Source organism: Halichoerus grypus, chromosome 14, assembly GCF_964656455.1.
Source record: "Halichoerus grypus chromosome 14, mHalGry1.hap1.1, whole genome shotgun sequence".
Taxonomy (NCBI): Eukaryota; Metazoa; Chordata; class Mammalia; order Carnivora; family Phocidae; genus Halichoerus; species Halichoerus grypus.
In genome coordinates this window covers 56,554,457-56,769,590 of record NC_135725.1, presented here as the reverse complement: position 1 = coordinate 56,769,590, position 215,134 = coordinate 56,554,457, and the positions used below count along the sequence as shown (strand labels likewise).

General features: G+C 40.6%; 1 protein-coding gene, 1 long non-coding RNA gene and 1 pseudogene across 3 annotated transcripts; 2 read left to right on the top strand and 1 right to left on the bottom strand.

The window, feature by feature from the left end:
* The first annotated feature begins 14,916 nt into the window (after positions 1 to 14,916).
* On the top strand, positions 14,917 to 208,028 carry LOC118518301 (uncharacterized). The gene is made up of 7 exons (XR_013443974.1): positions 14,917 to 15,063; positions 15,302 to 15,344; positions 16,028 to 16,189; positions 17,895 to 17,995; positions 30,448 to 30,594; positions 109,032 to 109,097; positions 207,944 to 208,028. It is a non-coding gene; the product is annotated as an uncharacterized LOC118518301 (long non-coding RNA).
* On the bottom strand, positions 70,719 to 72,074 carry TMEM215 (transmembrane protein 215). 2 transcript variants are annotated; one of them, XM_078061364.1, is made up of 2 exons: positions 71,713 to 72,074; positions 70,719 to 71,614 (listed from the first exon to the last, which is right to left on the bottom strand). In XM_078061364.1, the coding sequence occupies exon 2, from the start codon at positions 71,554 to 71,556 to the stop codon at positions 70,852 to 70,854; it is 705 nt and encodes a 234-aa protein (XP_077917490.1). In that variant the 5' UTR covers positions 71,557 to 71,614; positions 71,713 to 72,074; the 3' UTR covers positions 70,719 to 70,851. The 2 variants fall into 2 exon arrangements, with proteins under 2 accessions (XP_077917490.1, XP_035920934.1); XM_036065041.2 differs by having other exon boundaries at positions 70,722 to 71,614; positions 71,843 to 72,074.
* On the top strand, positions 164,881 to 164,975 carry LOC118518348 (U6 spliceosomal RNA; annotated as a pseudogene).
* Positions 208,029 to 215,134: the final 7,106 nt, after the last annotated feature.

The window sequence follows — 215,134 nt, the reverse complement described above, 5'->3', positions numbered from 1 at the left end:
CCTGGTAGACCTGCTGGATTTAAGGGTCCAGGGGCTCAGCACAGGCTTGGGGAACAAGTGCCTGTGCTCAGTCAAGCAGGCACAGGTAAGCAGACGCAGGTGGCAGCAGGGGCAGGGGAGCCTGGGGATTCAGGGATGATGTGACCAGACAGCTGAGGTAAAGCCTAGATTGCAGGTGGCAGAGTCCCCAGCCCAGAGAACCGAGGGAGTCCACATCAGTCAGAGGCCTGCCCTGCTTGCTTCTCCAGGAGAAGTCTACAGGTAGGAGCAATTGGTATCTAGAGACCCTGGTCTGGTGTGAATGGCTCTATAACTGACTGGCTATGGAAGGTGGCTTCATTCTTTCTCTGTTTTTGTCTCTCTCTCTCTTTTTTTTTTGTTTTAAAGTAGGCTCCATGCCCAGTGTGGAGCCCAACCCGGGGCTTGAACTCATGACCCTGAGATAGAGACCTGAGCTGAGATCAAGAGTTGGTCACTTAACCAACTTAACCACCCAGGCTCCCCTGTTCTTGTCTCTTGGTTAAGAGCTTGGAATCCAAGTCGCATGGACCCAGAGTAAATTATTTACTAGTTGTGTGACCTTAGTCAAATTACTTACTTGCTATTAGCTTTAGTCTACTCAACTGTAAAATGAGGATAATAATGGTATCTCTTTATAGGGTTGTTGTATAGATTAAATGAGATAATATAGCTAAAGAACAGTGACTGGCTCAATAAATGTAATTACTATTGTTATTAATAAGTGATAATACTTATATGGGATTAACTCCTTCTACCACACAGTGACTTGGACTTAGTATAGCCAGATATTTCATTTTAATCAATAGTACTATCACACTATTTGAGTTTAATCATAAGCTAATTTGAGTCCAAGTTCTTGCTCATAATTCTCAAAGACTGAGGGAAATTTGATTATAATATGGCCAAATCCCCCCATTTTCCTAATCCACTCCTTCTCCTCCTCTGGACCATCTCATAGTTCAGGAAAGGACAAGGTCTCCATTGCTCTGGGCCGTGCCTCATCTCTTAGAGGACAAAGGCCTCCCTCTGTGTTCCCACATACACATTGCCCTGCAGGCCCCTTCTTGGTGCCTGCCTGAATTTCCAGGGAGCATGGAGGGTTATTCATAGTGGCTCTGACCATGTGCCTGAGGACATAGATGTATTTTTAGTGTCTTCTGCCTAGAGTCTGGCTGAAAAGGTCATGCCTGTTTTTTATGCCTAATGTCAACTTCTGAATAAACAGGATAAAGAACTCATTTCTATTAATAGGGCCCAAGCAATGTGAAGGTGTTGGTTCCCTCCTCCCCCCACCCCTTTGGAATGTCATTTTGCTAATGATATGTAAGGAAAGTGCTTTGTTAAACCTCAAAGCAGTTTATAGGAGTTCTTGTGAAGGAGGAGAATGAGGGTGTCCAAGAGTGCCCTAGAGGGGCGCCTGGGTGCCTCAGTTGGTTAAGCCTCCGACTCTTGGTTTCAGCTCAGGTCATGATCTCATGTGTCATGAGATCAACCCCTGAGACCGGCTCCCTGTGCAGTGGGGAGTCTGCTTGAAGATTCTCTCCCTCTGCCCCTTCTCCCATTCATGCTCACATGCTCTCTCTCTAAATAGATAAATAAATCTTAAAAAAAAAGAGCACCCTGGAGAACAGGGGTTAGGTAAGTCAGGTAGCCTCAGAGGGGCTGAATTAGGACCACTGAGAGGTAAATATAGGGAGAGGTTTTGGGTACCATGTTTTCTATTTAGAGAGCTGAGCAGGAATGGAGTGGCACATTGATAAACAATGAGTGGTCACCCTTGCATGTATTAATTCAAGCAAAGACTGGAAGGCTTCAACCAGGATGTTGGTGACTGGAGTCCTGTGGGAGCAAGAGACTGGATGAGATGGGCAGAGGGCCCTTCCAGTGCTGAGATTCATGATTCTGGAGGGGTGAGGGTGAGGGCTATTCTGCATGTTGGGGCTGGCCACTGAAGGAAGTGGACACCCAAAAAAAAAAAAAAAATAATAATAATAAGCTACAGCAGCCTTGAAAATAAATCTATGTGTGGCCACATTTTCCTGGGGGTGATTTTATCTTTCAGTTTTCCCCTATTTTTTTGTTAATGGTTATTGGTTTATTTAGGTTTAAATTTTTTTTCCCTTAAGTCAGTTTTGGTAAGTAATATTTTTATAGAAGTGTCATTTTAAAATATATTGGCATAAAGTTATATATTTCTGATGATTTTTAATATCTACTTTCTCTGGAGTTATGTCCTCTTTTTCATTTCTGGTGTTTGTTTTACTTTTCTTCTTTATCTATCTATCATATAATTGACATATAACATATTAATTTCAAGTGTACAACACAATGATTTGATATTTCTGTATATTACAAAATGATCACTGCAAGTTTAGCATTCATCACCTGGCTAGTTACAAAACTTTTTTTTCTTACCTTTTAAAACCTACTCTCTTAGCAACTTTCAAATATGCAATACAGTATTATTAACTATAGTCACCATGCTGTATATTACATCCCTGTGACTTATTTATTTTATAATTGGAAGTTTGGGTCTTTTGACCCCTTCACTCCTTTCTCCTATCCCCTACTTACTGTCTCTGGCAACCACTAATCTGTTCTCTGTATCTATGAGCTTGTGTTTTTTTGTTTTTAGTTTTTTTAGATTCCACATATAAGTAAGATCATACAGTATCTTTCCCTGTCTGATTTATTTCACTTAGCATAATGTCCTTGAGGTTCATTCACATTGTCGCAAATGGTAAAATTTCCTTCTTTTTTATGGCCAAATAATATTCGTGTGTGTGTGTGTGTGTATGTGTGTATACCAAATTTTCTTTATCCATTCATCCACCAATGGACACTTAGGTTGTTTCCATATCTGGGCTATTGTAAATAATACTGCAATGAACACGGAGGTGCCAATATTTTTTTGAGTTAGTGTTTTTCATTTTCTTTGGATAAATACTGAGAAGCAGAATTGCTGGATCATAGGGTAGTTCTCTTTTTAATTTTTTGAGGAACATCCATACTATTTCCATAGTGGCCACACCAGTTTACATTTGCACCAATTTACGTTTCCACCAACAGTTCTCAAGGGTTCCTTTTTCTCCACATCCTTGCCAACACTTATTTCTTGGCCTTTTGATACTAGCTGTTCTGACTGGTATGAGGTCGTATCTCATTGTGGTTTTGATTTGTATTTCCCTGATGATTAGTGATCATCTTTTCATCTACCTATTGGCCATCTGTATGTCTTTGGAAAAATGTCTATTCAGATCTTCTGCCCAATTTTAAGTGGATTGTTTGTGCTTTTGCTGTTCAGTTGTATGAGTTCCTTATATATTTTGGATATTTATCTCTTATCAGATATATGACTTGCAAATATTTTTTCCCATTCAGTAGTTTGCCTCTTCATTTTGTTGATGGTTTCCTTTGCTGTGTAGACCCCATGTCTTTTTTAATCAGGGAATTTCATTTGTCTGCTATAATGGTTAAACTAAATAGGACTAAAATACATTTTTTTCCATTCTGCCCTCAAATTTCAATAATAGATTCATTTCACTGCATCTTAACCTGTCAGATTCCTTTTGGCACATGAGAAAACTGAGGGGTAGTTAAGTGATTTGCCTAAATTTTATAGGGGGTACGCATCAGAGCCTAGACTTAAACCTTCTGGCTCCTGGTCTATTGCTCTTCCTAGTAAACCAGACTGCTCCTGCTGTAGGCATTGAGAAATCTGTGAAAACAAGGATACTGAACAGAGTAGAGGTAACACACAGCCCAGAAGGCTGCCTTTAGGCATGAGTCTTTCCTCTTTGGTAAGGCCCTTGTACGTTGTAGGTGCTCAGCAGATGTTTGTTGAATTAAACAAAACAATCCTGTCAGTACCTGGCTTCTAGTTAGTGCTCCATAAATGGATATTGAATATAAAGCAGCACAACTTTCAAGGGCTTCATGGAACTGACTGCCAAAGCTCAGGACACATGGAAAGGCCCATGGCTTGTCCTCATTATGTTTTCTACTCTTGTATTTGTGGGTAGTTTCAACCCTGGTATGGTAGCAAGGCTTCCTGCGTGCTCTGAGGCCTCCTGCCTTAACCTCCATTCTGGGCTTGAATGAAGATGAATTTTTCTGAGGATGCTTCCTACAAACAAGGGTATTGAGCCTAACAAGAGTTGCTGGTCATCTAGGTTGAGTCATTAGTAGACAGCAAGCTGGGCAAGCTGGCAGCATCCCTGGCACGGGAGCCACGCCATCTACTTTTGTGATTAACTGACTGTAGTCTAGCTGTGATCAGCAGAACTCCCAGTCCAGGGAGTGGCTAGACTCCAAACCCAGCTCCTTGGAAGCTCCTAATTGGGCTCCACCTGTCAGGAGATAATAGAGAGAGACTTACTGATATTTCTGAAGTACAACTTTTTTGATAACTGGTAAATAGCATATCAGAGCTCCCTCATTTTGCAGCCCGGTCTGCAGCAGGGTTATGAAAGGTATTTATAGGTTTCATAACTGTGATCTTACCTCCTTCCTTATTGCCAACTAATCCTCCTCTGGTTTTGTCTGTGAGTCAGCCAGGACTTGGAGTCATTGTGATTGGCTATGAGAGGGGCTTCAGTCATCCTGATGATTCCTGGATAGCTTGGGAGACAAGTGATATGATATAAACACTGTTTTCTTCCCTTTTGGTTTGGGGACTTGGTTAAGAAGTGTTAGTAGATGGAATGATATTTAGATTTTTATTCTGTGCCAGGAGGGCTAAGAAAAGATTACTGACGTCAAGTGAGCAGTTCTAGGAGTAGAGTGAGTGGTCACAGCTAGAAGCTCCGCCAGTCCTTGAAGATGCAGAGACATTTACATGTCTGCATCTCTCAGTAAGGGGAGAAAAGATGCCAAGCACAGAATAGTGGTGAAGAGCCCTGATTGGGCACTGAGGCTGATTCAGTTCAAATTGTGCCTCTGTTGCTCATTAGGTGAATGACATGAGTGAAATCACAAAACTTCTGAACTTCAGTTTTCACATTTGTTCTATAAGGCTGATGGTCTAAGTACTTCATTGGGGTGTAGTATTTTCTAAGTGTATAAGTGGCAGCAACATTATTATGAATTCTAGTACTAACTAGCTGTGCAAACTTAGGCAAGTCACCTCAATTCTTTGGGCCTAGTTTCCTTATTCAAAAAGCATTAGAGTAGATGATTCTTTATGTCAGTCAGGGTCCAGTCAGGAGATAGAAACCATGCCAGTTATTTTAACAGAGAAATTACTATAAACAGTTCTTAACCAGGTAGTAGAGAACTGGAAAGGCAGACAGGGAACACAGAGGTAGTAACTGCAGAAGGCAGCTATCACACTTAGGACTGGGGGAACAGAGGGAAGAAGCTAAGACTGTTATACATGCTTCTCGGAACCAGTAGGTGCTGGTATCTCTGGGAAAGGGAGGGGAGGATGGTACAATGTGGCTGGTGCTGAGAAAATTGCAAACAGAATCTCTGTGCTATAGGAACAAGCTGCTGAGGTCAGGGTAAAGAAGAAACACTGCTGGGGCCCTGCTGACCTAATGGGAAGCAGGCAGGAAGTAGCAGGCCACCTCTCCTTTTTTTAGGTCTTACTCTAGCACACTGTTCCCCCAACCTCCATTGGAAAAGCCTCACAGGAAGCAGCTGGCAATGGGGAAATGGGGTGTGCAGGGTTTCGCCCTAGCATCACAAAGCCAAATGTGGAGGGGTGGGCTTGGAGCCGAGAGGCAACAGCTTAATAACTGGTATAATCTTTAAGGTTCCTTCCAGATTAGAGTCTGTGAGTCAGGTTCTGAAGCCCATGAAGAACTCTGTGGGCTCTTAGAGAGTCAGCATGGTATGGTAGGATGACACTGAGTTTTGTAGCCATGCAGATCTGGATTGGAATCCTATCTCTGACTCTTACCAGCTATGGGATGTTGGGCAAGTTACAATGAATTTCTCTGAGCCTTGTTTCCTCCTCTGTAAAATGATGATATCAATACCTATCTCACAGGGTTATTTGATACTTAAATAAGAATGGGCCTGTAAAGTACCAGGAGGGGTGTCTGGCAAATCAATGGTAGCTATTATTATTAAGGATACTTGTTCAATGAGTGTCTGCTGATTGGCTTGTTCCCTTTGTTGGTTGCACAAACTGATGTCACTGTTCTGTTTCTTACACTCAGATGTGGCTTGCTGGATCATGATGGGGAGCCTGGGTCAGTGGTGGCCAGGGAGTCCCATAGTCCCTGGGGCCCCAGGGACATTTATGCAGTTGCTCTTGGTTCTCAGAGTGGGATCTAGTAGTCTGGCTTCCGAGTGTGTGTTCAGTGCCAGGCAGGGACATGCATCCATTATTGTACTGCAGCCAGTGGGCTCCTTGGATGCTACTCAAGCCAGAGGCAAGAACTTGATTTCCTTGGCAGAAATGCTATAGACTAGGAGAATCATTTATAATCTTTTCTCTCCACTCGGCATAGTTGATATCCTCTTACTTTCTTCTAGGTGAGCTCTTAGACTAGAATAATAAGGAAACACAGACTATTCATTCAGTATTATTGATGGCATTAATAACTAATATTTATTAGGGATCCATCTTGTGCCAACTATTGTACAAGGCCCTTTAAATGCATTACCCCTAATCTTGAATGCTATAATGTCAGTTTTATTTTCTCTGCATTATCTACAAAGAAACTGAGGCACAGAGCTGTAAAATAAACTTGCCCAGAGCTTTTAAATAGTATAAAATGGAGCCAGGATTAGAACCCAAGTTTGTTGGATTCTAAGCACATTCCTTTACTATTAAGCCAGACTTTTCCCAATGCTGGTTAAAAGTAGCACAAATTTAACTTAGAAAATATCTGGATTTCTGGGCCACATGATGGTAGATTACTTAGTAGAGCCCCTACTACACTTCCTTCTAACTTTCCATTATAATGGTTTAATGGCATCTGATTAACAACCCTTGATGCATCTTTACTCAGCTTCTCAAGAAAATACCTAAAAAACAAAAGGATGAATACTGAAAACACAAATTCACAGTTTTTGGTATGATTTAAATCTGCTATAGAGACTATTTTATTTGGTCAATATTCTATCAGTTATTGGGGAGGAAGTCTATTCAATTAAAAATATTTTTTTTACCCCCAAATAAGGCAGTTAGGCTTTTATGTGAAACCATTCACCTAAAAGTTACCTCTCTGACAATTTTTTCCCCTTAAGATTTCTAAGTAATTTTGAGCTTGTCTGCTACAAGTGTCACAGGCATTATGATTAAGTAGTACTATTTCTCAGAAAGCCCAGCACTTATCATAATCATCCAACCCATTCTAACAGGTCTAAGATAGGTTTAGCTAGAACGGGTTCAGCTAGATTCTGCTTGACGTGAAAGAAGCTTCTGAAAATACAGATTTCCAGAAGTTGTAGAAACAGTGAAGTTGGGTTGGGAAAACCCATTCATGGACTGCTTTTGCTTCACCTCACATTGGAGGGCAGTGCTGCTTGCCTGAGAGAGGGTAGAAGGTGCCTTGTTCTCCCATTGCCTGGGCCCTGCCTCAGAAGCCTCAGGACCATGCTAACAAAGGATTCTCAATTTCCTTTGGAAAGATCAACAGATGAGAATATCCAGGGACATTAAAACAATAGTAGCAAGGCTTTTGCAGCCATCAAAAAAAAAAACACAAAAAAAACCAAATCTTGCCATTTGGCACAATGTGGATGGAACTAGAGGGTATTATGCTAAGCAAAATAAGTCAATCAGAAAAAGACAAGTATCATATGATCTCACTGATATGTGGAATTTGAGAAACAAGGCAGCAGATCATAGGGGAAAGGAGGGAAAAATGAAACAAGATGAAACCAGAGAGGGAGACAAACCATAAGAGACCTTAATCTCAGGAAACAAACTGAGGGTTGCTGGAGTGGAGGGGGGTGGGAGGGATGGGGTGGCTGGGGGGTGAACATTGAGGAGGGTATGTGCTATGGTGAGCACTGTGAATTGTGTAAGACTGATGAATCACAGACCTGTACCCCTGAAACAATACATTATATGTTAATAATAAAAAAATAGTAGCAAGGAAGAATATTTTTGTTCTTTGATATGAAAAAATAATAGAAAATCAAAGAAATTAAAACACGAACCTAGTATGCTCCAGTGAAAATTGGGATAAAGATAGAATTTGAATTGGGATCACCAAATGAATAGAGTATATCCTCCTGTCAGAGATTCTAAATTTTTTTAAGCTTTTATTTATTTATTTGACAGAGAGAAAGAGAGTACAATCAGGCAGAACAGCAGGCAGAGGGAGAGGGAGAAGCAGGCTCCCGCTGAGCAGGGAATCCCATGTGGGACTTGATCCCAGGACCCTGGGATCATGACCTGAGCTGAAGGCAGACGCTTAACTGACTGAGCCACCCAGGCACTCTGACCCTAAATATTTTTAAATTATTCCACTGTGTGGTGTGCAAAAACATTTTAATACATATTAATCTAATTGGATCTTCCCAGGAGGATCAAATGAGTTAGGCATTTTCATCTTTTAATGCAGACAAATCTATAAATATTTTCCTTTTGAGTTTATCCATTGTTTTGTGAATTTATCCCAAACTTTTAAACTCCTTTCTAAAAATTTATGTCATTTTCTGGGGCACCTAGGTGATTCAGTCTGTTAAGCGTCTGCCTTCGGCTCAGGTCATGATGGGATTGAGCCCCACGTCGGGCTCCTTGCTCAGCGGGAAGCCTGCTTCTCCCTCTGCCTGCTGCTCCCCCTTCTTGTGCGCTCTCTCTCTCTCTTGCTCACTCTCTCTGACAAATAAATAAATAAAATCTTTATAAAAAAAATTTATGTCATTTTCAGTTTTTACAATGGATTAACCATCTAAAATTAATTTAGTAAATAGAGTGAGGTGAGGATGTAATATAATTTTTATCATACAACTGATTTATTGTTCCAGTGCTATTTATTGAATAATTCTATCTTCCTTCACTGATAATTGAGTTTTATACAGTGGTTGTCCGCTGCTAACAGGTGGCCCTTTCATCCTATGGAATGGATTAGAAGCCTCAGTCTTGGGAAGTGAACCATTGTTTTTGAACCTCTGGTTCTTGGGTTATCATTTCTCCATAGCTGTGGTTTTCAGGGCTATGGTTTTGCAGAGCTATGGTCTTTCTGTGGAGGTGCCTCTTCCATTGTCAGAAACTCTTAAGTTAGCAAATCTTCCTTATCCTGAATGCCAGTGGGTCTTCCTGAAACTTCAACCCACTGGTCCTTATACTGAGTCTAATCCATTCTCAGCTGCCATATCATCCCCTGGGTGCTTGCCTGCCTGCCTGCCTTCCTTCCTTCCTTCCTTCCTTTCTTTGTTTCTTTTAAAATTTATTTATTTTGAGAGAGAGAGCGAGCAGGGGGAGGAGCAGAGGGAGAGGGAGAGAGAGAATCCTTAAGCAGACTCCCTGCTGAGTGCAGAGCCTGACGTGGGGCTCGATCCCAGAACCCTGAGATCATGACCTGAACCGAAATCAAGAGTTGGACCCTTAACCCACTGAGCCACCCAGGTGGCTTCTATGTGTCATTCCTACTCCTTACCTCCAACTATTTACCTCATTTGATGGGTAGGCATTATCACTCCATTTTGCAGAGGACTGGGATTCAGAGGGGTTTATCAACTTGCTTGAGGTCACAGAACCAGTAAGTGACCCAGTCAGAATTTATGCTCCTTTCCAGCTGACTCAAAAGCCTATACTTTTACCACTACACCATGCTATTTTTTTAAAAACATTTTTCTTTATTGTGGTAAAATAGACATGACACAAAATTTACCATTTTAACCATTTGTAAGGTTACAGCTCAGTGGTATTAAGTACATTCAAATTATTGTACAATCATCAGCTATCTATATTGTAAGCATTTAAAGACAGCAGGGGCATCTAAGTCTATTGATAGTGGGCCAGAAGATCATTAATTAAGATAATTATCCTACATGTGTGTGGGCCAGTGAATTTCCACTTGGTGACAATGGCTTGGTGAATAGTTACTTGGATATGACTCAAAATGCTCATCTGAATTTTGGAGGTTTATTTATATTTATTATCTTTTGTCAGGAATATCATCATCTTCCAACTTCAGGAAATTAAACAAGAATATCTCACTATTATGTTATTAATTACATTCAGCTTTAATTACAATTGCTAACTGATCCCAGCCTGCTAGTTGGACATCTGGGTGCAGCAGCCATACCACGGTAGTGGCAGACGGGTAAATACAGCAGAGAGCTCATGCGGGTTGCCGAATTAGATAAATTAGTGGTGCTAAAGACCTCAAGTGGTCTACTTTGGGGGCAGCAGCATGCTGGATTTCTGGGAAGGATGGGTATCAGGATTCCTCTAAGTTTTCTCTTTACCAGGTTGAACAACCTTGTTTTTCTTCATAAAACACAGAATCCAAAGCCCTTTATTGAATGACCACTTTCCAGCCTGCTGACTGCTGACTAACATTTCTTTCCAAGTGTGGCTTCTGGAATGGAACCTATCACTCCTGTCATGATCCTGCCAGTGCAGAGCAGAACACACCTGCCTGACTCTGGGTGGGATGCCTCCATCCGTGCCACCCCAGATGGTGCCTTCATGTTGTAGGCTCGTGTTAAGCTTGTAGTCAGTTCAGACTCCAAATCGGCTTCGTATATATTATTATTATGACACTAGACCTCCCTACCTATGTCCTTGTGAATTGGCCTTTTGGACTTATGGATAAGACTTTATTTCTATCAATGGTGGAAAATATGTGCTATGGACCTTGTTCACATCCAAGGATCTTTTTATTGGCACTTTTTCCTCAGAATCCTTCTAAACACGATGCTTCAGTTAGCCATTACCAGTCATGTCTCAGAGTTGGTACACAAGTACTTGCTTTGCATGGATTCATATTATATTTTATCTCATATTTAACCCATCACAGAAAATGATAAATCAGGGTACATTTAGGACTAGAAGACTGGGGTGGTGACCAATGTAACAGAGCTTGATAGAATTAATATCACAAATGTTTAAAAAACTAGATCATTGATTGCAGCAAAAGTACAATAGTTTTTATTATTTAAAAAGCCTTCATTATTTTTGACACATCTAAGGCCTTATTTTGTGAACAGGTTGTGTGAGAAACTTAATCAGTTTGCAAAAATCATGATTGCATTTTCCCTCAGTAATTTAGTTTCTTTCTAATCCCTGCCATTCTCCCTTACGCTGTATAGCTGACTTTAGATTCAGGAGAAGTTAGGGGAGTAGGCACATTGCTTTTTCCCCTCTTTTTTTACTCCCAAGACTAATGGGGCAATATGTTCAACTTTGTTTCCCTCTTAAAATAAAGAAAGGGAAAACATGGGGAGGCACTGGGCCAGCAGCAATTTACATTGGTTAGGAGACACTAGGTTGGGACGACATTTGCAGTTTTGCAGAATACTCCTGATATTGAAACTCATCTCTGAGATACAAAGTAGCCTGCATATCGGGCAGCCACAGACTGACTAACTCCTAGTTCTTTACCTTTGCAAGGGGCTCTGTAGCTTTCCAGGCTCAGCAAACCAAAGCATCACTGACTTCTTTTTTTTTTTTTTTTAAGATTTTATTTATTTATTTGAGAGAGAGTGAGAGCGAGAGCACGAGTATGGGGGAGGGACAGAGGGAGAGGGAGAAGCAAACACTGCCCAGCACGGAGCCTGACGAGGGGCTTGATCCCAGGGCCCTGGGATCATGACTTGAACTGAAAGCAGATGCTTAACCCACAGGGCCACCCAGGCGCCCTTCACTGACTTCTTATATGTGTATAAAAAGCATATTGCGGACTATAAAGCAGGGCACAAATGATCGTTCTTTTAATATGCCGTATTTCTTTTAAAATATCTCATCTTGCAATCAGGAGGGGTTTCCTTATGTGCCCTTGACTTGGGGCCATTCTAATGTTGATGGAGGATATTTTCAGAACCTGGTTTCTGAGAACTCTCAATTGTTAGATGTTCAGGTTGCTATTCACCTCTCCTTTTTCTGATTCTGACCAATGGGGAACACACATAAGGAATAATAGAGAGACAATTACCACTTGTTTCATAGGTAAACAAGCTCCTGATACCCAAAGTAAACTTTGGTAAAAGGTGGATTGGTGAACCTGACTCTGGTGTGAAGTTGAAGTGTATGCTTCTATCACCCAGCCCAAATGTAAGTCATTAGATTCACATGCTCAGCCACATGACAGAGTAAGTCAGTGAGTAAAGACCTGCAGAAAAGATAAAAAGTCAAGTATCTAACCATCGGCATTCCAGGACTACATGCCTGCCACACCCACCCCATCATAGGTTGAACAAGAAGAATGGCAGGCCTGGGGTGTCTGTCCAGGGGTGCTTGCCATGTGGAGCAGAAATGGAACAGTGGTCAGTATAGTCATGTTTCCGTAATGATACCCACCGGTAATTGTAGCACACACTAACTGTGTGACCCATCAGACAGCCCGGTCATTCAGTCGAAAGTGAGTCAGGGGTAGGAGAGATCAGAGCATTCCATTTAATCTTCCTAAACAAGGGGAGAGGAGGCAGAAGTCCCTTCATCTACAGCTGGGACAACAACTATAAATATTCCTTCCCTCAACAACATCAGTTTTGAAAAGTAATGCTGTTGTGCTATCCCTTGGAAGATGTCTCATTTGTGATCTAATCCAAGAATTGATGACTGGGGAAACAAGCTTTAAGCTGAAAAGATGGTAGAATTTTGATTGGAGAAAAATATTATAACTGGAGAACTCCCCATGGATAATCTGCAAGCCAGTCATTGGTTTATGCAAAGCAGCATGTGTGCCTCTGTGCTGATGGTGCAAATGTAGTAATTAACCACACCGAAATGCCAGCCACACACCTGGGATTTGGGGAGAGCCTTCTCCTTCTTCAGGAGTGGGGGTGGGGGACTCCAACTTAAAGAGAAACAAATGTATGAGAGACAGGTGTGGAAAGACTTTGAAAAGTCTGTGACTACTTGGCTTGTGAAAATTGCCTTTGTTTCCAAAGCAACAATATTTTTGAGGAAAACAAAACTTTTCTCGGTGTGAGAACTTTCTCTTTGCTTTTGTATTTTATATTGGAATGCACTATGGCAATGTTAAAAAGCCATGAATGAATTTCAGAAATTGCAGAAATCAGGGTTAGGATCTGGCTCTCTTACCTATGGGGGACCTTGACCAAGTTACTTCACCTGTCTGAGCCTCGGTTTCCTCATTTAGAGTGGAGATAATCATACCTAGTAAGTTAGGGTTGTTGTGCAGATTAGAGATATTAGATGTATTGTGCCTGGCCCAGAATGAACTGTGATGGTGATGGTATTTTTTTTCTAAATACTTAATTCTGTATCACAATGGGTGGATCTGCAAGCTTTATTTGTGTACAACACTAAATCCAGGAAGATATTTGTTTTTTTATGTGCTCAGAAAAACTAGGTCAAATTTTAAAGTGGGAATTAGGAGATCATGTTCCAGATAAATCGTTTCTGGTTTGTATTATTGATTTTCCCAGAGAATTAGATCATCCAAACATTTGCAGATTCTTTGAAGTCTGCATTAAAGTGCCAGATGTGGTTATTGTGACAGAATACTGCCCATAGGGAAGCTTGATGGATGTTCTGCTCAATAATGACATTCCTGTCAACTGAGGTCTCCAGTGAGAGCCGGGCATTTGAGTGGTAGGAAACATAAACTAGTGAAATTCTACAACCAAACCCCATTTCCATCATTGTTCCTAAGGATCTATTGTCATCTGAATGCATTACCTTGAAAGAGGCTTTGTTTATGTCTTGGGGCATGGATGGGAATGGGTGGATCATTATATCTACACAGGAAGGCCTAGAGAGGATTTTGAACTAGGCCCACCCACTCACTGGTGCCTGGGAAGACCTGGCTGGAGATGCTAGCAGAAAGTCCTGTTTAGCATCTAAAGAGTATAGCTACAAGCAACAGCAAAGAGTCTTGTAAGTGGTGGGCACAGGCTAGGTCTAATTAATACACCTAACAAATACTGTGCTGGGCACTTAAGGCTACAAAAATAAATAATATTCCCTCCCGTCAAGAACATCTTGGGCTGGTGGGAAAGACAAACAGAGTTATGGAACAGTTGATAGAAGTCCTAAGGGAGTGTCATGTGCATGGGAGTAGCATCTAGTCCAGACTGAGCATGGGGAACGGCCTATGGAAGGTATCCCAGTGGAGGTGAGCTGAGGAAGAGTAGAAGTTTGCCAGGAAAATGGGAAAAGAGAAGTAATTCCAAAGAGAGGGAACAGGGTATGTAAAATCTAAGAGAAGATGGTCCAATTTGGGATTGTTAGTAGATTAGTATGGCCAGAGCTTAGAGATGAGGGTGGAGGCGAGTGGTAGGAGTGGTGAGAAATGAGACCAGAAAGATAAGTAGGTAGTCCTGAAATGGGCCAAAGTAAATAAGATAATTTAGTATATTACAAAAATGGAATTTCAAATAAGTGAGGAAAGGAGAGATTGTTGGAATAAAGGATTCGGGATGACTGTCTAGCCTTTTGGCAAAAATAATATTAGATCCCCTAGTGCACACCTTTAACCAAAATTAATTTGGGGACAGCTTTAAATTTCCAGTATGAAAACTGAAACTTTAAAAGTACTAGAAGGAAACACTTATATATGATTATATGACACCACAGTGAAAATTAACAGGCATATAAGTATTTGGGAAAAGTATTTCTAACATATCTCTTACTGAGGATAACTGTAACTATAACTGAGTTGATATCCATAGCCTTATGGATATTAGCAATGTAAATAGCATAATACATAACTTGTCTGTTAATTATAGACCAGTCTATGAACATTTAAATTTATTTATTTTTATTTTTTATTTTTTAAAGATTTATTTGAGAGAGAGAGTGTGGGGCAGAGGGAGAGGGAGAGAGAAACTCAAGCAGACTCTGCACTGAACACACAGCCCAACATGGGGCTTGATCCCACGACCCTGAGATCATGACCTGAGCTGAAACCAGGAGTTGGACGCCCAACTGACTGCGCCACCCAGGTGCCCCTAAATTTATTTTTAAATGTGACATATGTTCAAGTGAATCAGATTTATTTGGAAGAAATATTCACTTTTTTTTCTGGATAATTATGACCTCATAGCATTCACAAATACGGGTATAGCTGAGCTTATTTGAAACAATTCACAGTGGATCTTCGTTTCATAGATCAGGAGTAATCTCTGTGGATTTTTAATTTGCTCTAGATGAGGGATTTCACATCAAAATGTCTTTTTGCAGGTATGCCATTGTTTCGATTGCTACGTGAAGTGACTCAGTCTTGGTAAGATTCTATTGAACATATTTTCAAGCGAACCATCAGGGAGTCTGCATCTCCATTGCTCAGCAATGAACTGTGTGCCCTATCCTAGCAGACAATGATGTTTTGTCTGATTTGTTCATATATATGAGAGAATAAGATAAATACTATCTATCTATCTATCTATCTATCTATTTGAATAGCTTATGCTTTTGAAAAAGTACTGAACCAAAATTCCATACTGTAAAGTCATCTAGATATTAGGGTGAGTTTCCCCATCCAAATCTAGGCAGACTGAGTTAAAGGAGAGCAGGACTAAAAATACTCTGGCTGCATCTGGAACACAGGGATCCTCTGGGATTTGGTTCATTTGACCACATTCCAATCATAATGATGTTGAGCGTGGATTTTGTTCCCCAGGATGTTGAGTCCTTAAATAAATTCTTCTCACCCTTAGGATTTGTTTATTTATTCTAAGAAATCCCTCCAGGTTTATAAATTCCAAAAAATCACAAAAATTATACATATTTTCAGCAGACATTAAAACTGTCATAAAAGACATTGATCATAAGAGAAATAGGAGGTGAGTGAGGGTGGGGGCATGGTTCCTTGAAATTAGTTTTCATTTAATTATTTTAAATGTAAAACCCTTGGGAATTGTATATGTTGACCAATGGTTTCATGTTTTTCTGAATGCCATTTAACAGATAAATCAAGGGACATGGGAATTTCATTCAGAACAATTGAACATTATTGACTGCTCTTGGTATGTTTAAATAAATGCAAAGAAGAGCTGAAGGAGAGATGACAGTATATAATAAGAAAATCTGTCTCAACTCTCAGATCAGAGGAATCATGAAATTTTGATGGTAATGGAAAATTTACTTTATACCAATAACTACACTGTTTGGGTTCATAGGCTATTCCTATTTCCCCCAATTATCTTGTTATTACCCAGCTTTAATATATGTTTAAGTAAATTAATTTTCAACAACAACCATGCAATTTAAGTGTAATCCCACAGAGACTGAAAACAAAACCAAACAGCAGACTACTGTTCTTCATGGGGAAAGGCTCATACTAGTCACTATATGTCATAAATATCTAAAAGTGGACTCTCTTAGACAAGTGCAGATGAGCAAGGTCATTTCTATACTGAGTACTAACTGTATATGGAACTTGTCTATGGCAGGGGCTGGGCTGACATCACTCTGTCCTCTACAGGAGTGAGCTGAGTATGTGTGTGGGAGAGAGAGGGTGTGGGTTGTGCAGGACAACACGGAATAAAGGGCCTAAGCAGCATTGTTAGAGCTGGTCAGCCCATATTGGGGAGCTGGGAATGACTGGATGACTAGGATGGGTCCTTTGGTGGTGATTCTTAAATGCCAGGCTGAGAAAGTCACACTTGATCAGAAAGGAGCATTGTCAGCTCTTAAGTGGTGGGAATGACATAAACAGAATGAAGAGAGAGACAGGTATTGGTGGCAAAATTGAATTTTCTTTCCCTCCTGATTAATTAAGACACTTAGTAAGGGCTCAAGGCTAGATCTCATAAAGGAATGCCTAATTCACAGTGTAATTCTAAATACTGTTTAACAGATGAATCATGAATTGATACACTTGCTAATTTGACCCTTTTTACTTGTCAGAGGGAGGCCAAGGGGTTGAATCAACCATCTCAGCTTGTCTGAAACTGGAGCTGTTAGGTGGAAGTCACCTTATAGATTATTTATTTGTGCCATTTCATTTTCAGATGAGGCAACTGAGACCCAGAGAGATTGAGGAACCTGTTTAAGGCTCCATCTTGCTCCCTTATTCCCATGTAGTTCTCTGGTAGAAGGACACAGTTTCAGTCCTGGGCTCCCTGTTTCTCTCTCTCCAACCCTACTTCCATTATAATTTTGGCTGACCTTAGTATCCATGAGGATGATGTGTTCTGTTCTGTCAGTTCTTTGACCCCCATTTTCTCCCATGATCTTTTTCTTCACCTGTCTCAGCTACCCATTTCTATAGCACACCTGGGATATTATCATTACACATAACTGGATCACCTCCACATCTCCATGTCAATATCTCACTTTTTGATATCCACCCACCCCCTTTTTTTTTAGTGAGTTCCCTTCAGTTTCCCAACTCCACCAATGCATTAGGTGGGATATCCAATCCACTGACCTCATTATACTTCACTTTCTTTCATACCCCATTTTTTTCCTCACCTGGCTTAGATGCCAATGGTCCATCCCTGATATAGATTAATTTGCCTAAACTCCTGTTGTCTTATCACAAACTGACAAATTATATATGTTTGGTATATTTGCTGTCTTCTGCCTCTGAACTATACACTCTTTGTCTGCTCTGCTCCCTGCTGTATTCTGAAGGCCTAGAACGTGGTTGGCACATGGTAGGTGCTCAGTAAATATTAGCTGAATGAATAAATAGATCAGTGAAAGTGAGCATAGTTTTCAGAGGGATTAAATTTTACTTTTGTCTAGAGAGTTTGGCACATGCTTCTGTTTTGATTATTTGTAATACTAAGTTTTAGTTTTTCTTTAATTCTTTTCTCTCCTCCCACAGAAAGAAGACTCTTGTTCTGTTAGGCATTCCAGTGTCTCTCCCTTGAGCTACTTATAGGGAAGCCTGAGAATCACTGTCCTTGCCCTTCAGGGTATGCAGAGGTAAGGAGGTGAGGTGGGAAAGGGAACTTGATCATCATCTGAAGTCATCAGCTAAGCACAAACCCATATTATGTCTTGGAAAGAGATATATCAACAAAAGTAACCTACTGCGTCAAGTAACAACTTCTTGGCATTTTCCCGGGCTTTCTAAGCCCATTTCCAGGTAGAGATGATCCAGTAGGCAATTTGAATATGTGCCAGGAACTTGGAACAGAGGCTCAGATGGAGATGGAAGTTTGGGGACCACCACTACCTAGGGCTGTAATGTAGCCATAGATAGAGAGGAAACCTTCTAGGGAGAAGATGTAGAGAGAGAAGAGACAGCAGAATGCTGAGATGGCAGCCCAGTATTTCTGGAGAGCTCTGGTGCCATTAAATACACGATGACAAAGTGACACATATGATGAAGAAAACAAGGCAAGCATGTTTATACGCAGCGTGCCCCATCCACAGATACAGCTGCGGAGCCGCAATACCCATCATCTTGGGATTTAGACGTGTATATGTGTTTATGATGATTTATGTAATTAATTTACTAAAACACAAAATGAGAATTGTGACTTTGAAAGGGTTCATGGGACAGTGGTGGAGTGGAAAGGACCTGCCAGAGATGTTACAGAGTCCTTCAGTCTAGCCCCAGACATGGGGTTAATTGCCCTGCTGTGCTTCAATCTCCAAGCCTCTGGCATCCTAGCATCTCTGGGCTAGTTTCCTCATCTTTAAAATTAAAAAGGGATACTACAGGGTGCCTGGGTAGCTCAGTCGTTAAGCGTCTGCCTTCGGCTCAGGTCATGATCCCAGGGTCCTGGGATCGAGTCCCACATCGGGCTCCCTGCTCTGCGGGAAGCCTGCTTCTCCCTCTCCCACTCCCCCTGCTTGTGTTCCTGCTCTCGCTATGTCTCTCTCTGTCAAAAAAATAAATAAAATCTTTAAAAAAAAAAAGACTCTAGCTATAAAATAAATAAATAAATAAATAAATAAAACTAAAAAGGGATACTACATCAGTGAATCCTGGGGTGGTCCTGCCCCTAAGAGCAGGTTTTGTAAGTGGTCTGAAAAAGTATATTGAATTTTATAATCAAATTTCATATTTATAAAATTTATAAAAATCACATGGATTGATTTTGTAGTTCATGCTTTTGGATGTAAAGCTCAATCAAATCCTCCTGGCTGGTGGGGCTAACATTAACAAAGATGGGGAACACTGGGACTAAGATGATTCCAAGTTATTCAATTCTGCAGTTTTGTTCAGAATATCAGTAAATCAGTGCCTGGATGTTACTCTTGATCACTGCCTTTGATTAGGAGGTACAAGAAAAACAACCCATCTCAAAGACCCACTTTCGAACAAATAAAGAAGATTTTATATAAGACGAATTTCCCAACACAGTTAGTCTGGTAGAGGTGATGATGTCTTTGGTAATTTTGGGTGACTTCCCAGTCCTCACTAACTGCACCCAATTAGGTATGGATTTATCACAGCATTAAGGGGCGATCTCACTGGTGCACCCCTTCATAGCTGGCTTGGTTACTGGATCCTAAAGGGATGATAATTATAAGTGAAGAGCCCCTTATGGAAACCCCCCTGCCTTCTAGGTGCTTTCAAATAGAGATTAATACATAGGGAACAAAGTATTCTCATGAAATAATTTCTCTTTGTGTTGGATACTTAGATGGAGAAATATAGCAAACACGGAAGTACTTATAGCAGACAAGATCCGAGACCTAATGCATGAAAAACAAAAAACCACCACCTGCTTATTTTATTGAAATACAATGTCAGTAATAAAGGCTGATTTGGTTAGTTCATGCATTTCTATTTAACTTATTTCTCTGGAATGCTCTTTCCTGAGAGCTAATTGCTGAAGCCATGGAAATAACACTTTTACATCTTTGATTTTAATTCTGTGTTCTGCTTGCATGGACTTTTAAGGCTCAGTTCTCATTTCACTAGGATTTTGGTAACTCTCAGTGCCTCTAACAGAAGTCAATGTGCGTTGAAGGTAGAAGACAAATCTTTACTTATTACCAAGGAAAGGGTTAAATGTCAGCACTGGATCTTGGGCAGCTGTGCATGAGTCTTGCAAGGAAGTGCCCAGTCTAGGGGGAGGTGGAGCTGGGAGAGCAGTCCTCCCAGGAAGCTGCAAGGGGAGGTGCTCAGGCAGGTAGAGGATTCCAACTCCAGCAGTGTAATGGAGCAGTATGATGTAGACATGGTTCAGAGCTTAGGCTCTGGAGTGAGCCAGAGCTGGATTAGTGTCCCAGCTCTGCCTTTTTCTAGCTTTATGATCCTTGGGCAAGTCACTTTATGAGCCTCAGTTTCTCCATCCCATGTAATAGGGGTTAAAAACTGTACCAACTTCATAGGAATGTCATATTAAATGATTTAATGCATGTAATGCTCTTAGCAAGTGCCAGGTACAATACAGAGCTCGATAGATATGTTGATGATGGTGATGATGATGTGAACAGACAAGGATCTTTGTTTGAAGAATCTGCCAAACCAAGGAAGCAAATAGGCAGCAGGTACCTGGCAGAGAGGGTGACCATTATATCCCCAGGCTTAGGTGCCTAGGCAAGGTCCACCAGCATTCCAACAGATTGTTCCCATTATCTGAAGGACCAAAGTTCTCTGTCCTCTAGCCTATTGGGTGGGCTAGGGTTGTTCAGTATGTGCCAAACATGGAGTTCCCCCATGTGGTTATTTGTGGAAAGCTCAGTTTCCCCTAGCACAGTACTTCTCAATCCTGGTTGCATATTATAATCCCCTGGGGCTTTCATAATAAACTAATGCCCGGGCCCCACCTCTCAGACACTGCTATAATTATTCAGGGGTAAAATTCATGCATTAGTATTTTAGAAGCTCACTGGTGGATTCTAATGTGCAGTCCTGCTTGGAAACTACTGGCCTAGCAGTTTAACAAGTAAACTAAGCATTGTTTTAAGCAAGGGAATCAGTAAACATCTAGTAGCAGTATAATTGCCAAACCCATAATTATTTAATAACCAGTAGGGATAACTGGTTCTTCTTCTGTTTGACCTGTTTCTAGCATTTGACACCATTGACTCCTCCCTTCTCTCTGAAGCTTTTTCCTCACCAGATTTCCCCACTCGCTCTTTCCTCTTCACTTCCTACTGCCCAGCAGGCTCCCTCTCAGTTTTTCAGCAGCATCCTTCACACACACTTTAAATGCTTAGAGTTTCCTGGGGTCTGCCCTTGGCATGCTTTTCACTTGTTCTAAACCCTCTCTGATTTAACTCCCACTCCCAGCTGCCACCACTACCTGTATGCAAGCGTTTTCTAGTCCTGGAGTTTTAGCTCTCCATCTGTCTTGAGGTCTGGGTGTGTAAGTTCCAGCCATTGACCTGGATGTTCTGGGCCACCTAGACTACAGCTGTATGCAGTCTTTCTATTTATCCCTAGCTGCCTTATGGCAATTCCTCACTTTTAATGCTTTCTTTACATTCCTTCTTAATCTCACTCCCAGAGGATCACCTTGCTCCACCATCCCTCCTTCCCAATTATAGGCTCTAAAGTGTGAAATTGACCAATGTCCCCCCATTTCCAACTATCACTAACCTTATCAAATAAAGGCTCATCTTTACCTTGTTTCTTCTTTTTTCAGAGGAAGAGCTGTACCATTTGTTTTTCCAAGGCCAACCTCTCTACTTAGGTTCTGGATCCCATCTTGCTGACTCTTTTCATTTAGACATTGAATCAATACTTATTATTTACTATGTGCTAGGCATTGTACTAGGCAGATAATACAGCAGTGCACAAGACAGACTGAGTCTCTGCTTGTGTGGAGCTCATAGTCTAGTGGAGGAAGATAGAAAAGGTACAAAGTAACAGGTAGTTGTATCAGGTGGTGATAAATGCTAGAAGAAAAATAAAGCCATGTAGGGATTGAGCGAGTGACTGGGATTGCAGTTTTCTGTGGTGTGATCAGAACCCTGAATGAAGTGAGGGGCATCTGGGGGTGGAGGGAATGGGAGGCACACAGGCAGGCACATGCTTGGAGTTGGAGAGACAGCATGGGGGTCAGTGGAGTGGGACAGTTGGGCAGAGAAGTAGAAGATAAAATAAAAAGTAAAAACAGGGGCAGGCTTATAGCCAGACAAACAATATAAACAATACCCTACTCTAGCAGGATTACATGTTACTTTTGTGTGAGGACTGAATTTTGTTCATTTTTGTGTCCCTGGTACTTCACCCAGTGCCCAGGACATGGTAGGTACTCTGTAAATATTGTTTGGAAGCCTGACTGCATTTTGTATTACTTAATTAACAATGAATACAAAAAATAACAATATAGTCATATCATGCTGTATTTATAAGTATTTAGCATATTACCAGGGTAGATTGTGAATATGTATCAAAAATGGACTATTGAGACAGAATTCCTGAGGGAAATACAAAAATATCACCCTATTTCTTTTTTTCTTTTTTTAAAGATTTTATTTATTTGACAGAGAGAGACACAGCAAGAGAGGGAACACAAGCAGGGGAGTGGGAGGGAGAAGCAGGCTTCCCGCGGAGCAGGGAGCCCGATGTGGGGCTCGATCCCAGGACCCTGGGATCATGACCTGAGCCGAAGGCAGACGCTTAACGACTGAGCCACCCAGGCGCCCCTCACCCTATTTCTTTCACTGAAAAAAGACAAATTTGATTTTACCACTATTATTAGACTCCAATAAATATTCATCCTTTATCCCTCTAGGGGGTCCCAAGCTTTCTGCAAGTGAAATGAGCACTAAATGTGCCTGGCAAATCACTCCGATTGTTTCTACCCTGTAGCCAGAATGGAGATCTTAGTTGGTTGCTTCTTCTAACAGCTTAAAGATTCAAATAATGTTAGATTTTTTAATCCCCCAAACTAGAGGAGTCAGGGTAAATTGTCCTTGTACCACCAAACTCCCTGTGAAGAAGGTAATAGCCTGCTTTTCCTAACACTCCCCCCCCCCCCAATCTCAATGACCAAAGTGCTCAGTCAGTAAAACTCAGAGTGAAAGCGATTACAGGCAGAGCTTCCATTCCTCCAATTAACTCTCCTGGTATCTCTGTCCCTGATAGCACCCATGACCCCATCTCCACACTGGCTCCAGGGAAGCCTGGGTTAGGGAATGTGCTTGGCTTGGTATCAATCAATCATGGCCAGGCAAACAATACAAACAATACCCTACTCTAGGGGCGCCTGGGTGGCTCAGTTGGTTAAGCGTCTGCCTTCAGCTCGGGTCATGATCCCCAGGGTCCTGGGATTGAGTCCTGCATCCGGCTTCCTGCTCAGCGGGGAGCCTGCTTCTCCCTCTCCCTCTGCTGCTCCCCCTTGTGCTCTGTCTCTTTCTCTGTCTTTCTGTCAAATAAACAAATAGAATATTTAAACAAACAAACAAACAATACCCTACTCTATATATGGAACACAGAACAATCAAAAGTACGAGTGGTGACAAATGATGCTACAGACGTGAAGATTGGGCCTTGTGTCCTTTTCCTTGAGGATAATTAACTGTTCTTTTTTTTTTTTAAAGATTTATTTATTTTAGAGAGAGAGCAAGCACGAGTGGGAGGGACAGAGGGAGAAGAGAGAATCTCAAGCAGACTCTGCACTGCGCACGGAGCCCGATGTGAGGCTTGATCTCACAACCCTGAGATCCTGAGCCGAAACCAAGTCAGATGCTTAGCTGACTCTGCCACGCAGGTGCCCCAGATAACTAACTATTCTAATTCATAGCTGATAAAGGCATGTTACCAAAACAAGTTGCTGATGACCTAAGACAAGGCCAACCTTGCCAAACTCAGAGTAACCTGAGTGCATCTATCTTTTTCAGGTAAATTAACATAACTGGAGTTAGGATTTCAACTCAAAAGGCAGAGAGATCAGCAATCTACAGTATTATAAAATTTGTGCATGACTGTTAGTAGGTGGAGAGCAAATCCTATCTGCAAAAGAAGAAAATGCAGGCGTTTGAGTAAAGTGGCAGTGAGCTTAGCACTTAGGCATGCTGTTAATACAGTATGTTGCAGTGATTTGGTTAAGTCCCTCCACCCCCACCACTTTTCTTTTTTTAACTTAAATCAGTTTCTTAGAGCTAAAAGGCATCCAGTTTAGCAAAAACAGCAGGAAATTGCTTTAGAAAGATATACTTCTTCATCTTAGGAAGTGTGTTTTAAAATCTGAAGTAAATAGGCCATATAGTTCTTCCCTTCCCTATATAGCGAAGGTCATCTTGCCTGGGAGCAAGTTTTGAAAGTTCAATGAAAAACCCCTAAATCGAACTTGTAAGTTGTAAGGTTGAAACATTCTATTTATTTATTTGTCAGAGAGAGAGAGAGGGGGAGGGGCAGAGGGAGAAGCAGGCTCCCCGCGGAGCAGGGAGCGCGATGCGGGGCTCCATGTGGCCGATCCCAGAACCCTGGGATCATGACCTGAGCGGAAGGCAGACGCTTAATGACTGAGCCACCCAGGCACCCAGGTTAAAACATTCTAAACGTTTTGCTTAACAGGAGTTTGCTGCAGGCAGTCAAAGCAGTCAGTCCCTAACCGGGGGTCAAGGGGTCCTCCCTGTTTCACTGATGGAGAAAGAGAGCATAGAGTTTAGAAAAGCTTAGAGTCATGCCTTGTTACTGCTGAAGACACTCTCCTGGGTAGGGGATCGGAGGGGGAGGCAGAAAGCCTCTTTCCAGCCAAGAGTCTAGTATGAACTCAAAATAATTTATCTGAAGAAATGAAAGTGCCACTGACATTCAAGAAATAAAAGATCTAGAATGCATGCAGGAATCAGGATAACTGGCAAGCAAATGAACCTCAGCCTGGGACTTCTCTAAATGAGTCTTACACAGCCTTCCCAATCATTGTGAATCTCTTGTTATATAAACCCACTCACTTGATCGACAGAAACAGGGAGAGTCCAGATGTTAGGGGATGGTATTCCCATCAAACAAGCTGCCCTAGCTTTGATCAACACAGTCTGAAGCAACGCTGAGCAACACAAAAAACAAAAACAAAGATTCCCCCCAAACCAGACCAAAACAAAAAACCAACCAAACATATCATAAACAATGAAGAATATTTTCTAAAGCAATTAACTGGCCCATCACTTTCCAGTCTCCCTGGCTCAGAATTCTGAGAGCTTCAAAAAATTGTGCTGAATAAGGAAGTACCATTCCTTAATCAGGTCTTGCCAATTATTTTGCCTGATTTAACTTTTTTCTACCTCACTGCCCCTTTCCTGTGGCACTGTGGGCTTCACTCTGCTTTCCAGCATCAGCCTGCAGTACAGGGAGTGGCCAAGCTGCACTGGACAAGTGGATACACTTGTTCCTGAACAAGCTTCACACCACCTTCAGCAAAATTATAGGTCATTATGATGTCTACAAAGTAGAGACAGTCAGAGTTGCATGTGAGTAGTTATTGATGATTGGACAGTCCCTGAGACATGGAACAATATCAAATGGCAGTGGAACAAAGCTAGGAATTAATGGAAGCAAATAATTTGTATAAAAATTCTAACTTTGCTAAGTCATAATCTCCTAGGAAGCAATAGTTAGTGGTCTCCATTATGCCTTTGACATTTTCCATAGTGGGCACCTAGAAAATGCCTATTGATTTGGCTTGAGAACCATTTTTATTCAATAATAATGGAAATAAACTGGTTTTATACTTTTTTGGGGGGGTCAGACTCTTGGGCATGACCTTTGAACCCCCATTTGTTCACACTGGTATTTTCCCTTTCCCCTTACCCAGTGAGAGAAGGAGGTGAATCTTGAAAGATGGTGTAGTAAACATGGAACAAAAATTAGATAAAATGGTATCAACAATCATTATAATTTCTAATTTCAATTTTAATTGCATAAATTGAGACAGGAACAATGAAATGTTTCATTAGCCATCAGGCAAACTGAAAATAGATTTAAAATATTTATAATTAAAAAATATTTACAATTCATCTATTCAGTTTGTAATTGTTGAGAGTCCAATCTGTGCCAGGCACTGTGTTAGCTCTGGAGGTTATAAGGGTGAACATGACATACAGGATTTCTACGCGCAGGAAATTTACAGTCTAGTGATAAATAGAAAGACCGAGACCAGTAACCACGTTGAAGAGGGAATGAGGCTTCTCCCATTTTACCTTCATTACTTGACCTACAGGTCACGCAATTCACTGCATGCTTCATTGTGACTCACACAATTCCTTTTATTTCCATTCATTACTGAAAAATACTGCATTATGAAGTTAATGTTGATGAAACTATTGTGCTTGTACAATTCATTGTGTTTCTTTTCATTACTGGAAAACACTGCATTATAGAATTAAAGTTGCTATCATACATGACTATGTCATCATTTGCTTTGTATTTAATTTTTCTCTGATTGAGCTTCTCTTCCCTGTGCCTCTAATTCAGAATCAATGAACAAGTGTTTAGACCCAAACATACTCCCAGTAAATGATGAGGATATTTAGCAGATCTAATTTGGGGCTCAATCCCAGGACCCTGGGATCACGACCTGAGCCAAAGGCAGATGCCTAACCAACTGAGCCACCCAGGTGCTCCATGAGTGTGTTTTAAAGTGTGTGTGACCAAATGAAAATAAAGCAGGGACTATGAACATTAAAAAAACAAACAAAACTAGAACAATAACAAAAAGGCAAAAGAAAAAATGTGTATGGAGTACTTATGATGCCTGGTACAGCATATGCTCACAATAAATGTTATTATTCACACAACCTTTCCCTTTCTTAGCCTCAGCCCTGGTCCAGACCATCATCTTCCTACATCTGAACAAGAAAGAGTCCCCTCAGGGGCACCTGGGTGGCTCAGTCAGCTAAGTGTCCAACTCTTGGTTTCAGCTCAGGTCATGATCTCAGGGTTGTGAGATCGAGCCCTGGGAGATCCAGCCCCACATGGGGCTCAGTGCTCAGAGGGGAGTCGGCTTGAAATTCTCTCCCTCCCCCTCTCCCCCTCTTCCACTCCTGCGCTCTTTCCCTCGTTCTCTCTCTCAAATAAATAAATGAAATCTTAAAAAAAAGAGTCCCCTCACTAGTCTCCTTGCCTCTGTCTTTTGCACTACTATGAGATGAAACTATACTTTGTTTATCATGTTCTCTTGTTCAAGAACTTAATGGCATACAGCATTATATCCAAACTCTCCAAGCTTGTGTGCAGTGCCCCCATAACTGAATTCTTTAGCCTTTGCCATGAGTTTCACCAACTATACAGTTTGGGGGCATAGTTCCCACAAGACTCTCCTCACTTCAGACACCAGCCACAAGTTTGGTGGTCCCAGGACCATCCTCTGGCTACATATTTGAGGGTCCCCATAATCACCCTCAGTTTTGATAATTTGCTAGGATGACTACAGACCTCAGGACTGTTATACTTACTATTATAGTTTTATTACAGCAAAAAGATACGAATTAAAATCAGCCAAGGAAGAGACATATAGAGCAGAGTCCAGGAGGGGTCCAAATGCAGAGTTCCCTGCATTCTCTCTCAGTGGAGTCATGGACGTTACCTCCTCCATATGTGATAATACATGCAAAGTATTGCCAGCCAGAGAAGCTCACTTGAGCCTTTGGTGTCCAGAGTTTTTACTAGGGCTTGATCACATGCTGCCTGTGTGTTTGACCTTTAGTCTCCAACTACTCCCAGAGGTCAGGCTAATACCTTTAGTCATCGTTTCCTCTGGAGGTCATTGCATGCCCTGAGGGCCCATCACAAATCACATTGTTAGGGATTGTCAGTGGCCAAAGCTTGCAAACAACAAAGACCTACCTATTAGGCAAGATATTCCAAAGGCCTAGAGGTCAACTCCTAGTAGCTGAGGGCAAAGGCCAGACCTCTCTTTGGGTAAGGTTAATTCATCACTGCACAGTATTATTTTCCATTGCTCTTCTGTAGAACACTGTTGGCCAAACAAGGTAATACCCAAACCATCCCACACTTTCCTGAAGTTCTTTTACCTGTAATAGTTCTTCCTTTACTTCCAGTATGCTTAAGTGTTATGCTTTTTATGGGGCTCAGCTGAAGTCTCACTTGCCCCCTGAAACTTTGTTTGCCTCAAGGTTTCCTAATTACCCACTTGTCTAACTAGTCGGTTGTTTGCTATGTTTGGCCCTGTAGTGTGGCTTATATTTATAGACTTCCCTGAACCTTATATCTCTCTCTAGCCCAAGTGTCTACCACAGAGTAATTGCTTATTAGTAATGATGATAATTTTCCTAGTGTCTAAGGCATTCAATGAAAATTAGGTACCATTATTAGCTGTTTCTCATTGTTTCTGAGTACTTGGGCTCTAATTTAGATAAGTTGCTCCCTAAGTGAGTCATTAGACCCTAGATAATCATTCGAATTGAGCATCAGAATGTTTGCAAGTGAAAAAACAAGTGGTAGATTGACACTTGCGGACCTTAATGTTTCCCCCAAAACAAAATGACCAGAAATGTTTCCTGGAAACAAGAACTTTGTGCTAGAATGGTTTGGCAGTTATTTTTACTGTGGTTTAGTCCTTATGACGCCTGGTTGGTAAGGACCTAGAAGAGATGGACAAACCCCATTCAGAGAGTCCTTTTGAAAAATAATTGATGTTTTAAATGCCAATGCTTTAATTTAAATTAAATTAATTCTAAATTAATTAATTAATCAATTAATCCCCAAATCCCAGGATTTTGCACTTAGTTAGGCAGTATTACTGTCTGCTGTGTAGACAGATGAAGTTTTTTTTTTTTTTGCTGCTGGGTAGACAAATTCCCTCACCCCCACCAAAACAAAAAAGGCTTTACCAAAATGTCTGAGTTACTGGCTTTATTCAGATATGGACTCAATGTGTTTTTTGTTTAGACCATGCCTCGATTGTCATGACAACCATATGTGTGTGTGTGTGTGTGTGTGTGTGTGTGTGCTGAATGGTATCTGGAAGCAGCACCTTCAGCATCCAGGCAGAAATAAAGTGGGTATGCTGAACAGAGAGTGTCTCCCTACCCATTCAATCAACAATGTTAGAAAAGGTTAAAAACATCGTTTAGCATCACCTCTTAAATTAAAATTCCAAACAATCAGATATTCTCTCCAGCAGAGCAGAGCAGTCATACATTAAAGGTCAATGTCTAAGTGTCTAAGTGTCTAAGTTCTCATTCTTTATTATATCGATGCCCATTACAATTCCACCGTGTTCTGATCCTGCTGACCCCTCTTTATCAACCTTCCCTCCTCCAGCTTCTCCATCCTCATCTCTTGGAGGAATTGCTAACGCCATGGATCACCACTCTGGGGAACCACTTACAGATTATACCATTTAAAGCTTTTGAGATTTTGTCACATTTCTCTAAAGAAGGTTAGCTTTTTCTTTTTTTAAAAAAATATTTAATTTATTTATTTGAGAGAGAGAATGAGATAGAGAGAGAGAGCATGAAGGGGGGGGAGGGTCAGAGGGAGGAGCAGACTCCCTGCTGAGCAGGGAGCCCAATGCGGGACTCGATCCCGGGACTCCAGGATCATGACCTGAGCCGAAGGCAGTCGCTTAACCAACTGAGCCACCCAGGCGCCCCAAGAAGGTTAGCTTTTTCAAGAGAGGTCATTCATCTTTGATCCAGGAAATCCACTTTGTTCACATTGAACCTAGGACTTGATCTTTATGTATTTTCTATATCTTTGGAAGCTCCACTGACTCTTCCAAGCTACTGGGCTGCTATTCCATAAGTACCCTTCTGACTGTATAAATGGTCTTGTAGAAGTTGAAGAATTAACATTTGATGTATTATTTCATTTTTTCTTGTGGCCCTCAGTAACTTTGGCCCAGAGTTCCTATTCTTGGTATGAAAGGCAGATATAAGAAATTGACTCAAACATGGCTGGTTGACCGACACTGTTTCTCTTGTTTTCCATGAAACCGAATATGAGAGGACAAGGCTATTTCAGAAAGACAAAGAAAACAATGCTACCTGAACATAAGGAGGGTTAAACATCAGCTGCCAAGAGGCAATCTATTCACATTATGGACCAGAAATATTTATTGGATCAGTTTATGTCCAGACCACCCAAGCTTGGTGACTTTTGCTCTTAAGAACCCATTCCTGGGAGTTTTTCTGGACTCTGTGTCCTACGTGAACTTTCCAAGCTGCGAGGGGGAAGGTCCAGGTAAAGGTTTGGAATGGCAAGCCTCTAGTAGCAGCCTTAAAAACTTAGTCTGCTTTAGGGCGCCTGGGTGGCTCAGTTGGTTAAGCGACTGCCTTCAGCTCAGGTGATGATCCTGGAGTCCTGGGATCGAGTCCCACATCGGGCTCCCTGCTCAGCAGGGAGTCTGCTTCTCCCTCTGACCCTCTTCCCTCTCGTGCTATCTCTCATTCTCTCTCACTCAAATAAATAAATAAAATCTTAAAAAAAACCCAAAAACTTAGTCTGCTTTAGTTAACTCAAGTTAACTAAAGTCTGTCATTAATCTGTGTGTTTTCAGAGATGGTGTTACCTGGGGTACCTAAGCCCAATGGGCTCCTCCACACTGGGGAAGTAGTAAGCATGGCCCTGGACCTGGCTGCTGTGTCCTTTGAGATTCCACACAAGCCCAACGTCCAGCTGAAAATCTGTGCTGGGATCCACTCAGGTAAGGCAAGATAGGATGTGTGAAGACCCTACCCTGCACTTTTTCCCATACCCCATTATGCATCCGTTTTCAGGGGAGACAAAGTGACCCCATCTATGCAGGCAAAAAAAAAAAGAGTGAATATTTAAATTCCATGATTGTAATGTTAACATTCTGCCAAATATTTCCCTTGGAAATGAAAGCAAGGGAAGAAGATGAATATTAATAAGCACCATTTATTATGTGCCAGGTATAATGCCAGGCAGTCATACGTATGATCTCATTTGACTCAAGATTGAAAGATTATTATTTGTTTTTTACTTCTTTTAATTGAGGTAAACATACATATAGTAAAGTACGCTAATGTTAATTGCATAGTTTGATGAATTTTTATTTATGAATACATTCATGAGACCAGCTCCCAGATGAAGATAGAGAACAGTTGAAGCACCCTAAGACTCGATCATATCCTTCTCCCATCTCTCCCTTCCTGGACCTGTCAATACCACTGCTAGAGGTAACCACTCATCTGACTTTTATCTCCCTAGATTAGTTTTGACTGTATTTGAATTTATGTATTCTTTTGTTCCAAATGCACGTATTCCCTTCCCCTATGTGTTGTTGCATGTAGCTGTTAAAGATTATTTTTTAAAGAAAATCAAACACCCTTAAGGCTGCAGGGAAGCATTTTGCATCATCATAGTGATTTGATTGATCTTGTCTGCTGGGGAAATCAACCAGATGTACTGCTTAGAAGAAGCCAAATAGCTCTTGCACATTTACATGTTAGTATATCAGAAGACATAGTACACAAAAAGACAACTGAGTATTGCACGTAGAGAGAAGTTATGTAAATCTTGGTCATTCAAACTGTAATTATATTCATTTATTCTGGGTTCCAGTTATTTAGAGAGGTGATTCTTCCCAAACCCTAATTTGAAAATGGGAATACATGCATTTGGGACAAAATTTAAAGGATACAACACAAAGGCTTGTAGGCAAATGTTAACAACAGAGTTATTTACAATAACCCTGAACTGGAAACAACCCAAATATCCATCAACTGGTGAATGGATAAATGAATTGTGATATATCCATACTACGGATTATTACTCAACAATAAAAAGGAATGAAATATTAGTACATGCAATAACATGGATGAATTTTAAAAAATACTAAGCATAAAGGTCAAATGCTACATACTGTATGGTTTCATTTGTATGACATTCTAGGAAACACAAAACAATCATGACAGAGAGCAGATGAGTGGTTGCCTAAGGCCCTGGTGGAGGAGGGGATTGACTGTGAAGGAGCAAAAGGGTATTCTTAGGGGGCTATAACGGTTGTATATCTTGCTTTAGTGGTTATGTGATTACGTTATTATATACATTACCTAAATTCATTAATTGTGTACTTGAAAATGGGTAAATTTTAGTGTATATCAATCATACCTCAGTAAAGCTGTAAAAATTTCTAAGCATGCAAAATGGTATAAACAATGAAAAGTAATTCTCCCTCCCACACCTTTTAGCCTCTTTGTCCCCTAGTCTGTGTATCCCCACCTCCCCAACCCTGTTTACCTTTTGTAGTAGTTCTTTAGTTTTACATAATGGGCTCCTGAATAGTTTGAAAATTAGGCTAAGAATACCAGAATTCAGATGTCAAATTTTGATAACTGGCATCATAACAGGTTCCCAATATTATTTGACCATATGCTCAGAAGAGTTCAGTCTCTTTCTTGGTGTCCCTTACTGAATGCTTGCTATGGACAAGCCACTTTTTGCAAGGCTTCTCACTCCATTGTCAGCACAACCCCCTGAAATGTGGATTAATAGCCATGTTTGATAAATGAGGAAACTGAAGCCTAGACACATTAGGTAAAAAGGTTACCAGCTAGTAAATGCACAAGGTTACCTGGCCATTAAGGGGCAGAGCTGGGGTCCAAGTCCAAATCTGTCCTGGGCAAACACAAAGTTCACGATCCATAATGCATGGAGCTATGCTGTTGTCTTGATTTGGAAGGGATGGATGGGGGGAGGAACCGCTGGGTCAACAGAGCAGCCTGTGTGACCTCCTTTCTAAATCCTGGTAGTTGTTTCAGCCCCAAACTTAGAACAACTTGCCTCTTCTACCCATACTCCACCCCCCATTCAGAGTCTTTGATTGGTACTAGTTCTCAAAACAGAAATATTCTAGTTTTGTCTTATTGTATGAAATTCCTTGGGGCCTCAGCTGTTTTCATCTTTGTTTCATTTTCAATGAAAATTCTACTGCAAGAAATAAAGGTCTTACTTGTATGTGAAATGGCTTTTTTCAGTCTACATTAAAACTTTATCAAATTTGTTTTCCCTAATCTCTCTGCAGCAGGAATAAGGGAAAGCTCAATAATGAAAAAGCCCTTCTGTTCCAAGGAGCACCTTCTCCTTAAAATGGTACCCTCAAGGGACGTGGGCAGGCAGACACACTTACATTGGCCAAAGATCAGCTGCAAGAGTTTTAGCAAAACAAACAAATCTTCTGAGCCCTACGGGTCATACCTGCTCTATTGCTTTAGTCTCTCTTCCATTGAGTCTGGCAAAGACAAGGTCAGATATTGGCACAATATTGGAAATGACTTCAATTTGTAAAGAAAAAGGAAGGAATACAATGAGACTGCCATTGCCAAAAACATTCCAATGCTCTTTTAAATTCTCTGGTGTTATGCTGAACTGTTCTCCCCTGCCCTCTTCAGTCAGTGGTCTGGCCTCACTCCGAAAGCAGTGAGCTACAATACAATGTCAACTCCAGGAAATTCGTGTCACAATTTCTATAGCTAGTTGAGCATCCATTCCGAATGTGCTTTTGTTCATCAGTGGGTGTGTGGGACGAGCAGACAGCTGGAATATTTTCCAAATGCAGACTTAAATCTGTACCGTCAAAGAGTGCCAGCAGCCTCGTATTGTTGAGATTAAGGGTCCGCCAGCCTCCCCAGCTTACATGCTCCATGAGCAGGGACAGTGTTGCAGTTGCTGTTGTATCCCTGCACGTAGAAGGTGCCTTAGCTCTCTGCCCTGCACGTAGAAGGTGCCCCCAAAAAGAGCAGAGCTGAAACAGATGACAGAGCCATCTAACCCAACTTGCCAGAGTGGAAGAGTCCTCCTCTATGGGCTGGGCAGGAAAGGAAGGAGGCTGGGTGAGGCTAGGACAACCTGGGGAGTGCTTGCCCCTTTTCAACGTGGCAGCAACCACTTAGGTCATCTGATGGATGCCATGTCGTCCTAGCGTTTCCAGATTTCAAGTTTTCAAAAGAATTCCAGAGTCTAGATTTTTATGTGAAATTTCTTGAATTTTGTTATACTATTTAGGCAAAATATTTGTCTGCCAGTTGGATTGGACTTACAGGTTGCCAGTTTGGACTCCTTTTCTAAGCATTTAAAGGATCTAAAGATTTATTTTGGTTAAAAACCAAAAGTTTATTTCATAGAATAACCTAAGATAAGTTTTAATCACATTTCCCTCAAGTGGTAGTGTTTGACTAGAATTGGGACTTGGTACTAGGAACTCACATACTGGTGTGGCCCCATTTATTTAACCTACACATTTTCCTTAGTGCTCCACACCCCTTTCCTTCTCTTCCCTTTCCTCCTTACTGGGACAATGAACTCTGGCTTGCTCTGAGACCCTTAGGGTTTAGTTCCTACCCCAGAGGTAACTGGAAGCCTGGAGTCCATCACAGGCATAGCTTGGCCCACATTATGTTTTTTCCTGCTCCCTTGGCCTCCCCTCTCTGATGGATCCTCCTTACCAGCATTTAAACATGCTCATGTCTCTCTACATTTAAAACAAAGTAGAACAACCCTCCATCAACCCCACATTCCTACCCAGCTATGGTCCAAATTCTTTACATCTTTCATTGTCAATCTTCTTGAAGGATTGTGTATACCTGCTACCTCCACATCCTTCCTCTGCTGGCCCCTGCAATTTGACATTCATCCCTGTCACACCTCTGATATGAATTTTGCCAAAGTCATCAGGGATTGCCAATGATACTTCCTAGTCCTCCTGGTCTTGATCTTTCAGTAGCATTGACTTTGCTGATTGATTCTTCCTTCCTCATTTACCTGGTTTTCCTTTGACTTCCCTGATTGCTCTTTCTCAGGCTCCCCTAGGTGCTTCTTCTTTTGGGGGCTTAATATTGATGACTCTTAGAGTTCTACTCTAAGCCTCCTTCTCTTCTAACTCTACATACCTCCATGGATGATCTCAACTACTCCCACGGCTTATGCTGTGACCTATATGCTAGAGGCTCTGATGGCTTTATCACTAGCTCAGATTTCTCTCCTGAACTCCAGGGGGATTATCCCACTCTCTCAGGCACCTGCACCCCAACATGTCCAATACTAAATCCCATACTCTTTCTCTTTCAGCTCTTCTTCCTCTGGTTTTCAGAGAATGGCACCCTTATCTACCTGGTGCCCCAAGTCAGAGACTTGAAAATCATTCCTGACCTCTCCTTCTCCTTCACATCCCTCTCTTATCTGTCACCAGCTCCTGTGGCTCTATCTCCCAGCTATCTTTCAGATCTGTCCCCTTTTCCCCATCCTGATAAGACTCAGGGGCAGGTCACTATCATCTCTTGCCCAGATTATAGTAACAACCTCCAAGTAGGATCCCCTGCCTCTGGTTTGTCTATCCCTCCCCACCACTCCTTTATTCACACTCTAAGTAGGCTGACCTTTATTTTCTGTTTTTTAATTATTTTCTTTTTAATTATATAAACTTTGTATCAGAGCGATCTTTTCAAAATCAAATCTCACTCTTCTATTTAAAACCCTGTGCTGGCTCTCCTAACATGGCTTACAAGGCCTCTAATGGCCTAAGTGGGGACTAGCCCTGCCCCCACTCCAACTCGTGCCATGTCCACCCATACTAATCTCCTCTTAGTTTCTGCTTTCTTATTACTCCAGGCCATTGCTCCTCTTCCTCTGTTCAACACACTCCCAGCCCTCACTTTACCTGGCTGGCTTCTACTCATCCTCTAGACTAGGAGAGTTCTCTGATGTGAGGTGTCCTCCCTGACCTTCCTTGTCATATTGCTCTCTCCACATGGCACATCCTCACAGTGTTGTAATAGCTGTTTAGTTGTCCATTTTCCTCCAAGATTACAAGCTTCAAGGAAGGGAGAGCCATGTCTTCTTTGTTCATTTTCTAAAATCTTCTTTCTACAATAGATGCTTGGCCCATCATAGAGTAGAATAGGTGTTTGATGTGTGTGTGTGTGTGTGTGTGTGTGTGTGTGTGCATTAACAAATGAATTCCCAAGAACTCTTGAGGGATATTCTCAGACAAATGTTCAGTGGTGTATGGGAGCTAGCTTGTATCGATTCCTGAAAACCGAATGTACTTTTGGTGATGCCACATTCGGTAGCCTGAAGTCAATCACGGTGGATGTATTTACACCATGGAAATTGGTAACCATTACAAATCAGGGCTCTACTCTCCTCCTTACCCTTTCCCTAATGGGCTTACTGACACACTGCTATATATATATATATATATATATATATTGCTTTAGAGAACTATCTAGAGAAGCTAGAACCCCTCAGCAATGTCTTGGAAGTGATTCATTGTCCTAAGCATACAATTTGAGAACCTAATAATAATAATAATAACAACAACAACAACAACAACTATCATTTAATGAGCTCTATAGTACTATGTGCCAAACCCTGTGCTTAATGCTTTACATACTCAATCTTGTTTAATCTTTGTAACAAAGCAGGCAAAGTAGATATTATTAGCCACTGTACAGAAGAGGACACTGAAAGTGAGATTCATCCACTCAGCTGGCAAGTAGAGATGGAGTTGGATGTCAGAGCTGACCACTGAGCCAGTGATCTTAACTCCACTCTGCTCAGCCTTTCACAGCTGGTGTGTGGAGCTTCAATTCCTACTTCTCACCCTCATTTCTCCAAAGCTATCCCTGGGTTTTTGGCTGAATCTCACAGCTAATCCTCTAGCTGACTGGAAAAAACAACCACCACCCATGGGTAATCATCTTGCATTAGGCCAACTGAGATCTTGACAGGCATTTCATCCAAGATTGAGAAATAACCAGGGTTGTAAGAACTGAGTGTCAGCAACAGTGATATTTTGAATCGAGGCAGTGATTTTAGTTTCTTGATGACATAATGGTGGAAATTGTTCTTAAATAGAATTTTTCCACCTGCTGGGATAATATGGTCAGTAACTGTACTCAGGGTTTAAGTGTTTTAGGGAAGGTGCCAGGCAACCATCAACATATGACCTGAAGCCATCTCCTCAGCATCCCTTCACAACAATACTCTAATATTTGGTGGTTGTAGAGTGCTTTTTATGTGGAATCTAGATAATGTCCATAAACAAAAGCCTGTCTATTTGCAAGGCTCCCTGAAGAGGGCAATGGGCAAACTGGTTGCTGCCAATGCTGCTCTGTAATCACAGCACAGACCTTGTCATTGCTTGAAACTGCTCCTTTTTTGAAATCCCATTAGCGTCCATGTGCTTGCATCCCTCCTCTCTCCCCTCGATAAATCTGTTTGTTCTTCAGCTGCATTAAGGCTCCTGTTTAACTGTTCCAGTCTAACTAGCTTTCCTGGCTTACTTTCTGACACAGCCTTGGATCCGTGGTTAATCTCTGTAATGGTTTCTTATTGAAAATTCTCAACTACCTGGATTTTCCTCTGCACTTGCTCTACAGTTCATGTCTCTGTTAGTCTAACAGTCCCCAGTCTCTTCGGCACAGTGGAGACTCTTACATAATCTTGCCCAATGATGGTGGCTCCCCTGAAAGAGCTGGTTTCCAGCATCTTTTGAGGCTTCCAGTGCTACCCTCTAGGTCTTTTATTTTCCCAGGTGTCTTCCTTTCCAAATTCCCTTTGTTGGCTGCTTCTGACCTCCCATCTCTCCTTTGAGCCCCATCCCATGCCCTTTAATCACTGCAGGTGGGACTAGGGTCTTTCCTTTTTCAGAGACAATAGAAGTTCCTTAGGTGTGAACTCTCCCTTTCACCTTTAAACTTGTCTATAAAAGTATTTCTTTCCTTCTTTCCTGTTTTAAAAAAGAGCTGACCTTTTACCCTTATAAAGCTGATTCCTTCCCCTGCCCCATTTAGTTTTCTTAATTGTTTAAAAATGTAAATGTGATGATGTCATTTCTCTGTCTGACGAGACATCCTGATTTTCTGGTCAACAGTTTTTAAAAGCCACCCAGGTGATTTGCTTACCTCTTTTGTGGCACCTCATTCTGTTCTCCCCCGTGCTCTCCACCTTGACCCCTATCCTGCAATCTTCACAAATCTGCCTCTTTCCCATACTTCAGTTTCAGTTTAAATGTCACTATCTGTGGGAGGTTGTTTTCTGTCCCAGCACCCCATTTGCTCCCCTCATCACACATACTGTGGTTTATGTTGTTGGTCTGTTTCCTTGTTTTTGACCTGTCTCTGTACTGCTAGACTGGAAGCTTCCTGGGGTGAGAGCTCCATCTCTGTAGTTCACCACTGAGTCCCTAATGCCAAGCAGATTCTGACATGTAAACATTCACCAAGGACTTGAGGAATTAATAATAGATAAGGAATTGCTTCTGATCCTGCCTTCTTCCTATGGGAACGTGTGCCATTGATTTTCTTTTCTTTCTAGGATCTTCAGGTTTTCTTCACTAATTCATTTTCTCAGTATAAAAACATACTCAAAACTTTCCCATATAAAATCAAGCATGTATAGGAAACTTCTCTTGGCGCCCCTCTTAACTTTAGTCTTGCCTTTTTTCTTCTATGAAGGGAAGAAATTTAGCCTGAGGTTAGAAAGTTGGGGTCTGAAATCAGATTACCTGATCAACAAACATCAAATCCTGATGTTGTTACCACTAGATTTGAGTTTTTAGGCAAGTTCCTTCACTTCCTTGTGCCTCATTTTCCTTATCCATCAAATGGAGATAGTAACAGTACTTTCCTCAAGGAGTTGCTATAAGGATTAAGTGAGATACTGTATGTAAATGATGCCTGGGTTCTAGTAAGCACTCTATAAATATTAACCATTATTATTACAACACTGGATTCCTTAGAGACATCTGCATTGACTCTTTCTACCATCTCCAACTTTCTGGAACCCTCAACCCATTTAAATTATTCTTTGTCCTGCAGCACTGTCCAATTCTCACTTCACTTGATCTGGTTGAGGCTTTTGACTATTGACCATTGCCACCATCTTTCCCCTTTCCCGGCTTACAACTCACATTTCCTTATTCCCACTTTTCTGGCTGCCCCTTCCCCAGGTCTTCTTCACTTGTTCCTTCTCCTCTATTAGCTCCAGAGCTTTGTCCTCAATCATCTTGTCTTTTCACTTTTTCCATTGTCTGTGGGCAGCTTCATTCACTTCCATAGTTTACAAACAACTCTTTGCTGATGAAAGCTTTCACATCATGATCTTTACCCCCAACCTCTCTCCTGAGCTACAGACCAATATTGATAAGTGTCCCTGAGTTGACTCCATTTGAATGTCCTACATGGACATCAGATTCCACATATCTAAACCAAACACCTTAACTTCTTAGCACCATCTCCTTCAATTTCTATCTCAATTGATTACATACTTCCTATAAGATGTTTGCTATCTGAATCATAGAGCAAATCCTCTGAGTGCTAAACAAATGGCTGGCTGCCTTCCTTCTTTCCTTCCAACCTCTCACCTTCCCTCCCTCCCCCTGCCCTGTGTCTTTCTTTCTTTCTTTTTCTTTCTTTCTTTCCTTTTCTTTTTTCTTTTCTTCTCTTTTCTTTTCTTTCCTCTCTCCCTCCCTCTCTTTCTTTCTTCTTTTCTTTCTTTCTTTTTCTTCTTTTCTTTTCTTTCTTTCCCTTTCTTTCTTTCTTTCTTTTCTTTCTTTTCTTTCTTCTTTCTTCCCCTTCCTTCCTTCCTTTTTTAACATGGGGCTTGAACTCATGACCCTGAGATCAAGACCTGAGCTGAGATCAAGAGTCAGATGCTTAACTGACTGAGGCACCCCTGGCACCCCTGTATTTCTTTCAGGAACAAAGGAGCAAGAATTGAAAGCTGATTAATCCCCCCACCCCAAATTAAGCATAGTATTGTACAATGGAAAGAAAACAGGCATTAGAATTAAACAGACACTAGTTTGAATCTTAGCTCTAACCTTTACTAGCTGTGTGACTTAAAATGGGGATGATAGTGCTTACCTCTCAAGGTTAAGATCAAATAAAATGAGAATGCAAAGCACTTGACACATAGTAGATAACATTAAGTAGCAGCACCATGTTTTCTTACCTTAGACTTACAACTTGATTCACAGACTTCTAGATTTTAAATCCATACATTTTCCTGATCAGAGCCAGTGGTTGATGGAGTTGTTGCGACCAAAATGCCTAGATATTGTCTATTTGGATACAACTGTGAACACAACCTCTTGAATGGAGTTAACCAGCCAAAGTTAGATGCGCCCATTGGCACATTTTCCAAAGGACTAGTTAGTGTGTTTTCCTACACATCAAGTTACATGGTAATTCCTTTGCCTGCTGCCTTCTAAAATAACTCCTTGAAACGCTTTCCTTTTAACTTTACATGTCAAATCTAAATGGGTTTAATTCAGGGCATTGATGTCACAACTGCTCAGATGAGAACCATTATAGCTTGATGGGGATAGGTGGGACTTGGGGGGTGGAGAATGGAACTGGGGTGCTGTACAGAAGACAATGCAAGTTGGATGGAAAATTTGTGAAATATAAGTGTTGTTTTAGTGAGCTTATTGTGATCTGTATGTTTTTGATGGTTTTAAAGGTAGTAGGGTCCTAAACATTTCCAGGTATGTTTTATTTGAGTTCAATGCCAAGGGTATTTGCATATCAACCCAAGTGAACCTCCAGTGAGTAGAAAGTTGTCCTGGTGATAGGGTTGGGATGGGGTAGATGTCTGAGCAAGGCTGAATGTGGTGCTTTTTGCCTATGTTGGGATGATTTCTTTACAGTTTCTGTAATAGCTGGTCACAGGAAGTAGAAAACATGGGTCTGTAATGTTCAGTACTGTAATAACCCCCAGGCACTCACTTCTAGCTCCTTATTTTATAAGAGAACCTGCAGACCCTGAGTCACTACAAGTGCAAAGTCATTGCCAATGGAGAAACGATGGGTTAGCATAGGTTATTGTGAATCAAAAGTGTCAAAGAAAATTGTACCAGATGGAGTCAGACAGACAAGGAAGACCTTATTCCAGACTATTGCAATAGTGGAGAGAGATTGAACTCAACTCTGCTGAAACAAAAGGTTTTGGGAGAGTTTTTAGTGCTGGGGTAAGCTAATGTAGGAGTATTGAGGATGTTGAGAAGGAGGTTGGTTCAATATGATGGTGTTTGCCAATTGGTGTTCAAGGAAGTTAGGCTCCTACTCTCCCATAAAGACTGGGAGATAGGGGTTTCTGGATGATTACATTTCAAAGGGATGATTCCCAGGTCCTTGAGAAAGACTTTCCTGGGTTGTATAATTGGCAAGAGGCTGGGAGAAGATGTACATCTTCTCAGAGAAAGAATTTACAATTGCAAGTTTCTAAAGTAAATGCTTTAAGAAAAGGGAGGTCAGGAGGAAGCCTACCTAAACTTTAATCAAGCTGAGGGAAGTTTAGTTAAGGCCAACTTGTAAAAAGCCAAACACCAATTGGAAACTTTCCAGTTGGAGTGTTATGATGCATTATCACCCAGGTTATTTCAGTTTCTAAGAAAAAAATACTCAAGGGCCTATGTTCTTTTCCAAACCACTTTCCTTTATTAATGGAGGCTCTTTAATGGTAAAAGACTCTGGCAAAAGATTAGAATTCTACTAAAAGCCTTCTCTTCAGTCCTCTACTGGGTTAGTAAAAGCTCAAAATAAAGCCTTCCTTTTAGGAAAATGTATTCTCTGCTCTATGTAGACAGTAACATTTAAGCTATCCCATTTTCTACTTCTTATGACTTATCTTTCTGGAGGGGGTAATTTAGGATTTAGGATGATATTATTGAAGTGTTTAATGCATTGGCTTTTGGGTCTTGGCTTTGCAATTTATAAGCTATGTTCTCTTGGGCATGCATTTAACATCCTTAGCCTCAGCCTTTATAGATTAGTTACCTATCTATAAAATGGGAGGAAAGTCTATTTACCTCTTAGAGATGCTATTAAAATCTTAGCACATAGTGCCAACAAAAGATAATTATTAATATTTTACACAGTTGTAATGGGACTTCAAAAGAGAATTTTAATGTAAAAATAAAAAACAATAAGTGCTGTTTCAAGTTTATTATCTGTTTTATGGAAAGTAATATACTTTTCATTATTTTTGTTCATTCATGATTGGGTTGTACAATTAACACAATTATTCAGGGACCAATTATTCTGGTTGGCATTATCCAAATTTTGCTTTTCTTCCAGCTTAATGAAACTTAATCAGGTAGGCAGGATAATAAAAACACAAGCTGGGGGCTCCTGGGTGGCTCAGTCTGTTGAACATCTGCCTTCAGCTCAGATCATGATCCCAGGGTCCTGGGATTGAGTCCCCTATCAGGCTCCCTGCTCAGTGGGGAGTCTGCTTCTCCCTCTGCCCCCCACCCCTCACCCATGGTCTCACTCTCTCTCGCAAAAATAAATAAATAAAATCTTAAAAAAAAAAACATGAGTTGGGGCCACTCAGTATTATAACTTGTTATCAGGGTTTAGGGTTGACAGTGTCAGAGGAAAACAGTGATGTCTAGATCCTACTGACTGAGAAGAACCATTTCTGAGCCAGGAGGACTCCTTTGTCCCATAGCTCAAGGTTTAGATGAGGTGAGGGCATGGTGCGGCCTCCTTGGACCCTTTCCCCCAGTCCAGGATCCTAAGACTCTCTAGGTAAGAGAAGATCCAAAAAGACTACAAAGGAGAACAGAATCCTATTTTGTAAAGCCTAGATCAGTCTGGCCTCAGTGTCCTCTCCATGGCTTCTCTAGGTTCTCCCTGTTTTTTTGTTTTGGTTATGAGGACCAAGGATAGGTGTGGGCCTGATAAGTGGGAGGCAGCCTCTGGCGTATCTGACTACTCCGTACAGTGGGAGAGAAGGTGGGGGGAAAAATCTGTGAGAAATCTAGAAGAGGGGTCACTTCCCATCCCCTTTGGTTTAACCATCCAAAGTTCCAACCTCTACTGACTGCTGTGGCCCAGTTTGGAGCACTTAAGTCAGAGCTCCTCCTTGGTGATATGTGTGTAGAAGGTGGTGTGTTTGTGTGTGTGTGTGTGTATGTGTGTGTGTGTGTATAGGTATGGGGGAGGGTGCTTGGGCTTTCTTTAGACCCTCTCACCTCCAAGTGTGGGGTCATTCTACTTGGGGGGGGGGTGATTCTATTAGGTGATTTTAGATGAGGAACTTATTTCTTTTAGTTCTCTTGCAGCCCTTCTGATTAGGTCAAGGGATGCTTTTAACTCTATAAATCTTGCTACTCTTCATTAAAACAATTAAATAAATCCATTTAAAGAAAAATGTTCACTCAATAATAGTATAGGTTGTGGCAAAAAAAATCATGACTTGGGATGCGCCTGATAAGGTAAGTTCCCAACATTTTGGATGTAAGGAATGGTTAGATGAGAGTGTGGGGTTTTTAGGGGATTTTATATCTTTATTCTTGCTCTGCTCACCTACCTCAGGTAATAAAAAGCTGGCTGCTGGGGGGAGGTATATGATGAGAAAAGGGCAGATATTTCTGGATAAGTGTCCAAAAAGAGTAGACATCGACTCTTCTCTAGAATAGGCAAGGTTTTCCCAGGTCAGTAGCCCCTGCCACATAACTACCATGGGCAAAGCTAATCAGGTGTAGGATATTATGTGAAGTACTTCAGGATGTTTGCTAGGATGTGCCCTGAGGCACCTCTTCAGTGGGTGATTCTTGGAGTTTAATTTCCTTGGTCATGCTTTAGAGTTGCTTGATTTTTCAGGGCAAAGCAAAAGCAGGGGATGTTGACTGGGTTTATATAACTGTGTTCCTTCCTCTTCTGTCCTTCACCTCTGAACATCCACTGTCATTCAGGTGCATACCAACCCCAGGAACAAACTGGAGACTACTGGTGTGCTGTGGGAATTTTCAAGTGAAGGTAGCTATCAGTTACCTGTATCAGTGGAGACATGAGGGTAAGAGGAGCATTGCGAGGAAACTAGTCATTAAAACCCTGCTAGTCACTGCTCTTGGTAAACTCATTGGTAGAATTTGCAATATTGCACATGCTATCCCTGCCACAGGGGAAAAAGTCCCAAACAAACTTGGAAATCCTTTGACTTTTGATTAAGATATTAACAGATGTAGGTGTTTGGATTGAGCATCTGCTTAAAGACCACACATGTTTCTTTTGGCTCATAAAATAGATATTTTCTTCACTCCTGACCATTATGAGCTCATCAGACCTTTTTTGGGACACTCCTTCTTTGGGGTTAAATTGAGGAGGGTGAGATATCTTTGGCAAAATTGTGAAACAGGCCAAGTATATCTGGTTTTTCTCACATTTTCTTTCCAGATCCTTTCCTCTGATTTCAACATCCTTCTCTTTCCTAGCCACTGGACTCAGTCATCTCCTATTGCCTGCAGTTCCTTTTTATAATAGGAAAAGTCCATTTATGAACTCATTCCCACTGAGATACTCTCAGGATACTTCCTTTCAAAGGAGTATTTTATTTTAAAAGAGAATTGGTTCCTAGAAAAGGCAATGAAACTAATTGTATTAAGGTAATTGAAATTGGTTTAGACATGGTTATCCCTAGGACAGAAGGTGGGGCTAGCTTAAGGGGAGTTAGATTTTCAGTCCCCAAATCCTTGACTCCATCCATGGGGGAGATGAGCCTGGGGAAGGGGTACCACTGTCTCTACTTCACCAGAGCCTGATTCTTTATCTATTCACACCAGCTCTGGTGGACCTGAGACACTTCACTCTGCTTCTGCTCCCCCAGATAGAAAGTCGCAGGAATAATGATTGTGTGACTTAGTAAATCACTAAATAAATGAGTTCTGCCTGAAGCCAATTTAGCCAGCTATAAAATAATGTGAGATGTGTGTGCATTATTTGTGGGCGGTTCCCTCCAGACATTGTCCAAAGAGTTTCTGTGGTATTTTTGTATAGTTAAACTATGAATATGTTCAGAGGGGGTGCCATGGTAACCCATATAGAAAAGCCCGAGGAAAAGCAACTCACTCCTGTGGCTTAACTCTGAAATTCCTTTTGCACAGAGCACTGCCTGCATGAGTGTTTCTCTAATGAAGTGAGTCATGATTAATTCAGTTGGATTTGATCAGCAAATATAGGCAGATAACGTTTCTTTTGCAGAGTCTATCAATGTGAATCTTTATTTAAAAGATTTTATTTATTCATTTGAGACAGAGATACGGAGAGAGAGAGAGAGCATGAGCAGGGGGAGAGGCAGAGGGAGAGGGAGAAGCAGACTCTCTGCTGAGTCAGAAGCCCGATGTGGGGCTCCCAGGACCCTGGGACCATGACCTGAGGTGAAGGCAGACGTTTAACCATCTGAGCCACCCAAGCGCCCCTATCAATGTGAATCTTGAATGAAAGCTTCTGAAGACCAGTTTCCATGTAAATGAGAGGCTGAGGCTCTGACCCCTTGGCTGGGAGAGTGTTAGTGATTCACAGTTGATGGAAGGGCACTAATTTTTCACATGGGGATACTGCCTGCTTTGTGACTGTCCTAAAAAGAAGGTGTCAGTCTTCAGAGTTACTGGGTCATCATCTTTTAGCTGTGCCAGAAGGGCCAAGTAGCTGCAGAGCTCTAGTCCATCTCTCTCCTCCAGGGTTGGCAGCACATGTGGGATTTGTTAGCCGTGGCAGTATCAGTGAGTGTGTGCAGGTGAGTGTGACTCATTAGTCAGCCAGCATTTCGTGGCCCCCATGAAGCAGTTGTTTCTGCTCCGAATGCAGGGTGAGCTCTCTGCAGCAATGTGGGGAACCAATTAAAGAGCAGTCTCTTGGGGATGCCAGTCCCCAGGGACTCCAGGGTTTCCTGGGCTGGCTGAAGATGTGCTCTGTCATGTCCACTGAGTTGGTCAGTCTAGCACTGGATGGCTTCTTTTCCGGCTGAGTTGGCTATTTCTTCCCTAATTAAACATTTGTGTTCTTCCTCCCCAGGGGAAAGGGGGAATGGTCACCTGTGGGCTGGAAGGAAAGACATTTGCTGCAGTCCCCAAAGGAGGTCTGTGGCACTGCTGTCCGCATTTAAGGACCAGAGTGAAGCTCTTTTAATTTAATTCTGGAATCATTAACAATGAATATCTCTGTAACTTAGCTTAAAGTAATTTCTCTGTTCTACACTTGGTTTTTGACTCTTTCTAGCCATGTAGCCTGTCACTGTCTTTTCATGAAACATAGAGGAGTCTAGAGTTTTAAAATTTTAGTGGCATCTTGGGCCAGTGGGAAGGGAGACATCTACACACTTCAGATCATCTGCACCACAATTAAAACTGTAAATGGTTCATTTCTCTTTCTTTCTCTCTTTCCTTTTTCTTAGGGGAAATGGGTGAATAGAGGTCCCTGATGGGGGTGTACATGTAGCTAAAAGGAGAGAGCAGTAAGTCAGCTGGCAGTGAAGATCAAGGTTGTACAGTTTGGGTGGCAGATGTTGGTTTCGTTAAACTTGGTCAGGACTGATTTTCAAGATTTGAGGTTGGCAAGTGTATTCCCTACGCCCCTTCACTCCCCTTTCTATATCTGCTTCCTTCTTTAATGTGGTCTCTGCTCCTACTCCTTCCCCACCATGTACTTTTCCTTGTCCCCAACTCGTGGCCACTCTCTCATACAGAGTTGTAGTTTATGTCCTCCTGCATGCTCCCAGTCAAACCTAACTCTCCTGTGGAGACTCATTAGTGACTAGCTTATTATTAATTGAATAAATTACTCTTGTTGAGATGTTAAATTTGGATAGGAAAAGGGATCTCTTTGCATTTTAATGGGATCACCATTGTTTTATCTCATGGAAATAACACATAGTAAGAACCTAGGTTTGGGGGCAAGCCCATAGAAGGGGATTTTTAGCAATCCTCAACACCTTCCAAAGAGGAAAGTGTCTGTCTTTTCTTGTGAAGAATTGTGTTCTTTTATTTTTTTATTTGTTTTTTTTAAAGATTTTATTTATTTATGTATTTATGTATGTATGTATTTATTTATTTAGAGTGTAGGGGGGGAGGGACAGAGGGCAAGGGAGAGAGAGAATCTCCAGCAGACTCTGTGCTGAGTGAGAGCTTGATGCAGGGCTTGAGGAGGGCAGGTAGGAGGGTAGGAAGGAAGGGGGGTGGGGGAGGGGGGAGGGAAGGAAGTGGGGACTCAATCCCATGACCCTGAGATTAGGACCCAAGCCAAAATCAAGAGTCGGATGCCTGACTGAGCCACCCAGGCATCCCTTGTGTGTCCTTTTAAATAAGATTGTTAGTTTCCTTTCAGTCTTAGTCTTAGTTCAGGATACAGAAAGAAAACTAGAAGCTTTTAGAGGTCAGTTTTCCTTTCCACATATCAGGAGTTGCTTTCCATCTTTTGGTTCAGGCTGGTAGAGCTTCTTACCATAGGTATTAAATCCTTTTCAACTTCCTCTATATTTTAATCAGGTGATTTGAATGGGAAGGAGGAATCTGAAGGAATGCATCCATCCGCATGCTCTGGAACCCCCCTCAAAACCACAACATTTATCTTCAGGGGAAGGGATAGGTCCCTCTTCCACAGCCCAGAGCCCATTACTTGCACCGTGTTCACTTCCCACCCCCACCTCTCCACCCCCATTTCATTCCATCCCTTACAACTTACCGACTTACCTTCTTAAAACCCAGTTTGAATCTTGTCACTTCTGACCTCAGAGAAGCTTTCCTAACTCTTTGTCCTAATTAAGTGCAGACACTTTACTCTGGAATCTCAGACCCTCCATGGTAATAAAGTGGGCAGCTGTAACTCATGCTGCATTTGCTATGTGCCATGCATTGTTCTAAATACTTTATGCATATTAATTGATTTCATTCTCCACAACTCGCTGAGACAGGCACTATTATTGTACCCATTTTACAGCTTAAGAAACTGAGGTACAGAGAAGTTATACTTAAAATCACAAACCTAGTGAGAGGCAGAGTGGGGATTTGAGCCCATGCAGTGTGGCCCTGATAGTGCATACCCTTTAATACCATAGTTCCCGCTTCTGTAAGGGCCCCACATTCCTCTCCACCTTCCCTTTTCATTGCTTGCTCATTGTATATCCAGTGGAACCAAATGGCTCATTGTTTCCAGAACAACTGCCCTTGCTTCCTAGGAGTCACACCTTTGTCTTTGTTCTTCCTTTCACTCACTATGCTCTCCCTAGCTCTGCTGGTTTAATTTCTTAAACACCAGTTCCTCCATGAAACCTGATGAAACCTTTCCTTTTTTTGAACCCAGTGATACCATCATAGTTACTTCTTAGGAAATACTCAGTTTTGGTCACTTTGCCAGATATTCATTTTATATACAACTGACTCTTGAACAACACCAGGCACCGACCCCCAACACAGTAAAAAATCCGAGTATAACTTTTGACTCCCTCAAAACTTAACTACTAATTAGCCTACTATTGACTGGAAGCCTTACCTATAACATAAACAGTTCATTAGTACATATTTTGTATGGTATACATCTTATATACTGTATTCTTATATTAAGTAAGCTAGAGAAAAGAAAATGTTAAGATCATCATAAGGAAGAGAAAATACATTGACAGTATGGCACTGTATTTATAAAAAAATACATAAGTAGACCTGCGCAGTTCAAGCCAGTGTCATTCAAGAGTCAACTGTACTCAATCATTTTTTTTTTTTTTAAGATTTTATGTATTTATTTAACAGAGAGAAAGTGTGAGAGCATGAGCAGGGGGAGCAGTAGAGGGAGCAGCAGAGGGAGAGGGAGAAGCAGAGGCAGGCTCCCTGCTCAGTGGGGATCATGACCTGAACCCTGGGATCATGACCTGAGCCAAAGGCAGATGTTCAACCGATTGAGCCACCCAAGCGTCCCTGTACTCAGTCATTCTTTACCTAGATTGTAGGCACTTGGAGAGCAAGGACTGTGTCTTAATTATCTTGATGTGTCCCATACCTTGTGTTCTTTCAAAAGATAATTTTTGGATAAATATTTAGGAAGACAATTTTGAACTTCGTAATTTGTGCTGGCAACTCATATCCTGGGTGATTATTTTGTCTGTTTGTAAAGTATGTTACTTTTCTTATGTATATGCCATGCTATCTGTGTTTCCACATCACAGTGCACATTAGCTCACCTTATTTGTCGGTACTGGATAATTTCTACCTAAACTTGTAACTCAACAGTCTACTGGTTTGGCTTTCATTTAATGGAACAGGTAGAGGTAGATGTCCCGAACTCCCATTTTCACCATACCCTTGGGTCACAAGTTTGGCTATTGTCTTGAGGTCTGCTAGCAGGGGGGGATGGCTGGGCTGCTGCAGCCATGAGTGCTGACGCCACGGGCCAGTTGTCTGGCTGTACCGGCCGTGCTAGCTGGCAACACCAGCAACCAAAGCGCAGGCTGTAGAGGGATCAGGACCACCCAGTGCCTGGCCAGGTAAACACGGAGCTGGGGTGGCTGTGCTGGTTGTAAAGCTGGTATTGAAAAGGATCAGCAAATAAAATAGCCAGCAGTAATCCACATCAGTAATTCCACCTCTTGCTACTACCAAGGACTCTGTGAAATTTTTTTTTGAAAAAAAAAAAATTTTTTTTCTCCTGTAAAACTGTACTTATTAAATGTGCTTAATTTGTTCCCCAATCTTTTATTAATCAAAAGTGTATGTAACTGCCAACCAGAAGCTCTGATCAGCAGGAGAAAACACCACGACCTTATGGAGTTGGGATGACTCCTACAAAGACATAAGCACTTTAATTAGCCAGTGTGGGGATATAGAGAAGAATGTACCATTTTTGTCAAGTTTTAATATATGATGAGATAATTCTAATGCCTCACTTATAGACCACTTATTAAGGTCGATAGAGAGCTTGTCAATGTTTTAGAAGCCTGTCCCGAGTCAAAATCAAATGGACTATGTTCTACTTTCACCAAGGTCTCTGCCTTGTCTGTCTAAATGTGTCAGTATTAGAGGGTTGTTAACTGGCAGACGTTCTGGGGCCCATTCAGATCCCCTACTATACATTAATATGAAGGCAGGACCTAAGGAAACTCATGAGGGGGCCTCAGTGGAATTCTGCACATCTCTTTTTTAATCGTCTTATCTGTGGTGGCCCTAATAACTCACAATTTTTGTGTAGGGAACTTCAGTATCCATCTCTTTTGAGAAGGAAGATAACGCTCATCTCTCAGAATTGTGTTAAAGTTCCCACACCCCATTGATATACACATGAATGATGTAATATTTTATTTTTCAATAAAAGAGGAATATCATTATTGTTAGGACAAGTGATAGGATAAACTAATGGGGGTGGCAAATGTCAGCATTTTGGGGTTGAGTGCTCTGGGCCAGGCCAGGGCTAGGAGAAAGGAATTCATCACCAGATGTGAGAATTGTTGTGGTGGGAAAATTGAGAGGATTCAAGTGAGGAGGCATGAAGAGAATGGAGAGGTAACAAGATAAATGAAATTTCAAATCTATATGATTAGAAAAACAAATGGTGGAACTGTTGACCCAGAGCTGTGGGGTTAGGAGGGCTGGTGACACATGTTGGGGAGAGAGGTGGATGCCCACTAAGGCAGGGAGTAGGAGAGAACAGAGATTTTCCCTCAGAATTTTCTTTAATCCATATTTACTTTGTAGCAGGAAGAGGAAACCATACAAGTATATTGAGGTATGTGGGTTAAAAAAATAGTTTTAGGTTAGACCCGGATGGAAAAGTCAAACAGTTTAAGGAGAGACAGGGATAGCTGTAACAATATTGATAATTATGAGGATATGCTATACATTTTTCTCTGCTTCCTCTTTTCTCCTGGGGGAAAAATGTCCAACAGGCTATATATGAGACTGTGAAGATGCTGCTCTTGAGTGTCATAATATGTTTCCTCTGCTGGGGCCATTTCTAGATGGAGAGCACCTGTGAGGGGATATGAACTGATTTTCTGTTGGGGATAATCAGCTGACTTCTGGGCATGGCAGGCAACCTACAGGCTGATGTCTTGGGTGAGGTGGGTGAAAGACCTTGTGACTGCACTGTTTGCTGTCTATATCAGCCACTGGGGAAAAGATGAAGGTGTCAGAAGCACGTACTCAGAGCTGACTGTCATAGGCAGAGATCCTTAAGATTTTCGGAAGGGGATGGTGATTAAGCATTAAGTGATTAAGCATGAAAGTTTTGGAATTTTTTCCAGGGGGAAAGATGCATGCATATATGCACACACACACACACACACACACACACACAATTTTTGTGGAGTTTGATCATGGATTCCAACTTGAGAACTCATTATGTAGGATATACCTTCTAAAGTTGTGTGGATTCTTATTAGCTTTCAGAGGGCAGAAATGCTTTGTAACGATCTCCATTCAGCTAAAAAAAGTAATTTCCTTTTCCTTTTAAATAGATTTTATTTTTTATTTTATTTTAATTAATGAATTGATTAATTAATTTATTTTTTAGAACAGTTTTAGGTTCACAGCAAAATTGAGCAGAAGGTATACAGATTTCTCATATATCTCCTCCCCAAACATGCATAACCTCCCCTATTATCAACATCCCACCAGAGTGGTACACTTGTTATAGTTGATGAACCTACACTGATACATTATTATTACCCAGAATCCATGGTTTACCTTAGGGTTCACTTTTGCTGTTACACCTTCTGTGGGTTTGGACAAATGTATAATGACATGTATCTACCGTTAAAGCATCACACAGAGTAGTTTCGCTGCCCTAAAAATCTTCTATGCTCTATCTATTCATCCCTTTCTCCCCCCAATCCCTAGCAAAGACTGATTTTTTTTTTTACTATCTCCATAGGTTTTCCTTCTCCAGAATGTTGTATAGTTGGAATCATATAGTATATAGCTTTTTAGAATGACTTCTTTCACTTAGTGATGTGCATTTAAGATTCTTCCATGTCTTTTCATGGTATGATAGCTCATTTCTTTTTAGCATTGAATAATATGCCGTAGTCTGGTTGTATCACAGTTTATTTATCCATTCACCTACTAGAGGACATCGTGGCTGCCAAGTTTTGGTAAATATAAATAAAAGTGCTGCAAACATTTGTGCGTAGGTTTTTGGGTCATACATTTTCAACTCTTTTGGGTAAATACCAAGGAGTATGATATAGTAAGAGTATGTGAGTTTTATAAGACATCCCCAAACTATTTTCCAAAGTGACTCTACCATTTTGAATTTCTACCAGCAATAAATAAGAGTTTCTATTGCTCCACACCCTTCTCAGCATTTGATGTTGTCAACATTTTAGATTTTGTTTTAGATTTTTAATGAGGATGTAGTGGTATCTCATTGCCTTAATTTGCATTTTTCTAATGACATGATATGGAGCATCTTTTCATATAGTTATTTGCCATCTGTATATCTTCTTTGGTGAGGTGTCTGTTAAGGTCTTTGGCCCCATTTAAGAAATTTTAAAAAATGTTTCCCAGTTTTATTGAGATATAATTAACATATAACATTGTGTAAGTTTAAGGTGCACAACTTGATGATTTGATATGTATATGTTGTAAAATCATTACCACAGTAAGATAATGAACATATCTATCACCTCACATGTTACCTTTTTTTTTTTGGTTGTGGTGAAAACTTTTAAGTTTCATCTTATAACTGGAAGTTTGTACCTTTTGACCATTTTTATCCTTTTTCCCCAACCCTTGCATCTGGTAACTACCAGTCTACTCTGTTTCTATGAGTTTGTTCTTTTAGATTCTACATGTAAGTGATATCATACAGTATTTGTCTTTCTCTGACTTATTTCATTTAGCATAATGCTCTCTAGGTTCATCCATGTTATCTCAGGTGAGGAGTTCCTTCTTTTTTGATGGCCGAATAATATTCCATTGTATGTGTGTTTAATCCATTTACTCATTGGTGGACACTTAGGTTGCTTTCATGTCTTGGCTATTGTGAATAATGCTGCAATGAACACATGAGTGAAGATATGTCTTTGAGATAGTAATTTCATTTCCTTTGGATATATTGCTGGATCATGTGGTAGTTCTATTTTTAATTTTTTGAGGAGCCTCCATACTGTTTACCATAGTGGCTCACCATTTTACATTCCCACCAACAGTGCACCAGGGTTTCTTTTACTTCACATCCTCACCAGCACTTATCTCTTGTCTTTTTGATAATAGCCATCTTAACAGGTGTGAGGTACTATCTCATTGTGGTTTTGATTTGCATTTCCTTGATGATTAGTGATGTTGAGCATCTTTTCATGTATGTACCTATTGTTTGGTCCTTTAAAAACTGGGTTGTTTGTGTTCTTGTTGTTGAGTTTTAAGCGTTCCTTGTATATTTTGGGCAACAATCCTTTATCAGATATGTCTTATGCAAATGTTTTCTTCCAGTCTGTGGCTTGTCTTCTCATTATTTTGATAGTGTTTTTAGTAGAGCAGAGGTTTTATTTTAAAAAAACTTTTTTTAAAGGTTTTATTTATTTATTTGAGAGAGAGAGCATGAGAGAGAGAGAGCACAAGCAGAGGGGAGGTGTAGAGGGAGAAGCAGACTCCTTGCTGAGGATGGAGCCCAATATGGGACTCCATCCCAGGACCCTGGGATCATGACCTGAGCTGAAGATAGATGCTTAACTGACTGAGCCACCCAGGTACCCCAGAGCAGAGGTTTAAAAAAAATTTTTTTTAAGAGAAAGAGAGAGAGAGTGAGCATGCACACACAGACACAAGTGGTCGCGGGGAGGGGAGGGGAGCGGGGCAGAGGGAGAGGGAGAGAGAGAATCTTAAGCAGGCTCCACACTCAGCTTGAAGCCCGATGCGGGGCTTGATCTCACAACCCTGAAGATCATGACTTGAGCTGAAATCAAGAGTTGGACACCCAACTGATTGAGCCACCCAGGTGCCCTGAGGTTTTAAATTTTAATGAAATCCAGCTTATCAATTATTTCTTTCATGGGTTGTGCTTTTGGTGTTCAATCAAAAAAGTTATCACCATACCCGAGGTCACTTAGAGATTCTTCTATATTATTTTCTAGGAGTTTTTTAGTTCTGCATTTTACATTTAGGTCTATGATCCATTCTGAGTTGATTTTTGTGAAGGGTATAAGATCTGTGCTTAGATTCTTTTTTTTTTTTCTTTTTTGCATGTGGATGTCTAATTGTTCCAGCACCTTTTGTTGAAAAGACTGTCTTTTCTCCCTTGTATTGCCTTTGCTCCTTCATCAGAGATCAGTTGACTATATTTATGAGGATCTATTTCTGGGCTGTCTTCTGTTCCATTGATCTGTGTGTGTGTGTGTGTGTGTGTGTGTTTGCCAATACTATGCTGCCTTGATTACTATAGCATTATAGTAATTCTTGAAGTCAAGTAGTGTGAGTCCTCTGATTTTATTCTTCAACATTGTGTTGGCTATTCTGGCATTATTGCCTCTCCATATAGAGTCAGTATGCCAATAGTCACAAAATAACTTGCTGGTATTTTGATTGGTATTGTACTGAATCTGTAAATCAAATTGGGAAGAAATGATATTTTGATAGTATTGAGACTTCTTATCCGTGAACATGGAATATCTCTCCATTTATTTAGTTCTTTGGTTTCTTTCATCAGAGTTGTGTAGTTTTTGTCATATAGATCTTATACATATTTTGTTAGATTTGTATCTAAGTATTTCATTCTTGGAGGTGTTAATGCAAATGGCATTGTGTTTTTAATTCCACTTGTTCATTGTTAGTATATAGGAAAGTGATGTACTTTTATAGGTTAACTTTGTATCCTGCAGTCTGGCTATAATTGTTCCAGCTTTTTTGTCAATTCTTTTAGATTTTCTGCATAGACAACTGTGTCATCTGTGAGCAAAGAGAGTAATATTTCTTCTTTTTCAATCAGTATACCTTTTATTTCCTTTTCTTGTCTTACTGCATTAGCTAGGACAATGTTGAAAAGGAGTGGTACAAGAGGACAGAATATCCCTGCCTTTTTCCTGATTTTAGCGTGAAAGTTTCTAGTTTCTAACTGCTAATGACAGTGAGATGTTAGTTATATGATGTTAGCTGTAGATTATTTGTAAGTGTTCTTTATCAAGCTGAGGAAGTTACCCTCTATTTCCCGTTTGCTTGGAATGTTTATCATGAATGGATGTTGGATTTTGTCGGATGCTTTTTCTGCATCTTTTAATAAGATCATCTGATTTTTCTCCTTTAGCTTGTTGATATGAAGGATTACATTAATTGCTTTTTGAATGTTGAAGCAACCATGCATACCTAGGGTAAATCCCACTTGGTTGTGTTGTGCAATTCTTTTTATACATTGTTGGATTAGATTTGCTAATATTTTGTCAAGGATTTTTGCACCTATGTTCATGAAAGATATTGGTCTATAGTTTTCTTTCCTTTTGAAGTCTTTCTCTGGTTTTGGTATTAGAGTAATTGTGAGTCATAGAATGATTTAGGAAAAATTCCCTCTGCTTCTATCTTCAGAAAGAGATTGTGGAGAATTGGTATAATTCCTTTCCTAAATGTTGGGAAGAACTTATCATTGAACCCATATGGGTCTGGTGCTTTCAGTTTTGGAAGGTTATTAATCATTGATTCAATTTCTTTAGTAGGTATTGGCCCATTTAGATTGTCTGTTTTCTTCTTATGTGAGTTTTGGCAAATTGTGTTTTTCAAGGAATTGGTACTTTTCATCCAAGTTATCAAATTTGTAAGCATAGAGTTGTTTGTAGTATTCCTTTATTATTCTCTTAATGCTCATGGGATCTATAGTGATATCCCTTCTTTCACATCTGATATTTTCTCCTTGCTGGATCTGCCATTTTTGATAGAAGGGTATTGATGTCTCCAACTATTTCTCCTTGCAGTTCTATTAGCTTTTAACTCATGTATTTTGACACTATGTTGTTTGGTGCATACACATCAAAGGTTGTCATAGCTTCTTGGTGGGTTGATCCCTTTATCATTATGGAATGTCTCTCTGTCTTAGTATGAGCTGCCATAACAAAATACCATAGACCAGTTGGCTTAAACAACAGACATTTATTTTCTCACAGTTTTAATGCTGGGAGTCTGAGATAAGGGTGCCAGCATGGTCAGTTTCTGGTGGGGCCTCTCTTCCTGATTTGTAGGTTACTGCCATCTCACTGGGTGCTCACTTGCTCACTTCTTTGAGCACACTTGGAGAAAGAGAGAACAAGCTCTCTGGTGCCTCTTCTTAGAAGGATACTAATCCTATCTTATCAGTGACCCACCATTATGACTTCATTGAACCTTATTTCCCTCCTTATAAACCCTATCTCCAAATCTGGTCATATTGGGGAATGGGGATTCAACATATGAATTTGGGGGGACACAATTCAATTCATAGCACTCTCTTTATCCCTGAAAATTTTCTTTGCTCTGAAATCTGCTCTGTCTGAAATTAATATAGTTACTCCAGCTTTCTTTTGATTAGTGTTAGCATGGTGTATCTTTCTCCATTTCTTTACTTTTAATCTACTTTGTATTTATAGTGGATTTTTTTTTATAGATAGCATATGGTTGAGTCTTATTTTTTGATCCACTTTGACTATCTCTGTCTTTTAATTGGTGTGTTTAGACCATTGTTTAAAGTGGTCATTGATATAGTTGGATTAATTTCTACCATATTTGTTACTGTTTTCTATTTGTTGCTCTTGTTCTTTGTTCCTAATTTTGTCTTCCATTCTTTCTCTGCCATCTATGGTTTTAATTGAGCATCTTATATGATTCCGTTTTTTCTCTTTTTCTCTTATTAGCATATTGGTTATACTTTTTAAAAAAAACCTTTTGTAGTGGTTGCCCTAATGTTTGCAATACACATTTACAACTTATCCAAGTCTACTTTCCAATAACATTATACTACTTCACTAGCAGTGCAAGTACCTTATAACAAAATAACAAAATATTCCTAATTTCTCTCTCCTGTCCTTTGTATCATTGCTGTCATTCATTTTATTTAAACATGAGTTATAATCATCAAGTACATTGTTGGCATTATTGTTATTGTTGTTGTTGTTGGATTTTTTTTAAAGGATTTTATTTATTTATTTGTCAGAGAGAGAGAGAGACAGCACAAGCAGGGGGAGCAGCAGGCAGAGGGAGAAGCAGGCAGAGGTAAAAGCAGGCAGAGGTAGAAGCAGGCTCCCTGCTGAGCAAGGAGCCCAATTGGGACTTAATCCCAGGACCCTGGGATCATGACCTGAGCCGAAGGCAGATGCTTAACTGACTGAGACACCCAGGCGTCTCCGTTGTTGTGTTTTAATAGGGCTTGAACTCACAACCGTGAGATCCAGACCTGAGCTGGATCAAGAGTCAGATCCTCAACCGACTAAGCCACCCAGGTGCCCTGATATTATTATTATTTTAAACAAATTGTTATTTGTTAGATCAATTAAGAGTAAGAAAAAGAAGTTTTTATTTTATCTTTATTTATTCCTTCTCTAATGCTCTTCCTTTCTTTATGTAGATCCAAGTACCTTTTATGTACATCCAAGTACCTGACCAAGATCCTAATCATTTTCTTTCCCTCTGGAGAACTTCTTTTAACATTTCTTGCAAGGCAAGATGCTTTTTAGGATCATGTCCCAGATCAACTACTTGTACTCAAATACTTGGCTCAGTGTCTGCTTCTAGGGGAACTCAGCTGAAGACAGTTAATTGAAAAAATCTTGTTGGATAGAAAGGGTTATAAATTGCCTTTAATCCTCTAAGAATGTAGTGAAGTATAAATGACTTTTATGCAGCTCAGTTTTTGTAACTTTTAGTTTTGAAATAGTTTCAAGCTTATGGAAAAGTTGCAAGAGCAGCACAAAAAAATGCCCATATACTTTCACCCACTTCCCCATGTACCCTTCAACCAGGTTATCACTTTTGTCTTATCATTCTTCTGAACCTTTTGGGAGTAAGGAGCAGACATGATACTCCTTCCCCCCTAAGACTTCAGTTTCTAAATCCCTAAGAATGAAAACATTCTTTTGTATGACCATAATGCAATGATCAAAAATCAGAAACTTAACATTGATATAAAACTGTTATTTCCAAACTTTATTAAAATTTTTCCAATTTTCCCAATAATATTTAATAGCTCTCTTTTCCCTTTGATTCAGTATTCCATCCAAGATCACACATTACATTTAGTATCATGTCTGTAGTCTCTTTTAATCCAAGACCATTTCTTAGTCTTTGTCTTTTATGACCTTGACATTTTTGAAGAGTACAGGCCAGTTCTTTTGTAGAATGTCCCTTAATGGATTTTTCTGATGTCTCATGATTAGATTGAGGTTATTCATTTTTTGGCAGAAATACCATCAAAGTGATGATGCGTCCTTCTCACTGCATGGTATCAGGAGGCACCATTACTGGTGATATTAACTTTGAACACTGGTTGAGCTGATGTCTACCAGGTTTATCTGCTATAAAATTACTGTTTCTCTTTTTGTAAATAATAAGTGTTTTATTGAAACATCTTGTGATAGAAAGTAGTGTTAAAAGCAAGATGGAGACATGTCAAAAGGACAGAAGCAAGCTTCAAAGACTTCCCTCTGGCCAAATCTAGGACAATTTGAGCTTTCAAGAGTGATAGTAACAGATTATAACCCATGAATAAAATAATAATCCATGACAATGTCATCATTAAAAATTGATAGAATTGGGTTATAACTCATGGCATAAAATAATAATCCATGAGTCCCTATTTGTTTTTTTTTTTTTTAAAGATTTTTATTTATTTGACAGAGAGAGAGTGGCAGGTAGAGGGAGAGGGAGAAGCAGGCTCCCCATTGAGCAAGAACCCTGATGTGGGACTTGATCCCAGGACTCTGGGATCATGACCTGAGCCGAAGGCAGATGCTCAACTGACTGAGCCACCCAGGTACCCCTCCATATTTGTTTATAAATGAGTAAGTCAACAAAAAAATGGAGGAGAAGGAAAAGTTCTTTCTTAGAGTAGAATTCCAATTGATAAAAGTAGAATAGTGAAGAAAAATGAATATTTATAAACCATTATAGTAATAGTTAATTCAGGCAAGAATCATCAGTGGATACTAAAACTTTCATCATTGGGTTATAATCATATTACATTAATTATATGATATTATTATATTAATCAATATGTAGTGAATGCTGAACAGAAGATTATGTTCTTCCTAGACTTTAAGTAACTAGGATCTAGTAGAGAAGGTTTGTGTACACAAATCATTACAACACAGAGAAGAAATTGATGGTGCAGTACATAAAATGAAGAGGAACATGAAACCACCTAAGAAAGAATAGTAGGTAGAATATACAATATGTCTGACCCACTGTGGTAATATCTTTTGTATTGTCCCCCACATGCATGCCATCCTCCAACATCAGATGTTTTCAGTGAGCAAGAAAACAAGCTGCTAGTCCTTTGGACTGATGAGTGAGGAGGGAGAGAGATGTTTTTTGCAGGCAGCTGCTTCTTTGGTTTCCAAGGGAAACAGTGGTAGAAGCTGCATCAGAAAAGGAGTGGGAAGGCTGTGGTTTAGCACAGATGGGTCATTCTTCTATCAGGTGTCTATACATAGGCAGTTACCTGCACTTCCTCAGTGATGTGGGATTGTGGAGAATATTAAAATGTTGGGATATTGATGAACAATAGATTTTAATTTTTGTTTCTGAATTTCTTGGAAAAATCTTTATTCTTGGAATTTACTTTTCCCATCATCTATCAAAGCCCAAATATATTGCTCTTCCTGGGGCATAGTATGATTTTCTTTTCTACACACTTCACATATGTGAGTTACAGGCAGGGAAGAATGAAATTAGCCATTGCTGTCTGTGCACTCACAGCATGGTTAAAATAGTACAAAAGAAAATAATAAAGTAAACCACTGTTTATTCTGGCTGATGGGGAAAGCATTCAAGATCTCTAGTGAAGTCTCTATTTCGAAGTCATCATTGGAACCTGGTTCAGATACCTGCCGTATGTCCCAAAATAGCTGTGAATCTTCAGCCAGCATCTGGCTGGGGAGCTCAGAAATGGCCTGGCAAGGAGAGGAATCAACCCAGGAATGGTTGGGACAGACTGGATCATGATGGAGTTGGCTTTTACCAGGCAGGCCAGGAGTCTAAATCCCATGGTCCAAAAAGGGCCTATCTCACTTGGACTCTGTCATATCCCTTGTCACTAGTCAAAAGGTCTTTCTTTCGGGCACATGGTCCCTGTAAGGTCTGGAGGTAGGCAGAGAGGGTCATGATCCCAGTTGAGGAAGTGGGGATAAAGGACTGGGCTCCAGTTTCATCAGGGGAGGTGGGGTACACTTTCCCAAAGTAGATCCCAATCTTAGGGATTAGACAAACAATTATTTATTAATTTAATCAAATTATTTACTGAGTGCCTATTATGTACCAGTTATTAGATCCAAATGCTACTACATGGCTGGACCTATGGGTCTATACCAGACTTGTGGCTGTAAAAACCAATTGATAGCACATGTAGTGGTGAGGAAGCAACCAGGAACCAGCACCATTGACATCACCTGAGAATTTCACAGAAATGTAAATTCTACTGAATCAGAAACTCTGGAGGTAAGTTCCAGCAATCCGTATTTTAACAGGCCCTTTGGTGATTCTGATGTATGCTAGAGTTTGAGAACCACTGGACTACCTTGATGATACTTGCTCAGGTCTTAGATGAGACTGAGAATGCTGGTCTTATGGGGCTGGGACTAGGGAAGGCGGGGATTCCAATTTCCCATGGGTTTCTGGTTCCATAACACATTACTTCTGCATCATAAAGCTTCTTAGAACTCTTATAAACATTCCTCACCGATATCTGGTATCTAGGATCTATTTAATTTCTGAGTTCAAGGCAGGACCTGGCAACCGTTTTTTTTTTTTTTTTTTTGGTGGGCAGCAAAGCAAAGTTTATTGAGCGATAGTTTGAGTGATAGTACAAAGCTCCCAAAGAGGGAGGGGACCCGTGAGGCTTGCCCATGGCAACCTTTTTTGAGCCAAACTGGACACCTGGGAAATTAGCATCTGGAGGCAAAATGTCTGGCAGATACATCCTTACCCTGATCACCCAAATTGTCCCTGCTGAGGGAAGAGTAGTCTGTTAGAAGGTAATTCTGGGGATTATGTAACTTCCCTCCCTTTCCTTTGTCTCTTCGTTTTGATTTCTGGAAATTTGTCTTCTTTGTCATGATTAGTGTGCTTCTAGATTTAAAGATTAGGGCAAGATTTTTCAATGCTAGTCCTAAGGGAAGCCCCATGGAATGCTGCACACTCAGTTCCCTTCTTATATGTCACAGAGCATGTGAATATATGGCTTTATGGAATTCTACATTCACTAATTCAACAAGTACTTATTTGGTGCCCACTTTGTACAAGGTCCTATTCTGAGTGTTGGGGATACAGACTGTAAAAAAAAAATATGTTTATCTTGGTTTAACCCAGCAATTCTCAAACTTATTTGAGTATTAAAACCTTTTATTGTGTAGCATATATTCACCTAACAAGGAACTAACGGACATGGGACACTCTTTGAGAATGATAGATGTATCTGTGCAGGGATAGATATGTCTGTACAAGGGACCTGAGTTCCAAGCAGCTGAAGTAAGGAAGAAATATTAGGGACATTTTGAAACACAGAAAATGTTAACCGTAGAGATGTAAATCTGGTTAATGTCACAATCATCGTTGGGTACTCGATGATGGAAAAAAGTCTTTCCATATGCCAACCTGTCTGTAATAATGATAAGTATCCCAGAAATGGTGATTTTAGAAGCTGTTTATATCAGGTATTTTCACTTAAGAGCTCCAAATTATTTTATTTTATTTTATTTATTTATTTTTTTTTTTAAAGATTTTATTTATTTATTTTGACAGAGTGAGAGACACAGCGAGAGAGGGAACACAAGCAGGGGGAGTGGGAGAGGGAGAAGCAGGCTTCCCGCCGAGCAGGGAGCCCGATGTGGGGCTCGATCCCAGGACCCTGGGACCATGACCTGAGCCGAAGGCAGACGCTTAACGACTGAGCCACCCAGGCGCCCAAGAGCTCCAAATTATTTTAGTGCATGTAAGAGCAAAACAAATGTTTGAAAGGTGGACTGCTTAGTTTGATTAGTTATTTGTCTCCAAGTGAAAGGAACCTTGCCCTGAAATGCAACCAGATCAAGCAGTTGCTTATTGAATCAATTCTCCTTAAAGTAGAATTTGGTTAAACCTGCAAACCCTAGTCAAGATGAGTCTAATCTTCCTTCCTTATGGTTGTGCTGGAGACGAGCAGGGTGGCCAGGCCTTCTTTTTCTGTGTAACAAAGCCTAAATGTAGTGGTGGGGAGAGGCCTAAGCCATTGCCTGGCCCTTCTCTACCTGGCCCCCTCTCCAGCCATCTAATGAATTTTTTTTTTTTTCCATTTCTTCCAAATAAACATGTGTCATGCTTTCCTCTTCCTTCTTGGCCTTCATAAACACTGTTTTCTTGGCTTGGAACACTGTTTCTCCCCTCTTTAGTCAGCTACTTCCTATGCATTTTTCAGGTCTCATTCAGACATTTTCCCCCATGACTCTGTGATATTGTGATTTATATGAAGGAATGCGTATTTGGTCTTTGTCCAGTTTCTTGCATAGAGCTCCTAAAATTGTAGAAATTTCCTAAGTGATGACCACCATAAAGATGCCTTTTGTTATGTCAATGAGGTGACTTTTGGAAAGCCCCTGGATCACCAGATGGGGGCTGGTTGCCAGGGGAATCAACTTTGTGATTAGAGGATTGGAACTTTCAGTCTCACCCTCTGACCTCTGGGGAGGGGAGAGGGGCTGGCGATTGAGTCAATCACCAATGGCCAGTCACTTAATCAATCATGCCTATGTGGTGAAGCTTCCATAAAACCCCAAAAGAATGGACCGGAGAATTTCTGGGTTGGTGAACAGGTGGAGATTCAGTAAGAGTGGCATGATCTGAGAGGGTATGGAATCTCTCTGCCCTTTTTCTATACCTTGCTCTATGCATCTCTTCCACTGGGCTGTTTCTGAATTATATCCTTTAATAATAAACCAGTAATCTAGTGAGTAAAAGATTTCTCTGAGTTCTCTAAGCCACTCTAGCAAATTAATCAAAGCTGAGGAGAGGGTTGTTGGAACGCTTATTTATTTATTTATTTATTTATTTATTTATTTATTTATTTAAAAGATTTTATTTATTTATTTGAGAGAGGGAGAGCATGGGTTGGGGGAGGGGAAGAGGGGGAGGGAGGAGCAGACCCCCCTGCTGAGCAGGGAGCCCTTTGCCAGGCTAGATCCCAGGACCCCGGGATCTCAACTGGAGTGGAAGGCAGATGCTTAACAACTGAGCCACCCTGGCGCCCCTGGAACCTTTAATATGTAGCCTGTTAGAAGCACAGGTGACACTTGGACTTGCAACTGGCATCTGAAGTGGGAGGGGCAGTCTTGTACGATTGAGCCCTGTGAAATCTGATGGTATCTCCAGGTAGACGGTATCAGAATTGAGTTGAATTATGGGATGCCTAGCTGGTGTTGGAGAACTGCTTGGGTGTGTGGGGAAACTCTCCCCACTACCTCTACACACTGTGGAATTGGTAGAACCCTTTAGCCACTTTCCCTGCTCACCACCCTCCCCCAATAAGGTGAGGGCTAGGTGCTCCTGCCAAGTGTACATCCTCATAACATCCTCACCTCAGCCATTGACACCCCGTGCTAGGCTGTGAGCTCCATGAAGACAGGAGCCTGGTCTGTTCTGTTCACTGTGACATCTCAGGCCAGCACAATACCCAGCACATATGCACTGCTTAACCAGGACTTGTGGAGTGAAGGAATGGACGTTGTGCTGCTTGTGGAAACAGGGGGATGAAGAGGACAGAGACCAGGCAAGGCTGACAAAGGTGTAGGCAGTGACACTTCTCCTGTGTTAGGACCTCCATAAGGCCATGATTGCACACTGCCTCTCAACATTTTAGCTGCTGGCCTCTATTCTAACACAGGAGGGTGAGAGGTGAGCTTTGGAGGGACCTCAGGCTTGTGCGGGAGCAACAGTTCTGGACTCTGTAGTTTTGCTACCTGAAGGGTAAGGGCCTGCTTTGGGGGACTCAAGAGAGGAGAGCTAAGCCCAGCTTCGTTCCTTGTTTGTCTTTGCCTCTGTCAGCCATAGGTCAATGGGCTCTTAGTCCCAGTCTCAGTATTGCTGCTCATATCTCACACCCTGTTTTTTCAGTGGGACATTTTTAGTGAATTTAAAAAGATTTAATTTTGAATACTTTAGCTAAAAGTATTCACTTGTACTCCTTTAACTTTCTAGTTTTGATTGTACTAGTCTATTGAGTAATTTTTAAATGAGTTTGATTATTTATTGGATGCTATTTTATATTCCTTTTGACTCTGTCCAGCAGGATAGTTTTAGCTAATTTTTGCCCTTATTAGAATACACTTAAATTGTTTGTATTTCTTTTCTTAGCCATTTAAAAAAATGTATCAAAATTCTCTAGCATTTTCCTTTTACGCTTTTCAGTTTTAAAACATGTTTCTGTTTGGTTTGTCCTCTCAGTCCATTTTCTAGCATTTGCTACTAAGTTTGAGACAAGAAGTGGTGATGTCAGGGGAGGAGGCCACAACAGTGACTGGCTTAATGAGGGATTGTTGGCTCTTCTCCCTGTGCTGACAATTCCATACGGACACATTCTCCCTTTGCTATCCCCTTCCCCACCCATACTCAGATGAGGTCCTTCTTGCTATTGTTGAAGGAGAACCTGATAGTTGCCAAGGTCAAGAAAAAGAGTTACTCAAATTAAATGCCACTTTCACTCAGTCAGATAATTTGGGAAATTTACAGGACCAGTTACATGAGCCTGAAGTTTATTAAGACTGGCCTCAAATACTACTCAGGAGAATTGCTGAGCAATGCCATCATCTTGCTCCAGAATAAGCCAGAGCCTTCTCTGAACCACAAACCAGTCTCTGAGCATCTCACAGACTTTGTGGAGAAGAAAAGCTTCACTGGGGCTGAGAGAGTGAGGGTCTGCCACTCAGCCCCCTGAGAGCGTCCTGAGGGAATACCTGGGTGGCCTGGAAAGTCCTGTTTAGCATCATTGGATGGAAGCATAATAGGACAATAGCCAGGCTGGCAAATTATATTCTGTTGACCTACTTACAGGGTTAACCTAAGTACACTGATTTACCTTCTTTCTAGTTAGGAATTCAGAAGCTTGGCTGTCAAGTGCTTCTAGAACCACCAATTCTTGTTGCATGTGTATATGGTCACTGACTCATGGAGGGAGGCAGGGAGTAGGAGTTAGGTCAATCATGGAGGGAGGAGAAAATATTCTGGAATGGTTTATTTCTTTCTTCTCCTTGTTATGTAAGATGTGGTTTCCCCGAAGAAACAATATGCTAAATAAAAGTTAGGGTCCCAACCCACAGAAGCCTATTTTAACCCGCATTTTTGCTGACTATATTCTATTTAATTTAGTTCAAATCAAGAAGGTAGATATTTTTTTCCTGTGAGAAAGAGGAAGAAGGAAGGCCGTGAGAGTGACCAAGTGGTGCAATTTAGTTTTCACAGAGAAGGGCAAAGTGTGTGTGGGAGGGTGTGCAGTGGTGGGATGAATAAAACGTGGCCCCTGCCCTCAAAGAGCTCACACTGCGGTTAGAGAGACAGACACACCCTCAGCTAATGTGTGTGATGATAATGGTGGAGGTGTTGTCAGGCCAGAGAATAGTAGAAGTATTATTAGTTCTGAGGGGGAAAATCTAGAAGATTGATGTGGCAGCTGCCCCCTGAAGGATATTAGGGCCTTAACCAGCAGAGGGGTGAAGACAGGGTGGACATGTGAGGCAGAGAAAATGATGGGGCGAAGACTCAGGGTAGTGAGCTGCAGGGCACAATCAGGGCACAGCCAAGAAGCTGCTGCAGAGGATGGGAGGTAGGGGGAAGAGCACAGGGGCAGGCGGGCCTTTATGAGTTGGTCTGATGGTCTAACCGCTCACAGAGAAGGTATGTCCATACTTTTCATGTTGAATTACAGGCAGTTGATGTTCAAAAGCCTATTTTTTCTAAACAAATGTGGTCTGGCCTCAGACTGAGGGATTGTCTCATATATAATCATTTATTACCATAAAGAGAAAGAAAGTGATGAATTGCAAAGATACTTGTTATATTTAACTTTCTTGGGATAGATTTGTCAAAGAGAAGTTTTAATAGTTTTATGCCCTGTTTTGTAACTGGCGCATTCTGTATCACTGTACCTTGTTATGGATAAAACATGTAAAGCCTTGTGCTGTCATTGAGGATACCAGGTCTGTAGACTGTAACATGCAATCAGGAGGAGGAATAAAGGGAAAGACAAAGAAAGGATCTCTAAGAAGGGTCAGGCCCAGAAATAATTTGCAAAAGATTGTGGAGATCTGATATCAATGTCTATCTATTTGTATCTGGACAGCGTCATGTATAAACTTCTTTCTTTGGGGTGTTCGTGGAGTGAGGAGCCTGTGGTAGGTGGTGAGAAATCAAGGACATGACTCAGTGGTGTTTACATGATTTCATGTTACCTGGACAAGAGGCTGAATGGAATTCAGTTCTTTATTGAGATATCTGGTTAAGCCAAGCATTTGTCCATAATTCCATCTTCAGTTCATTTTTCCGTTGAGGAAGAAACAGAAAACTCATGGGTAGAGTCTGTTGAATTCCTGAAATTCCAGTTCATTTGTAAGTCACTAATAGGTAATAATATATATACATATTAAATATATTATAAAATAAATGATGAGATACTTTAAGAAAGTGCTTTTGAAATATTGAAAAGTAATTTTTGTCTACATCTATTTTTCATTTTGCTTGTTCAACATTATGCTCTTGAAGACTGACACCACTGTAAACTGATTTTGAGATATACACTAGTGGTATCTTAACTGGGGAAATGTTCCATCTTACTCTTAAAAATATAGGCCCCATCTCATCTTATTCTTAAAAATACTGGCTCTGGTCCCAAAGGGGGGACCTTTTTGTAGAAGCATTATTTTGTCTCTTACCCTATGTCTTGCCCATGAATCAAGAGAAAACCAATAATGTCAAGTGTTTGATCCATTTACACATCTCTGCCCCCTTACTCTCATCTATAAGGAGACAGCTTTTTGATTGTAAATATTCACCTCTTTAAGCAAATGACAAATAATGTAGCTATGTTACCAACAATAGAAAAAAAACATACAAAACCATCCATAAAACATGTTATCTGGCTAGCAATAAAGAATGACATGATAAAAAAAAAAATGGCATGTTAAATTACGGTACTTCTCAAAAATGGCATATTACACAATTGTTAAATGGTAATCGGGAACACTGCATAGAAACATGAAAACATACTTAGCATATAAATAAAAGGAGAAGAAAACCACACAATTATAATATTTAAGGTGTATGTGGGGGAGTCCTTGAGGATGATATGCTAAAATGGAAATACAGTAGTTCTGTTAGGATAGTGGGGCTGTGGATTTTCAAACAATTTTCTTTAATGTTATAAATTAATAATAACAGTGAATTTACCAAGTAAATGATGCTATAGGTGCAGAGTGGAGATATTAATAAATAAACAGAGGTTGGATATTACAAAAGGGAAAAGCATTTAAAAGAATGAGTCTTCTTTCCCTACCTGTGCCAGCTCAGTGGGTATTAAGACCTAGAGTACTGAAAACATTTCCAAAGGACCTGATGAGTAGAGTATTGAAAACATTTCCAAAGGACCTGATTGGAAGAGAGTCTGAACTTAACTATATCTGGATTTTGTTTGCCATGATTGTAATAGAAACTAAATCTTGAAACAGTTGTCTAAATATGTTCTAGCTTGGGTATCTTGGCTGAATTTACACTTTAAAATCAAGAAGCAGGGCGCCTGGGTGGCTTAGTTGGTTAAGCGACTGCCTTCGGCTCAGGTCATGATCCCGGAGTCCTGGGATCGAGTCCCACATCAGGCTCCCTGCTGAGCGGGGGGTCTGCTTCTCCCTCTGACCCTCTTCCCTCTTGTGCTCTCTGTCTCTCATTCTCTGTCTCTCAAATAAATAAATAAAATCTTTTAAAAAAATCAAGAAGCAGTTTGGAAAAAGAACTCATGAGCATAATAGATAGGAATATTGAACAAGAAAAAGTCAATAGAAATAATTTCAAAAATAAAATGCCTATTTAAAATCAAGTTGAAATGACTATTTGGATTAATAGCAAGTAAAAAAATAACTAGTGCCTACTTTGATTTATGTCTGTCTGAAAGCTCTTACTGGATACAGGGAATAGTCTTCCTGTCTATTACATTAATATTAACAATTTGCTAAAACTGTTGACTAGAATGAGCTGCTGTTTTCCTCTAACAAGCTCAGACACTTTTCTCACCTTGTTTTCCTTCTCTTCCACCTCTGTTCAACAGAATGGCTGCTTTCCCCTGAATACTACTTAATGAGTGTTGATTTGGGGCACTAGGCTACCTTGCTTTATATTAGGAGGGTGTTACCTAATGTAAGATGTTAAAAAAAATTCACACACACAATCACGTATTTTATTCTTTCTGGTCAGAGTTAAGCCACCCAGTCAACATTTGCAAACCATTATTTTAGCACTGCAGAAAATTCCCTCAAGAGCATATTTAGATACCTTAAGTATCTTAAGTAGGTGGATGGAAGAAGACTGAAGTAAGTTTCTTCTGAAATAGAACTTGAAAATGTGATAAAATATCTTAGATTTCTAAACTAGTAATTAACTTTGGATTTGGACATTGGAGTGTGTGTGTGTATGTGTGTATATAATATCAAGGGGTTTGAGCTGATTCCAAGAAATCAAAAAGTAACTTTTCCACACCTTAAACCATACCTAACACTACAAGCATCTCTTTTCAGACCCTGTATAGGATTTGCTGAGTCTTTGTGAATATCTCTCTCTGCTGTCTTGCTATCTCTTCATCTCTGAAGAGGTCCACAAATGGCAAGCAGATTAGAAGGGTTTTTTTTGTTGTTGTTCAAATTAGAAGCTTTTATTCCTAAAAGAGTTATCCAATAATTTTTACCTTCATTGAAACATGATTTTCATCTTTTAAATGCCCTAGAATTATTAAGAGGTATTGTGATTCTAGGAAACTATTTTCCCTCCATGCCAAATCCAAAGTAAATTACATTTATTGCATTTATTGGATTATTTGGGGGCTATACCGATATCAAAAAAATTTTATCCTTAATTAACATCTTCATTTTATTCCCAGAAATGTATTTGTTGAATAAATAATATTTGGCAATAAAACAAATCTGCTTTCACATATCTACAAAATTCTTTTGAGTAGTAGTAAGAATTCAATCCATGTCATATAATTTTTATCATGAATTGCATTAACTTTGGCATGCATTTTGCTGTATCTCATTCCCTGGCATTATATAAAGTGTCGTTGACATGATGCCATAGAATATTCAAACTGGGAATGAACGATAGACATACTCTAGTGTAAGTCGGTCCCACTCCTCCCTGATTTCTGAAGAGTGAGAACTGAGGTACAAGAAGATAAAATTTGCTTAGGATCACACATCTCATTTTCTGACATTTAAGCCCTACTAAAAAAAAATCATACTCTTTTGATGTTGAACTTGGTTTGGAAATTGTGATTTTTAAGGGCATGGTTCTTAAGACTGAATGATTGCTGCACTTAAAGACTTGCAGAACTGGACCTGAAATATACAAAAGGGGTATGGCTAGAATTTTTGTCCTCAATTCCCTTTGGGAGAAAGTGGCTGAAACTATTTGATCATTGAAAATAAATCATCATTCTTTAAAGGATGCAAAATATTTTGATCTGCAAGATGAAATATACCATGATTTCTCTATATAATTCAATATTTCTCTTCAACAGGGACTAAATGGTATTTTGGCTGATTGCCCTCTTGTCTATTACAATTAAGCAAGTGAAATAGGAAATACATTTTAGGATCCCATTGTGCCTTTTTCCCTCAGCAGCAAAAGATTAAGTATGAAATAAAATAGACCCTGTCATGCAATGCTCACTGATTAGGTGAACTTAATAAAAACTGAGCTTTAGTTAAATCTAGTAGATTAACTCGTTTCATTGGCATTTATAGTCTTTGGGAATGTTGAATAAATGTACAAATAATGACACTTCCAGAAGTTTAGCCATTACATTTTATGTAAATTCTGCATAAAGTTCAAGACTAATGTACTGACTTCATAGTTTTCAGATTTTAAAAGGCATATAGGAATAGTTATTACCAGAACTCCCAGAAATGTTAAAGATACTTGTATACATATATAAAACCAATTTTGACTTGATGAACACAAATTCTAATCTATGAAAATATTACATCAAGTCATTTTGTACCTGATGAGGAAATTATACATGAATGATAGTAAATATTAAAAAACACTTAAGATAAAGACCCAGTAAATCAATTTAAACGAAGAGTTTAAGAAGGAACATAGCCATCTAAAAATGTTAGTTTTTTACCTAGCTGGTCACACTTACTTTACTTTATTTGAAATCTCTGATCTTGTCAGAGGATAATATAAAACTCAATTACATAATTCAACTGCCTTTAACTCCCCTTTCTCCAAAAACCATCCTACCTATGGAGGGAGTAGCTTTTCTATCTTGACTTTTTTTTCTTTCAGCAAATCATAAGTGTGAAAAGCTTTCACCAGATAAAAATCATTTCATACAATGAAGCACTAAATTGTTTTGTCTTTCAATTTATTCAGACTGAAAGCAGGTCAGTTTCCCTATGGCAAGCCCATGTATCATTTCATGCCTGATATCTGCAGCCCACTCTAGGTTTATCTTGATTTTAGCAGGTGCTGAGTAGCACTTTCTGGGTTATTTTAGAAAACATCCAACATGGTTTAATTGTTAAAAAGCAATTGGAACTGCTTCTTCTCCTACCCACTGCCTCTTCCAGTGTCCTTAACCCTCATCACCCTTCCCTAAAATGTGTCCCCAACATGCCTATTTACATGGCTTTCAGGCACCCGAAGCTTGCACACCCATCACATACCAAGTCAATTTCTAACAGTTTGAAGGCTGTTGGAGCAGGGCAGTTTCCTTCCCCTAGAAGCTGAATGTAGTCACGTTTCTATCAACACAGCGACTCTTGTATGCAAAGCTTAGACTATTGTCTCGTGATCCCACCTGCCTTGGCTCTGATTGATGTAACAACAGTATCTGTCATAGGGACTGTTCTGCTTGTAGGAGCAAACGATGATACTGTCCTGGGGCACAAAGAAGATGCTGTCCTCAGGCTCCGGGCAATCAGATCTGTCCCAGGCTGAGCACTTGGCATCCAAGCCACTGTAGGCAAGGGAACTGCCTGAGGGACAGTAACCATCCAGGTATCTGGATGCCTCCTCCTGATGCCCGCTCTGGACCAGGCTCTGGCGTTCTCCTTCCGTGGGTGTGGGGGTGGTGATGGAACTGGCCACAGGCACCTCTGTCTGCCCCTGGCAGGGGGGCTTCCCCCTGAGGCCCGCCTTCTTAGCCAGCTCATCTGAGCTTCCCTTGCCTGACTCCAGATCTGAAGGGGTCCTCAGCAGTTCCACCACATCCTTGTCCTTGGGTTTCCGGAAGCAGGGCAACTTGCGGACCCACAGCAGCTCATTTTCAGGCCACTTGGTGCATCCCTCGGTTTTCCTGGCCAGGGCAATGGCTGCGATGCCTGGTAGGCAGATGGCTGGCCCGATGGCCAGGAGGGGGATGTTTCCCAGCGTCTCTCCTTTCATCCCAGAGACGGTGAACATGAAGCCAAAGACCAGAAAGACACTGACCAGGGCCACCACCAGCCCAGTCCTCGGGTTTATGTCATCAGGCCGCATCTTTCACTCCATCCAGATTGGGGGCTGCTTGCTGGCTAGGGAGCAGCAGTTCTCTCTTCTGTCAGAAGCAAAACCACAGTGGGTTAAAAAAAAAGAAAGAAAGAAAAAAGAAAACCGAAGTCAGTTTCCCACCCACCAACTCTCTAGCTCTCTTACTCGTCTCTCTCCACTTGTCTGTCAATCACGGTCTCTGGGTCTCTGTTTCTTCCTCTGTTTTTCTCTCTCTCTCTCTTACTGCCTCTGTCTCTTTCATATAAACATCCACCGACTGGGGTCACTGAGGTACCTGAGGTTTCCTGCCGTCTCCCAGGAGCAGGGAAAGAAGCCAGTCTGAGTCTCCTTAGAAACCTCCACAACAGCTGTCCCCTCGGCTCTTTCCCTTGTTTCTGGAAGGAAAGCCTCGCTTTCCCCACTGACTCTGCATCCAGGAGGTGGGACGTGGGAGCGCCTCTTTCTCAACAGCGCCCGTCGGTCTCCAGAGCTCTGGGAGTGGAGTGGAGGCACAGCCCAGCGCTGGGCTCTGGTGCTGGAGGGAGGAAGGACTTAAGTCTGGGAAAGAGGGAAAGCAGCGTGCGAGCCTGGCCTCGTTACATCACTTTCAGAGCAAGCTCAGAAACAAAGACGGACGCGCGGGGGCGCGAGGGGTTCAGACCCCGGGGAGAGCCACCCGGGCAGAAGAGGTTGCCCAGGGTCAAGTCGGGGTGCTGGGAGCAGCTGGGGATCGTTCCGCCGCTGCCTAGGAGGGCTGAGCAGTACGGCAGCAACTGCCTCCGTGCCTGGGGAGGGTCTGGGGGTGCGAGTCTGCGGCTGGCGGGAGAGCGGAACTCGGGACGATTTGCCCAACGGGATAGCCTGGACTCCGAGTTCAGGTCCGAGGGCCAGAGGGTGCTAGCTGGACATGGCCCTCGGGGACCTGGACCTTTCTCCAGTTACAAATCTGGGTGATCCGACCCGACTGATAGCAGAGCTCCCAGGGGGTTCTCTGACCGCGGGTTTCTCAACCGCGAGACTCTCGGGGCTCAGAGGGCTGCACTGCTCCAGGGTCCCGCTGCTGGCCGACTGCTCTGGGTCCGGGCGCTGGGCGGCAGCGGTGTGTGCAAAACCGCTCCGGCGGCAGAGTAGGCTGCGCTGCCAGAGCCCACAGGACCGGCTCCTAGGCTGAGATAGTGGTGAGGAGTGGGTGTCAGGTCTTGCTTGAGACTTTGGGGAGTCACCAGAGTCCTTCCCCCCTGGTCTTCCAGCTCCGGACTCTGGAGGGGGTGGCCTTGGAGACGGGATCCTACTCCAACACTGTGGTGGCGCCAGCCAGGCCGGCTAGGTCAAAGGAGAAGGGCTCTCTGACCCGGATCCCCATCCTTGCACTTCGCGCCGGACCCCCACCTAGGAGGAGGAGAAGGCAGAGCCTTGAATGGGAGAGTCAGGCCCACCAGCTCACCATACAGCTCTAGCTTTGGGCGATTCTCTCTTCCCTTGCAGAAGCTGGTGTGAAGAACCTGTTTTCTTCCCACCGCAGTGGGGGATAGATTCCTTTGGCCCGAGGGGCAAGACTGTTTTTCTTCAACAAGGCTGTCCATTTAAGGTAGATGAGGAATAGTGAGGAACAGGAAGGAGAGGAGTGTACATTCTTTCATGTCAAGGCACTGCAGTGGAAAGGACTTTGAAAGAGCTTTCACATCCAGACCTTGCCCTGCTTAAACAAGCTATGTGTTCTTGGGCAAGTGACCTAACCTTTCTGAGAGTCAGTTGACCCATCTGCAAAATGAGAATGGTACTATCAAATGTGTGGGAAAGCATTATGAGAACTAAATAAATATAAAGCACAATGCTTGGTAAGTGGTCCTTGTTCACGAAGTGGTTGTGAACCACTATATATTTGCATAGTATGTCATAATCAACATAAGGCATGAGCCAAATCATAGAGAGCCTAACTGTGGGGCTAAGCACCTTCGATTTTATCCACTAGGCAATGAGAGCCATGGAAATATTTTCAGCAGGGATCAACACAAAAGCATTCCATTTTGTTGACTTGGTGACAGAAGATTAGAGGACAGGTTGCAGGGGGTAAGAGTGGAAGCAGGAAGACCTTCTAGGAGGACAGTTCAGTCAGCTGGGCAAGGCATGATATGGGCCTGAACAATGCAGAGACTAGGGGTGGTTAGAAGAAAGTGAATTTGAAGGATATTTAAGGGTAGAGTCAAGGATCTTGGATCAAAGGCAGTAAGAGGGTAGGAATCAAGGTTGACTCCCACATTTCTCACTCATTCAACTGAGTAGATCAGGAATCAGACTCCTGATTTTCCATATCATCTATTGTGTGTGTGTGTGTGTGTATGTGTGTGTGTGTGTCCTTTGTACTCATGCTCATTAGATAGCTGCTATATTTCTGGACATAGAATCATTATCTTGGGAGAAAGAAAGGGGAAAAGGCAAAGGGTAAAAGTGAGATGCCAGCAGTTTGACCATTTATATCAGGATATCAAACTTTATATCAAACTTTATATCAGGAAAATAATTGTTTTCTTGACATTCTCACCAAGTAGATATACATCTGGTTATATCTAGTTGGCCAGAGGGATGTCATATGGGCAACCTCTAGATGCAAAGGAGCCTGGGAAATCATGGTTTAATTTTTGACCAGGGTTATTGCCACTCTGAAAAACAATCAGGATTTTGTTAGCAAGGAAAACGAGGAGAATGAATGGGGGGGGGGCAGCTAGCAGTGCGTGGGCCACAGTTACAGAGCACGTCTCCCTTCTTGAAACCTTCTCTTGCCCTGCCTTTACCAACACCATTCTATCCCAGTTTCCCTCCTATTCTCTGGCCACTCTTGTAAACTATTTTGTAAACTCTTCTTTATTTTATTTATTTTTATTTTTAATAAAACCCTTAGATGTCAGTATTCTGCTGGTTATACTCCTGTTGCTCCCTTTTCCTGATTTCTTTTCCTGCTTTATAATAGTTTTAAACACCGAGTGGGAGGATGCTGACTCCTAAATTTCTCTCTTTAACTTTGTCTTTTTTCTTCAGTTTCAGATTTGTAATATCTAATTTTCTGCTTGATAGCTGTCTGTATGGCACACAGACACCTCAAACTCAACATGACCCCAACTGAGCTCATTGGATTTCCTTCAAACTTGCTCTTTCTCATTTGACCCCAACTGAGAAGTTTGTAATTGTCCTCCATTCCTTTCTTTCCCTAACAACCTGCATCCAGTAAGTCACCCAAGTCATCATAGTCTTACCTCCTAAATCCCTGATCTTCTCCTCTTCTACCTGTGACCTGAGGCAAATCAATTTTACCTCCCTGGGTTTTATTTTCTTGTGAAACAAGGACTTTGGATGAGGAGCTCGCTGAGGTCCATTTCAGCTCTATCATTCCATGGTTCTCTGACAGTCGCTTCTGCAGGGTAGACTGATGTCATTGTCGTGTAGGTGCTGTGACAAAAGTGCTGGAAACCAGGTTGGATTTTAAAGAAGCACCATTGCTGAACAAAGACCTCTGCTCACTTGTAGGAGCATCTAATTCCATTCTGACTTTTAAGCCATGCAGTTTATCTACTTAAGCATTAGATAAGACCCATGCATAAAACCACAGGAAACTTCAATTACTGTTTAATTATAAGCCTGATTCTCAAAGCAGTTCCTTCTTAGAGGTAATTTCAGATGGTCTTTGAACAGCAGGTATACTTGCCCAAGCCCAGTAGCAAAAGTGGGTGGGTGGGTGGGGGGAGACATCACTCAGGGTCATAGTAATCAGAGACAGAAAAGGCATTCTTAGTATTTAATTCCTTGCCTGTACAGGCTGATTGCAGTAGGATTTTAAAACCTTAAGCAGTTCTTGTAATGCTATAAGCATATATAGCGATGTACAAAAGCTTTTCATCAGAAGAGAAAAGAAATTCAGGTTGGAATGAGGCTTTGGCATGTGGGTGTTTGAGAAGGAAATGCAGAACCTTTTATTTCTGAAATCACAGAAAACATGGGATGCTAGAATTTGAAGATACTTTATAAAATATCTACTCTAACCCCCTTTATTATACAGATGAAATCCAGAAAGGTTCCATTCCTGCAATATTAACTTGAGTATTTATTATGTGCTTGGCACTGTGCTAGGTGCTAGGGATATAAGTCAAATGGGATATGGTCTGCCTTTATAGAACTCACGTTCATAGAGCAAGATATATGTATTAGTGGGATAGGATAGATTATGCCATGGCAACAAAAGACTTCCAGATCTCAAGGGCTGTATGCTCATACTATGTGTCTATGATGGGTCAGCTGCAGCCCTGCTCCAGGTTGTCTTCACTCTGGGATTCAGGCTGACAAGGCAGCCTCCATTTGGGACATTGCCAGTCCATTGAATCCAGGCAACTGGAGGCCCTGCACTGACCCTTCACTTCAGTGGATTCTTTCTTTGGCTCCTCTAGCTATGCCCTTCCCTATAGGCCAAAGTGATGTGCCTCACCTGGACGCCTTCTTGCCCTTTCTAGACCATGTGATAGGTACCCACAAACCTAGAATTCCCTGCCCAAACAGCCCCATACCTGCTTCCAGGGCTTGTGCACAGCTCTTTGCTAAGTCCATCCTCCCAAGTGTTGACTGTACTGCAGGTATGCACATCCGTAGGCCTGTGGGGTGGTTAAGGGACAGCTGTGTTTTTGAGTATGGATAAAGCTCTGGCATGCAAGATGGGGTGTCTATACTCTGCCTGTCAACCCCTTCATGGTTTAGAACAGAGCTGGGGATGGGAAAAGAAAGGCAGCATTCATTTTATTTTTGCCTGGAGCCTCACACATGTTAGAGACAGGCCTGGTTGAAGGTTTTGGGGAAAGGAGAGAGAAGTCCTAACTGTCTTAACAGGCTCCTAGCTGTTTATAGAAAATAGACTTAAGGTAGGTCAAGGGCAGAAGCAGGGAGAGCAGTTGAGATACTATTGCAACTGTCCAGGCAAGAGATGATAGTGACTTGAACTAGGGTGATAGCAGTGGATGTGGCAAGAAGTGGGTCAGATTCTGGATATATCTTAACCTAAGCTGACAGTATTTGTTAATAGATTTGGGATGTGAGGGAAACTGAGTAGTCAAGGATGATTCCAATACTTGAGATTTGAGGTGGGAAATCAAGAACTTGAATTTGGACATGTTCACTTGATATATCAAAGTTGATAGATGTTGATAGAGTTGGTGTGCAGGTCTGGATTTTGGGAGAGAAGTCTGAGCTGGAGATAATAATTTTGGGAGGACCTGGGACATGGCTAGCATCGAAAGCCCTGGGACTACTGAGATAACTTAGGGATCAAGCATTGATAGGTTTGAGAAGTCCAAGTACTAATTACTAAGGAACATCAACTTTTTGAGGCTAGGGAGATGAGGAGGAACTAGCAAGAGACTATGAAGGATTGTTCAGTGAGGAGAAAAAATGAAGACATGTCCAAGAAGCCAAAAGAAGAAAGCATATCAAGGTGGGGGCATCAATTCTATTGATAGGTCATGTATGAAAAGGACTAAAAAATAATCACTGGACTTAGCAACATGAAGGTCATTGGTGACCTTTAGAAGAACAGTTCTGGTGGAGTGGATGGGGGTGAAAGCTTGAATGAAATGAGTCTAAGAGAGAATAGGAGAAAAGGATTAGAGGTGGAGAGCAGAGATAACTCAAAAGTGTTCTGCTGTTGAGGAGAACAGAGAAATGAGATGATAGCTAGAGGTGGCCATGTGGGGTCAAGAGAGAAAACTTTTTAAAAGATGGAAGCTCTCTTAGCATTTTGCTTGTAAAGATGTAAGAAATGTAAATTTAACTGGCCATTTTGTTAATCCATTAAATTTGTAAATATAAAAAATAACACCTATGCTGGGGCGTGATGTGCTAAGATGAGCACTCACATGTATTGATGGTGGGAATGTATTGGTACTAACTCTTGAGTGGAAGAAATATGTCCAGATATGACAAGAGCCTTTTAAAAGCTCCTACCTTTTACATGACCATTATATTGAAAACTGTCAACAATTGGTATGTACTAATGGACAGAACAGACCCAGGCACCATGTAAGTAAATTAATTGGCATTTACTTATCTCAAGGTGAAGAAGGAAGTCCCCACAGCTTCACCAGTGGGCACACAGATGAGGATGGTAATGTCTGAGTAAGGAGGGTCACATCTAACCCTCTGGAAGCAAAAGAGTTTCTCTCTAGGTTTACCATATATACATAAGGCTTATTTTCATGAGTCAGATCCAGGCCTGCTCATAGCCTGGCCTCGTGTCTGCTGAGACCACCTGATATGACAGCAGGGTACAGTTCATGAAGCGTAAACAAAATCCTCATTATCATCCTCAGACTCTAATGGCCCACACAACTGGTATGAGTACTTTCTTGAACTCAGTGCTATGGAAACAGAATGGCAGCCACTTTGTGGAAATCTCTGAAAGTCAAACAAATTAAGACTTTAGATGAACTATTGCTGCACTGTCCAATACCATAGCCATTAGCCACAGAAGGCTATTTAATTTTAAATTAATTAAAATGAAATTAAATAATAATCCAGCTTCTCATTTGTGCTATCCACATTTTTTAAAAAAGATTTTATTTATTTATTTGAGAGAGAGAGAGACAGAGAGAACATGAGTGGGGTGAGGGGCAGGAGGAGAAGTGATGTGGGGCTTGAACCTGGGATTCCAAGATCATGACCTGAGCTGAAGGCAGATGCTTAACCAACTGAGCCACCCAGGCACCCTGATCCACATTTTTAAAAAAGATTTTTTATTTATTTATTTGAGAGAGAGAGTGCACAAGCAGGAGGAGGGGCAGCGGGAGAAGCAGGCTCCCCGCTGAGCAGGGAGCCAGATATGGGACTCAGATCCCAGGACCCTGAGATCATGACCCAAGCTGAAGGCAGATGCTTAATCGACTGAGCCACCCAGGTGCCCCTATATATTTATGAATTTTTAAAAATTTCTACTCTTATTTTATAATAAGAAAAAGTATTTTTTAAAAAAATTTATTATGTTATGTTAGTCACCATACAATACATCACTGGTTTTTGATGCGGTGATCTGCGATCCATTGTTTTCATATAACACCCAGTGCTCCATGCAGTACGTGCCCTCCTTAATACCCATCACCGGGCTAACCAATCCTCCCTCCCCCCTCCCCTCTAAAACCCTGTTTGTTTCTCAGAGTCCATAGTCTCTCATGGTTCATCTCTCCCTCCAATTACCCCTCCCCATTTTTCCCTTCCTTCTCCTAATGTCCTCCATGTTATTCCTTATGTTCCACAAATAAGTGGAACCATATGATAATTGACTTTCTCTGCTTGACTTATTTCACTTAGCATAATCTCCTCCAGTCCCATCCATGTTGATGTAAAAGTTGGGTATTCATCTTTTCTGATGGCTGAGTAATATTCCATTGTATATATGGACCACATCTTCTTTATCCATTCATCTGTTGAAGGGCATCTTGGCTCTTTCCACAGTTTGGCTATTGCAGACATTGCTGCTGTGAACATTGGGGTGCATATGGCCCTTCTTTTCACTACATCTGTGTCTTTGGGGTAAATACCCAGTAGTGCAATTGCTGGGTCATAGGGTAGCTCTATTTTTAAATTTTTGAGGAACCTTCACACTGTTTTCCAAAGTGGCTGTACCAACTTGCATTCCCACCAGCAGTGTAAGAGGGTTCCCCTTTAAGAAAAAGTATTTTTAAAAATAGAATGGTCACCTGCACATATTTAGCACTCAATAAATGGTAGTTGAATAAAAGATTCATGAATATTTGAAAGACTAAGTGAATAAATTCAAATTTTCTTAACTTTACATTTTCCCTAAATTCATCCTGCCCCCTTCCTCACTCCAGCACTTCCTCATAGGACGGAAAAGGATGTGGAAAAATTGGGAAAACATAAAAATTGAAAGAAAACTAATAAATTTTCGCGTTGAATTGGGGTTGGACTTTGCCATTTCTTTCAAATTTATACTAATCATTTTTGAGATTTCTTATAAGCCTGTTTTCAACATAGAAAATAATAAATATACTATTTCTCCCCCTTTTGACTTAAACATGATTGTTTTGATGCACGTGGTTAGAGGCTTGACTCCACCCCCCCACCCCCCACCTTTCTTGGCTGTAATTCTGACTCATTTATTTAACAAATATTTATTGAGAGCCTCTAACTTACCTGGTTATGTTCACGTTTCCTCTATACCTTCTCCCATCTTTTCTACCTCTTGGGAAGTAACTAAGATCTTTAGTAAAAGCTACGTTTATACCTTTCTTTATTTCACTTGGGACCTTCAGAGATGTAAAGTAGCTCGATTGTTTATCCAGTGCTGAATTAACAGAGTTTTAAAAATTCTTGCAGCTCATTAGCGCTCATTAGATTGTGCAGAACACAGTACAAAGTACAAAGAAAGCTTAGAATTTTCACTAATCTGTTCTTAAGTTAAAAAATAAAGCTGGTGCAAATGAAAGTGTTAGATTAATGGTTCCAAAGATGAAAACCTTTTAGGTATCTGAGTGGTTCTGGCCAAGCATCCATTTGCTCTCCAGGACTGAGCTTATTCAACAGCTTAGATCTTTCTTCATGTCCTTCTTTTGATTCTTACAGGGTCTTTGGTAAGGGAATAAAGAAAGGATTAGAAGATGAATTGTTAGGAATCATAAAGAGCTGGGAGTAGAGAATTCTGATGTGGTTTGATCCCCAAACTAAAGATTGATTTGGTTTTCTTACTCTCTTGTCCTTAGATTAAGCATAGTGCACTGACATGTCCAAGTTTTGATTATATATGCTTATAAAAACCCAGAGACCACCAAATCATTTTATTATTATATTTAACAGACACTAAAAAGGTTTCTTTAGAAGCAATCAGTCATATGCCCAGATATATAAATAAGGATGTTGATTACAATGTTAATTTTAATATGGAAAAATATGAAATGATTATATAAATTATGTTACATCAACACACTGGGATGTTTTACAATCATGATAAATTAAGTTGCAAATTGGATCAAGATGGCAGACCAAACACACATACCTCTCCTTCCTCAGGCTTCCAAAATCTAGGAATGAGATTAGAGATTTGTGTGAATTAATTTGAGATTAATTCTACCACAGTCCTGGAAAACAGGAAGAAAGCCATGAAAGACAGAAAGCTGGTGAGATCTAACTGATAAATAATTGTGTATAATCTTCGCAGACTTGCCAAAAATCCCTGATAATGCTGTACCTCAATATACTATAAGAGATACATGAGCCTGAGAGTGATGGTTCCCCAAATCTTTGGAAATAAGATTACCCTTTGAGTGTTAAAAAATTCCTACCCAATGAAAGAGTATCATACTATGGGAGGAAACTAAGAGCTTGTCTGAATATTTGTGACTGAAGAGTTTTGAAAACACTGAAATTTATAGTTAGGGCAGTTTGGATATATTTTTTAGAGAAAAAATAATAGCAGCTCCCATCATATTTCATAGTTAGAAAGTTACAGAGAGTATGTTACACAGAGTATGTAACTGGAGAGTGATATTTACCATCAACCAAAGAAAAGAAAGAACCAGTGGGTCAGACATTTGCTATGTTTATCTAGCACTCTTTAGAGGAAGATGAGGGTTACAGGAAGGGGGTGGTTTGTTAGGTTTCACAGGATCTCCTGCATCTAAAATTTTTCAAGACCTTCCACTCTTCTCTCACATAGCAACATTCTGATGATTTTGGCTTCTCAGACATTCTAGTACTGTGAGGGCTCTGACCATTACGGCTGACAAAAATCTTTTCTTCCCTCTTTCATCCCTTCCTTCCTTTCTTCCTTTCCTTCCTTCCTTGCCCCTTCCTTTTTAAAAATAGCTTTATTGAGATATAATTCACATTTCATATAGTTCAGCCATTTAAAGTATACAATTCAAAGAATTTTAGTATATTTACAGAGTTGTACAGGCTTTACCACAATCTGATTTTAGAACATTTCTATCATCCTAAAAATAAACCTGCTGTTCATTTACAGTCACTCTTTATTCCCACCCCCGGTTCTAGGCAACCACTAACCTACTTTCTGTCTCTATAGATTTGCCTTTTCTGAATATTTTGTACAGATGGAATCATACCATATGTGTTCTTTTGTGTCTGGCTTCTTCCACTGAGCATAATATTTTTGAGGTTCATCCATGTTTTAGTATGTATTAGTACTTTGTTCCTTTTTATTGCCAAATAGTATTCCACTGCATGGTTATACCACATTTTGTTTATCTGTTTGTCAGTTCACGGACATTTGAGTTACTTCAACTTTTTGGTCATTATGAAAAATATTGCTATGAATATTATGTACATGTTTTTATGTGCACATATACTTTCATTTTTCTTGGGTAAATACTTTGGAGTAGAATTGCTGGGTCATATGGTAACTCTAACTTTGTAAGAAGCTGCCAAACTATTTTCCAAAATAGTCACCTCCTTTAATTTTTTATACTTTATTTTTCATCCTGAATTATTTTAAAGTAAATTATAAGTCTCAAGGTATATCACTTAGCCAAAAAAGCATCCGACCTAAAAATTTTCAATAATTTCTTATCACTAATTCAAATTTCTACTATGGTCTTTCCATAGACATGAATATTTGAGTGAGTGGAAAGTAACATCTCCCTTTGTAACAGTCAGTGAAGTGGCTTTCTAGTTTATAGACAGCCTCCTGTGAATCTTGTTGGTATGAGTGAGCTTTCCTGATTTTGTTGTTGAATAAGTTGACCAGCTGCTGGCTTGAGTCTTGGGCAGCCTGGCTTTAAAAGATGAGCTGAGCCAGGCCAGGGGAGGAGGGGGGGTGGGGGGTGATCAGGAGCCCAAGGTAATTTGGGTAGGGAAGAAAGAGTCATAAGAAGATGTGACCTTTGGTAAAACCAACCCTCCAGGGAAGAACTGAGTCCACATTGAGGCGTCAAGGAGAGAGTAGAGGGGGTTTGATAAGTCTTATAAAGCCTGAGATGGGGACCACAGGAGTAGGGCAAACTCAACACAGGAAATGAGACCAGGTACATGGAGGTGAAGAGGATAAGAGAGAAGAGTGGAATTAAGATCATCAACTCAGGAAAAGAGTAAAGAGAAAATTCTAAAAAAAAGAAAAAGAAAGAAAATGAGCTGAGCCATTCTGATCTACTCCTGTAAGTTTGGAGTGGGAACACTGAGAGGGTAAGTGTGTCAACTTTGGGGAGCTGAATAGCGAAGTGAACTTGGGGAGTGAGGCCACCATATCAGGCTGTGAGTAAGAAGACTGAGAAGAGGAAGCCAGGGGCACGTGAAGGGATGGAAGCAGATGCCCTGAGAGAAACTGAGATAACCCCAGACCTTGATAGAAAGGAATAACCTCAGTCTCTGATGGTTCTCTGTTTCCCAATCACAGCGTTAGAGAGGAAGGGCTTTTTCCCTACTCCTGGTTTCCGTAATGAGGCATTTTTCCTAATACAATCTGGGCCTCTCTCCACACCCAGGAGGTGAGTCACTTATCTACCTGGTAAGTTTGGGAAGAATAACTGAGCATGCTTGGCTTGTTCTTTCTTCCTGGAAGCAAGCTGCCCATAAGGAACAAGGATTCTGACCCTTCTCACGGGAAGCACGTTCTGCTGGTTTGGCAAGCGTGAAATGAGGTAGTGCTATAGCCTGATATTTGTGTCCCTGCCTCTCTCCCCACATTCAGATGTTGAAACCTAATCCCAAATGTGATAGTATTAGGAGGTGGGGAATTTGGGAGGTGATTAATGTCACCAACATTTTAGGCTTTGCCCTTAAGAAAAGTCCCTTGCCATTCCTGTGGTGGATTATGCTTTCTCTTCCTCATGGTCAACCAGATGCACTCTTTCCGGTTCACAAAGACACTGGGTACTTACCATGTGCTGGGCATTGCAATAGGTGTGAGGTCTCATCTCTCAGAGGCCATTGGGTGGAGTGAAAGAAATTCTGGCCTAGGAGTCAGAAGATGTGGATTCTTCTCCTGATTCTGCTGTTCACAGGCCAGGTTACCTTGGCCCAGTCACTTGGTATTTTACCCTATTTTCTCTCAGTGCCTTATTTGGGTGTTTGTTTCTAATGATGGAGAGGGACATTTGTCCTCTAGACAGAGGTCTTCTGTGCTTTTAATACTTTCTTTCTAAAAACCAGTTTTTATTGCAAACTCCTTATGTGCCAGGCACAAATACTTAAAATTCTGGCATAGCACTTACCATAGTGTATCATAATTTCTCTCTTTACATGTCTGTACACACTGTGAATTTCTCAAATGCAGGGAGGCTTCATTCATTTGTAAGCTCCAACACCTGGCATGCTGTCTGGCCCAGAGTAAGCAAGCAGTCACGACATGTTTGGTGAAAGAATAAATGGGTCACGGAACGCCTGGATGGCTCAGTCCGTTAAGGGTCTGCCTTTGGCTTGGGTCATGAACCCAGGGTCCTGGATCGAGTCCCGAGTCCAGCATTGGGCTCCTTGCTCTGCGGGGAGCCTGCTTCTCCCTCTACCTGCTGCTCCCCCTGCCCCACCACAAATAAATAAATACAATCTTAAAAAAGAGAGAAGAAATGGGTCTCACTGGTAAATGGGATCATAGCAAACACTGCTAGTGCCCTGGCCGATGTTCTGGGCATTCACCTCCCCACTCAGACTGCTTGCTGAAGACACCTGTGACTCTGAGGTCTTCTTCTGGCCTTGGGATAATACTGGCCCCAGAGTCAGGGGAAAGATGAAGGTGTGGGAGTTAATGCCCCCAGAACTGCCCTCAATCAAGGGTGCATGGGGGAGTTAGGTAAATCCCAGCTTCTTCAGTCGCTGGTTGGATAACCGAGGTCTCTATACTGTCTCTTAGTCTCCCAAGGGATAGAGCTCCAGTTTTCCACAGTGGCAACTGGCTTGATTCCACACCTTTTATTGGCTTCCTTCTCCTCCCTTTCTCACTTCCCCACTCTCTGCCTGTGCTTCTAGGGTCACCTCTTAAATAAACCACATGCACTTAACTCCCTGCCTCAGGGTTTGCTTCTGGGAGAACCTAAACTTTGCTCAACTTGAAAGATCGTTGTGATCATCAAATGAAAAACACATGTAAAAGGCCTTGTGGTCTCAAAATATAAGTGGTGTTACTACTGGAATGAGTTCTGCTCAAGAGGAATTGTGATAGGTTGAATAATGGCCTCCAAAGATATCCAGATCCTAGTTCCTGAACCTGTGAATGTTACCTTATATGGCAAAAGGGCTTTGCAGATATGATTAATTCTGGATTGTGAGATGGGGAGATTATCATTGATTAACTGGTGGGCTCTAAATGTAATCACAGAAGTTATTATAAGAAGGAGGCAGGGGAACCTGGGTGGCTCAGTTGGTTAAGTGTCTGCCTTCAGCCCAGGTTCCTGGGACTGAGCCCAGCATCTGGCTCCTGCTCAGCGGCGAGCTTGCGTCTCCCTCTCCCTCTGCCCCTACCCCCTACCTGTGCACAAGAAAAGATGCTCAACATGGCTCATCATCAGGGAAATGCAAATCAAAACTACAATGAGATATCACCTCACACCTGTCAGAATGGCTAAAATCAACACACAAGAAACAAGTGTTGGTGAGGATGTGGAGAAAGGGGGAATGCAAATTGGTGCAGGCACTGTGAAAACAGTCCTTTTGAGTGTCCTCAAAAAGTTAAAGATAGAACTGTCCTACGATCCAGTAATCACACTACTGGGTATTTACCCCCCAAATACAAAAACACCAATTCAAAGGTATATATGCACCCCTATGTTTATTGCAGCATTATTTACAATAGCTAAGATATGGAAGCAGCTCAAGTGTCTATTGATAGATGAATGGATAAAGAAGAGGTGATATATTTTATATACATATGTATATATGATGGAATGTTATTCAGCCATAAAAAAGAATGAAATCTTTCCATTTGCAACAACATGGATAGTGCCAGAGACTATAATGCTAAGCAAAATAAGTCAGAGAAAGACAAATACCATATGATCTCACTCATATGTGGAATTTAAGAAACAAATCAAATAAGCAAAGGAAAAAAAAGAGAGACAATCCAAGAAACAGACACCTGTAGAGAACAAACTGATGATTACCAGAGGGGAGGTGGGTGGGAGGATGGGTGAAATAGAGGATGAAAATTAAAGAGTACACTTATCATGATGAAAAAAATATAAAATAAAATGAAAAAAGTGTATGCTGTTTTAAGTCACCAAGTGCATGGCGATTTGTCACAGCAGCTCTAAGAAACTCATATGAGGAAGGTTCTGCTTTTTGCCCCTAACCCATTCCAGCAGGTGGCAGTGTGGGGTGATGGAGTAGCAGTGATTCCCACTGGTCTCCAAAGAATCCTCACTCTTTAACCTCCTGCCCTCAAATAAAGTAAGACCAGTTCACCCTCTTGGAAGCTAGTCCTTAACCACAGACCTGTGAGGAATTTCTACTGTGTTTCAAGGACAACAGAAAGGAAGAGTCAGGGTTTTTAGGGGCTAATGGCAGTAAATCAACAAGCACTAAAATGAATTCATAAATATGCATTGAGAAAGCTGAGTAGAGAAACTCTGAAGGCTAGCCCCAGTTTCCTGCTGTTATTAAAATTAACTTTAATAATCAATTGTGTTCCTGCTCATGTCAGGACTTGTATCCCAAAAACAGCAATAGGATCTTTATTGTGGTTGTGGGCTGGGTGTTTTCCTCTCATTTTCAGCTCAAACCATGGAGAGATTTCCTATGAAATGCACTTGTATGACTACCCTTTTCTTTTAGTCTCAGTGCACAATATATGGGGAAATACTGCTTTGTCTTTCTTAGTGTCCAAAGTTGGACATTTTCAAGAATTAAACGACATTTTTGAGATAATGGAGAAACTTGAATATGGATTGATACCAAAGAATTTTTATTAACCTTGTTAGGTATGATAGGCATTATGGCTACATAAGAAAATATCCATACTTTTTAGAACTATATAAAGGATGAAATGATATAATAGAGAGGAAGAAAGGAAAAAAGGGAGAGGAGGAGAAAGGGAGGGAGGGAGAAAAGAATCAAGAAGAGAGAAAGGAAAAAGGAAAGAGGGAAAGAAGGAAGAGACAAATGAGTTGCGAATGGCCAAGTCTTTTTTTTTTTTTTTTTTTTTTTTTAAGATTTTATTTATTTATTTGAGAGAGAGAGTGAGAGAGAGAGAGAGCACAAGAGGGAGGAGCGGGAGAGGGAGAAGCAGACTCCCCGCCGAGCAGGTAGCCCGATATGGGACTCGATCCCTGGACTCCAGGATCATGACCCTAGCCGAAGGCAGTCGCTCAACCAGCTGAGCCACCCAGGCGCCCCACGAATGGCCAAGTCTTGATAGTTTTTAAATTTAGGTGATAAATATATGAATGTTCATTGAATTATTGTATATGTTTAAAAATATTTTATAAGATATGCTAGAAAAAAATTAAATGGCTAAAGAGAGTCTTTGAAAGTATTCCAGTGGGAAGCAGCTTCAGAAAAATGATTACGAGCACAGGCTCTAGAGTCAACTGGATTCCAGTCTGGGCTTCTGTATTTTCTTGAAGTTGGGCATGTTACTCAACCTCTCTATTCTGAGTTTCCTTTTAGGTAAAATGGATATCATAATAGTATCCACCTCAAAGGATTGTTGAAAATAATCAACATGATAATACTCCTGAGGCACTGAGAATAGCATCTTTCACGAACTACTATAAATGTTTATTATTATTTTTGATATTGTCTATTATTCTAGCAATGGTTCTCACCTGGGGGAAATTTTGACCCCCAAGAGATATATGGAAGTATCTAGAGGCATTTTTGGTTGTCACAACCAGGCAGTGCTAAGAGTGGGTAGAGATCAGGGAAGCTACGAAATATCCTATGCCACATAGGACAGCCCCCCACAGCAAAGAATTATCTGGACCAAAATATCAATAGTGCCAAAGTTGAAAAACTTGCACTAGTATTACAAGGACATTGTAAAAATATTAGAAAATATAGGTAAACAAAATAAGGAATAATAATATTTCATAATTTCACCATGCAGAAATCATCAGTATCCCAAATTGGAAATTTACAAAAAGAAAATGATGTCTTCATCAAAATTAAGATGCGTAATAAAGAAAAAGCCCTTTATCTCACTGCTTCCAGGGATGACCTCTCCTCATTTCCTCAAAGCTATCACCATTTATAGAAAGTTGTCCAACCTCTGCAGACCTCTGGTAAATGTGCCATTTGGCATTTGACTTGGCTACTAGCTTCTATTGGAATGAATCTGAATGAAAAGCAAGAAAACTATTTAAAGTCATTGATGATCCACCTCAGAAATCTTGTGGGAACCTACTGTGACACCACTTTTTGGGGAAAAATTTGGCAGATTATATCAAAAGCTTTTTAAAAGTCCATATTCTTTGATTTGGCAATTCCATTTATAAGAATTTATCCTAAAGAAATAATCAGACAAGTGTGCAAAGGTGTTTGTACAATTGGTCACTGCTGTATTATTTTTAATTGTGAACAATTGGAAGGCCTAACCTGGAAACAACAAAGAAAGACTGGCTGATTACATCCTGGTGTGCCTCTGCAGTAAAATACCATGGAGCCATTAGAAAAGACAATGTTCATCTCTGTGTACTTACATGGAGAGATATCCATAATGTATTTGGTGAAAAATAACCACAGGAAAGGTCTAGAAGGGCTGATGTGTTAATGGATATCGTGTGAAGGATGTGGGTGAATGCCAGTAGAAATTGCTGGAAGGGGCTGGAACTCTCTGGGAGGAGGGTCAGAAGACATGCTGGTCCCTGTTTCCTGGCATTCTATAGAGAAGTGTGCTTGGGCCAGGATGCAGCTAGATGCACTTGTGGACTGTACTGTAGCAGAGGGACCTCACCCTGTTACTCTTCTTCTTCTTTTTTTTTTTTTTTTTAAAGATTTTATTCATTTATTCTACAGAGAGAGAGACAGCGAGAAAGGGAACAAAGCAAGGGGAGTGGGAGAGGGAGAAGCAGGCTCCCCGGCAAGCAGGGAGCCTGATGGCGGGGCTTGATCCCAGCATCCTGGGATTACGACCTGAGCCGAAGGCAGACGCACAACGACTGAGCCACCCAGGCGCCCCCTGTTACTCTTCTTTTTAATGGACCAAAGGGAGTGCCTTGTTCACGGGGTGACAAATACTTTGTATTCAGGTGCAAATATATAGGTGCAATAGAATAGTCTATGCTTTTGGGCAGCTCTTTATAGAGCTCTATGAAACACCTGGAGTCTTTGGGGCCACTGGTCCTGGGGGAAGTTGGTTTGGGCACAGCACCCCCGGCTGCAGGGAGTATCAGGGAAGGTCCTGGGTAGCTCATCACCAGCAGCAGGAAAGAGTCCTGAGGATCAGCAGGTCTGTCTTCTGCTCTCACTCATCTAAGTGGTTGGCTTTTTCAGTCTTAAAGTGGGGGATTATGCCAGATGATCGATCTCTAAGGACACTTTGAGCTCTAAGTATTTTAAGATCCTAGCATTTTAATCACTGTCAATGGTAATTTCTGATGTTACAAATGACTTGTAATTTTCCCTAGGGTATCATTAGCTATGCTGGTGAGGTTCACTTGCTATAATATTATCAGTCCACTGGGGACGCTCATCTCAGTATTAGACAACACTTTCCCATTCTTCCACTTCTTTTTCTTCCTAGGTTTTCTCTCTGCCTCTCAGGAAGTTAATATGGCTTAATTAATTCAGATCAGCCAAGTGCTTTTGAGACTCTGAGAGTAAAGTCAATGTCTCGCTATGAGTAATAGCCCCATGGGAGCTCAAATCACTCACAGCATTATTAGCAGAAGATGTTAGTCTTGCTGCTCATGTAACTTGAAGCCTATTAGTTCTATTGTGCAACATCTGCTCCTTGGAGTAAAAGGCAGCCCAGGAGAAATTGAGCTCCTAAGTCTTTTGTATAAATACTCCAGGGATTTGAAGATGTGCTTGAAGCTGAGTGAGGGCACTGGGGGAAATGACATTCCTTACAGGGATAAAATGAAGTTTTTTTGGAGGATTCATACTCTAGTTGGAGGAACTTTTTTTTGGCAGACTTTCTGTGAGCCTTGGGGAAAATGCCTTTCTCTAATTTCTCTTTCCAATTTTTCACCAGATGGTGAGAGTAAGTCACTTAGGCCCCTTAGGGTAAGGAAATTTAACCATCACCGGCTCCAGCCATCCCAAGAGCATACCCAGCAAGAGGGGCTTGAGGGAGCTTAAAGTCATAGGTTTGGGGATAACCCACTCTGCTATTCAGGAACTCTGTGGCCTTGGGCAGGTTGCAGACTTCAGACCTTCCTTTTTTTTCCATCAGTAAATGGGTATAATAATATCTAACTCCCAGGTATCATGAGGATTAGGTGTGGTATTAGTCAACATACGTGAAGCTCTTAGGAGAGTGCTGGCCCATAGCAGGACCTGTGTGAACATCTGCTATGACAGGTGTGAATGCCTCACACAGACTGGCAGTGGAGATAACCATTGTTTATTGAGTGCTTTTGATGAACCAGGCTCTGTACTTAAGCATTTCACATATATTATCTCGTTTAATCCTTCCAACAATGTGGAAGTGTGAGGTAGCACTATTATGTTCCCATTTTAGAGATGAGGAAATGAGGCATAGAGAGATTAAGGAACTTGTACAAGGTCATACAGTGAAAAAGTTGGATACCAGGGCCTAAGCTCTTAATTTATTAGGTTATACCGTACTTGCCTTTCCCTCCTCCTCTATAACTTCCCATAGGTCTTAGAATTAACTTCCTCCAGTTATAAATCAGAGAAGAAGGAGTATTTGTAGATGACCTAAAGAAAAAGTCCACACTGCCAAATTCTTGGTATCTTGTGATTCAAAATAGAGAAGCTGCAAGACACCTCAATTCATCATTCTCTGTCCCCTCTGCCCCTTTCCCTCTCTGACTGACAGTTCCCATTTGAACACCAAAATCGAGGGCTTGGCAATACTATTCATGTCTGAGAACTAATTCAAGTGGTTCTGATTTAATTTTTATCAGAGTCTATTCTGAAAAGCCTGGGATACCTTGTGCTCCAGAAATTAACTTCTGGTAGCTATGATGAAAAGAATAGGAATGATAAAGTGAAGCCAGTCAAGGGAAGTGCAGGGATTACTGGAATCCCTCACTTTGTGGGAGGTGTCATTCTTATTTTTACCCCATAAAGTTTTAGTGATTCCAAAAGCACAGAAAAAGATAATAAGAAAATGTGCATCAATCATGGTTCTGCTACTATGCTGAGAAACCACTGTGGCATGGAGGTTTATTTACCTCTAGCTCTTCAACAGCTCTGATACATAGTTGGGATCTTTATAATAAACATATATATTTCCCTGTTTTTCATTTAATAATATAACACAATGTCATGTAAATTATTTGCAAGTATACAAATGTAAATTTTAATGCCTGCATAATTTTGTATCATGTGCAATTTCTATTTTAAAGAAGAATAAAGTAACTCCTATGTTAACTACCAGTCAGTTTAGAAATAGAATATCGCCAATATTTTAGATGCTTTTTTTGTGCTCCTCCCTAATTGGATTCCTCATTCCTCCTGAAAAGTAACCACTGTTTTTGAGAAAATTATTCTCTTACTTCACCAACTGTGGTGGGCCATTGCATTGGTGGCCCCCCAATGAACCATGGCTTCCTTTATTCTGCACTTGTGTAGTCACTTCCCACATTGACTTCTGGGTCTGTCCATATGACTTGGTTTGGCCAATGGGACAGTGATAAGCATTATGCAAATATTGGGATAGGTTCTTTTGGAATATTCCTTCTTGGGACTCTGAAACCACCATGCTGTGAGGAAACCAAGCCAACCAAGGTGCTACACTTATGTGCCCACCCACCCCAAGCACCCCCCACCCCCTGCCCAGGAGTCAAGCTGTCCCAGCCAGCCCCCAGATATGAGTCACTCCAGGTGGGGCTCCAAAGTAGAGCAGATGTGAGCCATTTCTGGTGTGCTCTTTGTAAATCCCTGATCCACAGAATTATGAGCAAATAGAATCATTGGTATTTTAAGTCACCAAGTTTTTGCATGGTTTATTATGGCAGCAATAAATAACTGAAATACAGCCTATGTGTGTATTCCTAAACAATGTATTCATTAGTTTTATCTATTTTTGAACTCTACATAAAATAGTAACATACTAGGTAGTTTCTTGGGTGACTTGTTTCTTTTGTTAAACATCCTGTTTGAGAGATATCTTCTGTTGTTTTGTGTGGTTGACGTTCATTCATTTTCTTTGATGAAGAGTGCTCCACAATTATTTATTCATTCTACTGCTCATTTGGGCTGTTTTGAGTGGGGGGTTATTAGAAGCCAAGTTTCTGTGGACATTCTCACACACATCTCCTGGAGTCTATGTGCAAGTGTTTCCCTAGGGTATGTTCTTAGGGGCAGAATTGCTGTATTGAAGGATATGTGCCTGGTCAACTTTATTAGGAATTGTCAGACTGTTTCCGAAAGTGGTCTCTTACATCTCCTGCGGGAAGTATGTGAGAATTCCGACTCTTCCTCATCCTTGTCAGTATTTGGTATTATAAGGATTACAAATATTTTTTATGTGATGGGTATGTTTTGATATAACATTGTAGTTTTAGTGAATTTTCCTAATGATTAATGAGCCCCTTTTTATGTTTATTGGACATTTGGATATCCTCTTTTCTAAAGTGCCAGCTTAAGTATTTGCTCATTTTTCTGTTCAGTTGTTTTTCTTTTTCTTATTAGCTGTTTTTTTTATAGACTTTGGATATAGGTTGTTTAATGATTATTTGTGTTACAAACACTTCCTACTATTTTCACTGTCTTATATGATGTCTTTTAGGGCACTTAATTTTAATGTCGACATATTTGTCAGTATTTTATTTTATGGTTAGTGCTTTTTGTGTCTTGTTTAAGAAATTCTTCTCTACCCCCAAATCATGAGATATTCTCCTATATTTTCTTTTCGAATTATTCTTTTAAGGGACTTCAACTTTAGGGTCTTAATATACCTGGAATTTAATTTGTATATGGTAAGAGATAGGGATTCAATGTCATATTTTTTTCCCCATGGATACTAAATTATCCCAGCACCACTTATTGTAAAGCTTATCTTTTCTCCACCATAATACCACTTTTATCATACATCAGTTATCCACTTATAAGTGAGTCTGCTTCTGGGCGCTCTGTTAATTCCACTGGTGACGTTGCCTATTCTTGCTTGATATCTTGGTATCTGGTGGAGCAAATTATTTCACCTCAATCTTCTTCAAGAGTATTTTGGCTATTCTTTGCATTTCTACATGAATTGAGCATCAGCTTATCAAGTCCTACAAAAATACATATAGAATTTTTAATCAGAATTGCATTAAATCTATTGATCAACTTGAGAAATTTACATATTTTTTTTTTAAAGATTTTATTTATTTATTCATGAGAGACAGAGAGAGAGAGAGGCAGAGGGAGAAGCAGGCTCCCAAGGAGCAGGGAGCCTGATGCGGGACTCGATCCCAGGACCCTGGGATCATGACCTGAGCCGAAGGCAGACGCTTAACCATCTGAGCCACCCAGGTGCCCCGAGAAATTTACATATTTTTAATATACAGTCTTTCAATACATGAACATTCTATATCTCTCCATTTGGATACTCTTGATGTATTTTAATTAAGTTTGTATAGTTTTCTGTATTAAAGTCTCACACATTTTTGCTAGGTACTTTAAAATCCTATTTGTAAATGATATTTATTTTTTTTCTGTTTCTTTGAATGTATCAAAACACAATTGATTTCTCGATCCTGGGACCTTGGGATCATGACCTGAGCTGAAGGCAGATGCTTAACGACTGAGCCACCCAGGCGCCCCAAAAGACAATTGATTTCTATGAACTGATTTTGTATCTGAAGTTTGCTAACATCTCTATTAGTTAAAAAAATTTATAGAATTGTTTGAATTTCTATGACACAATTATATCATGTAATGTAAATAATGACAATTTTGTTTTTCTTTGCCCAGTACTTAAAAAAAATCTTTATAATAATAGCAGCATTTATTGAGGACTTTCTAGATGCCAGTGTCTTTTCCAAATACTTGTAATTTTGATTTCTTTTCCTTGCTTTTCTGCACTGGCTAGAACCTTCAGTATAATGTCAAATAGCTGTTATAATTGCTGGCATTCTTGTCCTCTTGTTCCCATCTCAAAAGGAATGAATTCAATAGCTCACATGTAAAAAAATATTTGCTGTAGTTTTTTTTTTTTTGCAAGTAAACTTGTCAGATCAATAGAGTATCCTATTCTTATTTTGCAAAGAGTATGTTTTTATAAATAAAATGATGTTGAATTTTCTCAAATGCTTTTTTGTGTATCTGTTGAAATGATCATATGATTTTTTCCCACTTTATTAATGTGATGTTATTTTAATTGATTTTCTTTTTTTTTAAAGATTTTATATACTTATTTGAGAGAGAGAGAGTGAGAGAGCACAAGCAGGGGGACTGGCAGGCAGAGGGAGAGGGAGAGGCAGGCTCTCCACTGAGCAGGGAGCCTGACTTGGGGCTTGATTCCAGGACTCTGAGATCATGACCTGAGCCAAAGGCAGACACTTAACTGACTGAGCCACCCAGATGCTCCTATTTTAACTGATTTTCTTTCTTTTTCTTTTTTTTTTAAAGACTTTTAAAATTTATTTGACAGAGAGAGACACAGCGAGAGCAGGAACACAAGCAGGGGGAGTGGGAGAGGGAGAAGCAGGCTTCCCGCGGAGCAGGGAGCCCGATGCGGGGCTCGATCCCAGGGCCCTGGGTTCATGACCTGAGCTGAAGGCAGACGCTTAACGACTGAGCCACCCAAACGCCCCTTAATTGATTTTCTGATGACAAATCAATTTCATATTCTTAGATTAAATCTAACCTGCTGGATTTAATTTGCTAATATTTTATTTAAAGAGATTGCATATATGTCCATGAGTGATATTAACCAGAATTTTTTTTTTCTTGGATTGTTCTTCTAAGGTTTCAGAACCATGGTTATATAAGCCTTATACATTCTGAAAAACTTCAGGTATGATGGTATTATTGGCTTTACCAAAAGTTCAGTAAAACTTGCCAATAAAGCTAATAGATCTGGGATTTGAGAATGAGAGATTTTTAACCTCTGATTTAATTTCTTAAAGGTTATAGGACATGTTCTAGCTCTTCTTCTTTTTTTTTTTAAGATTTTTTATTTATTTATTTGAGAGAGAGAAAGAGATAGCACAAGAGGGGGGAGCGGGAGAGGGAGAAGCAGACTCCCCGCTGAGCAGGGAGCCGGATGCGGGCTCAATCCCGGGACTCCAGGATCATGACCTGAGCTGAAGGCAGTCGCTTAACCAACTGAGCCACCCAGGCGCCCCTGTTCTAGCTCTTCTTAAGTTAGTTTGGTAAGTTATATTTTTCAAGAGTTGTCCATTTTTTTTTTTTAAGATGTCTATTTATTTGAGAGGGAGAGGGCGCACGCAGCGGGGGAGGGGCGAGGGAGAGGGAGAAGGAGACTCCTTGCTGGGCAGGGAACCCAACATAGGGCTCCATCCCAGTCTGAGATCATGACCTGAGCCGAAGGCAGATGCTTAACCAACTGAGCCACCCAGGAACCCCAAGGAGTTGTCCATTTCATATAAAGTTTCAAATTTACTGGCATGTTATAGTTAAAAATATATTCCTATTACTGGGGCGCCTGGGTGGCTCAGTCGTTAAGCATCTGCCTTTGGCTCAGGTCATGATCCCAGGGTCCTGGGATCAAGCCCCGCATCGGGCTCTCTGCTCGGCAGGAAGCCTGCTTCTCCCTCTCCCACTCCCCCTGCTTGTGTTCCCTCTCTCGCTGCGTCTCTCTCTGTCAAAAAAATAAATAAAATCTTTAAAAAAAGAAAAAAATATATATATATTCCTATTACCTTTCTAAGGTCCACAACATCATAATTATAGGCCCCTTTTCATTACCAATATTGCTTGTTCATGCCTTCTTGTTTTTAATTTTAATCATCTTATCAGAGCTTATCAGTATTATTAATCTTTTCTAAGAACCAATGTTTTTCTTGGCTCATCTTCTCCAGTGCAATTTTTTCATCTCATTAATTTCAGTTGTTACCTTTCTGTTTTCCTTTTTTCTACCTTAATTTTAGATGGACATCTGGGTTTGAACTACGTAGGTTCCGTAGTGCCTCAAACAAAGCAGTTGTGAACTTTTTTCTCAGATTCTTTCTCGGGTTTGGGCCTGATTCTTCCCTTTTGTTTAGAAGAGCAGACAGCTTGTGCCCCTCTGCACCTAGTTGTGAAAAGAATTTGCATCTGGAGTCTCCTTCTGTATTTTCTGGCCACTGGCTAATACTCTGATGCTGTGGGGCCTGGGTTACATGGCATTGTCACATTTCTCTGAGCTTAATAAATTCCCTGCGGAAACAAGGGAAAAGTCATTGTCCTGGAAATCCGCATCCCATTGGCAAACTTTCTCAACCTGATGCTGCGGAAAAAGGTTTAGGAAAAGAAGGCCCAATCATCAGTCAATGTGATCAGACCTGCGATGAGCAGAGCTCTGTCCACAGAATCCCATTGTCCCTCAACCTCTCAGAGGTTCTGGAGCATTGGATCTTATGGGAACAGTTTTTGAAGCAGGGCCTTCTTGTTCCAGAATCTGAGAGATCTTGGCACAAAGACTTTCTCACATGTGCTTTCCCCAATCCCTCCCATGTTCTGTGATTCTGGAAACAAGACAGGGTAATTTAATAGGAGACACTTTGAAATAAAAAGAAAGTTGCCCTGCAGAAACTCTGAGAAGATTCAGATCAGTTCCATGAGGTTAGAGATTTAGTCACTTGTGTTAAAATTAGAAGCTTCAATCAAGAGGTTTGACATATTCCTTCACTGGCCTCAGCTTCACAAACACATGAATAGTGTGATTTTCTCCATTCATCTCATGCGGTGCTCTGGGAAAGGAGATGTGTTCCAGGACCCACGGGTCCCAGGAACACCCAGCAGCATCGGCAGATGCCACCTATACCAGCCATATGGCACTTGTTTTTCAAAACCATTGCCTCAAATTGAAACTCAACAAATATCTCTTAAGGATCTACATTGTGTTTGGTTTTGGCACTGCGGAAGTGAACAGGACATGGTTCCCGCCCTTAGGGAAACCACGGTGTAGGGGGGAGATGGAAATGTCAACAGATAATTACCACTGAATACGGAAAGTACTAGAAAGAGGTTAAGTACAGAGTACTGTTAGAACTCAGAAAGAGTGAGTGGGGGTCTCTTCTGTATGCTCCTGTAGGTCCACTTTCAGCCCTTCTTTGCCCCCCTCTTTGCCCTGGGAGGCTGACCTGCATGAGCTCTATCAATAGACTCCATCGTCGTCCAGCTTCTGGTTCCAGTGGTCCATTACAGGGAGCAGTAGATGACAAGGATCGGGAAAGGAGAATGAGTGGGGTTATTTATTCCCCTGGTGTCCTCCCTACAGTGTGGTTTTGGGCCAGCTGCATCCCTCCAACAAGAGTCACAGCTCCACTCAAGGCCACCCTCTCCTCAGGACTCTCTCTTACCAGTTCCAACAACCACACCTCCCTTAGCCTGTCATGCCACTGGTGGTAACAGTCCTGCTTCTAGCACCCCGGGTACTGCCCTAGCCCTTGTATTTCCCCTATAAATTGCTCATCCCTGAGTAAATCGTTCTTTATTAAGTCTTTGTCAAATCATCTTTATTTGAGTGTGTGATTATTTCTTACTGGGTCCCTGGCTGATATTATATCTAATCTTGTTGGGATGGGGCAGTATGGTGACCCAGCCAGGAGACTTCACAAAGGAGGTGATGTTGAGGCTAGGGTTTAAAAGCTAAATAGAATTTTGTCTAATGTTAAGTTAGCTTTAATTTCTCACAATCAAAAGGCAGTAGTTAAGTTAATACATCCCAGACACAATCTCTCCCTACTATTAAGTTTTACTCCTCATCAATGATTCTCCATTTTGTAAGAAGGATTCTTATAAACAAACAAATAAACAAACAATATTCCCCAAGAATAATGGTAGTTGTTCTCTTGGTGTTTGTTGTTTGAAACAGTTTTAAAATGAGTAACACTTACCTTTAAAATGAATTGGCATTTAATTAATCCCTGTAACACCTATGTAAATTTAAAAATAGTACACATATGTGTGAAATACTTTTTATTCAGTCTGCAGATGATGTTTGGCTCACATACGGATTTGAGAACCACTTAAAAAAATTCTCTGTCTTCTCTCTGAGGGGGTCCATGGCCAAGCTTGGAAACCATAGATTTAGGCAGAGTTTCTATATCCCTCTTCTCTGCTACCCCAAACCTTCCTGTGCACAGACATCCAAATCATCAAATGTTAGAGCTGGAAGGAGAACATACAATTTACTGAATTCAATCACTCTATTTTACAGGCAAGGAAATGAGGGTGAAATTAGTCTCAAGATTTCACATAGCTGGTTAGTGGCTGAGTCAACAGTAAAACTTGGGTCCCTTGCCTCGTAGTCTAGAGCTTTTTCTGTTACTAAAAATTAAAAATTGTCATTCTCCTATGGTAACATTTTGTGCCAAAATTTTGATCTCTCAGTGTCCTCCAGATTGAGCAGATGGGAAACATTTCCTTTGTCTCCTCACCCTCCCACTCCCTGCTCATTCTAAGGCAGCAAGTCCTGAAATGGCATGGTATCTGCTCCTAGATAGGACCAAGTCCTACAGCATGGGAACAGTGGACATGACTAGGCTTAGCCCACTTCAGATTAAGGGCAAGAGACTGCCCACCCCAAAGATCACAGGATTTAAGTTAGCCATGGGGCCTAAAAATGGAGGGAGCTCCTGGGAGGCCAACTGGCTAGCCTGGAAAGCTCTAGAAAAGACCACAAGTAGACTTATATTAATAGCCATCCTGTGTCTGCATGGCATTTCACAACTCAAGTATACAGGCTCATCCCCATGATTCTACCTGTGACCCGTGAAGTACAAATATTGGGTTCCTGAGTCTTAAGAGAAGTAACCTAGCCAATGGCATCTGGCCAGAAATCAGATTTGCTCTCTCCTTATCATTCATAGGCTGCCACTGCATCAGAGTCCATGGGACACCTGAGGGGCTTGAAGAGGGAAATTTGCCCACCAGAGATAAGAACACTTGCTTTTACATTTTCATTCCTAAGACCAAAAAACTGAGATTTGACCAGTCAGTGGTTAGCATCCTAGACTGGGAGGGTTCTAGACAGATAATGAGCAAATTTAGAGAATAGAGGAGTCTTCCCAGTGAAAAGATCCAGGTTTTCCTCTGCAAACAGAGGCACCTACATTTGAAAAATGTTGTAGCCCATTGAAAAATAAATAGCCCTAGGATTCTAGGAAATACCCCTATCTTAGAATGTTCTAAGTGTGAAAGGAACATGGTCCTATGGAAGTAGTAGTGGATGTTTGTTGTTTTATCTGCCAAGAGTTATTTTAGACATACAATTTAAATGAGATCTGCCGCATTCTTACAGTTCTCAGTCCTCTGGTCACTGCTCAACAGCCAGAGCTAGACATCTGATCCAAGCTGAGCCAAGGGATACTACCTATCCATCTGCCTATCCTACTGATTTTTCTGGTAATGGGCACTTGACCCGAGCTGGGTCAGTCAGAACCCTTTCCTGGGATTGTTTTTTGGGTCATGCATTGTGACAAAGCTGGGTGATGTGAGCTTGGATGTTGCTAACAGTCATGTTTCCAGTGACTTGGAGAAGACTAAGAGAAGAAAGCTGATGTACAGAGAGAGCCTGAGATGTCCTAGTAGCAGTCTATTCCTGGTTTTAGTTGACTTTCAGGCTAGGAATTTCAACAATTCAGTTCTATAAGTTAAAAAAAAAATCCATTTGTCACTTGCCACCAAATTCTATTATGGTATAAAAGCATTAATTTCTTAAAAAAAAGCCTCACATCTTATTCATCTTAAACTCTCCAGTGTCTAGTGCCACCCCATGATTTTCTCTGAGTAGTCCCAGAGGAATATATTTTATTATGTTTTTCCAGAGGGATAGATTTTAAAATATAGATTTAGTCTCTATTATTCCAGGCTCCAAATGTATGTTGAATGTCTATATCCAGATCTATAAAGGAAAAACCACATAGTGAAATCTCCTAGAGAATTTAGTGTAATTCCAAGAAGCATTTTGTGTTTAAGAAATGTTTTCAGAATTCTAGATCTGGAATTGCTATTGAGCAGGCGGGGTAAACCCTGAATAGGATCCAAGCTAAGAGAACAGTTGAGAGCTAGTCCCGAAAACTAGGATCCTGAAGTTCTTCCAGACCCAGGAGGCAAGGAGATCATGACATTTATAAGGAAACTGAACCGGAAGATGAGAACTCACCTAGTCCTGAAGGGGTTTTAGCAGAAAAAAGTTTAGGGAAGCCTTGGGGGAGTAGGAGCCACTGTCCAAGTAGCCAGCTCCTGAGTTTCACTTTCTCCTTGGCCTCTTCTCACATTCATTTGTTTCCTTCCTTCATTCAGATGTTCTTTGAGTACCTATAATGTCCCAGTGCTGCCACCATAGCTCTCTGGCTCCACCCCCCCCTTTTTAAAATTTTTTTATTGTGTTCAGTTAACCAGCATATAGTACATCAGAAGTTTTTGTTGTAGTGTTCAACGATTCATTAGTTGTGTATAACACCCAGTGCTCATCCCAACACGTGCCCTCCTTAATACCCATCACCTGGTTACCACATTCTCCTACCCTCCTCCCTTCTGTAACCCTCAGTTTGTTTTCCAGAGTCCAGAGTCTCTCATGGTTTGTCTCCCTTTCTTATTTCTTCCCATTCAGTTTTCCCTCCCTTCCCCTGTGGTCCTCCATGCTATTCCTTATGTTCCACATATGAGTGAAACCACGTGATAATTGCCTTTCTCTGCTCGACTTATTTCACTTAGCATAAACCCCTCCAGTTCCATCCATGTCGATGCAAATGGTGGGTATTCATCCTTTCTGATGGCTGAGTAATATTCCATTGTATATATGAACCACATCTTCTTTATCCATTCATCTGTTGAAGGGCATCTCGGTTCCTTCCACAGTTTGGCTATTGTGGACATTGCTGCTATGAACATTGGGATGCATGTGCCCCTTCTTTTCACTACATCTGTATCTTTGGGGTAAATACCTAGTAGTGCAATTGCTGCGTCATAGAGTAACTCTATTTTTACCATCTTCAGGCTCTCCATACTGTTTTCCAGAGTGCCTTCACCAGCTTGCATTCCCAACAACAGCGTAAGAGGCTTCCCCTTTCTCCACAACCTTGCCAACACTTGTTGTTTCCTCTCTTGTTAATTTTGGCCATTCTAACTGATGTAAGGTGGTATCTCATTGTGGTTTTGATTTGTATTTCCCTGATGGCTAGTGATGTTAAACATTTTTTCATGTGTCTATTAGCCATGTTCATGTCTTCTGCCCATTTCTTGACTGGATTATTTGTTTTTTAGGTGTTGAGTCCCTTTTTTATCCCTGGTCAGGGATGAGATTCCTTGAGGTTTTAGTTAGGTTGTCTGAATGTGGCAAGGTGTCTAGGGAGGGCAGGCAGTCATTTTGTAGTGGGGGAGGTGGAACTGGGTGGGGAGGAGGTGAATCTGTCCAAAGGCAGCAGGACCCCAGTTACCAGCTGAGCCCTAGACTAGGCCAGGGGCCCTCGGAAGGCAGACTGGTCACAGCAAGGCAAGAGATATGAGACTTTATAACATTTTGATACTTTCAAGGACCTAAGGAAAAAATGTGTCCGACTCTTAGCCTTGTTCTCTAGAGTGCACCTTTCTTCAGGACACAGTCTGTGGAAATCTTCTGCTTGTTTTCAGGTTGCCCTTTGTGTGAATCTGCTGATTCTCAGTGGACTCACAATCCCACAGCTTAATCTTATTCAGTGATTTCCAAACATGTGAAAAAGAAGAAGACAGACTTGTGTGCAGTATATTTTCTGCAACAAATCTCTATAAAGAGTCTATCCAAAAGGAGAGGTCCAATGAGTTTCAAGTGGATACACAGTAATAATGCAAAAAATTTATTATCCTAAGCTGTGAAAATAAAACATAGTTTATTTATAAGAGAAAACAACCTTTACATGATTCACAAAGGAAACACAGGGCCATAAAGGACTACCATCATGATAGTCCTGCGTTGGCCATCATTATGTCTAAATAATGATTTACTAAAGAAAAACTTCAGTCTTATGAGTAGGTTTCTCTAAATTTAGACTGCAGTTCTAGAAATGAGCTTCATTCAAATGCTAAAGAGGTCTATGGCATTATTATAGTGGTTTTACTGAATGGTAGAAAAAGAAACATTATAATAGAAAAATATTTATTGGCTTAAAATCAAGTATTTAGACACTAGGTATAGAGAACCATTTTCTGGGACAAGACCTTGGCAGTATTATATTAAATTAGGTATTTAATAAATTAGATATTAAACATAGGTAATTTATAAGTTTATTTAATACAAACACGTGTGTATTTAGTACAAATTAAGTATCTGTAGATACCCTACAGCAGTGGTCCTTAACTCTTGGGGTCGTGTGTCCCTTCAAAGACATTTACACACATTCACACAATTTTACATACAATTTCAGGATGTCATGGGTCTGTAGAATTCCTTCTGCCATCCTCTAGTTCAAGAACCTTTGCTGTACAGGATCCAACAGTTTAAAACGCTTGTGAACTGTATTGTTAAAGACTTACTTTGGGATTCTGGTATTGATAGACTAGTGTATTGCCAACCAAATTTCCCATTGAAAAAAACTAGAGAACCTGAGTAAAAAAGCAGTATTTGAAAGCTTTGGAGAGGTATGTGAAGATGGCCAGAACTGGGGAAAATTCGGGATAGAAAGGAAACTCCCTGAGGTGAGCCTGATATTCTAAACTGCTTTTCCCTTCAAGGCATCTCTTCTTGATTCTTAAGCAGCAAGGATGCATAGCCTGGGAAACGAAGCATCAAGTGACTTGTAAGAGGCAGGGAATTCAAGCAGAGCTTACATCAGTTTCTCACGGGGGGTGGGGGGGATAAAAATGGGAGTTTAAGGCTACAAAGACTGCAATAACTCAAGAGGCTGAACTCCTACAGGGAAGTGAGACCATCTGAACCACTTCTCCCCTTGAGGCGTTCACTAATTGGAAAGTGGTGAAGTTGCTCCGTAGAGCTTTCTCACAGTGCTGGGGAGATACAAATCAGATTTCAGGGTCTTCCAAGGAGAAGAGACCCTGATAGATAGTCAAAGATGCTAGCTGGGATCTTCAAGTATTATATCCATGGAGTAAGAACAAACCAGAAATAGATCAGACCTTGCAAAACTGCAATGCAGGCCTGAGTTAAAGTGATCTGCCCCTAGTCTAGAAGTTAAAGCCTACTCTGGAGCCTCTACAACTTTTTTAGACAATATTTGGAATTAAATAAAAAAGTACAGGACATACCCAGGACTAACTGAAGGGCTTGCTGCTTAATCACTCTATGCTCAAGACTGTGAACCAAGAGGCTGGGAGTTCCTAACCTGCCTCCTGCTGATGCCCTGGTTACCTCTTGGGTCCCTAACAAGCTTGCCTCTGTAGTGACTGGCCTTGTAACTGAAGCGTAATGTAACCAATTCCATAACTCTGAACTGCTTGAAATTTAATTCCACCAAAATGGCATCATGAAACTGGGGCATTATGAAGGATTCCTGAAGAAAAATAGTTTTGATGGAAGCCTCCTCCCTGGTCTCCAACTCATGCTTGAATCATATTCAAGCTTGCATCCGCTCACTGAAGCACTATTATGGATTTCAGAACTTGGGGCAAGTGCCAAAAAAGTGTGGAATCCTGGTCCTAAGCTCTTTCCCCTAAACTCTGGGGCCAGGCATCCTGAGCTGCTTCTTGCTCTTTCTTTACCTTCTGTCTTGTCAAATGCACAAGTTACATTAGGATGATGTGGTTAGGGACACAGATACCATACATGCTGATTCTTCTGTGAGAAAGCCAAGTGTGTGGCTCAAGTCATCCTGGGTAGAGTCTTCTTCACAGAGATTTTATTTCTACTAGGACATTTGAGAAAGACAGAAACCTTCCTTTTGCTGACTTGCAAACAGCATACCCCTTGGCAAAACAGAGTGTCCACAGATCCTTGACAAGGAGCCTTCACAGCCTGGAGGTTTGAACTATTCCACTGTAGTTGGCAGGGGACCCAGATGATGAAATCTCTATCCAAATGCCAAGGCTCTCACACTCTAGGAAACTTCAGGGAAAGTGTATATAAAATGGCATTTCTTTTGCAGCCCCTAAAGGCAGGAGGAAAACCACCAATATTAATGGGCTTCTGGTTGGGTAAATTCCTGGCACTCAGAGGACTTAGCCCATCACTTGATATCATGGACTTTTCCATACCCAGGACATCACTCCAATTATCCAGGTAGACTACTCTGCCTGAACTTTGTGTACCTCATCTAGTGGAAAGACAGTATTTTATGGGTATATGTGTAGGTATTTAAAAGAAGAATTGCAGCATTTGAAGAACCCGAATGAAGCACAGATCCTCATCCTGCTCCTCGTGCGTGCACGCGCACACACACGCACGCACACTCAGAGTTTGAATTCTCTGGGAATTTTGTTTCTCTCTCTGTTTTTTAGAAGAATAACTAGCTATGTATGACAGAACAAGTATAGACTCTGCAACCAGACAAACCAGCCCTGTGATTCAGTTACTCCCTGAACTTGGCAAGTGACTTAACCTCTCCACGTCCTCCATTTCCTCATTGGTAAAATGGGGATAATTAGACCTACCTCACAGGATTGTTCCAAAGTTTAAATGTACAAAAGTAGATGGAACAACTCCTGGTGCACAGTGGGAGTTGAGTCGATGTAGCTATTATGACTGTTATGTTGTTAGGGGGGCTGCCATTCTCTTTGTTTCCTCACACTTTTGTCTTGGCCCACAGAATAGGCATTTTGCTGACAGAAATCCTGGGGAGGAGGCCCCTGCCTGTCTCTTCCCCCTCACTTTCCTCTTCTGGCAAGAATGACTTACCTGATTGAGGAGACTCACTGAGGAAAAATTTCTGCTGATTTTGACCCCATCTCTGAGGCCTGCCTACCCTAAACCATGCACATTCTCTTTTTCTGCTTCAACTTTCCTTTTGGTAAACACACCTGGGTTGGAGCACCTGGGTGGCTCAGTCATTAAGCATCTGCCTTCGGCTCAGGTCATGATCCCAGGGTCCTGGGATTGAGCCCCGCGTCAGGCTCCTATGCCCCTGGCCCATGAATGTCTGTTTCAGTCTGTGGATTTGCTTTCTGCTTCATCTTCTCAACAGTTTCTACTGTAGCCTCTGGCATCTTCACCTGGTTCTTCATAATTCAAGATATCACTTGAAGGAAGAATTCCCTGGCTTATGGATAGACTGGTAATGGATATCCAGATAACAAAGATTTTTATTTACCTTTGTCTGCAAGCCACTTGCCAGCAGAGCAAATTCAGAATCTCTGATGACATGATGAAAATACCTTTAACAAACCAAGCAGGTGATGATGTGTCATTGTGGGTGTAGCTTTGATGTCCAAGTGACATAAAAGATTAGGCCTTTTATCCAGTCCTGGAAACTTGAATCCCTGTTTGGTCAGGAATCCCTTTAGCGTCACCTTGGCATCTTGTCCCTATTTATCAGGGAGAGAGACAGGGGACTAGTCCTAGGATTTCCAAAGAACTCACACACAGGCATTTAAATGCCATTATTTCCATACCAGCCCTGACTCCCGAGTCTGACCCATGTATTGATACTTGGCTGGCCTCCGAATGATTTTCTTTCCACCAAGGGTTACTGGCCCTTTGCCTACAGAGTATCCTCAGTAGTCATAACTTTGCCTCTTCATCCACATCTTCCTTCATGGGCCCCTGTGTGTTCACAAGATGAGCAGTGAGCTAGAACAGCACCCTGCTCCTAAGGGGAAAATTGTTGAGGGGAAGATGTCCTGGGGAAGGGTGCTGGCAGAGAGTTGTTGGGGGGGGCAATCATGATGGATGGCCTTTCAGCTCTGGAAGTGGGAAATGCTGCTTGGAAGTCTGTGGCCAGAGCATTATATCCTTGGGGGTTCCATTCCCATCCCATTGGGGAGAGAGTGTACCCAGGCGTTCCAAGAATGAACCCATTGCTGCCTCTGAGGCTATCTTATTGTTATGGGTTGAACTGAGTCCCTCTAAAAGATATGTTGAAATCTTAACCCCCAGTACCTCAGAATATGACCTTATTTGCAAATAAGATCTTTACAGATGTAATCAAGTTAAAATAAGGCCATTAGGGTGGGCCTTAATCCAATATGACTGGTGTCCTTATAAAAAGGGGAAATTTGGACACAGAAATAGACACACACACAGGGAGAAGGCCATGTGATGATGAAGGCACAGGTCATGGTAATGCAACTACAAGCCAAGAAACAACAAAGATTGACAGCACACCACCAGAAGCTAGGAGGGGCGTGGAACAGATTTTCCCTTCTGGCTTTTAGAAGGAAACAACCATGCTGATACCTTAATCTTGGACTTTTAGTCTCCAGAACTGTGAGGAAATACATTTTTGTTGTTTAAGCCACCCTGTTTGTGGTACTTTGTTACAGCAGCCCTAAAAAAGCAAATACACTCGTGAAACAAACTATGAGCCTGCTGAGCATCACTACCACACCCACGTCCCTGAGCTGTCCTCCCTGAGGTCCACACAGACAGAACTCATATCGCTGGTACCCATCACTGCTCCTGAAGTAGTTCAGGATCTCACTGCTGTAGCTGTTGCCATCTGCAGGAGGGTCCAGGCCATGCTGAGCTGCCTCAGAAGCACAGCCTTAGCTGGCAAATAGGCCATGCCAGAACTGCTCCAGAAACTGCTGTTGGCGCCTTAGCAATGGCCAGCCTACCCTCCCACACCTCATGGCTGCCAGTGCCACCCCCCCAGCTGGTCTTCTTCCTTGACGCTGTTGCCAAAGGCTGTCCCTGGCTTAACAACCCCTCCTCACTGTGCCAGGCTCTCTCAGGAGCTTCACCACCACCCAAGGAGCCACAGATTCAAAGCTTATGTGCCCCATTCTCCCACCCCCTGCTGCCACCAGATACACTCTTCTTTATGGGGATGCTTAGCAAGTAGAGGCTGGGCCTTCCAGGGTTGCAGCTCTGTATGTGAGATTGCATATATTACTATTGGAGTTAGTATAGCCGAGTAGATCCAAGGAGAAGCCCTTGGGTTACCAGTTACAGCTACACAGAAATATTAATAGGCTCAATTTTGGAGGCACTGGCTATGTGCTAAGCACTTAATGTATATGATTTGATTTAATTTATATGCTATCATAATGTATATGATTCCATTTAATTTTATTCACAAAAAACTGACAGGAAAATAATTATCATTCCCATTTGTTGATGACGAAACGGGATCAGAGAACTTAAGTAACTTGTCCAGAGTTATAGAATGAATAGGTAGAAGAGTTAAAATTGAAGCTGAAGTTTGGCTGACTCCAATGCCTACCTTCTTCCCAGTTTAGGCCATTGATACACAGGCCTCCTGCTGGAAGCACTAAGCTATAATACAGTGACCATAATTTTTCTCTTTCCAATAACTCTGGGGCAGTTAATATACCCATATACCCTTGCTAGGTGGACAGGTGAGCACCATGATCCATATAAGGCAGAAGGATCCCATGACTGCTTGAACCCTATGGTGAGTGTTGGAGATTTTTGGGATCCCGACCTCTTTTCCATTTTGCATTCTAACAATTCTAGAAATAGACACTAAAAGACAAATGAGACTTAAAGTATAATATCAGATATATTGTCCAAGATAAAGGACTTCTAATCTATTGTGTTGGAGAACATAGCTTGGACTTGGGGCAGAGTGAGATTTCCTACTACTTCCCTTCCATCTCAGCCTAGACCTGGGGACTCATTTGAGGGAAAGGATGTCTACACAAAGAACTCCAGGCCCACATAACCTGCCAGCTGCCGAAGGGAGCCTACTTCATATCTTGTCAAATGCAAGAGAAAGAGAGAGCACCCCAGAAAAAGAAAAGAGCAGAATGAGAGAGGCAAGTTGGAACGCTGGAGCCTGAGACAGAGATGCACCTTGTTGCTTCCTGAATGCAGATCAGAAACACAGGTATCCACCGTGCATGGGCTCTGAGCAAGTCTGAAACAGTCAGAGAAAACAAGAATGTAAAGGCCAGCATTGTTCTCATCTAACTCAGGCCCCCATTCTCTGGCGAATGTGAACCAGTGGAAGTCAGGATCTCCCCATCTCATTAGTCAGATAAGTGACTCTCCCATATAGAGGAACTAGACTAAGGTGGGAGAGAACTGGCAGTATTTGCTCCAAAATGGCTTCCTTTAGGGAAGATCCTTTACCTGGGAACAAGAGAACAAGAGAGTAGAATTCTCATCAGTATTAACAGTGGTTCATCGTACTGGGAATACTTCAAATACTTGAGGGGAGACTCAACGGGGGAGGGGGGGTGGTGGTAGTGGTGAGAGTAGGGGATATGCAGTCAACAACTATCTTGAACCCTCAGCAGGTTGTATTCTTCCGTCCTCAGGGCTTAGAGCTCTCTAAAGTCCCACATGACCCTCTCTGTGGGTGGGGCCATCCTGTCATGATCTTCCTTCCATTTATAGTGCTTGTACAGTCTAGGTAGTGGATTCCAAACTGGTTTTATTTGCAGATTCTTTTCTCAAACAATTGTGATATACAAATGAGATGTGAACATTGGCTAAAAGAAGAAATTCCATAGTTGATATGGGCCCATTTGATATGTTTTAAAATGTCAGGAAAGTCTGGATCCATCTGAGGACACGTTCAATGTCAAAGGCAGGTATTAAATAGCATGAGATGTGAGATGCCCACAAGAAGAATGATTGGATGTGTTTCCTTCACATTGGGAGCAAAGCTTGTGCTTGCAGCTTTAATTCTCCTTTCTGTTTTGGTTCCTTGCTGCTTAAAGATTGGGATTATTATGGTTGTGCAGGGGGGTTGGACTGGGAGATGAGAATGGTCGTTAAAGGATGTGTTTTGCTTTTTAAAATGGGAGAAGGTTGAACTACAACGTGATTGTGTAAAGTGGAGGGAGGCATAACCCGTATAAATCGTTGTAACTTTGTTCGTTTGTTTGTTTGAACTGAGTTTGAATTACTTGCTCCCATGATCCTGGTAGGCTCATGTTATTTCCTAAGCCTGTTTAACTCTGCTATTCTGAGGCTCCCCTTAGTTCTCCTTACCACCCTGCCAGGAAGATTAATACATGTTAGTAGAAGCTATCATGACCCCACATGTCTTTTCAGAGTCTGAAATGGACTGTTGTATTGAATCTTACCAGAAATGGGCAATGGGTTCAAATGCAGAGGGAAGGAGGTCACCTGATATTCCCTTGATACCTAGCAAACAGATTATTTATGCCGAACAACACCATTAAAGGATCTTTCTGGTTTCTTCTAGCTGTAACATCCTACAACTCTTCACCCAGTGCTGTGAGGGAAATAATCAGATTTTATCAGTTGAAAGGTAAGAGACAAAAAGCAAAACATGTATATCTATGTATTTGAGTTGAGATAAATATTACTTATGTTATAAAATCTAATCAGGAGAATAATGTAAAAATAAAATTTACAGTTCTGAAATTTAATATGTGCCACCTAGAGAACCAGTCTCTTTCCACGGTTTCATGCTTCCATCCCTTCACCACCTTTTATTCTAGGAACCCAACTGCCGTATTTAGACTAAAATGCTCAAATATTCTGCTAAGTGAAGCCACAGCTGCTCTGTCAGAAACATCACATTAAAATGTGTTCTGAAATCATGTGGCAATGTTCTGAGGACAACTTTCATTTCATGAGCTATGAAACCAGCCCTGGGTATTATGAAGACTTTGAGCAGCCCTTGCAGTTCTTAAAGGACTCTTGGAAACCAGAGGAGGGCAGTGGCAGAGACCAGCCATAGCTGAGCCAACTGATGTAGTGGAAAGGAAATAAAAATAGATTTTCTTAGATCCAACTTTATTTCTTAGTTTTTTCACGTTTCAAAGTCATTCATGATTCAAAATTGTAAAGCTACAAAAGAAAAGACAGTGAAGTCTCCCTTCTCTCCTTGTCTCTCAACTACCAAATTTCCCTACAAACGACAGTGTTAGGATTTTCTCAGGCAAACCTGCGATGTATTTTATGTATATACCGGGACTTAGCATATTCTCCCCTCTAATCTTTTCCTCTGCACAGAGTGGTTTACTATACATACTATGACAAATGATATCTCACTATAGTTTATATTGAGTCTCTCTTATTATGAATGAGGTTGATTGTTTTTTCCGATGTTTTAAGAGATGTGTATTTCCTTCCCTGTAGAATGATTATATCCTTTCTATGGCAGATGTGTATTTCCTTCCTTGTGGAATAATCATATCCTTTCTATGGCAGTTTTTAGTCCTTTTTTCTTATTGATCTGTAGGAACTCGTCCATACTAGGGAATTGACTCTTCCTCTGTGATATGAGTTGCAAAATTTTTTCCCAGTTTGTTGGCTTTGTTGATGTTGGGTTTTGCCATGTAGAACCTTTGATATTTTTTTTGTAGTCAGATTTTCCATTCATTTCTTTTATGGCTTTTGGGTTTTTATTATAATTAGGTCTTTCACACTCTAAGATATAAAACAAATTCCTCCATAATTTCTTTCAGTGCTTTTATGATTTCATTTGTTACACTTAAATCTTTTGTCCATTAAGGACATTTGGAATTTAGTCTGGCGTAAGATGTTAACTATGGATCTGATTTTATTTTTGTTTTAATGGCTAGTCAGTGTTCTAACTCTAAAAATTGCAGTGCTTACCATTTCCCAACTGATTTCAAGTGCCTGTGGACATTTGGTGCATTTCTTTCTATTCTGTTCCACTATTATCTGTTGATGTGGACATGTGCAATTATTAACACAGTTTTATTATATCTTTATAATATGTTTTGACATCTGATGGTAACAACCCGTATTCCTTCTTTATCTCGTTGTTTTTGTTTGTTCTTCCATCTGAACATTAGACTCATCTTTACTAGTTAAAAAAACTGTTGGTATTTTAATTCATATTTCATTAAATAACTTAGGGAGAGCCAAGATATTTTAATACAGTTTTAGGACTACATTATTGGGAAGAAAAGAGCTTGAAAAACAAGGGGACGAGAATAGATTCTCCCTTGTGCTGAATATATCCATAGGAGAAATACAGTCAGAACTTTGTTCTAGGACAGCGTTTCCAAAAGCATGTATCAAAGGCCCTTGTAGTAGTAATAGGAGAAACTAAAAAAAAGGGATTCTGTGTTAAAAATGTTTGATGAACATTGTCCACTATATTGCCCCTTGGAGATTTACAATAAACAATAGCCAATAAAGACTATGAGAGAGACAAGATGTGCTGGAGGGGAGGGAAGATGCAGACCTCCACTTTATTAATGATAAACAAATACTGTTTATACAAAAAAAAAAAGACTATGAGAACCCCGCAGTAAAGATGCCTATTTACTTCTGTTTACCATGTTGCTTCCAAAACTTGTTTCAAAACTTGTATTTCTTACTCCAAATAGCACCTCTTAATATTCCACAATATGCTCAGAAACACTCAGTTTGGAGATCTTCAGGGCCAATTATAGACTTTTAGAAGAATTATTTATTTATTTATTTATTTATTTGTTTATTTAAAGATTTTATTTATTTATTTGACAGAGAGAGAGAGACAGTGAGAGAGGGAACACAGCAGGGGGAGTGGGAGAGGGAGAAGGAGGCTTCCCGCGGAGCAAGGAGCCCGATGTGGTGCTCAATCCCAAGACCCTGGGATCATGACCCGAGCCGAAGGCAGACGCTTAACCATCTGAGCCACCCAGGCACCCCTAGAAGAATTTTTTAGAAGAATTTTTGCGTATAAGGTCCTTTCCAATTTTGATATTCCTTGATTCTAAGCATCAGTATGGTAAGAATCTAGGAAAATAATCTTTAGGAAAGTATTTCTGTATCCTCAGGTTTATCCCCCAGGGACAATAGGTGATCACATATCATTTCTCCCTCTTCCACTATTGGACTCCTATGCGAATTCACTGAAATGGGTGAAATTGCATGTTTTATGCCACTCTTCTAGTCACTGATTCATTCATTCATTTGACACTTATGAAGTACCTGCTATGTGTGGGGCCCTGCCTAGTCTCTTTTCATGAGCGAGAGGGTCCTCTATAGGAGACCCCTGAAGCTGAGCCTCCAGACCCCTCTCTTGTCTCATCACCACCTCCTCATGTTCACTTTGAGGTATATATTTCTAAGAGAAATTGCCCTGAAAATGATATTGTTCTGTATGGGAAAGTCATAATCTTGAGCCTCTGGCAGCACTGTCTGCTTTCCTGAAAATGATTGTGACATAACCGAGTCTGACTCCAGGCAGGATGAGGCAGCAGAGAAAAAAGAGAGAGGAATTCCTGCAAATGATAGGGACTCAACTTAAAACACAGATGTTTCCGCAATACCATTTGCAAATAGGAAAGGTTCAAAGGTGACTTAAGAAAAGCATGGAAAAAGAGTAGGGGTTCCTATTTAAATACCATTTAGAAATCATCTTTGTGGTAATTCTCCTGTATTATGAAATCTCTTTGAAATAACTACAGGAAAATGAGTAGAGACAGTATCATGCAGAGGCAAAGCATCCAACTTGACTCAGCACCAGGACTCTTTTGGGCCCTGAGATAGGCTGGAATAACATCCTTTGCCAAAGACATCAGATCCTACAGTGGTCAACATTGACTACGTTGTGAGATTTATTCGTGGTTTTGAGGTGGTTCCGTATTCTTGATATAGATCTATTAATGGCCCCCTGCAGGGTACAGAAAAATTCAAAGAGATATTTCAGGAGTCTTAATAGAAGAGTGAAAAAGCACCAGGTTTTGCTTTTAACCCCTAAAGCATGTCTAGGAGCGTGTGGGAGAGACCACCACCACTCCTCCATAGATGAGTGAACAGGGCTTTGCTAAAGGCATGGCAGAAACCAGCACACTTAGCCAATCAGATTTGGTTGGTCAGTCTCTTCCTTTTCTTCTGCCAAAATGGGCCTTTAACAGTCTGCTCTCCTGACTCCACAATTAACAAAAATTTTAAAGATCCATTAATGTGGTTTTTCCTACAGAAGACATATGGCTATTTATGTATGTATGTATGTATGTATGTATGTAATCTCTATGCCCAAGGAGCGGCTTGAACTCACGACCCAGAGATCAAGAGTTGCATGCTCCTCTGACTGAGCCAGTCAGGCGCCCCTCACATACGGCTTTTTAATATAGAATTTATGTATGATTAAAAGCTTCCAAGCTTTACTAAGTTCAATCCTAGAAACAGAAAGTCTGGGTTGCCTTAGAGCAAATGTCAGATGGTATCATAAGTGAGTCTTGTATCCATCCACAGGCATTTTCCTGGTGTCCTCGTGGCCATCAGATATTCTGTAATTTCCAAGAAACCAATGCATTTCCAGTGCTATGGTGCTATAGTGACAAACGATGAAAAGCTGAAAGGTCTATACCTTCAGTGGTTCGTGAAGGGCAAGGGACCTGAAAGATGATCTCCTGCAGTGGTTTTCAAACTGTGTTCCATAGAACCTTCAGTTCTATGTATTTGCTCTAATTCTTTCATTCAGAAGTGGGGCAAAACAATCAAACTGTCTGGAACAATCCAGGGTTAATATTAGCAACAGGCATGCCTGGATCCAGATGCTCAAATAATGTTATCAACTCACCACTTCCCTGCTTTTCTCGTTCTTTTTTTTTTTTTTTTTTAAGATTTTATTTATTTACTGGACATAGAGAGACAGTGAGAGAGGGAACACAAGCAGGGGGAGTGGGAAAGGGAGAAGCAGGCTTCCCGCTGAGCAGAGCCCCATGCGGGACTCGATCCCAGGACCCTGGGATCATGACCTGAGCCGAAGGCAGACGCTTAACGACTGAGCCACCCAGGCGCCCTGCTTTTCTCATTCTTGTCTCTCAGTTCATCTTATCTCTGTTTTAGAGCTTTATTGTCGGTCAGACTCTCTCCTATAAAGCAGCAAAGATGGCTAACAGCAGCTTTAGGCTTTTATTCTACTGGCTGAGCAATCCCAGAACAAAGAGCATCTTCCTTCCTGATATTTTCAGTAAAAAGTCTTAGAATTGAGTCTCACTGACCCTAAATGGGTCACACTCATTTTCAAACCAATCTTGGTGACTCTGCTTGGGCAGGTCTGGGTCACATTTTCATCTTTAGAGATGGGAACTGGGGTCAGTTCTGTGTGAAGAACCAAGTGGAATGGGAGAGTGGTGATGGTGAGGAGGTTGAGGTTCCTCAGAAAAGAGGTAGATTCTGTTATCAGAAGAGATTCTAGAAGATTAAAAATAGAAGATGGTCACTAGCTCCATGATACTGTCTCAGGGTCATCTATGGCAGCCAGTGGGAGGGGAGAGAATTGGGCAGTTCTCCAGTCCTCTTATACCTGCTTCAAAAAGAGCATTTCTGTTTTTTTTCTTCCCCACCAGCTTTATTGAAATATAATTGGTATATAACATTGTGTAAATTGAAGGTGTACCAAATGTTGATTTACTCACATGTTGCAAATGATTACCACCATAGCTTTAGCCAACACCTCCATCACATCACATAATTACCATTTCCTTTTTTGTGGTGAGAACATTTAAGATCTATTCTCTTAGCAATTTTCAAGTATATAATACAGTGTTATTAACTATAATCACCATGTTGTGTATTAGATCCCCAGAACTTGTTTATCTTATAAGTGGAAGTTTGTACTCTTTGACCAACATCTTTCCAGTTCCTCTACTGTCCCTTCCCTTTTCCTCAGCCCCTGGTAACTACCACCCCAGTCTCAGTTTCTATTAACTAGGCTTTTTTAGATTCCACATATAAATGATACCATGCATATTTTTCTCTGTCTGACTTACTTCACTCAGCACGATGCTTTCAAGTTTCATCCATGTTGTCGAAACAGGCAGGATTTCCTTCTTTCTCATGGTTGAATAATAGTCCACTGCATACACATACAACATCTTTATCCACTCATCTGTTGACATACACTTAGGTTATTTCCATATCTTGGGTATTGTGAATAGAGCTACAGTGGACATGGGAGTGCAGGTATCTCTTCAAGATCTTGTCTCCATTTCCATTGGATATATACCCAAAGTGGGATTGCTGGATCATCATATGGTAGTTCTTTTGATTTTTTTGAGGAATCTCCATACTGTTTCTTATAGTGGTTGTATTGATTCATATTACCACCAACAGTGCACCAGGGTTCCCTCTTATCCACATCTGGCTTCCTCCCCCCCAATCTGTTTTACGTACTGGAATTCTGCATTAGATGTAATTTGAAGAAAATGATTTGTAACTTGCTGCTAAACCAGAATGTTTAGAAACCACAACTTTAGTTAAACTTTCTCAGTTTGTAAACGGAGTCTCAGAGATGTTGCATAAATTTCTCACAGTCACACAGTTAGTTGGTGGAAAAATTGTAATGCCATTAGGTTAGAGATATTTAGCTAATCAACATATTTTGAAGACCTATTGTGTGTAAGGTCTTGCTCAAGGCATTGCACGGAAATACAAAGATGAATATCTCACAGAGCTCACAATAATTTAGGGGAGATATGACAAACATAAAGAAACTTCACAGGGAAAAATGTGTGACAGTCTGTATTTTCCAAAAATGTCTACAGCAATATTTCTGGTCCCACATTCTCTTCCAGAATTTTGCTATACCTTATCAAGGGGTGGATTCTCTTTCCCACCCCTACCCCCCCCCCCCCCCCGCCCACCCGCCGCCTTGAATCTGGGCAAGCTTGTGAGGCTCCAACAAATTCAATGCAGCAGGTTGAAGCTAAGTTGGAAAAGGCAGTACAGTTCCCACATGGCTTTCTCTCACAGGATGCTCAGCTTTAGAACCCAGCCACCTTGCTGTGAGAAAACCCAAACCATCTCACACAGACAGACCACATGGAGAGGCCACGTGGAAAGGAACTGAGCCCCAAGCTGAGTGCCATCTTCAGCTGCCACTCGTGTGAATGAATGACCCTTCAGATGATTCTAACCCCTGTCTTCAAGTCTTTCATCTAAGAGACGCTGTAGAACAGAGACAAGCTATCCCTGCTGTGTCCCATCCAGATTCCTGACCCATGGAGTCTGTAAGCATGATAAAATGGTTGTTTTATGCCAGAGAAAGTGGAACAGAGTAATTCTCTCTGGATCTTCATAGATGGTTTAATGAACTGTAGGAGCGATTGCTATGAACTGGCCAGAGTGGTTTTCTGCCACCCCCTTCCTCATGTAACAATCCAGTGTCCATGGTCTCACTGATCATAATAATCCATTCCCTTGGACTCTGAGATTGAGGCAGGGGTTAAGCACATGACCCAAATAGGGCCAATCAGGTCCCTTTCTGGGTTGATAAATGGATGATGAGAGAGAGAGGTATCTCATATTGCTGAAGCTATTGGGCTGGGGGCGGGTGTAGATGAATGATAGAGGTAGAAAGAAGATTCTAGCTGCATTAAGTCCCTATTAAGCCCTGGTTCCTATGGCAATCCCTTTGAACATGTAGACCACTCCAGTATTTTTCCCAAATGCTCAAGCCAATAATTTCCCTTTCTTGTATATTGGATTTCTATCCCTTCCCTCCAAGAATTCTGCCTAATTTAAAAGGTTTTGTGGAGGAGATAGCATGGGCACTGGCTCTTGGAATATGGTAGGGCATGGACTTTCTGAAGTGGGGAAAGGGCTTTAGAAGGGGAGACAATGTCCGTGGAGAAAGGAGCATGGCAGCGAAAAGCACTAACTCTTCAGTTGCCAGGTCCTAGGTCGAAATGCAGCCCCACCCCTTACCCATTTAGAGAACTTGGACTTTACCTCATCAAGATGCAGTTTTCTCACTTGTGAAATAAAATAACATCTAAGGCATGGAGTTAGGATTAAGTGACACCCATGACCCATATTGGCTCAGTGCCTGGTGCATGTGAAGGTTTAGTTTAGTTGTGGCTACTGTGCAAGGGCAGCATGGAGTGTGGATGAGGGGCAACTCATGGCAGGAGTTGGGCTGAGATAAAACTGGAGCGAGAGGCTGGCATCAGACTGTGTGAGGTGGGCAAGCAGGAGTTATGGACATTTTACTAGCAGAAATGATTAGAGATGTGAATACACGTACCTCCCATATATAGATCCCATTTTGATAACAGGAATTGCATCTCAATCTAGCATCAGTAATATAGCTTCATGAGTATACATTAATATATATTTGGATGCAATTGTGAGGTTGGTTCCAAAAGCCTACAGAGTTAGATGTCAGGTGTTCCTCGTTCTCTGCACCTACAAGGACAGTCTCTGCTTCTACTCCCTGAAGATTTTGACCTGAACGCATATGTCAGGTTTATTTCTTTTATTACCACAAAAAATGGACTCCTACACAATCAGTGGTGAGCAAATGTAGACTTTATTATAGATTTATGTAGTGGACACTATCAGTGCTCTATCAGATCTCCTCAGATCCACTTTTACCATTTTGTGCTCTGCCTTCCCTACCCCTTTGGCTTCTTGCACGCAACACCTTGTACAACTCTTCCTCAGTGAGCACTGTCCTCCATAACAGAGCCAGAGTGCTTGCGAATTGATCCCCTTCCTCCACCCCACCCTTGACCAATGACTGACAGGTGCAGGAGTGTGAGAGCCCAGCTCCCTTACCACCAGTACTTACGCTCCAGAGTTCCCCTGTGGGATCAGGCTGATGGGTTTTGCCTGGATTGTATTTTAGCTTGACTTTTCCCTCTTCTCTATCTCATTTTTCCTGCTCCCTTCTTGGGCTCCCTTGGCAGCACCTCCTTAATAAGCCCCTTGCATAGGAATCCTAGCCTCAGGGTCTGCTTCTGGGAAACTGTTTTCTAGGGCAAATGGAGGGAGGAGTTTATCATGTATATGCTACAGCAAATAACTTCAAAATCCCCTTAGACATTCACCTCTCCTGCTCTGCTAAGAAGTACATTTTTCCTTCTTTCCTTTCTTGCTTACAAAGCCTGGCTTTCTTGGGGTCCCTGGGTGGCTCAGTCGTTAAGCGTCTGCCTTCGGCTCAGGTCATGATCCCAGAGTCCTGGGATCGAGCCCCACATCGGGCTCCCTGCTTGGCGGGAAGCCTGCTTCTCCCTCTCCCACTCCCCCTGCTTGTGTTCCCTCTCTCGCTGTGTCTCTCTCTGTCAAATAAATAAATAAAATCTTTAAAAAAGAAAAAAAAAAAAAAAAAAGCCTGGCTTTCTTGGTTCTCTCCCTGAACCCTCCACCCCCAGTTTCAAATTTTCACCTCTTCATATTGCAGAACTGTTCTACCCCAGCAATCACCCAAACTTCTTTACCAAACCACCAGAGTGCAACAATGTTAGAACGCTGAGATCAGCAAGACACTCTCTCCTTAGAAAGCAATTTAGGGAACATCTTTTATTATAAGAACATGACTCTTGGGGTCTCAACCTTTCCTCCAAGTGACTAACATATCAAATCCTATGCTCCCCCTGAGAGGAACTATTCTTACCAGCTGGGCTAATAACATTTTGCCCACTGGTGTGCGTGTATATGTACATATGTATGTATCTCAACCGAACAGTATATGCGTTGCCTTACTAGTTTGGGACAAGTATTTCCAAGCATTTGATCTCTCCACACTAAATATATATATATATATTGGGAAGAGCTGAAAGCAAGCAGGCAAGCTTTTGATTGGGGGGTGGGAGAAGAGCTATATGAGCAGGGAAGTGTGGACTGGGCAGAAGGGGCTGGCATGCAATTTCCAGAAGTTCTTTTGTCCCCAGACACTGAAGCTCAGATCCGCATGGCTTCCCTCACCATGCAGGCCCGTTTGTTTTCACTGCCTCAGAAGTTCTGCTCAAGCAACTTGCTCTACAACTACTGCAGCGTGTTTCTTAGACCTTTCACAGGAAGCCTCTGGCTGCTGGTGCAAACTAATGAGTATTTTCCAACACAAAGCCTCCGGTTGAGATTATGAAGTAATTTATTAGACTCCTACTGCGGTGAGCACACACAGTTCCTGCTCAGAACGGACTAATTAAAAACTTCCCTACCATGTATGATTTCAATTGTATTGAAAAAAAAAATGAACAATACCTCTGGTAATTTTTCATGGAAAGGAAATGATAATATTTCTTTAAAAGATCGCAGAAGCCTTGCATTGCTTAAGTAGACAAAACTGTGGGTTTTGGTGTATAACTCAGAGCATGATTGTCTTTGTGCAGAATAGATCCAGTTTCCCACCTTTAATTTTGATGTGGTATTTTCCCTGACTTCAACTGATACAAAGGTAAGAGCCAATGTTACTAATTATAGGGAAGAACTAGGTTTCAAGGCAATTTTAATTTGGGGGTGACATTCAGAAACCCTGGTAGCCCTAGTTGCTCCGAGTTCATAAGTCTCTCTCCAAATAGCCATCATCTGAGCCCCTAATGTTCTACCAAGTAAGCCTCTGCAGGGTGCCTTGGGGGTTTCTCAGGAACACTGAAACATTCGCCCTGGTTGTTGCTTGTCACCTTGGACTGACTTCTGACCTTGAACTATGGCCACTTTCTGTGTGAAGACTAGACTGTTATAAACTGTGTACTGTTTTACTCCAACAAAAACGTTAAATAAAAATTTCACGAAGCCTCAAGCATTCTATTCAAATTTGCCCACTGAGTGACACTGAGACCTCTAAGAGCCTAATGCAGCCTATTCTGAACATGTTTTAGAACCATACCTGCGCCTCAATAATTCTAAACCAGAAAAGTAACTAATCTCAAGGGAGACTTTATAATCCACTTTTGAAATAATCAGAAATTTGAAAAAAACTTCCCCTTCTGCATATCGTATCTGTCCCTTTCACTTTTAGCTTGCAGAAGACTTACTGACTTTTTTTTTTATTATGTTATGTTAGTCACCATACAATACATCATTAGTTTTTGATGTAGTGATCCATGATCCATTGTTTTCGTATAACACCCAGTGTTATGAATCCAGTCCATGCAATACCTGCCCTCCTTAATACCCATCACCGGGCTAACCCATTCCCCCACCCCCCTCCCCTCTAAAACCCTGTTTGTTTCTCAGAGTCCATAGTCTCTCATGGTTCATCTCTCCCTCCGATTTCCCTCTCTTCATTTTTCCCTTCCTTCTAATGTCCTCCATGCTATTCCTTATGTTCCACAAATAAGTGAAACCATATGATAATTGACTTTCTCTGCTTGACTTATTTCACTTAGCATAATCTCCTCCAGTCCCATCCATGTTGATGTAAAAGTTGGGTATTCATCCTTTCTGATGGCTGAGTAATATTCCATTGTGTATACGGACCACATCTTCTTTATCCATTCATCTGTTGAAGGGCATCTCGGCTCTTTCCACAGTTTGGCTATTGCAGACATTGCTGCTATGAACATTGGGGTGCATATGGCCCTTCTCCCTGACTTTTCTTAAGGAACATGATTCTTCTTTGCCTAGCAGGCAATATACTCTGCCTCCATTTTAGACTATTTTGGAGGCTTTGTGTTTATTCTGTGACAGTGGATGTTGGCCACTGTACTAATTCCCCAGAGTTCAGCTAAGATGGGGCTGTGACATTTCATAAAGCTTTACTGGAGAATAGGATGCTGGAGGGAATGATACAGGGAGTTAGGGATGCCTTAAAATTGGACACCACAGGAAAAAAAAACCAAAACAACTGGACACCACAGGTATCTTTTCTCAAGTCCTTTGGCCATGCTATCCCACAGAGATCCCTCTTGGTTATCCCAGCCTGTGACCTTGCTGCTTAAGCCAGTTTGTATTCCTACAAAATGAGTGCTCTTGCCAAGTTCCTGCCTATCTGATCCAGATCCCTGACACTCAGGGAAACACCCCATTTCATCCTCACTCTCAGTCTACGACCAGTCTCTCAGTAGCATGATAACCTTGGGGATGCCTCTCTATCATCAGTAAAGACTACCACTTATATTTTCATGTGGAGTAGTTTGGATCCTCACTGTCTCCATAAGCGCTTCATTGGACTGAGGATCATAGCTTCAATTTTTCATAAAGGATCATTAAAGTCTTCCAGAAATGAAGAAATCGTGTGCCTTCAGGGGTGAATCTCAATGTCCATCTTTAAAGGACCAGAAACATTGTTGATGGTTTAAAAAAAAAATCTGTCCTCCTCTCTCCCTTCCCTCCCCTTTAGAGTGTAGTTGAGAGCATCTCCTTTACACTTACAGAGTCATTTACTTCTAGTGTTTGCCAGGTTCAGTACCCAGAACCGAACAGGCAGAGAAAACTAAGGCACAATCCTTGTTCTCAGGAAGCTCATGGCTTATTAAAGGACTTCCAGTGACAATAGAGGGATAAGAATAGAGATTGCAGGTGTAAAATGAAGAGACAAAAAGGAGCAGGAGAGTCAGGAAAGACTTCCAGGAAGAGGTGGCACACCAGTGGGTTTTAAAGCACAAATAAGAATTTACCAGATGGATGAAGTGGGAAAAGCATCAGGTGGAGGAAATAAGAGCAAAGATATAGTGGCAAGAACTAGTATGGAATATGGAGATGATTAAAGATGGATAAATCTAAAACACAGATTAAATGCAGGGGGAATGGGAGAAAATATAAGGGTTGGATCCCTCCTGGATGTTACTCCACAAGTGATGAGGAAAATTGGAAGCATTTTGTGGAGGTGGGGGTGGGGAGATGGAGGGAGGTGGAGGTGGGGATGGGGATAGGTGGAGGCTGACATGATCAGATTGGTGTTTTAGAAAGATCATACAGAGATTTTTTAACTAGAGGTCAAGATTCCAATCAAAGAAATAGTGTGGGTGAAGATTGCTGAGACCTCAGTGGTGAAGGAAAAGGAGTCCAGTGGGACAACGATGTTTCTGATGGGCCAATGGTGGTGCCACCAGCTAAGACTGGAAGTACATGGAGGAAAACTGGTTTGTTGGTAGGAAAGTGGGGGGAGGTGAGAAGGAAGGGTCAGTAGTTGTCAAATGATGAATTCTGGTTTGAGAACATCCAGACTTCTGAAGATGACTGGTTAGTAGTTGGATATACAGGTCTGAAATTCAGCACCAATACATGGAAAGATGGTATAGACTTTAGGTGATAATTATCATCATGAAAGGACATTTTTTTTTAAAGATTTTTATTATTTATTTGTTTGACAGAGAGAGATAGTGAGAGATAGTGAGAGCAGGAACACAAGCAGGGGGAGTGGGAGAGGGAGAAGCAGGCTTCCTGCTGAGCAGGGAGCCCGATGTGGGGCTCGATCCCAGGACCCTGGGATCATGACCTGAGCTGAAGGCAGACACTTAATGACTGAGCCACTCAGGTGCCCTGAAAGGACATTTTATACTCCAAGGAGAAGTGTAGAGTGAGAAAAGAAGGGAGAAAGGTTTGACTCTAGAATCCTGAGATGTGGGGCAGTGGTGGCTATAAGGTATTCATTTGTTTTTTTGTTTTTTTTTTTTTTAAAGGTTTTATTTATTTGACAGAGAGAAAGACAGCTAGAGAGGGAACACAAGCAGGGGGAGTGGGAGAGGGAGAAGCAGGCTTCCGGAGGAGCAGGGAGCCTGATGCAGGGCTCGATCCCAGGACCCCGGGATCATGACCTGAGCCGAAGGCAGACGCTTAACGACTGAGCCACCCAGGTGCCCCGGTATTCATTTGTTTCTTGATGAGAACCAGAAATAATAAGGTACAGTCACTCTCTGAGCCTCTTGACAAAGACTAAGTCCCACTTTTTCACATTTCTGTACATTGATTCCAACAATCTCTAATGCCCCTGGTGTCCCCCAGAAACATCCATTTTTTTGTAATTTCAACAAAGCAGTGACCTAGAATCATGCCAAATCCTATGGTACAAAATAGAACAGTGTTTCCACTCACAGGGACTTGATGTCATGAAAATATGTGATGGCCAGCTAGCTTGGCTCCAGTGGCTTCAAAGATCAAAGATTGGGAGAGGTCCTTACGTGGCATTTTCAGGCAAGATGGGAGTTTTCCAGCCTCTGTAATATCTGATCTGGCGTCCCACAATCTCATAGCATTTCTGATTTGAAATGTCTTCATTGCTAGACGCTGGTAGTGACAAATGTCTTTTCTATCTCCGAGCTCTGCTAACGGACAGAGATGACCCTTTACAAAGAGAGCTGCCTCAACTGGTACTTCTGCAGACAAAGGAGTGCATAGAGAGGTCACAATTGCTTTCTAAAACCTGTCACCATTTCCCTAGGCAGTTCTAGGGGGAAGTATAAAGTCATTTTAACCTTTGTATGTTTATGGGCCTCTTGTCGCCCATGAGATAGGCAGAAGCACAGTACTACATGTCATACCTGCCAGAAGTCCTGTGGGTAAATTACTAAACACCCTGTAGGCCCTCTAGCCTTCGGTTTAGATTCAACTTTTGGTTGGACAAACCTTAGAGATCATCTAGTGCAACCCCCGAGGCCAGTAGTTACCAGGTGCTTACTTGCTTGGATAAAAGTATTGCATTATCAATAAAATATGAAAGCTTGTTAGAGATGTCCTTTTTTCCTTTGTGAATTAGAACAGACTCAAAATTATGCTACAATAATGTCTCTCTCACTCATGTTCTGATAGGCTTTTTGGATAGGGGAGAAGGGGTATTACCCTACAGTTATTCCAGTAGAAACCGAGCATAACTTACAACCCACATGCTCTATGTAGTCACTGTTAGCAGTGTGTGGGGCACTAAAACTTCATCCATTTTGTGTTGTTTGAGGACATTTAAGAGGCTAAACTTCAAACCCACTTCATCACCTCAGGATGCTGGATACCTCCAGCAGTGGGGAACTCACTACCTTACCAGATGACTCATTCTGCATTTAGACATCTCTCATTGCTCAAGTGTTTTCTGTTCCTATATCAGACCCGGTTCGACCTATTGGGGCTGTATAGAGTAATTCCAACTCTACTCCTGGATGATTGTCTTCAGTATCTCAGGAGGTTTTTGAATGTTTTCCCAGGTGTAGTCTGACCTGGTCCATGACGTGTTCTACATGTCAAGAGCTAGTTTCAAATTCCCACCTATCCTGTTTGCTCCATCAAAATACAAGTCAATTTGGCAATATCTTTCTTAGTGAGTAGTGTCCAGAATTGAACACTCTGCCTCACACAGGCCCATAATTTCTTATCTTACTCAAGTAAGGGAGGATAATACTGTCTTCCCTAAGAAACAGCTTGAATCCTGATCATAAAAATGTGTTAATTCTGTGATTTTAGTATCTGAAGCAGAGGAGCATTAATGGGAAACTGAGACCTACCACCTCCAACACTTTACACTCACCTTCCAAGAGTACATGCTTTGCCCATCTTCTTCCCTGCCACCCTCACTCATCCCTTCTCCTCTACATCAGAACTGCTGCCCTGCAGGGTTGGACTAGAGGATCTTTGAGAGACGTCCAATCAAAAGTTCAGTCTATCTCTGAAACCGAATGTTAGAGCTTACATTTAGGAACTTTGAGAAGGATGAAACTCCTGATAATAAGGTTTGCTTGGGTAACATTCAGTTTTTCTCAAGTAGAGGGAGGTGCTGCCTCTCAAGGGGACCTTTGAAAATGTGTGTGAGCAGTTTTAGTTGTCACAATGATGGGAGGCAGGTGTCACTAGTATTAGAGCCATGGATGTGAAATGTTTTATAACGCTCATGAACATTTTATAATGTTTCACCCAAGGAAATATGGTCCCATCCCAAATTCCAACAAACACAAATGGAAGGGGCCCAGAACTAAGTCCAAAGACCAGATCCTAGTCCTGTTCTTGCTCTTACTAGCCTCGTCTTTCTCATTTGTAAAATGGGTGAAAACACAAAGCTGTTATGAGGACTAAGTCTCAAGCATTTAATCAGACTGTTGTTAAGGACTCTTGGCTACTCAAGACTCATTCTCCTTTCAGCCCATGTGGTTTGGGTGGGCCTGGCCCCACATCTGCTTAGAGGAGGGGCATGTGACCTAGGGTTATCAGTCAGCTAATTCCATTCCATGGCTCAGTGATTGGCTCATGAGAGAGTATATGATCATTACTCAGGCCAAGGATAATCAGCCCCCAATTTTCATTAAAACCTGTGGGAAAAGAGAAGCTCTATTCTCAGGTCAAATCAGGCCTTGGAATATTTGAGCCAGAAACTGTGAGTGGCTACCATGATGGAGCCTGAGAGTGATGCTACCCCAGCATAAGGCAAAGCTAAGAGATTGAGAGAGGGGACTGGTGTACATTATTCAAGCCCCTGGATAAAGCTAAAGCTGGATAAGTTATGTAAGACATATGTAAGACGTAAGACGTTATGTAAGACATATGTTTCCTTTGTTAGTTAAGTCAGATTGAGTCACTTACAACAGAAATAATCCTGATTTACCCAGCCCCGTCTCTATCTGCCTTGAATTACAGTTATTAGTTATCTCCTCCATGTGAATCCAAGCTCCTTAAAAGTAGTTATCTTTGAACCCTCCCAACTAGCCCAATAGTAGATATTAGTGTAGTATAAAGAAGCATCCCCAAAATATTTGATGCATGAGTAAAAGGAAATAAAATGATATATATATGAAAGAGTTCTGCTGACTTTCAATTATTTTACAAATGAATAGCATATTAGTTGTATCAAAGTTCTCATGAATATTTCCTTCTTTTTTTTTAATGAATATTTCCTTCTAAAATCTTTGTCTAGTGAGACATTCTAGAGCAGTAAGATGAGTATGTAAGCAAAGGCATTGCTCACCCAGTCTGGTTTTCACATTTGTCTCCATTTAAGCTTTGTACCAATGCAATCTGTCTTCACTGTTGTGTCCCTAATAGTTTACCCCATTAGACTGAGTGTCTCCAGTGTCAAGACCTTTTCTGTTTTATCTCTGTGTCTTCAGTGCACGTGTGAGGTTGAGCTCCTCTCCTTTATCAGTCCTCTCCAAAGCAGCCTCTTATTGCTGTGGGCTTTCAAGGTAGCTGGGTTGCCAGAAAATATATTCCTGTGGCCCAGTGGTCCTCTTTGGGGACTTGTAGTGTGTCTTTAACATTCATTCAGAAGGCATTCATAGAGTATTTAACAATGTGCTGGGCATTGTCTTTGAGGATTCATGCTCTTGTAGCATTCACAGACAAGTACATAGACAATGATAATGCAGTCTGATAGACACTAGGCTGGGGGAAAATAAGGGGTATTATGGGAGTAAACGAGTTGCTAGGCTGAAGAGAATCAGGGAAATCTTCCTGGAAGAAGTGGCATTGAAGCTGAGGCTTAATGAGTAAGTAGGAATTAGTCAGGCAATGAGTGGAAAGGAGAGCCTCCCAGTCAAAGGGAATTGCAAAGCCCAGTGGGTCAGTGGGGTGGGGGAGCAGATGTGTTCGGGAAGCCAAGCATGGCACAGACTGGCTGCAGCGTGTCTGTAGATGCGGTGCCACTACCCTTTCCTGTGGCTCAGGTCTCTTTTCCAGCCCGACCCGGTGATGCTTTCTTTTTGCCTTATTCAGTGGTTTTTTGTTTGTTTGTTTGTTTTTTGTTTTTTGTTTTTGTTAAACCTATTCACTTCAACTAATATCAGGAGGCCAGGCAGTTGTGCCCAGCTCTACTGGGCCAAGGGCCTGGCTGGAGTCCTTTCTTTTATTCTTTTCAGAATTCACTGATTAACTTCTCTGGAGGAATTCAAGCCTCAACAGAGTATAGGCTGACCTACCTACCTTAAAATCAGGTCCTGGATGATTGCAGTCACCTCAAAGATGATTCTGTGTGTTTTTTGAAAAAAGATACCTAGGACTTAGGGGCATTAAGGTCTGGGGTGGGAGGGATAGAGACAAGAAGTGATGTGTGTGTGCGTGTGCGTGTGCGTGTGCGTGTGTGTGTGTGTGTGTGTGTTGGGGAGTTTGGGGAAGGTAGGGCTTGCCGCTGGCTCATTCATTCATTGTAGATTCTTATCTCCATATTGGACAGCTTTGGAAGCCTCCTGAAAACATCAGTCAGATGGGTGGGGTCTTGGCAACTCATGGCCTTATAGGATTTATATTCCTTTAGTGGTGGACATTGAAATTGAGCCTCCTCACAAATGGAGTCACTACTCTTTGCTCTTTAATGACGCACCATTCCCCCATCTTCCACTTGGGGGTGCCATTCCTAAATTCTGTTTGGGTTTATGGCTCTGCTTTTAAAACTTTGGGAATGTTCCTCCTGGCTGGGAAATATGGTAACAGCCTGGGGGTCTGAGAGGCAAAACCAGAAGTAGCTTGCCACAAGTAAGAATTTCCTAAAGTTTCATGTTTTATCTTTACATTTTGTGCAAATTCATATTCTCCCTCCCTCGGATAAATGCATGTTTGCTTTAATGAAAACAGTGTTTTAAATTACTTATCATTGAATAAAATTGGCACTTCAGAGCATGTGCTGTGTTTATGCGGCTTCTTATGACTCTAGGCGTGCTGTCTTGTGTATAATCTCCACTTTGAGAAATGGGGGCTTTTAGGTTACATGGCTCTGGGTCACTAGATATGTGACCTTGCACAGATCACTTCACCTTCCCAAGTCTGTTTTTTTTTTCATCTAAAATATGAAAACAATGAAACTTAGATGTCAGGATTCGTGTGAGGATTTTATGAAATAAAATGTCTGAAGTGGCTGGCCCACAGTAGGTACTCAAGAAATATTAACAGTTCCGCTGTTATTAGGAAGATCTCTGTCAGGTTTCCATTTCCAGAGTTCTGTGATTCTGACTCAGCTGACTGAGAAGGTGACCCCATGGGACATTTGCTACTAGAGGGGTTTTCAGGAGAAATAGTATATGTCATTGCTGGGTGACATAGCTGATGACATTGCCAATTGAAAGTAAACTGTATGGAAAGAGGAGATGTGATGTGGTTTTAGGGCTTATCATAGTCTGTTTTCCTATTTCTAGGTCTTTCTGAAATGTGAAAATTGGTAATTGGGTGACGCTCACAGTGTCCCATCTACTCTCTGGGCCCCCTTGTCATGTGGCAGCTGCAAATGAGTCACTGGCCAAGAGAGAAAGTCAGAACCTGACAGCTCTCCCCTTCCCCGGGCTCACCTTTCAGTCCCACTGCTGAAAAAGATTTAGGCCACGGTCACTGCCTAGACTAATGAGTCTGTCTCGGTATGTTATAGCAGTCTTAGGAAATTTCCTTCTAAGTTCTGGAGTGATAAATGAGATGCCTGGATCCCAATTAAAAAGGAAATATCACATATGATTCCAATCATTCATGTAAAAACTCAACTATTAACTTTAATTTTGAATATCCAGCTGTTTTCTGGGGGAGGGGGGAAGCCTTCTAGTCATATGACAAGTATTTCTATGACTTATCAGGCTCAGAGTCCAGCAGGACCTGGATTGCAGGTGAACACATGGGTAAGGAGGAGTGTGATAAAAACCTACCAGGGAAGTAGGTACAGGTACACAGGCGAGGGAGTTATGTTATGTGGAGGCTTCAGCAAGTCTTGGCAATAGAGCTGGTATCCAAGCTTAGGATTCAGATTCAGAAGACTGGGTGCAGCTCAGGCCTGACTGGTTTTTGTTTGTTGTTTGTTTTGTTTTTTTCACAGTGTCTCCAGCAATTCTGATGCACAACCAGGGTTGAAAGTCCTGGCAGACATTTGCACTTCTGTTTCGAGCATTTGCCTTTGTGGGTTGTGAGCCCCTTGGTGGTAGGGTCTTGCTCTCTCTCTCTGGTCAGCACCATTATTGCAGTCAGCTTGAGCCTGACCCCAAGTCCAGAGCTGTGTCTGTCCCCTGGGTGCCTGTAGTGAGGAACCTCAGACTCCAGAATTTGGAAGAACTCTATGTCATGTGTTCTAAAAGTTAGAAACTCAAAGATTCCAAATATCTGTAGTGCCATACCCCCATCCTTCTTCTGAAGGAATGCAATGACTCCTTTTCTTTCCAAATGTGTATCTGAATCTCTTATCAGATGTGCATTCTATCTTTGTTTACTATTATTTCCCTGGATTTAAAAATATACCCTTGAGTCACTTTTCAAGTGCAACATGTAAGTTTGTTTGCTTATGAACACAAGGGCCTCTCCCCTCTATGAATCCCAAAACAATTCTAGAAAGGAGAAAAGGGTAGATACTGGGTAATGCTCAATATAAAAAGGGGGACCCGGGAAACACTGGTGTGTGCAGAACTGAGCTGAAGTGAAGCAGGCATCCAGCTTCAGGCTGATACATGCTTCTGTCATTTCTTCTGGCACGTAATTTAAGTAAGTGCAAAAGCCAAGTTCCAAAAATTTCCGAATCTGTGGTCTCATTTCTACCACCACTGCTCTGCTTCTAAGTAGGAACCCCACAACTTTTGATGAATGAATGACTGCAGAAACAAATGAAGTATAACCCTGAATGGCTACATTCAGACTCCTTTTGTCTGTGCCAGAAAAAGTGTTAAACCCACCTTGGAATGAAAGGACCTGGTGTAGGAAGCTGATGTCGACATCAGATAGCAGCAGAGGGAGGTTTTTCCTAGGCCCCCAGAGGAAAGGTGCTGTGGATGGAGAAAAGAGACACTGGGCATTCTGGGTGGGCACACTTGGGAGGTTTGCCTCCTCTGAAATGGAGGATTTGCTCTGTCAGCTGACCTTGGGGAAACAAGTAAACGAAGCACCCAAAGGAGGAGGGGGCAAGCGTTGTTCTTGAAGAGGTGATACTCTGAAGCAGTTAGCAGAGTTCCCGGCAAGCTGGAAAGCGGGCTTCCTGTGTTCCTCCTCACGGTGAAGCTCAGGATGGTGCTCTCTCTCCTCGGGGGACATGCGTGTAGCTGAAGCAGCCCAGCAGGACCCCGGTTTCTCTTTGCTGTCTACAGCATGTGCATGTCCATCTTTATTGTTGTTGTTGTTTTTAATTCATTTGAGACACAGAGATACAGAGAGAGAGAGAGCGCATGAGCAGGGGGAGAGGCAGAGAGAGAGGGGGAAGCAGGCTCCTCACTGAGCCAAGAGCCTGATGTGGGACTCAATCCCAGGACCCTGGGATCATGAGCCGAGCCAAAGGCAGACCTTAACCATCTGAGCCACCCAGGCACCCGTGTGTTGTCATTTTTAAGCCTGTGCTGTTATTTGGGACAAAGAGGAGAATAGAGGAGCTGGGCTTCACTGCAGAAGGCTGGCTGTAGGCACACGCTTACCTGGGAGCATCCATGCCCACCCAGGAGCTAATCTTTAACCAAGGATGGATGCCTCCTCAGGGAGAGACTCACTATCCCGGCTCACAGAGGCTATAAACAAGCCCTGAATCCCCACTGATTAATCACAGTAAAAATGATATAGAGCAAGATGCTCCTGAAGAGACTAAAGTTGTGTTGTTTTGTAAGCCCCCCTGCCCTGCCCAGAATTGTGAGATAGTCATTCTGGAATCTCAGCATCACTGGGTGGATGCCTTGGCTCCTGAGACTTACAAAGTATTGACTAGAACTCATGGTGCATGCTCTGTGGAAGTAGAGATGGTCTGGTGCTATCATGGGAGGAAACTGCCACGTGGTGCCATGTGGTCCTTGTTGGGCATTGAGGTTCCACAGAGCGATGAGGGGCTGCTACACAGCTTCTGTGTGCACAGGAATAGGCTGCCTCTGCCACCAAGGGCTTTCATTCAGAGGAAATGTGAGTCGCAACTGAATGAGTTTAGTCTATGAAGGTGAATCCATGTGTACATAAGGGTTGCCATGGTAGTGATGTGTCCTTCCCCACCACCATAATCTGAGAGGAATGCTTTATTTCTAAAGCAAACAGTGGATCCCTCTTAGTGTTTTAACATAAGTTTTCATGAAAAACTCCTTTTCACTTCCAAGAAGACCTCCCCCAAAGCCATTGTCAAGGATGAAACTGTGACACGGTGTCCCCTGGCTGGGAGTAGGAGTCCCAGATGGTGGCTGGGACCAACTGAAGGAGTCTTCTGATTCCTCGGGGGTGTCTGTCTTAGCAGAAGGCCTCAGGCAGCCAAGGTTGAAGCAGCCGGTACTGCCCTGACTGGAGCTTGGGGGGTGGGGTGTGGAGAAGAGGACCAGGTGTTTCCAGCAGCCTCTCTCTTGCCAAGTGTGCAGAAACGGACTCCCCATTGTGTCTCTCCCGTTCCAGTGACTGAAGGGTCTCATTAGTCTGTGCATGCTAATGGCTTTCTTTAGGGACAATGAGGTCCTTGGGGATGTGGAGGCTGGAGAGCAACTGGAAAAGCTGATGGAGTTTTCCAGGTTTCATGGAGTGCAGCTTGAATTGAGCCTTCCTCCCAGTGCAATTCCAGCTGCCCTCACTGCTTCTTTGTAGTCACTTGGTTGTTGGTTTGTTTTTCCTTCCCTGAAAGCCCTGACAACAGGACATTTTGAATTTATTATTAAAAATGTGGACCCAGACGTAAGTGTATTAAAGGGAGTAAAGTGAATATAGACGGGGAACTAGGACAGAATAACTCAACGCCTATAAGGAAGCCAACAAAATGTGCTAACTTGAACAGAAAGGGTATGGTCAGCAGTTTCTGGCACTGAAATACATCAAGCTGTCAGGGAGGCAGTGAGGCCTCCCACCGGTAAACCCCCTAGGGTGCCTCTCCATCTCTGGTTCTTTCCCTGTGCACCCCCTTTTTGCTCTCCACCAGCCCCAGGAACTTTGCAAAGAGCCACCCTTTTAAAAGCACTCCTTCCTCTCCCAGGTTCTGCTCCTTTTATTATGGAGAGTGGAGTTCATTGTCTCTGCTTCTTCCACAGACTCCCCTTCAGCACCGGTCCTGGAACACCACTTAAATTGGACAATAAGATGTTGCTGCGCAGTTTTGCTCTGGCTTAATTATAAAGCCAAACCTGTCCTTTTATTTTAGCTAGCCTCTCCCTTCTTGGTTATAAGATGTCTCTGGGGTGAGACATCTGCAGTGGCTCCAGCCATATAGGACAGGTTTCACCCCTGACATCCGGGGACCTCACTGGCATGGTTGGTAAGGGAGGGGTGAGGAGTGAGTGTGTGTGTGTGTGGGGGCGGTTGTTGGCAGTGTTGGGGGCTCAGGCTTAAGGAGCAGGGCTACCAGAATCTAAAGAGCAAATAACACTCAAATTAGTGTGGGGCTGCATCATGGTTCTGGGTCATCCATCCATTCAGGGCAAGAACAGGGATGGAAGTATGCATGGTACACAGGACTGTAAGCCTGGGGGAAGAATCCGTTCAGGTTTGGAAATCAAGGAGTTGGAGGAAGGGCTTTTTTTCTTTAGCAGATACTCAGTGGGCACCTACATGGGTCTGGCTATATGAGAGTACTTTCCATATCTGCTTTCATTTCATGCTGATCTGGAGACACACCTTTAGATAAAGAGGCTGAGGTTCTAAGAGGCTAAACGGCTTGCCCAGGATTACACAGTTAAGTAAGAGGGGAGGGATGGGATTTTAACCTAGGACCTCTGACCTGAATTCAGGACTCTATCTACCAGGCTGTCTGCCTTTTTCCTTGCTTGCAGTAGGTGCAATATTGTTGCTCCTTAATTTCATGTAAATAACATACACTTACTTCCTCTGTTACTATCATGTCTTACTTTGTTATTTTTCTGGCATTTCTAGCAGGCTATAGGCACAGAGGGCTTCTTCTTTTAGAAGGAAAGTGGAGAAACCCAAGACTGCCTAAACAGAATTCCCAATGTCATCTTGGAATGTGGGGCATCAGTTAGTCAATTTACAGGGCATCTAGAATATGAGTCCTAGCCATTTCCACTCTCTGATAAGTTAGCAAGTATTTTCAGTCCTTATGCTCCTTGTTTCTCTGCAACTCAAGTTATTCTCCTACTTCAAGCCCCATTTTACCACCAGGCAGGAAATTTAATCTTGGTTACTTTCAGGTAAAACCATTCATTTCAGGCTTACACTTGAGTAAGCCAGAATTTCGTCCTCCCTGATCCCACCCTTCAATCCAGAGTTGGCATCTAAGATCAGGGGCCTCATGTAGCATCCCACAGCATCAATGGGAAGAGAATCGGGCACCTGGTTATTGGCATCGTTCCACACTGATAGTACAAAACTTCCTTTTATGCTCGGGCACTGCTGTCCTGCCCCACTGGCATCTACGGAGACACCAAGTTCTGAATTGACCCCAAGCCATGTAACCCTCCCCCCTTCCACCGTGCTATCCCTGCGTCAGAACTCTAATATCCCTGTAAGGTGACTTTCTCGTTTCCCCAGGGAAACTTCCCCACACTCCTCTGGGGCACAGGGAGGGTCTATTGCTCCTACACCTTTCTGATCAGTGGCAAACCCAATGGGGATATTTTAGGTCTTCCCTGTTTCAACCCCATCTGCAACCATCTCTGCTGAGCTACTGCCACGCTGTGCTAGGCTGTTCTGTGAAGTTGGCACTACCCAGTCCAGTTGGGATGCAGGGCAGCGATCTGTTCTCCTCTAAGGTGTTCCCTCTTGTTTGGGGGTTCTACTGTTTCTTCATTTATAGCAAGTCTTGGGGGAGTCTTCATTTATAGCATGTCAGAGCCCAAGGACCGTCCTCAGATACCATCACCAGACTCTTCTCTTTTGTTTCCCTTCTAACTCTTCCCTTAAACCTCAGACCAGAGAAGCTTTTTAATCCTTTCTCAGGCATCAGGGAGAGAAAGCTGGCAAGCGTTCTTCTCAAGGGATCATCCCTAGTGTCATTTTCACGTCTTGACAGTGGTGGTCCAGTGAGTGAGAGAGGAAGGAGTCACAGATTAGAATGAAGTGTAGTTGTAAAAGACAGTGATTGTAATTCAAAAACTTATCCTGTCCCAGTAAAACAGTTTAAACATATGAGGCAAGAATAGTAAGTAATTGTATAGCACATATTATGTGCTAGACACAGGGTGCTGCCTATATAACTCATTTCTTTCTTTTTTTTTTAAAGATTTATTTATTTATTTATTTGACACAGAGAGCGAGATAGTGAGAGAGAGAGCACAAGCACGGGGAGCTGCACGCAGGCAGAGGGAGAGGGAGAAGAGGCTTCCTGTGGAGCAAGGAGCCCAATGTGGGGCTCAATCCCAGGACCCTGGGATCATGACCTGAGCTGAAGGCAGCCGCTTAACCGACTGAGCCAGCCAGGCACCCCTATAACTCATTTATTTCTTATGTATCTTATTTATTACTCAGATATTGTGATTATTATTATTACTATCATTATTATTATTATTACTATTCTCCCTTTTACCAATGACGAAACTGAGGCAAAAAGAAATTAAATGATTTATCTGACATCTGTGAGATAGTAGTAGGTAGTAACCATTGGATTTAGGAGTCAAATCCAGGCATTCTGTATTCTCAACCACTGCTTACATACATAAATAATGGTTTAGTCTTCAGTGCCATGGGGATTGGAGCAGGAAGAGAAAGGCATAGTTTTTGTTGAAACTTATGCTTGCTAATTTCTCACTGTTCCTCCTCTTTTCAAAACAGGTTGGCACCACATCCTCAGTTGTGGAGTCTCTTCTCCACCCACATTGGGTTTATAATCACTTGCCCAATCTGGTGAAACATGAAGAATGCCCTGAAATGAACCAGAGGATGTGTGCACGTGCACGCGCGCACGTGTGTGTGTGTGTGTGTGTGTGTGTGTGTGTGTGTGTGTGGTAGGGAGCTCCAGGCAGATAGGCCCTACTCTTGAGATCCACAGGAAGTGTCTATTTCATGGGTATTGTATTCCACACAATACACCAAACACATGTGGTAGCTCCTTGATACAAACTAAAGCTGGCAGTTTTGTTCTTTTTAAAAAATAAACATTATGAACAGAAACACTTTGTCAAAATCTTCTCTGCACCTATCAGAATTTGTAGGAGGTAAGTGTACCCATGACCGCATGTGACACTTCTCTTGTACAAGTTCCTCTTCTGCTTTCTCTCCAGGCACCCAACAAAATTCTCTTTTCTCTATAATATATGAAATAGTGAAATTGCTGGTGACATTTTGCAATATGGTCTGACAACTGGTGAGTTTGGGAAATGATGATGTAATGGAATTAGGTGAAACTGCTGAAATTCTTATTTTTCCCCATGGAACTCTGCCAACATTTTGTTTTCTACGAGTCTGCAGAAAAAAAACATGAAACAAAATTGGACTTTCTCATCAGTTGGAGAAATTGCAGCTCATGTTTATCTAGTTGTTATGACATGCGAAATAGTTTCTCATGGCTTGGAATTAAAAAGGGAGTCAGACGAAATTGTATTTGTTGAAATTCTTGAAAAAACTTTTGAATGGTAGGGAAATGCAAGTGGTAAATAAACAGCCATTAGGAAATCATGTAGAGGGAAATTCCCAGAAAGTGAAGGATGTGGGGAAGCCAGAGTGGGTATCAGTGACAGAGAGATTGGATCCCACATGGCAGTAGTGATAACAAAGCAGTGAGAATAATGCTTCCCCAAATACCAAATACTCTCCCATATTTGCAGAGATGTGGAGTGACCTGAGTACTGAGAACATTTAAGTGTTAGAAACGTGGGGTGCCTGGGTGGCTCAGTCATTAAGTGTCTGCCTTCGGCTCAGGTCATGATCCCAGGCTCCTGGGATCAAGCCCTGCATCGGGCTCCTTGCTCAGCGGGAAGCCTGCTTCTCCCTCTCCCCGCGCCCCCCCACCCCACTTGTGTTCTCTCTCTTGCTGTGTCTCTCTCTGTCAAATAAATAAAATCTTAAAAAAAAAAAAAAGCTTCAGTTTAATGGCAACAATTCCCCCTTATTTCTGACTCAAACCTGTGGCAAACCAGACCAATTTTTTCTTGTCTCTCTAGGAAAGGAACAGCTTGAAACATTTTAACCTCCTACATCCCACTCTGATCCAGTTTCTAAATCTGATAATAGCCTTAGGGTCCAACTGGAAAGGAAAGCCAACCAGTGCCATGGTGCAGCCAATCCCATGGACATGGGCATGAAGATAGGAGAAGGATCAAGTGCCTCAGAGGCTCTTGTCTGAGACACAGTGGCTTGGGAACAGTATTCTCTGCTGAGCTGAGAGTTGGGCACCCCAGGGAAATCCACTGCAAGAATCCTCGAGAAATGGAAGAGGAACAAATTTGAGAGGCTGGGTACTTTGAGGGGGGTACTGGGTAGGAATCTTATATTTATCTGATTACAAAAGGAAATCTTTCAGTTATATTCAAATTCATCCCTAATCAGTGCCCAGAGATAGATAAGAGGTCTTAAACTGGGATGGTATGAAACCTCTGAAATTATACATAAAGCTATATGTGTGTGTGTGTGTGTGTGTGTGTGTGTGTGAACATCTTCCAGAAAAGAGAATCCATCTTTTCCACTGGATTCGCAAGGGAATTTGCAGCATATCCCCCACCCCCACTGTCGCCAAAGTTAAAAACCAGTGACTCAAAGAGATTACAGAATTTTGAGCTGAAATGAATCTTGGATGGTATTTAGTTCATTTTTGCTTCCCTTTAATTTTTCTGATATAACAATTTGAGTCTGATTAACATGAAATGTTTCATAAACATTGAAGTCCTCTAGGCCTTTCTTTTCCCAAATACCTTCCAGATGGTTCTTGGAAAATGCATCATGATGACCCAGAGTAGGGCTCTGAGTCGTGGGGGTGACTATCTACCCATGTGTCAGAAAGACTGATGAGGGGGTGGCAGGCACATTGTTGTCCTCTGGTTTATCTTCATGTCTCACTTGGAGCACAAAGATGGAACTTTGTGGTTTAGAACCCCAAGTCCCTCCATTTCAGAGGGAATGGATGAGATTTATTCTTATTACAAGAACCTGGCTTAGTCCCACCAAATGATTTCACTGTGCTGATTTTCATGGCCCAATCTTCTCCTGAACATTTACACATTTATTTCTTTTACTTTTCTGCTTAAAACAGCTCAAAGATACATAATTCAAGATGATTATAGTTTGAAAAAAATCTCATCTGTTCAACACAAATATTGAAAAAAGAAATCAGCTTGACACCTGGCACCCTTCACTGCAGCTGGGTTCACTCTTCCCAAGTCCAATGTTTTCATTCAGTGAATAGAAGTTATAGATGAAGAGCAGATTGAAACCACATAATTCTAATTTCCACATAAGATTTATCTAGGGTGAGATGGGAAGCAGGAGAACAGTCAGTTGATTCTTTTAATGGGTAGGTCATAAATGAGGCCTTCTTTTTAGGAAGTAGAGTAGAAAGAACATCGCAACCATTGGCGATAAGGATGGTGGTTGGGGATAGAGGGCGTTAAGAATGACTCCCAGGCTCCTGACTTGGCAATTGGGGCACACAGAAGGAAGAGCTTTTGGGAGAAATAAATGAGACCCATTTTGAATATGTTGCATCTGGACCCAGGTGAAGCATTTGGCGTGCGGTTCAGTAGGGGGGTCTTAACCTCCAAGCAGAGGATTGGGCTGGAGATATGATTTGAGAGTCATCAGAATACCTACAGCCTACATACCTATAGGAAATTAGAGAAGAGAATTTCGAAGAGGAAAGCAGACAGTGATGCCAAATATCTTAGAGAAGTCAAGTATGAAAGAACCAGCTACTCACTGGCTTTAGCAATGAGGAAGTCACTGATGACTTTAGGATAAGCAGTTTCAGTGGATTTGTGGGGCAGAAGCCATATCATATCTGATGCAGGATTTGATGGATAGCAAAGAAGTGACAAAGCTGAATGGAGATGAAGATGAATCCCGGAGAAGGCATGCAGGATGGTGGGAGTTTTATTTGTTATTTTTTAGAAGAGACTTGAACATGATTAAGTGATGATGAGATAAAACCAGAAGGAAGGAGAAGTTGAAGAAACAGAACAAATGAATCATTGATAGAACAACTTCCTGGATAGAAATGGGGAAGAGTAAATTCAAGAGCCCTGTGGTACTACTGGCCTTGAGGCATACGTCCTCCAAGTCACTAGGGAGGGAAGGATATGGGTTCAGACAAACTCATGAATGCGGGTGGAGAACTGAGGGACCTCATCGTGGTCATCTCAATCTCATTAGAGAAAGTGGGGATACTTGAGGTGGGCTAGGGAGCATTAGAAAAGTGGCACAAGTTTGGACCTACTGTGGAGAAGAGGAAAAGGACACTGACTAGGGAAACAAACAGCATTGGCTAGAAACACTGGTGACTCAGATGAGACTGAAAATCCTAACCCTATGGTAGAACCAATCCACCCAGTGGTGTGTATTTCTTTAATGCTTGGCTATCAATGTGCAGTGCTGGAGAAGATAGATATGTTTGGGTTAATACAGGACTACGGATTAAAAAACAGAAATAATAGCAGGGCAAAGGGATGAAGAAGTTGGGTTATTTAGATAGAGAGTAGTTTAAGTGGTGGGCCATGGGATCTGGGCAGGAGAGGGAAGGATGAAGCAGGAAAGGATCAATGCAAAGTGAAGGGCTGAGTTAAAATGAAGATGTTGCTGAAGATCTTGTGAAGATCAGAGAATAAGTAGGGTCAGAGGAAGGCTGGAAAGACAAGATAGTGTGGTCAGAGAATGCTTACACTAAAATGTGTTTTCCAGAACACTTTACTTCTATTTTCACATTGTACTGTAAAATTTAAAAGTGCATTACAAATGAAAACACAAATGTCTGGTAAATTATTTATTTTGTATTATCTGTGCCTTAGGCCCTCTTCTATGTGATAATCCTATTCTCTTCATTGAAATAGGAAAATGTGAACCAGGTCTTAAGAGTATTATTTCTCTAGAGCTTTGACCATGATATTATATTTTTATTTTAAACATAAGATCTTGGGAAAGAAGCCAGTGTTTTCTATTTCAGCTGTCCCAGCAGCTGTTACAAGCATAAGCAAGCCTTCAATACATGTGCTTTCTCTGGCTTTGTGCTTTCCTCTAAATTTAAGTTGATTATAGGAAAAATTTAACCTATGAACCTCAAGAGGACAGATCACATCAGTAGACCTGACATGACAAGTGACTAATGGTAACAAAGTGGACCCATGGAATGTCAGGGAGGCTATGCACACCATTGTGACTTAGACTGGAAGCTGAGTCTGAAACTCAGTTAGGTGTGGATAGGTTAGATGTGCATTGCATGTAAATAAGCTACAGGTTGCTCCATTCCATTTAAGGCTGCTTCAGCTATAAATTAGAAGAGATGTTAAGAATCAAGTGTGCATAATTTGAACATAGTTCAGTAGGAACACAAATATTTCACTTGTTATACCTCCTTTTGCTAAAATATGTGTTTAGTAAGTTTGCAGATTAGGTTAAAAATGCAAACAAAATTATGGGTAATGAATTAGAATCCTATTTGCAGAGGAAATTGCCCTAAGACATTTTATTAGTGAGTAGGACTAAGGTGCTTCTCAAGAATCCTGTTCAGTTGTCTTATAACTAAACAGAATAAAGATGGAGTTGACACATGTGATGGCCGCCAGGGTCTAGCAAAAAAATTGCACCCCCTCAAAAAAGAGCAAGGATTTATCACTGGGTCTTCACACACAGGGTGCTCAGACCAGCTAGCAAAGAAATTCTTGTTCTTTTGCCAAGTGTATTCCTACAAGACTAAAAATAGGGACAGTGTCTTGTCCATAGCAGGTGCTTAGTTAAATGGCAAGGAGGTCTGTTCTCTCCCTTCCTTTGGTGAAGATTGTGTCTCTGGTCACCACATCTCATGACATTAACATCATCTAATTTCCACACTCATCAAACCACTGCTAATGGTAATTTGCCTTCTTATGTAGACTTTTCTAAAAAAACAACTCTCTGGCTTGCTGACATGAATATTCCAGTTTGCTTAGCTGTTCTGCCTTTCCTTGTAATTAATGAAATAACATTCTAGTTTATTTACCGATCTCTTGTGAGATGGCTAATTAGGGTGAGTTGCTGCCCTTGGTTCTGATGAATTCGGGAAGGAAAATGTAAATTTCTCCACCTTTAAAGAAAATGAGCAGGCCTGCATTCTACAAAAGCACTGCCACTCAGCGAAGCCCCACATGAGCTACTGCAAACCTCTCTCTGACATTTTTTCTGTTTCAACAAATACCACGTATACCTTCTCAAATCATGCACTGTTAGCCCTTATTCCAGTCTCAGTGCCTAGCATTCCACTAAGTTGCCTGTACCTCAAGTAACCTTGACCTTGATGAGGGGCTTTGTAGTGAGGCAATGGGGCTCAACTTTAGTCTCATCTGGATGCTTGTGAAAATGCATTTCCAGGCTTCCCATAGAGATCCTGCCTCAACAGATCCAGGTAGGATTTGAATGTGCATTTGCTTTTTAAAGATTTTATTTATTTATTTGACAGAGAGAGACACAGTGAGAGAGGGAACACAAGCAGGGGGAGTGGGAGAGGGAGAAGCAGACGCCCCGCTGAGCAGGGAGCCCGATGCGGGGCTCGATCCCAGGACCCTAGGATCATGACCTGAGCCGAAGGCAGACACTTAATGACTGAGCCACCCAGGCGCCCATGAATGTGCATTTTTTAAAAATGATTTTATTTTTAAGTAATTTCCACACCCGATGTGGGGCTTGAACTCACAATCCCAAAATCAAAAGTCACACGCTCCACTGACTGAGCTAGCCAGGTGCCCCTGGAATGTGCATTTTTAGCATAACTGATTCTGATACACATAGTCAATAGACCACACTTTGAGAAATGGCTTTGGTTTGGGGTGCTAACTCATTTGTGGCTATGGCACTAGCAAGGGATATTTTCTGTTCTTGAGAGCCATGCGTACCCCCCTCCCCACCAGCAGAGTGAAGCTTGATGCATCCAGAGGAAGGGGAATGGGAGTAAATGAAGCTAGGTGGAGTGACGAAGGAAAAAAGAAATGGTGGTGGCCTGGGAAAGGGCTTTCCGGTGGAACTTCCATTGGAAGCTGTTTGCCTGCTCATGGATGAGACAGTTTGTCTGCCAGACAAGTTTGGTCTGTTGCACACTCCCTCGAGCAGAAGGATTAATTTCAGGTTTAAAGGATATTTACCTTAATTTGGCAGTGACTACTTTGGCCAGGGGCAGATACTTCCCAAGCTGCCTCAAATGATGGTGGCAGCATGTTGTGTTGAAAATGTGTATGTGGCAATAAGGCTTCTTTCTCTTGTCCTAGAGGTCAACAATATTGGAATTTCTCATCCATATTTAGTGCTGGAAATCTTTATTAAGTGGCATTTGGCAGTCTTATTTGGAGAATTGTAGAATGTTAGAGCTAGGGCTAATTTACAGAGTATGGTTGAGGTCCTTCTCCCTTTAAAGATGCAGAAACGGAGACATGGGGAGGATGGGTGATTCACCAAAGTCCAACAGCCTCGTAGAGGAACAGCTGGGACTAGAAGTAGGTCTCTTGACATCAGTGCAGAGCAGTTTGCTGCCTGTTCCCAAACCACAGCCACGAGACAAGTGCCTGCTGAATCAGCACAGACGAGTTAGATATATTGGTTTGATAACTGCTTAAGCATATTTTATTATACGGATAGCAGACACTGTTAGCTACTTTGCATTTCAGTTTCATCTATTTAACTCTACACAATTCCTCTCTAACTTAAGTAACCCATTTTTGTTTTTTGTTTTGTGTTTTTCTCCTTTTCTTTCTTTCTTTCTTTCTTTCTTTCTTTCTTTCTTTCTTTCTTTCTTTCTTTCTTTCTTTCTTCTTTTTCTTTCTTTCTTTCTTTCTTTCTTTCTTTCTTTCTTTCTTTCTTTCTTTCTTTCTTTCTTTTCTTTCTTTCTTTCTTTCTTTCTTTTTCATTCTTTCTTTCAACAATGATCCTTCTAAGTCAGCATTACTCTGCAACTAAGTACAATTGCCATCTAGTGGCTCAAAGATAGCAATAAAATTTCCTGCAAATGCTTTTTATGTAGGCCAAAGGAATCAGAGAATTTTTACAGCCTGGAAGAGAGCCTTCCAGATCTTCGTGTCCAACACCCTCATGTTGCAAATAAGGAAAATGAGGCTCTTGAGGGGAGAGCAACTTGCTGGAGGCCTCACAGTAGGTCAGTGGAGCCAGGGGCTGACCACATTGAGTACAGAGTATTGCCTGGCCCCACCCTCTTGCAGGGTGGATGTGCTCCTGGAGGGCAGGGATGTGGGTGCTCCTGGGATTCCAGAGTACCTGGCCCAGGGTCTGAGGCACAATAGTGTCCAGTGTATGTGTGATGGGTGAGGGAGTCCTCCATGACCAGACTCATGTTGCTAGCTTCTATTATTTTTCTCCACGGTGCCATCAAGTCAAAGCGGTTGTCCACACAAAGGAGGCTCCATCAATGTGGTGTTGGTGACTGGATGGAGGCCTGCATTGGCTGAGTCAACTGAACAGTGTGCTACGCCTTCCAGTTGGCACAGTGCGCTTTCTGCCTCACCTTCGGCCACATACTCCTGCACCCTTTCTGGTTGAGCGTCTCTTGCCCAGTATACTTTTGTGTTCACAGTGAATTTCCTGACAGGCAGCAAATCTAAGCCTCTCCTGCCAAAAGTGAGGTGAGCACTCAGGGCCTCATCCCCTTCTATTTATAATGTGCGTTGGTGTCAGGCAGTCCCAAAGAGGTGCTCAGGGCAGAGCTCAACACACCTGACCTTCAGGAAGAGGCCCGTACAAGACGGCTCCGAGGGGGTTGGGAATGGGCAAGCACTTTAAATGGCTGCAGATGGTGAGGGTGCCAGGGTGACAGACTGTGGGAGGCAGTTTTCTTTGTATTCCAAATAGGCTGAGGATTTTCTTTTATCCACTGAAACTCTCTGGAAGAAAATGGGGACAGGGAGAGTGGCAGGCATAGGCAGCCCCTGTGGGGAAGGTTTTGTTTCCTAAGGTCCACAGATGGGCTTCCAAAGGCGGACAAGTTCTGAAGCCCCTGTAATTATACACACGATTTGGTGTCTATGTATGGTTTTGGGACAAAAGTTCTCTACCTTTTATAAGCTACTCAAAGGAGTCCATGATCCAGTCATGTCAAGAACCACCAGTGTCCAGATCAAATCTATCTCCAGACTCTTCAAAATGAGCCAATTCTTTGTCTCACTCAGGAAGAGAAGATGCAGCCACAATTGTTTGTTCTTACCACTGTTCTCACCCATACCTGATGTCATTTTTTAAAGGGTGTGTGCACATAGAAAACAAATATTAAGTAAAATCCTACTGTCTTGACTGCCTTCTATAATGGGTACATATCTAAGTCCCAAACTGAGGCATGCAGAAAATATGCATTTCTTTTACTTTTCTAAAATTCAAATTAATTTCTATTTTGAACCCCCATTCCTGTTGTGTGGCAAAGACTTAATCTCTATGTTTGGGATTTTCTATTTCTCTCTCTGCCCCCAGGGGATTGTGTGTCAATTCTGGGGCATTTACCTAGAACTGAGTTGCCTCCCTAGGACTGAGATGGGCCTAATCGGAGGTATCTGTCTTTTATGTCATTTGTGTACAAAGTCATGTGCTGAGATCCATCCTTGATCCCACTGAGTCCTTGCCTGTGGGACCACATATGTTACCACTGAACTTTCTATTTGCTGGTCCTGGCCCTGGCCGACCTCCCCACTATCTTCATGATGAGTCCCTGGGGCTGGGTGTGGCTCTGCCTGCCAGAATTAAGGCTCTGTGGCCTTGCTTCTTTCCAGGACGCTTTGATCTAGAAAAGAGGATGCTTTGGATTTCTCTTTGAGGTCCAAAGTTACCAAGTCTTCCAATTTGTTTTTCAAGAAGAAGCTGGAAATTTTCACTTTGTGGAAACCTTTCTGATTTTAAATGTTGGAAATGAATTCATTTTGGAAAAATAGTCACTGCAGGTCAGACAAAAAAAACTTTCCATGGCCCAGTTTTGCGCCTAGGGCCACCATTTTGTAGCCACTGCCCTAAAGGCTTAGACTTACGGAAACCAAAGCAGGGAAGACACCCATTTTTCTGCTTTCAAATGTGTCACAGCTCTCCCTGAGGCAGGAAGCACAGGATTGTCTACCTACTGGAATAGGAGAGAAGGGCAGAGGGGAGAAATCTGGGGGCAAAACATTAGTTAATATTTCAAAAGTCTTATCTTTTTACACCTTGGTATTGAGCTTATAAAGACAGGTTATGTGTTTAAAAAAAATAATAAATTTCTTCTATATCCAGGGAAAAAAAGGCTTGAGATTGCATAATATATTTTCAGTAAAGTCATCATGTTCAGCAAATGCTTTCAGTGCAATTATAAAATTTTATATTGGGTTTCCTTAATGATTGTTTAATCCAATTCCTGAGACTGGATTAAATAAATGAGACAACTGAAGCCTACAGAGGTAAATGAGCTGGCTTTGGTCACCTAGCAAGACTTAGTGTCTGACTCTCAGCTCTGTCTCCCTAGTGCCTCCTCCTGGAAAAGCCAAGGACCAGGATACTGCACCCTGCTTGGGGTGGGAGTAGGGTGTGGCATGGGAATGGAGGTGGTGCTGGAATGCAGTGCTTCAAGTCAAGGAGGGAAGACTCAAGAGGACATGACCCCAGGAGAAGTCAAGTCAAAGGGGATCGACAACCTCTTTTAATTTTCGTTAAAATTTGAGAAATGCTATTCTAGCCTATAGTTTCTACCTTGGCCATAGTTTAGAGTTGTTTAGAGCCTGAAGAGCTTTAAAATTTAAATTTTAAAATTTTGTGGAGGCCTGTGCTCTACCCCTAAATATTCTGATTTTTTAATCAATCTAGTGGTAGGGTCAAGGTATCTGTAGTTGGAAAAGTTTTCCTGGTGATCTTCATATGCAACAAGGTGGAGAATGACTGTTCTGGCCACACAGAACCACCACTACTTTCCAAACATAATACACCTGTCCTCCCTGTGCACTTGCTTTCCTCTCAGCCTGCAACAAAACTTCTACTCATTCTTCAAAACCCAGGTTACCAAACCTCTTCCGGGAAGAGGTCCCTGAAGTTTCCCCCAGCAGAGTTAACTGCTCCCCTATTTGCAGTCTGTTCTTTGTGTACCCTTCTACAGATAGATAATACATAACTGTAATTATGTATTTTCATGTCTCTTTCTCTCACTTGGGAAAACTAAACTGTGAATAGCTTTGGAGCAGGGAATCTGGTTTATTTACATTTTTTTGTAAATGGCAGAGCTTAGCTTCTGTGTAGTTGGTTCTCTGTATCTGGTTCTGTGTATCTCTATTGGTGATTGAATGCACAAATGCAGCAAGTCAAGGTTTTAGAACCAAGTAAGTATCCTTCAGCTGTCCTCAGTCTTCCAGTCATCCCCACCAGAAACTTACCCCCAACCTGCCAACTTTTTACTGTCCCAAAGAAAACAAAAGATAGCAAACAACAAACAGAACAGAAACAGATGTGTACATAATAGACATGTCCTGCCTATCTCAGAAGGAATAGTTGGAGACAGATTGTATGACCCATAAGGGCAGGGATTTTTGTGGGTTTTGTTCCTTGCTGTATCCCCAGTGCCTGCAATGGTGCCTAGAATCCAGAAAGGGTTAGAGTGAATGAATGGATATTGAATAAGTGGTAATTTTAAGAAGGCTTTCTCTTCTCCTCCTCTTTTCCTATTTATCATTCATTCCAGTGACACTGGACTTTGTTTTGAGTGCTGTGACAGAATGCTGTTTTGAATTGCCAAGACAAGATCACCAGGAACTCCCTTTAAAGATATTCTGGTTTTGGAAATTTGCTGACCCTGACCACAGTATTTGCAGGCAAAGTGTGACTCGATCTCCAGAAATATCCTAAGTGCTTCTTAGAAACATAACAATCTTTCAGACTGACTAAATATAATATAGTCATAAGACCCTAACTTTATCATTATTCACCCTCACTTCAACACACACACACACACACACACACACACACACACACACACACACAGAAGATCCTGAGTTACACTGAGCTGTTATACACTGAGCATCACTCGGGACTTGGTAAACCAGGACCACATTATGCTCTGCCCTTAAGAACTCAGAAGCACTTCCAGCCCAGTGGGCTGAATCAGCACTGAATTTGACCATCTCTTGATGACTGCTTGTCTTGCTAAACCTCTGACAGAGAATGACAGAATTTTAGAGCTGGAAGGGATCTTAGAGATCATCTGGTTTAACCTTATGCATTTGATGAATAAGGAGGCTGAGAGCCAGAGATATGTCATTGCTTAAAGTAACACAGCTCATCAGTTGCTGAATAAGAGCATCAGCTGGTGCCCTAACTTTTGGTTACTCGCATTTTCTGTTTACCTTATTACCAGTTCTAGAATCTGCTTCATACTGGGTCCAAATCATTTAATGTAGGAATGGCAAGTCATTCTCTGTTCCTTACTATGAAAAAGGACTTTAAAAGAGAGTTGTGATCCTTAAAAATCAACTCCTTTAGGTTAAAATGAGGTTAGAATGTGTTGAAATACATTGGTCTTAGCTTGAAAGAACAGATGGTGATTTTTTTTTTTTTGGCTTTTCAACTGGAAACATTAGTTTCCATTAAGGTTTTTCTCAAAACCAAATTCTTTTTCCAGATTTAGAACTTCACAAAACAATATCTTAACCAAGCTGAATTATTCACTGTCCCACAAATATACTGTATATTTGTAGAATACAAATATATTCCTCCCTAATCCAATTTTTTGTCCTGGCTGATCTCAATGCAGTCACATCCTACATGTTTTTCCAAATCTAGTTAAATTTCCTCTCCTCTCTAAGTGTCCTCTTGACCATCTGCCTTGCCTGGAATAGTATCTTCTTTTTTCCAACTTCTTTAACATTTGTGAGAGAATTTAATAACTACATATTCTTTTTATTGTGTATTAGAAAAATATATTAGTAGCATATCAGACTCATGATTTCACAGTTATTTTTTAAAAAATATCACACTGACAATTTTTTGTATCATTAAGGGAAGGATGTTTTTGTTATTGCTGTAATTTGTTATTGCTGCAAAACAAACTACTCCAAAACTTAATGGCTTAAAAGAAGAATGACTATTGAGCTCATGATTTTCTGGCTCAGCAATCTGGGCTGGATTCATTTGGGCAGGTCTCTTGGTTTCAACTGGGCTCCATGTGTCTGTGGTCAGCTGCAGGTTTGCTAAGTGGCTAAGCCTATGGGGGTTGACTAGCTGTCAGCTGGAGCCCCTTCTTTCTTCTTCATGGTCCACAATCCCCTATGAGGTTTGCCAGGCTTTTCCTATGGCAGAGCCAGGGGTCCAAGAGATACAGCAGAAATATGCCAAGCCTCTTGAGGCCACGTGAAACTGGTACACCATCACTTCTGCTGCATTATATTGGTTTAAGCAAGTCACAAGGCTAGTTCCTCTCTCTCTAAGTGGGAGGAGCTACAAAGTCATATTGCAGGGGGCATGGGTGGGGAGAAGAGCTAGGGAAACATTGCACTCAATTTATGCCAAAGTTCATTTAAATAAAAATGCACATAGTAGGAGACTGTGGTAAAGACTGAAGTTGTTACGCAAATGGCTGAGTGCAGATGGATACAATCCATCTGATGCTTACTCGTTTATTGCCTTGTAACAATTCTGGTCTGACCACCTGTAGCACCAGCCTGAAATCCAGTTGGAATGAGGCATTGCCTCTGTCTTGATCTCTATGACTTGGGTTTCTGGAGTTCTAGCCCCACCTAAGGCCTCCCTTCAGATCCAGGATTGGAGTGTGTTTGAGGAGTGGGGGAGGGCGTGTGTTAGGGTAGAGGAAGGTCCCCTAGGGCATGTTACATATGTTGTCTTCCTCCACAGCCTTCAGGGAGTGGATATCATTGAGGTGGGAACCTGGATCACTCTCAGTGTATCTGGATACCAGCGTTGCTAACTTGCTCTTGGTTTGCTAGTTTGGGGCAGGTATTCAATATTTTGATTAAGTGTTCTGACTTAGCCATTTTGATGCAGCCATGTTGAAGCCAGGAGCATTTTGCTGGGGTATAAACCACAATTAAAATTTCAGTTTAAGAAAAAACTAGTAATGAGAGAAGGGACATTTTCATTCTATTCCTGAGACCTGCCCCAGGGTTGAGACGAGGGGTGGGGCTGAGCCAAGCAATATTAAGTGGTTGACAATGAGCCAGGAGGCTAACCTGGGCATCTGGTTGAAATGCTAAAATTAAATTAGAATACATTGAGGATATGGTTCTAATTAACTCAGATTTCCATGAGCAATTCCTTAAATACTAGAAAAATGCATACTGACCCAATCTTGCTGAGGGAGACAACATAATCAAGTTGAATTTTAAAAAAGAAGGAAGGAAGGAAGGAAAAGAGAAGAGACAAAAATTCCTCATAGGGAAGACACTTAACCTATCAAATACTTTCACAAGGAGTGACTGCAAATTACCTGGTACAGTGAGAAACCATAGCAATCCTGAGAACATCCAAGCCCATAGTCCCCTCATGACAGTAACGATAGCCGAAATGCTGAGACTGTTTTTTTTTTTTTTTTTTTTTTTTTTAAAGATTTTATTTATTTGAGAGAGAGAATGAGATAGAGAGAGAGCATGAGAGGCGGAGGGTCAGAGGGAGAAGCAGACTCCCTGCTGAGCAGGGAGCCCGATGCGGGACTCGATCCTGGGACTCCAGGATCATGACCTGAGCCGAAGGCAGTCGCTTAACCAACTGAGCCACCCAGGCGCCCCTGCTGAGACTGTTTTAATACATGATGTGTTAGTTTGCTGGGGCTGCCGTGACAAAATACCACAAATTGGGTGGTTTAGAACAATGGAAATTTATTCTCACTGTTCTGGAGGGTACAAGTCTGAAATTAAGGTTTTGGTAGGGCCATGCTCCCTCTAAAACCTGTAGTGTAAGGATTCTCCTTTGCCTCTTCCAGCTCTGGTAGCCCCAGATGTTCCTTGGTTTACCTGTGGAACTCCAGTCCCCCACCTTCGTATGGTATTGTCCCTACATCTCTTCACATGTCCTCCCTAGTGCATGTCTGTCTCTGTGTCTGAACTTCCCATTTTTTATAAGGACACCAGTCATATTGGATTAGGGCTCACTGTAATGACCAATTTTAACTTCATTACTTCTTAAAAGACTCCATTTCCAGACAAGGTCACATTCTGAGGTACTTGAGGGTAGAGCTTCAACATATCTTTTTGTGGGGGACAGAACCCATGACACATGACATGGTGCTATTTATCTGAAGTGGGTAATTTATTTTATTATCTAAACTGTAAGCTGCCATGTAAATATGTAAAATTTAAATATACCTCTCAAGAAGTGGTCTGGTTCAAACAAATCACAAAGAAAATCTATGGAGAAAACAAGAATTGCAAAAAAAACTTAGGAAATGTTTTACTATCAGAAAATCTGGAAAAACAAGGTTTTAAAGATATTTTGAACTGCATCTATATTTGCATGTTATCATTTATTGCTGTTACTGGTGAAGATCAAGAGGCAAATGGCTGTCTAATCATAAGAGATGGAAAAACAGTGAAATGGGGGCAATTCCAAGATACTAAATTGTTTTATATGGTCAGTCTATCTAATAAAAGCCTTATCTTTGTAACCCACTTGTATCGGGAGCCCTACTTGGACCTATCATCCTGTGGTGTTATGTGAATGAAAAAATACATCCCAGGATTAGGATAGGGAAATACAATTGGAAGCATTTCATATCTTCTCAGTGTCTTTTGACAAAATGCCAAAGTGGCAGAATATCCTTAATAAATAGTAAGTGTTCTGGGAGAGAACGTTCTCCAATCTCATCCCCTTCTCACACAGACCCAGACGTACACACAGCACTCACACACACACATCGGCAGTGACTTCTTTTTTTTTAAGTTCAATTAGCCAACATATAGTACATCATTAGTTTTTGATGTTGTGTTCGATGATTTGTTAGTTGCATACAACACCCAGTGCTCATCACATCACATGCCCTCCTTAATGCCCATCACCTGGTTACCCCATCCCCTCACCCCCTCCCTTCTGCAACCTCAGTTGTTTCTCAGAGTCCAGAGTCTCTCATAGTTTGTCTCCCTCTCTGATTTCTTCCCATTCAGTGTTCCTCCCTTCCCCTATGGTCCTCTGCGCTATTCCTTATATTCCACATATGAGTGAAACCATATGGTAATTGTCTTTCTCTGTTTGACTTTTTTCACTTAGTATAATCCCCTCCAGTTCCATCCATGTCGATGCAAATGGTAGGTAGGTATTCATCCTTTCTGATGGCTGGGTAACATTCCATTGTATATATGAGCCACATCTTCTTTTCAGTGACTTTGAAGTGAATGATTCCTCTTTCTTTTCTCCTGCAAAGTCTTTTAATCCCGAACCTTGTGGCTGGTCTTCCTCTCCCTCCTTTCCTTTCTACTTGAGCCCTTTATTATGGAGAATAGCCAAATCTCTCTGGTTTCTTTAGGTTTTTTTTTTTTTTTTAAGATTTTATTTTATTTATTTGACAGAGAGATAGAGAGCACAAGTAGGCAGAGCGGCAGGCAGAGGGAGAGGGAGAAGCAGACTCCCCCCAGAGCAGGGAGCCCGACGCGGGCCTCGATCCCAGGACCCTGAGATCATGACCTGAGCCGAAGGCAGACGCTTAACCGACTGAGCCACCCAGGCGCCCCTAGGTTTGTTTTTTTACCCCCCAAACACATGCTTGTTTCTCAGGTGCAGCAGAGCCAAGGAGGGTCTGGCTGCCTATCCAGCAGCCAGAATCTATTCTTGTTAGGAGGAAGTGGGAGAGGCTGTGAATACTCAGAAAATGTTTTGTCAGCTGCTTGCACTTCAATTTTTTTGATGGTGTTACATTTTTAATATAAAGCAAGTGGTATCCTTTCTTATTAATAGAAGCCGGTTTCTTCCTGACAGCCATTAAATAGACATTGAACCAATATTTATTTACTTATTTATTTTGCATCAATGATGACTTATTCTTTTATTTATTTCTATTTTTTAATTTTTTAAAATTCAAGTATAATTAAAATAGTGTTACATTAGTTTTAGGTGTGTGATATGTTTTAGCAATTCTATACATTTCTCAGTGCTCATCAAGGTAAATGTACTCTTTTTTTTAAAGATCTTATTTTTTAATTTATTTTAGAGAGAGAGAGAGAGAGAGAGAGCGCAGGCAAGCAGGGGGAGGGGCAGAGGGAGAGGGAAAAAATCTCAAGCTGACTCTGCACCAAGTGCAGAGCCTGACATGGGGCTTGATCTCATAACCCTGAGATCATGACCTGAGCTGAAATCAAGAGTCAGATGCTTAACTGACTAAGCCACCTGGGTGTCCCAGGTTATTGTACTCTTGCTCCTCTTTATCTATTTCACCCATCCCTCCACCCACCTCCCCTCTGGCAACCACCAGTTTTGTTCTCTGTATTTGAGAATCTGGGGTTGTTTTGTTTTGTTTTGGTTTTGGTTTGTCTCTTTGTTTGCTTATTTATTTTGTTTCTTAAATTCCATGTGAGTGAAATCATGTGGCATTTGTCTTTTTCTAGCTGACTTATTTCACTTTGCATTATACTCTCTAGGTCCATCCATGTTGTTGCCAATGGCATGATTTCATTCTTTTTATGGCTGAGTAATATTTCATTACACACACACACACACACACACACACACTCCCCACATCTTCTTTATTCATCTATGGATGGACACTTGGGTTGCTTCCATATCTTGGCTATTGGAAATAATGCTGCCATAAACATAGGGGTGCATATAGCTTTTCGAACTGGTGTTTTTGTTTTCTTTGGGTAAAAAAGCCAGTAGTGGAATTACTGAATCATATGGTAATTCTATTTTTAATTTTTTGAGGAACCTCCATACTGTTCTCTATAGTAGATGCACCAGTTTGCATTCCCACCAACAGTGTAGGGTTAGGGTTCCTTTTTTTTTACATCCTTACCAACACTTGTTATTTCTTGTGTTTTTGATTTTAGCCATTCTGACAGGTGTGAGGTGATAGCTCATTGTGGTTTTGATTTGCATTTCCCTGACGGTTAGTGGTGTTGAGCATCTTTTCATGCGTTTATTGGCCATCTGTATGTCTTCTTTGGAAAAATGTCTATTCAGTTCCTGTGCCCATTTTAATCAGATTATTTGTTCTTTGGGTGTTGAGTTGTAAAATTCTTTATGTATTTTGGATATTAACCCCTTATAGGATATATCATTTGCGAATATCTTGTCTCATTCAGGAGGCTGTCTTTTTGTTTTGTTGATGGTTTCCTTCACTGTGTGAACCAATATTTTAGAATATCTCTTTGAGCACCAAATTAGCCTCCTGAGTACTCCCTCCTATGAAGGTCTTGGGAAAACATGCTTTTGTGATCAAAGGCAATAGGGTGTTGGTTAAAGAGAATAAGGTTGAAAAGCTTGGAATTCAATGTGAAAAGGGGATGACTGAGAGGAGATATAAAAAAAATGAATAAAATCATTAAAGGCATGGGGAGTAGTGGATGCTAACATAGTTCCCTAATCCTGGGATATTAGAACTCAGCTGAAGAGGTGTGCTTAGAACCATAAGGGAGGTATAATTCCAAACAGCAATTTTGAAGTTCAGATTGTGTCATTTAAAGTTTTAGCCTGATGAAAAAATGGCTTAAAATGAAGTAATGAGTTTCCATGATTCCATGTTAGTAAGTACTTGATATGCCCTCCCAAAGCTTCCCAATAAAATGCCTAAGAAAAAGTACAAAAAAGACAACACCAGAAAACAAAGAGAAGCCCATATGCTGTGGTTTAGTGTGAATTTCTACGAACAGAAACACTGATGAATGTGCCCCCAGTGATGTAGTTAGAAAAGCTTTTGATCACTCCTTTTTTCTGCCCTCCTAAATTTGAGATAACTTTAATTAGAAAAACAGGTGCTTGCCCATCTTTGCAAGGGGACTGTTTTCTGTGGTAGGCAGTGTTGTGTAGCTTGTCTCACATCTGTCTCATCATTTCTCCTTTTATACCCTTTGAAAACTAAAACTCCAGGTATGCAACACAACCGGGAATGGAAAAATCTGCTTGGGTTCACATTGCAAATATTCATTGTTTCAATCCAAGGGTTTTAGGTTGGGTAGGTCGGAGTGTAGGTGCACATACATTTGTGCTCATATTTTCTGAACATTCCTCTACTTTATTTCTATGGACCTAACCTGAAAAAGAAAGGTATGGAAAATACACTAATATCTGCTGTCACAATTATTGCTATAGCACTGATTCTCCAAGCATTTAAAATTATGTGGGCTACATTCTTCAGACCCTCTTTTAGGTAATGTTGATGTTAGGACATAGCAAATTTTTTGGACTCTAACATAATGCTTAAGTGTTGAAATTGCTAATGCATATTTTATAATTCTAGAAGTTTATGAGATCACATTTGTTGCCTATAATCCCTGGGGTGCAATTTGGAGAAGAAAAAATGGAATCTAACCAAGGGCAATGTAGAAGTTTTGGAGAAGTAAATAGAGGGCTTGCAATTATTATGGAAAAGAATCTTAAAATTCAAACTCAAATTTTATGCCACTACATTAACATATATATATATATAGAATAATTTTTCTAAAGATTTTATTTATTTATTTGAGAGAGTGAGAGAGAGAGAGCATGAGAGGGGGGAGGGTCAGAGGGAGATGCAGGCTCCCCACTGAGCAGGGAGCCTGATGTGGGGCTTGATCCCAGGACCCCGGGATCATGACCTGAGCCGAAGTCAGACACTTCACTGACTGAGCCACCCAGGCGACCCTAGAATAATAATTTTTAAAATTGATTATTTTTGTATAGTAGAAGGGAAGATGGAAAGAAAAATTTGCCCTAAAACTGTTGCTAATTTTTTAAAAGGAACATTTATTTTTCTTCTCAATTTGAAAAGTAACATCTGCTTACTGTAGAGTACTTTAAAAAGTAACATTGTATTACTACAGAAATTTTAAAAATACAGTGTAATACCATAATACAGCTAATATTTTTTTTTGAATATTTTATTTATTTGACAGAGAGAGACACAGCGCGAGAGGGAACACAAGCAGGGGGAGTGGGAGAGGGAGAAGCACGCATCCCACGGAGCAGGGAACCCGATGTGGGGCTTGATCCCAGGACTCTGGGATCATGACCTGAGCCGAAGGCAGACACTTAACGACTGAGCCATCCAGGCACCCCTATAATACAGCTAATACGGTACTTACAGTATGTCAGACATCATTCTAAACACTTGATGTACATTAACCATTTTCATTTTCACAACTCCTCAGGTAGGTATTATTAGTCCTACTTATAAATGGGGAAACTGAGTCATAGAGAATTTAGTTAACATATATGTACCTGCTTTTACATCTTTTATAATTTTATTATCCTCATATGTAAGGATAATGTCTTCTTATATCTTGTGTAATTTGATTTCCTTTTATTGTCTTCTGCTTTTGAAGATCACTAGTAGTTCAACTTTTTCAAAAATATTATTAACCTATATTTTTTCTAATTATCAAAATAAGAAATGAAATGGGTATCTTCAGATTTTCTTCTATATATGAATGAAGAAGTAACACTTCCTTTTCTCATCTCCATTTCTAGTCTTTGGCAATATAATCTGGAGTTTACTTTAATTAAATTGTTTTTATATTATATGATCTTTTTTTCTGCCAGGATTACGATTTGACAACTATATTCCATTTTGTAACAAAGGTTATAATTCTTTAGATTTATTTCAAAATGTTTTCAATGCTTGTTGCCAATTCTTTTACATCTTCCTATTTTTCCCTTTAATTTTGATTGGTCTCTTAATCTTAAAGGTTATTGTTTGCCTGCTTTCTTGCTTTTTAAGAGGAAAGGTGAGTAGAGACTTTTAGTCTCTCACAAACATGAGATGGTCCTTTGATTGCTTTCACATCCATTTGAGTGAATTTTTAAAACCTGGGTTGGAGCATTTCTCTCCGAAAAACTCTGAAGATCTTACTCCATTGTGTTCTGGCGCTAGTGTTGGAAAAGAAAAGCCTGAGGCCAGCCTGGTTCCTTTATGCACAACATGTTTGTACATATCCCTGTAAGGTTTTTTCTTTATCCATATAATTCTAAACTTTTTTCAGAGTACATATTTCCCAGAATATGTCTGTGCATGTATCTATTTTTCCAAAAGGAGGCAGGAGGTACAGTAGTTAAGGACTCAAGCTTGGCAATCGAATAGCATAGACTGAATGTCAAACTCTTGCTACTTGAGACCTTTAAATGACCTCAGATGACCCTCTCTAAGCCTCAGTTTCCTCAACATAAAGTGCAATAATGACTTTACTGCTTAGATTTGTTGTTAAGGTTCAATGAAAGCATGGATGTAAAATGCATAGCACAGTACCTGGCTCATAGTAATTGACAATTATTACTGTCATTAGTCTTGCCTGGAACATGATGCATCCTTTCAATCTTTGTACTAATGCAAAAGTCAAAGCAGATTCAGGAATCATAGATCTTACTCCTCATCAAATGTTCCTAATAATTCAAAGGATAGAGGCAAACACCACGTAGAAACAAAGCATTCTTTTCCTGGAGGAGCCTGAAGTCAAAAGCTTGCAAAAGTTTGCAAAAATGTCCTTTTTTTTTTTTTTCTTTTTAACAATTTGGGCTTGGGTTTTGGTTTTGGATTGACCAATGCATTTTAAACAATTTGTGTGGAACTAATTAATTTTGAACAACATGCGTGGAAATCTTATTCACAAAGGGAACCATTTTGGTTTTGAAGGATCATTTCATTTATATTCCATTAACTACACATGGATAGGAAAATACTTATATGACTACCCCTTATTCTCTAGCTATGTTCCTCAAATCCAGACATTCCAACTCTATTCAAAATAAGCAATCTAGACAGACCAGGCATATCCTGTTGAAAACATTCTATAGCTAAAGATTATTCAGAAAAAATATCATTGAAATGTTTACAGTGAGGTCTGATTGAGGTCATTTATTCCCTTGGGTAGAGAAGGAGTCAACCCTTTCCTTCCTAACTTTCATACTCCAGTGTTTTTCCAACTCAGAAAAATGTTCCTAAGATAGGTCTTTGATCACTGCTTCTGTCTCAAGTTTTCTTCTTTGGAAGAAACATCAATAATTCTTCTGTCCAAGTCTCTTTCTTTGTTGTCCATAACTATCATTTTTAAAAATCATATTTTTTTCATTCCTTTTCCCTCATTTTTTTCATAGTGTAAATGTTAACCTCCAAATGTAGATTTAAATATTATTATATATTTGGTTTCATATCTTTTCTTATTTCACTCATCTCCATGTTCATCTCATCCTGTTCTTTTCCATCTTAGATTGTTCTGTAAGAGTTTTTCTATGATAAATTTTTTAATGATAAGAGTCTTATTTTTTTATACCCTGCTAAACTGGCAAACAGATTTCTAGAATTTTCTTTTTCTGGATCTCAGATTATGTTCAGAGGTTTCTTCTTACACTGAGTATACAATTCCTTTTTCTTTGCTCTAAAGCATTTTTAAAATCAGCTTTATGCTTTCTTCCCTACTGACTTATACTTGAATAAGCGCTATTTCTACCAACAGATATGGTAAGTGGATGGATGGTCATTGATCTCATTCTTTGCCCCTTGAATCTGGTTGTATTCTATTTTCAGATAGCAGAATCTAGCGTGCTTTCATTTAGTGTGGCTTGGCTGGACTGAGACGCTATAGACTTCTACCCCCACTGCCAGGCTCTCTAAGTAACTAAACAGATGATATTGTGAAAATCTATAATTTCCTGTATGCCTTTTTCCCAGGGTTTATCTTTCTCCAGCTCCACCTACTATCCTTTACCTGATGGCATTACCTGATTTTGCTGCCCTAAACCCCTCCCTCCATTCCCCATTTCATGCTGACATGGCTAATGGGAATTATAGTTGCTGAAAATGTAGAAAAAGTACAATGAATAGGAGATAGAAAACAACATTCTGATATCTATCTATCTGTCTATCTGTCATTCCTGTAATAGATGGTTATATTCTCAGTGTTCTAGTTGGTAAAGACCTTGACTTTCTTAATAAGGAAAGAAAAGTGGTTAGAAGCTAAACAAAATCTCTTACTTTCTGTGAAAGTATTTTCCTTCGTTCTGAGGTAGGAAATAAAAGATACGGCGTCTCCTGACTTGCTATCTTTTTGATCACTTGTTTTTGGGAAAGCAGCTTCCTGTTTTAAATACACTCATGCAGCTCTGTGAGGAAACCCACATTGAGAGGAACCAAGGCCTCCTACCAACTACTAGCACCAATATGATAGCCATGTGAGTGAACTACTTTTGAAACTATTTCTCCAGCTCTAGTCCAGTAGCCTCATCTGACATCTTAACTTCTTATGAGAGACCTCAGGTCAGAATCTCCCAGACAATTCACTCCCAAATTCTTGACCCATGGAAACTGTGAGAAATAATAAATGTTTATTTTATTTATTTTTATTTAAATTTTTAATTTGAGATAAAATTCATATCCATATAATTTACCATTTTCAAATGTACAATTCAGTGGTATTTAGTATATTCATGATGTTGCACAACCATCACCACTACCTAATTCCAGAATACTTCCATCACCCCCAACATAAATCCTGTACCTCCTAATTCTTCTCTCCTATCCTCTGACAACCAGTAATTTATTTTCTGTCTTTCTGGATTTGCCTTTTCTGGACATTTCGTATAAAATGGAATCATACATTATGTGACCTTTTGTGTCTATCTTCTTTTATTTATTTATTTATTTATTTTTTTAAAGATTTTATTTATTTATGTGACACAGAGAGACACAGTGAGAGAGGGAACACAAGCAGGGGGAGTGGGAGAGGGAGAAGCAGGCTTCCCGCCGAGCAGGGAGCCCGATGCGGGGCTTGATCCCAGGACCCTGAGATCATGACCTGAGCTGAAGGCAGTCACTTAACCGACTGAGCCACCCAGGCACCCCTATCTTCTTTTATTTAGCATAATATTTTCAAGCTTTATCATGTTGTAGCATATATCGCACTTCTTTCCTTTTTATGGCTGAATAATATTCTATCATATGGACATACCTTACTTTGTTTATCCCTTCATCATCAGATGATCCATGCAATCAGTTGAGTTGTTTCCACCTTTTAGCTACTACAAATAATGCTGCTATGGACATATGTGTACAAGCTTTTGTGTGAACACATATTTTCAGTTCTTTCAGATACATACCTAAGAGTAGAATTGCTGGGTCATATGGTAATTCTACCTTTAACTTTTTGAGAATAAATACTAACAGATGTGTTAAACTTCTGAAGTTTTGGGGCAGTTTATTATGCAGGAATAGATAACCATTGCCCTTCTTTTAGTGCATAGAATAATTGACATGGCATGGGTTCTTTTCATGGCACAGTCTCTTCAAGATTCTGAGAATAGATAGACTCTCAGTCAAGTATGTTATGACATTGTTATGATATTTTTTTGTATGTGATTTCCTAAGAATTTTTGTTGAAATTTGGGAGAGGCCATGAATGAGGCTGTGTATTAGCATCTATTATTGCATATCAAGTTATCACAAATTTAACAGCTTAAAACTATACACATTTATTGTCTCACAGCTTCTGTGAATCAGAGCTTGACTTAGCTGGGTCCTCTGCTCAGGGTCTAACCAGGCTGCAGTTAAGGTGTTGTCTGGGCTGCCTTCTCATCTGGAAGCTTATTTAGGAAAGAATCTGCTTCCAAGCTCACTTGGACTTTTGGCAGAATTATTTCCTTGTGGTTGTAGGACTAAGGGCTCCAGCTTCTTGTTGGCTCTTGCCTGGAAGATGCCCATAGTTTTTAGTGGCTACTTTCACTCTCTTTTCACATGGACTTCCCAACATGGCCACTTATTGCACCGAGGCAAGCAGGCAGAGTCGTTAGAACGAGTGTGCTAGCAAGATGGTCTTAAAAAATATAACCTAGTCACCAAAGTGACATCTCATCACCTTTGTTATATTCTGTTGCTTAGAAGCCGGTCACAGGTCCTGCTCACACTTAGTGGAGAGGATTATCTAAGGGTGTGAACTCCAGGAGGCGGGGATCATGAGGGCCTTCCAGAGTCTGTCTGCCACAGGCTGCAAACCAAATACCACTGTAAACAAGATGTGGAGAAAAATCTTGGAGATAATCAAATGCTTTTCTATTTTACTTTAATGTGTTTCTAAAAGATTAAAATTTATTTGGTAGTACTTTTATGGTATATTTTCACTCTCACCTTTTAAAAAAATTTTCTTTTCTAACATTGCTCTAGCTCAAATTTAGAAAAACAAATTGCAATCTAGATGTAGCTTTAATGGTTCTGTTGTCTCCATATAGTCACTGTCTTGAAAACTTTATGAGGCAATGTAGGATAAGGTTTACAGACATGGGCTCTGGAGTTAGGGAAAGGGAAGCCTGGGTTAAAGTCTGGCTCTGCTGTTTACTAGCTGTGTCACTCTGGGCAAATTAGTTAACCTTTTGTGCCTCAATTTCTTCATCTGTAACATAGGAATAAGAATAATATTGACCCCATGGGGTTACGAGTATTCAAGGACAGAACGCATGTAAAGTGTTTAACCTACCACCTTATAGATTGTAAACACTCTATTAATGCAAATTTATAATATTAATGACAACAATAATTATTATTATTGACCTAAAGAGGAGAGTTTTGAGAAGGAGGGAATAGTAAACAGTTAGGCACAAAGGACAAGTATGATAAGGACTCAACAGATTTAGCGATCATAGGTTGTTGCCGGTCATGGTGAGAGCTGTGCCAGTGGACGGGGGTGAGGCTGCGGCTGTAGGGCTGTGCAGGTGTGCAGGGACTGGGGAGTTAGGAGGAGAAGGCGAGAGGAAAGGGCAGTGGCTCCGGCAGAAGCTCGGAAGGTGGGACAAGTGGGCAATACGTACTCTGCTCTCTGTCTGTACATGCCATAGTTAACAAGGTGACGTCACCTTACAAAGACAGTATATCCAGCAACTTCTCGAACCTATGCTGGAAATTCAGCCTTTTCCCTCTTTGGGTTAGTGCATTTCTAACCCTTTTGTATAGGAAAATTTTTAAAAATCCAAACTTCCATTTCTGGCTTCTCTGTAGTTTGTTAAATTACAACTTTAAATATTTAAAGGTCTCTAGCATACATAGCAAGCTGATGCAATAAATAAAAAAAAGAAGAAGCTGATCTGTAAGAGGCAGGGGAGATTAGTAAAGAGTTACATATACCCAGCTGCCATAGAAATGAATGGCAGAGGGCGCCTGGGTGGCTCAGTCGGTTAAGCGTCCGCCTTCGGCTCAGGTCATGATCCCAGGGTCCTGGGATTGAGCCCCGCATGGGGCTCCCTGCTCAGCGGGGATCCTGCTTCTCCCTCTCCCTCTGCCTGCCGCTCCTCCTGCTTGTGCTCTCTCTCTCTCTGTCAAATAAATAAATAAAATCTTAAAAAAAAAAGAAAAGAAATGAACGGCAGAGCCTTTGAGCTGGGGGTGGGGGTGGGGAGGGGGATCAAATACAAGCCAAAGACGGTGGATTTGGAGGTTTTACTGTTGCATACTAAATCGCAAACTCACTTGGCACGTGACCAGCTATCAATATGGACAAAATGCAAAAGCTGATGTTTATGTTTTTCCTGAGCTAGTTGGAGGATTTATCTGTGCAGTAATAAGCTGTCCAAGCTGGAACAGTAGGGAAGATGCTTGAGTTTGTAATTTATTATTATTTCACTTACCATTGTCCTTCATGCCCACAGTCACACTTTACCCAAGATCTTTCTGAATAATTTCAGTTCATCAGCCAGAAGGAAGAATAATTCCTCAAGGTAAGGGCCATGAGCCCAGTGCTATGCCTTTACTTTAAATGGGCACTGGAAATAGCAATGATGCAGTGTCTGGTCATTTATAGAGCCAAGGAGATCCTTAGTTATTCCCCTGGAGGGTGCCAATGGAAACTTCAATACAGTGTTGCCATGAGGAAGTAGAAAGGGCCTGGACTGGAATCACAAAGTCCAATAATAAATCCTCATTCCATTACTTACTGTGTGAACTTAGGGCACTTCATGCCCTCTCTAAGCCCCATTTTCTCAGCTGTGAAATGGGGCAATTATGTCACTCCCATGGATTGTTGTACAAATGAGATGAGATGCTGGGTGTCTGCATTGTTGAAGGTTTAATAAATTTTTCCTGGATTTGGATTCCTAGGACATTTCAACTTTCTATTCGATGACTATTTTGAATTCTTCCTATGAATATGACCTGTATAATAACTTCTGAGTTCCAGTCCCAAAATGGGGAGTAGTGAGTTACTTGTTCACAGTAACTGCCATAGCTGTATGGCAGACTGTGAACGGGGGAGGGGAGTGTGGTGAAGTGACTTGGAAGTCAGGACCCGTAACTGTGCCTCAAACCCACTGAGTGACCTTGAAAATGATCTAGAGTCTCTGAGCCTGCTTCCTGATTTGTAAATTATGCCCGCGGGGCAGGTGGTGGTGTAGCATAAAACATCTAAGTTTTTTTCTGTCTTGAATATTCCTGATCTAGATCAGAAAGTTCTTTCCATACTGGGCTATTGAGTCATACTTTTACTCATGGTAATTCATTAAGAAGCATTATCATCAGTCATTATTATTACCAGGAACTCTAAATGATTCCCATGGAAGAATTTAGCAGATAATGAAATCATTTGCAATAAATAAGTTTGCTAACTAAAATGTGGTGCAGTCCTATGAAGAAGAGAATTTGTTTTATTATAATTAAAATTTATTAAAAGAAAGTCATTATCATTCAGGTCCTGAATTGTATGTGCATGAATATTTGTTGATGTAACAAATAAATACGTTCTTTCACTCTATACAAGCAATAGGGTCAAACATGAACAGGAACTGTTTGGACATTAGAGGAAACGCGGAAGAGGCTCTTTTCCGATCATTTGCCATTCTGTGATGCTGTTTGGTACTGCTGTCCTAAAATATACCTTTGCCTACAAGGATCCTGCAGGCTAATTTCAGCAGTGGGAACCTGCCCAGGCTGTCATTGGCTTTAAGGTACGCTGCCCCAGGCAGTCACCAGCAGGCATCTGTCTCCAAATCCAGGGGGAGCTTGCAGTGGCATGACCCCCGCCCCAGAAGGGAGCTTAATGGAAATTGGCAAGTCATAGTTACAGATCCAAATAGTTTTGTTAGCATAAACGTGGGGCTTGTTTAAAAGTTGTATATACACAGAAAAAAGTGACCTTGACCACACAGGGATCAGTGCTAATCTCATTCAGAACCAACGATTGATACAGATGAGCAGGCACATTACATGTAAGGGGTCCCTATGCTCTGAGGTGTTCAGGGCATCTGCCCTATCAAGGGATCCTCCTATATGGCCATTAACTTCATGGGCTTTGCAGTCAGCCAGACCCAGATTCAGTTTCTACCGCTACTTATTAGCTGTGTGACTTTGGCAGGTTTCTTTTCTGTAAAATGAAGATAAAAACAGTTTTTACTTCACTTATGGTGAAAGTGTGAGTTAAAGGAGATAAGGCATATTATATGCTTTGTAAAGTGCTTTTCATGTTGTAAGCCCTGAAATATTCTACCTAGTTATTATCATTTTGTTAAATTGAGGCTCAGAGAAGGTTGCTCCAGGTCAGACAACTAACAACTGGCAGGGTGGAGGTGAGCACCCAGGTCTATCAGCCCGTGGTTATAACCACACTGCCACAAAAGGGAAATAAGTAGGGTTACTCTAAAAGCAGCAAAGACAGAACTTGCTGGCGAATGCTGTGTGGACAGCCGATTCTGGGCAGGATCTTGTCACTCAGAAGAAAGTGGGAGTCAGTCAAAGCTACAACACTCATTCCACCTTTCTTCCCACAGGCTACGGAATGACCTAAGCCTGGGCCTCCAGGGCACTCCTGAAACCAGGCAAACCTAAGCTGACCTGCTTGTGAATTGGGGTTAAAATTTAACAAAATGAATACCAAGCAGAGCAACAAGTATAACTTCTTTTATATAATTCTCTTTTGTCTTCCTCTGTGCTGCTGTCATACTCCATGTGCACATGGTGTACTCTGCTTCCAAATCCCAAATTGGTTTTCCTTTTCCCAAACTTTCTACAGTTTTCTTTTGCATAGCCTTTTAAGGTACCACCCAGAAGCAAAGGTGCAAAGGGAAGCCAGGGCCCAAGCACCTGACCTCTTGCTATTCTTTTCTTCTTTTGGTAAAAATACTTTTTTTTTTCCTATTCCTGTCTTACAGGAGCTTTCCTTGGGTCACTTCTGAGTCCACTCTGCCCATGGCTTGGAGGAAAACTATTTTTAGACATGTAAGCATTGCTTCTTATATGTAAAAAAAGAATATTTTAGAATTTATAATTTTTTTTTCTCTCTCTCTGCAACATCTGGTTTTCAAGTCTGTCCTGATATGGAATTAAAAAAAAAAAAAAGACATTTTAAGATATACTACAAAGCTGTAGTCATCAAAACAGTATGATGCTAGTATAAAAATAGACATATAGATAAATGGAACAGAATAGAGAGCCCAGAAATAAACCCACACTTATATGGTCAATTAATCTATGACAAAGGAGGCAAGAATATACAATGGGAAAAAGACAGTCTCTTCAACAAATGGTGCTGGGAAATCTGGACAGCTACATGAAAAGAATAAAACTGGACCACCCTCTTATACCATCTTGGCCTCAAAATGTATTAAAGACTAAATATGAGACCTAAAACCATAAAACTCCTAGAAGAAAACATAGGCAGTAATTTCTTTGACATCAGCCATAGCAAAATTTTCTAGATATGTCTTCTCAGGCAAAGGAAACAAAACCAAAATTAACTATTAGGACTACACACACACAAAAAAGCTTTTGCACAGTGAAGGAAACCATCAACAAAACAAAAAGGCAACCTTTTCAATGGGAGAAGATATTTGGAAATGATATATCCTATAAAGAGTTAATATCCAAAATATATAAAGAACTTATCAAACTCAACACCAAACAAACAATCCAATTAAAAAAAGGACAGAGGACTCAAGCAGACATACAGATGGCCAACAAACACATGAGAAGATGCTCAACACCACTAATCATCAGGGAAATGCAAATTGAAACCACAGTGAGATATTACCTCACACCCGCAAAATGGCTAAAATAAAAAACACAAGAAATAACAAGTGTTGGCAAGGATGTGGAGAAAAAGGAACCCTCCTACACTATTGGTGGGAATGCAAATTGGTGCAGTAACTGTGGAAAACAGTATGGAGGGCCTCAAAAAATTAAAAATAGAATTACCATATGATCCAGCAATTCACTACTGGCTTTTAACCCAAAGAAAACAAAAACACTAATTCAAAAAGATTTATGTTTATTGCAGCATTATTTATAATAACCAAGATATGGAAACAACCCAAGTGTCCATTCACAGATGAATTGATATAGAAGATGTGGTATATATATACTATGAAATATTACTCAGTCATAAAAAGAATGAAATCTTGCCATTTGCAACAAAACGGATGGAACTAGAGGATATAACGCTTAGTGAAATAAGTCAGAGAAAGACAAATACCAGTCATTTCACTCATATGTGGAACTGAAGAAACAAAACAAATGAACAAAGTAAAAGGAGACAAACAAAAAACCAGACTCTTAAATGCAGAGAACATACTGGTGGTTGCCAGAGAGGAGGTGAGTGGGGGGATGGGTGAAGGAAATAAAGGGGGTTAAGAATACACTTATCTTGATAAGCAATGAGAAATGTATAGAATGTTTGAATCATTATATTGTACACCAGAAACTAATTTAACACTTCAATAAAATTATACTTCAATAAAAAATAAAATAAAATGTTACTTCATAAAATTTTTTTCTGATTTTCAAAAAAAACCCAAAACATTTGTTTGAGTTGGTGCTAACCTCCTCCTTCCCTAGGACAGCACTATTCTTGGCTTATCTTTAAGGCAGTTGGGATGCATGGGAAAGAAATAACCCCTGGATAGGGATGCCTGGGTGGCTCAGATGGTTAAGCCTCTGCCTTCGGCTCAGGTCATGATCCAGGGTCCTGGGATCGAGTCCTGTCTAGGGCTCCCTGCTCGGCAGGGAGCCTGCTTCTCCTTCTCCCTCTCCCTCTGCCTCTCTCTCTCTCTCTCTTTGTCTCTCATGAATAAATAAATAACATCTTTAAAAAAAAAAGAAATAACCCCTTGATTAATAAAAAATTACTAAGGAAATAATGGAAGATATTTTTTAAATATTATCTCCGTGATACTGGTGAAGATCCATACTTACGCCATTAGGATGATCTTTCATTCATTCATGATTATTTCTAGAAAGCCAACCTGGGCCAGGCACTGAGGATAGCAATAAACTAAATTTTCCCACTTTTCACAGCCCAGGCAATAGCACTGATATACACATATAATTATCTGATTTTCATAGAGCCTTGTAGAGGTCTCACAGAAAATGAGTTACTGTTTTTCTGGACTGTCTGTGATGAGAACAAAGATACTTGCTTTTTGTGCTCGCTTCAGCAGCACATACACTAAAATTGGAACGATAACATGGCCCCTGTGCAATGATGACATGCAAATTCATGAAGCGTTCCATATTTTTAGAGCCAAGATGTCCATCGACAGATGAATGAATAAAGAAGATGTGGTATATTGGGCGCCTGGGTGGCTCAGTGGTTAAGTGACTGCCTTCGGCTCAGGTCATGATCCTGGAGTCCTGGGATCGAGTCCCACATCAGGCTCCCTGCTCGGTGGGGAGTCTGCTTCTCCCTCTCCCCTCTCCCCTCTCATGCTCTCTCTCACTCTCTCTCTCTCTCAAATAAATAAATTAAATCTTAAAAAAAAAAAGATGTGGTATATATATATACAATAGAATATTACTCAGCCATTAGAAAAGATGAATACTTACAATTTACACAGACATGGATGGAACTGGAGGGTATTATGCTGAGCAAAATAAGTCAATCAGATAAAGACAATTATCATATGGTTTCACTCATATATGGCTTCACTCATATATAAGAAATAGTGCAGAAGATCATAGGGGAAGTGAGGGAAAACTGAATGGGAAGAAATCAAAGAGGGAGACAAACTGTGAGAGACTCTTGACCCTGGGAAATAAACTGAGGGTTGGGGAAGGGGAGGTGGGTGGGGAGATGGGGTAGCTGGGTGATGGGCATCAAGGAGGGCATGTGATGTGATAAGCACTGGTTGTTATACACAACTGATGAATTATTGAACACTGCATCTGAAACTAATGATGTACTATATGTTGGCTAAATGAATTTTTAAAAAAAGGGTATTTGCTCTTTGAGGGACAATTGCATCAAGCCTTCTCTTCAGGGGTGCTTTATCCCAAACATGTCTGCATTTTGTATTCATTATTTATTGTTGTTTAACAAATTACCACAAAATTTTAGCAGATTAAAACAGTAAGCATTTATTATTTCACAATTTCTGTGGGTCAGGAATTTGGGAGAAGCTTCGCTGGTGCATTAGCCCAAAATTTCTCATAAAGTGCAGTCAAGCTGTTAGCTGGGGCTGCAGTCATCTCAAGACTTAACTGGGGCTGAAAAATTGCTTACAAATTCACTAACATGATTATTATCAGGCCTCAGAATATCTGCTTCCAAGCTTATTCATGTGGCCCTCTCCAACATGGCAGTTGGCTCCTCCAGGGAGAGAGTGGCCAAGATGGAAGCCGCAATCTTTTTATAGCCTTGTGTCAGGATTGACATCCTATCACTTCTGCCATAGTCTGTTTGTTAGAAGCAAGTCAATAAATTCAGTCCACGCTCTAAGGCATGAGATTACCACAGGGTGGGAATACCAGGAAGTGGGGATTATTGGGTATCATTGTAGAGACTCTCTGGCACAACCTTCTTCACCTGCCATAAATACCTCTTGGGTTACAGGTGAGAGGATAGAATTCTATGATTTCTCCCAGTTCTTTGGCATGAATGGTCATGGGCATTTGATGAAGTGTTTCACACGTTGTACCTTATTCTCAAATGAGTTTAGGCAAATCTGCCCTGATGGTGGTGATGGCTCTCAGGGCTGCAGCTTCATGTAGTCATTTGCTCTCTGTTTGCTGTTGAGAGAGCATCTTAGAATACAATCATGGAGTCTCAAATGAGTGGCTAATGGGATGAATGAGAAATACAGGAGATTTTCCCTATGATCAGTCATGTCTTGCCATTTCAAGAGTTGTTTTAACCACAAAAGCATTTGAACGCATCGGATCATAGACTTAAGTGTCAAGAAATCTGGATTTGAACTTGGGCCCTGCCTCTAACTAGCTCTTCACGTGGGACAAGTTACTTTACCCCTCAGAGGTTTCGTTTATTTGGAAAAGAAAAGAAAAGTGGTCTCGAAGGGCTCTTCTAGCTCTAACAGGCTGTTCTTTAGTCAGAGGTGTTTTTCTTCTTGAGGAGCTTTGTGTGGAGCCAGGTAAATGGTCTTGCTGCAATCCTACTCTGTTGTATAAATTGTTGGGATGGCATAGATTGCTATCATTTGGCAATTTTCTAGTTTCAGTTTTTGGAAATTGTGAAGACACATTCTCACCAGTCTTGTGTAGGAAAACGGCCAACATTTATTGAAATATTACCACATGCCAGGCACTATGCTAAGCACTTTATAGACTTTCTATTTGATCCTAATAACAATCCTAATGAAGTAGATATCTTTTTATTCATAGTTTATAGAAGAAGAAACTGAGGCTTAGAGACTAAAGTAATTCGTCAAGATCACAAACTAGTAATGAGTAGGTCCAAAGTTCTAACGGTCAGTCTGTCTGGCTCAAAACCAGGCTCTCGACCTTGAAGTTGTCTATTTTATGCACCAGTTCCTTGGGTGGGGCCTATCAGTCAAGGATCCAAGACCCTGAACAATGGAGCTTATTAAAGTACTCTAGTCAGTGTGATATTTTAGAAATGCTAAGCAAATCCTTGGGAATGAGCAATATTGTCTGCAGAATAAGCCAATGATGTAAAGCTGTGACTTAAAAGAAAGTGAGTCCTGTGAGCAGGTACCATTCTCTGACAAGACTTCTAAATGTGTGCTATCAAACAGAGATGGCTAATAAATTTTGTGCTGCTTCCCATCCACACACCCTGCTGTGATTTGTTTATTCTTAATGAATGTACATTTATTTGGAAACCTCTTCTGTGTTTTTGCTTGGTAGGAGAGCTACAAATTGGAAATGCCTCTCTTGGCCCTTTGGCCCTAGTAGAGGGATAGCCACAAGTTTCTTGTTGCCAGAGGACTTTGAGGCTGTTTGGGGGTTTTGTTTTGTTTGTTTTTCTCCTTTAGGCTTTTAGTCACACAACTAGAGCTTAGAATTGAATTTGAGCCACAGTACACCAGGATAATCTGCAAGAACTCCGCTGGGAGCCCCCTGGCAAAGGATGTATCTGGTCCCTGGTTCTTCTCAGTTCAGTCTGATGCTGCTACACAAACCAGTTCCTGCCATGGGAACTGAGAGGACATCACTCACTTTTCAGTGGCTCTTGTTCCTAAGTGGCTGTTTTGGAAGGGAGCCCTTTGGAGTTAGAAGAAGTATTATTTTATAAAGCCACTTATTTGGCTGTTGCTATAAGGAAAATTTCCACCAACATGAAGAAACCATTCCGAAGATTTTACTAGATGGGAATGGCTATACTTGAATAATCAAAACTGTAAAGTAGCAAGGCATAATCACTACCATTTATGGAGAATTTTGTGGGAGCTTTGCATATTATCTAAGTAAATTCTTTCACCAAGCTTGGATGATAGATATTATTATTTCCATCATGTAGATGATATGTAGAGGGTTTACGAGACTCGTCCAAAGTTGCCATTCCTGTAAACTAGGAGAGCTGAACTAGAACCTGGGTGTCTCAGATTCCAAAGTCAGTGTTTTAGGCAACTATGCAAAGTACCTACAAATAAGTTAGAACCTTCTTTTATGTGAACCCCAGAAACTTGGAACCATGTTCCTCTGTTTAGGGTGGGATTGGCACTTAAAATTTTCGTTCCCTGAATTTGTAGCATAGACAACATTTTAGATTGAATAGTTAAATTATTTAAAAAGAATAAACATTTGTAAAACACTTCAAAAGTATTCATTTACAAAGTTGATAGAAAATATGGAATCATAAAACCTCCAGTTAGAAAGGATCTCAGAAGTAATAGATCCTTCTTTCCCCTATCCTCACATCTCTCATCATTCTCACGGGCTTATTTAAACAGTCTTTTTCTTGGCCGAAAACTCTTAGCTTATAAAGCTCTGTGCCTTTAAGACATTTTACAACTTGGACATCTTCTTCATTCAGCTTCTACTTCCTTCAAAATTAGACCAAATGGTGTGGGTTAATTCCTATTGAGTCTCAACACACCCTCCTGGGGAGCAAAGTTTATACAACAAGAATGCCTTAAATCCTTCTGTGTTTCCTTTCCTCTGGAGAACTTGTACTACTTCCTTATTTGTTTATTCTTCCAACTTCTTTGACTGGAGCTGTACTGTCCAGTGAGGTCACCATTAGCTACGTCAGGCTAATGAACACTTGAAATGTGGCTAGTCAGAATTGAAAGGAGCTGTATGTGTAAAATATATACTAGATTCCAGGGGTGCCTGGGTGGTGCAGTCGGTTAAGCCCCCAACTCTTGGTTTCGGCTCAGGTCCTGATCTCAGAGTCTTGATATCAAGCCCTGCATCAGCCTTTGCATTTGGTGCAGAGTCTGTTTGAGAGTCTCTCTTCCTCTCCCTTTGACCCTCCCGCTCATGCTCTCTCTCCAGCTCATGCTCTTAAATAACTCTTTAAACAAAATACACTAGATTCTGAAGCCTTGGTACCCCCCAAAAAAGAATGTTGTATGTCATTAATAAATTTTTGTATTGATTACATGTTAAAATAATATTTTAGATACATTGGGTTAAAATATATTATTAATATTAATTTCATCTTCTTTTAATTTTTTAAAGATGGCTGCTAGAAACTAAAATGACATAAGTCACTCACATTTTGTTTGTATTGGACAGTGCTAGATAAGAGCATAGATTAAATAGCAAAGGAAGGGCACCTGGGTGGCTCAGTTGTTGAGCGTCTGCCTTCGGCTCAGGTCGTGGTCCCAGGGTCCTGGGATTGAGTCCCACATCGGGCTCCCTGCTTGGTGGGGAACCTACTTCTCCCTCTCCCACGCTCCCTGCTTGTGTTCCTGCTCTCGCTATCTCTCTCTCTGTCAAATAAATAAATAAAATCTTTAAAAAAATAAATAAATTTAAAAAAATAAATAAATAGCAAAGGAAGTGTAACTAGAGGTATTAATTGGGTCCTGAGCTTGGAAGGCCTTTAAAGAACATTTATGAATCACTCTGAGTGTGCCAAGTATTGTCCACAGCTTACACAAATACACAGTGTCTTCACTCAAGATTCAGTGACTTCTATATTGTATGGTAAATATAACAACATGTCAATATCCACAATTGTTTGAGCCTGTCACCTTTTCTAGTTCTTTGCTTGTTGTGTTCTATGAAGTAGTTAATCAGTTAGGAAAAGCTAGCAAGAATGGAGGTGAAGAAGGAAGAGGGCACAGTTCTGCAAGGGAATTAGGAGACAATTGTAATTTCCATCTAAAAGTGATGAAAGCGAAGGCACCAAGCCATTAACCCAGGGTGTGCTCTCTGGCAGGCCTTTGGCAAGCAGCATAACACCTACTTAAGTGGGTCACAGCCTGATTGTTAATTTCCATTCATGGGGTTTGTTTCATCTTCTGGTGTCTCAGTTAGCTCCGAGGTGATGCTTTAAATAGTTGTGAAGGCATCTGTAGAGGTAGTCAAAGTTTCCAAAGGGGTTATCATTAACTTCCTTTGTCAGTATTTCTCCACTTTCTGATGAGTCTTCCGCAGAATCTGAGCTATTCTCCTGGAATCCAACCAGCAAGCTGTTATCAGAATTCTCCAGCCTCTCCTGGATACCACTGCCAACGAACTGGAGAGAATTGTGTAGGAGGAAATGCCAGCCTTGCTGAGTCAGGCAACTTCTTCACCCCAAAGTTGACTGGTAATTATCATAGCTGCATTCCTAGGACCACAGGAGGTATAGTCAATCCTGTTCCGGCTCCACCGGCTTCACTCAGTACGGGGAAGGGCACTATCCAGGGTAGTGAAATACTCCAACTCCATGCAGAGAAGAGTTGGCAGATTCGAGCCAGCAGAGTTAGGCTATATGCAGGCAGCAGGTGTTGTTACTAACTCTCTTAATTCTGGGGTTTTGGTGTGATTAGATTATGGATAAGAAAGAGAGAGAATAAAAGTTGAGGGTTGGTAAGGCCTGTGCTACCCCCAAGCTCATGTTTTCAATTTAGATCTAGTCTGGATGAGGGTGAGTGGTCCAGTTGAAATCGTCCCTAAAGTGACTCTACTTTGGAAGTTGCGTTGAAACAGGGCTTTGGAGTCAAACAAATTGGAGTTGAGTGGTGATTCTGCAAGTTAAAAGCTGTATGGTCTTGACCAAATCACTTCACCCCTCTGAGTTCCCATTTTCTCATCCATAAGGTGGGCATATACTATCTCCCTTCTGGGGTTGTTGTCAGGCTAACTTGAGATGTATATCCAAGGATGTATATCCTTGTCATCCAGCACAAGGAATGAAATGAATCATTCCGACCTTTCCCCTTTAGTGTGTTTTATTGTTAAAGCCTTAATATAGATATCTCCCTGGTGAAATCGAATTCTAACCTTTGGCAATGATCATACTTACTCTAGCTTTTTGTTTTGTTTTGTTTTGTTTTAAGCTACTTGACTTTGGAGATTGTCCAGTTCCAATGATGATGATCATGGTGATCAATAGTAATTTTTTATTTAGCACCTACCCAAGGCTTGGCCCTGTGTTAAGTGCTTTTCATATATTATCTTGTAAAATCATCATCATAATCCTGCGAGGCAGGTATTATTATCCCCATTTATAGATGAGGAATGAGGTTAAGAAAGATTAAGTGGCTTACTTCAAGGTTATGAAACTAGGTAGTTGAATACGTGGGATTTAAACCCAAGTGTGATGGTCTCCAACATTATCATTCTTAAACACCGTTATATTGTAACCATGCAATTAGTTTGCCTTATTTTTCTTCAAACCAAAAGGTTTTCTGTGTCCATAACGGTATCAAAATGAGCTTAAAAAGGAACCATTCCCAATTTTAAATATTTTAAGTAGCTTAAACATATCTAATATTTTATTGAAACAAAATTTTAATTGAAAGACGGGAACTATTTCTGATGAAGGAAAATTTAATTTCTTATTCTGTGTGGAAATTTAGAGAATAAACACATTCTGTGGGGAAAAGAAAGTTATGTTTTTTTTTGTTTTTTTTTTTTTTTAAGATTTTATTCATTTATTTGACAGAGAGAGACACAGCGAGAGAGGGAACACAAGCAGGGGGAGTGGGAGAGGGAGAAGCAGGCTTCCCGCGGAGCAGGGAGCCCGATGCGGGGCTCGATCCCAGGACCCTGGGATCATGACCTGAGCCGAAGGCAGATGCTTAACGACTGAGCCACCCAGGCGCCCCAAGAAAGTTATGTTTAAACCAAAGTTTGGAAGAACTAATTATAGTGATATACAGAATTTAGAAATAATTGTAGTACTCAAGGTTTTATTATTAATATTTTCTTATTCAAGAAAATGTTTGAGAAATTGTAGACATGAAGGCTTGTTTGTGTTCTTTTAAGATTCTAAATGTTTCTTTTGCTTTTTATAAGAGCTCAAAAAATATGTAATACCCACCTGCTCCCATTTCACAAAATATGAGAATATTAGATAAATAAGAGAAATTTGAGAATAGGCAAAATAAAAAACAATTCAGAAATAGAGTAGACAAAGCTATTTCTGAGGTCAAAGAAATAATACTTCAGATAAATAAAGGGACAGACCACTGAGCGTTTTTCATGGCAGGGATGGGGAAGCACTTCTATCTGTCGAGATGACAGCTTGCAAGGCTGTTATTTGCTGCTGCCCAGAGGGTCCTACTAGAATTGTTTTCCTTGGGTTTTGCTCAAAGAACAAATGTCATTCTAATGCCAATGCCATTTATTGTTTGGATTTACTTTTCTAAAATTTGCCCTTTCCTTCTTAAGTAAAGGTATGTCTTTCGAGAGTATTAAAGGCCCTAATTTAAGTAATGATGAGATTATTCAGAATAACTAAAACCTCTTTGAGCAATTGGCTTATCAATGTAATTCACATTAACCGCCTCAGAGGAAAATTGGTAAATCTCATGTTGGTACAATAAGCATCATCTCCTGTGTTAAACTTGATAAAATCTATTTTTAAAGAAAAAGAAGAATCATTTTCCTTTTATCAATCTCGTTTACTGAAATAGCCCCGGTCCAGGTCATCAGTGACCTGAACACTGTTTAATCCATGGCTTTATTTGTACCTCTCAGAACTATTGATCATGCTTCCTTCTTGAAACCTTCATTTGGCTTGAGACATCAGTTTCTCTTGGTTTTCCTTCTATTCCACTGGCTGGTCAGGTCCTCTTTATCTACTGACTGCTAAGTGTTAAGACACTTCAGGGTTTAGCCTAAAAACGTTTTAATTCTTTGTCTTTATTTGCTCTGTAGGTAACGCCATTCCCAGTCTCTTAGCTCTGAAAGCATCTACATACCCACAATTCCCAAATTTACATTTCTAGCCCAGACCTCTTTCCTAAATTACAAGTTCATGGCCAACCATCTCCTCACACTTCCACTCAAATATCTAATAGGGATCTCAAACTTAACCTGTCCCAAATCAAACCTCTAATTCTACATCAACATCCTCAATTGCTCCACTGACAAACCTCTCCTGAACAGTCTTCTACATCTCAGGAAATGTAATCTCTGTCTTTCCAGTTGCCCAGGCAAATACCTTATTTTGTGTCTTCCTCTGTACCCTATATCCATCAGTAAATCCTGTTAGCATTAGCTGCAAAATACTGTATATAAAACATCTCAACACTTTTCACCACCTCCACTGCTATTTTCTTGGTCCAAGTTTTTATCATACTTCACCCCCTCACCTGAATTATTTCAATAACTTCCTAATGGGACCATTTCTTCCTCCCCCTTTTCCCATCCATTCCCCACCACAGTCTCTTCTCAACATAGAGGCCAGAAGGATCTGTTTAAATTGCAAGTAAGATTAAGTCACCCTTTTGCTCAAAACATTTAATTACTCCTCATTCAGAGTAAAATCTGAAAACAGTATGACCTGCAAGGCCCTACCTGACCTTACCTTCAGCTACCTCTCTGACTCCACATTTTTAATATCTTGCCCCCTGTTCTCCTTGTACACACTCTGTTCCAGCTACACCCAAAATTTCCTAGAACAACTACTTCTCACTTTTCAGAGTTATTTGCCCAAATGTTATCATTTTGGAAAGATCTTTTTTGACAACTCTTTCTCTCATCCCTGGCATTCCTATGTCCTCCTTTATTCTTCCTTATTTTTCCTCTATAGCACTTTTCACCACCTGACATAATATGTATCTATTCACTTGGTTATTTGTTTATTTTTGGTCTCCCCCTTAGAATATTAGTCCATATTTCAGATTCAAGGACTGATAAACGAGAGGATTCCAACTGTACCTCCAATTCAAGACAATTGAAAAAACAAACACACACACACACACACACACACACACATTCTTGCATGCATTGGAGACCTAATGAGATAGTAAGAAATTAGAACAAGGAAATGATTAGAGTTCAAAAAGGTGAACCAAAGGAGGATTTACTGATAGTCAAAAGGAAACTGAAAGGCAGAGCTTCACTGAAATCTTGGGAAATGACCCACACTATATCCTGGAACCCAAGGGCTGAAATTTGGTTCTGGGGCTTTTTGGCAACTCACTGAAAGCAGCGGAGACACAGAGCTAAGGTTTTGAGGACTCAGTTGCATGAAGGTTTCGGGATTGGCATTCATCCCCCTCAAAGACAGAGAGGCCCTAATGTAATATCTCTTCCTCTTGAGACACTCAAAGGCTACAACCTGGAAGCATGGGGTTTGGCGTCTGGATTTTATTCCAGCCTGCAGAAAAACCTCAAAACTTGGTCCCAGACTGCTAAAGTACTTAGGTATTTTGTAGAGAAAAAAGGCCTAACATCATGCTGGGTCTCAAACTATCACTAAATATAATTTTAATTTGTCCAGCAAACTGTCAAATATTGTAAACAAATATTCAAGACAAATGGCAAATATTGTGGTTCCAAACCACCTCTCCACTTATCATATGAGAAGATGCTCAACATCATTAGTTATCAGGGAGATATGAATGAATGAATGAATGAATGAATGAAAACGAATGAAAACCACTACAACACACCACTACCCATCAAATAAAAAAATTTAAAAGCAACTGATAACACAAAGTGCTAGTGAGGATACAGGGAAATTGGAACTCACATGCATCACTGGTGGGAATGCAGAATGTATAGATACTTCAGAAAACAGTTCGACAGTTATAGGGGTGGAGAGGTAAAAAAAGAAAAGAGTTTGGCACTTATTAAAAAGTTAAACATACACTTACACGTGTGACCAGCAATCCCACTTCTAGATATTTACCCAAGAGAAAATAAGATATATAGCCACACAGAAACCTATTCACAAATGTTTATAATGACTTTTTTCATAATTGTCAAAAATTAGAAACATTTATCAATTGGCAAATGAATGAACAAATTGCTATAAACACATAGTGGATTACTAGTCAGTAGTATTTGCAAGGAGAATCACTTTTTTAAAAAAACTATGTTACCCTTTCAGAACTGGTATGACATTTCAGTCACCTCTATGGATGGCTGACGAAACAGGGGATCTCTTGAGAGCCAGAGGATGATAAACCTTTAACTCAGGGCAGGGCACGGCAGGAAGCCCTATCGCTTACATTTGTCCCTTCCATTTGGCTCTCTTGGTACCTCATCTGACTTTGTGCTCCTTCAGATGTTCCTGCTCTCGCCTGTGGTTGGGGTCATGGCCCCCTGTGAGACAGCCAGACAGCCAAGGATGTTTTCACAGGAAGGGCATTTGCTATGGGCTTAGCTGCCTCACTGATTTTGCCAGTGTTTCACATCACCCGGAGCAGGAGGGAGAAACAGACTTGTATCTTGAGGGCAGGGCCTTGTTTTACACTTCTTTTTTTTTTTTTTTTTTTTTTTAAGATTTTATTTATTTATTTGACAGAGAGAGACACAGCGAGAGAGGGATCACAAGCAGGCGGAGTGGGAGGGGGGAAGCATGAAGTGCAGAGCCTTATACATTGTAGGTGCACAGTATATGTTTGCTTTGTGTACAGATTTGATTTCTTTTTAATATAATAACTTTAGTTCCTAATGTCCTCAAGTGTACTGAATGCAAACCAGAATTGCTGTGGCAGGAGCTGTACTTAATTCAGTGGAGAAGAAACAATAACCTTGCTGTCCTCAGTTTAGGAATATTGGCTATGTGATATATTTTTATTCATTCATGTACTCAGCAAATATTTATTGAATGGCTACTATGTCCTAGATTCTATGCCAAATTATTTAGATTAATGGGATATACAAGAACAAAAATCAATTGTTAATTACAAATTTCAAAGATATATATTGGTCTTTGTATACTTTGCTTCCTAGTGAATTTATTTTTTCTTTTCATTTCTTTTTTCCTATAAGGAAGGAAGTAGATATTTTTATGTACAGATGCTCTGGAAGAGTGATGAGCAACTATCTTTTTTTCTGTTCCAGTATACTTAGAGGATTTGGTTCATTTCCATGAGTAGTGGTAGCTCTCCCTTGGAGAGTCTACATAAAGGAAGGGTTGTTGGGAGTGGGAGTGAAGTATCAGAATTCAGGAGAGTTAGGGGCACATGTGTAGATCCAAACCACCTGTCTACCCCCCTCCTTTCTCCACATCCTGACTAACAGCTGTTTTAGTATCTATATTGTCCAGAGGGAAGAGGTTTCCTGTGTTTACTTCCTTTTGCTTGACGGGAAAGATTCTATTGTTTGACTCCCATGTTTTTGCTATTTCAGGTTGTCATTAAACAGTAACTGTATTCACGGTATTAAAGATAATACAGTTAAGTTTTCTTTGTTAGTCTGTTGTTACCTGTATTTTGTTTCTATCCTCCCTCTCCCCAGAATACAAGCCCTTCTTTTTTCTTGTGCTTTGATGGTTTTGATTTTATTTTGTTTTGTTTAGCTTTGGGTATTGACATTGATTTTTTTAAATTATTGGTGGGAATAAGGAGAAATGAAACATCTAACAGTGTTTGGAGACGTGTGTATGAACAGTCGAATCATGTTGAGTTTTATTGATGCTATGTAGTGACTTTGAATCGTTCGGGATAATGTTTTCTATTCAATAATTTTTTTCACTTGAAAAATAGCTTCAGTTTTTAATCTCAATACAATTCAGGTGTTTTTTATTGCTGTTGCTGTTATTAATAACATGTTTCTTATATATGACTAAGCATAAAAAAGTTGTCACATGTAAATTTAAAATAGAAATTACTTGCATTAGGCATACATCAATTAACCATCCCAAGATATTTGAAGAATAATCTGAAAGTGCTCCAATTTACATATCATAAAGCCAATGTAGTTTTTGATACATCTTTACATTGAGTTGAATAAGCGAGTTTAAAAAATCATTTATTCCCCTATATAGAAATAAAACGTGACTTAGCTTATATGTGAATATTTGTAACCCATGAGTGATTTAGAGAGAATAAGTTCTATTTATGGATTAATAATGCCATTCTAATGGACAATATATTTTAAATAGAATTTTGCAATGAAGAAAAATTCTGAGAAAAAAGATTGCTGAGAATAACAGAAGAATCCCCATAAGGATTCTCTATGAATCTCCACTATGAATTCCCCTTTGTATGACATATATATATATATGTACACATACATATATATAATATGTATATATATACTAGTCACCTTTAAAAACAAGTAAGTAACTGCTTTGCCTAAAGAGTATTTCCATGATTAACTATGCTAACACATAATCTTTAGAAAGTGATCTGTATGTCTTTTAATTTAAACACCTATTGTTATTTTCCTAAGGGAAACGAGGAAAAAGAAAAGCAATTCTTAATATAATTGTTAAATGCAATAGAACAAGAAGAAAAGGGATTGAGAAAAAGTGGGAATATTATTTCTTCAAATATAAGAAATGAGAAAAAAAGGCTTAAGACACAAGGTCACTCAACCATGGATTCCAATTTTCAATAGACATTTGAGTTATACACCATATCTCCTGTCTGTGATCATTGAGTCGTTGCAATATACTCTGCTACTCATACATTCTATCACCCATACAGTTACTATGGCCTGGTAACCGCAGAAACAGAGTGGGCAGCCTGTTCGTGTCACCCTGAAGTGGTGGTATGAAGGTGACCTCACTATGGTCCACTGGGATGCCTTCCACACGTTCCATTGCCAGCTTTCTGTCTTTTCGATATGCAGGAATCATGTTAAGACTCCTAATTCCCGGGGCGCCTGGGTGGCTCAGTCGGTGAAGCGTCTGCCTTCAGCTCAGGTCATGATCCCAGGGTCCTGGGATTGAGCCCCGAGTCGGGCTCCCTGCTCAGCAGAGAGCCTGCTTCTCCCTCTCCCTCTGCTGCTCCCCCTGCTTGTGCGCTGTCTCTCTCTGTCAAATAAATAAAATCTTAAAAAAAAAAAAAAAGACTCCTAATTCCCCCCAAATCATTCTGGTTCTTGATGTCTGGTGGTAAGTGGAGATGTTAAGTGGCAAGTTTGGGGACCTGTATCACCTTTGGATGAGGGTTTTTGAATCAACAAATGCTCCCTTTAGCTTTTTGGTAAGGTCAGTTGATGTCCTTTCTGTGTCACTTGTCATCAGAGAAGCTGGAGATTTTACAATTAGGACTGTGGGGAAGCTTTTTGTCAATCTCTTCATTGGCCCCTTGGGGCGACGCTGCCTCCAGCATGAGCAGTTTGATACGCATACTGTGTGTGAGTGCATGTGTGTTTTAAATACTATTAATCAGGGGCACCTGGGTGGCTCAGTTGATTAAGCATCTGCCTTCAGCTCAGGTCATGATCTCAGGGTCCTCTAATGGAGGCCCGCATCTGGCTCCCTGCTCAGCAGGAAGTCTGCTCTCCCTCTCCCTCTCCCTCTGCCTCTCTCTTTCTCTCTCTCTCTCGCAAATAAATAAATAAAATCTTTTAAAAATAAATACTATTAATCAAGTGGTTTCAACCATAGCTTATCTGTTCATAACCACTGTTCCTTCCAGTTCAGCAGTTCCTTCCAGGTCTACTAATTTTACTTTTAAAAAGACATACTAATGTAAAGAAAACAGCATAACTTGTCGTAAATGTAAGCATATGCAATGTAACTGGCAGAGCGGCCCTGGGGGAGCTGAGATTCTGACACAATGAATTTAGCTCTTGTTCTATCTCAGCCCAGGCTTTAGGGCAGAGAGGTGAGATATGGTGGGTGGGAGGGAAAGGAAGTCAACAGGCTGCCCTATCTCAGGAAATGGGGAGGCAAAAAAATGGGTTTCCATATCCTCATTATTTTCTGGGCCCAATCTCCCTAGGTAAAATGCAGCCAATTAATCACAGGATTTCTGGAAGCACTACTGCTGTTCCAGAAACTGCACCCAAGAATTTTTTTTTTTTTAATTTTTTTTTTTTTATTCATGTGACAGAGAGAGAGAGAGAGAGAGAGGGAATATGAGCAGGGGAGAGAGGCAGAGGGAGAGGGAGAAGCAAACTCCTTGCTGAGCCAGGAGCCTGATATGGGGCTCAATCCCAGGACCCTGAGATCATGCCCTGAGCTGAAGGCAGACGCTTAACCATCTGAGCCACCCAGGTGCCACCACCCAAGAATATTTAAACTGGAGTGGGTTACTGGCCCCAGGTAGCACCAAACTGCAGTTAGGACTAGGTAGGATTTGGGTTTTCAAACTGGACCTTAACTCCCGGTGGGGGTCATTTCATTAACCTCACAGTAAAGGAAACTCATTTCTTGGGCCACTGAGTTTTTTAGACTCTACTTACAATATGAAGGTCAAGTTTTACAGAATATGTTTGTATACTTTTTTTGTTTATTTTTTAACACAGATGTGATAATGTTATGCATATTGCTTTGCATCTTATTTTTACACCCAGTAATATGTCTTGGATAGCTTTCCATAGTAGTACACATAGATCAATGGGTTTTAACGGTTGCATTGTATCCCATTACATAAAAGTAGCAGAATTTATTTGACTTATCTAATGAAAACCAGGATTTTTTTTCTGCCTTTGTGGTTGTTTTTGCTGTTACTACCAATAATGGTGTAATGAGAATTCATGAATATATATCTTTTGACATTTGAAAGTATATCTGTAGGACAAATTCCTACAAGTGGGCTAAAGATTTAGGACCCACTCACAGAGGGATGAGATTTGAAGCCATAAGAATTGATAAGAAGGGGCTCTGGTCAGAGCCTCAAGGAGCATTATATATAAAGTACAGGAAAGGAAAGTGGCTTCTAGTAAGTGCACATTGCGTTGAATTGAGCACAAAGTTAGAAATGTTGAGAGAGGTGAGAGCCCAGAAGTTAATGGTATCATGGAAATTGTCTTCTATGTTTTTCACATACAAGGAGTAGAAAATATCTTTGTTGGGGGGGGGGGAAGAAATAAAACAACTGAGATACCCATTGATAAGGATTTAAACCAGTTACAGCATAGAATAGTCATGTAATAGTTATGTAATAGAATACTATTCAGCTATTAAAAATATATTAAGCAGAAAAGGCAGGTTACAGAACACTAAGAATAGTATGACATTGGGAGAGAATGTCAGTTCCCTGCCAAATAACCTTCCACTTCTTCCAATCAAGGGACCCTTTTGTTTGGCTAGGCACAATGTCACTCAGCTAAAAGATTATATTCCCTGTCTCCCTTGCAAAGATGTGGCTATATGACTAAGTTCTGGTCAATGAGGTGTAATCAGAAGTTTCCTTAAAAAAGACAGTTTTGTCCTTATTCCTCACATTTTACAGTCTGCTGCTTGGAATGTAATGGTTGAGGTTTGGGCCATCTTGTACCATGAAGACAAGAACCATACTGTAGGGATTATAGAATGAGAAAATGGAAGGTGCCGGCTTCCTGATGACTATGGGGCCACCATATCAGCCCTGGACTACCTACCTCCTGTTTTTGTTTTTTTCTTTTTTCTTGTGAGAGAGAAGTGACCATTTATTTTGTTCACATTGTATTTTTAGGATTCTCTATTATATGTAGCCAAATCTAATCCTAACTGATATAGACCCCATTTGTATTTAAAAATTAAATATATATACACACGCACACATACATACATATCACAAATGTGTGTGTCAACAATATATGCATAAAATATCTGTAAGTGCGTAGAATAAACTGGTAACAGTGTTTATTTCTAGGGTATGGGATTATAAACAGGAGGTATGAGGTGGCTGTAAATTCCTTTGTATTACATGAATTTTAGCAGTAAACATGTATTCAAGAAAAATTAGATATTTCTACTTTTATGAAGAAAAGAAAATAGCTCTTGACTGGTAACTCCTTAAAATCAAACAGTGGGCTCCTTACCCATCACTGTCTCCTCCAGAAGAAGTGCCATTACCATCCTGCTGGTCTCCCATCTACTCTTCAATGCTTCCAACTTCACCTGGATTGCTTTCCCTCCATTCTGAATATTCCACGTCTCTTTTAAAATTTTATTTATTCTTTTTTTTTTCCCCGAGAGAGAGATAGACCGAGCACAAGTAGGGGGAGGGGCAGAGGGAGGAGCAGAGGGAGAAGCAGACTCCCTGCTGAGCAGGGGACCCAATGCTGGACTCTACCCCAGGACTCTGGGCTCATGACCTGAGCCAAAGGCAGAGGCTTAACAAACTGAGCCACCCAGGTGCCCTTTTTTTTTTTTAATTTTATTTATTTATTTTTGGAGAGAGAGAAAGAGCGATTCCGTGTCTCTTTTAAATATGTATCAGCCTGCTTCTGATACAGTTTAAGAAGAAGCTCTGTTTAATAATGGAATGAATAATTGATTCAGACAGATAAGAAGGCACACACACACAGCTGCTTTGACAATAAAAGAGTTCTCCTCCAAATAAGGTTTCTTATTATCACCAACGCTCAGTTGTTACCATGGCTACATGTTCAAGTCAAAGTCAATCCCAATAAGAAAGGATTGTCCAGTTCTCTAGATAACTGGAGTAGGTTTTTTTAAAAGATTTTATTTATTCATTTGAGAGAGAGAGAGACAGAGCACAAGCAGGGCGAGAGGCAGAGGGAGAGGGAGAAGCAGACTCCCCGCTGAGCTGGGAGCTCAACATGGGGCTTGACATGGGGCATGATCCCAGGACCTGGAGATCATGACCTGAGCCGAAGGCAGATGCTTAACCATCCGAGCCACCCAGGCGCTCCTGGAGTAGGTTTAAGCAAGATTCGGAGAGGAACTTTGAAATGTTTGGAGGCCTTGGAAGCCCAGAGACCACTGGTCTGAGTATGACAGTGCCTCGGGCTGCTTGTGTTCAACTTTGTGAATAACACAAAGAAAGAAACACATGCAACATAGAGGTAAGTGACAGGGGAACTGGTACCCTAAAAGAAACCCAATCAAGGAGCTAGAAGTAGGATAATGAAGACATTGGGTAAGGATATGATACAGACACAGATTCAGAATTTAGGTAGAGAAAGGTCTTCATGTTAAGTTGTTAATTCCAGGGATGCCTGAGAGGTATGAAATTATTCTGTTTACAAATTCAAACTGTAGGTGGCATGTATACATACATAGTTATTTCCTTGGGTGCCAATAGATATTTATAAATTGAGAGGCAGATGGCTAGGATATCAGATGCTAAACACTTGAATCCTACTCTCTGCCAAACCAGTCCCTGCTTGATCCTAAGAGGAAATAGCATATATACACAGAGGACAAGCCTGGCAACTGGAGAGTTTTTGTGACTCTGAGAATGGGTCCCAAGCCCCAGGACAGAACTCCACAATTAGGCCGAACTATATAGAATCCTCCTTTCAAATATTGTAACTTTTATTTTTTTTTAATAAAACTAATATATAATGGGGCAGGGTATAAAGCAGAAAGTGAAAGTCTCCCATAATTCTAGGCCTTAGAGATAAACATAACCATTTTGGTTTGTATCGTCCAGGCATCCCTTTTGGTACCTGCATACAATGTCATTGGAGGGATGTGTGTATTTTATTTAACCAGTCCTATGCTGATGAGCATTTAGACTGTTAACAATTTTTCTCTGTTATATATAACTCTACAGAAAATATCTTTATACATAGATCATTGTGCCCTTAATGGGTTATTTCCTTAGAAAAAATGCCTAGAAGTGAAATTTCTAGATCAAGGGTCTGCAAATTTTATATTTGAATGCATATTGCCAAATTACATTTCAAAAAGATCACATGAACTCTGCACCCAAAAATAGTAGAGTAATGTGGGTTCCCCTATGCTGTGCTTGTAAGATTAAAGATTTGTGTATATAAATTAGGTATTTTCTTTTTTATGTGAATTGTCAGTTCACATGCCATTATTTAAGTTATCTATTGTTTATCCAATTGTTTAACGAACTACCCAAAATGAAACAACAACCATTGTATTATATCTTGTGATTTTGTGGATTAGGAATTTTTTTTTTTTTGGAGAGAGAGTGAGTGAGTGTGGGGAGAGACAGAGGGAGAGAGAGAATCTTAAGCAGGCTCCACGCCCAGCTTAACCAACTGAGCCACCCAGGTGCCCTGTGGGTTAGGAATTTAAGCAGGACTCAGCCAGATGACTCTTCTTCCCATTTGATGTTGAGTGGGGTCATTTGATGGTCTGGAGCTGGTGCCTGGGGTAGTTTGCTGGGTCCAAGATGGCTTTACTCATCTGCTTGGCATATCGGTGGGGATAGCTGGAAGGGTGCTCAGCTGGGTTCTGGTCCTTCTCCGTGTAGCCTCAGAGCCTCTCTATGTGGACTCTGTAGCAGGGTGGCCCAACTTCTCACAGGTGGCTCAGGGCTCCAAGAAACCAAAATGAGAGCGGCTGGACCTCTCCAAGGCTAGACTCAGAACTGGCATAATATTGCTTCCACCATTCTAAATTGGTCAAAGCAGTCACAGATCATCCTAGATTCAAGACGAGGCCAAATAAGACCCTTCCTCTCAATAGGTGGAATGTCAAGGAATTTGTGGCTATTTTAGTCTGTACAAATGTTAATATTAGTATATTTCTTAATTTTAAAAAATCTTCCCATTTCTTGGAGAAATCCTACTTGGACATGGTGGGAATTCTCTAAATACATTTTAAAGTTTAATTTGTAGGTGTTTTACCCCAAATTTTTGCATTTATATTGATATGTAACTTTGATTTATAGTTGTTGCTATTGTTTTAAATGTTGTTACCAATGTAGTTTTAGTTTTTTAATAATTAATTAGATAAGTTTCCATGTTTTTGTTTTTTTTTTAAATCTTTGAAGCAGTTTATAAAAGATGAGAATCATGTGCTTTTTGAAGTTTGAAAGTCTTACCCACAAAGCTATCTGAGGCTAGGGGATTCTTTTGGAGGGAATTCTTTGATCATTTTTTAATTTTGTTATTGGTATTCATATTGGATGACTGAATCAGTTATGGTCATTTAAAGTTTTTCTCATATTTAAGTCTAAAGTTGTATATTGTGGCTATATATGTGAACTTGGAAGGTACTGTGTAATATTAAGTAAGGGAAACAAAGTGCTCAAGAAACATGGGAAGGTAGTACCTTCTGGAAATGTTTATTACAGGCATGAGAAGCTAATTTTAGACCTCATCTTAATTTTTTTCATAATGTTCAAGAACATATAGACTCTTTGAAATAAAAAAAAGAAAAGAAGATATTTTCATAAGTATATTTTATAAGATACTGAGATGACCCCTACGCTTGAAATACAGGCAGAACAGAAGCCAAGTCAGGGCCCTTAGGCGCATCCTTACTCCTGGCAATAGGGGGGGATCAAAACATATTGGTTGGTGAACATGTGAAGAAAATAGATGAATGAATGATTAGTAATATCTGTTCTTGCAGTGTGGTTTGGTCTTACAGCCCTCACAGACTTTAGGAATACATTCTGAACACTACATGCTTGGCTCACTCTCCTATATACCCTCTTAAATTGTACATGTTTATTCTCCATACAAAAGTCCAACATCATCGACTCTTGGTGTTTCTCTTCCCATTGCTTGCTGCCACTCTCCTGGCTTACCTTTTCTCATCCCTGAGCTTTTTTTAACCACTTAATTTCCCCAACAAATAATCAGGTGTGTCCTCAAATTCTAGATTTTACCAGGCTACACAGCAAATGAAAAACACACTTAGATTCGTGGAAGCCTACATCTAGAAGATGTTCTGGGACATCTGGTCAAACCTATCTCATTCCTTTTGTAGACTGAAGAAACCACTGAGCTGATGACAAGAACAAATTCATTTAAGAGTATATTTCAAGAGTGTGGTTATCAGAAAACAGAAGACACCATTTGAAGTTAAAGTTATCAGATTTGAAGGCAGTCATCCTATGAAGATGAACACATGAGAAGTAAAAAGTCATGAACCCTTCAAATAGGAGAATAAATATCACTAGAATATATGTTAAACCTTGAAAGCCACGAAATTTCAAATGTTCTGCTTAACTTATCCAATCCACTATGTGGAATAAAAAAAATCCTTTCACTGAAATTTTCCTGACAACCTCTAAGATATGAGCCCTTCGCAAACAGAGAACAAGTATTTACATCTCTGGTATCTCCAGGACCTACCTTGTCCCTAGCCCTAGCCTGGTTCTCCTGAATTAGCCCATCGTGTGAGCCAGTTGAAGATACGTGTGCTACTTCCACTGGCCTTTTCAAAGCATACAATTTGTATGTTGTACACCTGAAACCAATTAACCTTGTATGTTAATTATACTTCAATTTTAAAAAGCATACAGTTCAATAATTCTTAGTAAATTTACAGAGTTATACAACCATTACCGCAATAAAAATATTTGAGTATTTCTATCACCACACACACACACACACACACACACACACACACACACGCTCATGTGTGCTGGCTTCGGCAGCATCTATACTAAAAAATCACCCTAAAATCCCTCATGTGTCTTTGCAGTCAGCACCCTACTCTGCTACTCTGCAGTCCCAGGCAACCGCTAATCTACTTCCTATCTCTATAGATTTGCCTATGCTGAGTATTTCATATAAATGGAATCATACAATATGTGGTGTTTTGTATTTGGCTTCTTTCATTTAACATGATGTTTTTGAGACTCATTCATATTGAAGTATCTATCAGTATTGGATTGCTTTTTATTTGCTGAAATAGTATATATATTCCACATTTTATTTATCTGTTCACCAGTTGATGAAATTTGTTTCCACTTTTTGGATATTATGGCTAATGTTCCTATGAACATCCATATACAGTCTTTGTGTGCACCTAAGCTTTCATTTCTCTTGGGTAGATAACTAGGAGTGAAATTGTTGAGTTTATGACTGTGTTATAATTCTGTGTTTAGCATTTTAATAAAGTGTCGCATGTTTTACAGAGCAGCTGCACCCTTTTACGTTCCCATCAGCAAAGTACAAGAGTTACAGTTTTTCTACATTCTCACTAACACTTGTTATTATCTATCTTTTTATCATTTGGCTCTGTAAATATTATAAAGACTGTGTGGTACCCCATGCCATCTTCCTAGATCCTTAGGTGGAAGTGCTATCCTGAACCACATTTCAAGAAAAAGATTAATTATACTTTGTAGAAGCTTAGGACTTATATATTCCTTTCAGCTGTTGTATGAAAATCCAGAAACTCCAAGGGTGCCCCAGTGGCTCAGTCAGTTAAGTGTCTGACTCTTGATTTTGGCTCAGATCCTGATCTCAGGGTTGTGAGATCAAGCCCCGTGTTGGGCCCCACGCTCAGCATGGGGTCTACTTGAGATTCTCTCTCCCTCTCCCTCTGCCCCATCCCCATATATATATATCTATATATATACATATATATAGATATATAGATATCTTTAAAAAAATAAAATCCAGGAACTCTAGTACTTTTGTGAAAATATCATACTACTTAAAGCTTATTGTGTGTGGTCAAAGACTGTTAATTATACTCCAATATCTAGTCTTCCCTTCTTACATAGAAATAGAATTAACCAAAAAGTACATGTCTTAGCCTCCCTTGAAGCTACACATAGCTATAAGACTAAGTTCAGGTCTATGGGCTATGGACTATGAACAAAAATGTTGTGTACTCTTAAAGAGAAGAACTGAGCCCACCTTTTTACCCCTCTCCACATCTTTAGTGGAAAGTGGAAATGATGGTAAAGGCTGGAGTCCCGCCTTTTTCGACCAAAGATGGTCACCATGTGCTGCAGTGGGAAGGGTGTCAAATTAGAGGAAGCCTGGGTCTCTGAAGATTGTGAGGCCACCATACCAGCCCTGGATTGCTTATCTGAACGTTAACATGAGAGATAAATATCTTTTTTAACCCAGGGTTATTTTGGGGCTGTCTAATAGCCAAAATGTGAAGTTACCAACATGTAGAAAGCCTCTATAGGAACATGGCTACAATATGAAAGTCTTCACTGATGAATATGATCACACAAGGAAAGGCAGAGGAATGCAGTGAAAAGAGCACTGGACTCAAATTAAAGTTATTGGAGGTTTAGTGTTGATTTTATCTGTAGTCAGCTTTGTGACCTCAGGCAAGTCTCTGTATTTCTCTGTGTCCTCATCCATAAAATAAGGTGGTTTTATACAGTGAAAAATAAATTTTTAAAACTTGAAAATAGGGAAGCCTGGGTGGCTCAGTCGGTTAAGCGTCTGCCTTCAGCTCAGGTCATGATCCCAGGGTCCTGGGATCGAGTCCCACATCAGGCTCCCTGCTCAGCTGGGAGTCTGCTTCTCCCTCTCCCTCTGCCTCTCTCCCCAGCTTGTGCTCTCTCTCTCACTCACACACACACACTCTCTCTCTCAAATAAATAAAATCGTAAAATAAATAAATAAATAAATAAATAAATACTTGAAAAGAGAAAGCATCTGGTTTCAGAAGTACTTCACTGTATTCATTTTCACTGGTAAAACAATTCAATAAAAATTTTAAATGTATAAACTCGAAGGTAGAAGCCTTCTCTAATAAAATAGTAAGATGATAATCATCTTCAGCAGCTGCATCATTTGCACAGGGCTAAGAATTCCCCCATACATTCACTTTTTTAAAAATCCTCCCAATTGGTGCCATTATTATCCCCATTTTACAGATAAGGAACCCTGTCATGCAGTTAGTTGGTGGTGGGGCCAGGATTTAGATTCCCGAGTCCAGAGCACAGGTGCTTAACAGATGCTACTTTGCCCCCATAGCTTATACCTAAGTAGTCATTGTGCAGTATATCAAGAAATCTACAGTAAAGGCTGTTGGCCTTTGTGGCCTCTTCAGCCATTGTGACTAAGAGGCATTATTGTACTCTAAAATGAATAAACAACTCTTGCAAATTTGCTCAGTAGGTTAAGGTGACATGTGGAGCTATCATTGTGAATCATCTAAGAAGCACAGGGAGAATTAAGATAATGGTAAAGCACACCTGCCAAATGCTGAAAAGAAGATAAGCAGCCCTCAGGAACCCGTGACCTGCAACACTGGGCAGTGTGATCACTGAACTCCAAGGACCAAGCCTCCTGAGCTTGGCTGGCAGCTGTGATTCAAGGCGGGGTCAGGTGCCAAGATGTGCTGTTTCCTGCCTATTGCATTTTGAAGAGGCACATCAGCAAAGCTAAGCCTGATGGACCCTAAACACTGTTGTTATTTTTTTTTCCCCTGACAACAAAATTAAAACTGCACCTAGGGATTTATCCACCCTTTTGCTGATCTCGATGTGAACTGTGCACAGCACTGACTCTATCTCCCAGGGTGTTGCTTAAACTGTGGCTGAGCACAAATGGAAATCATCAAGTCTTGTTGAAGTCAGCACACAGAATTAATCTCTAAAAGTAATGAAAGAATTCATTTCACTCTGTAAGATAAATAAATGTGAAGTATGGTAAAGTCAGAGATGTTCAGCTCAGCTGCAGAGACATCTTGGGGAAAGGATATTGTGTTTTGGGGACACATTTTAATGCCCCTCTGATATCCTTATGTGATTATAAAGATGCTTTAGGTTTCTTTTTTAAAACATATTTAATATATGAGGTTTTGAACCTGCAACTATTTACCTTCAGTGCATTTTAACATTGGAAAGGTAAAAACGAAGTGTTTTGCCCCATTCCCTTTTTAGCTCTTGGATGCATAAATATATTATTTAAGTAAATATAAAATTAGGAACCATCTCAATATTTAAAGCCAACATGAAGTAATGCTCTCTGCTTTCCACCCCATCCTTAATTTTATTTTTACCTTGTCTCTGAACTTCATGCTTTGGTTTTTTTCTAAGTGTTGTTCATGAACCACCTGTTTGGAATCAGCAGTGCTTGCTTAAAAGTTATTCTGAAAGTCTGGGGTAGAGGAAGTCAGATCAAATAACATTTCTCCCCCAGTACCTAATGAAATGAACAAAAATGTTTCTTTTCAAAAGGCCAAAAATTATCAGCAGTAATCAAAATTGAAAAGTGGCTCTCAACCTTGTTTACCACACCTGCTTCCCAGAAAACAACTGAGGAATGTTCCAGTATCCTGAATTCACCTTGATTTGAAGAGAAGTCGCCGGAAGGATGAATAAGTGGGAAACTGTGAACTCAGGCGCTTCTTTCTGCACCACTGCAGACCCTGGCTGAGGACCAGCCCTTCTCCAAGGTCACTGCTGAGTTGGAGGAACGAACCAGAGCCCTTGGGTTAGGAAATTCCTGGCCCTTGCTGGGAAGATTGGCCCCAGTAAAGGACATTTGCAGGGACTCAGAAGAGAGTAGGCAGTCCAGGATCCCAGCAAGGACTGCAGGCAATTCCAGAGGGGCTCTTCTCCTTCCCACTCTCAAGTCTCAAGATACAGAAAAGTAAATAGAAAATGACATCCAGCCTCCAAGTTGTTGTCCACAGGGGTGATAACTAGTTTCCAGGGAAGAGAAGAAGGTCAGGAAGAACTACTGTAGATCAGGGAAACTGAAGAATTATGTAGAACTGCCCAACTGTAGCTTAAGCAAAATAAAAATATATGGCATGTCAACCTTGTAAATGTGTCACCGAGGAGGGGGTGGGGGCAGGAAGAGGGAGAGAGAGAGAGAGAGAGAGAGAGAGAAAGAAAGTACAGATGCAAAGGAAATAGTCCAGATAAAGACAAAAATTAAATTTAAAAAAAGGAAGAAAATTCCCCCAGATTGCCTTAGAGCTAAAAAACAAACAAACAAACAAAACCACCTTAATAAAAACAGGCTATCAGTAAAATAAGAACTCAAAGACAAAATGCTGAAACAACAGAAAGAGATAAAAGAGAAATTGCAGGGCTAAGGAAACCAATTGGAACCAAAATAATACTATTACAGATCTTAACAAATAGATTAGAAATCAAAGAACAGTCTAGACAGAACTAAGAAGTTAGTGGAATCGAAGACTTGGAATAATCACTATGAACACAGCAGAAAATTATAAAGAAATTAAAATGAGACCAAACACGGCGTTCATATCTAGATGGTACAAAATGCAGATAATTATTGTCCCTGAAATAGCATACTCAAAATAGAAGATAAAAATTTTTCTCAAATATAATGAAGGAAAATTTCCCTGAAGGTAAAAGAATGAAATCTGCTATTGAAAGAGTACACCATATACTCAGAAACTACTTAATATAAAACAATTGACATTGATTAAGGTATTTACCTTTAGGGATAAAGAAATCTTTCCTGAGGCATCCAAGCAGAAACAGCTAGCCACCCACAAGGGGGAAAGGTCAGGCTGGCCTCCTACCTTTCTGCAGAAGACAGGTGAGCAGTATCTACAGGTTTCTGCAGGAAAGAAAGTGGGACCCAACGTTATTATACTAAGCCAAGTTGTCATTTCAAGTGGCAAGGCAAAAGGCAGACATTTTTAAACACACAGCAAAAAACAAAACAAACAAAACAAAAAACCGAAGGAAAAAAAAAAGAAAGAAAAAAGGAAGATGGGAAGGAAGGAGGGAAGGAAGAAAGGAAGGAAGGAAGGAAGGAAGGTAAGGGAGGGAGGGAGGGAGGGAGGAAGGGAGGTAGGAAGGAAGGTAATACTCATTTTAAACACACACACACACCATACACTTTTTTTACTATAAAATCAAGCCATTCAAGAGGTGAAGCTAAATCACCTAATTTTTTCTATTAACTTTTCTTCTGAGATTGTCAAGAATTCAATTTTCAAATTTCAAAGGAAACCTCACCTACTTGAGAGCATGAGGAAGGAGGAGGATTGAGGAGTGAGAAATGGGAACCAAAGCATAAAAGTCAAACTTCATAAAGTTGACAATTTTGCATCAGATTAACCCTCCCTGTGCTCCATAGCCTCATTGATAACATGCAGATAATAATCCTTGCTTCACAGGGCTGTTGGGAGAACTAAAAGAGAAAAAAATATAGTGAGACTGGACCTCAGAACCTGATACATTCTAAGTGCTCAGTAATTTCAGTCTCTCATCCATTCCCATCCCTTGCCGTATACACTGTTGTCTAAGGTTTGGTTTTGTTCACTCAGGCTCACTTTATATTCTTATGCCACTGTACTTTTTCAGGTTCAGTAATTTTTGGCTTAAAGCTAAATGTTTGCTAGTAAAATGTTCTTAAATTTGCATGGGCTTTGGCATTAGAACTAGGCTTCAATCCTAGGTTGCCTCTCTCATACACGTAATGAGAATATCTGAAGAAGAAAGAGAGAAAGGAACAGAAGCAATATTTGAAGTAATAATGACTGAGAATTTCTCCAAATTAATGTCAGACAGAAAACCACAGATCCAGGAAACTCAGAAAACACCAAATAGGATAAATGCCCCTCCCTGCCCCCCACCAAACTACACCTAAACATATAATATTCAAATTGCAGCAAATCACAAAGAAGAAAATCTTGAAAGAATCCAGCAAAGGTAAGCATTATATCCAAGTTCTCCTCAAAGAACCAGGCAAGCAAGAAGAGAGAAGAGTGAAATACTTAAAGTATTGAGAGAAAAACAACAACAACAACCACCACAACAACCAAACAACCTATAAATCTGCATCTTTTAAAATTATCCTTCAAAAATGAAGGAAAAATACTTTCTTGGACAAATAAAAATTGAGGGAATTTTCAGTAAACCTCACTTTCAAGAAATATTAAATCAAGTTCTTTAGAGAGAAACAAAATAGTAGAGATCAGAAACTCAGATCTATGTAAAGAAGAGCATTAGAGAAGGAATGAGTAAAGGTAAAATAAAAAACTTTTTTCTTCTTAATTTATCTAAGAGATAACAGATTGAGGTAAAATAACAATATATTTGATGATTATAGCTTATGTATAAGTGAAATAAATGACAGCAATGATACATGGGATGAGAGAGAAGAATGAGGAATATTTTGTTACTACAAGGTATTTGCATTACTTGTGAAGTGGTATGGCGTTATTTGAAAGTGGACTTGGATTAAATTATAAATGTATACTGCAAACTCTAGGACAATGACTAAAAAAAGTAACATTGACATTAATTATAATTGATTAGGAAGGAGAGAAAATGGAATCATATAAAATGCAGAAAAAGATAAAAATAGGAACAAAGAACAACAACAACAAATAGAAAGTGGTGACAAATATGGTAGATATTCATCCAACTGGATCAATAATCACTAAATGTCAATGGTCTAAATACTATCAATTAAAAGACCGAGGTTGTCAGGGTGGATCAAAAAACAAGACAACTATATGTTGTCAACAAGAAAACTACTTTATTTTTAAAAAATTTTTTAAAGATTTTATTTATTTGAGAGAGAGAGCATGAGTGGGGGGGGGTGAAGAGGAGCAGAAGAGGAGGGAGAAGTTGACTCCCCACTGAGCAGGGAGCCTGACAGTGGGGCTCTATCCCAGGACCCTGCGATCATGGCCTGAGCCCAAGGCAGATGTTTGACTGAGCCACCCAGGCGCCCCCAAGAAACCTACTTTAAATATAAAGATATATGTAGATGAACGTAACTCTGCTCGGCCATCGGCTCCCATGCCCCATTAACATTCAGAAATTGCCAGATCTGTTTTGCTCATTGGTTCAAGGTCTCCAGCCCAAAGTATTAGAGTTCACTCTTTGAGTCCCCCTGCCTGCCAGTATTCTGGTTCAGTTCTCCCAAGACAGGCACTCTTCTGCTTTCCTAAACATCCATGTGTATAAATTACAGTCTTCCAGGAGCATTTCCCCCTCTGGTTACTCTTGGAATCTTAATTGCTCCCCATATCTCCCTTAATTGCTCCCCGTATCTCCCTTAATTGCTCTCCCATATCTCCATTAGAACACTAATGTTCTTGTGCAGTGGCCACTAGCTCTTTGAGCTGCTAGAAAGTGTTTTGTATCTTATAGGTGTGCACAGTGCTGGGTGGTATTCCTTGTTTTAGTTACTGGCTCCACTGTCTACCTGGTCATACAGGCTATAGTCCAACACTGCTGCTTTTACCATCTGTGATTTCACATCCAAGAACTTCAGAGGCAGAACAGATCTTATGGCACCACAGACAGTGACCTACTTTTAGCCCAACTTCATGGGATGACCTCATTAATTAGAGTTGATGGTTCTGCTATGATTCCTCTGGGAGGCTGTTCACAAATGATGTTAATTGTCAGATGTGTGCATCTCCTTAACCTGATTCTCTAGGGACCTGAATTCACCCCCTCTTAAAGCCTCTCTCTTCTTCACAGTCAGTTCATTAGCAAGTCTTGCTGATGCTACTTCTGAAATATCTCATACCTATGTCACACCTATGTCCCTTCCATTGCCTCAGAGGACCTCTTAACTTCTCGTAGCCTCCTGACTGGTTCTTTTTGCCTCTAAGCTCTTCCTTTTCTTGGCTGACCTCCTTTTTTTGGACAGATTTTCTTTTTACAAACCTTGTTGCTCTGATTATAAAATTTGATGGGCTGGTTTACAGGAAAGCCTATTTTTTTTTTTTTTTTGATATACACAACCATTCAGTGTCTACTGTGCCAGCCCCAGCATCTGTCGCTCTCTCGTGCACCCTTCAGCCTCTATGAGCATGTCCCCTTTCCCAGGAGGCCTCTCTCCTACTGTTCATGCTTTGTCAAAATACCCTTTCCTTCCTTTTCTACCCAAATAATTACTCATAGTTTCAAAGTCCCTCAAGAAGTTTGCTACTCTAGGGACGCCTGGGTGGCTCAGTTGGTTAAGCGTCTGCCTTCGGCTCAGGTTATCCCAGGGTTCTGGGATCGAGCCCTGAATTGAATCCGGCTCCCTGCTCAGCAGGGAGTCCCACTTCTCCCTCTCCCTCTGCCTCCCCACTCATGTTCTCTCTTGCTCGCTATGCTCTCTCTCTCTCTCTCTCATAAATAAATAAATAATCTTAAAAAAAAAAAAAGTTTGCTACTCTAACATGCCCAGGAAATCTAATTCAGGAGTTTCTTGGGGCCTGCCCTAGGCCTTGCCCCGCTCTTCTCCATATCCTCTTTGCTGAGGAAATGTCATCCATAACATGGCTTCAATTATTGACCTGCATACAATTCACACATTTATATCTCCCACACAGACTTTTCCTCTGAGTTCCAGACTCATATATCTAATCATCTAATTGATATTGCCTTTTTTTAATATTCAAGAGCCCTGTTAATCTTCATAAAATTATGATGTAAGCACTATTATTGTTCTCATTTTGAAAACTAGAAAACTGAGGCTCAGAAACGTGAAATGCATTGTGTAAGTTTGCACAACTAATTAATGTTTGATGGAATTTGAACCTAGGACTCTGTGCCCTTAAACTTTATATTTTTATCCAACATATCATTGCTGCCCCTTGAATATTTACATCAGGGAAACTGAGATAGCTTGTTTGAAATAATAATAATAGTGTTACTGTTAAGAAAGAAAAGGAACCAATTTATTTGAATAGAAATAAATCTATATTCTAGACAATTCAAAACCTTACACAATATAATAGAATCTTAGGGTTGGATGATATTTTGAAGTTCATTCAGCCCATCCATCTTTCTTTCCTACTTGTTTCGAGGACATGTTTGAATTCATAGTTGGTTTTTTATAAGAAGTGGTTTTATTTTTCATTTGAATGGATTAATATTGCTTTTTCTGAGCAATGAGGAGAGAAAATGAGCCACATTAATATTATTTCAGCTTCTGACTCCAGCTGTGTCTGACCTATCTCCATGATCTTTCTTTTGCAATTTGTGCATCACTAACTCTCCTCTATCTTTTTTTTTCTTTTTTAAACTCATTTGAGTTGGGGGTCTCTCACTTACCTGACATTTCCTTTTGGATGTCTCAAGCCATTTCAAATTAAACATGTTGAATACTAAAACTCGTTATTTTCTCTGCCAAACTGGCTCTTTCCTAGGGTTCCCTATCTTAGTGATTGGCACCACCACTGGTGCAGTTGTGCCAGGCAGAAACCTAGGTGTCATCCTAGACCCACCTCTCTCTCACTTCCCACATCTGCTGTCATCAGAGCCTGTCCTGAATACCTTCTACATAGCTCCTGACAGTCCTCCTCTCTCCATTTCGACTGCCACCACTTGCATCAGCCTCTGGCCTGGATCATTGAAGTAGCCCAGTAACTGATCTCTCCGCTTCTTGTTTCTTCTAATTTGTTCTCCAGAGTACAAAGTAATCTTTTTGACAAACAGATTCAATGGTCCCTCCTAGCTGAACATCCCGCAATGACTTCCCATTGCTCCTGGAAATCTTGAAGTCCTCTGATGTGGCCCTTGTGATGCTGCATGGTCCATCCTACTTTCAGTGCCTGATATGCATCATGCTCCCTCCTACTGTGGGACCTCAGAACATGCAGTTTCCTCTGCTTGCAACACTCGTTTCTTTCCTTTTCACCCAATTAACTAAGACTTAGGGTCCTGCTACAAAAACTCAAGGGGGGAGAAGGCCATTTCTTCTCCCCACATCCAGGAAGGTATATGATCTTAGCCTGGACAAGAAATAAATCTTGAGGAAATACTGCAAAAACACATAATGGATTATTGTTGGCTGGGCAGAGTTGGCTGGGCAGTGTCACGGTAGCAGGTATCCAGGGGTGGCCATCATCAGGGTCAGGTATTAGCTCCTTTAGCAGAATCTTGATTATGTCTGGCCTCCCTTGGTTCCTACCTTAGTCTGGTCCTCTAATATTTCTACCAGTTCTGTGAGCTATCTGATACTCTTGCAGGAGGTTATTTCTCTGCTTAACTTGGCCCGAGTCAGTTTCATTTTTATAACCAATAATCCTGATGAATAGTACAGTGTGATTCATTTATTAATGGCTATTTCATCTCCAGGAGAGGAAGTTCTGTGGCTATCTCACATATCATTGTATTTGAAGATGCCCTTCCGGTGCCTGGAATATAATTAGTACTTAATAAATATTTTTTAGATAAATAGATTCCTCTTGATATTTCAGTAGCACTTTGCACTGATTTTTGTATTGTAATCCTGGTTTTGCCTTTAAGAAGATATACTTTGTCCACTGATCCACTGATCAATTTTTTTTACTTTTTAAAATATTTTTTATTAACATATAACAGATCTGTGATTCATCAGTCTTACACAATTCACAGTGCTCACCATAGTACATACCCTCCCCAATGTCCATCACCCAGCCACCCCATCCATCTCACCCCCCCTCCACTCCAGCAACCCTCAGTTTGTTTCCTGAGATTAAGAGTCTCTTACGGATTGTCTCCTTCTCTGGTTTCATCTTGTTTCATTTTTCCCCTCCCTTCCCCTATGATCCTGTCTTGTTTCTCAAATTCCTCATATCAGTAAGATCATATGATACTTGTCTTTCTCTGATTGACTTATTTAGCTTAGCATCATACCCTCTAGTTCCATCCACGTCATTGCAAATGGCAAGATTTCATTTTTTGATGGCTGCATAATATTCCATTGTATATATACACACCACATCTTCTTTATCTATTCATCTGTTGATGGGCATCTAGGCTCTTTCCATAGTTTGGCTATTGTGGACATTGCTGCTATAGACATTGGGGTGCATGTGCCCCTTCAGATCACTATATTTGTATCTTTGGGGTAAATACCCAGTAGTGCAATTGCTGGTTCATAGAGTAGCTCTATTTTCAACTTTTTGAGGAACCTCCATACTGTTTTCCAGAGTGGCTGCACTAGCTTGCATTCCCACCAACAGTGTGGGAGGGTTCCCCTTTCTCCGCATCCTCGCCACCATCTGTCGTTTTCTGACTTCTTAATTTTAGCCATTCTGACTGGTGTGAGGTGGTATTTCATTGAGGTTTTGATTTGGATTTCCCTGATGCCAAGTGATGTTGAACACTTTTTCATGTATCTGTTGGCCATTTGGATGTCTTCTTTGGAGGAATGTCTGTTCACGTCTTCTGCCCATTTCTTGATTGGATTATTTGTTCTTTGGGTGTTGAGTTTGATAAGTTCTTTATAGATTTTGGATACTAGCCCTTATCTGTATGTCATTTGCAAGTATCTTCTCCCATTCTGTCGGTTGTCTTTTGGTTTTGTTGACTGTTTCTTTTGCTGTGCAAAAGCTTTTTATCTCGATGAGGTCCCAATAGTTCATTTTTGCTCTTGCTTCCCTTGCCTTCGGTGATGTTTCTAGGAAGAAGTTGCTGTGGCTGAGGTCGAAGAGGTTGCTGTCTGTATTCTCCTCAAGGATTTTGATGGATTCCTGTCTCACATTTAGGTCTTTCAGCCATTTTGAGTCTATTTTTGTGTGTGGTGTAAGGAAATGGTTCAGTTTCATTCTTCTGCATGTGGCTGTCCAATTTTCCCAACACCATTTGTTGAAGAGACTGTCTTTTTTCCATTGGACATTGTTTCCTGCTTTGTCGAAGATTAGTTGACCATAGAGTTGAGGGTCCATTTCTGGGCTCTCTATTCTGTTCCATTGATCTATGTGTCTGTTTTTGTGCCAGTACCATACTGTCTTGATGATGACAGCTTTGTAATAGAGCTTGAAGTCCAGAATTGTGATGCCACTAGAATTGCTCTGGCTATTCGGGGTCTTTTCTGGTTCCATACAAATTTTAGGATTATTTGTTCCATTTCTTTGAAAAAAGTGGATGGTATTTTGATAGGGATTGCATTAAATTGTAGATTGCTCTAGATAGCATAGACATTTCCACAATATTTGTTCTTCCAATCCATGAGCATGGAATGTTTTTCCATTTCTTTGTGTCTTCCTCAATTTCTTTCATGAGTATTCTATAGTTTTCTGAGTACAGATCCTTTGCCTCTTTGGTTAGATTTATTCCTAGGTATCTTACGGTTTTGGGTGCAATTGTAAATGGGATCGACTCCTTAATTTCTCTTTCTTCTGTCTAGTTGTTGGTGTATAGAAATGCAACTCATTTCTGTGCCTTGATTTTTTTTTTAAGATTTTATTTATTTATTTGAGAGAGAGAATGAGAAAGAGAGCACAAGGTGGGGAGGAACGGGAGACTCTCCGCTGAGCAGGGAGCCCGATGCGGGACTCGATCCCGGGACTCCAGGATCATGACCTGAGCCGAAGGCAGTCGCTTAACCAACTGAGCCACCCAGGTGCCCTCTGTATGTTGATTTTATATCCTGCCACTTTACTGAATTCCTGTATGAGTTCTAGGAGTTTTGGGGTGGAGTCTTTTGGGTTTTCCACATAAAGTATCATATCATCTGCAAAAAGTGAGAGTTTGACTTCTTTGCCGATTCGGATGCCTTTTATTTCTTTTTGTTGTCTGATTGCTGAGGCTAGGACATCTAGTACTATGTTGAATAGCAGTGGTGATAGTGGACATCCCTGCCGTGTTCCTGACCTTAGGGGGAAAGCTCTCAGTTTTTCCGCATTGAGAATGATATTCGCTGTGGGTTTTTCATAGATGGCTTTTATGATATTGAGGTATATACCCTCTATCCCTACACTCTGAAGAGTTTTAATCAAGAAAGGATGCTGTACTTTGTCAAATGCTTTTCCTGCATCTATTGAGAGTATCATATGGTTCTTGTTCTTTCTTATATTAATGTATTGTATCACATTGATTGATTTTCGGATGTTGAACCAAGCTTGCAGCCCATCAGTTTTTGAGGAATAAACCAAAACTGAATTCTTGGGATAAATCCTTTTCTTAATTTATTTTTTTTATTTAAATTCAATTAGTCAACATATAGTACATCATTAGTTTTCAGTGTAGTGTTCAGTGATTCATTAGTTGTATATAACACCCAGTGCTCTTGGGATAAATCCTATGTAGTCATGATGTTTTTATCATTTTATATAATATGTGCTGTGATTTGCTAGAATTTTGTTCAGAATTTTTATATTATAAGGGACAGTGGTGGTCTGTAATTGTGTTTTCTTATGTCTTTGGTATCAGGGTACTCCTTCCCTCATAGAATGTTTTAGGAAGTATTCCCCACCTCTTCTATTTTCTGAAACGGTTTGTGTAGAATTGGTATTATTTCTTCCTTACATGTTTGATAGAATTCACCAGTGAGGCCATATAGAGCTGAGGTTTTCTATGGTGAGGTTTTTAAACTTCAAATTCAATTTCCTTAATAGAAATAGGGTCACTCATGTTATTTACTTGGTATTGTGTGAGTTTTTGGAGTATGTGTCTTGTAAGGAATTTGTCCATTTCATCTAAGTTGTTGAATTTATGGCATGGCATTGTTCATAATACTCTTTTTTTAAGAAAAGATTTATGTATTTTTTTTGGAGAGAGAGCGAGAGCATGTGCAAGTGGGGAGAGGGGCAGAGGGAGAGGGAAAGAATCTCAGGCAGACTCCCCCCTGAGCATGGAGCCTGACGTGGGGCTTGATCCCATGAGATCATGACCTGAGCCAAAATCACGAGTCTGACGCTTAACCACTGAACCACCCAGGTGCCCCTGTTCATAACACTTATTTTCATTTTAATGTCTATAGGATCTGTAGTGATATCATCTCTTTCATTCCTAATGTTGGTAAACTGTGATCTCTCTATATATTTTTTTTCCATCAGTCTGGCTTGAAATTTCTAATTTACTATTTTTTTTCTTTTCAAGAAAGCCAATTGTTAATTTCACTGATTTCTTTTTCTGTAGTATCTTCCTTCTGAGTACTGCTTTAACTGAATTCCACAAATTTTGATGTGTTTTGTTTTCTACTTTCAGTTGAAAATATTTTCTAATTTTCTTGTGATTTCTTTTTTGGCCCATGAGATATCTAGAAATGTGCTGCTTAATATACAACTTGTTGAGTATCTTCCAATATTTTTTTCTATTATTGACATCAATTTGACTCCACCATGGTTAGAGAATATATTTTGTATGATTTTAGTTCCATTAAATTTGAGATTTATTTTATCTGTGGTCTGTCTTAGTGAATGTTCCACATGCATTTGAAAAGAATGTGTCTTTTGGTGTCATTGTGTGACATGTTCTATAAATATCAAATACATTAAGTAGATTGGTAGTGTTATTTGATCTCCTGTGTATTACTAATTTTCCTGCTGCTTGTTTCTATCAACTACTGACAAAGGAGTGCTGAAGTCTCCAGCTATAATTATATATTTATCTATTTTTCCTTTCATTTCTATGAAATTTTCTTCATGTATTTGAAGCTCTTATTAGGTACACATATATTTATCATTATCAAATGTCTCTCTTTGTTCCAGGTAATATTCCTTGTTCTGAAATTCACTTTGTCTAAAAATATTGTTTTTTGCCTTGTATACCATTTCCATTCTTTTACTTTCAGTCTATCTGTGTCTTTATATTTACAGTATGTTATAGTATATCTGAATTCTGATGTCGCATATTGATAAGTGTCCCTCAGGTCACTGATATTCTGTTTATTTCAGTATTTTTCTCTCTGTGCTGTTCATTCAGGACAGCCTCTAGCACTGTGTCTCAAATTTACTAATCTTTTATTCTATAGTATTTAAGCTGTTGCTAGTCTCATTCATTGTATTTTTCATTTCAGATATTGTATTCTTATTGTCCAGAAGTTCCATGGCTCATTTTTATATCTTTCCTTCCTCTCCTAACCATTCTTATGTTTTTCTCTACCTTCTTCAATATTTGGAACAAGTTTATGATAACTTTTTAAGATATCCTTGTCTGCTAATTTCATTATCTCCATCACTCCTGGCTCTATTTATTGATTGATTTTTCTCTGGCTATGGATTTTATTTTCCTGCTCCTTCTCATTCTTGGTAATTTTTTTTAGTATTGAATTCTGAACATTGTGTTATTAACTTTTTTAGATGATGCATTTTGTTGTATGCCTTACATAGTCTTGGACTTTTATTCTTTTCTTTTTTTTTTAAAGATTTTATTTATTTGACAGAGAGAGACACAGCGAGAGAGGGAACACAAGCAGGGGGAGTGGGAGAAGGAGAAGCAGGCTCCCCACAGAGCAGGGAGCCCCATGTGGGGCTCGATCCCAGGACCCTGGGATCATGACCTGAGCCGAAGACAGATGCTTAACGACTGAGCCACCCAGGCGCCCCTTGGACTTTTATTCTGATGTGTAGTAAAATTACTTGAAATTAGTTGGATTGTTTCAAGGTTTGCTTTCAAGCTTTATTAGGATGGATCCAGAGTAGCTCTACTATCAAGAGGGCAATACTCTTCTCAAGTCAGTACCCAATGTCTTTTGTAGTTTGAGTTCTTTTCACTCTGGTCAGTAGGAGAATGAACTATTCCCAGCCTTGAGTGAGCTGCAGGCACTGTTTGGTGTACAGCTTTCCTGGGCTTCTTTCTGTGGCCTCAGGTAGTTTTCCTTCACACAGGCACAGATCATTTTCCAGGTGAAGATTTCAGAGCTCTCTGTATTAGCTCTCTCCTCTCAGAGGGAATGTCTAGCTGTCTTGGCTTCTTCAAACTTCAATCTCTATCTTCCCAATTCAGTGAGACTACTATACTCTGGGTTATCACTTCCTGTACTAGTAATTTCTTCCAGGCAGAAAACTGGGGCAATTATAGGGCTCACCTCATTTATTTCCCTTCTCTCAGGGATCACAGTCCTACATTACCTGTTGTCCAGTGTCTGAAAACTTCATACATTTTTTTCCTGATTTTCAATTTAAGGCGCAAAAGTAAATCCAGTGTCTGTTACTTCATCATGGTCAGAAGTGGCATTATATACACATTAGCTTTCCATACTTAATCCCTTAACTCTCTGGACACACAAATGTGCAATTTTTGTGGTCTGGAATTAAATGGACAAGGAAATATATGACTGCCATAATTTGGAAGAACCAGGATGGGAAATGTTTTCAATTTAATATTGAAGATAACTCATGTGACCACAACAGTGATGGGAAATTATTTTAGCCTGAATGTAGTACTCTTATTTCTTATCTATGATTGTGGATGTGTATTAGAATGGTTTAGTAATGTTGAGTGTAGTGTGAGGGCTCTATTTCAATGTAGGAAGACTCCTGAAGGCTGATAGGAAAGGAGAAAGAAGGCTCTGGTGTTGACTTCCTTTGTTTCTGGGAATGAACCAATGTTGCTACTATCAGATTTGCTTAGAAGGATGATGAGAGCAGAAGTGGTAGGAGATCTTACCCTTGGTCTACTTTCAGTGGGACTGAGGGTTGGGAAAGGACAGGAAGGGAATGAGCTATTTCCTTGACTTTCTTTATTTTTAATTAGATGAACTTCCTTCTTACATTGAGACTTGGCACCTGACACAAAGAATGCCAGGACTAATGGATGCATGGATAGGAAAAAGAAACATTAATAATGTCTTCTTTCCCCCATCCAAGTACTAACCAGGCCCGACCCTGCTTAGCTTCCGAGATCAGACGAGATCGGGTGCGTTCAGGGTGGTATGGCTGTAGACAATGTCTTCTTTCTCATCAGGAATCTCAAGATGCCTTATAACGGCAACTACCAGGCTCTAGTTGCTAAATACTGGGTTTGCAGCTTTTTATTATAATCATCTAATTTTAGCTTCAGAGCATATTTTAATTGGATGGTTTTGACTTATTTGGAGTTGTCAGAATCCGTATAACATAGTAGAATAACCTTAGGGATTTTGAAATGTGTGTCTCAAAATAGAGCTGGGAAAAAAAAAGAGGAATAGAATGTGTGTTGGTTTTAAAAATCCACTTGGAGCAAGGGAAATTTATGGCTTGGGTTGCTTTATGGACTCTCCCGACATCACTGCTGATTCTGCACTTTGGGAGACAGGTTGTCATTTCCCTACTGCCAGGTTGTTCATTTTAAATGATCTGTTCAGAACAAAATATTCTCTATTAAGAAAACTTTGGGCTAAATTCTTTTACCAAAACAGTTTCCATGTCATACTAAAAGATGAAATTTGCCACATCAATGGTATTTTAGGGAAACCAGCTACAATTGATAATGAAGTGCCCTAAATACTTGAAAAGTTAAGAGAGTTGCAATTCATGAGAAAGCTGTTCATCTCCAGCTTTGTAATATTTTGAAATAGGGCCATCTAGTGGAAATGTAGGCCATCCCCTAACTATGAAACCATGAGTGCATCCTCTAAGACCTTACATTCAGGTTTTTAAAATATCTGTTTTATTGCTTCTAAATCCAAATAACCTGTCCCTGATATAAATAGTCTGCTCAGAAATAAATACATTTCCCCTCAAGTTCTTGCACTGATTGATAATATCATAATCTGTCAATACACATTCAATTAGGTTTCTGAAAGTTCTAAGTTGTTTACTTTTTTCCCTCTTCCTATGAAAAACAGCTCTTTCTAGTCTGCTTCCTCTCACACTACCACCCCCTCCACCATGAAATCTTATTGAAGAATTAATATATATAGGTGAAACAATCTGAGAATTATACAAGACAGTGTATGATATAGGATCAAGATGTTTGTTACGAATGTATATGACCCATCAAACACATTGTTGAAATTGTGTGATGTCAAAGTGTGTTTTCTTGGACTGGTTGGAGACAAAAGGCCTCTAAGGAAAGATATATATAAATTTCCCATGGAGGATTTGTTCACCAGACCGGAGGGTTTGTTTACCAAATTCATTTTGTTCTCTTCCTGGAAACATAGCTAAATCACATTTCTCAGTACGTGCCCCACCTGCAGTTAGGTGGGGCCATGTGGTTGAGTTTTGGCAAATGGAATGTGGATGGAAGAGGTATATACTCTTTCCAGTTCTGGCTCCTAAAATGTCCTGCATCACGTTCCATGTTTCTTTTATCTCCCCTCCTTACCCTCCATCCAGTGGATGTCATTGCCCAGGCAGACTAAGAAGCCTTTATCAGCCCGGGTCCTTTGATGCCTGTGTAGAGCCTACCCCTGCTCTCTAATCCCCACAACCTGCCACAGACTGTGACGTGGACACAAAAGATGTTTTCAATACTTTATGCCGTTGAGATTTGAGGATTGTTTGTTCATTACCCTGATGAGCACAGGAGAGAAGAAACAACTGGAAGAAAGGAAAGAAGACAATGTGAGAGAAAGGCAATAAGGTCCAAATTTCCTTCGGACACATTTGTGAGCATTCTGACTCTTCTCCAGCTTTCAGAGTAAGCACGTGGTTGATACACTCTGAAAACATCTAGCAGTACCGCAGAACGCAGAACCACAGAATGCTTCCTGACAGGGTTTGAGCTTATGGGGTCAGGAAGGCGGGCTGTGGATGGAGATGATGAAGTTTGGATGGAGATCCTCCCCACTGCTTGAGACGTGGTGAACTTGGCATGAAGCGATTACATATGGGAAACTGGGGAACAGGGCTTGTCAGCTTTAGCCGGCAGACATTTACTAATGTTACCATACATCGTTTTCTGCTAATTAAACTTTTCAGTTAACTCTATTCCAGGATGTTCTGCAAGATATGATTGACATGTGCCATGTCCATATAATAGGTATTCCAGGTATATTCAGGCTAGGCAGGGTGGGATTTTAGCAAAATTGTTCATCTGGGCCATTTGTGGAAGCAATACATGGCACAGGTTTAATACAGAAGGAGACCTTTAAAGTGGGCAAATGAAACAGAAATCATTGGACCACGGAGGTCAAAGTTTTGCAGAGGATGTAGGACTTGAGCTAAAATGTTGACGGGCAGAGAGGAAGGAGGCAAGTAAGACTGGTGGCAGAAGGTGAAGAGAGACGAGTGAATAAGGAGATATTGTTGGGGGGTAGAAAGGTGATTGTTCCTATAATGTAGGACCGAGGTAGAGGAAGAGGATGAAATTCGGCAGCATAGACAAGATGAAGGCTTTTAAGAGCCTTGAAAACCATCATGGGGATTTGAATTTGAAGCTATAGTCCAGAGCTCCCAGGCCAATCAAATATGATTAATTAGACAAGCTGGACTTACCCAAACATTTTTTTCCGGTACGTGTCATCACTCAATTTCCCCCATGGCACGCTCACGGGCATTTCAGGCTGAGAGAGGATCTGACTGAACACACGGCTCCTAAATCTAAACATTCAGGGATAATGAAAAGTATTAGCCTATCCTCTTTACCCCTGCTCCTCGTCTGCTCGATGACACTGTCCCATCTCTCTAGATGCAGTTCTGTTGAATTCTGTACTTCAGAGCCTCCCCTGAAGCTCCACCCAGGTAGCTGATCACTCCGTCCTTTGTGCAGCCATGGAACCAGACACATGCCTTTACTATCTTCTGCTTATTCCGAGTATTTGTTACTTACCCGGTTCCCGCGCTAAACAATGGACCCCTTGAAAGCAGGGGCTGTATCTCCCTGAACTCTGTATCCCTGACACTGAGGGCAAGGCCTACCATCTGGTAGGTACTCAAAATTAATACGTGGTAAATGCACAGATGGATGAATGAATGACAGGTAGATAGATTTACTTTACCAAGGCTGGAGACTTCATTCACACATTTGCCACAGCCATTGTGTACACATATTTGTCTAAATAACTGCCTTCCTTTATTAGATTGTAAGTCTCCTTGAGTCTTGCTCATAAATTTATTCTCCGTGCAGTTTAGTGTCTGCCATATATAAAACGCTAAGTAAAATATTTGCTGAATGAATGGATGCATGGATGGTTCCTGCTGTAAACACTTACAAATTACCAAGATTTGGTGGTGTTATATTTTGGAAGGAATTTGATACATGAAAAAAAAATATTATTATAAATAAACAGTTGCTAGAAGACTGCTTACATATTCACATATGGTAAGACACAAACTTGAAGAAGTAAGACACAAACTTGAAAGTGGAGCATATTTAGAATATTATTATGACATATTACTTGAAGTAACCAAATTACAGAAAACTTTGCACCTGGCCACGTGAATATTTTGGGTTTTGATATTGAAGCCTTTTCTCCCTATATAAGATAAACCAAGTTGATCCCATTGTAATTAGTCTCTTGCTTTTCTGAGCAGTTCTTGTGAATAAATAGGCCAATAAAAGTAAGCCATTGTTTCAAGTAGTAGGCTTGAGGTTATATGGGCCAGTGAGGAACTGACCTCCATCTGATAGAAGTAGGTATGCTGAGCCCAGCCATGGTAGGGACTATTGAAGGAAGGTACATCTCATTAGTTCAAATGATATATAATAATAATACTCTTCTGGATTATGACCACTGCATCATCATGCTAATGAAATGCATGAGTACAGAAAAGAGAACAAAAAGCCATTCAGATGTTCCCATCACTCATGTCTTTACAGATACCCATGAATACACCAAAGCAGGTGTGTGAAGATCAAAGATAATTTATGAACAGCAAAAAATAAAATATTATTTCAAAAAATACAAACAGGGCACTTGGGTGGCTCACTTGGTTAAGCGTCTGAATCTTGGTTTCAGCTCAGGTCATGATCTCAGGGTCATGAGATCAAGCCTGATGCTGGGCTCCACGGTGGGCGTGGAGTCTGCTTAAGATTCTCTCTCTCCCTTTGCTCCCCCCTTGCATGTGCGTATGCTCTCTCTCTCTCAAAAAAAAAAACACACACACAAAAAAACAAACATAAGACAACTGCACTTTCATAATAATGAAGGGTTTTAATGTTAATTAAAACTTTTTTAATTCATTAAAAAATTTTAAAGTAATACTTTTCCCTTTTACTACCAGTAAGGACTGTAAGACTCTTATGTCAGATCTATTAAGTAAAAAGTAAAGGTAAAATTTATCAATTATTATATAAATTTGCATTATTATCAGCTGGGATGATTCAGATTCCACCTCCCTCCCTCCCAAAGCCATGTCTTTTATTCAAGGAAACCAGCTACAATTAATTGAGGAAAAAAAGACAAAACTGGTTGCTTCTTAGAGGATGAAGGAAAAGGAAACAAAAGGGAGGAAATAAAAATTGTCTTTCTGGGGAGACTTCAGAAAATTTTAGGCTTTAACACTTTGCCCCAATGTGTTGTGAGATGTATAATTTATGAAATAAAATTTACTAGGCTGAAATTATGGAATGAACTCTTACATTTAGGAATATTAAGATGTATAAAAAGTTAATTGTCAATCTAGTCCCCAAAAGGCAGTGCAGATGTTCTTGCAGATGTTCTTATGAAGACATGCTCACTGTTCTTTCTTTAGCTTATTCCCTGTTGGTCATTCATAACTTTACAAAAAAGAAATAAACCTGTATTTTCTTTATAATTTTAAGTAATGTAAGAATCCCTTTCAACGGAGGGAAAACAAATTCTTGCATATTCCTTGAATAAAGTAATTTTCATTATAACTTTACTTAAATATTTATAAACACAAATTACATATAAATTCATTGTTTATATTCTACTTCATCTATAGAACTGAAATTAATTTACAAATTATGTGCAAACAAAATTATAACGATAAAAAATTCAAATAATGGATATGTTTTAACAAAACAAAAAACAATGATGTGATAAATAGTGGAAAGATGCATTTTGGGGTTTTCTGCTTCATAGTTTGTTACCTTGATTTTGAACACGCTAGAATGTTATTTGAGTCATTGAACATTGTTTTTATCTTTCCTTTTAAATAATGATATTAATTTCAAACCAGTTAATTGTTTTATTGGGCTGATTTGCTTAACAGCAGCTTACAAAATGCAATAGAAACAAAATATTCTAAGAATAAAGAGATATAACGAAAACTTCTTCATTTTACCTGTTTATTACCTCACCAAATCAACTGTTGCTAGTCAATATATACAAAGATGGAATCTGTGCTGTGAGGTGCTGTGTCTGTGAGGTGGCTCCGTTCACCACTGCCCTACTTCTGAATGACTGAGAAACTTTTATTCATGCAGTGTGCCATAACATCACATGGCCTCCACTTGGCTCCACACAATTGTAAACACACATGCAAATTTGGGTATTTGGTTATAAGGTGGTTGATCTAGAATATGCTTCCACGAAATTTTTTAAATTATTGTTGAAATGAAAACACAAAATTTAGAAATTCTTGTAGAGAACTGGAGGGCACCTTCTTCGATGCGGAGTTAATGATTTTAATCAATTGTTCTTTCTAGAGTGTCTGTTTGGCATCACTTGCCGCCGAAAGTGCGGGGATCCAACTAGAAGTAAAAATTCGAGCAAATGGACATTGTCTTGGACTACTTACAGGCTTAAGAAGTCAAACAACTTATTCTGCTCTACTAATCATAGGATATTAAGACAGTTGTAGTCGTGCCAACTATGCCCCATAGATGGAAACTGTAACGATCAGCTCAAAGCTCCATCTCTGGCACAGAGCATGTGACCTGCTGCCTTTGTAAGTAATGAACTTTGCCATGAAGTTGCTGATTATATTAGTCTCTGTATACCTCTAAGACACTGATTTTTTGAAAAATTTCAAAGTAAGGTTGTAGAATGCTCCCTCTTATCTTCTAATCAACATGAGCAAGTATCTTTTTCCCCCTCGCCCCCTTGGAAATAATGATGCCTTGTATGGTAAGGTGATAGAATTTTTTTTTTTAAAGCAAAAGAACAAGATGAAAGAAACCTACTAAAAGATAAAGGAATTTATAGAGAAATTAAATATCTTAAATAAGTGCTTAAAATGAAGACAGCACAAAGGCTTTTACATTTCTGACTGAAAGTTTGAAAGGGAACTTTGATGAAACTTGCATCTCAATTCCTGGCTGCAAATTCAGTCTGGTGGTGAGGTCCTGCACTCAGTTCAGCTATCTGCCCCACATCACCTGAAATCCATGGCCTCAATCTCATGTCTGCTCCGACTAGTATACTCTTTCAGGTGTCAAACCAAGCTGGCTTTTAAAAACATACCTGGAAGTATTCGACCCTTATTAGATCCTAAGTTGAAGAAGTGAGTTTATTGACAGAAGACACCCTGTCACCTTATCTCCTGGCTCCTTTTCCCTGCCCAGTGTGCTGTAGCTCCTTCCCGGTTTTGTGGACTGGTTAACGAGATCTTATATAAAGCTCAACTTAATTGTACAGTATTTATAATTTTCCAAAAGCTAGAGTGCCCTCTTGTGGGAATATCCAGTAGTTATCCAGGTACTACCAACTATCCGAATTCGGGAGTCCACATTTCCCAGCTGTGGTAAGCTGAACATGCTCCCTCACTGTATTTTATTTTTATTCAGCTCATCTTCTTCATGGGTGTCATAGCCATAGGTAAACGGGAAGGTGTAGAAATATGGTAGGCAGTAGCCAGTGATATAAGAATATATTTTCCAAAACAATATTGATTTTCTTTCTTTCTTTTTCTTTTTAAATGTAGTGGTGGTAGCAGGTGAGGAAAGTACAGAGTAAGTCAGAATGAAGGTCACACGTTCAAGAAATTACTAGATGTCTTTAACTCTACTCATCAAAGAAACATTTATGTGGGTTGTCAAATGCCTCATTGAGGATCTATATCCTTCCTGGAATGAGTAAGCACTCATGGATTTTTTTTTTTTAATTTTTTTATTGTTATGTTAATCCCCATACATTACATCATTAGTTTTAGATATAGTGTTCCATGATTCATTGTTTGTGCATAACACCCAGTGCTCCATGCAGAACGTGCCCTCCTCAATACCCATCACCAGGCTAACCCATCCTCCCACCCCCCTCCCCTCTAGAACCCTCAGTTTGTTTTTCAGAGTCCATCATCTCTCATGGTTCTTCTCCCCCTCCGACTTCCCCCCTTCATTCTTCCCCTCCTGCTACATTCTTCTTCTTTTTTTCTTTCTTAACATCTATTGCATTATTTGTTTCAGAGGTACAGATCTGAGATTCAACAGTCTTGCACAATTCACAGCACTTACCAGAACACATACCCTCCCCAGTGTCCATCACCCAGTCACCCCATCCCTCCCACCCCACCCCCCACTCCAGCAACCCTCAGTTTGTTTCCTGAGATTAAGAATTCCTCATATCAGTGAGGTCATATGATACATGTCTTTCTCTGTTTGACTTATTTCGCTCAGCATAATACCCTCCAGTTCCATCCACGTCGTTGCAAATGGCAAGATCTCATTCCTTTTGATGGCTGCATAATATTCCATTGTATATATATACCACATCTTCTTTATCCATTCATCTGTTGATGGACATCTTGGCTCTTTCCACAGTTTGGCTATTGTGGACATTGCTGCTATAAACATCGGGGTGCACGTAGCCTTTCGGGTCCCTACTTTTGTATCTTTGGGGTAAATACCCAGTAGTGCAATTGCTGGATCATATGGTAGCTCTATTTTCAACTTTTTGAGGAGCCTCCATACTGTTTTCCAGAGTGGCTGCACCAGCTTGCATTCCCACCAACAGTGTAGGAGGGTTCCCCTTTCTCCACATCCCCGCCAACATCTGTCATTTCCTGACTTGTTAATTTTAGCCATTCTGACTGGTGTGAGGTGGTATCTCATTGAGGTTTTGATTTGGATTTCCCTGATGCCGAGCGATATTGAACACTTTTTCATGTGTCTGTTGGCCATTTGGATGTCTTCTTTGGAAAAATGTCTGTTCATGTCTTCTGCCCATTTCTTGATTGGATTCTTTGTTCTTTTGGTGTTGAGTTTGATGAGTTCTTTATAGATTTTGGATACTAGCCCTTTATCTGATATGTCATTTGCAAATATCTTCTCCCATTCTGTCAGTTGTCTTTTGGTTTTGTTGACTGTTTCCTTTGCTTTGCAAAAGCTTTTTATCTTGATGAAGTCCCAATAGTTCATTTTTGCCCTTGCTTCCCTTGCCTTTGGCGATGTTTCTAGGAAGAAGTTGCTGTGGCTGAGGTCGAAGAGGTTGCTGCCTGTGTTCTCCTTTAGGATTTTGATGGACTCCTGTCTCACATTGAGGTCTTAGCACTCATGGATTTACTGTCACTTGACTATCAGTTGTTTGCATCTCATCAGAACAGAGTTGAGAGATCTAGCCTAAGAAGGATGATGAATTTTTGTCTAAAATATAGCTATTAGAAGATAGATTGAGGATTGATAATAGCTTAAATGCATAATTTTCTTACCACTTCAAGGCATACATCTTCAAAAATTTTTTATTTGGAAGAACTTCAAACATATACAAAATAGTATATGAGAGGAGTATAATCCCCCGCATTTACCTATTAGACAGCATCAACAATTACCAACTCATTACTAATCTTATTTCCTTCAAACCTCTTTCCTCCCTCTCCAATTATTTAGAAGTAAATTCTAGGCATTATACCCTCCCACCCATAAATATTTCAGAGGGTATTTCTAAGAGATAAGAACTCCTCTTTAAAAATATTACCACAATATCATCATGTAAAAAATAACAATTATTCCTTAATATCATAAAAGATCAAGGTAAGTGTTCAAATTTCCCTCATTGTCTCTCATTTTAAAAAGACCTGATTGCTTAAGTTTTAGGTTTACAATAGTACTGAGAAAAAGGTACAGAGATTTTCCACATACCCCCTGCTCTCTCTCACACATGCATAGCCTCCTCCATTATCAACATCCCTCACCAGAATAGTACTTTATTTTATTTTTATTATTATTATTATATATATATATTTTTTTACCAAGGATGAACCTACATTGACACACCATAATCACCCAAAGTCCATAGTTTACTTTAGGGTTCAGTCTTGGTGTTGTACATTCAATGGGTTTGGGCAAATGTATAATAACATATATCCATCATTAAAATATCACACAGAATATTTTCGCTGCCCTAAAAATCCTCTGTGTTCTGCCTATTCATACACCACTCCCTGCCCCCCTGGCCCGACAACCACTGATCTTTTCATTGCCTCCATAGTTTTGGCTTTTCCAGAATGTCATATAGTGTGAGTCACACAGTATGCAACCTTCTCAGATTGGCTTCTTTCCTAATAATATGCATTTAGGGCTCTTTCATGTCTTTTCATTGATTGGTATCTCATTTCTTTTTAATGCTGAATAATATTCTATTGTCTGGAGATACCACAGTTTATCCATTCACCTACAGAAGGACATCTTGGTTGCTTCCAAATTTGGGCAGTTATGAATAAAGCTGCTATAAACATCCGTATATGGGTTTTGTGTGGACATAAGTTTTCAACGCCTTTCCTTAAATACCAAGAAGTGTGATTGCTGGATCATATAGGAAGAGTATGTTTAATTTTGTAAGAAACTGCCAAACAGTCTTCCAAAGTGACTGTAGTATTTTGCATTCCCATCAACAATGTATGAGAGTTTCTATTGCTCCACATTCTCATCAGCATTTGGTGTTGTCAGGATCCCAGATTTTGGCCCTTCTAATAGTTGTATAATGGTATTTCATTGTTCTAATTTGCATTTCCCTGATGACATATGATCTGGAGCATGTTTTCATATGCTTACTTGCCACCTGTATAACTTCTTTGTTTAAAGATTTTATTTATTTATTTGAGAGAGAGCACAAGCAGGGGGAGAGGCAGAGAGGCAAGGAGACACCCTGCTGAGTGGGGACCCTGACCCGTGGCTCCATCCCAGGACCCTGAGATCATGACCTGAGTCAAAGGCAGATAGATGCTTAACCAACTGAGCCACCCAGGCGCCCCTGTTTATCTTCTTTAGTGAGGTGTCTGTTAAGGTCTTTGACCCATTTGTTACACTGCTTGTTCATTTTCTTACTGTTGAGTTATCATCTCTTTATCTATGGGTTCTCTTTCTCTCCCTCTCTCATTTTGTCTTTCCCTTCAGTATATTTTTGTTCAAGAAACAGAGTCACTTGTCCAAAGTTTCGATGATACAGATTTTTCTGAATGTATCATTTTGGTATTGTATAGGAGTTAGAGGAGTCTGTCCCTGTATTTCCTTTAAATGAGTAGTTAGATCTAGAAACTTGATCAGATTCAGTTCGATTTTTTGTTTGGCAAGGACACTTTACGGGCAGTGAGGCTGTCTTCCACCAGGAGGCGCACATGTTCTCTTTGGGACACCAGCAGCTTTTTTCTTCTTTTTTTTGTAAGTAGGCTCCATGTCCAAATGTGGAATTTGAACTCACGACCCTGAGATTGAGAATCCCATGCTCTACCCACTGAGACGTCAGCAGCTTTTGATGATCACTGTATTGATTCATTAACAAACTAATGGCTGCAGAATAGTGATATTCTACTTCAGCCATCCCTTCTTCTTTTACTCTGTTTTTATGCTTCTTTGATTAAATTTTCCTTCACCAACTACCTTGTTACTCCAAGATGCAATTTATATAGAGATGCCAGAAAAATGCTTGATTTTTCCCCTTCACTTAACATAATGAGTTGGTTCCCTAATACCATCCAAAAATGACCAATGAGTTTTTTTTAATCATTATGAACTCATGTATGTGAATCTGTTTTTTTTTAAGATTTTATTTATTTATTTGAGAGAGAGTGGGAGAGAGCATTTGAGAGGAGGGGGAGAGGGAGAGGGAAAAGCAGACTCCCCACCAAGCAGGGAGCCATATGCGGGGTTCAATCCCAGGATTCTGGAGCCAAAGGCAGACTCTCAACCGACTGAACCACCCAGGTGCCCCTATTTGATATTTTGAATCTATTTGTGAATCTATTTGATATTTTTCGTTCCACTGAAGTCATTATATTTATTGATGCTCAAATTCTTTTATCTTTGACCAGAGGAAGTCTATTTAAGTTGGCTCCTGAATCCTTTTGAGATGAGCCTGTCTTTAGAAATTTCCCTGCTTCCTGCTAAGACAAGATGTTCCTGGTTTCTTTTACATTTCTTCACTCAGTCCTGGGATTAGCTATTTCTCTAAGGCAATGGTTCTCAAAGTGTGATCGGGGGATCCCTGGGAGTCCCTGTGATGCTTTCATGGGGTCTGTGAGGCCAAAATGATTTTCATACTAAGATGCTATTTTCCCTTTTTAATTTTCAGTCTCTCACAAATGAATATAGAGTTTCCCAAGGGCTACCTGGTGTAGGATATTATGACTAAATGTAGAAGAGGTTTTAAAAAATATGCTGTCATTTATTAGGCCAGATGTTAAAGAGATTTACAAAAATGTAAAACAATGGCACTCTTCTCACTAAATAATTTTTGTTAATGGATATTTTGTTATTTTAAAATCTGTTTTAATTTATAATGCAGTAAACATCAATAGGTATAACCCATACACACAAAAGCTCCTTGCGGTCCTCAACAGTTTTTAAGAGTTTATTTTTTTTTAATTTTATTTTTAAAAGATTTTATTTATTGACAGAGAGAGACACAGCGAGAGAGGGAACACAAGCAGGGGGAGCGGGAGAGGGAGAAGCAGGCTTCCCACGGAGCAGGGAGCCTGATGTGGGGCTCGATGTGGGGCTCAATGTGGGGCTCGATCCCAGGACCCTGGGATCATGACCTGAACCGAAGGCAGAGGCTTAACGACTGAGCCACCCAGGAGCCCCAGTTTTTAAGAGTTTGAAGAAATTTGAGAAGCAAAATATTTGAGAACTGCTGTTCCCAGGAGTCCTGGCTCCTTCTAATGGAAAATGGTATTTAGAAATCACAATCTAGGAGCTAGAGATGTTCATGGTTACTGGATTGGCCATTATTTTTAGGCCATTTCAATGAGCAGAGCTAAGATAAAATGATAAATATATTTAAAGATAAAATACATCATGAGTTTTTACTGAGTCTTTTGATTCAAATTCAGGACTTCAGAGTTTTTACTTAAACTCATACAATTTACATTTATATCTTTCTCCCATTACAAAAATTCCAACATAAATGTTTATTTTCAGTGTCAGATTAATATTACCACCATTTCCAACAATATAATTACCTAAAACAGTTTAAAAAAATTTTTTTGGCAGTTCCTTTGTCTTCGAGGTATCTCTTTCTATATAGATGAACAATAATTTGATGGATTAAATTTACTTGAAATGGTGTGTGTTTGGGGGGTTATGCCACTTAGCAGATCAGTTAGATTCATGTGTTTTTACTTTTGATTTTTAGAGGAGATTTTGTAAATTTAATTTTGTTTTATAATAATATAAAATGTTTATGTGGTTCAAGAGTAAAATCTGTTACATAGGATATATTCAGAGACGCCTAGCTTCTATCCCTGTTTCCTCTATCTTACTCCCTTTTTCCCCCAGTTGGTAACATTTTAAAACAAAGCAATAGTTTGCTTCCTTTTATTTTTAAAATTTAAGCAAACATATATATATTTAGTATTACTACCACTCTTCTCTTTTTGGATAAAAGGTAGCATACTATATGCACTTCTCTTCATTTAGTTTTTTTTCACTTAACAATATATTCTAGAGATCATTCCACGGTTGTAA

Excerpts from the sequence above, each read along its gene's own strand:
- TMEM215 (XM_078061364.1), bottom strand. The coding sequence starts at position 71,556 with ATGCGGCCTGATGACATAAACCCGAGGACTGGGCTGGTGGTGGCCCTG.